This window comes from Anastrepha ludens, chromosome 5, assembly GCF_028408465.1.
Source record: "Anastrepha ludens isolate Willacy chromosome 5, idAnaLude1.1, whole genome shotgun sequence".
Taxonomy (NCBI): Eukaryota; Metazoa; Arthropoda; class Insecta; order Diptera; family Tephritidae; genus Anastrepha; species Anastrepha ludens.
In genome coordinates this window covers 86,848,890-87,089,580 of record NC_071501.1, presented here as the reverse complement: position 1 = coordinate 87,089,580, position 240,691 = coordinate 86,848,890, and the positions used below count along the sequence as shown (strand labels likewise).

At 36.1% G+C, this 240,691-nt stretch overlaps 9 protein-coding genes across 12 annotated transcripts; 3 read left to right on the top strand and 6 right to left on the bottom strand.

Annotated features, from left to right (window-relative positions):
• The first annotated feature begins 1,429 nt into the window (after positions 1-1,429).
• Positions 1,430-4,593, top strand: LOC128863022 (transport and Golgi organization protein 6). The gene is made up of 4 exons (XM_054101910.1): positions 1,430-1,568; positions 1,631-3,973; positions 4,035-4,186; positions 4,247-4,593. Exons 1-4 carry the CDS (start codon positions 1,502-1,504, stop codon positions 4,589-4,591), a joined length of 2,907 nt encoding a protein of 968 aa, XP_053957885.1. The 5' UTR covers positions 1,430-1,501; the 3' UTR covers positions 4,592-4,593.
• A 5-nt stretch (positions 4,594-4,598) lies between these two features.
• Positions 4,599-6,878, bottom strand: LOC128863023 (L-2-hydroxyglutarate dehydrogenase, mitochondrial). The gene is made up of 4 exons (XM_054101911.1): positions 6,442-6,878; positions 5,751-6,264; positions 5,332-5,681; positions 4,599-5,250 (listed from the first exon to the last, which is right to left on the bottom strand). Exons 1-4 carry the CDS (start codon positions 6,558-6,560, stop codon positions 4,863-4,865), a joined length of 1,371 nt encoding a protein of 456 aa, XP_053957886.1. The 5' UTR covers positions 6,561-6,878; the 3' UTR covers positions 4,599-4,862.
• Positions 6,879-7,833: 955 nt separating this feature from the next.
• On the top strand, positions 7,834-12,139 carry LOC128863655 (uncharacterized). 2 transcript variants are annotated; one of them, XM_054102915.1, is made up of 4 exons: positions 7,834-8,003; positions 8,082-8,433; positions 8,494-9,400; positions 9,461-12,139. In XM_054102915.1, exons 1-4 carry the CDS (start codon positions 7,933-7,935, stop codon positions 11,629-11,631), a joined length of 3,501 nt encoding a protein of 1,166 aa, XP_053958890.1. In that variant the 5' UTR covers positions 7,834-7,932; the 3' UTR covers positions 11,632-12,139. The 2 variants fall into 2 exon arrangements, with proteins under 2 accessions (XP_053958890.1, XP_053958889.1); XM_054102914.1 differs by having other exon boundaries at positions 9,458-12,139.
• An 8,033-nt stretch (positions 12,140-20,172) lies between these two features.
• On the bottom strand, positions 20,173-96,212 carry LOC128864914 (EF-hand domain-containing protein D2 homolog). The gene is made up of 2 exons (XM_054104681.1): positions 95,316-96,212; positions 20,173-23,558 (listed from the first exon to the last, which is right to left on the bottom strand). The coding sequence occupies exons 1-2, from the start codon at positions 95,600-95,602 to the stop codon at positions 23,144-23,146; spliced, it is 702 nt and encodes a 233-aa protein (XP_053960656.1). The 5' UTR covers positions 95,603-96,212; the 3' UTR covers positions 20,173-23,143.
• Positions 96,213-98,179: 1,967 nt separating this feature from the next.
• On the bottom strand, positions 98,180-98,938 carry LOC128864915 (ER membrane protein complex subunit 5). The gene is made up of 3 exons (XM_054104682.1): positions 98,749-98,938; positions 98,632-98,684; positions 98,180-98,552 (listed from the first exon to the last, which is right to left on the bottom strand). The coding sequence occupies exons 1-3, from the start codon at positions 98,828-98,830 to the stop codon at positions 98,316-98,318; spliced, it is 372 nt and encodes a 123-aa protein (XP_053960657.1). The 5' UTR covers positions 98,831-98,938; the 3' UTR covers positions 98,180-98,315.
• Positions 98,939-99,278: 340 nt separating this feature from the next.
• On the top strand, positions 99,279-119,720 carry LOC128863794 (uncharacterized). Of its 3 annotated transcripts, none has more exons than XM_054103144.1 (5): positions 99,279-99,394; positions 99,478-99,618; positions 116,013-116,132; positions 116,229-117,212; positions 119,401-119,720. In XM_054103144.1, exons 2-5 carry the CDS (start codon positions 99,570-99,572, stop codon positions 119,607-119,609), a joined length of 1,362 nt encoding a protein of 453 aa, XP_053959119.1. In that variant the 5' UTR covers positions 99,279-99,394; positions 99,478-99,569; the 3' UTR covers positions 119,610-119,720. The 3 variants fall into 3 exon arrangements, with proteins under 3 accessions (XP_053959119.1, XP_053959118.1, XP_053959117.1); XM_054103143.1 differs by lacking the exons at positions 99,279-99,394; positions 99,478-99,618 and adding exons at positions 110,215-110,241; positions 112,956-113,104 and having other exon boundaries at positions 119,401-119,718; XM_054103142.1 differs by lacking the exons at positions 99,279-99,394; positions 99,478-99,618 and adding exons at positions 110,262-110,433; positions 112,956-113,104 and having other exon boundaries at positions 119,401-119,718.
• Positions 119,721-119,839: 119 nt separating this feature from the next.
• LOC128863795 (protein psiI) lies at positions 119,840-140,906 on the bottom strand. Its single transcript, XM_054103145.1, has 4 exons — positions 140,616-140,906; positions 140,435-140,542; positions 124,136-125,128; positions 119,840-120,212 (listed from the first exon to the last, which is right to left on the bottom strand). Exons 1-4 carry the CDS (start codon positions 140,692-140,694, stop codon positions 120,016-120,018), a joined length of 1,377 nt encoding a protein of 458 aa, XP_053959120.1. The 5' UTR covers positions 140,695-140,906; the 3' UTR covers positions 119,840-120,015.
• A 5,036-nt stretch (positions 140,907-145,942) lies between these two features.
• On the bottom strand, positions 145,943-154,624 carry LOC128864006 (mucin-2). The gene is made up of 4 exons (XM_054103465.1): positions 154,243-154,624; positions 147,463-148,572; positions 146,471-146,686; positions 145,943-146,383 (listed from the first exon to the last, which is right to left on the bottom strand). Exons 1-4 carry the CDS (start codon positions 154,298-154,300, stop codon positions 146,172-146,174), a joined length of 1,596 nt encoding a protein of 531 aa, XP_053959440.1. The 5' UTR covers positions 154,301-154,624; the 3' UTR covers positions 145,943-146,171.
• Positions 154,625-196,518: 41,894 nt separating this feature from the next.
• LOC128863904 (poly(A) polymerase) lies at positions 196,519-212,684 on the bottom strand. Its single transcript, XM_054103317.1, has 3 exons — positions 212,306-212,684; positions 197,183-197,683; positions 196,519-197,105 (listed from the first exon to the last, which is right to left on the bottom strand). The coding sequence occupies exons 1-3, from the start codon at positions 212,367-212,369 to the stop codon at positions 196,897-196,899; spliced, it is 774 nt and encodes a 257-aa protein (XP_053959292.1). The 5' UTR covers positions 212,370-212,684; the 3' UTR covers positions 196,519-196,896.
• Between the last annotated feature and the right edge of the window lie 28,007 nt (positions 212,685-240,691).

The following is a 240,691-nucleotide window of genomic DNA, read 5'->3' as shown; positions in this document are numbered from 1 at the left end:
GAAATATTCTTTAATGTTCTCGCATTAGAAAATCCTTATCCCATGCTTTCTTTTCAAAAATTTCTTAAACTCTATAATGTTATTTATTTAGATAAAAAAAACAGCAAAATAAGATAATATGAGAAACCTGTTAGCCTTCGTAAATATTTTTCATTTCTAAATGTGACAGTTAAGCAGATTATGACATTTCGCGATACCATCCCGAATTCCAAAAAAAAAATTATATTTTATTCAATGCAAAGTGTAAACAAAATATGAAAAATTATGAAAAAAAAAATTGAAAACGAAATTCGAAAATTTAAATTCTACAATGTATGGCTTTCAAAATAAACGACAAAAAAATTAAACGCCCAATAGTTCTTTAAATGATATTGAGTTCGATTAGCTGAAAAATTGCGGTATTTAAAATATTTCATAAATGGATTTAATTCAATTTGGATTTAACCTAGTAGAGGAAAGTTATCAAAAATTTACGTTGATTTGGTACCGGAAAGGGGTTGATATAAGCTAAATTCTGTATTTTTAAGTCTTTTGAAAAATGCCAACTTTAGCTTTTTTTAAATTAATAATGATAGGCTAACCACTTGTCAAAGTTATATGCAAAATTAATTAACAAACACAAATGATAGATGAAAAATTTGTAAACGGTTTTGTTGGAAAGAACTATTTATGATGTATATACTTTAATAACAAGATAAAGGAAATCAAAATCTGTTGACAAAAAGATGAATAAAATTATAGCTTAAAAAAGCCACAACTTTAATTTTTAATGTTTTATTATTGATTGGTAGAATTATGCATTGTACAAATGGAATTTGTTAATGAAAAGGGAAATGAAATATAAATATACAACTCTTAATATATATATGAATATATATAATTGGCGCGTACACCCTCTTTGGGTGTTTGGTCGAGCTCCTCCTCCTATTTGTGGTGTGCGTCTTGATGTTGTTCCACAAATGGAGGGACCTACAGTTTCAAGCCGACTCCGAACGGCAGATATTTTTTCGAGGAGCTTTTTCATGGCAGAAATACACTCGGTGGTTTGCCATTGCCTGCCGAGGGGCGACCGCTATTAGAAAAAACTTTTTCTTAATTTTGATCTTTTATCGAGATTCGAACCGACGTTCTCTCTCTGAATTCCGAATGGTAGTCACGCACCAACCATTCGGCCGCGGCGGCCGCCGTCATAAATAAAACTCAACATTTGTAAATATTTTCTAAAATATTACAAGATGAATAGAATACGTTTTATTATGTAAGATTTACTTCTCGTAAAAAATCCTATGGAGCAAAGCAATGCCATTTGGGAAACTATCAAAAATTGGCTTCATGTTGAAAAGTAGTATTTTCCTAATCCTATTTCCTATTTTGTGGCATGCCCTTTTGTATCGAGATGTTGGCTCGTTACAGTGCAACCCTGTGTTACTAATGTAAACTTTGTGTACTAAATGACTTTGATTCCTTTATTTACACGAAATTGTTGACAAAAGTAGAATAAATGGAATCCGTTAATATTTCAAGATATTTCTTAGCTTTAGAATCTCTGGAATTCACTTATGATGATGGTAAATATACAGTGGGTATAAATGTGCCTGTGTTAGGATTATAAACTTTTGTTCCCTAACAGGTGGAGGCGACAATGGGGTGAAATTGGAAGTTACCCATAAGAAACAATGCTTGGAACGAAACATTGCACTACTGCAAAAGTTTATGCCAGAGCAGGCAAACTTGTTAATAGAGAAAACCGTGAGTATACTTAATGCCACATGGCTGGAAAATGAACTGCAACCACATCCCTTCAGTGTCGCCAACAAAGATAGGGAGCTAATTTATGTTGTTTACATGCAATATATGCTGCTTCAAATTTTGAATGGTGTTAACTTTAATAGCGAAGCCAAGGAAGATCTTATATCAACGCGTCATATCAGCCACTGCATTGAAGCGGTACAAGATTTATCCGTATATGCGCTGCGTCAACAATTGCACCCTTCATTCTATGAAGCGAAAGTTTTTAAAACTGAATGCGTCACGAATCTTAGCTGCAACAGTTACGCATCTCTCACTTTGTCCATAGAGGTATTTGAACGCATTTTGAAAATCAAGCAATTTCACATGGCAAATGCGATGGAGTTGGTAATCCGTGATTATATGGCCGCTATATTCAGTTTACGTTTAGCAGGCATCAGTCAAGAGTTGGCGCTACAAGAACAAACCCTCAAGGAGATGCAAAACAAACTGAATTACATTTGGTTACATGTGACCAAAGTGGAATATTTACGTAATATTATGTTGTTGAAAAGTATACCACGCGCGCCAGCTGATTTTCAAAAGCAACTGCATCAAGAGATGCTGCAAAAGTTGCTGTCTAAAGATGGATTCACAACGTTAGTAGCTACTTTACATACGGCGCAGAGTACGCATTGCAGTGACGCTGATGCGAATAGAACTTTACTTAGCGATAAACAAGTTTTCGAGATTATCGCCAATATTGTCGCTTTTCGCGGACACACGCAACGTGCACAAAGCAATCTGATAAGACAAGTCTTCAAATTTCTTGATACTTGTTTACTAAACCAAAGTGCCATGATTGATTGTATGGGCGCTGGGCTATTGTCACTTCGGCGCCTTTATGACCTAAGCGAGTTAAATCGGTCTGAGATAAGGGATATTATTGCAAGTAATCTATCTAAATTAAGCCAGCCGACGGATGTGCTTAGTGGTGTGATTGTGTTGGAGCACAATGAACTATCACTGCTTATTGCCGCAACATATCAGCTATTCTGCAGCTCAACAGTAGAATGCCTGCCTAGTGAACTATTGATTCCCTATCAACCGCTGCTGTTACAAATGTACCATCATATGCCTGACGGATTTTTGCAAAAGAAACAACTTGCGAGCATTGTAACGCGTTGCCTACACAATCGTACGCCTACTGAACTGCCTGATATCATCATAAAACTATACAAGCAAACATTTGATAGTGATTGGCAGCAGCTGCATCCACGCATAATCATCTATCCCAACGAGGAACAAACGCAGCTCACGGTAAAAATAGTCAGCAACGAAAGCAAACAAGACTTTAGTGCCTCGCTGGCACTGCCAGAGCTTTTAATGAATAGTGACCACCACCAACTCACTTATAGAATATTCATGATATTATTAAAACAAATGTCCAACATTTTAGATGATGATGAACTCGCGCACCATGAATCCCAAATCGAGTTGCTACAAACTGAGGAGGAATTAATTACATTTCTAAACTCCAAATACCCTGTTAAGGTGGAAATTCTACTCTCATTGAATACCCTAATTTCCCATCAACCGCTTAAAGCGCAAATTTCCGAAAACACCGCCGATTTTCTAGGTTTTCTACGCACATTGCTCCAACAACGTTTGACAAAGCGTAACCTGACAAATCCAAGAGCCCAGCAAACCGAAGCTATGGATCAAACTTTACTTATATTATTGACGCTCACTCAGGAGTTACTCGAACAAACGCAAATTCCCGAAACATATCGTGACCTGGTGCCTGCGTTGCGACAACTGCGAGCGCAAACGCCCAACCTGCTTATACAGGAGCGTGTCAAATGTTTGCTCACTTTGCTTAGTGGTGAATTTAAGGCGAATGCGGCACAGCAATCGAGCGCTTTTCATACTGCTCGTGTCCTCGTCGAATCGCAGGAGTCGCACATACAAGTTTACGGCATACAGATGCTGCTGGATTTATTGCGTCAGCGTGACAGTGTAACGCTCGCCAATACACATCTGCTGATGGCGCTGGCGTTGAGCACGCTCAAAAATCGGGAATCGTACACATTTTTGAATTGTGTGCGCTTGTTTTGCGGTTTGGTGCCGGTGATGGAAGCCGAAGTGCTCGAGACCTTGGCCGATGAATATCTTAGCGACAATTCGCCCATTGACTACCGGTTGGTGGTGGGTGAGGCGATACTGAAAGTGGGTCAGCAATTAGGTAGGTTTCTGCATTTCGCGCGCGTTGGCTGCTTGCCATAAGTAAAAATTTCCTTTTGCAGGTCCGCTTTGCTATAAATACAAAGATACTTTGGTGAACTGCTTTATGCATGGCGCGCGTACTCCGCTAAACGAATTCCGCATGTCAGCCTTTTCAAATCTTGCACAGTTGGCACGCATACTTTGCTACCAAGTGCAAAAGTTCTTCCAAGAGGTGAGTCATACAAATTTGCTTCTGTGATAATCGGAAATTAAATTGATTTGTGCATTTTAGCTACTCAACCTCATCGATTGTGAGCTCAGCACTGGTAAATATTTACCTGCCAAGCGTGCGGCTATGTTAGTGTTGAGCGAACTCTTGGAAGGAATCGATAATTTAATGGAATTCGAAGAAATGCTATTGCCTATTTATCGCGTGCTTAAAGTCATCGAATCTGACGAGAATGCTGATGCCAAGATGCGTACCCATGCGGCGAATGGCCTAAAAACGTTAGCAGAAAAATGCAAGAAATTGCTATTTCCAGAAGCGCCACTACAGAAGGAGATACGCATATTCAACATAAATGAACCGAAAACAAATCGTGGTAATAAAAAAATATCTATTTTAGAGTTAAACTAGTTGTTAGTTATAGGAAACTATTTTTTTTATTTATGGTATTCTTTGAGCATTTTTCATCATATAATAATTTCTTGCGCGTACCAAGAAGCCACTTAAGTGCCCTGTACATTACTTTGGTTGAATAAATACATACGAAAAGTTATAAAGAGGAATTTGTAAATGCTAAAAAATATATATAGGAAAAAAAAGAACACCAATGTAATAATGCTGATTAGTTGCCCAGTAAATAATCGTACCCCATGCACAACTTGTGGCATGTGGTAAGGTTGTGTTAACCTTTGATGTCAAATTCCTTTTCAAGCTTATCGGTTATCATCTTGGCAATGGCCAAGCTACTGGTGGCGCCTGGCGATGGGGCATTACGACAATGGATGACTTGCTTAGCCAGAGCGCTTTCGCCCTCTCCTTTATCGAAAACGAAATCATCCACCAAAGTACCGCGGCTATCCATGGCTTGTGCACGCACGCCAGCCGGGCCTTGGCTAATATCAAATTCGTTAATTTCCGGTATGTACTTTTGCAACTCCTTTGTTTGCGATCTTATAAACAATGATTTAGTAATTTCGTTCAAACCGAATCTCAAATGGCGACTAGCCATTTTCAAGAAACCGCGATGACGTACCGCATCGAATAAATCCAATAAATTCACATCAACCCAACTGAAATAAACAAACAGTGACCGATTTGCTTATTAGTATAAAAACGTTAATTGATTGCATAAAAGTTATAATATTACTTACGTATAGCCTTCACGCTTGAATGCCAACACCGCATTCGGTCCAAGCCACACAGAACCGTCCATGCGCGGTGTGAAATGTACACCTAAGAAGGGCAGATTTGGGTCAGGCACGGGGTAAATATTACCGCGCACCATATGTTGTTTCTCCTTCGAGAGCAAAAGGTATTCGCCGCGGAAAGGTATGATGCGTGGATCTCGCGGACAACCTGTCAGTTCGGCCAACTTGTCCGATTGCAGACCGCCACAGGTGAGCACATAACGCGTACGCACTTGCTGATGGTCGCGTGCGCCGCATATTGTCACTGGGTATTTCGCAGCATCGTCGCCGGTGGTTTCCAAGAAGTCTGATACCTATTAAACGTTAGCATAAATTTTAATACTATTAATTTTCATAAACATACGAGTTTTATTCATATTTACTTTGTAGTTGAGATGGATAATTCCGCCGGCTTGTTTAAAGTCTTGGGCATAGTATTGTGTGACAACACTCCAATCAACAATTCCCGTATGCGGACTGTGTATAGCCTTAATGCCGTGACAATATGGCTCAATCTCTTTTATTCCCTTGGCATCGACCAGCTTCAGGTCAGGACACTGATTCTGTTGGCCACGTTCATACAGAATCATTAAGCGCTCCACTTCCTCTTCATTGGTGGCCACAATTAACTTGCCCACTTTTTTGTATGGCACCTTTTTTTCGTCCAGGAATTCGTATGCCAATCGCATACCCTCCACACATAGTTTTGCCTTTAAGGAACCCGGTTTGTAGTACATTCCGGCGTGTATAACGCCTGAATTATGCCCACTCTGGTGTACAGCTAATTTCTTTTCCTTCTCCAATAGAGCTACGCGCAAATGGGGATGTCGTAACAGAATTTCGCGCGCTGACGCGACGCCAACAATACCACCACCAACAACAACCAAATCATAGTCCCTTTAAAGACATGTTAAAATTAAAGTAAATTAGGTAACTACTCACATATGTGCGTACATCGAAAGATAAAATCATTAAATTCACAAAATGATTATGCATACATATGCGTGTGCGTACGCTTTTTCATTTGTAAATATGATGTATGTACATTTGTGTATGCATATGATATATATTTACTCATGTTTAGTACTCCTGAAACGTTGCTGTCCCGTCGTCGCTACCGCCGCTGCAGCCGAATTCGCTATCTTCTGAGTCAGCACCACTGATCTTTTAATACTTTTTATGAGATGTGCCATTCTCGCAGGAAATTTGCAGTTTCTCTTTCGAGCAAATCCTTTCCTTCACTGAGACCACCTTAATTGACCTTGTCGTGCCCCCTTTATGTCTAAGCGCTGGAGCAACAGTTTTGTTATATACTGCGTTTGTCGTCGACGAGAAGAGTTAAGATTCTACGATTTTCGTTGGTCTAGTTGTGTGAGTTTTTCACGAGCGTAGAATACTAACTGAAAGAAAGTCGTCTGTCTGTACTGGTGAACCGCCCACCAACACGCCACCTTCGCCTCAATCTGCCAGCGACACATGCATTTAAGCGTGTTGGAAGTCAGCGCATTCCAAGAGATTTTATTGATAACACGCGTCAAAGTGAATTGCAAAGCAGCTGTTCGTCGCCTAGCAACATCGCAAGAGCTGCCAGATGATACAAGGGTAAATATAAATAAAACTTTTGTACGAATGGGTTTTTGCTACACTTCAATGCTGTTTCCTCAAATTTGCAAACACTTAGGGAAATAAATTTAAAAATATTACGAAAATGAGGGACCAAGTGGTATTTAACATTTAAAATAAATTGTTGTGTTTTGCGAAAAATAAGTTGTAGGTTAGGTTAGGTTGAAGCGGTTGTCCACTGTGAGACACACTCAGGCTGTTATTGTTGTTGTAGCAATTTAAACGTTTCCCATACATATATGGAGAATGCTGCTGAAGTGACAGTGCTTGTCCAGATATAAATCCTAGTCGCTCCGGCAACGTAGAATCGACTGCCGTGGGAACACACTCAGGCTCACAGCCCTCTGTGCTGCCGCGCGGGGAACTTGTCCATAAATTTTACTTATACGATTTTGCAAAAGGGAAAAATAGCTGAGTAACAGCTCAAGTAACCGATTTTATTTATCGCTCAAATAGTAGTAAATATTCAATGTCCACAGTAGAGAAAATAAAGAGAGCGCATATAATGGTAACGTTATTAGGCTCTTACTGAATTTGACAGAATTAGCTGGGAGCTGATGCAGTTGTAGACTTTGGTTACACAAAGCTTGTACCTTTATTGTTTCTCTATTATCTCTAGTTGTTTTCCAAATATCTTCCCCTTAACAGTAACCTAACCTAACCTTACTTTTTCCACATACCTCATATATAAATACGTCACAGAAAAGTTGTTGCCATATTCCAGTTCTATATATACATATAAAGTTGCATAAATACGTCTTGCCTGGAAAAACCAAAAATAAACATGTCCATTAATTTGATCTGGCATCTCCAACATTAGTTTGTTTTGATTTTTAGATTCTTTGATAAAAGTTTGCGAATTTCTGCTGTAGCAAAAAAGTAAAGCGTCTTGCAAAAATTTGTATGTGCAAATTCACGCATAAATAAATAATAACGACAGAAATGCCTGCATTTTGTGCTGTACAAAATTGCGGCGATAAATATGGACATGCAGATAATATTTCCTTCCACAAGTTAGTATTCCAAACTGATGGTCATTATTATGCTTTTGTGCTTGTGGCGACATTTCTGAAAGGAAAATATTTTTATAGATTTCCCTTCAAGCGACAGGAGCTGATGCAGAAATGGCTTGATTTCTCCCAACGCGGTCCCGACTGGCAACCATCGAAATGGAGTGCTATTTGTAGCCGCCATTTTCGTGATGAGGACTTCAATTGTTCGGCCGACCGTAGGATATTAAAAAAGACGGCCGTGCCTTGTGTACCTGTGTCAAAGCATTTGCAAGGCACAGAAAATGCCAACATTCCCACTCAACATAATGAAGAAATTTCCAAGGAAAGCTGTTTGCAGCAAACTAAGGAAAAAGTGCCCACAGCATGTGCCAAACCCAGTACAGAGACATTGGAGGAGGGTTGCGAAGATTTCGAAGAAGAGGATGAACGCGTATGTAAATATATTAATATGTAAAGAACAAAAAGTTTTATTTTCATTTGATCCTTCAAGCGATTGCGGAGCGCACATTTGCCAAATTCGCCGAGTGCACCGAAAATTAAGTGCCGTTTGTGTGGCAGCGCTTGCTTATCTGTGGTGTCTTTTTCAACGAATTTCGAAATTTATGGTATGATACAAAAATGCTTTCCCACACTCAATATACAAAAGGATGATCATTTGCCAAAGGAAATGTGTCGCGTGTGCCTTAAACGTCTAGAAAGTTTTTCACGCTTTGTGGACAAAGTGCTCGAAACGCAGAGTGAGTTGCAGCGAAAATACCGTACAGAAAAGGCGAACAATAGCGCACGTGCCGTGGAGCGACAGCTTAAGGTGAAGCAAGAGCCCGTAGTGCGTGTGAAGCAAGAAGTTGCGGAGGGACTTGAGAGTTTTTTGTCCGACGACTTGGAAATGGGCGTGGATGAAGCTTGCGATCAGGAGCAGGAAACTGAATCTAATGTTGAACATAAATATGATTTCTGTGATTTTCCAATGTTGAATGCTCAAGATATTATAAATAATTGTGATATAATGGAGATCATTAATTTAGACGATCCATTCATAAACATACCAGATGATGATGCGAACACGAATTGTGAAAATGGCTCACATGCGCAGCAGGACCAAGATCGGGAGCACACAAAACGACGGCAACAGTCAGATAAACGACCTTTACCTAGTGCGCATGAGTTATTGCAGACGCACTTGCTCAGCGAAGAACACAATTATGCGTATACGGCGGAGGATTTGAAAGAGGAATGGCAATTGAAAAATATTTATAAGACAGAGAAGACCGAAGGTGGCGATTATGGAGAGAGCGTCGAATATATGGCAAATGTGGAACCTGAAGATGATGAACAAGCGGGCTATGTAGGAGATGATCATCAGCAAGGTGAAAATGATGATACCACGGACATGTATAGTAAGTGGATATTATTGAATATTGTAATGATAGTTGTAATAAAATGTTTTCTTTTAGAAGAAAACTATCCGCCTACCAGCAGGTTAGAAACCACTAATGCAGACACCGATAAACTGTCCGGCACCGAATCAACAACTTCAATATCACCTGCGACCGAGACACGTTCAACGAGACCAATAGTCACTTCAGTAAGCGAACTCGCAGAGGCATCAGTAACTTTGCCCAATGGTGCGGCCACTGATACAGTTCGTAACGAAAAACTGGTGGTGACTGCAGTAAATGACATTTCAGCACCAACTACCGACAATGCCGCTGCCTCAGCGGTAGCAAGTATTTCATCATCATCCTCAGTTGCAAATAAAACGCATGCCAAACCAAATATTGTTGTGCTGAATGAAAGCATTGTTAAATCTTCATCTGTCTTTCAACTGCATACATGCCATTGTTGTCATTTGAAGTTCTTCAGTGTCGAGTCGCTAAATCAACACTATAACGTAGCGCATCAGTCACAAACACAAGTGGATCAAGAATCGCAGTTACATCCAGAGCAGCAGAAGCTGCAGGGTGAGCATGCGCAACAGCAGCAGCAGCAAATGCAGCAGATGCATGACCCATATAATCAGCAGCAACAAAACATGGTGACGCAAAATCATTATCAGCAACAACAACCAGAGCAATTACCGATGGTTAGTGTGCCAGCTGAGTATCTTTGGAAGCCTTACGGTGCGGGTAATGATGTCAGTAGTGAGGCGCTCAACTATAATTGCAAATTGGAAAAGGAATTTAGTTTACCGACTGTGCAGGCAGATAGAACACAAAAGGCAGAAGATTGTCTTACCTATCAACAGCCTAATGTGTTTGGACAGCTGTTGGGATTTGCCAATCCAAACCCAACAAAGAATACATTCATAACGCCAAATTTCGCCGGAAAAGATGCGTCTTCCATTGGCGCACCGAACGTAGTAAGAATTCTGGAAATGAAGCGCACATTTCTGCGACAGCATGAACCGTACAACAGCATTGATAACGTTTCGTCCGATTATGGCAAAATACCTACCAACAGCAATGATCCAACAAAGTCCGGCAACTTTAGCGCCACTAATGTACATCGAACGGAAAATCAGTTGAAAACTCCTGCGCCTGCGACACCACCGCCGCCACAAAAGCGTCGCAAGCATAGCATAAAAATAAATAGCAGCGTAATAGCACGCCTTAGTGCGCTCGAACGCAAAGTAAGCGCCGCAGCTGCGCCGGACTCTATAGTTGCTGAGTATCGACATTTGCGTCGGCGCTACATGATGCTGCAGCGTAAATATAAATGTCTGTCGGTGCAAGTACATGGGAAGCACTACAGGGCCGCTACCAAGGCCAATGCCGCATCCTCACCCATCAACTCTATTGTGCCCACAAAAAAGCAAACAGCGAAGAAAGTGAAATTTTGCTTTCGCTGTCGCATTTGCCTGGCACAATTCAAGAGCATTTACCACTTACTGCGGCACAGACACGCACGCAAACATTGGCCGCCCAAACTCGCGCCCAAACATTTTGCCGCCACTTGCTGTGGCTGTGAGAAATTCTTTCGACACAAAATCGCCCTACACAATCACATGCGCTATATTTGCCAAGCGCTGCCGTTGTGCTGGTTCAAATTGCAAATGCGCACATTTAAATGCCGTTGCTGTCGGCGCAGCACATTTAATCACTGGCGCCTCTATCGACGGCACGAAGTCAGATGCAAATTAGCCAGGCAACGCAAAAAACAAGCAGGTCCAATTCATCAAAGTCCTGCAAACAGGAAACAACGTGGAAGGAGAGCGCGCACCTTGCCGCCCAACATAAGCAACACAGGTCGAACTTCTCGCACTGTGCCCCCACCGCTGCCCGCAAAGTGCAAACAGCAAACATCGTCACCGCGTGAGTATATCTGTCCAATATGCGCCAAAGTGTTCGCCTCAGCGAACAGTCTCAACCAGCACAGCATCACACACACCGATCAAAGGCGCCACCAGTGCCGCTTGTGTGCGCGTGCCTTCAAGCGTCGCAATGGGTTAACACAGCATGTGCGCGGTTTCCATCTGCAGCTAAAGCCGCATACCTGCACTGTATGCCAGCGCTCCTATGCGCTCAAGAGTGATATGCTACGTTGCCGTCATGCGGCGGTCAAACGGGCCAACAGTGGCATAGCGCAGAAGAAGAATCAAAGCGCAAACAGCGCAAAGGGGCGAAAGTAACTACGACCACCGAGGATGGCGTTAATAAAGTATTGTTTATGTTAGTGAAGATAGTTAAGTGAGATAGTTAAAGTGAGATAAGTTAAGTGTATTTATTGTAAATCCATTGTTAGCGTATTTTTATATTTGTATTAAATATAAATCATAAATTTAGGTTTTCATTAAGGGGTTACATGGGTTTCGTCGGGTAAAAAAAGGCCTATTTTCAATATTTTTTTTTTCTATGTAAAAAATTATTTATTTAATTCATACTTCTTTCTGTCTTATAGATACATGTTTAAAGAATAATTTCTGAAATTTCAAAAAAAAAAAAAAAAAAAACTCCTCCATTGTGACGTCATTTCCGGTGACCCCTCGAAAAAAAGGTGTGTCCGCGTTGTCAGCATAACTCCTGACAGGATCATCAAAAATGAAAAAACAAAACTAAGTGTTTTAGTTAAGACCATAAACTCGTGCTTGAACGAAGGAAAGAAAAAACGTAAAAATTGGAATTTTCGCAGACATTTTTTCAAAAAAATTAAAATTTCGGTCAAATTATTTTATTTATTTATTTCGTTTATTCAGTCTACAAATAATTCTTACAGACTATATTAGATAATTTTTAATTATTAGTTACAGATTATAAACAATTGTTGCCTAAAATTATATAAACTTAGTCTAAAGTCGAGGCTAGGATAATTGTTGCAGAATTGAATGCATCTCACCATTGGTTCATTGAGGGCATAGTTAGTTCTATACCGTTGATCTACAAATAAACGAATCTGCCTTAAATCATGGTGCTTTGTTTGATATATAATTAAACTCTGTAACTCACAACAATTTATATTGAAATTTAAAAGATTATACACGAAGAGAATCGAAAAGTAGATTCATCTGTCCTCAAGGCTTTGCAGTCCAATCAATTTGCGTCTGCCTATATAACTAGGGAGCTCTTTAGGCCAGCGCAGCTTACACAACGCATATTTGGTAAAGACTTTTTGGACTCTTTCAATCTTATTTATATGACATTGGTAGAGTGGGTTCCATATTAGAGAACAATAATCTAGTCGGCTTCGAATTAAGGAGACGTAGAGTGCTTTCAAAGTCAAGGGATCTGAAAAGTCTTCCGTATTACGACGTAAAAATCCAATCATAGAAAAAGCTTTAGAGATAATATAATCAATATGTTTCGAGAACGTAAGTCCTGAATCGAAGATTATGCCCAAGTCTTTGATTTCCTCTTTCCTACTAAGTATAGTATTGTTCAAAAAGTAATTATAGATGAATGGATTAGGTTTCTTCCTGTATGAAACCACGCAGCATTTGTCGGTATTCAAGTGTAGGTGGTTCATGGTACACCAATCTTGAAGAAGTTTGAGATCCTTTTGAAGACTTGAACAATCTTCAATACAGCTGATTTGTAAAAATAACTTAACATCATCTGCAAACATTAAGCATTTTACATATTGAAATATTTTAGGTAAGTCGTTTATGAATATTAAGAAAAGAATTGGCCCACAGTGAGTCCCTTGGGGTATTCCAGACCAAGCATTAATTAATAATGTAGATTTAGACGATGCTATTTTAACGAATAATTTCCTTCCCGTAAGGTAGCTTAAAAAGAATTTTAAAAGTGTTCCCTTAATACCGCATGCACTCAGCTTCTTAATGAGGATAGAATGGTCGACTTTATCGAATGCCTTTGAGAAATCCGTGTAAACTACATCTAGTTGTGCGCGATTTACAAAAGCGTTAATAATATTGTTTGTGACTAGTGCCAAATTAGTACAAGTGGATTTTAAGGGGACAAAGCCATGCTGGTACTCGCAGATAAGATCACTAATACGACTTAACATTTTAACTTTGAGAATAGAATCAAATAATTTCGAAATGGTGCTTTGTTTAACTATTGGGCGATAGTTGCATACGTCATTTCGGCTTCCTGACTTATAAATTGGCGTTATTGAGCATATTTTCCAAGCATCTAAGAAAATCGATTTGTTTAGACATTTATTGAAGAGAATTGAAATCATTTTCGCTATTGAGATGGAGACGAGTTTAAAAAATACGGGGCAGAAACCTTCATGATCCGTAGATGAGCTATTATTCAGTTTTGAAGCTGCTTGTATAACATCATTGGTTGAAACAGTAAAGTCATCATAAGATTCAGAAGAGGATACATTAAAGTTAAAAGTGTCTAATTTGTCAAATTTTTCATAAACTTTTTGGAAAAATTTTGCAAAGAGGTCGCACGAGTCTTGTTCATTATCCGAAACAATGCCATCATAATTTAAACAAGTGGGGAAGCCGTTGGTCTTCCGTTTATTGTTGATATAACGCTAAAAGCTAGAGGGATTTGATTTTAAATTTGATCCAATTTGCTTGACATTTTGTTTTGTTTAAATAGTTGTAATGAAAAAAAATCCTTCGTTCAAGCACGAGTAAATTGTATTTCTAGCACCTGTGTAAAATTTCATCAAGATCGGTTGAGTAGTTTTCGAGAACATTTGACAACCGACTTTGAAAACACGATTCCGAGAAAAACGCGTTTAAAGTTTTGAGTAACAATAAAAGTGGCTTGGAGAGCAAACCTTCCAAAGGCTGTATCTCCGAAATTATTATTCGGATCGACTTGAAAATTTAGGAAAATATTCTTAAGATGTTGTAGAAATTAAAAAAACAATCGAAAAACCACGAAACACATGTAACCCCTTAATGCATGCATATTCAACAGAACCAGGATCCCATGCAAAAACTGCTTTTAGAGAATTTCACAGCTGGCGCCTAAAAGCAAGCAACACTCACGGTTGTGCAAGCACGCATAGGTGTGAGCGCCGTGACACGACTTGGATGTCATATGGTATAATGAGTATAAAGAGCTCGTTAAGAACTTCAGATGCAGTTAAATGGGAGTGGGAGTTTGTCACACACACAAAAAAAATTTTTTTGATGCTTTTAAGATATTTTAAGTGTTAAATGTATGATTAGTAAAATCTGTACCAATTTTTGAGTTCGATTAGATTACATTTGTGGGGGGTTAAACAATTCTTGGGTATTAATTAATGAAATTTAAACCTAAATGGCACTTTTTCGTTGAATTGACGGCGCGATTTTTTAAGTTTAATCAAAACCTTAACGAAGTTTATCTGAAACTTTCACAAGTATATAAAAACATGGATTTTTTCGATTTTATCGATTCGACAATACCTTTTTTTAACTCTTTTGCATCATTCGGCGGAATAGTCCGCGAACAAACACTTTCTCTTATCACCAAGAGCGAAATAGTCCGCGCGTACAAAAACATGAGAGAGGGTTTTATTCCGGAGAACGAAATAATCCGCAGTAAATAATTTTTTTTTTGTTAAAGTTTGAGGAAAATAAATAATTTTGGTAATCCTGTAACATTCCTTTTCATTAGAATAAACAGTAAAAGTCTTTCCGACACAAGGTGTTTTGAGGTCATCGCGCATTTCGAGCGGGTTAAGGAAGTTTATCTAAAACGGAAGTTTTCATAAGATACAAAGTTATTTATTTTAACCCCAAATGGGACTTCCTCAGCTAAGTAAACCTGACCACTAACAGGGTACAATTCCCTGCGATTTGTTGCAGTTCAGTGAAAATCAATCGTGAATGGCGAAGTGTGGCCACAAATCCCAAGTAATTGAAAATTTTCGTTGACCTTTGTATCGCAGTTTTTGGATTTTCTCAATTTTGTACTGACCTGAAAAAATGACAAGTGTTAATAAAAAAATTTTATACTCCTCTGGAGCACTCATTCCCATATTTCCTGACAATTTAATATAAGAACGATTGCTCATATTTTGAAACTATTTTCTCATCATTCAATTCAATTTTTTTTTTCTTCGTTTTTTTCTTATTATTCAAGTAAATAACTGCAAGAGCACTCGCGTCATCCGATTTTTTTTCGCATGCTGACAGTACGCCGATCGCAACGAAATGATGGTTTATGGATTTGTGCACAGTGTGTGTGCTACGGACTAGGAACAAATCGCTCGTAATTGTGCCCTGTTTGTGGCCAGCTTAAAGAACTTCTTTTTAACGCCAAGACGATCTTTATCGATTTGATAATTACTTTTTTATTTTAATGTGCGTGCTTTCGTTGTAAAATAAATTTGGAATTTTTTTGTGTTTTAAGGAGTTATATACCGTTAGAATTTTCAAAAAATCGATTTATTTTATTTTATTTTCTTAATGTACATATATTTAAGAATACACACAGAAAATTTAATATCGTTCCGGTGAATATCTTCGAAGTTACACGCAAATTTGAAAAGGCGTTTCAGAGTGCTTGAAAGTACAAGGCCGGAGTGCCAGCGCGTTTTTCTCAAAATGGCGTTTTCAAAGGCGGTGACCAATATTACTCGAAAAAGGGTAACCCGATTAGTCTCAAACTTTAACACGAGCTTCTTAAATATATTTTTTAGTAACTAATCGAAAATTTTTTCTCACCTATAAATATTTTTTTTATAAACAATTTAAAGCCAACAATTTGGTCAAAAATCGATTTTTTGTTTGAGAAACTGCCATTTTGTCAAAAAAAATTATTTTGTTTATTCCTTCGAATAATTACTAGATTTAACATTACTTTAACGGAGTTTGTATGTTTGGTTTTTTAATTTCAGAGGATCCAGTTCAGAGAAATAGTGGTCACTGTAAAACGTCTGTTTTGAGAGGAGCTCCCGGAGCTCAGCTGATCAGTTCCTTTCCAAATAAATATTTTTACTAATCTTCTTCTTCTTAATTGGCGCTATAACCGCTTACGCGATTTTGGCCGAGTTTAGCAAAGCGCGCCAGTCGTTTCTTTCTCGTGCTAACCGGCGCCAGTTGGACACACCAAGTCCTTCTCCACCTGATCTTTCCAACGCAGAGGAGGCCGCCCTCTTCCTCTGCTACCACCAGCTGGTACCGCATCGAATACTTTCAAAGCCGGAGCGTTTGTATCCATTCGGACGACATGACCCAGCCAACGTAGCCGCTGGATCTTTATTCGCTGCGCTATGTCTATGTCGTCGTAAAGCTCATCGTTCCATCGTCTGCGATATTCGCCATTGCCAACGTGCAAAGGTCCAAAAATCTTACGCAGAATCTTTCTCTCGAACACTCCAAGCGTCGCTTCATCGGATGTTGTCATCGTCCAAGCTTCTGCGCCATACGTTAGGACGGGCATGATGAGAGTCTTGTAGAGTGTTTGTTTTGTTCGTCGAGAGAGGACTTTACTGCTCAGTTGCCTACTTAGTCCAAAGTAGCACTTGTTGGCAAGAGAGATTCTACGTTGGATTTCAAGGCTGACATTGTTATCGGTGTTAATGCTGGTTCCTAAATAGACGAAGTCTTTTACAACCTCGAAACTATAACTGTCTACAGTGACGTGGGTGCCGATACGCGAGTGCGCCGACTGTTTGTTTGAAGACAGGAGGTACTTCGTTTTGTCCTCGTTCACCGCCAGACCCATTCGCTTTGCCTCTTTGTCCAGTTTGGAGAAGGCAGAACTAACAGCGCGGTTGTTAAGGCCGATGATGTCAATATCATCGGCATACGCCAGCAAATGTACGCTCTTATAAAAAATTGTGCCTGAGCGATTAAGTTCTGCGGCTCGTACGATGCTCTCCAACATCAGGTTAAAGAAGTCACACGATAGCGAGTCACCCTGTCTGAAACCTCGTTTGGTATCAAACGGCTCGGAGAGGTCCTTCCCAATTCTGACGGCGCTGCTGGTGTTGAGCAACGTCATCTTACATAGCCGTATTAGTTTTGCGGGGATACCAAATTCAGACATAGCGGCATACAGGTAACTCCTTTCCGTACTGTCGAATGCAGCTTTGAAGTCGACGAAAAGATGGTGTGTGTCGATTCTCCTTTCATGGGTCTTTTCCAAGATTTGGCGTATTGAGAATATTTGGTCGATAGTAGACTTTCCAGGTCTGAAGCCACACTGATAAGGTCCAATCAGTTGGTTGACGGTGAGCTTCAGCCTTTCACACAATACGCTCGCTAGAACCTTCTAGGCGATATTTAGAAGACTAATCCCGCGGTAATTGGCACAAATTGCAGGATCGCCCTTCTTATGGATTGGGCAGAGCACACTTAAATTCCAATCGGCAGGCATGCTTTCATCCGACCATATTTTGCATAGAAGCTGAAGAAGAATAGCTCACCCGGCAGTCCGTCGGCGCCCGCGGCTTTGTTGTTCTTTAGCCGCGTTATCGCTATTCTCACCTCGTCATGATCGGGTAGCGGAACGACAATTCCGTCGTCAACGATTGGGGATCTTCACTTTCTCGGTGACATGCGCAGCTGTCACTGTTTAATAAGTTCGAGAAGTGGTCCCTCCATAATTTAAGATTGCTCTGTACGTCAGTCACCAGATCGCCGTCTTTGTTCTTACAGGAAAACGCCCCGGTCTTAAAACCTTCTGTAAGCCGCCGAACTTTCTGGTAGAATTTTCGGGCGTTGTTCCTGTTGGCCAGCATCTCAAGCTCTTCGCACTCACGTATTTCGGCCTCTCGTTTCTTCTTTCGGATAATACGTCTCTCTTCCTTTTTCAGCTCTCTGTAGCGATCCCACATGGCTCGCGTTGCGCCCGATCGCACCGTGGCTCTATAGGCGGCATCCTTTCTTTCTGCGGCAGCATGACATTCCTCGTCGTACCAATTGTTTTTTCGGGCTCGCCGGAATCCGATTTCTTCTTCGGCGGCGGTCCGTAGAGAACGAGAAATGTTGCTCCATTGTTCGTGGATGCCGGTTTGTTGGGCAGTACTCTCTGAGAGCAGGAGTGAGAGTCGAGTGGCGAATCTTCTGGCTGTCTGTTGTGATTGCAGCTTTTCGATGTCGAACATTCTTTGCGTAGGTAGATGCACGTTTTTTGCTGCACAGAGGCGTGTGCGCAGTTTGGCTGCAACAAGGTAGTGATCCGAGTCGATGTTGGGTCCTCGGAGCGTACGTACATCTAATACACTAGAAGCGTGTCTTCCATCTTTCACAACATGATCGATCTGGTTTCGTGTTTTTCGATCAGGAGACAGCCAGGTGGCTTGGTGAATCTTCTTATGCTGGAATCTGGTGCTGCAGACTACCATGTTTCGGGCCCCGGCGAAGTCGATCAGCCTCTGTCCGTTACCGGATGTTTCGTTGTGTAGGCTGAATTCTCCGACTGTGGGACCAAAAATTCCCTCCTTGCCCACCCTGGCGTTGAAGTCGCCAAGCACGATTTTTATGTCGTGGCGGGGGCAGCGCTCATAGGAGCGTTCCAAATTAGCGATATGCTAAAAAAACGGGCTTTGATGCGGATTGTTGCGAGACGCTCGTCCACCGGAGTGAACGACAGTATTTGGCGACGAAGTCTCTCTCCCACAACAAATCCGACACCGAATTTGCGCTCCTTTACATGGCAGCTGTAGTAGACGTCGCAAGGTCCTATGGTTTTCTTACCTTGCCCCGCCTTTACTCTCACGAGGACATCAACCAGCCGGGCAGAGGCACCTTCCCCATTAAGACACCGGACATTCCAGGTGCATGCCCTCAAATCATATTCCTTATTTCGTTTGCAGGGGTCGTCATCAGTATAGGGAGGTCTCATCCGAGGCTTTTTCAAACTTTTCATTGGGGGGGATTTTTAAGTGGCGGGTCCCAAACCCAACGCACAACCAGCTATCCTGGAATGTTTCGCCTTCTCACGTTAGCTCACTCCCGAACGGGTGTATCCTCCCCAGAGGATACGTGGGCTAATCCCGGCCGTTGTGAGCTGCTTGAACCATATGCAGAAGAATCGTCCTGGCCATTGCGTGGACTTCTACACATGGAACCATCCTCCTAGTAATACCAAGTCCTCCTTTACTAATACTAAGTCTTAAAATACAGTTAAAAGATAACATATCGAACGCTAAATACAAAAGGGTCACAACTCAAAATTTTCCACACTCGAGCTTGACTTGTTTACAGTAGCACAGAAAACAAACTATGTAACATATCACGCTGAAATTTGCCATGTAAGCTTATAACAGTCCTACCAAAAAACAAAAAATTTATTTTTGCCATATGTCATCCGCGGACCGTTTTATTGATAACGTCTCGTTCATATTTGAGCAGAAGGTACATTTTGAGTTGTGACCCTTTTGTATTTAGGGTGCGATATGTGTACGAATTTTTAGATAATTAAATTTGAAAGTTTTCTCAGACAAAATTCTGGAAAATTCCCCTTAAATATTCCTTACCTGTTGCTCTCTCCGAAAATATTTGCCATTCAATTGTAATAGTTAAAGAATTTTTTTCTCACACATTTTAATATATTGTATATATTTTTATATTGTAAGTTTTCATTATTTCATAATATTAAATCTTTACTGCTGATATCATAAACTTCAAATAATTAAATATACAGACATACATATTTTAAAATATTAAGCTTGGTGGTTATTTTAACATATAGTACAGTACATATACATACATGAATACATATTTATATAGAAACTTACATATTAAGCGCGTAAAAAAAGAGGAAAACCGTAAGAAGTTAAAAAGAAAATAATTAAAATATGAGAAAACGAAAATAATTGTAATAAAATAAAAAAAGCAAATAATTAAGATATAAAAAAAATTATTAAAATAAAAAAAAAGAAAATAATTAAAATATAAATCAAGAAAATAATTAAAAAAAACAACAAAAAAAATATGGCTTAAAAAATTGTTTTATCGAAATAAAATTTAAAAATTAAATTTTTAAATAATTTTTTTTTTAAATTTGGCTTAATATTTGTTTATTTTAGTAATTTGCTGCACAGCATTTTACTATAAAATAATTTGCTTATTGATTCGCAGGTGCTTATTTGAACAGATTTTGTGAATTTTAGTTTTACCACTCGATCACTTTTTTTTCTTGACTTATGAGTTGAAAAAATAAAATTTGTAAATTAAAAAAATTTCTAAATTTTATTTTTTGCACTCATTACTTTTTTGGACCTGCGAGCTGAAAAAATTAAATTTATAAAATTATAAATTTTATTTCGATTTTAGAAATTTACAAATTTTATTTTTTCAGCTCTGAAGTCAAACAAAAGTGAACGAGTGGAAAAAATTGAATTTATAAATTTGTAAATTTCTAAAATTCTAAATTTAAAAAATAAAATTTGTAAATTCTAAATTTTATTTTTTCCACTCATTTCTTTTTCTTTGACTTGCGAGCTGAAAAAATAAAATTTGTAAATTTGTATATTTTATTTTTTACTCTCATTACTTTTTCTAATTCAAATTTTTACCACGTGAATTGAGAAGCGTAAATTTTATTTTTTCCACTCATTACTTTTTTTTTACCTGCGAGCTGAAAAAATAAAATTTGCAAAATTCTATTGTAATTTATAAAAAATAAAATTTGTGAATTTCTAAAATTCTAAATTTTATTTTTTCCACTGATTACTTTTTTTTTTGACTTGCGAGCTGAAAAAATAAAATTTACGCTTCTCAAAATTTTGAGCTTGCGAGTCAAATAAGTGAAAAGTCGAGTCATTCGCACGAGTCGAAAAGCAAGAGTTTTTTTATTGTCCACACAACAAGTGCGCTTCGTCCTTTTCGTGCTGATGAGCCGATTATTGGAAGACGGCCCCAAGAACTTAACTTCACACAGTAGTAATGGGCTGCAAAATAATCCATTTTCCGATGTGTAGGGGCTTTAGTTGACTTGGGCTTTTCGAGACGACAAATCTAAGAATCGTAATTTATCAGCAGACTGCTTCTACATTCCCATTCGATTTGAATGGCAAATGCTACAGCTCTGTTCTGACAAGTGTCAGAAAAAGCAAATCAGCTGATTTACCGTTACCACTTTAAATAGATTCGCCTTGATCTCAACTTGCATAGATTTCAGTTTGCTAATATTTTTTTTTTAATTTTATAAATTTTATATAATTTTTATAAAGTGTTTGCAAAAAAAAAAAAATAATAAAAAAATATCAAAAAAAAATATATATATATAAATAAAATTAAAGTAACAAATATAAATAAAATACAAATCAAAAACTAAAATCAAAAATAATAAACAATAAAAAAATGTAAGCAAGAATGAAAAGAAAAATGGCACTAAAACAAATTTCTATTAAATTAAAGACACTTCATTCAGTTGTTGCTTACAGGGAAAATGCAAAATACTTCTATGTAAAAAATATTGCAAAATCCCAAAATACGAAAATAAAACTGTTTACAATAAAAAATATTTATATTTATATATAGACTGTTAATTGTACGGTATGATTATTTGTATATATGTATGTAGTTATTTTTATATGGTGCGTATTATTGCTTGCCAAGTACATACAACTAATTTAGCTTACACTAAACGGCTACAAAAAGATTTTGCAATGCTACAAAGTTACTAGTTTTTTTTTGTTGTTTTGTTTTATAAAACCAAAAAAGGTTGCTTATAAAAATTCGGGTGCAAATTGCAATATGAAAAATTACAAAATGGAAATTTACGCAAAATTTATGCTTGCGAATTTTTATCTTCATTTTTAAAGTAAAGCAAATTTTTTTGCACACAAATTCACACCCTATTTATAAGCGAATACGCTAAACACACACGCACAATAGTCAATTGCTTTGCTAAAGCGCTACAAGAATTACTTTGTGAAATTTTATTTTTGTTGTTTTATTCAAAGCATCCTTTTGGCATTCCAAAGTTTCAGGAGTGCAACTGCTCTTTTGGTACTCAGCAACTCAAATGTAGTCGCTAATTTTTAGTTAGCACAAATTTGAATTATTTGCAAACTTCTAGGTTGTATTAAACTAAAAAGTAACATTTTGAACGAATTAACTGTTATTCTTGCGTCTATATTTCAGTATAATCAGCGACATTCTGAGCGCCTAAAGTTGAGTATACGAACAGCTCACTAATACATACGAAAGTGTATGCAGCTGTGAGGAGAAAAGAATGGAACAACAATTTCACGCAATTCGATTTTACAGAGTATTTGCACATAAATATGCCCAACATGTAATGTTACAGTCTACTTTTAGGCTCGCCATCTACTAAAGCAAAGCAATTAAATGCTGCACGAACGCTGCTATATAAACTGTTTCTAAAAACTAACGTGGTGCTTTCTAAATGCACGCACAATTTGGTATCAATACTTGTGTAGAGAAAAAAGTATTTATGCACTTTAATATGTATATATTTGCATAGTATACCTATTTGTTTTTCTTTTTTGTTATGTTCGTTATGCTATTTTTTCTTGTTGCGCACGCTTAAGCTTGCTTCACGTACAATTATTCATGTTTAGTTACTTGAATCTTATAAAATATTTATGCGATATGCGATGTGTATGAGTGGTTCTTCTTCATGTTTTTTTCTTTCTTTTTTTTCTTTTTGTTTCTATAACACATTTCCATTCAGTGCTTTGTTGATGTGCTTAAATGATATCCTTAAAAGCTATAAAGTGATGATAGATCTTAAAAGTTTCTCAAAATTTTCCCATTACTTCCCCCCGCCACCAACCAGCCGTGCGTGTATCTGCAATACAATCTCGGTTTACTGAAAAATCGCTGCACGCTGCTGGAATTGTAAACGCCGATTGGCACGCTCCTCTTCCTCGCGACGGCGGTCCTCCTGTTCCTGTCGTATTTCATCGTGAAACTTATTCGTTCGCAATTGCTGTTCGATTTTGGCTTCGAAGAAATTTTTCGCGCCGGTAACCCCAACCTCGTCCACATTGATTTCGGTGAGACGGGCCAATTGATTCAGACCTGAATCGTTGTCGAGTTCACCGGCTTGTGCCTTGCGATAGATCAACAAGAATTCACGGAATGAAATTTTGCCATCGTGATCCTCATCGACTTCGGCAATCATTTGCTTGAGGCCCAAGTGTGTTTGAGGTGCGCCCAATTTTTCCATCATAAATTTTAATTCGGTCAAATCTAAGTAGCCGTCGTGACCCACGTCATATCTGGAAGAAAAAGAAATAAACCAGAGTTAAATGTGAATTGAAAATAAGTGTATATATTTTTGGCATATTTCTATAGAACTTTATTAATAGTAGTTTAAGCAAATATCATATAAAAGCAAGAAGCTGTGATTCCCAGCTGGTTTCGCTACCAACATTTTTTTCACCACACGAAAGCCATTTTGTTTTAACCCTGGGTTTAAACGGTAAAATGCTGTGAAGACAATTGAAAATACATTTTAGCTGTCCAAAAGGTGGAAAATTGTCTGCGTAGCTGAATTGCCAATTATTATACACAGGTCTGTTAATAAAGCAAATACAGGGTTTGATTGAAAAGTAATGAGCCTTATTTTTTTTAAGCAGTTTTATTCAAACTTTTGGCTTATACAACTAATATCATTCAAAATAGGACCCTTGAGCGTCAATACACCGCTGGTAGCGGTCCTTCCACTGCAGGAAATATTTTTTAAACTCATCCGCCGAAATCGCGTTCAATTCGGCTGTTACCGTTTTTTGGATCGCCTCGATGGAGTCGAAGCGCCTCCCCTTCAGCTTTCTTTTCAGGCGCGGGAACAAGAAGAAGTCCTGAGGGGACAGGTCTGGGCTGTAGGGAGAATGGGGAAGCACCGGAACCCCCATCTTGTCCAATGCAGAGGTGCAGAGGAAGGCGGTGTGCGCCGCCGTCTGTCTGCGTCGTCGGAGGCCTTCCAGATCGCTGTTCGTCTTCGACGTCCTCCCGGTCTTCCTTGAACGACTTGTGCCACCGTTTTACCTGGGCACTGGACAGAGATTGGTCCCCGTAAGCCTTCTTGAGTAGCCCTATGATTTCAGTACTCGTTTTGTTTAGCTTAACGCAAAATTTGATCGAGTAACGTTGCTCCAAGGATCGCTGCATTTTCGCCACTGCAAAATCCTAATACACTTTTAAAACAGCTTTCACGCGGGGAGCGATGTTGACTGCACCACCGTTGCCAGCGAACTGGGACCGGTTTCTAGTGGAAGGGGAACGTCCAACGATCATTTTCCCCCCACCAGCCGATTCGGTTGATCGCTTGGCAGACGCTCCGCGCGGGAAGGCTCATTACTTTTCAATCAAACCCTGTAGTAGTTACAAATTACAGTAGGTTCTGTTTTTATGCGGCTTTTTTTTATGCGGTTTTGAAATAGTGCGGTTTTTTTTTTTAATTACAAAATGCATGTCGACCTATCGGGAATTGTACATATAAACAAGATTCTAAACCAGCTAAGTAAAAACTCATCACAGATTCATGCGGTCTATGGAACGTATCTATCGTTATAATATGGGACTAGTGCCCTTTTTTATGCGATTTTATTACATTATTTCAGATTTATGCGGTTTTAGCATTTGAAACGTATCTATAGTTTTACTATAGAACTAGTAGCTTTTTTTATGCTGTTTCTTGCGGAACGTATCTACCGCATAAAACGATCTACTGTATCTCGTTTTGGTGTTCATGTACCCAAAAATCTTGCAAAGTAGGGGAATGTGAGAGAGCAAAATGGCATTTCATTCTGAGCGGAAGTTGCAAGTTTTTACCGGATAAATTTTTACTTGAAAGAATTTGCAAGTGAGAAATTCAGCTGATCGCAAAGTACAAACAAAAACGAATTGAAATTGCTAATGGAATGTTCTTCATCTGATAGCGTTGATGAAATGCAACAACTGATTGTGGACAAAATAAAATCATGTGATGCTAAAGCTCGGTATTTTGCATTTTATTTTTTATTCTTTTTTTTAACTTAATACGAGGTAGCTCCAGTGAAAACATTTTTGAAATTTGAAATTTTTATGATTTTTCCTGCCAACAATTTACACAGCTGTTCCTAAAACTTCCAAATTGTTACTGGTTTTGCGTTTATGTACTTTTTTTGATAATTTTCTCTTTGAGAAAGAATTCTCGGAAATTAAGTTACTGGATAATTTTTACATGAACCGAACTTATGTGAAATCATGTGCCAAATTTACTGTCATCGAAAAATCAGAGACAGTGACGAAGTCAAAAGCGAATTGTGTATGGATTAGTAAAAAATTGTGAATGTATTCTTCTTGTCTTTGCAGAACTGTCCCATATAAACGCCAAATAATAAGCATCAAATTGGGAAAAATGACTTTTGTGTGGTTAATTTTCCGACCTGAGTTTTGCTAATGCTTAAAAAGATAAGAATAATAGAATTACAAGGTTTTCTCTTTAACTAGGGTGAAAGAGAAAATTGTGAGGGGAAGTTCACTTCTCTCACGTCATTTGGTAGATTCGACAGCCAAATTCTGCGCGATCATTTCACATGCATTCACACACTCCTCCAATCAGCCGTTGTTCAGATAGCAATAAAGTGCCATTGGTTGATTTTTTCGTATATCACCAACATAATTCGGGTTTGTTAGTAAACTCATCCCAAGTGATGTTAGCCCATCAGCTGACTGTGAAATTCGCTCAGAGCCGAATAACGGTCTATTAAAGAGCACACCTCTAAAAATCTCTTCACTATGGAAATACGAACAGCTTTGGTACACTCCTTCTGTAGGCATAAAACGTCGAATGTAAACAAAAATCAGTTGTTTGAGCTAACCCTAATGCGGCGGAAACGCTTGATATTTCTAAAACGTAGCAGAGTTTTTAATTGCAATTCTGTTCTTCGCGGGAAATGGGTTATTTGAAGAAAATGAATTTCATAGAAAAAAGTGGAAAACAATTTATGAAGCAATTACCGCTGATGAAGATTAAGTTGACACGTCTGGCAGTTGGATTAATTTTACTTAGCCAAAATAAAATGCATATTAAGCCAAAATGAATGCATATTAAGCCTATGCCAGCCAAGTAGTCAAAAACAAAAAAAAAAACGCTTGCCTGAGTTCAATCGATTCACTACTAATTAAAGATTTGAAGCGACGCAAATTGACGAATTGCATTCGTTGCAAAAGATTGACGAGCGAAAGGCGATTACATACTTTTACTTGATACAAATACACACATTCACATATACATATAATATATGCATGCACATATGTAGGTACATATATGCAGTACCTACAAAACTGTTGCATTTCTATATTGATGGCTTCACACAATTTGAATGCTTGAATAATCGCAGTGCAGAAGGTACTCTTGCATTAACTTTATTTATTTCGTTGCACATTTTTACTATATCATAACAATAAAGCCAAAAACGAAAGCCTACTAATGCCAATGGACTCGCGCGTCTATTAAAACGTTAAATTTGTCATAGTGAAATTTGCTGTCTGCAACTTTTTAGCGAAAGTCTGTGCTTCAGTAATGTTGGCGCCTGCAGAAATCGAATTTAGCCAATGAGTAGAAAATGAAAACAAATATTTTAATCTTTAATTTCTTTACGTATTAAGGTATGATGAGACGAGTTGTGAGGGTATGATTCTTACTAGGGTACCTAATATGTTTCTACTCTGAACTAAAATCTGAAATGTGTATACCTTTTTAGAGTTTCACCTTTCATAAGGCTGCAGATTAGATTTCCAGTCCATCTGTCATTTGAGTTTTTGGTTTTTATAGATGTCTGGAGTAGAAGAGTTTTGGTATTTTTTGGATATGAAAGATTTGCCAAAATGTGCTGTGGGTCAATAATAAAAGGGTTCTTTATACGCTGCACTAAAAAATACCATAGCTGATTGTAAACTTTTTTCAGTGAACCTACTGGGTGTCCAAGAGCGTAACAACTGAAGAAAGTGTGGTTAAGGTGCCAGATATTACTATGGAAGACCACCGATTTCACTTCAACAACATTCTCTCAATATTTATGAGGAATGTATTATGTTATTACAACAACAACAAAACTCAGACTCATGTTTATTTGTGTTCACCGCCAATTTGAATACAGTTTTGATGAACAAAATTTACCAAAAAGCATTATTACCGTTGCGAAGATGTTTGAAAGAATTTATCAACCTTGGATTTTACAAGAAGACGATCCCAAACATCAAAGCCGAAGGTGTGTAGAGTGAAAAATGGGATTGAAATGTTAGAATGGCCTTCACAGTCGCATAGTCTCAACACTATTAAAAATATAATATTTGGAAAATATTTAAGCAAAAATTCAAAGGCAAACCGACCAAACAGTTATCAAAGCAAATTCGGCTGATTTGGAGGCGAATATCTCCATAATTTGCGCTGAAGTTAACACAAAGTAAAATTCGAAGATGTGAAGCTATTATAGCTCAAGGATGATAGATACCAGGGTTGCTCGTTAGCTGTGGTGAAAAAAAAATGTTGACGGGAGCTTTGGATTCTACGAGCTTAGTGAAACACAAAACGAATGACGTCGGCATATCTGTCAAGTTCGCCCAGAGCCGAATAACGGTCTGCTAGGTAGTACACCTCTAAAAATCTTTTCACCATGATTATAGCTAATGGTGGTGACTATATAAATATTTTATTGAATATTTAAAAAAATACAAATAAATAATTGGTGCGTACACTTCTGTAGGGAGGGAACTACAGTTTTAAGCCGGCAAAGGGTTTTTTATGAGGAGCAGAATTATTTCATGGCAGAAATACACTCGAAGGTTTGCCATTGCCTGCCGAGGGGCGACTGCTGTTAGAGAAAAAAGTTATCGAATTGATCAAATAGTTTATAAGTTATGGCGGTTACGCTTCTATTAGATCTCAACTACTAGATCTTAAAGCACATTGTACTGTGGTCTTAATATAAATAAATAAGTATCTTACTCTAAACCAGTTTATTCGCATTCTTTAAATAATTTTAAGAAATAATATATAAAAGCTGATTATGATGCAAATAGTTTTCAATTATATTTTCATTTATTTATTTATCAAGTCTATAGTGTAACAACTTTACGGACTGTATAGAGTACAAAATAACTTTAAATGATTACAAAAAATTCGTAATATAAATATAATATTAAAATAAAAAACCATTAAAAATAAGGATTGAAGATATTTAAAAACAAACTACCTTTGACAGAGAAAAATAAAGCGGGACATCATTGCTGCATTTAATGTCCATTCTCTAATGGTACAACAAATAAGTATATTGTGTTCTCACATTGCTACAACAAAATGGCAGAAAATTAAAGGAAATTAAAGCTAATCCGTTACAATAGGTAAGGATAAGCAACAATACTGTACGACGTAAGTAAAAGATAGAGACAAGAGACTTAGTATTTAAGAGCATTAGACGAGAACAATACGACGGTATGGTATGGCATCTGAAAAGTTTAAAGAGCGAAGTGCGAATTTAAGAAAAAAAATTCTGCACATGTTCTATTCTATTTATGGCCAACTGATTATCTGATTAGACGTTCCCAAATGGACGCCGCATACTCCAAATGCTATCGGATCACTGAGATACATAATAACTTAAAGGCTTATGTATTTGAAAACTTCGACCATTTCGATTTTTCTCAAATATCCACAAAGTTTGTTAGTTTCCGCCAAAAATAAAGCAAAGCATAATGTACGGTGTTAAGTACTGCAAGTAATATACAGACATATATACGAGTACATGCATGCATAACACAAAGGGGAAACCGCATTAGACAGAAGCGAAAAAAACATAATAACAACAATTTATGTAATATAGGAAAACCACCATAGACAGGTAAATTATAATTGGTGGTAGTTGGCTGGTGGTAAAATAAAAATTAAAAACAAATAAAAGCACACAAAAATTGTAAATGGGGGAAATTAAACGAACTTCTGCGGTGAAGCGCACAATGTGTTTTTTTTATAATCGACAGGCATGGCACGCGGCCATTAAGGGAGATGCATATGAATTTGTTAGCGTGTGCAAAAAAAAACAGATATTAAAAAAATAAAAATAAATAAAATACATAATGAAATAAAAATTAAGAGTATAAATATATACAAATACATATATACGAGCACGCAAAGCATGTGTGAAAACAAAACAGCAAAGAAATAAATTAAGCGGAAAAATGTACAAATAAACTGCAAATGCACAGGCAACTGGGAAAAAGTGAAGATGCGCAGGCGCGTTTTCTGCCAGACAATCGAGTCGCAGACGCAGAATCAATAACGCAGTCAATGCGACAGCAAGCAAGTTGACTTAGGAAAACAGGTTCACGCTCGACTTAAAAATAACTAGAGATGCCGCGTATGCAACGGGGCATGTCACGAGAGGGACCGAACACCACCGATGCCAGAAACCATAAGGATATGTTTGTTCAAATAAGCCTGTGGGGGAAAACGACACTAATAAAGCAAGGCACTAGTAACATTTAGGTCAATAATGAACCACTTCGCCCAGAGTGGGATTGAGGCAAAAATAGAGGTGCATTGTCATCAAGGTAAATCACTTTGTATTACATTTTTTTATATTTTGTCCTTTTTTGGAGTAAGGCGTGGTTTAATACGATTAATTTTTGACGGTGGCGTTAAACTGTAACAATTTAGAAGCCCCTTTCAAATCTTAAAATTGAAGAAAAAAAGTATGTTAGCCTTTATAGTAATTTGAAAGCACACGCACCGACATAAAAGGTGGGCTACCAAAATTTGTTTTGTGATAAATTTGTTATGAAGTACACTGGATATTGTTAGTGAAAGCCGAAACAAAGGTCAAAATATGCGTGTATATTGAAGCTCGAATACTTATACTACCTCATCGCTACCTGCACCATTTATCTGCGAATTCCGGTTTCATAGGAATGATAAATTCAAAACGGAAAACATTTTCAACTGCCTAGAGAATTAGAAGTAGAATTCTAAAAACTGGAGGTTTGCGCTTCGACCTAAAGATATTTGGTGGTCTCTATTTATCACAATACCTTAACCACAGTTCTCTGAGTAAACCTAAGACGGAGCTGAGTTGCGCTGAGCGTATGTGCCTTTCTTCTGGTTGTAAGAAATATTAACTCCTTCTACCCGCTATGGCATCGCATTCGGGAAGAAGGAGTGTAGAAGTGTCCGGGATTTGATCACAAAAACGACAGGAGTCGAGGGACCACATCCCCAAGTTATACTGCGCAGTGAAATCGTTCCCACGACAGTCGGTTCTAGGTTACCGGAACAACCCGGAATTATATCCGGCCAAAGAGTCTCACTCCATCAGCATTTCCCGAACAAGTGTGGGGAATGTTTATGCTGCTATAACAGCAACAATGCCAGTGAACATTTGTTCTTAGGGAGGCTTATGAGATGCCTGCATCTCTGCATAGAGAAGAATCGAACTTAGGAGTTTTTAAATACTTTTGTTATGTTGTAGCTTTTCATCTACCGCGATGGCGCTATAAAAATGCGCTAGATTGCAGTTTTATTACTTACATATAAATATAATTTATAATTTTTAACATTGTCCGAACTATCCGAACTAACAATAAGGGATGTACCAGAGGACAATTGAAACTTGGGACACCATCCTGGCAAACTTTTAGTGTTAACGCGTATTGTATGTATATGGAAGACATTTTTAAGGGCAACTTTATATAATCATCCCATTTACAAAATTTAGTTGTTTCAAAACTACAAATTTTCTTCTATCCTAACATTGCGTCAATTTGTAGATATTATTTCATTGAAATAATATAGAAAATATTTTTGACTAAACTGCTTAGAGAGTCCAACCATAGTCCATCTATACTGGCAGAAATTAATCTTGCTGATCCCTCTCCAACGCCGAGCTGCTTTATGTATCCTATTCTGAACTCTTATTTCATTCCCGCACTTTTCATATAATGAACTTGCTTTACACTCTTCAGAAAACGATGCCATTCCAAGGATGATAGATAACCAGGTTTGGCACGTATTCATACACTCATCCAATCAGTTGTTGTTCAGACGGCGACGATGCAAAAAAATGAGCGCAGACGTGCTGATTTTTTTCGTATATCACCAACACAATCTAAGTTTTACGCGAATAAACTGCTGTCATCACGCCGGTGATCACAACCAATCAGATGATTCTTTCAAATTCGCTGAGAGCCGGTTAATGGTCTGATCTTGGCTACACATTCTGAATTATTTGCTTCATGCACCATTCTCACTCAATAAATGATTTTTAAGCCACATGGGGAAGTTATAGCTGAACAGTTTTAGCTCTCACAACAAAGCAGGAAAAAAGCAGAAAATGACCGATCCATACGTCAGCCGAATTGCGCTCTTCGTGCAAATTGGCCGAGATAAAAGTAGTGTGGAATTTTTTATTATAAAAAAGATATCAGTTCTTAATATGGGAACAAAAGGTAAAAGGCGCATGTTTACTAATTCACTAGTTCTAGTTTGGAGCGGTAAGACTTCCCTGCAGGGATGTGCAAACAAAATACGATTACGTACAAATACATGTTTAAATATGTGGTGCATATTGTACACTCATACATGGCTGCAAAGGCTACATATATACCCATGTAAGCCTCTACTAAAAGCAGGAAAAACCAGTTGACGGTGGAAAAAGGAATTTTGCAGTTTTGCAATTTTGTATATATGCACGTATAGGTTTTTAAAGGCCACGGTCAATGGTTGCGACTCGCACATCGGAAGCAGACTTGGCCGTTTGTGGCGTGTTGCGGCGTTGCAATGTATTTAGTACATACTGCGCATGTCTGCCCACCCGCCACCTGTCTGACTGCAACAGCAACAGTAACAAATAAGTCCATGTTAACGTAATACTCTAGCCAAGCTCACGCAATTTAGCCAACATATGCGCCGCCACAGGCTAAGCGTGAATGTATACAAACAAGTGGCTACCAGACACACCAGCATGTCGACTGGCGGCTGATGGTTTGGTTAGCTAAGCTCACCTCTATTTGGCCTGTTGCGCCCCGGCGCTTTCGATTTCAATTTCCAATGAATTTCAAGTGTACATCTTCAATTCAAGCATGCAATTAACAGGAAAAGTAAAACATACACGCACACACATACATATGTTTGTGCATGTAAATAAATAAATGGAAAAATCGACTAAAGAGTCGCTTGAAAAAGTATCTATTAACTTGGGGGCGCAAATGAAGAGGAGCGTACAGGTGCGGGTAAAAATAAAGGAATATCATCGCACTTTTGGAAACCAATAATTGAAGAAAATTTTGATTGACACCGACTGACAAAACGTCCAGTCATAACAGTTAATTGGGACAATTGTCACTTCTACACCTGCATACATACATACATCCATACAGCATGCAAACAAATATATCAAACACACAGAAGTTCATGCATTGTATGTTCATCAATCTCCCTCGCTTTGTTGGTTAGACGAATTCACAACTATTGTTATTTAATTGACGCTAAGAAAACAGCTAATGGACAACAAAAAAAAATGAAAAAAAATTAAAATTAAAACAAAATTGACAACAAGTGATGCGTCATAGCTGTTGGTGTTTGTCAACAACCAGCGAAAGCACCAGTTTTCCAGTCAGCCGAGATGATTTGGTCGGCTGACTCCAATCAGTGTAAATGTATGTATTTTCTATTAGTATTGGTAAGTGGACATTATGACTCGCGGCAAATGAGAGTGAAAGTAATTGTGAAATAAATATTACGTGAATTGTCTAAAATTTGAGTAGCATCGAAAAACAAAATTATATAAATTAAAGAATTGAAAAATATGCAATGTCATTATTAAATAAAATGAAAATTAAATAGGAAAATATTATGAAGTAAAAATTTGATTTCTAAGAAGATAACTTTTATATTTTTCAGATAAAGTTTTTTCTTTGATTAATAAATTATCACAAAAAAACAAAAAAAAAAACAAAGCATCTAACAAAGGTTAGGTTAGGTTGACCTGGCTTGCTGAAGGCCAACACATAAACCTGTTGGTCATTAGTGGTACCAGAAGTAGCTAGAGTAGACTAGACTAGACTAGAATATTTCTGTACTGTGTGAGGATAAATTACGTCCCTTTGCAATGGATATTTTTATAGCTAAAACAGATAAAAGCAGTCACTTGTATCCCAAGGACTATAGGCCAATTAGTCTCACATCATTCGTATTGAAAACCTTCGAAAGACTGCTGTCACCAAATCAGCATGCGTACACGGAGGGGAAATCCATTGAAGCAACTCTTTAGAGGGTCTGGCTTCAACTGGTGTGGAACCTGCTATTCCATACTGGATCGGCAGCCTATTAAACTGTCGGATAGTGATGGGCGACCAGTATAATCTCGAAAAAGGAAACAGAGGAACTTCACAGGGAGGAGTACTCTCTCGTCTGCTATGGCACCAAGTGATACATCAGATTTTCAACAAACTTGGGAATAGCGGACGGAAATTGACGGCACATGCTGATGATTTGGCTGTTTTATCGTCTCAGTTAGATGGCCACAAGCGATGAGTAAAATACTCACAAGGACGCTTAGAGAGATCTACAAGTGGACGGAACAGGTCAGACTGGAAGTGAATGCAGAGTAGTCTTTACACAAAATTGGATGATTAATTTTGCGCCACCTTGAATGCCTATGACAAAAATTTCAATAAATATTTTTCATAATCCCAAAGAATATTTGGAACATTTTTTGGGTAGAATCAAACATTTACACAAAACTGGATGATTAATTTTGCGCCATCCTGCATGGCTATGACGAAAATTCCAAAAAAAAATGTTCATACTTTTTGGCCAGAATCAAACATTTACACAAAACTGGATGATTAATTTTGCGCCATCCAGCATGGCTATGACGAAAATTCCAAAAACAAAATTTTCATACTTTTTGGCCAGAATCAAACATTTACACAAAACTGGATGATTAATTTTGCGCCATCCTGCATGGTTATGACGAAAATTCCAAAAAACATTTTTCATACTTTTTGGCCAGAATCACAAATTTGCACAAAATTGTATGATTAATTTTGCCGCACCTTGTATCTCTGCGACGAAAAGTCCTAAAAATATTTTTAACATTTTATGGCCAGAATCACAAATTTACACAAAATTAGATGATTAATTTTGTCCCACCTTGTATTTCAAAAAATTGTTTCATAGTTTTTGGCCAGAATCACAAATTTACACAAAATTGAATGATTAATTTTGGGCCACCTACGACGAAAATTCTAAAAAAATATTTCTAACACTTTCTGGCCAGGATCGTTGTGAAAAACAAATAAAACTTTTGAATTCTCTTGACATTCTTTTTTCAGTTGATACCCATACTTAGAATAATTTTTTTTAATGCTGGATCCTAACCTAAACTTTGGGTTCGTTTAATAAAATTACTAGACTGATAGGGAAAATCTAAAAACACATGTTTACTACGATCGATTTACAGTATCGCATACATAACGATTTTTTCATGAGTGAGAAATACGAGTACTGTTTTATATTTGTTCAATGAACAAGCAAAGCTCTCTTGCGTTCTGAATGTTCTGATATGTGCTACCGGACATTTAATGTTTAGCAAATAATCCAGTGCGAAATATCACAGGACGTGTCTTTCGGCAGAAGGATGCTAGATATGATTTTTTGTGTGGGCTATTGTGTATTATATCCATCCGAAAAAATTTAAATTTGTTGCTTATTATACGGTAGTGAAAGGGTTAAAACCCCCATAAATAGAAGCATAACCATAATTAAGTTTCCAACTTTGCGCTTTATTGCTTAGCTTCGATACGAATTTCAGACACTTTGTTCGTCACATTATGAAGCGAGTTCTCTTACAAGTCCTACAATTAAAATAATACACATTTGTACACACATACACACGGACTTCTTACCACATTAACAGCACGAGTATTTAAATCTTACTTCCGCCAATCATTAAGATATAAACAAATTACTTTAAGTGCACTAATTTCGATTTATGTGCGTATTAGCTTATTTCACGAGAAACGAACGCAAAAAAGTAAAATATAAAACAAAAAAATGATAAAAACAAAGGCAACACAAAAAAGGTTCAAGTACATTGGGGCTCAGGGGGGCAAAACAATGACTATAATCTGACTTATAAGCTGGATTATCGAAAGTCGAACGATGCGCAAGCACCTACATACATACATATAGCAGTATACTATATTACATACACTGTGAGCGAATAGTAAACACCCAAATTGTATGTACACGCACAAGTGCACATAGAATGGCAGTCATTAACCTGCATTCGAAGTGCCGCTAAAGTCATCAACAGTTCATTGCAACACATTAGACGGTCGGTAATTATGACCACACACCGTTGGTGGCACCGTAACAACAATAAGAACAAATCTAATATGCAGACTAAAGACGAAGTGATGACACACTGTAACAGCGTAACAGCTAGTGGCTACTGGTCAGTAAACAGAACGCATGAATGAACGAGCAAATGATGAGGAAAAACAAAAATAAAAAAATGAAAATAAAAAAATAAACGTTTGGCACCAAAAAACGAAGGGAAACGGAAACCCTAAGAAAAAAAAATAAAAAAAATTTCTACAGTTGACTAAATCAGTTGGTTATAGGTGTGTATGTGCCTGCCATTAGACACGTTACATTTGGCTCAACTAGAGTAGAGGAAACTATGACGAAAACGCAAAATTGCATTGGCGAAAAAAGAGAAAACAATAAATTGTTGCCTGCACAACAATGCAAGTCGGGTGTATGCAAAAAAAACGAAAAGAAAAAACCAAATAATGCAAAAAATTATATTGACCTCTTTAGTTGGTGAACTGTGCAAAAATTGCAAAGCAAAGTCAATAATAATTCGTAAATTGCTGTGGCAGAGAGAAACCGGAGAAAACGTGCAATGTTGCAATAATGGCTCTGCCCGCTTTGCGCCCACTTAGCGCACGTGCATTAAAGTTTATTTAGAACTAAGTGGTTATACATCTGGGGCTATGCAAGTTTTGGTTAATATTCATAAATGTACAGTGCGTTAAATAATTATGGAATCTTTTTTATTTAATTTTAATGTTTTTTTTGTGCTACAATAACTTTTATGGTTATTTAAAATTTTGTGCAAATTAAAAAAAAAATATTAAATAAATTTTATGCAAAAAAAAAAACAAAAAAAAAAAAAAAGTTTAAATTTAATATAACATAATAATTTAATATAATAATAAAAAAAATGTAAATAAATTAAAAAAAGAAAAAATAAAAAAAATTTCATCCAAACTTCCAACTTTTTTTCATAATTTTTAGAAAAATTATATAGTTATGTATCACTATACTATATGTATATATAATTGGCGCGTACACCTTTTTCGGGTGTTTGACCGAGCTCCTCCTCCTATTTGTGCGGGGCGTCTTGATGTTGTTGGACCTACAGTTTCAAGCTGTCTCCGAACGGTAGATATTTTTTGTGAGAAGCTTTTTCATGGCAGAAATACACTCGGAAGTTTGCCATTGTCTGCCGAGGGCGACCGCTATTAAAAAAAATATTTTTCTTAGTTTTGAAACCTACGTTCTCTCTCTTAGAAATCCGAATGGTAGTCACGCACCTACTAATTCGGCCACGGAGGCCTAACATATAGTGGATAGGACCGGGAAAATTTGTCCTGGTCGCCACTTTCGATCTCTGTGCCCTCGGAGTGACCTCTTTTTTAAACTCGGCTCTCATTTACACAGTTTCATACTTATCAAAAATACAGTGCGCCAAATAAGCATTGATAATTTATTTGACTCTTATTTAATTTAGTAATTTTCTTTCGAAAATATACATAGTTCATCATCCTATAAAAATCATCTAAATCAAAGTTTCAAATTTTATTCAAATAAAATATTATACATACATATATTCTATATTATTATTATTTTTTTTAATCATTTTATTTTTATTTTTAATAAATAAATTTGAATAAAAAAAAAATATTTTTTTTTTAATTTTTTATCTTTTTAAATTAAATTATTTTTTTGTTTATAAAAAAAGCTGTCATTTTTCCCGAAAACTATGTTATTGTAGCCTACGACTGTCTATCGCTGAGCATTTCATTCTATTTGAAAAGTCAGAAAGCCAGATTATTTGTTTAATGAATTGAAGAAAATACAGAAATTTCAATTTTTTAAAAGAAGTTTAAGCTTTTCTCTAAAGTACGCATCCTCAAAATTCCATGGACCAGACCGCTTTTGTGGGCTCACCAAAGCTCACATAAACGAAATTATCAACGACCGGGAAGGCGCGGAAGCACGACACTAAATTGAAAGTTTAGGACAGAAGCAGGCAAAACAATTTATCATTACTTTTACTTCTTACATACCTTCTACAACTTTAACTTCTTTACTACTAACTCTAATTTTAATTTTATTGTTAATTCTTTTATCTAGGATTTCACTACCTAAGGTATACAACCACTGTAAAATTAAGCTATGGTTGTATGTTTGACTTAAATAAATTACTAGCCAACTAAACCAGGATAGAGCGGACTTACGAACTATACTGGGATACAATGCCGGACACTGGAGTCTTCATTATCATCTGTATTTTTTGTGAGCTGAGTGATGAAATACCAGAGCACATCTTCTGCAAATGTTTAGCCCTTGCATGATGACGACTCACTCACCTGGGTGGGCTCTAAATCCATTGATTATTTGGAATAAAGAAACTGAAAGGAAGTGCTCATTAGAAGACCACAGTAGAGGTCGTAGCACACTACAGCCTAATAAAAATTAAACTAAACATACGTATTGTCGCTCATAAAGATCTATTTGATGACTAAATAAACAAAAAATTAGAATTTCTTCAACTATACAACACTCGCACCTAATCAGCTTAAAGTTTCAAAATTACACATACTCCTATTTAATATATTTGATATCCATAATTTTCACAAGTGCTCGTATCAAATAAAATTTCATTCCGAGAATTTCAAAAGGCAGCAATAAGCACCTCATAAAATCCAATAACGCCGAGTAGCTACTGAAAGAGTACTTTTTATGTATCCACATATTTATTTTTATTTTTTATATAAATACATATGAACATATCAATAAAAAAGTGTTTGTATGTGCACACCTACTATAAAAAGAAATTGTGAAATGGGAATGCTTCACGTGTGGGCTTGGAAAATGAGCGCAGTGAGCTTGCAGCAAAGGCAGCCAACACCTCGTCGTCGAATGCCCTACAATTGCGCCTAAATTTAGAATGAACTCAATGCGGGAAAGGAGCACGCACAAAAGTGTAGGGGCGAGTGAATGCAGTCCTCCAACAACTACTCGCCATACAATTAATACATACATACATACATATGTACAATGTAACTTGACAAATATGCTTCAGCGTCGTCTTATAAGTGAAGAGCATCAGAAGTAGTGATGGAGAAGACGTGAACCGCCCAGGGGAGGTAAAACTTAATGTTGCCACGTTCTCACGTATATAAGTGGTCTCGCAGATGTAAGTACATACACATACAAAAGTTGTAATTCGAAATTAATTGACCCATGCCGCGTTAGATGCCTGCTTTTCTATGGCAGAGACAATTGTTGCTAAATACAAAGGTCGAGTCGCGGGCAGCGATTTAAATACATAATTGAATAAAAATACTGCGGATATTTAAACTGAGTTTTACAAATGACTTTGGAAACCAAAGTAAAGCAGTATTAAGTTTTCATAAATAATAAATAAAATAATTTTATTTGTTCGCGGAACCCTTTTTGCGGTTGCCAGAGCAAAGGATGTTTTATTTCTTACATAGAAATTATTTTGCAGCTAAATATTCTGTTTTGAACTGCCTTAATCTTTTATTAAAAACTGAAGTGGATACGACTATTTTTAGTAGAAACTTTTTATTTGAAATTAGTAAATATGGCGTTAACATGTTTTTATTCTCTCCTGGAAAATTTCAAAAACTGGATTTACCAATTTTTCACTATGAGCTAGCGATTTGCTATTCTAAAAAGTCGCTACTAGAAGACGTCCTTAAACATTTAATTTGTTTATAGCAACAGAAACTTTTTATTAAAATTCCTTTTGTTTTAAAAATTAATTTCTTAACATTAAAATGAGAAAAAAGCAGTTCCTAATTAAATTGGAACTAAAGCCATGGATTTTTCGAAAGTGAGATTCTACGCCAAAAATATAAAAATATGTGCACCATTCTGATCTAACAAGCAAAAAAGGGTTTGTTTTTCGATGTAACTCGTAAAAAAATATTCCATCCAAATCAAAAAACAAAAAATGTGTTTTTTTGCAAATAAAAAACACGTATACAAATTTTGATTTCCAAAAAAAACAAAAAAAAAAAAATAAGATTCTGTTTTTGCGATAAAACGATTATAGAAACATTTAAACCAAATCGAAACCCATAAAAATATCTGAGCCAAACAAAAACAAAAAAAACACAATATCGTGTTTTTTCAGACATAAAACACGCAAAAAATATTTAATTGCTTAATTAAAAAAAAAAAAAAAAATACAAGAAAAGAATCATTTTTTTAAGATATTACTATGATAAAAATATGGTAGGCGAATAAAAAAAATGTGTTTTTTTCGATATAAGCCAGAAATAAAAACTGAATTAAAAATATTAAAAAATTGATGATAAAAATAAACAAATCTCGTTTTTTCGATACAACTATGATAAAAAATTGCACAAAATACAATCGCTTGGTTTTTTTCGAATAACCCAAAAAAGATATTTTTAGCCAAATCAAAAAAAAAAAATTCTCCAAAAAAAAAAAAACAAAAAACAAAATTAGAATCTTGTGTTTTTCGCTAAAGCTGTGACAAATATTACAGCCAAATCAAAAAACAAAAGAATCGTTTGTTTATTTCGAACAACCTATAAAAAATATTTTTAAGCCAAATAAAAAAAATGATCCCCAAAAATAAAAAAATATAATTAGCCAAATAAAAAAAAAAATTATCAAAAAAAATATTGAATTTTATGTTTTTCGTTACTCCTATGATTCATTGTTTGGTTTTTGTTTTTCGAATAATCCATAAAAATATTTTCAGCCAAATCACAAAAAAAAAAATATATATATATAAATATGTATATATTAGTTTGTTTGTTTAAAATACAAAACATGCACAAAAATGTTGATTCCAAAAAATAAAAGAATTAAAAAAAATCTTGTTTTTTCGATATAACCCACAAAAAATACTTTAGCCAACTCAAAAAATAAAAATTTTTTTTTGTATATAACCGCTAAAGACACATTTTCGCCAAATCAAAAATGTGTCGCGAAAAAGCCGTAAATTTTCAAATAAAGCTATTAATTAGAGCTTCTATGTACTACAATCAGGTAGCACTGTTGGCGTGAAATCGCTTTTTTACGTGCAGTTAACCCGGTAAACTAATCAAATTCGCTTTCATTGAAACCAAACAATGACTGCCATAAACTCGTCTACAATCACCTATTGTAGCAACTGGATAATAGCGATAAAATTTTAGCTGTAAAAATTACAACAATTTTTATCGTTTTAATGAACAAAAAAAAAACAAACAAAAAAAAAACAAGAAAAAAAACATTTAAAGCGAAGAATTTTGGAAGCAAAACATTTGTATTGGTTGCTCACTCACACATCTGCGATTGGCCAAGTAAATACTCATATTTGATTTAGTGTTGAAATCTTTCCGCAATTTTTTCAGTGAACTATAAAAATGTGTTGCACTTTTACGTGTAAACAGCTTTGAAGTTTTATATGAGGAAACGAATGAAGAGATACCAAAGCACAGCAGCAAGCGAAAAGCAACAGATAAGAGCATTCAAAGAATTTTCTGTTTCAGTGTTTGATGGTTTCTCAAAAAAGAAAAGTAAATCAAAGCACCAACAATAATGAAAAAAAAATGAATGCAACATAAAATCGTTACGCACTATGATTTCAACACATTGCAGGCATCGTGGCAGCACATGATATACATACATACATACATACATATGCACGTACATATGTACGTACGTGCAAGTATACTTGCACTCATAAGTAGCGTCTTCGCCACTTGCAATGCTGAAGTTGTGTGAACGGATTTTTCGAGTGAACCTGCGCGCGTGTGCGTGGTATGTGGCGAGCGAGAAGGTGTGTTTAAAAATAAAATGACATTTGGAAATTGGAACAGCAACGTAAAATTACCCAAACACTATTGCAATAAAATTTATGTTTTTGTCGTTCTTTCTTAACCAACGCATTGTGGAAAGTGATTGCGTTTGAGGTCAAGTAAATATTCAGTACATAATTTGGTGAATCGTAAGCCTCGGCTAATTTCAGTTTATTAATTAAGAATTTTTATGTAATTCATTAATGAAATTTTACAATTTACTTTTATTACAATCGTAGGATAAAATAATGAGGTCGGTGCCCATGAGCAAAGTTGCTAGGTTTTTCTGCTTTCGGCACTTCTTCTGTGATGCCCTTACCTTATGAAAGGATTTTGTTCAACGAAAAATGTGTTCTCCCTACCTGCGAACTCTTTGACCATTTACAATATTCTTATAAATCAAGAGCCTTCACAGCCTGTGACTCGCTTGCGATTAATTTTCCAAAAAAATAAGAGAAAAAAGTTACGTGAGCTGTAATTTTGGGGAATTCCTGATGATATCCATCTTATATTTGAAAATACATTAAATTCATTCTGTCATCATGTAGAATTCACTTTCAGTGGTTCCATGCGAATTCTCTCAAACAGAAGTTCTGGATATCTTCGAGGAACAAATAAATTGCTGAGGCATCCCAACGCGAATTGCTAAGAATATTGACTTGCGGGAAGACAAGACTTTGATTGAATGTACTTGTTTTTTTTGCGAATTGTGTTTAATAGTTCCCTTCCAGAAGGAATGCAGTAAGTCGAGATTCTTGTTTGTTGCTGTTGTTCTAGAAGTTTATCAAGCCTTGCCAGTACAGTGTGCTTGTCACCGTCTATTTCATCTAACGGTGGGCCAGGAAACTTGTTGTTTCCACGGAGTGAGTCCAAAGTGAGAGGGATGTAAATATATTAGTACCCTGCGGCGCACCTTTCCATGCCGAATATATGATGAGTATATCGGGGTCCATTCTGGATAACTAGGGGTTTAACCTGCTACAATATCCTGAACGCAACTGTGCCAAGATAATTGTAAGAATTCTAGAAACAGTAGGGAGTGATTGCTGAGCATCTAACAATTCTCCTTAGCCGGGATCATAGTAGCCTCGCTGTGGAGATGTTGTAGGGAAGACATCAGTATGCATCCCGTGGCTGTCCTGATGGCAGTCGTAATTCAGAAACAGCCGGCCAATTGCTTTAAAAGTCACGAACAGGATTTCTTTGTCGTTGCCCAAGTGCTACCCAGTAGCGATTTGAGAAGTTTGTTGCGGTTTTGTACCTTAGTGGCAATTGCGGTTGTGTGCGCCGAGAAGGAGAACAAACTATCCACGGTGATCTCCAAATGTTTGTGGTTATTTACGGTCTTTGTTGGTGGGTGGCCGACTGTGGCTGTAGTTTGACCTTCTTCATCCAGATGGTAAATAGGGTCGCCATGGATTGACATTGATAGTAAGTTGGAGTTTCATCGCAGTGAAGAAGCGAAAAAGGCTTGAGAGACAGTCGTTCACTACGGAGCACAAGCCAACAATGTCATTGCCGGACGCCATCAGGGAGCAATCGCCAGCATATGAGGCCAGTGAAACTCCCTCTGGTGGTTGAGGAAGCTTCGAGATGTAGAAATTGAAAGGTAAGGACACCTCACTGCGGCACTTCCTGCTTTGATTTTTGATCTCGAAATATTACTGACGATTATTGTCCACGCAGGTAGTTCGCGGACTATCTTTTCAGTGCCGGCGGAAGGGTCGATTGCTGCTTATTGTAGTTCTAGCAGCATAAACGTTCGCCATTCACGTAAGGGAAATGGTGCTAGAGTGACAAGTCCTTGGCCGGATATAAGTCCGGGTCATTCCGGTAACGTCAAACCAAGTGTCGTGGGAATGTTGTTTGTCATTTACTTCCTCATTCCCAGAAGGAAAATAACCAAAAAAGGTGTAAATAGGAAGAAGAATCTTTGGATTGGTGGATGACGACCAACGGTGGCCAATTACGTTCGTATTAATAGCTTTAAGCTACTGATGAACTTCACCAGGTGTGTGATATTTAAACCCGCAATATCCGCAGGTGTAGTAAAAAAGTGAGAGTCCAGATGTCTTTATGTTTGCCCAACGAGAGCAGAGCAACTGAGAAGAAGGTGCTGAGATAATTCCACCTCGCCGTCCAGACAGCTTCTGCAGAGAGGACTTGAAACAATCCCAAGCCTCACCGCATGGAGACCTAGCGGTCAATGTCCAGTAAGTACCTACATACCAAATGCGAGAGCTGCAGCTTTGTTAGAGTTAGAAAACCCATCGGGCTTTCCCCGATCTACCCGTAGTCAGAAGGATCTCGCTGCTTTGCACGTTCGAGCACTAGCCCAGCGCTCGCTAAGTTGACGCGAGTCCCATCTTTCCAGGAGTAGACCACAAGTTCACAAGGGAACTCCAACGCTCTCGTTTTGCGACGAAACCATCTAAAGGGTCCTCAGAAAGAAAAAAGAATTTCAAAAGAAAAAAAATTTTAATCTGTGATTAAATACTTGACGTATTCTAGACGAGTGCAAGAATATTATTTTTTTTCAATCACTTTTTTTTAACAACAAATCCCAATCTTCTCGTTTTGGAACGAAACCGTCTCCAGGGTCCTCAGTCTAGCGAGATCATCAGTTCAGCAGAATCGAGAGAGAAGTCAAACATTCCCGACTAATTTCGAATGGACAAACAAGGAGTCCAAGTCCTTAATTGCTGCTTGGCTGTCAAAGTCGATATTAAAATTTTGTGATTCAGAAAAAACTAAAAAAAAAATTATTCCTTCATTCTAGTTTGTTCCACGAAAACAACATTTTAACGCAAACAAATTTTATTCAAATTTTGATTTGACATTTCCTCCATTTAGTGAGATTCAATGAATTCACCCAATGTAATTGCCAGACACGAGTCTGCCATCATTACTGGACTCTGCTCTACTGTGATTTACATATTAAATGTTGCACAGCTGATAGTAGCGATGTGTTTACTTTCTTTTTTTTTTGTCACTGTTGACTTTTAATTTAGTTTCACGTTTGCTTTGCCCGCGCCAATTTTCTTTTATAACGAACACAAGCGCAGACTGGTTGACGACAGCTTGACAACGACACAATGTCCAAGTACATGCATAGATATGTGCGTATGTGCTCATACATATATCTCTAGATTCATAAAAATGCACACCGAGTCCACAGCTCCGTCAGTCTCTCCATATTCAACTTTATCAATATGGACGAGAATGAGTCACGTTTGCAACAAAGCGAATTTTTTTATGCACTTTAAAAGTGAATAGTGACTTAAATTGCATTAAATATTGCGGCATTACTCAGATACTCAGAGCTCAATAAATGTACTCGCTCATGTGTGTATAAGCATATTTTGTATTTGTAAAAGTGATTGTAATTTTAGTATATTCTTGTTTGCTAGCAGCCACTATAATATAGTTGATTAGCTATGAAAGGTGAATAGACCTTGGATGAGCTGCACAACAAACGACTGTAAGATCTTCTACGATCATAAATGAGCAAAATGGAGCAGGTGTTTGAGCCTTAGTAATCCGGCTTATGAGTAATAAATAAAAATTGTTTAAATGAGTTATTTAAAAATAAAATTTTTTAGGTATGCACGAGACGTTGTAGACAGCTAAGATACGTTGACCGGAAGAAAAGCGCATACGCTCACCCCAATCCAGTTTTGTCTTAGGCTTATTAATAGAACTGAGTTTGGATGAGGTACTGCGATGAGTAGAAGACACAAAAGTCAGAGAGGCGGAAGTGCAAACCTCATTTTCAATCATTCATTCCTATTAGAGATGGAGGTGTGAAGCTGGGTGCCCATATTATATAAGTTGAAGTCCAAAATAAACAAGACTGATCTAAAATAAAAACGACAGGAGTTTTGTTCTGATAACTTCGAGTTTATTTATTCAAAATAGTCCCCTCTGGCTTCGATACACTGTTTTGCGTGATCTAAAAGCTTTTCGAAAGAGCGTTTCAGTTCATTGACCGGAATGCAATTCAGGATGTCGGTACAAGCCTTTTGGATGGCCTTTTGGACGGACGCAAAAGGTTTTCCTTTCATGGCCAAATGCAGTTTTCCGAATAGGTAGAAGTCACACAGAGCCATATCAGGCGAATACGGTGAGTGATTGATGGCTAAAATGCGATTTCTAGTCAAAAAATCAGTCACAAGAGTGGATCGAGGAGATGGTGTATTATCATGCAATAAGCGCCAGCTTCTTCCTTTGCGGTATTCAGGGCGAACTCGACCAATGTGATGCAACAAGCGTCCAAAACGCCAAGATAGAAAATTGCATTGACGGTTTGGCCCGTCGGCGCGAACTCTTTGTGGACAATTCCCTTGGAATCGTAAAAACAAATGAACATCGACTTGATTTTGACTTCTCCAAACGCGATTTTTTGGGTGGCGGCTCGTCTGGGGCCTTCCGTTCGGCACTTTGACGCTTAGTTTTAGGTTCATGTTGGAAACACCACGTTTCATCACTAGCTACGATGTTGCAAAGGAAGTTCACGTCTTTTCTCGCCTCTTTAATGAGGTCTTTGAATGTAGAATTTTGAGCAATTGTTGGTCTTCAGTTAACTTGTGCGGAATGAAACCTGCACAGACGTTTTGTAAGTCCAAATGATCACTTAAAATACGATAAATCGATGTTTTGGAGTATTCAACTCCGATTCCATGAATTTCAACGATTATTTCGGTTCATTTTTGACAAATTTACGATGTATGCCCATTGTCATTTATGTCCTCACAACCATCTCTGAAATCTGTTTACCACTCATAACCTCTGGTACTAGATAGACAATCATCGCCATACATTTTTTCATAAATTCAATTGTTTTGGTGAACGTTTACCGATTTTAAAATAAAATTTAATTTTAGCTCTTTGTTCGAAACTCATTTTTGTAAAGATGACGCAAACATACTGACACTTTAGACGCAATAACTTCGCTTTCACTGAAGCGAATGTCACCAAGCTTTCACTGGAAGTCAGCTAGAGATGTATCTTCTAACGTACTAACTCATTAAAAAGATGGCGCCACCGAAACATTTGTATGACGCCAATCTTCTTCATTTTGCACTTCACTTTGTATTATATTATTAGCGGTAAGAGTTTTTTTATTTAAAATAATTCGATTTTCAGTCATTTCTATCATCTCGGCCCGATGCAGAACTTTTTCCAAGAGTTACCAATTAGTTGTCAACGGGTATATGTACAGAGAACTCTTTTCTTAACCTCCAAATTTTAACTATTGTATTTTAATCAACAAATTATATAAATTCATACGCAGGGGAGATTTTCTTAAGCTTTCACTTACCACACAACAGCATCATAAATGTCCACTTAGATTTCCAAAACTTTAATTTCGACATTTCTCACTCACACTTCCCAGTAGCCAAAAATAATTAATTCACAACTTTGGTCAAGCATCCTTTGAGTAGTAACCACATACCGACATTTTCGGGCAGTCTAAAGTAAATAAGACGAACTAGGTAGGGTCTGTCCATCACAAGGTGCGGCTGAAAGCGAGCGCTCGTTTTAGAGCAAGTGGCTCGCAGAAAGAAAACAAAAGCTTCAACTACAATTTGAAGGAATGCTCAGCTCTTTAATTTTAGCCTTCTGATCTCCTTATAGGAGTAAAACCTAACGTCCCCGCCATAGAAAACATGCGATGGACGAAGTAAGATAATAAGACCATCAGGACTTGCGTTAGGGTACAAAAGACCATGAGATCGAAGTGCAAACCTCCAATAAACCTAAATCAAAATCTGCGTGGTAAAGCAGCTGCTAATAATCTACAATCTACCATTGAGAGCCTTAAGTGATAATTGATGTCATGGTTTTGGTAGTCCTGTTAGATGTTAATACGTCTCACAAGATGCTCGTATTCGATATCAATTCCATGTCGAGTTCATCTCCTATATACTCCCGAAAGAAGAGTGCGCAGGGTTTAACTTTTGGAAATAGGACCTAGTGAATCTGTTCAGGGATGGTTCGTATTTAGATGGTAGGGTTGGTGGAGGTGTATTCTGCGAGGAGCTCCTAATCAAACTCCAGTGCAGTCTACTGGGTCACTGTAGTGTTTTCCAAGCATTAACGAAGCAACTGACTGGCTTGTGTAACAACTGTTAAAGAAGTAAATATCTACTCAAACAGCCAAGCGGCAATTAGAACCCTGGACTCGATGATAAATCATTCAAAATTTGTCTGGTAATGCCTGGCTTACCTTTGGACGTATTTCTTTGAAATTAGCCTCATTTGCTAACCGTGCGTGACGGGGACATATGACGGGAAACTGCTGGGTGGATGAACTAGTTAGACAAGGCATCCTTTTATTACCTGTGATCTGCTCCTGGAAATATGGGCTTTGCGTCAACTCAACGCGCTCTGGGTGAATGCACAAACTAGCAAGGTAGCAAGATTCTTTTGGTGACGCATGGATCGGAGGCTCTCGAGCAAACTTCTAAAGTTAACTTAGTCTCAGCTCTCGAATTTCTGGCTGCTTTTAATGGACGTTACGGCGAATGTACCTGTTTCTTTGCCTTGCTCTAATTCTTACATTTATCAAAAGATTTATGAAACAAATCATTGACTTAGTGGCTTATATTGCAAAACACTAAGGCTCATATCTGAGCTCTGCATGGGCCTCTTGACTTACAATGAGCGATTCCCATTATATTTAATTATTTGTAACAATGGTATGTCGGCGGCCTAAAAAACGCCCCATCATTTGGAACCGTCGCCCACCCTGGAATCGCTTTCGCATTGCTTCAGAGTGGCGTTCCATATTCCTCATTACAAAGGTGCCTGCCAATGAGCCTGCGGCCAGGTTGGGCTTTTTTATACGTACCAAATAGGGACGTCTTTTATTAGCCTGGTCGTCCATCTACTGCGTGTTTCGTGTTTCCAGCGGTCTTGCTATAGCCTTATCGTTTCGGCCTTTATTTCGCCGCGCGCTGCAAGTTTGTTTAATCTTTCTCCCATTCTCTCCATATTTAAAGGCTCACAACTTTATCCTCTCAAAGGCTAGTAAATCTATCGGTATTGAACCGCCATGGGGTGATCAGCGACCAACAAAAGTACAAAATCGCTACCGACCAAAGCCATACCGCCTCCTCCGCTGCAGCAGCCAACGAACGCGACGTTTGGGCATTTGGATACGACGCCACTGGGTATGTTGACAAAATTGTCATAATAATTGAGTTGTAAATATGCATAGGCTGCCGCGCATTGTGCGATTAATGTTCAGACACACATACACCTACATACATACATAAATACTTCTACAAATAAGTACAAGTACACATTTGATGGCATGCAAAGCAAGTAAACGGGGTCAGCAACATTTATGTGCACAAAAGACAAAAAATAAATCAAAAACAAAAAAGGTATAATTTTGTAAGGTTCATATGGGTACGGGTGTTATGTTTTGGACATTGGTCGTTACGAAAAGCAACGCTTCATATAATAAATACAAGTTTTATTTTAATATGTTTTTCTTTCTTTTTGTAGCTTTTTTTATGGAAAGCAATAAAAATTGTACAACAACTAGCAAAAAAATACTTGTACACTTACTAAAAGCGGCCAGCTGGGCGGACTGACACGGACATGTTATTGAACGGATGGGCGCATTTGGGTGGTGGCCCTAAAGCAACAACCATACACACATAAAAAAAGTATAATAAATCATAACAATGAAGAAAGCAAATGTGGCATATGATGCAAAAATGCATGCGGCCAAAATGGGCATGAAGAATAGGTAAGAAAAAAAGTTACAATTAAATTAATTTTTGTCATAACAACTAAAAGCGTGCAGTCAAATGAAAATAAAGTCGGAGCGTGCAGAAATGTTTAAAGTCAATGAACCAAGTTGTACTAAGTGCCAAGTGCGTGGGTAACATCAAGCTGGCGAGTGAGTGAGTGAGTGAGTGAGTAGTGGTGAATGTGTCAAAATTGACGACTTTGGCACCGAGTCGGTATGAATGAGTTTAAGTACTAAATGTTACAATGTTCAAACATTAGGGTGGATTACTATACATAAAAAAAAATTAAAAAAAGAAAACACAAAAAAAGAAAAAAAAAGAAAAAAAAAAAACAAATACCAAAAAAAATAATAATAAGAATAAAAACTAATGGTATAGTTTTTCTATGGAAATTATAAAATTTCTTATAATTTAAGATTTCTCCAACATATTTGGGGAAAATATTAAGATTTACGGGAGTTGAACCGTTTTGGCAATACCACAAAACAAAGTGTTTTTTTTTATTAAAAAATATTTTTACCAATAATCAGCTTAAATGATAGAAGAGTTTAAGCTTAAAAAGTCTGCATAAAAAAACGAGTTTTTTTATAAACTTAAAAATATTTTTCCCAAAAACTCTCCTCAGATGATAGAAGAGCTTAAACTTAAAAGATCGGCATGAAAAGAACGATTTTTTTTTATAAAATTAAAAATATTTTTCCCAAAAACTCACCACAGATAATAGGAGAGCTTAAACTTAAGAGATGGCATAAAAAGAAAATTTTATTCATTAAATATAAAAACCAAATTTTTTTTTTTAATCATCTCAGATAGAAGAGTTTAAGCTTAAAAGTTCCGCATAAAACGTGATCAAAAGGGTTAAAATAATGACACTTGCGAAAAAAGTTTGGAAGCCTTAAGTAAATAAGATGTCTGCCCATCACAAGGTATGGCTGAAGTGTCCGTCTTAGAGCAAGTGGCGCGCAGAAAAAAAACAAAGTCTTTAATTACATTTTGAAGGCCATTCTTTAAATGTTGTCTTATGGGAGTGACACCTAACGTCCCTGCCATTGAAATCATGTGATGGACGAAGTAAGAGAAGACGAACACAGGAACTTGCGTTAGTCACGCAACTGCTAACAATCCACCATTGAGAGCCTTAAGAGATAATTGGTGTTTTACGCATCATGATTTTGGCAGTTCTGCTAGATGTTAATAATTCATTAATTTTGAAGAAATTAAAAGTGTATGAAAGGACTTTCCAATTATACTTTAACCCTTATGCATCATTCGACAAAATAATCCGCGAAACTAAAACTATCTCTGATCACCATCATCCTTCTGTTGTCTTCTATAACGAATCTAAATCACATACTTCTATAGATGCAGCCAATCTTTTTGCAGATTTTTTATGTTCAAATTTTCAAGGAGACTCTGATTTAATTCATGAGTGTCACTCGAACACGAATTCCTCAATCAATTTTGGTTCGTTAACCTTAATGCTTTCAGATTTCGAAGATGGCATTCGGCAACTCAAAACATCAATAAAATCTGATACAGATGGACTCTCCTTGTGTCTTCCAAAAAACTGCTCTGCAATCGCCTATCCACTTTTATTAATGTTTAACAAATCCCATGAACGAGGAGAATTCATAAATGCCTGGAAAGTAACAAGAATTAATTCAAAAGTGGAAATAAAAACAATATTGCCGAATTATTCTGATCACCAGAAGCGAAATAGTCCGCGCGAACAAAAACTTTCTCTTATCACCAATAACGGAGTAATCCGCAATAAATTATTTTTTTGTTAAAGTTGAGAAAAATACAATAAATCATTTTGTAATATTCTTTTTTATTAAAACAAACAATAAAAGTCTTGCCGACGCAAGGTATTTTGAGTATTTTCGAGCGGTGATGCCAAAGGATTAAACGTCTAAATTGGTCCAGATTTGGCTGGTTGGTTGGTTAAAGTGGTGATTCATCTAGAATCCTACTAGCGCTTCCGCACCAATGTGTTGCCACATCCTCGCTACCAACTTGTTTAACAGTTATTTACATCATGACTATGGCCAGCCTTTACGGTTTAAGAACTTTATTAGGCTGTTGACGTCTAAGCCAGACAGTTGCTCGAGATTCTCGAACAATGGTTTGCCAAGGGTTGACATTCTCTCCTCCCATAAGGCAGGGCATTCACAGAGGAAGTGGAAAATCGTTTCCTCTTTTTCCGGGTTGATTACAACTCTGGCTTTATATTTGTCAGTATTGACGCAAAGGAACTACAAAAGATAAGAGACAATAAGACAAAAATAGCTCCAACTAATTCAGCTAACCGTGGAAATGCTTTTGTTAAATACACTGAAAATAGACGCAGCACTGAAGTCCAAACAGCACAAACTAAAACATATGCAGATATTGCAAGAGAAAATATACCCAAATCTCGAAACAGTGGAAACAATAGTAATGATTCACTTTCCCAAATTCTTTCGCTCCTAAACAAGCAAGAAACTTTTTATAAATCTCTGGAAAAACGTCTGGATCGACTCGAAAAGCTCGCAAATAAAAATTTATAAGGATGGAGAAATCTCTTCGAATTATGACATGGAATGCGAACGGTTTAACAAAACATTTGAACGAATTAGAACTAGTTCTTCAAATAGAAAAAGTAGATGTGTGTCTTATATCAGAAACTCACTTAACAACCCATACATATGCAAAGATGAAAAATTACAGCACTTATTATACAAATCACCCTTTAAACAACGCCAGAGGAGGAAGTGCAATTCTGGTTAAAAATAGTATACGACATATTGAAAAAGAAAAAGTTTGCATTGAAGAATTTCAATCCACTAGCATAGCAATAAATGTCGAAACGAACGAAATATGCTTAACTGCGGTATATAGTCCTCCACGACATAATATCAAATCAGAGCAGTATAAACAACTACTTCAAAAGCATATGGGGAGACTCATAATCGGAGGAGATTTCAATGCAAAACACGTTCATTGGGGCTCGAGACTCACAACAACTAAAGGTCGTGAACTTTATAAAGCTGCAAGAGAAACTGGCTGTGAATTTATCTCCACCGGCAAACCTACTTATTGGCCAACAGACCAAAATAAAACTCCAGATCTAATTGACTTCTTCATTGTAAGAAAAATTTGCAAAAAATCCTTGCTAGTATATGAAGGAACAGACCTAAATTCAGATCATTCACCTGTATATTTAAAACTAAGTGAAGGCATTGAACTTAAACAACAAGCACCTACTCTGACCAACAAGTTTACTGATTGGGAGTATTTCAAATATACGCTTAATCAAAACGTTCAAAAACAAAATACACTCTCGTCACATAATGAAATTGATGAAGAAGTATTATTGCTTACCCAACAAATCCAAAATGCCGCATGGTATAGCACACCAACTCAAACAGCAAAACAACCTGGACTTCGTTATCCACATGAAATATATTCCCTTATCGCCGAAAAAAGAAAGTTAAGAAAAAAGTGGCAACGAACCCGACAACCATCGCTAAAAACTTTGTTAAATAAAATGACTCAACATTTAAGAGAAGAAATTAATAAACTAAAAAACGTATCCTTCAATCACTATGTACAGGAACTAACAGCGGAAAAAAGTACTGACTACTTCCTATGGAAATCTACAAAATACCTTAAAAGACCAACTATACAAAACCCTCCAATTAAAAAACCCAATGGCTTGTGGGCTAAGAGCGATATTGAAAAAACGGAAGTCTTTGCTGATCACTTAGAAAAAACATTTAAGCCTCATGAAGCACATCATGCACCATTGCTTACAGATATTCATCAAGCTGAAAACCAGTTCTGTTTGTCTTCGCCTGCAGAGATAAAGCGTGAAATAAAACTCCTGAAACCTAAAAAAGCACCCGGCTTCGATCTTATCACCGCTGAAACCTTAAATAATATTCCGCAAAAAACATTGATTAGGCTAACAAAAATTATAAATGCATGCCTTAAGCTAAAATATGTGCCAACGTACTGGAAAATTTCAGAGGTAATAATGATACCAAAACCTGGCAAAAGTCCTCACGAAGTGTCATCATACCGTCCAATCTCCTTGCTACCTATAATGTCCAAACTACTCGAAAAAATAATTCTGCAGCGGTTAAAGCCTTTGATTGAAAACAAACGCCTTATTCCTACGCACCAGTTCGGATTTCGAGCAAAGCACTCAACAATCGAGCAAGTGCATAGGATCACAAATGTGATAGAAGAAGCAATTGAAAAGAAAAAAGTGTGCTCTTCCATATTTCTCGATGTTGCTCAGGCCTTCGACAAAGTATGGCATGACGGACTACTCCATAAAATTAAAATCTTGCTTCCAAAGGAGTTTTCGGACCTATTTACTTCATATCTAAATAACAGATATTTCAGGATCAAGTGCGATAGCTCTTATTCAAGCCTAAAGCGAATTAAAGCCGGGGTTCCACAAGGCAGTATCCTTGGCCCTATACTTTACGTGCTTTTCACATCTGACCTACCGGTCTCTGAGACTAGCACTATAGCTACCTTTGCTGACGATACGTGCATTTTAGCAATTGGAGATGATGAGACACAGTCCTCTCGCAAACTTCAAGAAGATGTTAACAAAATCACCGAATGGACTACAAAGTGGCGTATAAAACTTAATGAAGCCAAGTCACTTCATGTGGATTTTACAAACAAAAAAATTCAATATAATCCTGTATATATTTCTGGCACGAAAATTCCTTACTCCAATACGGCGAAGTACTTAGGGATGACGCTTGATGCCAAACTATGCTGGAAAGAGCACGTTAAAATAAAACACGTGGAATTAATCCTCAAAATGCAAAAATTAAACTGGCTTACTGGAAGGAGGTCTCCTCTTTCCATACAAAATAAACTTTTAATTTATAAACAAGTATTTAAACCTGTGTGGACTTATGGTATACAACTATGGGGCTGTGCCAAACAAACTCATATCGAAAAAATACAACGATTTCAAAACAAGTTCTTAAAGAACGCAGTAAACGCGCCATGGTATGTGAGGAACACTGATTTACATCGTGACCTAAAGATGTCATTAGTATCAGAAGTTGTCAAACATTACGCTGTAGCTCATGCCGAAAGACTCGAAAAACATACTAACCCGGAGGCTCGGCGACTTGCCAATTTAGATGACCAATGCCGGAGACTTAAACGAAAAAAACCAAATGATCTTGTTCCAGAAATTTTGATGACTGACAAATATATGTAAATTTCTGTCAGCTGTCTTCCAGTTATATACGTGTTTCCTGTAAATACTGTTGAATTTAATAAAATAATATTACTTGATAGTTGTGAACTAGGTGTAATAGAATGAAATGTATTTAAATATTTATAACGTTTCAATAAAAAAAAAAAAAAAAAAAAAAAAAAAAAAAAAAAAAAAAAAAGTATTGACGTTTGTTTGTGGCTGTAGGTGGGCCATAACGTTCTTGTAATTTTGCAAGTTGTCTGATCCCTCCATCTAATATACATTTCGCGATTTGTAGGTATTTTGGGGAGATTATATTCTTGAATTGTACATATAGTATTCTTAATAGTATTGATTGCACCCATTCTGCAACGATGTTATTCATAGCTGATCCAACTCTCGCTTGTTCATCCGGCTTTTTCGTTTCCTTCAATGTTGTCCCGGGACACAGATTAAGGTAACTTTATGGTTTACATTCAAGATGGTAAGGCTATTTCTGCTTTGTTCCACCAGTTTATAGTTGTTGTGGCCGAACTAGTCCCTGGTTTGACTATCCGAAAGAATAGCGATATTGCACTTAAAAGATAAATCTGCGATTAGTAGCGTACAAGCTTCCCTATTGTCAGTACTTCCTCCTGAAAGACACTGTGAATATTCGGAAGTCGCACATATTTTTCAACTTTAAGTTTATGGGAATATATACCATCTCCAACACCTCCAACATTTAGCTGAGTTATTCAATTTTTTCTTAAAACTCTCTTCCAAAAAAAGTAAAAAACAGCATAAAAAATATCATTATTTTGATTCGGTTGTTAAAATTTTTAAATATTTTTATGCAGACCTTTTAAGCTGAAACTCTACTAGGAGCTTTTTTGTGGCAGAAATACACTCGGAGGTTTGCCATTGCCTGCCGAGGGCGACCGCTATTAGAAAAATGTTTTTCTTAATTTTGGTGTTTCACCGAGAACTTACATTCTCTCTGTGAATTCCGAATGGTAGTCACGCACCAACCCAAATTTAATAATTCCTTTGAAAAAATAGCAACTTGTTTGTTGGTGAGGCACCCTAATGTACATACCGTATTTTATAAAATTTAAGGTGCAGCTAACAATAGTAAAGGTAAATTTCAAGAAATTTCAATTAACTGATGTAGACCAAATACATAGATATGATATCTTTACCTATTTTGTAAGCGTTTAGCCAAAAACTGCAAATTGCTATTCTGCAAAAGCTTATGTAGGCCGTCAACTATTAACAATTAGATCCGAAACTTTCTTTTATATGTAATTGTACATATAAATAAAGAAAACGTCGATAAAATCACAGAAATAATTCAAGTTGAACGGCATGTTAATAGTCGCAGCATCGCTCAGGAACTAAAAAGCGACCATAAAACAGTTTTAATCATTTGAGCAAAAATTTGACGCAAACATAATGGATTTCTTTTCGCCAAACTAATATTAATATTATTGTTATTGTTGTATAAATAAGTGCAGTCTGTGTCAGAAGAAAAGAACCGCTTTTTTTTTGTAACTTCAAGATATATTGCGCTCTGCTTTTTGCCGCGTAATAGTTCCACTCAAGGCCTACGACACCAGTGCTAACTCAGGTTAGTGTCGTTCATAACTTTCCCGTAAACGCAAACAAACAAAAATGAGTGAGAAGTACGCGAAGCGTTTTGAGGCGGTATTTTTATACACGCATTCGAAAGGGCCGAAATTATCTTACGCCGCGGTTGCAACTTTTTAAGCGGGACCCTTCTTTGTGAACCGACTGCAGGCGGGAACGAGGCGAGTGAGTTTGGTCGGGCACGCCATCATTTTTAATTTGCTACACACTCCGCCCGTAATTTCACCTGTTTTGATTTTCTACGTCAGTAAAATCGTGTATTCTTTGATAGAGGGAGATTTCAGATTTAATTACAGGCCCCACTCTACCTGCTTTTCACAATCAAGGGATCATTTAGGGTGATTACCTACTGGACTTTTTAAGAGGCAAAAATTTCAGCAACTATAGCTTTTTGCAACCCTGTACGTATTTGAGTGCGATTGTGCGCAGACGCACGGCTCGTAAGAATGGTGACGGAAAAGGCTGGTAAAAAGTTGGCGCGCGTACAATTTTGCTTTCTTCCAAACTATGCGCTTGAAATGCCTATTCTCCTATGCACTTGCATACATACATTTTTCTTTCTTTTTAAATACTCAAGGGTTTAGTTTTAAATACCCGCCCTCTATTTTGACTGTACGGGCGATTTTATGACTTACGGCCCATTAAGGCAAATTCGAAAGTGCAATAAAACGCATTCGCTTGCAGTGATTCAATTATTTAATTGTGAAAAATTATTGTTATTAAAAGCACTTGCAAGTACAGTAAGTGCTGAGTATGACATAAAAAACTAACACCAAAGAAAATAGCGCCGAGCTTCGTTGATGACTCATAACCAGCTTGCGCGGTTATGCGGTTGAGTCATTGTAATGAGTGTGAAAATAAATATTAATGGGCATATTTAACAAGTAAAAACATAAATTCAAGAGTGAACGACAAATCAGCGCAGTAATGAAATAAAATTTTAAATTTACAATAATTGAATTGAGTCTTCATTACATGCCGATGATTAATGTTGAATGGCAAATATATGGAAATAAAACAAGTGGTGCGAAATTCGCTATGCCACAAAATAAATCATAAAACTAGCACTGCGGGTGAATATCATCAATTACTACAAGTTACAACCATTTGTTTAATACTTGTAGGTATGGGTGTGTGTATTTCCTACATATGCATGAACTAAGCAAAGTGCATAAATCGAGCCAAGGTTGATTGGAACTACCCTCTCGCATTTGTTAAGCTTTGAATATGCGCGCACACCACTTGACTGCCCCTAATGAAAGCTACACATAAACCTTATTCAGCGATACAGTGTGTTGTGCACTGTATTATGTGCAGTATGTGCAGTGTATTAAGTTGATAATTTTTTGAATTTTTCTCTATTTCTTATTTTATTCATTTTTTGCATAGTATCTCAAGAATATTGTGTAAAAATTATAAGTCAATCATAGTAAAATTGACGAAGTTTTGTACACCGAAAAACAACTTTGTTTTTCGAGGCGCCTGCGGAGATTTACTGTTACTAGCTCAATTTTCCATATTTTGCAATGAAAATTTAGAAATATACTCGTATTGCTTAAATGCTGCATTATTAGTCTTAATATACTTGGCTTAACCACTTTTAATTCGTACCCCTCCGATTTCTTCCCATATACATATGAACATTCCGTTGCGAAATTCTCAACACGAAATTTTATGAAACATATTTTTTTTTATAAAAATATAGTTCATACGACAACAAAAACCATATACCGCAAAGTTTCAAACTTTAAACAAAAGTTTCGAAAATTAAAAAATTAAATTTTGTTAAATAACTTTTTTGTTACATTTCATTAGAATTTTCAACTTTTTAACTAGAATTTGTGTAACTTTTCTGGGTATGCAGTTTTATGGTCTCCAAAATGTTCAACTTTTTAAACAGAATTTTTAGAATTTTTCTGGTTATGCCGTCCATTAAATTTTAGTAAAGAGGTACTTTTCCTATCAGGGGTTTTTGAAAAAACTGTGCGCGACTATTGTCAAACTAAATAAATAATAATTTTAGGCGATTACAAAACATCTCTGTATTTTGGCAATTTTTTCTGTTGACAGTGATAACCATTTTCTTTTAAATAAAAAATCTGTCGAAGAAAATACGTAATACTCCAAGCAAAAAAGAAAAAAATAGCAAAAATCAACGATATTTTGAAGCCACGTGCAACGCTCACACTTTATTATACTAAAATTGAACGGGCTATAAAACTGCACACGAAAAATTATTTTAAAAATTCAGACTATAAAATTTTTAATTTTGGTGAAAATTATCAGAATTTTCATTATTTATTTTATTCCACGCAGGACTGTCATCCTAAGAAAGAAGAACAAGGGTGTGTTTAACCCTTAAAGGCCGCAAGGCCCCGCTACGGGGACATAGTACTTATGCGACAGAAAACGAAAGGCCCCAATACGGGGACATGAAAAAAATTCAGTTTTTATTTCATTTAATTATCATCGCTGTAGTTTTCTTTAACAAATATTGCAACTTTGTACATCCCTAGTGATGATTGTTGATCATATAAAATTATAAATCAAGTAAATATATTGAATTCATATCTAAATAGATCAGTTTAAATGTTTAGTTTAAGTTTTCATTCTTATAAACGTTTTAGAATTTCACCTAATTTTCCGTCGCCTTAGGGCGAGTAATACAAAAAAAGCTCTCGGCCGTTAGGGGTTAATAATATACAAAATTAATCATCCAATATTGTTCTTGCTTAATTTTTTGAACTAAATAAAAAATGTTGACCATTACGAACTTCACTGTTTGTCTGTTCGTATACTGCAGCTGTCAAGTTCACCATTTATAAAAGTTATAAATCTTCCGATGGGTGATTAATTTTGCGCCATCTTATACATACAGTGCACTCGCGATAACTCGAACTAATTAAAACAGGCGCTGTTCGATTTATCGAATTTGTTCGACTTATCAATTGAGTGTGCTATGTTAAAAAAACAGTCATCGATATCGATTTTTCGATCGATTGTTGAAAATGGAAGCCAGTAGAAAATTTCTGTAGTATAGTTTCGTTATACGAATTACATTTTGGTCCATTGGCTGGATCAATGGTGTCACATTCGGCGGCATAAACATAGTTAAAATTAAACCATCCTCGGACTTTAATTCGATTTCGTTGGGATGTGATGGGGCATTATCAATTAGAAGAAGAGCCTTCTCAGGTAGTCCCCATCTTTCAAATTTTTTCTTACCTAAATATTAAAGTCATTTAACTTGGTTAAAAAAATTGTTTTAATGAATCTGGATTTTACCTGCGGCACGAACGAATTATGAAACCAGTCTTTGAAAATCGCCGAAGTCATCCAGGCTGATTTGGAATTTTTGTACTCCACCGGACAGTTAAAATTTTTGAAAACACGAGGATTTCTTGCTTTGTCAATAACGAGAAGTTTAAGCTTATGGTTGCCGGTAGCGTTAGTGCAAGCCATAAATTGCCTTATCTTTCTTTTTTATAAGACTTATGGTGGACTTGGCTACCCCATATTCCTTCGCTAGAGAAGTAACACTACGTCCACGTTTAATTTTGTTAAGGACTTCAGCCCTCTCTTTTAATGTTAAACACTTCAACCTTTTACGATCCATTACTCACGTGCACTGATATACTACAAATGACAAATTTAAAGCAATTTGGTCAATGCAAGATGTTGTTCCCAGAAAACTAACGGGATATTAACGCCGAAATATTCATATGGACAATACACTAGTATACATATAATTTATATAATATACATATACTATTACATATGTATCTATGTACAAAATGTACATGTTTGAAAAGAATGTGTGTACAAATAAATTTGTTTTTTTGTTCGAGTTATAGCGCTTTTTTATTGTTCGAGTTACAAAGAAGTCAATAGGGGAAAAAATGTGTTCGAGTTAGCACGTCGTTCGACTTAGCGGCTATTCGAGTTACCGCGAGTGCACTGTATATACTCCTATGTTAGAAACACTGTATTACATCCGCCACCAATACCGCCAAAGACGCATCGATGAGTCTCCTTGAACTCTTTGATGGTGGACAGCAGAAAGCACAAAGAGTTGACATTTCAAAGGGGTAAATTTACATATACAAATGCTCACACACGTATGTATGTATGCATGTATACAATATATACGTGTGCAATTGTATCATAAAGCGCACTGTTGCTGCAGCAATGATATCAATCGATTGCCGCCTATTGCAAAATACCACTCGTGTTACACTGCATTCACGCATTTGACCGGATGAAGAAAAGTATGAATTGTGAAATGATGGGCATGTGTGCATGCAAATAAGTGGGTATTAGAGCAAAGAGGGTGTGCGAGTAGTTAAGGATGTAACCAAGCGAATTTGAGTAGTTGTGGGTGAACGATAAAGCAAGTGGGTGCATTCGAATGGCAGAACAAAAATGATACCAGCGTCAATATGTATGCAAGTAAACATTTCAGCAAGCGAAGGGTGCGTATTATAATTTTATTATCAGTGAGTTGCAGTACGTTTTCAATTAAATAAAAAATACTGTACACATAAGGCTAAGAGTACCATTAAAATGAGGGTGATTTGTTGCTGCTGGCTATTCAAAAGCAAACTACGTTTGCATGCAAATTTGATGTATATTTCACGCACATACATACATACAAGCATACAATGGGACTCGCCGCACGTAATCTATGTCTATGTATATGTATCATAATTAAGATTTAAAATGGTAAAAAAATATCCGCTGCTGTCAGTTGCGAGTTTTATTTTACAATCAAAACTACCCTGCACTGCTCGGAAGTAAAAATAATATATTTATCACATATGTATGAAATATACATACACACATATTTTACACATTCATATTTGTTATCTTCATACATATGTATATACATTATATAGGCAAATCCATATGTGTAGCTTGGTCGTTTTCTTACTATAAGCTTTCTACAATTCTTAAGAATTGGTGCCATTTAACTTCGTCATAAAATAAGGCGGAAAAGGCCATGGCGAGATAAAAATAAATTCAGTTCAGGCGCATTTGCATGTTGTACTATGTAAAATAACAAAAAAAAAAATCCCAGACGCAGTAACTTTAATCAAAAATGCGTACGAGACGGCAAAAGGCCTCAATGGATGACAATAGAAGGGCTAACATTTTTTGTGGATGCTGTACGGCGCTATTCATACTTTCTGATAACTTTAAAAAAGTTGTATTGTAATATTTCGATATTTGTTTTTTTTTCGTTTCTTTTATTTATGATTAATTTTATATGTTTCTGTTTTGTTTTAATTTTTATTTTTCTAATTTTTGTTTTATTTATTATTTATTTTTGTATTTGTTTTTGCTTCAATTTTTATATTTTATTATTTTTACTTTTATTTGTTTCATTTTTATTGTTTACTAGCAAACCCGGCCCGCTTCGCTGGGCACACTAAAATAGAATAGATATGGTTTAGAACAGAAAAGATATGGTTTTCATATTATTTATTTCTTTATTCTTTATTCAAGCGCTTTGGCATAAACAATATTTTTTGTTTTTCTATTTGCTTTTGAGTAAATATATAATGTTGTTGGCTTCCCAACACGTGAACAGCCAACGTATAGTTGACCATGAGTGAATACTGGTTCTTGTAAATTCATCCCGCATATTTCTAAAGTTCACCCTTGTGATTTATTGATAGTTATTGCAAATGCTAAACGAATGGGCAGTTGCAAACGCTTGAATTCAAATGGCAATTCAGGTGGAATCATAGGAATTCTGGGTATTAGAACGTCTTCATTCTTGAATTTGCCAATTAAAATAGTTGCTTGGATAGCATTATTCATCAATCGTTTGACTACTTCATTTTGTTCTTGACGTTCTTCTGATGTCGCGTTATTCCGGGCATTTCTCATGCGCCTATTATTATTTGTCGAACGACCAATATGATTACGTGATTGTCTTGGCATTTGTACTGTAATAAACATGATTGTAATTATGGTATTCTGAGATTTTAAAACATTTTTTTTTCAATTTTGTGGATTATATTTTCGATGCATATATGTTTAAAAGCCCAAGTCCACATGGTCAGGATTATTTTATTTTGTTGTGATTTTCTTAAATCATCTCTTTGCTTCTGAAAATTGGTGACAATTTGCATGATAAGACTACTGATTTTTTCATCAAAGTTACGCTTTTTTCGTGCTCTTCTCTTGCATCCTTTAACAATTTCTTTTGTTTTTTCATTTTTTTTTACCTTTTTTTCACTCATGGTGTATCGTAGCTTATCGCAAATGAACCGAAAAAATAAATCCACAAAACATAATTTCATTTGAACATTCGGATTTCACATTAAACTCTCAAATTTCGTAAGAAATTACTCACTGTTCCAAAATCCACTCCAAAAAAATTCACAAAAAATGTTTACACTTTGCACTTACGTCTTCTCCTTATGGCGTCCAAATCTGAAAGAAATATTGACACATTGTAACTCACACTGTCAATTTGACAGTTCAGTTCCGCCCCAAGCGTTAAAAAAGTAAACGACATTATGGCTGGTTCAAAGAACGCTGTACGCGTTGCCGGTGTTCCGAATTACAACCAAACTTTACGAAACCCATTTTCAATACTTATTTAACAATGTGTGTAAGTTTGGTTTAATTCGGTGCAAAGACACGGCGGGTCCACGTTTTGGCATATATTTCGAGACCTTAGTGATCAATAGGTATGAAAATGACCCCGTATTAAAGTACTTATCAACAGCTTTCATTTGATACCCATATTGTACATACACAACCAAAGGTTACCCGGGTCCACGTTTTGACCATTTTCCCGGCAATTATTCGAATTTTTCTCACCTTTTAAACCTTCCCTAGACCTCCACGAATAATTCAAGACCAAGATAAGATAAATCCGTTCAGCCGTTCTCGAGTTTTAAGCGAATATACGGACAGATTTTCACATTTATATATATAGATTATTTTTTATTTTAGTTTTAATTGTTTATTATTCTTATTTGTTTGTTTTTCTGTCTTAATTTTTAATTTTTATTTTTTAGTATTTTTTTTGCTTAAACTTTTTTCATTAATTATTATTTTTATTGCTTTTTTATTTTAATTTTTATTTTTTATTGATTATTACTTTGATTTATTTTTTAAGGTTTATTTTTTGTTTATTATTTCGATTTGTTTTTTTGTTTTGTTTATTTTTTATTTTTTTTGTTTCATTTTTTATTATTTTTTTCTTTCTTTTCTAATTTTTATTTTTGATTATTTTCATTTGTTTTATTTTCTGTTCTAATTTTTATTTTTTATTATTATTATAGTCAAATCTCATCTAATCTTACGTTGGAGAGAGGGGGGCTCGGCAAATATCACGCAATTTTTTTCTGATTGAAACAAAAAAATTGTACATGCTTAAGATTTAATCTCAAGCGTAATCATAGTATGATTAAGATCATTCACTAATTCGTTCAAAAGAAAATAATTTCATTCATACTTCGACGTTTTACATTACTACTGTCAAACCACCATATTTGTTTTATACCAAATAGCTCAATTTAATCTGAATTTGCGGTAGTGTAGCCCGTCGGTTGTTTTCGCGCCACTATGAGCCGAACGCCCTATCACTCAGGTTGACGTTTGACAATTCCGGACTTTAAAGAACATGACGGAAAATCATTTGCTCCATTTCTAATATGCGTACCGATGGAACCGCTGAATGCCTTCATCAGCACGCCTATTGATCTCTATTGCCCAAGTATACGTGATGATTTAGAGAAAATATGCTGCAGTACATGCGGTATTTACTTCGCATCTATCACAAGAGCTGCAGAGCACAGGCGAGCAGCTCACATTGCACCAGCTAAGCAAGCGCGTATGTTCCGCAAAGTGCGACCCTCACGGATTGTCACAAGACGAGCTAATGAGTTACTGTGCGCAAGCGTCAACGGCTTAGAGTGGCTAGATTAGAACGAAGTTGAAGGAGCACATGATTTTACTGAAAATCATATGGACATGTTGGTCCCAATAGTCTCTCTTGAAACCGCGCATGATTCTCCATGGACTGAATTAGAGTAGATATTCTTTTTTTAATCGCAGTAGTTAGTATTTAAGTCTTCTATTGTTAAATTTTTATTACACTTATAACTCTCAGCAATATTGATTACTAGTCTTAACTAGTCGTAAATAAAAGCACGAAGCAACTTTTTTTTCTTTTTACAATAACAATCCAACGCGTTTACATAAGAAACCCACATTTTGAAAAATCTCACGTGAGATTGGGGGATGGGGGAGGGGGTTGAATAAAATCTCACGACATCTCACCAGGGGGGAGGGAGGGTCAGAAAATTGAAAAAAAAACACCTCACGTAATTTATGGACGCCCCCTTATTATTTTGATTTGTTTTTAAGTCGTATTTTTTATTGTTTATTATTTTGATTTATTTTTGCTTTTTGGGATTAATTTTTTTTTTTTTTTTTAAATTTTTTTTTTGCTTTTGGTTTATTGTTTATTATTTTTATTTGTTTTTTTTTGTTTTAATTTTTATTGTTTATTGATTATTATTTTGATTTGTTATTTTTTTTTGTTTAATTTTTATTTGTTTTGTTTTATTATTTTTATTTGTTGTTTTTTCTGTTATTATTGTTATTTCCCTTTATTTTTATTCGTTTTTTTGTTTTTATTTAATTTTAATTTAATTTATTAATATTTTGATTTTTTTTATTATTTTAATTTGTTTCGTTTTTGTTTTAATTTTTGTTGTTTTCGTTTTTTTTTGTTTTCATTTTTATTATTTTTTTTGTTAATTTTTATTATTATTATTTGTTTTAATTTTTTTCATTATTTTATTTGCCTTTTTTTTATTTAGTACATTTGTATTTTTTTTAGTTTTGTTATTTATTATTATTTTATTTGTTTCATGGTATGCCATTGTGCTTTATTATTATTTTGAATTTATTATATTTCGACATTTTTTCCTTTGTTATGTACTTTTATTGTTCCCTATCATATTTTATTTGTTATTTTTTTCATGGTTTTAAGTATTATTATTTTTAACTTACTATAATTAGCATTTTCATTTATAATAAATAAAAAAAAGCCAAACAACTTAAAACGATATAATTTCTGATGGTAATATTAACAAAAAAAAGCCATAATTTAATGAAAGCGGAAGTCCCTGATTTTTGTTATATTTAAAAAGTCCTACAATTTTTAGTTACATATATATATTTTCATCGGAATGAGCAATGTCGGCAACTGGTTTAAAACTGGTTGATCTTTAGCTCCTGGGCGATGCTACGACTACTAAATGCCGGCCAACTTCGGATATTTTAGTGATTTTATCGACATTTTCTTTAACATAAAAATGCGTAACCGAAATCGACGAAACCAAAATTGCCCCTAATTACCTCTCACTATTCACAATTTCAGCGGCCGGGCTTGCATTTTCGTCTTTATCAAAGAAAAACTGTTAAATGTACCGAATTTTCTCTTTGTTGTTAACACCCTGTACCTCACAACTAAATGAAACAAATAAAAAACAGCAAGAGTTTTTTAGTGTGGAATGTCACAGTTTTACAATAGTAAAAAATATTTCGCCATGAAGCCCTAATAAGTCACAGTTGGTTTTCTGATAGTGCAATAATTTTGCTAAATACGTTTTTGCTTTACATTGCATTTTAGTTGTTTTTTTTTTTCAAACCATCTGCTTAGTAAATGAGCTCTAACAAATAATTAAATTTGGCAAACAACTCCGCACTTCTAGAGAGTTCGAGTGCATTTTTTCATTTTTTTTATTTGGTTGCTCTGGATGTTTGTAAAATAAGTGCATGTCGGCTACCTACATGGATTTAAATGTGCACAACTGTTAGTTTGCATAAGATTTACATATGTACAGACATACATATGTATGTGGGTAACAAAATATGTACAATCGGCACAAACATTTTTGCTGCCTTTTAAATCAACTTTAGGGAATGTTGTTATTGTTCCTCATACAATTCGTCGTGCATCGTTGCGACGTATCTTTGTAAAATATGTATTTGGACATTTTCTCATTCTTCTTATTTTTTTTTTAATCTTTTTTATCTTTTTTCTTAAAATGTTTGCTACCCAAACTCGTTTTCGTAGCATTTGCTTGGCGAAATTGCACTTGGCAGTCTGCCACTATCACAGGTCAGCTGCAGAAGTTGTGGGCTCCCTCGCTGACTTCGAACCTTTTGCTTCTTTTGTATATTTGTATATGCGAAATTCCTTTTCTACTTCAACCTTTGTGCATATTTGTTTTGAAACCAGTTTTTATTTGCTTTGTGTGTGTGAGTGCATGTGTATTGAACGTGCGATATGCTAAATTGCAATGGAGGGCATTACATAGGCCACACAGCTACCTTTCAAAGGACTTCATAAGAAGTTAATGCAAGGCATAGAGAATATTCTGCTTTAAATAAGAATAGGAATGAGCGAGAACATAAAAATTTTATAATTAAAGTATTTAACATAAATTTTAGTCATTCATTCAAAGTCGTTTGCGATCTTTGAAGGCATTAAAGTCGAATTGGCAATAAAATGGCTTACGTACTAATAATATTTTAGAAATAATCACAATTAAATACGATCTCATATGAATTTCGTGTTACTGCAATTACGGCGTTTGTCTGCAAGTTTGCTCTAATGGTATGTAATTTCTGCAACTCCCTCTTAAAACGCATTCGTGGGGCATAAATTATGTGATCACAATAAATGCCAGCTTAAGTCGCCTTAAGAATTAATTGATCTATTTGCTAACGCATTCTGCTTGTAAAACTCTTTTTTTAAGTTAAAGGAGATAGGGGTCCTTAATATTTTTTTTTTAATTTTTTAGTTTTTTTTTAGCATAGTTCTCCACTTAAGCGTTTATAGTTTATAACCAAGATATTCATTTTATTATAATCTACATGGGACTTAGGCCTAGGTTCCTCACCGTTTGGGCTGCTGTAACTAAATGCTTTCGTTTTTCCGTGTTTAAACCTATTAGTAGAATTTTCGTTTCTCAATCGATCGTTTTCCCTGCTGATCATCACTTTTTGAATGCTTACAATTTATTTTAGTTTGGGCAAAAAGATATCCATTACTTTCTCTTAAAGTATCGTTAAAAAAATTTAAATTTAATGCTCGTTTTTAAGGTGACATTTTACACTAAAAAAATTCTCTTGCTGTTTTCTGTTTGTTCCATTTAGTTGTGAGGTACAGGGTGTTAACAATGGAAGTCGACAAAGAGAAAATACGGTACATTTTACAGTTTTTTTTGATAAAGGCAAAAATTCAAGCTAGGCCGCTGAAATTGTGAATGGTGACAGGTAATTACGTGCAAATTTGATTTCGTCGATTCCGTTCAGGCATTTTTGATGCTAAAGGAAATGTCGATAATGTCGGAAATTTTATCGACTACAGAAATAATCGAAGTGGACCGGCTGTTAGTTAGTAGCCGTAGCACCGCTCAGGAGCTAAAGGCCGACCATAAAACAATTTGCGAAAAATAAAAAATAAAAGTAATGTATTTCTTTTCCCCCAAACTATTATTTTGCTTTTGTTCATTTTATTAATTTTTTTAATAATAGCTATTTACTTTTATTAACAGCAGAGGGTTACAATTTTTTTAAAACTATTTTCGGGAGAAAATACAAAAAAACACCCTTTGTTTTAATATTACAATTTTTAAAGACAACTTCAACTATAATAAAAATGGGTTTTTATGTTTTTTCCTTGGGTTAAAAAACAACATAAAATATTACTTAAAAAAATTATGAAAAAAAAATTCAATTCACCTATTTTTAAAAAATACATTATTAAACTTTAGTTGTGATGCCATACATCGGAGAGGAGAAAAGAGAAGGGAAGGATGAGGGAGCCTTGGGATTAGAGACGATGATAACCGTGCATTTTACGACGACGCCGACGATGGCTGATTTGCGTTCGTAGTTAGCCGCAACAAGCTACTGATGAACTTCACCAAATTTATATTTAGACCCGCTATATCCATAGGCGTAGCGAAAAAATGAGAGCCCAGATGTCTAAATCTTTGCCAGACGAGAGCAGGGCAGCTGAGAAGAAGGTGTTGAGATGATTCCACCTCGTCCTTCAGACAGCTTCTGCAAAACGGACTTGAGGCAATTCCAGGTCTCACGGCATGAACTCCTAACGGGCAATGTCCGGTAAGGATACCCACCAAATTCGAGAGCTGGGGCTTTGTTAGCCTTAGGAGTTCCCTCGAGCGTCCCCGATCTACCCGTGGCCAGAAGGATCTCGCGACCTTGTACGTTTGCGCACTAGCCCTCGCTGAGTTGATTCGAGGACCATCTTTCCAGGAGCAAACCACAGGTTCTTAAGGGAACCCCAATTCTCTCATTTCGCGACGAAACCGTCTCCAAAGTTCCCTGTCTAGCCAGCTCATCAGCCCAGCAGTTTCCCTCTATGCCGCCGTGACCGGGGACCCAAATGAGCCTGATGTCGAAGTATTCGGATGCAATCGAGAGAGAATCCAGACATTCCCCGACCAATCTCGAACGCACAAACAACGAGCCCAAGGCCCTAATTGTTGCTTGGCAATCGGAGTAAATATTTACTCCCTTAACGGTAATTACCGAGGTAAGCAACCAGTCCACCACTTCCTTAATTGCGGATACCTCCGCTTGGAAAATACTACAGTGGTCCGGAAGCCTAAATTTAAGTTTGATGGGAGGCTCCTCACAGAATACTTATTCATTCCCTACAACTCTTGTTAACAAATTTTTTTCTGTGGTCAATAGATTTCGAGACAAAAATTTGTGAAAAAATACTCAAAATTTTGATTAGCAGTAACTCAAAAAACAAAAAAAATTTAAATTTTGCAAACCCGAATATACTCCGAATACAACAAAATTACCAAGTACAATTAAAATCTGCAACTCAAAAGTTCATGGCCAGATGGAACACCCCTAATTTACACATTTTTTAACCCAATTCCTCTGCCAATGCCCCGCACTCGACAGAACGCGATATCGCTGTTTAAACTCTTACTTCTGCAGACTTGGAATAGGCAGCCATCCACGGCATTTTACAGTTTAGACAAGAGCCAAACATAATTCTATATAGCCGGCGCACTTTTTAGCTGCCATTTTCCACCAATTTTTCAGAAATTTAAAAAAATCAAATTCCTTCTTGTGATATCATTGAAATATGTCAAACGCCGGCATTTTTGAAAACCACTTTTACTTGCAGATTTGCAGATTTTGCCGATTTTGTGAATTTTCAATACCAATCTGAGGACAAGTTTAAAATTTCGTTCAGATATCAAAATTTTCACTCGAGCTATCAAAGCATATTTTTTTAGAAATCTGGATTTCAATGTGCCCAACTCTACAAACACTCACCTATGCATATATGGAGTAACAGCTGTTTTATTGTAAATCGATCTTATAATTAGAAGTTGCGTAAAAGCTACAAAGTACAATTACTTACAACCCATTTCATCTGTTGACATTAGGATTTTTTTACAAACTTATTAAACGCACCTTACACTTTAGACCTTATAAATGCGACTGCAAAGGTATGCGAACCTAAGTAAACACCGTAAAGACTTGTGAACAAAGTGATTCAGAACAACACTTGCCATGCTGCGCTAGTCATATAATAAAATAAACAGTACCAAGGTTTACATATACACTCATTGATATGTATGGATGTGTGTTTGTTTAAGTAACTGCAATCCAAAGCGTTCAAATTGCAAGTCTAAAGTGGCATTACATTTTGTTTGCTCTGCAACAGCTGCTGTGACTGCTGCTATGACTGGCTGTTCAAGGAGGATTCGCACGTTCTAGACTTGCACTTGAAGTAGTGCATTAGGGTGCCCCACCAAAAAAAACAAGTTGCTCTTTTTTCAATCGGAATTATAAAATTTATTAGAATTGTAGTAGGATTTGTCTGTAATTTGTACGATTTGGAGTTAGTGCGACTGACAAAATCTGTTTCGAAATTTTTTTAACAAAGAGGAAAAAATTGGCACTAAATCGTTGGATATGACGAACCTATATCAGTCGGTTCTATGTTACCGGAATGACCCGGTTTTATATGCGGCCAAAGACTTGCACAATTACCTGTATAAGTATGGGGAATGTTTATGCTGTAACAACAACAACAACAACAACAACAGCAACAGCAACAACAACAACGTAAATGATATGTTTTAGCAGTATCTATTTGAGAAGTGCATTACTTTCATTACAAATATTCACAAATATTTGCAAATTGCACCTAGCTCTAATCGCATGATTTGAAAACGCGCCTGTTTATTTTAAATATTTCAGAGAAAGATTAAGGTTTACGTGAGCTGGACCAATTTGAAAACTTCCAAAAATTGCGTTTTTCACAAATTTTTTTTTTTTTCAAAAATCACCTCAGGATGGCAGAAGAGTTTAAGCTTAAAAGGTCTGCATGAAAATTTATAAAATTGGTATAACAGAATCAAAATTAAAAAAATGGGATGTGAATGGATTAATTTCACAAGAAATGAAAAAGGTGAGAAAACGCCTTTTTAAATGAAAAATACATTAGAAACCTAAATCAGTCATGATTCGACTGAATCTAGTTTTTCTTAAGCCTATCTTTCTGTCTACAATTTGGATAACGAGCAATCATTCCAGCGTTTGGGATAGCGTCCGGTTGTTTCCCATCATTGCATGCATTAGCCAACCTATTGTCAGGCATGCGTAGCACGTGACTTTTCCACTCCCTTCTTCGTTTTCGGCTCCACCTGGCAATATCTTGCGCATCACATATCCCTCTAATCTCTTCGTTTCGCAGAACATCTCTGCGATTACGTCCTGTGATTGATCGCAATGTTGTCATCTTAACCGTGGTCACTGCTTGTTGTGTTGCAATTGCATCTGCGCGGGTCTCAACGGCATTGGTGCGTACTGGTCGAACACATGCTTTATAAATTTGGACTTTGCTTCTTGAGCTTAGATGCCATTTAACATCACATAATTAACCAGGGATTCGTGCTGCTTTATTCATGTGGTTGTTTACTTCAGCTGTTAATTCTTTCGATGATGAATTATGGTACCCAGGTAGCAAAATTCCATAACCTGTTCGATACTCTTTGCGTATACTGTCAGCTTACACCTGAGCGGTTGTTTAGATATTGTCATGCTCTTCGTCTTGGCCACCGATATCTACATATTATATGCAGAAACAGCTTTCTTGAAACCACACAACATCCGTTGAAGGTCGTCTTCGTTGTCCGACATTATAATTGCGTCATCGGCGTAGCACATCAACTCGACTTCATTTCCCAGCAAATAACCTCTTGCCCGTGTAGATTTTACAGCAGATATTATCTCGTCTATAATCAGATTGAATAGTATAGGAATTAAGCTCTCGCCTTGTCTCATCCCTGTTGTCACCGGTATTAGGGTTAATATTTCATTATTAGTCTTGACGGAAGCGGTGTATTCGGTGGTGTTGAGATTTCTAATTACTGTCAGGACATTGATGTCAATATAACGTTTTTCACGAATTTCAATTACAACTTTAAGAAAAAACCTCTCAAAAGCTTTTGGCAGGTCGAGAAAACATAAAAAAGCTCTTCTGCAATGCCAGTTTCCGCAATATAGTCAGCTAATATTTTAGTAAACTTTGAGTGGCACGGCTTATGGCTTGAAACATTTGCCATTTTGAGCTGAGATTTATATCTTTTTCCGACAAGAAGTTTGTCCAAGCAGAATTTACTAACTTTTGCTGAAGTGTTACGCTTTATCGGGTGTTTTTGAAAGCTCATTTTAGGGGTCAGTACTACTCTCAGATAGCAATACTCACTTGTATTTGTTACATTTGCGCCCAATTTAACCATTTTTCCCTGTAATTTTCCGTCCCATTACTGGTGATTCCGTCTATACAATTTTGAAACGTTCTTATGCAGACCTATTAACACTTTGGGGACGAGTGTCAGCGTATAGCCGCCCAAGCCGTTTTACCGTTCCAGACGCGGGTCTGTATTTAGCCGTCCAAATTAGTTCGTAGCTGCAAGGCTTGCGACGTCTGTCGTTCTAAGCGATAAGATACGCATATGTAGGTATAGTAAAAGAGTCACGTTTTCATTCAAAGACATTAGGTGCCATTAGCGATGATGTCTTATCTTCCTTATAATGTAAACTTTCGATGTGAGACGGCGGTAGAGTCAGAACTAATTTCAGTTCTTCGATTCAGTTTCTCAGTGTCACTGCCAGAGGAACCCGCAGGCTTTTTATATATTTTATAATTTATCCTACGCACGACGACTAAGCGTTCTAGAGATGATACGTTAGATAGTGACAGTTCTGACGAATATTACTTTGAATCTGATAAGACGGAAGATGACGGCATTACTTCGTCAAGTGGAAGTGAAATCCGTGCAATAAGGAATCTACTTGTTTATAATTCTTTTTAGATTTTATAAAAAATGTTTCTTGTGTTAAATAAAGCCTTAGTTTTTATAATGTTGAACGAATTTATATGATTTACTGCGCACTCCAATACCTCTCGTCCTCAGCGACGCTCGGTCGCCGAGCAACTCCGTCCCCAAAGGGTTAAACTTAAACTCTTTTATAATCTGAGATTTTTTTATATGTAAAATATTATTATTAATTTATCTTGAGATAATTTTATTTATTGTATAAACACAGTGGATCTTAGGAGGTGTTTTCAGATCAGTCCAGCTCAAGAAGTTTTTAATACCTTTACGAAATATTTTGGGCAAGGAATGGGGCCAAATGGAAAAAGTGACCGTTTTTACGCGAAAAAGTAAAAAAATGAAATAAAAAAAATTTCTTCCGATGGGGTGACCAATTTTGCGCCACCTTGTACTTATTCCCAAATTTAATACATGCACACATCCACACATACATGCATGGAGGAATAAATAATTGCGCACAATTTGAAGCTAATTAGTGTTAATGTGATTCTCACACCAACTTCAGCAACACGATAACTCCACTCCACTCCACTTTGGCGATTGCGTAATTGCAATTTTATGAAAATTTATAAAGCGATCGTTGACATGCGATTTCTACAGAGTTTTTATTGTTTGACTTCGCGTACAATTTCATATTAAGTTAATTTCATTGAAGGCTACGTAAGTAGAAGAAGGCGCTTATGAGGCATTTCGTGACCCGAATGAGACTAATTACACCCAATTTTGAGGCTTATATGCAGCATTAAGGGGTAAAATAGCGCTAGGATTTTGAAAATATTAGTATTTTTAGGCTTACCAACAGTTTAGGACCTTAAAAACACTATTCAATTGGTTTTATGTGGACATTTTGTTTTTGATTAAAAACCACCTACAGTTCGTTACTTTTATACAATTTGATTAAAAACCACCTATGTATGTGCCTTCAAAAGCAATAGTTTACACATGACACATTTTTTTTTATTCTTCAAGGTCTTACATTTCCTCAGAAATTCATCTATCACGAGCATCAAAAAAGCGATTTCGGAGATCAACTCTGTCGCCAAGAATATATTTTGTTGCAGGAATATATTTTTTTCATGTTTTTCCCCCTTTTTTCATTCCTTTTTTTTTCTTCTCTTTGCTTGTGCTTAGTAAAAATCTGAATTTCTTCATTTTCACCTAAAATTCTCATTTCCTAAATGCATTTTTTCTTTAGTCTCAGTGGCACTGCATACACTTCAACGTAATTTTTATGTCACAAAAGTGGGCGGCTAATTCATAGAATTACTTAACATCCTTCTTCTGCACATCTTCAGCAACTGGCTGCTTCATTGTAGCACCGTTAGAATGCTCCTTGTGCCACATCTCGGTATCTCGGTACATACTTACCTATGTACTTATGTATGTCCATATGAACACCAAGAATTGCGCATGAATGCACGTAGCAGATGTTGCAGCATGGACTTGCTGTCTACCGGTGCATGCAACATACTCGTACACATATATATATAATTTAAGTAGTTCATTACAGCTTTGACAGTCCTCAGAGCATCTGCCGGTTGTTGTGTTGTTACCGACATACGAAGCTGCATAACAAAAGCCACACAAGACCAACCGGAAGTAGTACTCATCCCGATCTATTGTTACACATTTGATGGCGGTTTGTAAAAAAGTACTTCCATGAAAGTGAAAGGAACAGCAAAGCAAGTGCTTACATCCTTTTTATTGTACGGAAGTTTACGAAGATGGAGAAATAAATTTAATAGCTCGTTGTTATCATAATAAAAACGAGTTCTAAATTATTGGGCATGGGAAAAAGTTTCCGTCCTCGTAAAAGAGATGTCGCTACTGATACTATGTATTTATGTGTTCGCTTTAGTAAAATACTGCTGATTTAAAGGTGTATCTGTGAGGTCTCGATCGCAGTAGTTGATATTCGTTTGAAGCGTAAAAATCCTTTTTTATCTGACGTCAAAAATGTTAGAAAAGACCTTTTTTCATCGCATCGTCACTGGCGATGAAAAATGTATCTATTAAGATAACCATAAGCGTCGAAAATGTTGGAGTCTGCCAGGTGAGCCAGGTCCATCGACAGCGAAAAAAAAATACAGGCTTCAAAGGTTATTTTGTGCATCCGATGGGATCAGAAAGGTGTCATCTATTATGAACTCCTTAAACCATTTGAAACCATCACTGGCGATCGTTACCGACTGCTGCTAATGCGTTGGAATTGAGCTCTCAAGGAAAAGCGGCCGGAATGGGACGGTAGACATGACAAACTGATTTTGCTGCATGACAGCGCCAGGCCACACGTTACCACGTACAGAAATGTTTTGACGGACTGAATTGGGAAATCTTATCTGCTTTTGAAAAACATAAAAAATCATGTTTAATCGACGGATTTTTTTTTCAAAAATTTCGATTTTTTTTTAATAATTTATTGTTGGTTTTTTTAAAAAATATTTTCTGAAAAATTATTGAAAATCATCAATTTTTGGGGCCTCTGACTACCCCTAACCCCTTAAATAATTTGTAACTATGGATGGAAGGAAAGGACGGAAACTTATTCCCATACCCAAACATTTGAAAAAAGTATTAATTAAAAAAAAAAAAAAGAAATGGTCAGCACACAGGAACAGATTAATTGATTTCTAGAATAACAAAAACGCATTTATTATAAAACAAACAATTCCAACAAATATTTTTTAGAATACCAAATCAGCGTTTCATTAAATTTTTAGGCCGACTTACGCTTTTCTTCAATCTTTTCTTTTTTTTCTCAATCTTTCACACAAATACACGCGCCAACAATGGGATTTTTGGGCAGATATACACTCGTATTTCTACTGCTATTATGACATCATAGAACACGACAGTAAGTAGTTGGGGCTTTAGACAGCCCTCCAACCACATCAGGGGTAGTCAAGTCCGTTTTGCCACTTCCTTCAGCGGCCATCACAGCCACGGTTAGCAAATGGGTAACTACCACCCACAAGCGAGCTTGGCAGGCTGAGAGAGGCTGCAGATAGACTAAACTGATGCTACCTGTCATGTCCGATCGACTGCCGCAAACCCTTCTGTCATTGAGCAGAGGGGAGTGCAGACGGCTGGTTGGACTGATGACGGGCCACTTTCTGTAGTCGAAGCACATGGAAAGGTTGGGCATCTCAGACAGTGTACTCTGCCTAGCTTGTGAAGAGGAGGATGAGACGGCGGACCACTTCCTGTGTGTCTGCCCCGCCTTCGCTCGAATCAGGTTTGAGGTCTTTGGCACTGATATGTTAAGAAGCGACCATCTTGGCTCCTTGGCACCACAAGATCTACTCAGATTTCTTCGGAGATCGGGTAGATTTAAAGAAAATTAAAAGGGAATCCAAGTGTAGTACAATGGACTTAATTAATATCTGAGTGCTGCACTTGCTAGTTGTCCCCACAAAAAAACAAAAAAGTAGTTGGGGGACTGCTGCTGAAGTGGCAGTTGCTGGTTGCATATAAAAATCCGACTTGATCCTGTAACGACTGTCGGAGTTGTTGTTGTTGTAGCACAAGTCATCAAGACCTGCTAGTGCGGTGTAGTTACTGGTCCTCATCGCCTAACGATATGCCATCATCTAACGATAGATCCCGGAAACATGTGCTTTCGACGAGTTGTAGCTGAAGCTCTTCGTCTGCGATAGGTGATGTTCGGACTCTGATGACGGCATAAGGGGGTGAGAAGTTTAGGAAAATGGTAAGACACTCCCAATGAATGTCGTTTAATACCTGTCTATGAACTGTCAGGTTCGGTAGTTGTACTCAGTCCTGGATTTCGTCAGTTTAGTTAAAGAGATGCCTGATAACTCGCCTGGAAGGTCGCTCAGGCTCCAACTAGTGCCCGCAGGGGGTGGTTCTTGCGGTAGCAACCCCCTTAGGAATTGCTTGTTGAGCGTCTTACTCTGCTCTTTCATCGGAATGACAGTAGCCTCGTTGTGAAGATGTTGCAGGGGAGACATCAGGCTGTCCTGATGGTAGTATTCTGACAGGTCTGAAGCTTAGTTCACTATGAATCACTAGTATCAGGCGACCAAATGGGCGCAGCGTAATTCAAAATTGTTTTAAATGTCGCCAGCAACATTTCGTTGTCTTTGTCTCCAAATGCTACTGGCCACTACTATTCGCCAAGCGGTATCAAGTGGCGAATAGATGAAGCAACTGGTATAAATAAAAATATCTTGGTAGCACTGGAAAACAGCTGCCAAAAGTTACAATTGTTTTAAATTTCCTACGGAGTATTAATAAGTCCGCGTTCATACAGGGAAACATTTATTTCTTCTACTCGTTTAACTCGCCCTCTGTTGTCAACACCCTTTTGTGTTTTCGTTCTTCTCAATGTTGTTATTGACTGTAGACCAAAAACTAACAATTGCGAGCTATATTAACATGATCAAATGAGAAAACGCAAAGCTGAAACTACAAAAGTCTCCCTGTATGAATGCGGTCTAATCAAACTCTCTTGAAAGAGATTTGGCAGCATTGAAAACTATGAGTTATCTCAGTTTTATGCGGTACTCGCTGGTGGCAAATCTTGCTCGGTAACTTTATTGCAATGCATTCACATGCAAATTTTTCGTCAAGTGAGCAGAGCCTAGAGATAGCGAGCAGAAAAGGTGCGAATCGAAGGCGCCTGTTGTTAGACCACCACAGACGTAACCTAATCTAACAGTGTGAAAACAAGTTGCTGCGATTCTCAACAGGCTTTTGAAATAATTTCTAAACATGAGCCGCCATTGAGCGTTAATAAATAAAATATTGTAATAAAACGAGCTTACCCCGAAGTTCAGATTAACCCCACGCATACCACAATAGAACTGGTGTTAAATGAAACCGTTAGAGTTAAGCTGTTTTTGCTGGTTTCAAAGTAATAAATTGCAAGCTTTCAAAGCAGTAATTAAAATTTGCAATATCTACCAGTTTTAAGATGACTTCTTAAAGTACAGTTACGGTAGATTTAAACTCAGCAATTTTTGTTTCACAGTAACAAAATCTTATGTGGAAATTAATTCTTTTGCTACAAATGTATGTTAGCTCAAAAAAAAAATTAATTAAAAAACAAAAGTAGAAAAACATGAAAAACGGGTATGTAAATATTTGCGCAAGCAAGTCAGGTTTGTAATTAACAACTAATTAACTGAGCAAATTTTATTTGCAAACTCGATTTCAATGCTGATTCACTGCAGGTGTTGAAGTGACTTTGGAAACAAGAATTTATTGTACGTGTTCTGAAAATTTCGAAATTCTGAAATGTTTACAACGAATCATTCACATGAATCATCTCACGGAAACAATAGCAATAAAATTAATGTATGCATGTACATATGTATGCAAACGATTGGGCAAAATGGAATTTTGAGAATTTTGGTATATTCATAAAAAATAATAAACACGATGACGATGATAAAATAAAATTAATTTAGATATATAAACTTTGTGAGCAACCATTAAAAATATGATATTATCAATGGTCAGTGGTCTTTGGAAATACCTCGCCAATCAATTAAATGATATTTCGATATTTTTTTATACTTTAATTTAATGTAATTTAAATATTTAGATATTTAAAAGATATTTTGGAAATAAAAAAGTGCTTATGAAAAAAATGAAAAAAAAGTAAAAGTAAATGAGTGTAAAAAATGAAGAAAACGAGAATAAGAAATTAAGGAAAAAAATGTATCTGAAAAGCAATCAGCAAGTGTGTGTTAAATTACGCACAAGAATATCATTTAATATATGCTAATATTTACGAAAATTTTAATTCAAGCGAGAATACACACGGAAATTGGAACAGATCATTGACGTCAGTCTGGTACATCGAAGATAAACAAATCGCGATTAATTGAATAAACACTCCAAAATTCAATTTGAAAGCGGTTCTAAATGATGCGATACAGGGTTCGAATCGGCACAGACAGTCGTAAACGAGCAACTCGTCACGGAAAACAGTGAATGAGGGGTTGTGACAGCCCCCTTAGCCCTCTTGTTGACTTTTATCGTAGTTCGGAACATAATCGCATAACATTTGAGAAAATTTTAGAAAAATGTAAATTAATAAACAAAATCAAAAAATATACAATAAATATATAATAAGAAAATAACAATAAAAAAGTAATAAAAAAATAATAATATAGTAAAAAAAGTAATAATAAAACGAAAAATAATAATAAAAGAAATAGTTAAAACGCATATTAAAATGTAGTAGTAAATACTTAAAAATAAAAAAAATTAAACTTAAACTTATTTTAATGAAAAATACAAAACAGATCTAGAGCAAAAAGTATGGATGCAATAATAAAAAAATAATAACAATAAAAAAATCATAAAAAAATGATAAAAAAAAAGTTAAAATCCATATTGAAATTAGATAGCAAATATTTACTTGCAAAATAAAAAAAAAAACAATTTAACTTAAACTTATTCCAATGAAAAATACAAAACAGATATAGGGGAAAAAGTACCTAATGCAATTCTTGCTGAAATTTGTTGGTGCAGTAAGCACGTGTTGGAGGTTCGTGATCCTGAAGAAGTTCAAGCTGGAGCAGTAGATCCAGCATTAAAACCACACACGAGCATCGTGTGTGACTCACATTCTGGTAACAGCGATGATTCCGCTGCTGCGGCTGCTTTTACACGCTCCAAGGCGTTACGGCCGAAAAGAGCAAGAAAATAAAGCATAAAAAGTTGTTGCATATATAATATTTATTTTCTGTGGACTTACAGATTCTTTGTACAAAGATTTGGTGTGACGCAACCCCTAGTGAAATTTTATGACAAACAATTTTCTAGAACATTTTAACTCTCTAACGACCTTCAAAACGCCATTTTATGCGGACTTTCTAAAAAAGGGGACAAAAGGACCCCTTTGTGCTCTGCAAAATTATTTCTCGTACAATTTTAGCAACAACATTTCTTAGCAACATATTTTTCCTCACTATGTATTTTAACTCTTTTTTTCATTTCTAAATCACTTAGGCAAAATATTGCAAATTAAAAGTAACCATAGGAAAGAAATTTGACCAAAGAATGCAAAACGATTTTGAGGTTTTATGTAGTAATTTCCTTTCATCCGGCCTTAGAATTATTGCGCTCGCAAAAATGCTGTTGCACAGTGTTATTTCAAAACTAGCTATGGTGAATTGAACACAAGAAAAAAAAAAAAAGCATAAAAGGATGTGGTGACGCAATCCTGACACAATTCCGTTTTGGATATTGCAGTAGGTAAAACTCCCACTTATCTAGAACTGACCCGGGCATGCTCAAAATATGTGTGAAGGTATCCCATGTAACACTAACCACCATTTCAAATATCCATTCACTCAAAAGGGGTGTTAGGCTTTTTCTCTGGTCCCACCCTGTTTCTTGCTCCGGCTGTTAGATGAAATAGACGCTGACTTCACTGCACTGGGTAGGATTTTATAAAATGCTAAAACAACAAAAAACAGAACAAAAAGTATTGACGCAGTTTATGTTCGCACACATTAACGTAGCCAAAAATTTACCCAAAACTAGAAAAGTAAATGGAAATGAGACAATAAATGCGACAGGTCTCTGTTTAAGGACGCAAAGTTGTGGATAAAAACTATATTCTTAATATTTTTAATCAAAACTAAGGATTGGGAACGAAGACAGTTTCGTAGCTCTATCTGTGGTACATTTTCGTTCTCACGACTGTCGGTTCTACGTTACCGGAACGACACGTATTTATTTCCGGTCAAAGACTGTCACTCAAACAGATTTCCTCAAATATTTGTGGGCAATGTTACTGTTACAAAAACAAGAACTGGGAACGAAATGACAGAAGTTACTGTTTGCGGCTAAGGGTAACTTCTGCTCTCTTATTCAGGAAATAGAGGAAAAAGAAAGAAGATCATACTGGGAAATCTATCCGGTTGATGGATAAGCAGGGCAAACACCTGGAGAACTGAAGAAAATAGGACAATTACTAATATTTATTCAGGAAGTCGGGCTCAGAGAAATTTTCTGAACCCATGAATGGGCCACATTAGATCTTTTAGGTCGCAATGCTAAATGTCCTCAGAATAATAAAAATAAAGAGGAATAAGTGGCTTAAGGGGTTATATACCTTGTGTTTTTCAAAAAAATCAAAATAAATTTTATTTCTTTATCGTAAAGTACAATCCCTTGAGAACATTTTCCAAAAATTTCATAGAGATCTGAGCAATAGATCGAAAGTTACAGCGTTTTAAATTGTGCGTCGTCACGTCCTGAGCGTACGGCCTCATGCGGCGCTTGAAACTTTAAACGCGATTATCTCAAAAACGTGTTTTTCCAAAAATGCTTTTGCGGTGGACGCGATTGCAAAAAAAGTATTCAACCGATTTTTATAATTTTTTTTTTAAATTGTTCGTAATTGATGTCGCCTCTTAGTGAACGATCAACTTTTTATGTATAAATTTTTATTTTGCAGATATGAATTTTTTAATGCCAATTTTAGGACTGTAGAAGTGGAGTTTTTTAAAAACATGTTCCTATTTTCACAAAAATCAAAATATTTAATATATTGATCGTTCACTAAGAAGATATAACCCTATACTAATGAAATCTTTTCGATTTTTTGATTTCAGTTGACTTGGTGGACTTGAATCGCGTCCACCGCAAGCCTCTTCCAAAAAAAGGGTCTTGGGGGAAAACGCCATAACTCCGCCATTTTTAAATATTTTTACACAAACAAAGCCTTTTTTTTTTTCTTTAAACATTGTAATATCCAATAATAAAAACTTTTATACAATAAAATTATTGCTACATATCTTTAAAAAAAACCCAACTTTCGCTAATTTCACCGGACCACAAGGTATATAACCCCTTAATTCAGGCTTAGCCAGAGTAAACTTTTATTTAGAAAAACTTTGAAAGCGCGAACAGTTGAAGGGCCTCTCTAGGAGAAGTCCAGTTGAGGAGTTCTTCAATGTAGCAGTTGAACTTGAAACTTAAGTGGAGATGAACGGGTTTAAGGAAGCGTTTAGGAATGCAGGAATATCCTCAACTAGCAAAACTATACAGATCATCAACTGAGTCTGATATTGGCCACACCAGTAAAAATCTTACAGCTAAGTTCTTGGAATGAAAAATGTATGGGCGATATTTTATGTTATTACAAAAACAAAAACAACCCAATAAACCGTTTTAAAAAGAGCATTCTGATGAGACTGATAGAACAATTTTTTGGTTATCATTAAAAAAAAAGGCATTTGCTAATTTTAAAAACAAATACCCCATTTAAATTTGCTGCTAATTAGGTGAACAAAGCCTTTCTGTTTGTCCAGTTGGCGACGGCGCCGAAACGTGATCTTTGCTTAATTTGCAAGCAAATATTTGAGCGCAGATCATATGTCCGCACCCGTGACGACAATGCCACGCAAAGCGCACTTGGTAGTCATTTCATATAATTTTTTTTTGTTTACTTTTTTTTTTGTTTTTGGCCACGGGCGACACAGCTTCTAACAATGATTGTAGCTAATCTCAATTAGCATAGTGACAAATGCGCGGAGAGGAAAAATAACACCAACCTTAAAATCAAGTCAAAACGGGCAACAAAAACACTAAAAATATATTAGAAAAAGCAAAAAATATAATAATGAGAGAAAAAGTCACACAACCTTTTCGTGCACGCTCACTTATGTCATTTGGAGTTGCATACAACAGTAAAGTAAAGGTATATCTGTTTGAGAAAAAAATGTATATGTATGCACATTTGTATAAAAACTGCAGCCACTAATTTCGTATATACTTAGTTAATGTTGTTGTTGCAGCAGTTCATCTTTTGCTTTGGCTTTTATCGTGCTTATAAAGGTAAATTTTTTACCACAAAAAAAAAGTAAAAAAAAGAAATGTGATTTAGCTACCGCTTTTGTAACTTCTAAAAATCGCCAATGCATAAATATTTAAATTTTTTAAGTATTAAATTACGCAGTGTTGGACTATGAATGAACAAGAAATGTGTTCGCTTGTTGATTTTTCAAGTCATTGATATAAAAAGCTCTGCGATTCAATTGGAAGGTGGATTTGAAATTTATGTAAGTTTTGCGCATAGATACATTAATTCTGAAAAACATTTATTATTTGCTGTTCAAAAATACTTAATTAAACCATAAGAGAGGTTGCTGATAGGTTGGTATAATTCAAAGAATTAGATAACTGATTAGTAAGTGTATGAAAAGCCGTGGCTTTCAGAAAGACCGAAAAAGCTTTTGGAATGGGTTCTCCGATACCAATATTTGACGGAGGATAATTGGTCGATTGTTCTGTGGTCTGATGAATCGAACTTCGAGAAAGGTTTAGTTTGCATCATTTGAAAATATTAACAACCATAGCTTCTTACCCTAGTAAATTTCCAAGGAAGAACACACATCTTATACAACGGTTTTTTCCCCTTTCCTACAGGTATTTGGAACACCTGGTGTGACATTCGTGAGGCGACTGGGTGCCGAGGAATACCAACCAGATTGCGAGGTGCCTACTGCTAAGCTGGCTGCTTATGATGTTAGCGAAATGTTCATTTGCGAGGGTCGCATGGACAGACAAAAGTACATAAATTTATTATAAACTGTAGTTTTGCCTGCGTTAACGCGCATTTTCGACGACACTAATTTTGATAAGAGTGCAATTCCAACAAGATAATGCTCTTTCTCACAATTTAGCGACTACAATGCATTGGTTAAGAGACTCCGCGAAATGCTTCAATTCACGAGTGGAGCGCCATAAGTAGAGCCGAATTTGCAAAGCTTGTACGCTGCATGCCCCAGGGGATTGCTGCTATTACTAAAGCAAAGTGTGGGCCTACTAAATATTAATATTTTTATCACGAATTCCTTTTATTTGTACTGATTTATTACGAGTAATAAAATATCATTGATTCCTTTTTTAAAACGAAAAATTCAGTTATTAATGGGGGACAAATATTTTTGGTCAAGTATATATGAAAAAAAGGTGCGGAAGCGCTAGTTGGATTCTGGAAGGATCTTAAGTGGTGACTTACCAATATAGGAAAAAATTCCTCAAAAAAGAAATATTGCATTCTTGCATTTTCGTCTATATAATTTAGGTACAATATTTTTAAGCGGCACTAAAAACGAAATGATCAGTTAGGAAACACCTCAAGTTCAATATTGTAGTAGTGGCGAAATTGCGTATTTGTCCACCGAGTCTGTCTGTCAAAACTACCTTCTAAAAATTATCATATCATTGGATAACCTACATTTTTATAAAAATAAAATAATAATTAAATTTTGCAAAATACCGCTGCGCTGATAATGTGACCACTTACATAAATACATATTTTATATATTAAATTTTTTTTTTATGCGAATCTGATTATGCGAATCATCACCTGATTTGACTTACTAATCAGTTAACTGGCACGCTGACTTGACGACTATGCTTTCTGCCTTAGTTTATCAATTATGTGTATATGTATGTATGGGTGTAGTTTTGTCGTGCATACATAGACACGTATGTATGTGTGTCTATATTTTTGTAGTCATAGCGACTACCTGGAAATTTGTTAATAAATTCTATGGAATTTTCTGTGAGGCAAGTGAAAAAATAGATTACCATAAAAAAGGCTGCTGAGCAATTGCTTACGAAAATACGAAAATAGATAAGCGTTTAAGCTGGCAATGCTTTAAAAAGCAGCATAAGATTGATAAGACAAATGTGCGCAAGGTTGAAAAAATGTGCTGCAGATATTTTTCAAGGTTTCTTCTGTCTATTAATTTTATATTTGTGTTATATAACGAAATAATCAAATCAATAGAAACAGCGGGAAATTTTTATTTATTGACAGCAACAAGAAAAGCATATTTAAGAACTGAAATCATTAAATTCGTCCTAATGGCTTTTAATATACACACATACCATCAAGTTTGCGTACACCTTACAAATATTTTTAAATTGATTAAAAATACAATACAAATTCAAAAAAATACAAAGTTGAAAAAATATTTTGTATTATTTTGTATTATTTATTCTATCATTACATTCTAAATTTCCAAAAGCAAAAGAAAATAACGAGGTTCCTCACTTAATTGTTTACACAACGGTAAATAATTGCAGCAACCTGTAAACGTAGGAACCAGAAAGTCTGCGTACAGTTTGTTTCTTTTAATAATACCGTTATTTTTTTACGATTTTTCTTGATTTTTGCGATTTTTCATTTTTCATTATTTGTTATTATAATTGATCGGTTAGCGAACTCAGTAGCAAATTTTATTTATTTATGGAAACCAAAGGAAAAGAATTAAGAGTAGCGGAAAGAAAAATAATTATAAAATTGCAGAAAGGTGCACATAATTCTCGAAATATTGCCAAAGCCTTTGAGAGAATGTTTTCCGCCGTTCAACGCGTAGTAAACCATTACAAGCACATCGGGAATTTAACATCTAAGCCCAGGTCTGAGCGTCCAAGAACACTATAAGTCCGAGAAGAGCGCAGCATAATGAATATGGCAAAGGTTAACACTCGATTCATATCATTAAAAATTGTTGAAAACGTAAGCCAAACATTTAAAAATATTACAAAAAAAAAAAAAATTACAAAATGCCATGTATGTAGCTTCTATGGTATAGTCACTCGAATAAAAAGCAGTTTATTTCACTTGTGAACAGAGGAAATGTCATTGAATTCGCTAATAATTAGGGGTGTGCGAATCCCATTCGATTCGAATCGAATCGAATCCTAGGATTCGATTCGATATTCGAGTCGAATATCGAATAGTTCGAAATATTCGAATAATTCGAAATATTCGAATAGTTCGAAATACTCGAATAATTCGAAATATTCGAATAGTTCGGAATTTCCGAATAGTTTGAAATATTCGAATAATTCGAGCGATTTGAATTATCCGAAGAAATAAAATCCTAAACAGGTTATTCTATTATAGTAATTCTACATAATAAAAATAAAATAAATTTTCTATCATTTAATTATCGTTGAATATAACATTTATCAATAACATTTTGAACAATATAAATAATTATAAGCTAATAAACTTTTCTAATTAAAAATTTCTTTCTAAGAATACGTTTGCTTGCGTGTCTAAATAGAATAGCGTTATTTTATTTAAAATTTCGATATAATATTCAATCAAACATAACGAGTTATATTTTTATTTAAAAATAACAACCGAGCAACATTATCAGGTGATAATGAATTGCGCTTTTCAGTCACAATGTCTCCAGCAGTAGAAAACAGCCTCTCACTCTCAACAGACGTAGATGGAATTGGCAAATAACGTCGAGCCAGCATTGATAAGAGAGGATATTTAACTGATTCTTTTTTCCACCAATGAATAGGATCATCCCAAGGATCAATATCTGCTGAATACAAATATTGAATAAGTTCTTGATCAATGTCTTTCTCAAGGCGCAAGGTTACTGTTTCTTCTCTATTAGCTCGTCGCTGTTTCATGAAGTCCCAAAACTTGGTGGGTTTGATTACAGGAGGTTCAGCAACAGTTTCATGTTCGTTTTCAAAAACACTATTAAAATACTATTCACAGACTTGATAATTCTAGTCCTTGGAGTCCGGGACAATGTTAGGACTCCAAGTATAGTTGCCATCAACCACCAAATAGTTCGTTGATAGTGGCTGTAGATACACTTGTCATGTAAAATAATACTATATGTTTGGAAAAGCCAATTGCATTCGGCATTTTTTTGATATGAAATTAATGGTATTTTATTCATGAACTTTAGTATTATTTTTTCCTTTCCTAAGCAGATATACATATGTAGCTTCCAAGTATAAACTTGAATGTACACTCATTAAAATTAGAAAACAGGTTTAAGAACAATACTGTAGTGGAGAATTGTAATATGCATAAGAGATTAGTGATTAACCATTCATCTAAGATAGAAATCATTTCATGTGTCGATCGATACGTACGATTAGAAGAATCGATATCATTTAAAAACCTATATCAAGTTATTTAAAACTACTAATTCTATAAAAATAATGATATCCTAACCGAAGATTAAACAATGAACTTTAAGCCATGTTAATTTTGCTTTTATTAGACCTGAAATCTTCAGAAAACTCGTTTAAAAAAATAAAAAAAAGCATGCACTCAGTTAAATATTCGAATTATCTGAATTATTTAAACTATTCGAATTATTCGAATAGTTCGAACTATTTTAACCATTCGAATAATTCGAATAGTTCGAACTATTCGAATAGTTCAAACCATTCGAATATTTCGAACTATTCGATATTCGACTCGAATATCGAATCGAATCCTAGGATTGGATTCGCTTCGAATAGTTCGAAATTTCGAATATTCGCACACCCCTACTAATAATTATATAAATAAAGGCTTAGGCTGAGTTTAGGAAAAAAGTCATTTCTTCAGGCGGAAGCAATTTTTGTATTTTTGGGATAAGAGTTCGTCAAATTGCTTGGCGCAAATCAGGCACTGCTCTTGAGAAACAAAATTTTGTTGGTACACTCAAGCACGGCGGTGGTGAAGTTATGACGTAGCGGTGAATCGCGGCAAGTTGTGTTTATTGAATTGACGATGCGGGTATTTGAATATTTTAACACATTGACGCCCGGGAACGAGATTTCTCGTTTTCATTAAACATTTGTAGCTGATCTGGAAAGAGAAATCACGTCTTGGCGCCCTGGAACGAGATTTCTCGTTTGCATTAAACATTTGAGCCGCTTTCTTTGAAAGTGGTGTAAGTCCATTTTATATTATATGGAGCTATTTAAGGGCTTGTATTTGAATGGTTTGAAATATATTGGAATATGTTAAAGCACTGATTTTATGTTTTTTTTTAATATTAAATTGATTTAAATTTATAATGTAATCATTTTTTAGGTGTGATTAACAAAAATGTTTACTTTTAATGTCTTTAGAATGACTTACACCACTTTCAAAGTCAACAGAAAGTAAAAAAGTGAGCCGTTTTATTTGAAAGTGGTGTAAGTCCATTTTTACAAAAACTGAGTTAATGATAAAAACAAAGCAAATTTTTTTGGAAAAAGTTTATAAATAAAAAGTTGACAGTAATTTGTATTAATTTTTATCATTAACTAATTTTTTGTCAAAATGGACTTAACCACTTTCAAAGAAATCGGCTCATTTGTAGGTGACCGGGAACGAGAAATTTCGTCTACTAGATTTACTCTGACTAAATAAAAAAATATTTCTTCAAATATATATTTGATTTCAAAAAGTTTTCGAAGTTTTATTACACGTCTCCCAAAGTCTATTCAGGTCTAAAATCACCGGTCTTCTAGCAGACTTTAGCAAAATATTACCGGGCGGCAATGTGTTAAAAAGGAATTTAAAATAGAGTGCTGAAAATTTTGGCTTACCCAGAACGTTTTGGTTTCAACAAAACAATAACCCAAAACACACAGCCCAGCTCGTTAGGCTTTGGCTCTTGAACAACGCTTTAAAGCAGCTCAAAACGCCCCCACAGTCGCCCGATCTGAATCCTATTGGATCTTTGGGATCTATTAAAAAAAAAAGAATTTCGACAGCATGTAATAATAAGTAAGGAGGCTTTGCGAAGTTTTATGGCCGCAGAATGGGCGAAGATTACAACTGAGGAAACAGAGAAGTTAGTAAACTCAATGCCAAATATGTACAATAGATTGAGTGAAGTCCTAAAACATCGTTGCTGTAAACCCCAATAATTTGTTTTGGTTTTTTATATTTTTTATAAGGCTTTTTCCGTATGTTTTAAAACTGTACGCAGACTTTCTGGTTGCTATATTTACAGGTTACTGCAATGCTTTGCTGTGGTGTGAATAAAAGTTCAATGAAAGAATAAAGAAATAAAATATGTTTTCAATTATAAATTTATATTGTGTTTTTAATCAATTTAAAAATATGCCACCAAAATTTACCTATACATATGCATACTGTAATTCTAATAAATACATATATACATACATATATCCGGTCGTAAAATATAAGGAGAGCATTCTGTGATGTTGCAGCAACAACAAAAACAACAATGCATCTGGATTGTAAAGAGTCTTAAGTTAGATAAATCGGTGCCAAAGATCTTGAGAATTCGGTGTATTTGTAAAATAGCAAGAATATAGAGCGACAGATAATAAAAAGGCAAAACCAAATATTTGAAGTAAATACGATTTTTCCCATAAATTGTTTAGCTACATATATTCAGAAGAGTTAAAAAGGTAAGCGAAATTTATTTTACAAATTAAGAAACGAGATAATTAATAAAGTGGAAGTGGAATGAATGTTAAGTAATACATAAATAAATACAGTCTAATCTTGGTAATTCGGACACTTGATAATTCGGACAGCGCGGTAATCCGGACACCAAAACGTTTTCTATTGAAGTCTCTGTAATCCGGACACAACGTATTCATGTACCTCTAAAATTCGGACACTTCTTTATTTTCCAGTGAATATGCTGAAATAAAAAGGAATTCCGTTATTTTTTATTTTATTTTATAAAGGGGACTCCCCTGCTAACTACTTTGCGTGAATAGTGCGTTTAAGTGCTCGTCAGGCTCCTAGTTCATATTCATAAGCATATTTGCGTAACGTGTAGTTCAGTAGCTAATTTCAAACATTAACTCCATAATTTCTTTAACTGTGGACTGTATAAATTTAACTATGGCACCAGCAGCTAAGAAAAAACATACGTTTTTAACGATAGACCAGAAAAAAGAAGTTCTTAAGAAACTAAGTGAAGGACAGTCAATTCGACAGCTAGCTGCGCAATACAATGTAGGTAAATCTACAATTTCGGACATAAAATCAAGTGGATTAAAGATTGATAGGTAAGAAACGAAAACATTTGGTAAGAAGAGTTTACACTCCTTTGATTATATTTTGCAGTTACATTGCTAGAACAGAATGTGGCCTTGGAAAGCATAAACCTATGCGACCTGCGGAGTTTGAAAAGATGGAAGACCACTTGTATAAATGGTTTGTAAACGTAAGACGAAACAATGCACCGATTTCCTCGGAAATCATCAAAGAAAAGGAAACAATTCTGTTCCCAAATTTACGGACAAAGTGTAGAATTTGTGGCTGGTAATGGTTGGTTTAGTAATTTTCGCTCCCGATATGGAATTAAATTCTTAAAAATATCTGGCGAAAAACTTTCCAATGATTCTACTGCTGTGCAACCCTTTATTGAAAAATTGCGAAAGAAAATTGCAGGAATGGGCATTACGTATGATCAGGTTTATAATGCAGATGAGACTGCTTTGTTTTGGAGAAAACTTGCAGAAAAAAACCTTGCATTGCATAATGAAAAATACGCACCCGGGCGCAAAATTGGAAAAGAAAGAGTAACTCTTCTAGTTTGCTGTAATGCAACCGGAGAACATAAACTTCCATTATTCATGATAGGGAAAGCCAAAAACCCCAGAGCGTTTAAAAAAGTAAACCTTCCGCTTGGGTACTCCCATACCAAAAATGCTTGGATGACAGAGCAAATCTTTAAAAATTGGTTTCAAAACTCATTCGTTAAAGAAGTAAAGCGTTACTTAAAGGAAAAGAATTTACCAGCCAAAGCCATTTTACTGCTAGACAATGCAACTTGTCGGATGCCGATAAGGACATATACCACCAAACTGCACGGCTCTTATGCAGCCAATGGACCAAAATTCTATCCGAATTTTAAAGACAAACTATCGGAAGAGTTTTTTGTCTCTACTTTTGTCCAGCCCAACGAGCAATCTCCCGGAATTTTTAAAAAACTTTACATTAAAAGATGTGGCTTTTTTATCGTCTAATGCTTGGAAAGATGTGGGTGAACGCGTGCTCAGAAAATGTTTTAACAAAATTCTTTATGACGAAGAATGGGACTCAGATGATGATTTGCCTCTTGCGATGCTACGGCCCAGCAGCTCAACTAAAATAATTGATCTTCTTGTTGAAATATCCCCTGATGTATATAATGATAACGAGATTACTGAGTGGTTGAATGACGACACTGATTTCGATATCAACGAGATTGAGGAAGAAGATAACGAGAACAGCCGTCTTGAAGAAAATGAAAGTCAAGATCGTAAAATTTCGCACTCTCAAGCTATTGTCGCATTTGATAGTTGTATTAAATATGCAGAGGAACAGGAATTTTCATCCGGAGACATTTTAAAACTTGTGAGTCTCAGAGATATTGCCTTCAGAAAGAGAAATGAAACAAAATTGCGGCAAACGAATATATTGAATTATTTTACGGCCGAATAAAAACTAATATATGTACATACAACTCATTGAATATTAATCAATTTAAGATTAAATAAAAGTTTATTTCATTTAATTACTGATTTACTGATTTCTATTAAATTTTTTACCCACTCGATAATCCGGGAAATTCGATATTTCGGACAACCTCTGGTATTTAATTGTCCGAATTATCGAGATTATACTGTACTCATACTGAGCAGTAGATACTGCAGGCGCTTGAAGTGGTTATGAGCGCTCTGGTGCCATGTCGCGATAAAGGCAAACAAGCGTAGTACTTCTAGATAAATATTATACTTATGTATGCATGTATGGGTAAGTGCGCTAGAGTCGACAATATAAACAAGTAGAGGCGATAAAAAGGCTAGACGACCCTGTAACAGGAAAATAGGAAAAGGTCTGAGCACTGGTTACTCGTACTAATGTATGTATGTATGTATGCACTTACATGTTTTCACATACATATACAAATAATCATATCCATACATATGTAAATAAAAAAAAACATAGACAAGCGTAATGTTTCTGGTGTATACTTCAGCTGAGAAATCAGTTGTGGTAAATGCCTACATATGTACATACATACATACATATTGCACATATGTGCACACATATTTCATTTTCTTCGGCATAATTTTTTCTTACAATGCATTGTTTTGTCTTTTGGTTGACCCGTTTTTGATTAACTGTAATTAAACTCAATTAGGTCGGAAGTTTACTCTTCGTTAATTACTACAACTGTTTAATATTTTTAAATCGTATTTTATGACAAAAAAATGTATTTTCTATTTTTTATTTTGAATATGGGATATATAAATAAAATCTACAAATTATAAAAATTGAAGTAGGTGTCAGCTTAGTTGGCGCAAGCAAACTATCATTGAATGGAGTGTTGTAGCGTGATAATTAAATTACATATGTATTAAAAAAAATTACAATTTGGTTATGGAAAATTTCATGAAAAGGATATTGTCCTGTAAGCCTGGTCGTGGTGGTCATTTGCCTGATGTTGTTTTCCACTATTAACGGCATACCTTCCTCTTTATAATGAAATAAAAATCCGATCATTTACATTAAACAAATATCATTTTTCTTTGAATATCAAAATAACACCTCTTATTGGAAAACCCTTTATTTAGTTGCGTTATTGGCTTCACAGTTTCAGCATAGGAGCTAAGACTTGGTGTCAATCTTCGAAAATCAAAAAAATCGTACAAATTTATCGCTGAGTCACTTGGACGACTTAAAAATGTTGTTGTTGTTAATGCCCTTAAGCCCAAAAAATTCACATAATTGTGACTCTTTATTTAATGAGATCCTTTTAAGCTATCAAAGACCACTGCAGCTGAAATCCACAACGAAGTATTAGCGAGAGACATTTCCTCTGTTAAATCAAGCAAATTTAAGGAAGACGAAAAGTTTTGCTCAATAACACAAGTCATGATGTGGAGCAGAGGGTATGAAGAAATGGTACAAAATAAAAAAATATAAAGTTATTTGGAAATGATGCTGGACCAAATGTCAGACGTCATAAAGCACAAGAGTTCTTAACGCGGTTCACAAAAAACAAAAACAGTCAAATCTCTGGCGGTACCATGACGAATTGGGGATGCTTACCTTGGTTGGAGTAGGAACTATTCCACTCATAACCAATAAAATGCACACATTTAGTCACAAGGACATATTTCAAGAAGTGATGTTACTATTTGCTGAGGAGCAGATGCCACTTCGGAGGCTTTTTATTCAAGATAATGACCCAAAGTATCATACTACTCACTATTAGTACCTCAATGGTTTTTATAAAATAATGGTAAAGTTGTGGATGGGGCAGACCAGTCACACGATCTAAACCCTATTGAAAAACCTTAAAACCTTTGGGGAGATTTAAAGAAGCGGATCGGGAAGGAAACATTCAAAAATAAGAAGGATTTCTGGCAAAAAATTAAAGAGCGATGGCATGCCATTCCAACAGAAACCTGTCGTAGGATTATTAATTCTGTGCGAAATCGAATACAAAAACTGATTGGACACAGCGGTTATTGATTAAACTTCGATAATGTAAATAGCAGTTTTAATAAAATCACCAAATTATTTTTGTATTACATATACATATTTCTATTTCGTGTCTATTTGAATAACCACATGAATATTTCCTTTTTGTTCCTATTTTTAGGTTAGGTTTATTTGGCTTATCTGAACAGATCTCACTTAGACCACAAGCGTTACCAGTGTTATTGCAGTCGCGTTAAACATAGTTCGTGAAACATGTCTTGGCGAGCTTTAATAGACAGCTCCAGCTTTTGTCAGCAATATCCTTTAAAGATGAAAAGTATACCGATCCCAGGTAGTTGTGACGAGTTCTGCTTAGAGCAGGACAGTGGAAAAGGGGTGTTCTAACGTACCCCTTTCTTTTTCCCATGAGTGACACGCTCATATTGTCACTAGTTTAATGTGTTCTATACGTCCAGAATTAAAAAAAAAATCGATTGTTTTTTACAAATTATTATTCTTTATAGTTTTAGGCGTATTTCTGTGGAAGTCGATTGTAAAAATTCTCCATAAATCAATATCAAAATGTAACTGCCCGACGAGAGTTTGATGCGCGCAGGTAGCTGTCCTTTAAAGTTTAAACTCGTTTTTCTCGAAACTACTTTTTCCGGTAGGGTCTGCATGATAACTCATGCAGTTTTTAATATTTTTTGATGCAGTTTTCTGTTTTAATATTCGAAAGTGTTTTCTCTATAGCTTGTCGAGCCGGATTTTTGATATTTTTATTAAACAATTTATAAAATATAATTAAAGTGTGACATTTATGACGTAAAACGCATACTTTTTTTCAATGTTGTAAATTGCAAAATTTTTCGAAACTCAAAAATTTGGCTCGACAGACTATAACTAAAACTTTAGACAGATCCATCAACATTTCAAGGAGAAATTATGCAGACCGTGGAGCAACTTTTTTTCATTGTACTTTGGGCCACGTGATTTTTTATATACTAATTTTTGTAAAGAAAAATTAAAATAATTTTTTTTATAAAGTTGAAGTAGTAATTAACAATGTGAAAATTTTTTTATATTTATTTCTATTGTTATCCCTTCGGAAAACAGTTTACCTTTTTGCGCATTTTTGGCGCTGCTGGATATATGATATGTAACCGCTTAAGTTTTAAAAGATCCTTGAATTATCTACTATTTATATTTTTTGTGTGAATCTATGAAATAAAAACCGCAGCAATTGAATATTTTTTATTATTTATATAAAAGTCTTGCATTTTCCGTATGAATGTGGGAGGTACCTACATATTTGAAAGACAACATCTGTATGTATGTGTTTACATTTCTATATACATGCCTACATATGCATAAAAAAGTGACACTCAAAGTTAATAATAATTGGAAAACTCCTCAAGAAAACAAAAACTTAACCTCTTACAACGAAAAACGTACGAGCAATTACATACAAATTTTCATATATTAATGTTAATTTTATGCATGATTTGAGTATTATACTCATATGGAAATTATGTAAATTTTGTGGCAAACGGAAAGGCAATAATGCAAAAGCTAAAACTACATTTATGTATGCATCCACAACCACACACTTACGGCGGCGATAAATGTGCGTGCGCCGTTGTAAAAAACTAAAGTAACGAAAAAATCGTTGATAAATGCGCCGGCTTGTCTGGCTGCTGCTGCCGCCGACTGCTACATGACAATAATCGTGATTACAATGATGATTACACACACATGCGCACGTATACATAAATAAATGTAGAGATATATCAATAAGAAGTGAATGCAGGCTGTTGTTGACAAAGTGACGAACAGCCTGCCAGCCAACCAGTTAGTCAGTTGAGTCGTCATGTTAAAACTGCCAATGACTATGAACGACCCGATATGTGCGGTTAATTCATAAATTATTAAACAGTCTCCATGTCGAGGAAGTGCATACAATGCAAATGCAATGTCATACAGTCAGGCAGAAGAAGTAGCAGCGGTAGTAGAAGAAAAATGTGACACGCTCTGCCACAACAAAACAAACAAACCAGCGAAAAAATTACTCCACACATACACTAACGACCGGCCTACTACATCAAACACTGACGTCTATTTGAACGCACTGGTGACGGCTGAGCGGTGTACACACATACATATATTTTCATCTCTCTTTTTTTGTTTGTTGCACTTTTTTCGTTTACTGTTGGTGTGAATTTTTATATGCCTCATTGCAGTCTCGTGACTGCACAGCAATTTGAAAGGTATTGGTGGTGAGTTGTGGGAGGTGCCTGATGACGTTCATATTTGCAGTGGCTTGGCAGGGGCTGAAAAGTGCTTTGGTATGTTGTACATGTTGTACATTTTTTTCATTTTCTCCCCTCTAAGTCTACCGCCTACTACAGTTGAGAAATGCTACTGCGTTTTGTTGTTGGTGACCTTGGCAAGGATGCTGACATTCGCAGGCTGTTATTGACATTAGAGATTTATAAAAATAAACACTTGCCATGTGATAAGGATGCGCAAGTTGTAAAAATTGTTTCGTAACATTTACTGCATTTACAAAATAACTTGCATATATTTTCATTTTCACTTACTTGTTAAAGGTTTTTTGGTAGTCTTTAATTTGTTTTCTTGAGAACTCATGAAATTCTGTGTAGACGTTAACCACCTTGAATTGGTGCGGCACCTCAATGCCTGCCTCTTGTGAATCCATAATCACTTGCCTACGATTCAATATATGTGTTAATTCTGACGAATCACTTCCTGCGGAGGAGTCGCAGCTGCCTGGACGTCCCAGCGATGGCCTGTTCGTGCTGCCATTGCTGATAGGTACACCGGTCACCGAAGAGGATGCAGATGAGGCATTTGATGACACCGACATTTTTCAAATAAATTCTATTTGCGTCTCGTAGCGTTGAAGTGTTCACTTAAAACAGGGCGTATATCCCGAATCGTTGTTCCTTGCACTTTTACGGTTCGCTGCAATTGCAGGTGTACACAAGTGTTTTGCTTGTTTGTTTTAATATTTTCCTTCCAATTTTTTTTACAGCGGGTAGGTCATCAAGTACACACCCTTATCACGTAGGAATACGAATGATAGGACAAAAAGGATATCAGACAAAACTCGCACAATGACACTGAGAAACAGTTTGACTATTCGATTTTCGGCAACGATGGAACAATGATACAGAAAATGTTTAAAAATATAAAACGCGCACAAACTTTCGACGAGTTACAGTTGCAGGGCAAGTATGAGTAGGTAGCGCAATCGAAATGTGTGAGCTCGATGGTAAGTTTTTAAACCGCACTTTGTCAAATTTCACTTATTGGTGGCAGAACACGAATACAAACAAAAATCTTTGTATTTTTATTTTTAAATTCAACTGCGCTTTTTGATTATAAAATAATATCCGTTACTTTATACAGCACAACGGCCGACACACAAATTGTACGTCCACACGAAACAACCAAAATAATTGTAATGACACGAAAACCACAACACTGGTCGAACTGGCCTTTTCTAATATGACGAAGGCTGCCGTCTTGACAATAAATTAATTTACAACACTTAGTATTGCCAGATTTCACAATTCATCTTTTCAACACTTAAAGCGCAGTTAGTCTATACTGCATTAACGTAACTTAACTTAACTTAAGAAACGTGGGAAGCTGTAGTCTTTAAATAGCTTTACATAGAAGGAGAGCGGACATGCCGTATTTTCGATTTTAGAATTCTTGAAAAGAATTTATTTGATGTGGAATTATAACGAGCATACTTTTTACCCTTTTACATTATTCGAGGGTATATTCCGCGCACATAAACTCTATCTTATCACTAAGAGCGTAATAGTACGCGGGAGCAAAAGCTCTCTCTTGTAACTAAAATGGGAACAGTTCGCACAAACAAAAACTCTCTCTTATCACGAATAACGAAATAAATAATAAAGTTTGAGGAAAATAAATGATTTTGGTATTCCTGTAACATTTTTTTTTATTAGAACAAAAAGTAAATGTTTTGCCGACGCAAGATATTATTAACGTATCAGGAAAAAAAAAAAGTTGCCAAGTTCTTAAGTGAAGTTATGTCTAAATTTATTGAGTTTTTACTGCCGGCAAGATTTTCAGGGTGTGTGACAGTGCGCTAAATTCCCGTTTTAAAGTTCGCTTCCCATCGTACGAATGAAGAACCATTTACTAGCTTAAAAAAATGTGCCTCCCTTTAAAGTGCCCTTAGATTCCCAGATTTGCTCAGCAGTTCGTCAAAAAAAAATTTTTCATTCACGAAACTATAGCAGTGCACGAGTTCATAAATAATTTGAAAATTACACATTTAACAAAATTTGACCAACAGCAGTTTGCAGCAAAATTTTAAACAGACTATCAACTGACTATAACATAATGGACCTTGGAAGTCTAAGTGAGATCCTTTTACAAATCAGCCAGCACTACCTAACCTAACCTAATCAACTGACTATTAAATATATCGGCCCGAGGCACGGTGGAAAGAATAAAGAAGGTATGGCCAGCATAAGGTCGTTAACCGGCTCTCGCCGATTTTGAAGGAATCAGATGATTGGGTGACGTAACAGGGAATGTGACAGTAGTTTTTTACAACAGAGCCAAATAGAGTAAAGCCAAAGTTACGCTCACAAATTTACTTGGTCAAAGCTTATAATTTATCCTCCTTGGACGCTTGAGAGAGAACGAAAATCGTTTAACGTGACTATAAAGTGGATTGTAAAGTTAGAGGTTGATTGTGAGAAAAATCGTAAATCAACAGAAATATTCTATGCTTGACAGAATGAGTTGGTGCGTGACTACCATCCGGGAGTGCGTAAGTTAGAATCTCCCTGCATGAACATTAAATAATAGAAAAGCAGTCACCTCTCGGCTGGCAATGGCAAACCTTCGGGTGCCATGAAAAAGCTTCTCATAAAAAACTATTTGCCGCACGGAGTCGACTTGAAACTGTAGGTCCCTCCATTTATGGAACAGCCTTAAGATGCACGCCATAAGTAGGAGCTTGGTAAAACACCTAACAGAAGTGTACGAAACAATTATTAATTATTTTCTATACCTTTTAACCTGTTTTCATTATAATTGTAATTTTCAAAAATACTTAACAGCTTCAAACATCTCCGTGTTTTGGTCATGAAATTTTTAGTTAAATTATATTAGTGGAAACTTTATCGTTTGAGTATTTACAATTAAGTAAATAAATTTTTCCTCTTAATAAAATTTTACATTCGCCCGTGCCTTAATTTTTTGGTGGATTTTCAATTGAGGAGTTTGTGCAGTATATGAACTGAAAAATATTTTGTTAGCAAGAACAGATGTGATTACAATTCTTCTATTTTATCTTGAGATCTATTGTTGAAACTTTACTAAGTTTTGAGAAAGATGCGGTCGTCAACTAGGGCGTGGATAGCACAAGTAACAGTTCTAAATAATAGCCAAATTAAATCTTTCCGTAAATTTACTGTTGTTAATTTAGTTTCTTAAAAAATATGCAGGGTTTATTGCATTTTTAAACATCACTTGCACAGAAAGCAAACAAAAATACTATTATATACCTAAATACATAACTTCCATTGTTAATATTCTACATCTAGACTACTCTTGCTGCCTGCGCTCGATGATTCTTCTTGTTCGTAGTTTTGATATAGCGCCATACCACGATGATTAAATGTGTAAAATGATGGCAAGTTGCTCAAGGTATCCCAAGACTTCTCTTGCATGTCAACTGTAGCACGTATTTCCTTAAAATTACCAACCACTTGGATTAAGTTGTAAACGACCACCAGCAAGCTGACAACGGTCTGCACGACAATCTGGAGAAACATAAACAAAGGCGGCAATAAATTGAATCAAAACTTCCATTTTAATCATTTAATGTACTATTGGACTCACATCTATAGGCAGTCGCGTCCAATCCTGTTCAGTTAGCCGCAAATAAGTGCGATCTATAATAAATTAAATTGAAATTGAGTTGTAGTTTGCATACTCGAACATTCCTCCAACACTTACGGTGAGCTGCTGAAAAAGCGGCGTGCAATAAACTAATAAGACCTGTAACAAGGACTATGCGATTCACGATTTTGGTGCTCATTGTTACTAATTTTGGTGTAACTAACTTAAACAATTTAGTAAAGCACAAGCAGTTAAATTATTTGCTGACACACACTGCAATTAGAATAAATTAATGTAAACAGCTGATTTGTGGTAGGGATGATGGAGAGTAATATTACTATCGATTACTATCTATCGCCGACACGGGAACATAAAGTGCGTAAATTTGGAAATAATTTATCAATTTATTTTCTACAAATTGTACATGGTTTGGAGACTTGTGAGGAAACAATAAATTCTTTTTATTTTTAAGTCTATTTCTTAAATTCAATTGTTTGAGTTGTCGCATATGCATATATCGAAATGGTTGCTACAGTGCTCTTAAAACTTTTGTATATGCGAGCGTTTAATAATAGAAGAAGAAGTTCGAATCATGTTTTATTTTAAGTATATGAATATACAGAAAATAGCAGAGAACAGCACTAGCTCAAGGCCATCAGCTGGTTTTACAATAAACTAGGATTAATTACAATATTTGCTAATCTTATATTTAAAATAAGGAATATATGTGTAATACAAGTGTATAAAATATGTCTAAGTATAGGTATATTAAATTAAATGAGCTATGTTACACAGTACAAGAAAGTTAGATATAGTATTTACATTCGATAATGTTGTATTTACTAGAAGTTGTGATGGGCGAGCTGTGCCAAAAATCCTTCGCCTGGTATTGGTAAACTGGGTGGATTCATCTAGGATATGCCTTACTGATGTTCTAGATGACCTACAAAAACAGCAGGATGCATCTCCAGAGTTTAACAAGTAACTGTGAGTGATCTGCGTGTAACCTAAACGAAGTCGTGTGAACAACAAAATGTCTGCATGTTTAGATTCCGTTGGATAGGTAGGCTTTACTCTGGAGGGATTAATTGTCGCGTAATGATGAAAGTACTCATTCCATTTCAATAGAGCCTTGTTATGTAGGTGCTGCCTTATCAGAAGTTTTCATCAGTTTTTTCCAGAACATCAAAATACAGAGCCGGTTCCTTATGAACACTTTTCGCGACATAATCAGCGAACTCATTGCCTTCAATTCCGCAGTGACCTGGTATCCACATCAATTTAATTTTGTTTGTTTGCTCGATAAGTAAATCTCGAATATGAGTTACTACAACACTGTTATTGCTGAAATTTCTTACGGCATCGATGGCAGATTGACTGTCGGTACAAATGCAAAATTTATCTTTCCCTTTGGAGGCTATTAGAGCGGCTTGATATATAGCAAAGATTTCACTAGTAAATGTTGAGCAGTGATTGTGCAGTAAACCTTCTTTCAGAACTTGAAGATCCTCAGATATAACCGCGAAAGAGGTTGAGCAGTTAGTTTTGGAGCCATCGGTTGGAGCCATTGTTTTAAATCTCGTTTGTGCTGAAGGAAAATTTGTTGGTAGATAAGATCATAAGTGTTTTCCTTTCGATAATCTTGAAAGCAATTAACAAATGACGAGTTCGAAAGAAGCCAAGGTGAGCACTTACTGTGAGATTGAAGAGTAGGTTTAAAATGGATATTCATTTGTCTGGCCAAGTCAACCACATGATCTAACGCCGACATGCTCTTTGGAAAACATTTTCTATTTGTTGCATTGATTGCGATTTTATAAAGGTGATCATTATTGCAGGATAACACTTTGTCTATAAGGCCAGCAGTCATATATTCCACCCGCTCACTTAACCCTTTCGCTACATCTTTTTATTGCGTCACCCAAAAAATCCAAATTTTTGTCTGAGTATTTATTTTAGGACCAATAACAATACAAATAAATTTTTTTTTTATTTTTTTTTTTTGTTAAGTGTTTTTTTTTAATGTTGCCATATGGCAACAAATGTTTTGTATTGGTTTCAATCGCAAATAAACTCCTTCTGCAATCTAATGCAAGTTAACACCTTACGAGAAATTTGTTGCCATATGGCAACAAGCTTAGTTTTAAAACTTAGCACAGCTTTTAAAGCTGCGAGCGAAAAAATATTTATGTGCCAAATGACAGATTGAACATTTTTCTATATACTTTATTCAAAATTTGTTGAAAACATTTGCCCAAAATGCCTCAAAAATCTTAAAATGCAAAATACAAATTTCAGAGTGAAGTGCTATATGCCAGAAGACTTTCTTTAAAAATGTTGTATTACCGATATATAATGGGCGGTTATTATTTATTTTATTTCTGTTTAACCATCAAACTTCAATTTTTGAAAATATGTAACAAAAAAGTTGATATTTTTTACAAGAGAGTGTTGACGGCCTTTTAAAGTTTGCCGTTGCCATATGGCAACAATATCGCGAAAGGGTTAAACTAGGAAGTCCGGATTCAGCCAAGATGTTACAAATAGGAGTAGTGGGGAAGGTCCGTAGGCTTCTACGTACAGCAGCATGATATGGAGCACGTAGAAGGTTAAAGTTGCTTTCGGCACAGCTTCCATAAATTGGTAAAGCATAGTCAATTACAGCTAAAAGTAGCGATTTAACAATGAAACAAAGTGCAGAAGTATGTACAAAGGACTTTTTTGATGAAAAGTATTTTACAATGCTAAGACGATCAATTAATTTATTTCTAATGTAATTGCAATGAAATTTAAAAGTGTATTTACAATCAAAGAAAATTCCTAATATTTTTAAATGGCTCACGTCACTTATAGGTATATTATGGTGAGTTAGTTTTGCACCCGAACAGCGCTTCCTCTGACAAATATGAAGGACATTGGATTTTTCGCATGATATAATCGCTCCAGATTCGAGCGACCATGCAGCAATGCCCTCAAGAATTTTGTTAAAGATGGTTCTAACCGATACTAAATTGTCTTCTTCTTCTAAATTATCGAGTTCAGTAAATATCAAAACATTATCCGCGTTTATACAATGCTCAATATTGTGCTTATCTATGATTTTACCTATTTCGTCAAACGCGATAACAAATAAAACCACCGAAAGAGGCGAACCCTGAGGAATCCCGTTTTCTAAGTTGTATCTGTCAGAAAAAGAGCCGTTTTTCTTAACCATAAATCTTCGGTTTGTAAGGAAGCTTCTTACAAAGCTGTATATTTTAGGACCAACCACCCATTTCCTTAGTTGCCTTAGAATAATGTGTATCCCGATGCGGTCGAAGGCTTTTTCGAAGTCAAGGGAAAGTGCTGTAACATGTTTCTTTTTAAACAGGGCACATGAAGAGAAATGGTCGAAAGATAAAAGTGCATCGACAGTGCTATGTCCTTTTTTAAAGGCAACCTGACTGGGGCTTAAAAATTTATTTTTAGACGCAAACCACATTAGTCGGTTAGCAACTATTTTCTCTAAAATCTTGCTGGTGCATGGCAATAAGAAAATGGGGCGAAAGTTGGACGGCTTATCTGCTGATTTGTTATGCTTTGGAATAGGTGATATACAAGCAAATTTGCAACTTTGTGGTATGATACCAGAAGTGAAAATGGAGTTGTATAGCTTTAATAACCTAGTTTTAATAGAATCAGGTAGATTTTTAACCATGGAGTAACTAATGCGGTCGTAACCAGGAGCGGAGCCTCTGGCCTGGTTAACAAAATGATCAAACTCTTGGATGGTGATGGGATTGTCAATCTCTCTTGCAGAGTGAGTGAGATTTTGTGGTGCACAATATATTTCATTTAAAATTCTGGATTTTTGTGTAATAAATTCACGAGAAAAATTTGTGTTATCTGAGTACTCAAACCAATGTTTAGCGAAAGAATTTCCAATTTCTTTGGGGCCAGAAATAAGCTTGTTATTTATATTAAGTTGTGGGTCAGTAAAATTGCTATAGGAGCCAGCCAGCTTTTTGATACTTTTCCATATTTATTTTGGAGAGGATGACGGATTGATATTGCTAGAGATGCTGATAAAGCATTCTTGTTTTGCCCTTTTTGCAAAATGTTTAAACTTCGCATTTGCTGCCTTATATGACATAAGGTTTTGGTTGGAGTGTATGCGTTTAAAATTATACCATGAATTTTGCTTTATTGTACGTAACTCGGCAAGTTCCTTGCTCCACCAGGGGACACATTTTTTATGAAAGTAGGGACGGAATTGAGTAATGGATGACGTAGCTGCGCTGAGGATAATCTTTTTAATAGAACTAGCTTCCTTATTGATATTATTACTAAGAGGGTGGATTTGACTTTGTTCGTCGCACTGAAACCTGTATTTTGACCAATCTGCTTTATCGGTTTTAAATCTTGGTATGTGACCGGTCTTACTTCTCCTTTCACAATTTAAGTGGAAAACAATTGGATAGTGGTCACTACCATAAAGATTATCTAGAATTCTCCAAGAAAGGAGTGGGTAAATGCTGCTGGAGGATATCGTAACATCAAGATGCGTGAATGAATTACGTGTGGAAAAGTGTGTCGGAGATTTATCGTTTAAGACAATTAAGTCTTGGGTGACAATTAGATCTTCAATTGCTTTACTCCTCTTGTTTTGTGTGGAAGAGCCCCAAAGTGGACTCCAGGCATTGACATCTCCACAAAGAATAAGTGGATGAGGTAGTGAAGTCAGAATTGATTTAAACTCGCCCATATCGAAATCTATACCAGGTGGAAAATAAACAGATATCACCGTTAAGGTTATATTGGTTTTAATTTCAAAATCAATAATGTTTAAATTTGTTTGAATATCAATTCTTTTATGCCAAATACCTTTTTAAATAAGGACACCAGTCCCGCGTCTATTCGTGATACTTGAGTTATGGAAATAGGCAGTGTAAGGCGAAGGAGGCGAATGATTATTGGAAACTGCAAGGTGGGTATCTTGTAAAGCTACAAGATCGGGTTTAAAATCTGAAAGAAGTAGAACAAGCTCATCGTAATTGTTAAAAAAGCTGTTTATATTCCATTGCAAGAAAGTTAACATAGTAATTGGTAAAAAATGAAATTATTGAGAGAATTATTTGTAACTGGAAATTTACTATTTTGTGCATCATTCATCAGAAGAATATGACAAATTATATTAGATGACTGAGTAAGAGAAAGATCTTTATCTATAGATGAAGGTGGTGAGAATATACAATTATTGAAGCTGTTGTCAGTTATAGCTTTGGTATTATCACGAGAACAACTAGGAATACAATCATCTATGTCCGACTGGGTGTCATTACTGCTTTCTGAATTTGTAAGAGAAGCATTCTCTTCTTTATGTGTTGATTAGATAAGTGCTTGCTTGTACAGAGAGATGTTAGATCGTTGGAGACTTTTGGATTTGGACAGTTATGTAATTTAGTATTCTGTGATTTAATGTAGTTGTTGTCTTGGTTTACTATTGTTTTAGAAGCAGAGGTACTTTGTGCAAGATGAGCACGCGATCGTGCAGAACTCGGCTGGCGCATAGCGCTCGTTAGGTGGCAGCCGAAATTCCCCTCACAATTTTAGTTTTCACCATAGTTATTGGGCAAACCTAGTAATCAATCAACTTGGGATTTTAGCTGTTTTTCTTCTTAATTAAGCGATTCCTTACGAAGCATTCCTACTTTTTCCTCGGCAAGATTAACAGTCGACTAATCTGTCTCTGCGGTGGATAGATCCCAATGTAATATTGTAACATTCACCTTCCATATCGAGAAAGAAAATCGATTTGTCTACCTTTGTGTGGATACATTAAATCAAATACCTAATTTTCCTATAAATAGGGCATGACTAACAGCCCTTTCTATCAGTCTTTTATTACTAGAATTTTATTTGTTTTGTATTTATCGAATATCAGTTAGCCCTGATTAGGTTGACCAGATGTTTTGCCATTGGATTGTGTACAAGTTAACCTTTACAAGTTTATGAATTTTCCTATAGATAATTTTTAAAATGTTTCTATATTAGTAATATAATTGAAGTAAATTATCTGCCATTGGCAGAGATAATATTTATAGCTCTTTCGAGAGGCTATGTACGGTAATGCACCTGCATTTACTCTCACACACCCATGCATCTACTACTTGCATTTGTGTGTAAACAGTTCTACACCTACATGACTGCATTATGAGTGCATTGTTTGTGCACCCTGATAGTCATATGTAAACCGATAACGTGAGGATAATCGGAAATATCTGTTGCTATGTTCGAAGCAAGCAATCAATTAATGGGGACATGCCACTACCTTGACTTGAATTTTGATGACCTAAAAAATCGCGAAAGTTTTGCTAAAAATATGGCGAAAGCGCCTTAAAAATCGACGAAAATTACATTAAAAAAAATTACTTCAAAATAAAGCGGCATTTGAAAAAGCTGCTAAATACTATTCATTTTTATTTAGCCAAAGAAATCCACTAAATGCTAACACGAAGCATAAGAGTAAATAACCAAGCATAGATTCAAATGATCCAAATTAAACGAAAGTCGATTATCGGCTGAAACACGACTTATGCATAGAAAAATTTCTTCCTATGTATTGGGTTGGAGAATAAGTTCATAGCGTTTTGAAATTTTCTTTTTTTTTACAACGATTTGCTTGCTATTTGGGAAACGATCTGTATTCATTCGATAGAGCTCTTTCTGCTCTACAAAACTATTAGGTGCGCAGCTAAGTTCTCGCTGTTCTTTTTTTGATGAAAATATAACTTTATGCTGAAAAAATGGTTACAAGTGCATCATTGAAAGTATTGCGCATCGCTGGCTACTACTTTTTCCCATCTTCCTGGTAGTGCTCGTATACCGTCGCGGTAAAACTGTTCATCTTTGGAGGCTAGCCACGGATCAAGCCATCTTTTGGTGTCTTCATATGAATGGAACTGCTGGTCAGCTAGACCAAGTGCCATCGATCGGAACAGGTGATAATCGGACGGCGCATTATCTGGAGAATATGGCGGGTGGGGTAGAATTTCCCATTTCAGTGTTTCCAGGAAGGTTTTAATGGGTTTGGCAACGTGAGGCCGAGCGGCTGTAGAATCACTCTTTTATGCCTCTCCGCGTATTGCGGCCGCTTCTCGCGCAGTTCTCGGCTCAATCGCATCAATTGAAGTCGATACCGATCTCCGATCGCTTGGTTTTAAGGCCGGCGGGCCAATTAAAAGGTCAAAAAAATCGATTTTTTTTTTTCCTGAAATCAATAGCTTGGATATTCAAGAACATGAGACACAAATTTTCAGAGTTAAATTCCAAGTATTTGCAGAGCTACAGAGCCGAGCGTAGTGCGGCGTCGAGCAACCGTGCCCTTATTGTTGTAGTTTGAAGCGCGTTTTCTCGGCTTTTCATTTTCACGATTTTACCTAATTTATGTACACGATTGCAAAAAAACTAAACGAGCTATCCATTTCATTCAAAATGCGTTATCTTCAGTATTGTTTTCTCTTCTTTGTGAACTAAAAAAACATCCAACAACTTTTTTTAAGCGACTTTTTTTACCCAGTTGAAGAGTTTTTTTTTCCTTAAAAAACCACTTTTTTTTCTACCTTCCGCAAAATTTCGAATTTTACGTGTTTCTCCCAATTTTCTTAGTTCACATCGAAGATAATTACATCAAAATTAATAATCTTTTTTTTTTTGTTTTCAGATGAAAATTGCAAGTTGCATCTTGTACAGAAGTTGGATACTTCAGTGGCAAGGCGCTCTGGGAATCTATTGATAACTCGGCTTACAATATATTGTTGGAGATTGTACAAATTTTTTTTTTTTAGTTCAAATATATATTAAACTATCCCCAACACTTCATTTGGCTAATTGTTTTTTTTCTCATCCTACAACGCTTCGCGAAAACGACTGAATTTAGGACATCTAATTGGCCCGCCGGCCTTAACAGTTCATAATAAATAACACCAACTTGGTCCCACCAAATACATAGCATAACCTTCGCAGCATGAATATTCGGCCGAGGCGATGACGTAGAAGCATGACCAGGCCGTCCCCATGACTTTCTTTTCATTGGATTGCTGTAATGAATCCACTTTTCATCACCCGTCACGACGCGATGAAGAAAATCCTTCCTTTTTTGTCGCTGGAGCAGTTGTTCACAGGCGAAAAAACGACGTTCAACATCCCTTGATTTTAACTCATAAGGAATCCAAGTCCCCTATTTCTAAATCATTCCCAAAGCATGCAATCGCTTGGAAATGGATTGGCGGTAGCTTCCAATACTGAAACGAGCTCTTCTTGTGTTTGACACGGATCCTCATTGAGTAATGTCTCCAACCCAGCGTCTTCGAAGGTTTTTGGCCTTCCTTCACGCGGACCGTCAACATTAAAATCACCGTCTTTGAAACGACGGAATCAATCTCGGCACGTTGTTTCACTTAAAGCAGAATCTCCATATACTTTTTGTACCGCCGCCGTTTTTTTTCGAATGAAAGAGGAAAATCAACATTTCCCGGAAATTACGATTATTCGGCACGAAATCAGACATTTTCACAAAATCATAGATACTAAAACCAAATGCCTAATGTGTCGAAGCAGTTTGTTTACCATATGTCTAAGCTTGGTTTATGACGTTTAGGTTATGTTAGAATCGACCAGCACATACTGCCGGCGGGAACTTAGTTGCGCACCAAATATTTTTGAGCTATTTAATTTTTTATTAGTTTTGAAGCATAGAAAATGGAATACCCAAGAGGCAAAAATCAACATTTTAGATTCGTGCTTTTCATCGCGATCAGAAAGCTGCCGAAGCGGCCCGGGACATTTGCGGCGAGTATGGAAAACGTGTCTTAGGCGAACCTACAGTACGGAAATGGTTTGCAAAGTTTAAAAGTGGCGACTTTAACGTCGATGAAACGTCCCGCGGCAAAACGGAAGGCCTTCTGAATTCGATGAAGAACGTCTCAAATCACTTTTGAAGGCGAAGAACGGTCGCCAAACCAATCGTGAATTGGCGGAAAAAATGACTGTGATCATAAAACGATTCTCAATCACGTTCATGCAATGGGATTTACTACAATATTGGGAGCCTGGGTACCACACGAGCTCAACGAAAAAAAAGAAAGAAAGTCACCTTCAAATTGCCTCTCAGCATCTCGCCCGCAATTGAGCAAGACGCGGTCATAAACAGCGCTCTTTGTACCGAATCGTTCTATACAACAATATGATTCAAAGAAAGGAGTGGGTGGCTCCAGGAGATACGCCAAAGCCGAGAATCAAACCGGATCTTCATCAAAAAAAGATCTTGATATGTGTTTGGTGGGACTGGGTGGGCGTGGTGCACTGAGAAATGTTCAAAAAGAATACCACGGTCAACAAGGAGCTCTACACTGCTCAGCTACACCGCGTGAATGAGGCTATTCGACTGAAAAGACCTGATTGAAATGGCCAAGCCCTACTGCTTCACGACAACGCTAGGCCCCATGTTGCTCAAGTCGTCAAAGCCGCACTCTAAGAGTTGGAATGGTAGGTCCCGATTACTAGCTTTTCCGCTCCCTGTCAAACCATATGAAGGGCGTTAGCTTCGATAACAAAGAGGCTCTTAAAAACTAGATCAATAACTTCTTTCCCCCAGATCAGGCGATTTTTGGCGGAACAGCATCAACAAATTGGTCGAGAGATGGGAAGAGGTTGTAAACAGCAGCGGCGAATATATAATTGATTAACTTATTGATAAATTATTGTTTTTTGTTTAAATAAAATTATTGGGTAAAAACGCTACGAACTTATTCCACTTATTGCACTAAGAAAACGAGTATACGCGAAATACATTATTTTCGCTTAAGATTTAAAACTTTATTTAAGATGTTTCGGATCGTCCCATTTGGGTAAAATATGCACTGTTTTGTTGCATAATTTGTTGCCATTTTAAATATGTCACTCTCATAGAAGTTTTGGTCCTTATTGGCGAAAAACTCTTGTAATCCAATTTCACAATCTTCTCTTGAAACCAATTTCTTATCAGTCAGTAAGTTCGGCAATGAGAGAAAAAGGTGGTAGTCGATTGGTGGATGCATTAAAACTTCCCAACCAAGCTCTCGGAGTTTTTGCCGAGTCACTACACAGCACATCTTCTGTTGGCTAATTCTGGTCAATCGCTAGCTTCAAATAGACCAGTTGTTGACAGTAGAGATCTGAATTTAGTGTTAGGCCATACGGAACCAACTTTCCTTGCTGTTGGTCTTGGGTTGGCTACCGTCTGAGCTGCTTCACCACGTTTTGACTCGGACCGTTTTCGCACAATATTGTCGTATGCCACCCATTTATCATGCCCAGTCACGATCCGTTTCAGAAATTCGTCGATTTCATTTAGTTTGGCCAAGGCGATCCATCATGATTTTTGGAGTCATTTGAGCTTCATTTGGAATCCAGCTTTGCGCAAGTGGTTTAAAATTGTTTCATGGCCGATCTTTAGCTCCTGGGCGATACTACGGGCGATACAGCGTAAAAGAATACCGAATTTTCTCTTTGTTGACTTCCATTGTTAACACCAAAATCAGCGAATAAAGACTCAGTGGCTCCGTTAGCTGGGTCATGTCGTCTGAATGGATACAAACGCTCCGGCTCTGAAAGTGTTTGACGTGACACCAGCTGGTGGTCGCAGAGGAAGAGGAAAGCCTAGGTGGAGAAGAACTTGTATTCTCTTGGTGTGCCCAACTGGCGTCGGTACCATGAGAAAGAAACGACTGGCGCACTTTGCTAGAGGTATAGACACCCCAGATATTTCACATCCTAATTTTCGTCGCTCATGAGTTGAGTTTGGTGAAATGAAACGTAGCTTTTTTGGTGAAGGGAACCATGGTGGAATTATTATATAAATAACATAAAGTTTATGTATAAAAGTTTTGAATTTCTTTATTCACGATATACTTTTAGGTATATATTGGTATAAATGTATGTAACGTCTACGTGATTATCTTCCGTAGGAATTTCAGTACGTAGTACTCGTATACGTTCATACCAGCACATTACACACATATTTTTATATTATATTTATTAGAGTTCAGCAATGTCAAGTGTGCATATAAATAATGAAATAAATAAAATTTGTATGAGTTAGCTATTCTCCAATTAAATAAATCCAGTCCCTACAATCATTCATAACTCCTGCACCACTCTCCTTCGCTCTGTTCGACGATACTGGCCAGCGTTCCCACGTAATTTGTCGCTCGCATGCTAGCAATTGTTTCCAGTTCACATCATTAATAATTTCATATGGGCTGAACGATAGTCATCAGCATTTTGTGCAGTAATCCTTTCGACACACGCACATACCGCCAATAATACCTGTACCCACACCCCACTGATTACTCGATGAATAAATTTCGTTCTACTCGTACATTTGTAATTTATTTCCTTTCACTCATTTTAATTGTTTCAAATATTGATTGCTATATGGTATAACGGTACACACATTAGGTATGTAATTATTATTGATTGACGCTCTACATAACTGAGTCTGATGTTCGTCATACGCAGTGGCATTCGTTAAGTTGATCGAGAGCTATCATGTCAAATATTGGCTCGGCGTGATAGGCCACCAGATTAAAAGTGAAGTTTTTCGCTGCTTTACTTCTCTATAGCTTAAGTTGGATTTTTCGCTTTTGTTGTTTTTGTTCCAAAATTGATTAAACATTAACTGTGGGCGCTGATTAATTTGTTTAATTTGCAATTGAGCTGCAATGCGGAACGCGCAAAAATAAGAAGAGAAAAAAAGAAGTTGGAAATCTCCGATAAATAAATGTTTGATATTATCAGTTGCGGTTAGGCAATTTAATGCGGTTACAGGGTGCGTTATTTGCGGATGGTTATTTGAGTGAACTAAAGTTAAATAAAATAAAATAAAATAAAATTAAAAAAAGGGAAGAAAGGGAAAAATTAACAAAATTCAATAAAAAAAAAAAGACTAAACAATTAAATAAAATAGAGCAAACGACAAAAGAATAAGAAAAAATATCAAAAAAAAAAAACCAAAAAAGTAAAATACATAAAATTTTATACAATTAGCAAAATTCCAAAAAACAAGAAAATGAATTAAAATAAAATACGACAAAATAAAAAAATAAGAGGAAAAAGTTAAAAAAATAATAAATAAAATAATAAATATGAAAAATTTATGAATAATAAAAAAATGAGGAATAAAAGATAAAATAAAGCGAAATAAAGAGAATGAAGAACAAGAAGAGAAAACCAAAAAAAAATATGAAAAATTTAATAACTTAAGTAAAATAAAATAAGACTAAATTAAATAAATGTTTATACAATTAGGAAAATTCTATTAAACAAAAATAAAAAAAAAAGAAATAAAATAAAACAAAAGGAAAAAGTAGGGAAAACTAAGAATAAAAAACAAAATACAGCGAAACAAAACAAATAAAATAATGCGAAGTAAAAAAAGAATAAATATTAATATAAAATAATAAAAATTAAAAATGTAATGTGCAATATATAAAAACAATTTAACTTTATTCAAATATAATTTTATAGAACTAGCAAAATTTGAATAAAAAAAATTGAATGAAATAAACTGAAATGAAATAAAGTAAAAAATGGAATGGAATGAAATAATGAACAGAAAAAAAAGAAAAATTAGTGAAGAATAAAAAATAAAAAAGCGAAAAAATAAAGGTATAAAAAACAAAAAGAAAAATAAAAATTAAATAAATTAATTTAAATAAAGTAAATACAATTTTATAAAATTAACACAATTCCAAGAAAAGCAGAAAAAATTAGAAAAGAGCAAATTAAATAAAGGACAGAAAAAATGAAAAATTAATGAAGAATAAAGAATAAATTAAAATGAAAGAAGGAACAAAAAAAAAAAAAATTAAGTAAAAAATGAATTTGAATAAAATTAAAATAAATTGAATACTATTATACAAAATTAACCAAATTTCAATTAATGAATAAAATATATTAAATTGAAGCGAAATTAATTTAATTAAATTTTAGAAGATTTGTAAAAATCTAATAAAAGAAAAAAAATAATAAAAAGGAATAAAATAAAATAAAACAAAAGAAGAAATAAAGATAAAAATAAAATAAAAACATAAAAAATTAGGAATTAATGAAAGTTTAAAAAAAGAAGACCAACAAAATAAAATAAAGTGAAAAAAGAAAATAGTGAAAATAAAAAATGTTTACTAAATTGAATAACATTTTACAAAATGAACCAAATTCCGATAAATGAAAAAAAATTCATTACATTAGAAATAAATAAGAAAAAATGTAACTAAATTTTAGAAAATTAGCAAAATTTCAATAAAAAAAAAAATACTAAAAAGCACAATAATATAATAAAATAAATCAAAAGAAAAAAATTAAAAGCGAAATAAATAAATAAAAATATCATTAAACTAATTTGAATGAATTGAATAAAATTAAATAATATCAATAAATAAAATTTTACAAAATTAAATAATATAGATTCCAATAAAAGAAAAAAATTATGAAATGAAATAAATTAAAACGAAACTAAATTGAATAAAATTTTAGAAAATTCGCCAAATTCCAATAAAAACAACAAAATAAGAACAAAAAATTAAAATAATGAACAGAAAAATTAATGAAGAATAAAAGACAGCGAAATAAAAAAATAAAGAGCAAAAAAACAAAACGAATAATAAAATAAGTAAATTATAAAATACAGTTTTATAAAATTAGCAAAATTCCAATAAAGGAAGGAAAAAAAGAATAAAATAAATGACAAAAAAAATGAAGAATTAATAAAATAAAGAAAATAAATAAAACAAACTAAACTTACAATAAAAGTAAAATAAACTTAAATATTATATAATAACAATAAAAAATTAGAATAATGTAAAATAAAATAAAATAGAGCAAAAGATAAAATAATTTAAAAAAATGCATAAAGCAAAAATTCAAAATAAAATAAAATTTATAAATTTACAGCTGTGGACATCTAAATAAAACCAATATGAAATTGTATGCTCGTTCAAAATTTAAACCAACTCATAATTCCGCAAAATGTAGAGCAAAAAACTATGCTCTATTCAGTTGCTCTTTTTTTTCTAAAGTGAATTTGAAATTATGATTTTTTTTCTAAATTATGAACTTTTTTCATAAATTTAAAAATTTTTTAGTTAACCATTTTTTTTTTAATTTTTTAGTTAAACATTTTTTTTTTAGTTTTTAATTAACCAATTCATATTGGCGCCCCATTAAAAGTATACGCACCCTGTAAGTCGTGCAGAGCACAGAAGCCAACGAGTGCCATTAAAAGAGGCTTACTTGTTATTTTGCAGCTCGAGTCGTGAAAAAGAGTCTGTCAGTGCTGGACGGAATTGAAAATTTCTACCTTCAACTTAAAAAATAATTTGAAAAATGAAAGCCGCCATATTGTTTATTTCTTTAAGCTACATAGGGATACTTCAAGCTGACGCACAAGAAAACGGTAAAGGAAATTTTATTTTACTAATAAAAAAAGAATTCGAAATATGAATAATACGCGAGAATTTAAAATTTATAAAAATTTTTAAAAAAATTTATAAAATTTATTGTTTAAATGGGAAAACATAAGTAAAAACTTAATACATAGTTTACTTAAAAAGATGTGAGATATGAAGAAGTGGTAATTTGGTGAAGTGTTTTTGTGTTTTAAGTAAAATATTTCTATTTTTTAAACTGAAAGGGAATGAGTGCTGTAATTTAAGTAAAGAAAAAAAAAATTGGGTTTTCTTTGAAACTTAACTTATATCGTCCAGTGCATATATATTTTAACCCTTCCATGCCCAATGTTGCCTATTGATAAAACACTGTTCTTTTGTGCAAAAAAACCTTTGATTTTTTAAAATTCGTGTCTGTTTTATTCTCCTCACATTCGGAGTTATTTTATGCCCCAGAGTTTTTCGGGTAGTGCAATTTAATTGATTGTGCGCCTTAGCTTTGTTATAAATGTAAATAAAAAAATCTGTGATTTGTATAAATTTAGACAAAAAAATATGGAGCGCCATAAGTAGAGTCGAATTTTCAAAGCTTGCACACAGTAGCGGCCTCAGTTGTCTAGCGTAAGTGCATTAGCCTGCCATCCCAGAGGTTGTAGGTTCGAACCCCACGTGAAGCACTGTCCACGCACTTTTCAAATTTACCTACTTTCCATCTTTCTAATAATTTTCCATTCCAAAAATATTTTCAAAAAGTCACTTCTCAAACCCAAAAAGTTATCCTCTCCATCCTCACTCCCGCACAACAGTCAGCGCATTATTTGCATTGTGGCTGGTAAAATAAGCAAAAACAAAGAAAAGTACACAGTTACACATTGCATCAGAGGCGCCAGCAAGAGGAAGCGGGCAATTGGGATAATAACGCAGACACACCAAATTTAGCGAAGTCGTCAACCATCTGTGCGATCCTTCTGGCAGAAAATATGAAACATAGATGGGGCTCCAAGTAGTAAGAAGGCGTTGTTCCTAAGCAACGACAGGTAGGCATTCCCATATTCGACAGACCCATCAGGCAACCCTATATCTTTTGACAGAGACGTCAGATCGCTTAATGGCATACCGCGTTGGAAGCGTCAGTCCAAGCAGATTTTTATCATGGAACAGTACATGCCACGCGAGCGCTCCCAAATTGTTGAAATTTACATTCAACAAAAGAAGTCAATTGTGAAAACTCAACGTGCGTATAAAAAATAAATAATGGGAAAAGTGCGCCTTCTAAGAACACTATTAAACATTTGTACGAAAGGTTTTCGGCTGGTGATGTACTTTCTAATCCAAAGAGGCCAAATCAAAACCGACCAAGGCGATCGGATGAGAATATTGCTCTTGTACGGCCCAGTGTTGAGACGTCGCCAAGGACATCCCAAAATCGCCTTTCTCAGCAGTTGGGCATTGCTCGGACCACTTTACAACAAATTATCCGCATTGATTTTCATTTATTCCCGTATAAGATCCAATTGACGCAAAGATTGTTTCCTGCGGACAAGCCTCGTCGATTGGAATGGGTCCAAAGAGTTGAATATGGGCAACCCAGTATTTAAGACTGGTAGCGGCAGGCTAATCACCTACCCTGTCAGAAATCAAAATAGATTAACGAAACCAACGCAAAACTGAGTCTTGTCGAGGCTCTATGCTCCCGATAGGAGTGAACAAGGAAAAAAAATGCAGCATGCCCCAGAAGTCTGCTGCTGTTATCAAAGCAAAGGGTCCGTCTACTAAATATCACTAATTCCTTTTATTTGTACTGCTTTAATAATAAACGATCACTAATTCCGTTTTTAAAACGAAAAATTCAATAATTAATGGGGTGAGTATACTTTTGGCCAATACTGTATACTGTATGAACTTATATACCTATACAAGAAATATTATCTAAAAACATGGTAAAAACATGATATTACTAAAGTCATCGAATTCGAAAAGAAGTTCAGAATTGAACTGAATAATAGTTAAACTGGAGTAGAACTGCATTTGAAAGGAAACTCCAGAAGACATAGGAGCTGGAATTTATAGTTCCAGAACCAAACGTTCTGTGTAGAGTTTTCCAAGCATCTTGCAAGCGGAGATGTGTGGCAGCTGTCTATGTGCAGAAATAAACTTAGACAGAAATGAGCGAACTGCCATTCTTAGCGACAGTCAGGCGGCACTCAAGGCTCTATCGTCCTGTGAGATCAAATCCTGGTCCTTGACTGTATCGATAAACTTAATCTACTAGGAACGCTCAATTGCATCCGGCTAATTTGGGTTTAAGGACATAGGCGTATAGGTGGGAACGAAATAGTGGACGCGTTGGCGAGAGAGGCTGCGATTTCGTTTTTAATGGGACAACACTCCTAAGTTTCAGTAAAGAGCAGGGCTAAAGGCAGATTTGCTGGCACCAAACTATGGGGTTCCGTCAGGTGAAAGCCTTATTGGGAGGGTGCAACCAAAAGAGGTTTTAAATACTCATAACCCTCCCCAAAGATAAATTGAGAATGCTGACGGGCATTCAGTCACAGGCCACTGCAGACTACGTAGTCATCTGCACATGATCAGGATTTGGTCTACGAACTCTTGCGACCAATCCCAGGATACTCGAATGCACTTTCTTCTGGAATGCAGAGCTATAGCGCGGATAAGGTTGAGACATCTTGACCAAATGCAGCCAGACGAAAGGCATATATGCTCAATCCAACCCAGCTTTATCCTGAGTTTAATAAGGAAACTGGGTCTGGAAGAGGGACTGTGATGAGTAGAGGGCACAAAAGACCATGAGGTTGAAGTGCAAACCTCATGAAGTATCCATATATCTATCTCATATTGAGTATTATTTATGAGCTTCCAAATGTAAGATTTAACTATATTAAGCAACTTTTTCAGATTACGCCGAGCTCTGCGCACAATGCAATGGATCCACTCTACCAAAGTGTGAGAGCACTGGCAATGCGAGGCTGGACAAGAAAATCGATTGCAGCCAAACAGGATGTATTATAGCGATGAGTAAGTGAGAAATATGATTTTTGATAACAAACTTTTTTGAAAAAAATTTTTTTTTTTTAATTTTAACATTTCGTCTTCACTCGCAATTTTTGATAGCCACCAACCCTGAAACCGAGTACGTATGTTTGATGGATGTCAAAAGCCAAGAGGCTGTAATATCGGAACCAAAAGACGAAAGTGCACAATTTACCACCCTGCCAGTGCCATTAGCGCTACAAATGGTTACCACTACCGCAAACGCTGATCCTCAAATGATTCCTGATGCAGCAGAAGATATTGAAATGGAAGCAAAAGTGGTGGATGATGCAGGACAGCATATGGAGGAGAAGGAATCTGTAAAAGTAGCGAGTGCAGAAGATGGAAATAAGCAGGAACAAAAACAGGAACAGGAACAAAATATGAACAAGCCAGAAAATTCTGCAGAAAAAGTGGCTGAACCGAAGCCGATTGAAAAAGAGGTGGAAGAAAAACCAGCTGTTGATGCAGACAATGCGCCGCAGCCTGCGGCCTCCAGTGCGGAAGTGGGGGCTGAATCAGAATCAGCAGCGGCCGAACAGGTACCTGCAAGTACACCGAATTCTCCAGATTATCCTGCTGATGCACCAGCCATGAATTCGGATAACACAAATGAAGAGCAAGAGATAAATGAGCCAGCAAAAGGTGGCAATAATGTCACGCCAACTGTGTTGCAGAATGTAAGCGAAAATGGTGATGATAGCCAGGAAACACTGGCGTCGAATAAAGATCAAGAAGTGGTAAATCATGTAGACCAAGCTGCTCCGTCTGGGGCGGAGCACAGTGAGACCACCACGAAAGCGAATGAGGTTGAGGCGGCAGTGCATGTCGCTGATGCTGGACTACAGGGCGCTGCCAGTGCTGGTACAAATGAGGCTGGAAACGTCGTTGAGCCAGTTGTTATTGCAATGACTGTGCCACCTGCTGCGGCGGCTGCCAACCAATTCTTGACCTGCTACTCGTGTACCAGCACTACTGATAGACTCTGCGTAGCGGGGCCGGTTACGGCGGTTAATTGCCAAGCAATGGAGAATAAGATAAACGGTTGCTACACACTTTACAAAGGTATGTAAATGATTTCTTTTTCACAGTAGTTAAGAGGCTTCGCAGCTCAAATTAGGCCTTGTATTCCAGTAATACTTCGCTAACTTTTCTCGCACCAAATACCCATAAGATCCCTGGTTAGGTTAGGTAGTGTTGGCATCTGTAAAAAGATCTTACTTAGACCGCTAGTGTCCATTGTATGAAGAGTCGAAGATATTATTTTATGTAATTCTTAATGCACGTCTTCGCGAGTTTTAACAAGCCGTTTGCCAGCAATAGCCTTCAAGGATGAAAAAATATATTGATCCTCGGCGCATTTCGAGTCGTACAAAGAGCAGGGAAGTACAAAGTATGTGTTCTAAAACACCCCTAGCATTCGTTTCATTGCTGTGTTATACGCATCGCTCTGGACTAATCCCATTTTGGCTGCGTGATGTGGATTGAGACAGTGTTCTGTCAGTACTCCAACCAATATTTTGTAGTCATAAAATAAAGTTTGAAGTTTTCCTATTCCAAGTCTTTAGCATAATTTTTGCAGTTTTGTAGAGGTTGAGTGTTCCCATATAGACATGGTTTCCAGCGCGAGTTCGGCATTCTGTTCAGTTTTCTGAAAGGAACTGAAGGAGGAACTAGCTTTTGGTGAGGCAAGCAGCTCCTTTTCCGCGGCTGTGTTTACTGTCCTCACGCTGCTAACGCTTTCGAGATCCGAGTCTGATTCGACTGTGGTACCTCTTGAGGCTGACCATTTACCTATTTTTGCAGTAGCATTTCGACTGCTGGGGCTTGCAACCACCGCAGAGGAGGTGCCCCCCGGTGGTAGCATTCACAACTCGCGCCGACATTTGGAACAATATCCCGGCCCTTTTCTCTTTCTTCTTCGACACCATGTTGGTTTTTTTTTGTTCAACGTCTCCTCCCATAGCGTTTTATGCCTACCCACCAGACAACTCTTGACCATGACTGCAACATGTTTGTGCATATCTTCGCCCACCACAAAGGTGCTGTATCCTGTAAACAGCCTTTGGTAGGCCTATTATCGCCTTGCTCCTCGCATCCTCGCTCCATTTCCATTAAAGTGAGGCAGAGGTTAGAAGAGAAAGTATTCCCATTGCGCTGGTGGCACCCTCGCGGAGGGTTCTGGCAGAGGATTTCTGCCACCCATAACATCCTACAAACTGCGCAAATTACCGACGGACTAATCTTATTAACGTCGTGCACAAGGTCTTTTCGAGCGTTATTATGTGAGGAACTGAAGTCCATCGCCAAAGAGCTGATTGGACCTTGTAAGTGCGATTTCAGGCCTGGTAAGTTTACTATTGACCAGATCTTCACGATATGCCAAATCCTGGAGAAAAACCACGAAAGACAAATTGATACACACCATCTTTTCGTCGATTTCAAAGGTGCTTTCGATAGCAAAAACAGGAACGGCCTCTATGCCGCTATGTCTGACTTTGGTATCACCGCAAAACTATCTATCTATAAAAGGACATTTACGAGCCGTTATTAATATATTATGTCAGCCTAGAAAAATCATTGGCCTTCTTCGGATGCGCTGTCTTGGCCATGTCTCGGATATGAACGAAAGTGCTCCGGCACGGCAGTCTTTCGAACCCACTGGTGGACGACGAGGAGTAGGGAGATCAAGTGAAACATAATCTGGCAGCACTCGGTGTCACTAATTGGCGCCAGGAAGCAGCGAACCGAGCTATAAGGTGCAATGTTTTAGATTCGGCCATAACCGACATACAGTTGTAGTCCAATCTAAGTATGTATGTCATGCCAAGGTTGTCTGGTATTGTCTGGCCAAGGTTGGACCTTCTATGCAAAACAAAGCCTTCATTCTGTCTCAGTAGAAAAAAGTCATAGAAAAAAGTAGTAGATCGGGACTGGTTATGTAATCAGTTTGTGAACTTAAAGTCCATTCTGAAAATGACCAAATAAAAGCGTAGAATGCTTGCAGGCCCAATTCAAGTAGCTCGTCGAAACCCCCTTTTAATTCCGCAGTTGCCAGGTACTTAACGCAATATGACTGTTAGCGGGGTAATTAGCATTGTAAATCGAATTTTTGTGCACACAATTATAATAAATAATGGGCGCATGTAAATGTATAATAGAAAAAAGATTATATTTAAAATATAAATAAAATTTGCACTAAAATGAAATACAATTTCACCCAAGTTTTCTCCATATTTTTATTTTTTTACAGCCGATACAAATATTACCACACGCGGCTGTATCTCCGAACTTACCGATGAAGGCCTCAAATACTGCGAGTTGAATCCGAAACAATGTATCCTGTGCTATGAGAAGGGTTGCAACAATCTCTTAGCGCCATCGGATGCTGCCCGTAGTAATTCACAGCTAAGCTTCTGGGTGGGCGTTGGTGGATTTATGTGTTTCACATTTCTACTCTAAAATCGCAAATTTGCGTGCGTGGTACACTTTAGGAAGCATGAAATATATATTGTCCTATAAATATGTATACCCACATGACATATACAGTTATTAAGAAGAATGTCGTCTATCACTTTTTAGACGCTAGAATTTCCAATATAAACAAAAATAATATTTTTTTTCTTTTATTGATACTGAAGTTTTGATATATTGTACTTAATTTTATTTTTATGATTAGCGGTACAAATCACGACGTATTCAAATAATCATAGTTAAAAAAATTTACATATGTATATATATATGGTATATGTATGTGTGTACATGCATATTATTTAGGGTAAATGTGTTTTTATGTTAGTTAGTAGGTAAATATGTAAGCATGTATTTTCACTTGGGATAACGTTAATTTATTGATAGTTTCTTTGTATTATTTCAGACGCCACAATGTTAGGAGAACAGCAGCCAATAGTCCATTTGAAATGAGCAAATATGCCGCGCCGTTTGCTTCTATATTGCAATTAGTTCCGCTGCAAACTTTGCAACTCTCATTGTCGGGATCATTGCAAATGAACTGATCCCTCTCATCCAAATCTATGAGACAGCCACGAATAACTACGTTAGTATCTGTAAAAGAAAACAAAAAAATTTAAACAATGAAATAAATATGGCACAGTTGAAACCGGGTGGGGTGACGATGGGTAAAATGAAAACGATGGGTTTACTCAATGAAAATTGTGACCCAATTACAGGACAGATTTGGGCCAATCAGGAATTAAAGTTAAAATTAAACAATAAAAAAATTAATTCAGTTATTTAAATTAGAATAAAAGAACATAAATAATAAAAAAATATTAAAATATAAGAAAAAATAAGAAAAAATAAAATAAATTAAATTACATTTAAAAAAATAACTAATAAAATTAAACATGAAAAAAGACAAAATAAAAATAAATAAATGGGAAAGCTAAAAAATAAAAAAACATTAAGTTAGATTAAATCGAGAAAAATAGCATAATTTAATAAAATAAAAATACAAAGAATGAAATGAAGTAAAAATAGTATTATATAAAATAAATAATAATAAAAATTAAAAAGAGATACAAAGGCCCAAAAATATATTAAATTTAAATATAATGAAAAGAAAGAAAAAAATAAAGGGAAGTAAAAAATTAAATTAAGTTATTTAAAATACAATAAAAGTAAATCAATCAAATAGAAAAAAAGATTAATGAAAATATAATGATAAAAATTAATGAAATATTAAAAGAAAGACAGAAAAACAAAAAAAAGCAAATAAAATATAAATACAATGAAAAGAAAGGAAAAATAGCAAAATAAAATAAAATTTAAAAAACATTAAATGAAGTAAAAAATACAAAAAAAAAAATAAATTCAGTTTTTTAAAATACAACGAAAGGGAATAAAGTAGAAAAAAAGATTAATAAAAATATAATAATAAAAATTAATAAAATAATAATAAAAAAGACAGAAAAACCAAAAGAAAAATTTAAAAAAAACTAATTAAAGAATAGCAAAAATAAGTAAATGAAATGAAGTAAAAACATACAATAAAAAAGTAAGAACAAAAATCAAAAGAATAAAAATAATTGAGAAAAGATAGAAGAACCAAAACACAAATTTAATTACAGTAAAATATAAAACAGTAAAATTAAAAAAAAAACATGAAAAGAAATGAAGTAAAAAAAACAAGATTAAAAAAAATTTAATTAAGTTATTTAAAATACAGTGAAAGAAAATAAAGTAGCAAAAAAAGGATTCATAAAAAGCAAGCACAAAAAAAATAATGAAATAATAAAAAATAAGATGGAAAAGGCAAAAAGTAAATTAAAATAAAATAATTCGAAAAATAGCAAAATTAAATAAAATAAAAACATGAAATAAATTAAAGTAAAATAAAACAGTAAAAAAATTATATTGCGTTATTTAAAATTCCATAAAAGTAAATAAATCAGATAGAAAAAAGGATAATAAAAACATAAATCAAAATAAAATAATATAAGTTAAAGTAAAAAGAAAAGAAAAATTAACTTAAACAAAAAAACTTGAATTTAAATCTAAAAACAATAAAAAATTTATTGTAATAAAAAAAAAAAATGAATAATAAAAAATAATAAAATAATAACAAAATCAGAATGAAAAGCCGAAAAAAGTAATTTAAAGCAAATTGAAAAAAAATTACCAAATTTACGTAATATAAAAAAAAACAAGAAATATATTTAAAAAAATTAAAAAAAAACTTTAATTAAGTTATTTAAAAAATAAATCGGATAAACAAAGAATAACAAAAAAAAACAAATAATAATAAAATAAAATAAGTTAAACGGAAACAAAAAAAAAAATATAGAAACAAAATTTTAACAAAAAAAAAACAAAAAAATGTAAATGAATTAGAGTGAAATAAAAAAAAAATTGTGTTGAGAAGAAAAAGTGAAATTAAATAAAAACAAAAATAAATTTTATAGAAAAGGGAAGTAAAATAAAACAATACAATTTAAGGGAAAAGACAATAAAAAACAAGAAAAATTAAAAATAAAGTTGAGTCTCTCAAAACGCAACCAAATTGTACCAGTGAAAATTTTCATTTTTAGACGGTTATAAAAAATATTAATTATTCGGGGCAATCACTTTTTATTGATAAAGAGATTATTGCTGTGTAGAAAATAGGATAGTTAAAAAGAAAGTAAACATATCTCACTAAAAAAAGTCAATTCAAAAAAGCTTATATAAATATACATAAATATAAATATAAAAAATAGCTCTGAACAAATAACAAAACATCGCGAAGCCATGCAGACAATCCACACACAGCCAGCGCAATAAATAACCAGTTCGTTAAAATTCAGCGCTACTATTTATGCTTTTCAAGAGATCAGAAATTTTAACCGCACTGAAAGCGCAATTAAAAAGTTCTAAAGGGTAAAACAGTAATCAACTGTAAAATGAAATGACATTAAATGGAAACCAAAATTTAAAATATAAATTAAAAATTAAAAATGCAAATAAAGAAGCAAAAAGAAGAAATAAACGGGGAAAAAATTTATAAAAACAGGCAAAATAATAATTTTAAATAGAATAAAAAAATAAATGAAAAAAGAATATAAAAAAATATATTAAAAAATATAAGTAAAAGAAAATAGAGTGAAGAAGATTGATAAAAAAAGGCGAGTAAAAAAGATAAACAAAAAATGAAAAAATGCAAATAAAAATAGAAAAACATGAAAAATTTAAAATAAAAAAATTAATAACAAAGGAAAACAAAAAAAAAAAAAAACAATTAAAACCAAGAATTAAAAAATTAATAAAAAAATGAGAAAAAATAGATAAAAGAAGGAAAATAAAAAAGATAAATTAAATATTAAATAATAAAAATTAATAAAAAACGTAAAAAAACGAAAAATATAAAAAAAAATTTAATGCGGAAATAAAAAAAGAACATAAAAATGCAAATAAAAAAAGAAAAGCGAAAGAATAAAGAAATGCAAATAAAAATACACAAAAAAAAACCAAAACTTATAAACTAATAAAAAAGGCAAAAAAAAACTAAAAAAAATTTAAATTAAATTTCAAAATAAAAAAAGTAAAGAATTAGATATTAATTAGTAAAAAGTAAAGACAAAATGAATAAAAACAGGCAAAAATAATAGTTTTAAATATTATACAATATTAAATACAAATAAAAGTACAAAAAAAAATGAAAATTAAAAAATTAATAAAATTAATAACAAAGGTAAACAAAAAAAGCAAACAAAAACAAGAATTAAGAAATTAATAAAAATAGGTAAAAAAATAAGAAAAAATAAATAGAAAAGGAAAATAAAAAAATAAAAATTTAATATTATATTAAATAATAAAAATTAATAAAAAACGTAAAAAAACGAAAAATAGAAAAAAAATTGAATACAGAAATGAAAAAAACCTAAAATGCAAATAAAAATACAAAAACAAAAAAAATTAAAAATTAATAAAAAAGCCAAAAAAATAGAACAAAATAGATAAATAAAGAAAACAAAATGGAAAATATAAAATATGAATTAATTACAAAATAAGAAAAAGTAAAGAAACGATGAATAAAATAAAGGCAAAAAGAAAAAACAAGAAATAAAAAATTATAAATAAAAAAGGAAAAAAAAAATCTAAATTAAATATTAAATAAGAAAAAGTAAAGAAGAGATGAATAAAATAAAGGCAAAAAGAAAAGACAAGAAATAGCTAATCATAATATAAATAAAAAAGGAAAATAAAAAAATATAAATTAAATATAAAATAATAAAAAGTAAAGAAAAGATGAATAAAACAAAGGCGAAAAAAAGAAAAATGAAAAAGAAAATAAAGAAATGCAAATAAAAATTTAAAAAAAACAAAAAATAAAATAGAGATCAAAAAATTAAAAATAAAATAATATTCAAACATTAGAATTACTCCCAAGCCTTTCTGTGTACACATATACATACATACATATGTACTTATGTATACAAAATATTGCACAACATGAACATAGTAAATGATGAAAATCTTAAAGCACTTACTCCAAACGCCAGTAAAGCATTTCGCCTTCGATTCCGATGTCACCACATTTGTGCACTTTTCACCACCTATTTTATCGGCATTAAGGCGACATCCCTCATAGTTATCACTGCGGCATCGAATACAAGTGAAATTCTGCGCGTCCACGTTGTTGCAACCATTGGCATTCGTGCAAGTAGTGCAATTGTTCGCCTGCGTGCACGCTGTCTGTGCCGCCTCATCGAGATCGTAGAAACAGCCGCGCGTCACCACTCCAGCCTCATTGGTACGCGTATAGCATTTCTCCTCTTGTGTATATAGGATTTTTTTCTCACAACTCGTAGCATTGCTCGCCAACTGTCCCCAAACACATTGGCTATCGTTTGCGCTCGAACACGTCACGCACAATAACGACTGATCCATACTGTAGCCCCACTCATTGCAATTGCTGGTATCGCAAGTTTTACACTTATCGTCGCCTTCCGTACTACATTTATTCACTTCAGCCGCATCCGAGGTGCAGCCACGTGTGACGTGCGTCTCATCCGTTCCATACATATAACATTTGTCGTCCTCCACGTAATGCAGGCAAGGTAGTGAAGTGCTGCTGTCGCTGCTGTTGCTGCTGCTGGTCACTGCATTTGCGCAGGTTGTCTCTGTATCGGTGCACTGAAAGCAGGTGCGGCGATCCGTCGGGAATATGCCCAAATTACAAATGCCACCTACACATATTTTGCATTTTTTCGTATCTGTGCAGTTTTTTTCGAAGTCCTCCGTAACACAGCCTCGTTCCGTTGTATTCTGCAGCACACTGATCATGCAGGTGCTATCGGCGCTGCTGCAAATGGCGTTGCCAACTGTGGACGCATCAGTTTGGGCACAAGCAGCGTTGTCCTCTGATTTGCAAGACTTACATACAGTGTTCTTGTTGCAATTTGCAGTGGTACAACTGACACAATTTGGTGCCTCGCACGTATCAGTACTCGCCAAACAGCCACGGTCAATGGCATTGTTATCTGTGAAGAGGGAAGAGTTTTTACATTAATTTAATAGAAAATCAAACATTGAGATGAAGAGAATGTCTTGTAGTTATGTAATAGAAAATCTTTTATTGCAGAATTTTTTTAAATATTTTTGACTTGAAATGCTCCATTTGTCTTAACAATTGACGTGATCATGACAAAAGGTCGAAAGGCGTGCATGCTAGCGGAAAAGGAGAATGGATCAAACAGCATTGCATTTGACGCTTTTAGACTATAATTTGTGAGTTTGTTAGAAATCGTGGTTCTAGGTGTGCAAATAATGCTTTGTGGCACCGAGTGCGCCCCTCTTCTCTCAAGCGGTGCCAAATGCTTTGAAGAATCAAACTTTGATGCCCTCGAAGGACATACCCAAGATGTTCCTGTGGCTTCCTTAACTTATAAATCATTTTTCGTCATTAATATCCATGTCTACGTAGGTGACGGTGAGTATCGCAGTCGATGGAACAATGAGTTGTATGAGTTTTACAACGACATAAACATAGCGCAGCGAATAAAGATCTACGTGATTTCGCTGGCAGGGTCATTTCGTTCGAATGGATTCAAACGCTCTGGCTCTCAAAATATTCGATGCGGTACCAGCTGGTGGTCGCAGAGGAAGAGGAAGACCTTCTCAGCGTTGGAAGAATCAGCTGGAGAAGGATATGTCTGCACTTCGTGTGTCCAATTGACGCCGGTTAGTAGGAGAAAGCAACAATCGCGTAAGCGATCAAGAAGGAGAAGAAGAATTTCCATGACACTGCCATTTTAGAAACAAAATATTCCATAAAAAATCTCTCCTAACAAAAATTCTCCTCATTACCAATTCTCGCTATCAGCGCTTCATCTTTGAAAAATTACGATTTGTAGGTGTGGGCATTAACTGCAAGCCGAACCTGCAGAAGTTGATTAGATCAAGTATAGGTGAGCCAGATTATCGGCTGCAAATATTTCGCGCCTCCGATGCATCATTACACTAGAAATGGTGTGTCTGGTGTACGGAAATTTACTAGCTAGCAAATGAAGGTCATGATGGCCATGAAGGCATGTTAAAGGCGAGAGAAGAAAAAACTATAATAATACAGAGGGTCCCGTACAATAAATTTCCCCTTTATGCTGCACATAAGACCTCAATAAACAAATTATTATTTCATTTATTTAACGCTAAGAATTTAATTTGACTTCAGAAACGACCTGCTTTTTTCGCTTCTGCTTCAACTTGTCGCCTCCACGTGTTGGCTTCCGCATCTCCGACTTCCTTGAGGGTTAGCCTGGAACCCTAGCGCTGCTCTTGTGATGTCATCTTACGGTGTTATTTACGCCCGATCTATTTCCACTTACGACGCTAGATTTCTATGTTAAATGCAATGTTTCGTACATCGGGGGATGTGAGTCACTCTCCATACCATGTCTACCAAACACAGCCCGTCCCTGTTCTATTCGGGTGAGTATGTTCGCTGCTGACCCCTCAGTAATGCTCCCGAGGTAACAAAATTCGTCGACTTCATCCATCCCGGCCATCTGGGTTTCAGAGGTATTGACGCTTATTACTTTCGGTTTTGTAATGTTGACTCTTAGTCGGGCGCCAGAGGATGGTTAGAAATCCACGCAAGCGGGGGAAGTCTCTGATTGCCATTCACTTGGAAGTGGCCAGGACGATTCTTCCGCATACGTTCCAAGCAGCTCACAACATCTGAAAATCGCCCAAATATTCTCTGGGTGGCTCGCTGGGTTTGGCACCCGCAACGTAAAAATCCTTCCCCTATGAAAACAATAATAAAGCCTCAGATGAGAACTGCCTATTGACAAGATGTAGACGCCGTAGCCGGATGGGTGGGATGGCGTGATAACTATTCGGTAGTGAGTGAGTTTGAAATTCCGGGCACGAAACACGAAATGATAGAAAAAGGTTTTTCTAATATCGGTCGTTTCTCAACAGATAATGGTAAACGAGCGAGAGTAAGCGCAGAAAATTTGCAACTTATTGTCACGTACATAGAGCGAGTGCTACGCCCCAAAAAACTCGATATGGACAGAGAGGCTTAACCGACATACTAACCTTACATTAGATTGGATTAGATTTGTAGGGGATTCGACAAGTCCAAGCACTCAGTCTGGAAGACCATTGTACCACACCCGGATAGATTACAGTGGAAGGAATAGAGACACAGGATAGATGCAATATGGATGGTAAGACGGAGAAATTGGTTGGAGGTCACTCTTTCGCGAATCTTTTGGATTCATTGATGAATCTGAAGAGATTCGGAAGAGGAAGAGTATGAACTTTATCCATGCTCAGATCATCGCACCCCAACAGCCTAAGTCTGATACTAGAGAACGCTGGAAAATGCTCTGCAATGCCCTCATTTTCACGACAAGATAGGCTTATTTGGTCGCCTATGATTCCCATGGCAGCCCTTATGGCCTGTGATTACAGCCACCAGCACTTTCAAGTCCTCCCTACTAAGTTTTTGGGAGAAACGTCACTAATTTACTGTTTGGTTCTTTCACAAAGCACTTGGCTACTCTGCAGGAGACTAACTCACGTCCTCTATGGGTAGACCTCATGAAGTCGTCAATCCATAGTTGAACTGATGCAGAATTGACAGATTCAGGGCCCAGTTGGATCTTTGCAAAACCTTCATTGGTCTATTTATCAGCCAACACGTTCCCTGTAATACCGCAGTGTCCAGGTACTCAAATAAGATAAACTTTGTTGTGTTTTGCTACACTATTCAATTTTTTCTTACATTCACCTACTAATTTCGAAGATTAGAGTGGGTTAGCATGGGGTCTCAGTGCAGCTTGATTCTTTAGCCTACCTAACTAATCAGAAGATGAGCCAATTGCATGAAGCTGGCTCCGAAACTGGCGACCTTGGACGCTGGATGCAGTCTTTATCAGAACACCTGTTGGATCTTCTCTGTCTGGGATGAAATCTACCGTAGCTCCGGGGTGGAGAAAACATCCAAGAGAGTAAAAGGAGGATCGTTTAAGTGGCACACCACTCGACGCACCAGACGACGGTCGTTGTAAGTGCGAAGGCGTTTTAAAATCTACATCACCGCCACAAAAAAAAAAAAAGAATTATTATTATTATCTTTAGTATTGATACTCTCATGAAATAATTTCTACCTATCGGACTTTTCATATTGGGTGTACAATTTATGAAAGGCGCGTCTCCTTCTGCAGCGGAAGAAAAATAATCATTTTGTTTGAGGGAAAGGTACAGCCATGCACAGATAAATAGCACAAATGATAAACCTTATATCGTCCCCTTAGTATAACAATAGCCTATGTGCTCATAGGCTATTATTTTTTTATTGAATTTTTGGATTCTCCATCGTCGATTTTATATGTGGTCAAAATTTTGTCAAATTCTAGTTCCACAAAGTGGGTCAAAACGTCAGTCAAAAAATAATAAATATTTACAGACATAACGAGATTTGAGTGAGAGCTACTTTCGACAAAAAGTTTGAAATTCATTTTCTCAAAACATCAAAAAATTTATAGGCTATTTTAATACTAAGGGGACGATATGTTAAGTTAAGTTTTTAGTACGAACTCTACTTTGATGAAATAAATTTGTTTGTTTACATTTATTACCGTTATTAAGCTTACAACCGTTTCTTTTCTATGGAAATTTTTGCGTTCTATTTTATTTATGTTTATTGCTGTTTTGAAGTGGACACAAAGATAGCAGATTTTAACTTGTGCAACGGAGAGTAAAACATTAATATTGTTTCAGCCATTTTTAGTATAATTTTTTCTTTCTTAAATAAAATTTTACAGTATTACTAAAAATGGGACGTGGAAAACTTTGCACGCCGCATAAAAGAGCTTTTATACACCGCATGAGTCAAAACGGAAAACGCTTTGCAGAAATAGCTGAAATGATGATGTGCTCTAGGAAAATGGTTTATAATGCTCTTAATTTAGTTAGGAAAGATTCATCCTATCTAAGCGAAAAAACGGAAAGAAAACCAAAGTCGCGAAAAGCTGATGTTAATGTGGATAGAGCTACAATAAGCAAGACCAAAGCAGATCCTTTTAAGTCGGTACAGCAAATAATGTTTAAAATAAACCAAGAATCTGGTCTACAGGTGTCCAGAAAGCTTGTAGGAAGGCGACTTAAGGGGACAGATACCTGTAAACGGCCATATTTTCCCTAATTTTCATTAAAATTATTTAAAATGAAGAACTCAATATATTTTTTTCAAAATTGGCATATTCTCGAAAGGATTATATTAACATTTTATGAAATTTTTTTCCCCCTTAACGACGCCCAGCTGTTTGGCCGCATAAGCAGAAAAAAACCACCCCTGTCGAAAAGACCGACTTGCCTTTGCAAAAGCCCACAAAGACAAATCTATTCAGTTTTGGAAAAACGTACTTTGGACCGACGAAACCACAATAAATAGGATGGCACCAGATGGGAAAACTTGTGTACTATACGTCGTCCAAAAAATCAAGCGCTAAATCCTAGGTTCACAAAAAAGACGATTAAACACGGTGGCGGAAGCATCATGGTTTGGGGAGCTTTTTTCTGGCATGGTGTTGGGCCAATTGTTCGCGTGGTTGGTAAAATGGATAGATTTCAGTATCTGGTTATACTCCAGAACAAAATGCAGCCATTTGTGTTTGAGTTTATGCCAATAAATTGAACATTTATGCAGGACATGATCCAAAGCATACTGCAAAGACAGTGAAGCAATTGCTCAGAAGTGAAAAAATTAATGTACTGGATTGGCCGGCGCAGAACTCTGATCTCAATCCAATAGATAATTTGTGGAATGACATTAAGGTCAAAATCTCTAAGAAAAGTTTTAAAAATTTTGAAGATTTGTGGGTCGCAGTTGAAGAGGCTTGGTACTCGATTCTAAAAGAAAGATGCCACAAGCTTGTAGAGAGCATGGGGCGACGGCTTAAAGAAGTAATCAAAAACGGGGGATATATAGGGTGAACGATATGAAGTGTTACCAACTTCACACTGCTTGTATCTGTAAAACAGCTCATGACATCAACGTCAAAATTGTTCTAATGACAGTTCAATATATTGTTTATAAGACATCAAAAGCATTTGCGTCTTAGGTTTGTTGAATTTTTTTTTCTGTGATGGAATTCAAACGTAATAGTGTGATTGCGTTATATTTGGCTGGAAAATCACAACGAGCCATTGTTCGTGAGCTCAGTCACTTCAAAGTGAATAAAATGTTTGTGTATCGCACTATAAAATGTTACAATGATACTGGTAGCATTGCAAAACGCTATGGATGTGGACCAAAAAAAAACCGCAACAACGCCAGAAATGGTTCGGAAAGTGAAGGCTTGACTTAAACGAAATCCACGTCGAAGTGGAAGAAAAATGGCCAAAGAACTGAAAATATCGCAAGACAGCATTTGACGCATATTGAAAAATGAGCTGAAGGTCAAGGCTTACAAATTCCAAAAAGCACACGATCTTTCACCCCACCAAAAAAATAGCAAAGGAGTTGTTGCGCTTGCACGAACGTGGAGAATTTCCTACCATTGTGTTGTCTGATGAAAAAAATTTCCCAATTGAGCAGTTCATAAACACTCAAAACGATCGTGTATACTTGACCGAACGCTCATACGACAATTTGAGCCTACGTATGGCCGCTCGAAGCAATTTCCCATCGGAAGTAAAGGTTTGGGCCGCAGTGACCGCAGATGGACGCTCTCCAATCGTTTTTATCGAGCCTGGTGTCAAAGTGAATGCGACTTATTATCGGGAAAATGTCTTAGAAGCTGCTTTAGAGCCGTGGACATGCAAACATTTCGGTCGTAGACCGTGGACGTTCCAACAGGACTCGGCACCGTCTCATAAAGCTCGTGTGAACCAAGAATGGTTAAAAAATCATGTTTCACACTTCGTTTCGACCACACAATGGCTTTCGAATTCGCCAGATGCAAATCCGATGGACTATTCCATCTGGTCCATTTTGGAGAGCAAGGTGAGGACTAAAAAATATGCCAGTATGGATGCGCTGAAAAAAACGATTAAACGAGAATGGGCTAAAATACCTCAAGATCACATTCGTGCAGCATGCAACTCATTTTTTGACATTTGAAGGCTATAGTCAAGGCAAAAGGTGGTCGAGCTAAAGTGAATATATGTTAAAATTGTAATCATTTTTGAACAATTTTGTCTTTGAAATCAATAAAAACTAATTTCACACAAAAAAGTTATGGATAGGTAACACTTCATATCGTTCACCCTGTAGTACAAAATACAAATGTGGTAAAACAATATTATTACTTAACTATCTGATTTGTTTACTATTTTTGCTTTTATTTGGAGTTTTTCAGGAAGTACTATTTATGTGTCCAAAAGGTTTCGTGAGTTATCAACGTACTCGTCAATTAAATCAGAACTAAAATTCTTTTTGACCATTTTTTTGTTTTAAAGTGAAAGTAAATCAATTTTTTGTTTTATTTTTTATGCTGCTTTTTTCCCAATAAAAAATAATTATCTGAAAACATATTCAACTCTTTGCTTTCAAAGTCTAAATGTGCTATTTATATGACCATGGCTGTATATGTAAAAATACCTGCTTACTTCAAATATGTATGTATGCACTTACATGTCTGTATGTACGATATTTACAAGTACAACCAAATGTAATATTTCACCATAAATATTATTATCATCAAACTTTTTCCAGTGCCATCGTCACTATCGCGAATATTAAAGGCCAGAATCTGTCACGATAACCGAGTTGTTGCGATAACCGCAGATATTTTTTACATGGAATCCACTTACAAAAATGAAAACACATACAGCGAAAACTTTGTTTTATGTGCTTTATTGTGTGGATAAATTGTCGGTTAACTGAAACATCGTTTTTTATCAATTCAATGATCCATATATTTATGTTTTAATAAAAAGCTTTTTACAACGCGTGTGGATCGACTGATGATTAACTCAGGCTTAGGGACTCACTTTTCACATTCTAGACTAGAATCTGCTTGCAAATGTTGCTTTGCATACCACGGTTACTAACTTTCAAATTAAGTTCAAATTAATTTCAGCAGGGCTATTTGATTTATTTATAGCTAAACGTTTGATGTCCCGAACGTCTCTAGCGCCAAGTTTAGGTTTTCTACTCTCTTCTCTCGGTACTTTCGTACTTTACTCTCAAATGGAAGTAATGTTAAACCACAGTTTTGCTTCTCTTTAATTTTGAAGCAATATTTCGTAATGTATCGCATTATCGCGCCAATCAAGAAGAAGAAGAAGCTCTCTCTCCCGCCCATACTAAAATTTGTATCTGCTCAAATTCAGATAAAACTCTTCCGCGCGGCATATTTTTTGTTGTTAAAGCAAAGGCCACATAAATATGAGAACGAGATAAGCGCTCAAAAGCACTTATAATAAAATAATTTTGACGTAATAACTTACTTTTTACACCTTTGAATTAAAAGCAAATGCTTTTGGTCTTTTAATTATTTCGTTTTGCATAGAACAAAAATTTGTGCGTTACTAAAATACGAGCAATAAATGCGGATTAATTTCCATTATGAGATCCCATTTTAAACATACAATCAATGAAACGATGGGACATTTTTCTATTATTGCTTTAGCAGATATCATCATAATCGTCTTGGTTTTATAATTTTTTCGTGCAGTGGAGATGACTGAAACAACTTTTTTGTCGGGACAACTAGCAAGTACAGCACTCAGACAACATTAAGTCCATTAAGCTGCACTCAAGTTCCCTTCTTTTTTTAATTTTTAATTCTCTTTAAATCTACCCAAGCTCCACAGAAATCTGAGTAGATCTTGCGGTGCCAAGGATCCAAGGTGGTCGCTTCTTAACACATCAGTGCCAAAGATCACAAGCTTAAATCGAGCGAAGACCGGGTAGGCGCACAGAAAGTGGTCCGCCGTCTCATCCTTCTCTCTAAAAAGAAATTGGCCTCAGAGCCCGTCCTATCTAAGGAGTCAGAGGGCTCATTACCCGCGATACCCACGTGTCCCTGGACCCATGTTAGCATTAGAATATTATGCCTGGATTTACAGGACTCAACTACCTTTGAAGTGGTTTGATGGCTGTCTAAAGCCATGAGCGCAGCTTTGCTGTCACTGCAGACACATACCTGTTTTCCACAACAAAGTTCATTGCTTCTTGAACACCATACATCTGCGCTTGAAACATAGATGCGTACATTCCAAGAGCAATGTGCAGTTTTATCACGTTGACACCAGAACCATTCGTGAAAAAGGGAAAACAGTGGTTGCTGGGTTAATTTTCAGAATTTGACCACAATTGAGCCTCGGACAGCATCACACTGTATCTCTTTTTAAGGACGACTACTGATGGTAGGGAGCCATGATGCATGGGTCGAAGTCCATGCCTTCTCTATTGTCCAATACCGGACAGGGGCCGTATCAATTCCCATTATGTTTCAGCCTGCAGGTGGTGGCAGACTAACCAGAGATTCTAATGCCGGGCATGAAATAATCGGAAAAGCTCTGGTGCAACAGATGGTCACAGTGCGTTGTAGTCTCGATAAGGTGCTCCTGACTCCCGCGAGAGAGAGAGAGAGTCTACTCATCCAGACCACGGATGCATAGGTGATAGTAGGTGTTATCATAGCTGTGTAGACCAATAGGATCTTGCTAAAAGAAAGATCCCACGTTTTCCCAAAGACACCCTTGCACTGCCAGAAGGCTGCCAGTTCTTTGGATGTCTTTGCTTCAACGTGTGACTAGCAAAGTAATAACTATCGAGGATTACTCCAAGATATTTGATTTCTTTGAATAGCTGGATTGTAACTCTTTTTAGGCTAGGCAGAATGGGGCCATCAAGCTTCCTCCTTCTGGTAAAGAAGACAATACCAGTCTTGGTAGAGTTTGCCGATAGCCCAATCGCACAGCACCCAGTGTTAAAGTTCAAAGTTGTCAGCATTTTTCTACAGATTTCATAAGCGAAGGGGCTGTTAATAAACAGGCAACGTCGAGCGCACATGCTTGGGCGTAGACTCATGGGAGTGAGGAGTTCCTGCTTTTGTTACTCGTAGAAGAGTGATAGAAACATTGAATTCTAGCGCATTTTCTTGGCAATAAAAGCACCACATTTTTGAAAAAAATGCGGAACTCCGTCAGCAAAATAAATTATAAAAATCAACTCAACTTTAAAGTTGCATTTTATTATGCTAAAATTTATAAGTTAAAAAACTACAATTATATAATTTTTTCTAGGAATTCTAATGAAAAACCGTGGAATTGTGATGAGAAGTTTGTGGAAATTTTCCATAAAGTCTGAAACTTCAACTTGAAACTTGGTTTTTCTAAGACAATGAACTATACTTCGATAAAAAAAAATGAAAATTAAAAAAAAAAAAAAAATTCCCATGTCAATGGGTCGTTCGCGTCCGGCGCTTATTTATACTGTATAACGCCAACAAAAAATTAGAAAAACAATCATAAGGTATCTTCTAAGCTTTAACTAAACATATCCGAAGAGATTTTTTTTTCAAATTTTTGATTTCAATAACGAAACGAACGACCCATCCATCGGGATTAGGGTTAATAATAAGTAAGAAAAAGCCTGGGCAATGTTGAGTTGCTATTTTTTGCCGCGGGCTGTAGCTTGCTTTGCAGCTAATAAGGCTTTGTATGCCGTATAGCCCCAGATTTTTCTGCTATTCTTTTAATAAGTTCGTGCGGTTTTTTTTTCGAAATTTGAAACTTTATTGACGTAAAATGGTTACAAATTTAATATTCAAAATATTGTCCATCGCTTACTACTACTTTTTCCCATCTTTCTGGCAATTCACGGATTCCCTTTGTGAAAAATTCGGTCGGTTTTGCCGCAATCCACGAATCGATCCATTTTTGACTTCATCGTAATTACGGAAGTGCTGGTCAGCCAGGCCATGTTGCATCGATCGGAAGAGATAGTAATCGGATGGCGCAAGGTCTGGACTATACGGCGGGTGGGGTAGGACATCCCATTTGAGCGTTTCTAAGTATGTTTTGATGTTGCAAAATAACTTTGTCGTGTCTATCGGCGTATTGCGGCCGTTTTTCTCGCAGTGCTCGGCTCAAACGCATCAATTGTCGTCGGTAGACATCCCCCGTAATCGTTTCATTCGGTTTCAGTAGCTCATAATACACAACACCCAGCTGGTCCCACCAGATACACAGCATAACCTTCAGGCCATGAATATTCTGCGCCGACGTCGATGTTGAAGCATGGCCAGGGTATCCATACGTTGCCCGACGTTTTGGATTGTCGTAATGGACCCACTTTTCATCGCCAGTCACAATTCGATGCAAAAACCCTTTCTTTTGTGCCGTTGAAGCAGTTGTTCGCATGCCATAAAACGGCGTTCAACGTCTCTTGGCTTCAATTCATACGGCACCCAATGGCCTACCTTTCGGATCATTCCCATGGCTTTTAAACGTTTGGAAATGGTTGATTGATCAACTCCCAAAGTTTTTGCAACCTCTTCTTGCGTTTGAGCCGGATCTTGATCGAGCAATTCCTCCAATTCGGTATCCATGAACTTTGGCGGCGCACCCTCGCGTTCTTCGTCTTCCAAGCCAAAATCACCACTTTTAAAGCGTGCAAACCACTTCTGGCACGTTCGCTCAGATAGAGCATGCTCACCATAAACTTCCACCAAGATACGATGACTTTCGGCTGCTTTTTTCTTCATATTAAAAAAATGAAGAAGAATTCCCCGCAAAAACACATTATTTGGCACGAAATTCGACATTTTCAAGTGTGGTAAAAATATTGTTGTTTACGCTTCAAATAAAAAACTTATACTGACGTTTGTGCCTTACGACAGTAGCTCTCCAATGAATGTTTGGAAATGTGGATCGATGGAATAATAATCAAGTTACGCCATCTGTTGTAAAACCGCACGAACTTATAAATAGACCTATTATTTTAGCCAACTTTTTAATTAAGCTTAACTCTGTTAAATGTTTTAGGGCATGGCACTATCATATTTGTGGCGCTTTAGATTTTCTATCGGGTTCACGCCCTGTTTCTATGATATTTTTATGCCGTGCAAGATTGAATCGATTGCACGCATTTCGATCGCGCAGAGTTAAAACTTTTGAAACTATAAAATTTTACTGGAATTGGAATAACGTGAATTAAATATACACTTTGACTCGGAAATATCTGTGCGGCCTCAATAATGGATTTGAGAATCACGAAATTTCCCAGCAAATTTTATATCTGTTTCAAAAAAGTCTCAAATTTCAGTAAAGGAAGATTTGATCTCAAGTGACTATGGACATCTTCATCAATATCGGCTTGAAAATATGTAATTTTTATATCATTGCATTTTTTCAGCAAATTTTTTGTTACATTCTCACAAGAAATTGCCCTCACTCTCAGTTGATATATTTCAACTTCTTCATTACATTTAGTTTTATTTCGTATCAAAACCTAACTTTTATTAATAATGACAGCTAATCATAATACGGTGAACTACCCACCGACAAATGTAGGTTCATAAACACGCACATAAGTGCCTACCCATAAAAGATACTCACTGATAACAAATGATATTGACGCGATTTGTAATATGCAAGCATATACACACACACATATGCGTATGTAAGTACGTTTAAATTTCTGCAAGGTGCATTCCAAAGTGAACACAATAAAAAAATATATATGTATACTTTTGGTGTCCACAGTAGCAGAGTGTATTCAGCACTTGATTCGAACCGGGTTCGAAGTTCATTGCGGACAAGTTACGAAAAATTATAGCAGAGATAGTTCTCGCGCCTATAGAGGCGATTCGCCACTTTTCTGCTCGCTGTGCTTGAGCTCTGCTGGCTTGACGAAAAATTTGCATGTGAAAGCAACAACTGAGTTATTGAGCAAGATTCATCACTAACGAGTATTGTTCAAGGATGGTAGATTTAAAAGGTTTGCTCTTTAACTATGGTGAAACGAAACTTTGTGAGGGGAACTTCGGCTGCCATGCCACTTGGGGATTCGCCAACCGAGTTCTGCACGATCATTTCACATGAATTCATACACTCTTCCAATCAGTCGGTGTTTAAATAGCAACAAATCATAATGAGTGGTGAATGTGTTGTTTTTTTTTATATATCACCAACAAAATCTCAGAGTTTTTGTAAACATACCCCAAGGCACGACAGCCCATCCACTGATTCTGTCAAATTCACTCAGAGGCGAATAAAATTGCTATAACTCACTGGCTTTAATGCTGCGAAATCTCTCTGCTGATATTAGGCAAGTTTCATTTGATCGCGTTCATACAGGGAAGCTTTTGTTGCTTCCTAAAGGCATAAAGTTGCATTTATTTTGACAAGAAAAAACACGAAAAAGATTCTCATAACAAAACCATTAGCCGTTAGGGTAGGTAAAATGCTGTGGGCTACTCCAGTTAAAGGAAGAAATTAAGACACACACCAGAAAACGGAGTAGAAACTCAATTTCATAGCTTGAAAATAATTTTCGGGCTCTACAAATTTTAAAAGCAACCATCTTTAATTTATACAAAAATTGAGAGGGACTTATGGCAATGAAGAAAGCAAGTAGAAAAAATACAACTTCTGTTGAAAGTGAAATGAATCTGAAACCATAATAATTGTAAATAAGCTGTTAATTGTAACCGAAAAAAATTAATGATTAGAAGAATTATGTAAAAATAAATTTTTGAAATATAAAAATGAAATGTTATAAAAATGAAAAAAATTGTTATTTTTGAAATTGGTTTTGATTTTTAAACAGGTTTTAATTTGCTTTAGCTGCAATCACTTGCCCTATTTTTTAATTGCAAACACCGAAAACCAAAAACCAACAAATAACTGACAAGAAAAAAAATTTTAATATAAAATAAATTTTTGAAATATAAAAATTAAATAAAATATAACAAAAAAAAAAAAATATTAAAAGAATTGGTAATTAGTTTTTAATTTTTTTGTAAGTTTTAATTTGATTTAAATAAAAAAATTGGATAAAATCACTTTTCCTATTTCTTTTTTGATGGTTAGAAAAACAAAAAAAAGAAAAAAATTTTGAAATATGCAAATTAAATATAATATAATAAAAATAGAAAATCTTTTGAAACTTTTTAAATTGTTTCTGATTTTTTTGCAAGTTTTAATTTGATTTACATATAAAAAAATAGGTACAATCCCTTTTCTTATTTTTGTTTTGTTGGAAATTGTAAATCAGTTGTTAATTGTAAAAAATTAATGATTAGAAAAAAAAAATTTTTTTGTAAAAATAAATTTTTGAATTATAAAAATGAAATATATAAAAAAAATAAATATACAATAATAAAAATAAAAAAAAAATTCAATTTTTTTTTGATTTTTTTGCAAGCTTTAATTTGATTTACTTATAAAAAAATTTGATGCAATCACTTGTCCTATTTGTTTTTTTTTTTCGTTGTAAATTGTAAACCAGTTTTTAACAGTTTTTTAGAAAAAAATTTAAAAATAAATTTTTTAAATGTAAAAATTAAATATAATATATATAAGAGAAAAATAAAAAATAAAATAATAATAAAAATAAAAAAATTTAAGTTCTAGAAATTATAGAAATTCAGCAAATTTTCAACAAACTTTCAAACTTTTTATGCAGAATTTTTAGAAAAATTTCGGGTGTGCAGTTTTATAGAACATTAAATTTTGCTAAAATAAAGTGCAAGTTTCAAGTAATTCAGAAATCATGTTGATATTATATTTCCCAATTTCTTCAGCTGGGGGTGTTGGGTGTGTTCTTCAATAAACAAAAAACATTTGGAGTAGGAATTAAATGGAGAAAATACGCGTTCGAAAAAAATTCTTCTGTTTGATCTACTTAAAACTTGCACTTTATTATACCAAAATTCAATAAGCTATAAAACTGCATACTTGAAATTTGTTCAGAAATTCTAAGTAAAAAATTTGTATTTTTGATGCAAATTTGCCGAATTTTTTACAAATTTCCGTACAAAGTTCGAATGATTTTGCTTTATATGGTAGTTGTTGTAGAATAAAATATATTTTTATAAAGACGCAATGAAATTACAAAATGAAAAAAAAAAATAAATAAATAGGCAAAACTTTATTTTGACGCAGACGGTATTTACAAAATAATAGAAAAAGTGAGTATTAAATTTTTGAAGTGAAACTTCTTAGGCGTCGATGGTCGAGCGAGAATGGAGAGTAAAATTTCAAGGCCATGCAACGGTTTGGGAATTTTCGTTCCGCGAAAGAGAAAAAAGATATAACGTAGAGGAAAAGGAGTTTTATATGTAAATCAAATTAAAACGTGCAAAAAAAAAAAACAATTACAAGAATTAAATTTTTTTTAATTTTTATTATATTTCGTTTATATAATATATTTCAAAATTTATTTAAACATTAATTTCCTAATCCTTAATTTGTTTTTTGTTTTGCTTACAATTAAAAACTTATTTACAATTATTTTGGTTTTACATGCTTTTTATTTTCAACAGAAGCTGTTTTTTTTCTACTTTCTACCTTCGTTGCCATAATTCCCACACTCAATTTTTGAATAAATTAAGGACGGCTACCTTTAATATTTGGGTTGCCTGAAATTGATTTTAAGGCTACTGCATTTTTTTTGTTAGACTTTTATGCCAGCTACAAATCAGCTATGCATGAAAAATCGTTCAATGCAAATTGACCCACCCTAATGTGCATATATTTATTGAAGATTGAGTTTCTACTCGATTTTGTGTTGTGCGTCTTGATGCTAAATCACAAATGGAAGGACCTACATTTTTATGCCGCCTCCAAACGACAGATGGTTTTTATGCGGAGCTTTTTCAATGCAAGCCAATTATAATATAATATTAAAAAAATTACATATAAGAACTCTTAATTTTGTTTTTCCTTTCTTTATTTTCTTAATTTACTTCCTTAAATGAAAAATAGTTAGCAGAAATAAATTCTTCGTACTCTTCATAGTAGTTTGATCGTTTTTTCTTAGAATTTTATGCAGAGTTCGAATCTGCTAGCAACAATGCCGAAAAACATGTACCCACCCTAATACGAGGATGTACATATATAAATATGTAAATATAATAAAACGAATATAAATACGAGTATATCGTTTACAAGTAAGAATATGTATAAGCATGTATGCACATACATACATACATACACAAGCGCAAGTACTGATCAGTACCAATTTAGCCAATACCTAGCAGATAAGCCAATGCTTCCTCTCCATCTGCCACTTTTGCTTCTTTGATCGAATTCAGACGCACTAATACATATAAACACATACATTCTCACACATTCTCTTATATTCTTGTACATACCATTGAGTTTTGTATAGCATTTTTGTGTGCTGCATGCAATCGTAGTGTCGATGGCTGTAATATTTTTCAAACAGTTTTCCGTTGCGTTGCATTGCACGCATGTAAAATCTTAAAAAGAGAAAAAACAAAGTTTTTTAAATATTAAATTTCGCGTTTAAAAATTTTTGATTTAACAAATTACTTTCAGTTTGGGCAACTGCACAGCTCAACAGCATTAAACTGCCTAAGCAGACTAGAATCCATTTGTAATTCTGCCACATCTTATTGGGTGCACTTTTCCCCCCGTTATTTATTAAAAAAAAAATAAAAATAAACGTTAGCAAAGTCTGTTAATTAAATATTTTTTAACATAAGCCAAAATTTTTATTTCCCCTTTTAATTTACATCCCCTTTTGTCCTTCACTTTTTTTCTTCACTTCGCTTTGGGCACTTCCGTTCACTCTTAACGCTAAAAAACGTCTAGCCATTGCCACTTTAACACACTTTCATTGAAGCTATGCACAATCTAATCACACACCTGTTTCGTTATCATATCACATTTGGTGGCAATTGAGTGAAAACAATTGACAATACAAGTCGGTTGTAAATTTTAATTTGCTTTGTTTTATTTCACATGAGCTGGCATTTTTTTATCGCCCTCACTGTTTTTAGCAAAAAAAATACTGTTATACCTAACACAGGGAGTACTATGTACGTTGGAAATTGCACTGTTATACTGATAAAATTTAAAAAAGAAAAATATTTTGAATAAAATCGATTTTTTTATACCCAATGGCTATATGTTAAGGGATACCAAGTAATAATGCTAAGTTTTTGCGACTGTTATATTATATTTGAGCGGCTGTCAGAGTTCCCAGTGGCATCCAGGTGCTAAGATATCCAGTGCCATTTCATGTTGCATTGTTTCATGCTTGGAAATTATTAAAAAATATTAGCCGAATTCCGTCTCGGTTGTAAGTAAGCCACGCGAATTTCGTCCCGAGGCAAAATTCGGGCATAAGCACATCCTTTTGGAATTTAAGCCATCAACCAGACAGAGATTAGAGCAAAGTGAATAAAATATAGTAGCTGTAGCGGTCAGTATCGGTACCACGAAAGGGTAGTGAGGTGCAACTTGATAGCTGATCCTACGAAATGATGCTTCTTACCTATCATTCTCCTTGCTTTTCCTTTACGTTTTTGGTGCTGTTAACCTTTACTCGAGACTGGGTAGGCCATCATAGCATGGGAAATCCCAGTGGAGAGTATTGTTCCCTTAGTAAAGCAAGGTGAACACTGTCCAGAAACGGACTAGGGTGTCGAGGCCGACAACCTTCTACCCAAAACTAATTATCGCAAAAACGCAACTATAGCCTCTAATTGATAATCGACCCCAATGTTGCAGACCAACGCAAAAGCATTCCCTTTCCGATAGGCTGGCTATACCAATCACCCTCACAACTCATACCTCCACGGTAAGGAGCCTATCGGAGCAACACAACTCCTCCCACACAGCCCGTCCCCTTCCCTCCTGCTCCAACCCCAGTGCAGGGACAAAGCGTGTCAAACTAGAATTCCTCGGAAGCTGGCATCAGTCAAATGCAATTTTTGTAATGGCTAGTGCCACTTTCGGAGATGTTCCGGCCTGAGCACCGCATGTGAATGGACAACTGATTAGGTTGCCCTCTGCTGCAGGGCTCTGCACCCGCAACCGCCCCCGGTGGTACGGCCGCCCACCACCATCAGGCCGCAACAACAACTGTAGGTCGAACGCAGGCAACCACACGCATCCCTCACCCCTCGTGTTGCAACAGCATTACCAAGAAGCTTTAAGCTTCTTCAATTCAACTACAACGGACTTACGAGTAAGGTTGCAGATAGTTGACTTTATGAGCCGACACGGTATCCCAATAGCTGCGGTTCAGGAAACCAAGCTGCACGCTAGCTCTTCTCTGATCACCAGGGATGCTATAACGTGCACAGACATGATCGCGAGCGAGACAACGGTGTTGGCCTAGCGTTCAGAGTCCACCATACAGTGCAGTATCGTCTCATCGATGAAGGCATCAACCGCAGGTACAGCACCTTAGAATGTCAAGGTATAGCTGTCCGGTCAGGCGATGCCGAGCTCGAAATCTTTAATATATACATACCCCCTGTCACCTGCTGCCTGGCAGGATATCACCCCACATAGGTGCGCTCATCAGAGGTGAAACTCGATTGGTTGTAGGTGACTTCAATGCGCATCACGATCTTTGGCATTCAAGCCTGCTAAACGATCGCTGGGGACAACTATTGGCAGAGCAGATAGATGATTCGACATTTACCATAGCACTGTGAACGACGACGCCCCACCAGGGTAGTGGGATATTGCAGCAGCTCACCTGACATAACAATAGCTTGCGCTGGTCTGACAAATAGTATTACCTCTGCTATCACTTGCATCAGACCACTTGCCCATTATCGTCTCGATTGAGAGACCTGCCGACTTTGTTTCCGCGAACCAACGGTCCTATATTAACTTTAACAAAGCTAATTTGACCGGCTTCGCAGAATTCACCGATGACACATTTTTTCCATCCCCACTGATGTGCGCGCAGGCGAACGCGCATTCCGCAAAGTGCTCACAGCTGCTACGGCCCGCTTCATCCCGCTGGAAGGTTCAAGGACACACGTCCTAATTTCCCAGCGGAAGTAGCCACTTTAGCAAGCGAGCGCGACCACCTACGTTAGGTCGATCTCGGGGATCCCCGCATAAAGGATCTCAATTTGGAGATCCGGCAACTGGTAGATCAACACAAACGGGCCAAATAGGTTGAGCATCTGAAGAACTGCAATTTCACTACTGGTGTGCGTAAGCTCTGGTCCTCCGTTAGATCCCTGATGAACCCTACGAACCACAACGACAAGGTGGCAATCACCTTCAACGGTTGTACTTCGTCGGACCTGAAGAAATGCGCAAGCATTTTAGCTGACTTTTCACACTGCATCCTCCGGCCAACAGAACCAAGCGTCATGCCACCAGACGGCTGCACAAACTGACGAACGACAGTGCGCCATTTACTTTCTCCAGTGATGAGGTTCAGGGGGACATCAACAAATCGAAATCATCCAAAGCCATTGGCCCAGACGGTCTGAACACACTGATGCTGAAGCACCTGGGACCATTGGGATTAGGATTTCTCTCAAGGGAGAGAAGAGTGTTTCCTGATGAGTGGGAGTAGGAGGGCTTCAACTCTCTTCGCTACTGGGGAAAGGAGAGTTATCGGCCGATAAGATTCCCCTTGGTTGGCAGGTTTCCCAGATTTCAGTAGTGGAACCACTCTCCCTGCTTTCCACTCTTCTTATCCATGACAAGTGGAGAGCATAAATATCACACAAACGTCGAGCCGTTCGAAGTTATGAAGGAAAAATTTGGCTACTGGATCATCTGACGGCAAGCGCTTACCAACTGACCGCCGTGATCACGCGAATTGATTGCCATCGATTATTTTTTCTTGGGATACATCAAGTCTTTAGTCTATGCTAGCAAGTTAACCGCAGCTTTATCGGGTTATCAAAAGTTGAATCGACCGCTTGAAAGATTACCAGCGAATGGTCGAGGTAGCCATTTTAATTATGCAGCTTCTAATAAGCAATAAACTAATTAGATATCTTACACCTTTGTTATTTTATTTAAATTTCGTTTCCTATCGTTTTTATCTGGTCACTCACAACGGCCAAATTTCAGGTTAAAAGTTTTCTCTCGTAGTTAGTTATTGGAACTCACATTTGTAGCATTTTCAAAATTTACCGTTATATGACTAAATTTCGTTCATTTTTATTGTATTATCAGCCTCCTCTATATCGAAGCTTATAGGTGTACCGAGCTCCATTTAGATATAAAAACTTTTGAGTTATTTGTATTGAGTTGTCCAATACACACGTGAAAGAACGAAGACACACATAAAACATAATCGAATGGTGTTATCATTTTGAACAATTTAAGTATTATATAAATGGGATCTGCGCAGTCCCCGAGACCATTGGGAGCTTAATATTGCAAAAAAATAAAAATACCAAAATTGTTTAATAATTTAAAAATTTATTTGTTGATGAAACACCCTCTGGCGGGTTCGAGTTAGCGCGTGCTGTCCAATTGGCGATGAAAAAACGCATGAATAAAACTATGAAATGGAAAAGCGAAGAGTGGAGGGGCGAAAGGCGAGCAGAGTGCAACAGCAATGAATATTACGCACATACCCTATGATAAGAAAGTAGCGGGATTGTTTAAATAAAACAAAACAGAGTTAAATTTCAGGCAATTTATTTTATCTCCTTCAAAATATGATCCGTCCGAAGCAACACACATGTGCCAGCGTTTAACCCAGTCCTCCATGCACCCCTGGTAGGAAGACGAAGGTATGACCTTCAGCACCTTCGTCGCATTCTCTTTGATCTTCTCTATCGACTGAAATCTCCTTCCACGAAGTGGTAACTTCAACTTGGGAAATAAAAATAAGTCGCACGGGGACATATCAGGTGAATTCGGTGCTTATACGATGGTATTTACTTGGTGTTTAGTTAAATAATCCAGCACAATTTGGGCTCGGTGCGATGGCGCGTTATCATCATGCAAAATCCAAGAATTGTTTGCCCACATTTCCGGCCGGCCAGGCAGGCACTAATAATCCGATGGCGCTAAAAAGCGACAGATGTGTGTCTTATAGTCCTACCAACATAACAAAAAACCAAAAACAAAAAAAATATATACGGACCGGTTCCCACGTGCGCGGTTCGTTTAAATTAAACATTCCCGGTACTTTTCATAGGGTATGTATCTACATATTATATATCAAAATGCCCCCTTTGTTTCTCCTGCTTTGCAGAGTAAGTTAAAATATGTATGTATATAAACATACATAAGCATATTTAAGCAGGTGAGAGCGGATCAGCTGAGTTAAAACGTTGACTGCGCTGCTTGTGCTTGTTTCGCTGCTCGCTTGAGCTGCGCAATCGAACAGAATCCGTTAGACTCAAAGGAGAAAGTTTGACAAATTTTTTATACCTAAGCTTTCTTATGCGCTTATTTTAACACGTATGAGTTTTAAATCTTTGGGGATATACCCCTTAAAATTGTCTACTTCAAATCTTCATGGAACATTTTAACCCTATAATTGCCATTTTAGACTTTCTTTCATCAAAGCTGTTTTGAACACGGGTTAAAAATAATCATTTACACTAAAAAAAATTCTTATTAAATTCTAGTGCAGAAAGTCTGAGAATGGAGCTTTTATTTGAAGTCATTTTATATGTGATATTTTCGATAAATTAATTGCATTTTCTGCCAAAAAAATTAAAAAAAAAATAAATTTTTAAATTAAATTAAATATTAAAAAAATTAATCGACTCTCTGCACTAGCACTACCTTCGGCAAAGTTAGCCTGGGAAATATCCTCTTCCATAATTATAAGCGTTTGTTCGTGTTGAGTAACATTTTTGCAAAATTGTTGGTCTATGCTATTGAAGGAGAAATAAAATTCATTATACCGTAAGGTATGGGATGTAACTGTTATATTGCGAACAATTAATACAGCTTGCAAGATAAGCGTTATGTGTTGCTGATAAAATAAAAGTAACAGTGTGAGAATTAAATTAATTTGTTTTTTTTTACTATAATTCTTATATGTATGTAACTACTACGGTCCCTGAACATATATGTACAAAAATTATGTTATATTTAAGTTCAAATAAATAAAATAATTTCTTGGGTTATAACTTAAATAAAAAGCTTTGTCAATATTACGCACACAAGTGCCACCAACGATAATTGTGACAAGCCACAACCGTTGCATAAATCTGTCTGGCACGCCACACACTCGTCACTGCTCGCTTCTGTGCTATTTCCTAGTTCATTCCGCACCGCTTCGCATGCGCTTAGGCCATAAGGAATAGCAATGCAACCGAGTTTCAATTTCTTTTCATCATTATCTGGGAATTGAAGGAAAGAATAAAAAAATATGACATATTACATACACATATTTATCAGTAAATATAATAATTATACGAAAAACTCACCTTGAACCTGTACACTATAGCACGCATACCCCTTTACATCTGCCTCGTCAAGTCGAAAAATTGAGCGGTAATTGCGAAGTAGAGTAGCTGATGCACTCTCCGGCAGAATTCTCCTTATTTCCTCAATTGCGTATGTGCGTCCATCATCTGGGCAGTTAATTATACTTTTTTCATTACAATCATCTCCCTCACATGTATAGCATAGAAGCTTATTCGCTATATTGGAAATGAGACAAAAATTAACGCATTTTTGTTAAAGTTGCTTTTTCATGCTGGAGAAGTACATCAAAATTATTGCAGATGACACGTTTTTGAATAGAATTTTGTTGTTTAACGCTCGAAGTGCAACTCGAAAACACAAGAAAACAAAATCTATACAGTGTAATGGCCATGACCAAACTTACTACTCTATATATGAAAAGTACAGGGTGTCGGGTGGCAGAATTGAGTTTCAAATTTAAAGTTTTTCCATCGAACTTCCAAAAACTATTGTGCATGAAATATTGGGGAAGGATCTTAGACTTTACCCCTTCAAATTCAAATCATGCAAGGGCTTAAGCCTAACGATTACCATTTGCATAAAAAATTCTGAGACAATGTTGTGTGTGATAAAGCCTACTTTCATTTAAATTGAAGTACCACCACCGGCTATGAGTGTTTTAATCTTGCTCCTTTCTAATCAAATAAGTCCAAAAACGAAGCCTCCACAAGCTAAGCAGGACAAAGTTCCAATTAGAACAATAAATCTCTACTACCAGAACAACGAAATACGTTTCGAAAATAGTCTAAACTAACAATTTGTTGGTAAATTAGAGGCATATAACAGAGGATAAGGATTATATTAGTTTTGGGGAAAAGAAATCCATTATGATATGGGAAGAAATCAAATAACTATTGACTATAGATTCTATCTGAAAATATGATACAGGAATGAAAAGGCCAAAGAAACCTGTTACTTATAAATGAAGATAACGAAATAAGCATTTACTTACCGGGAGGTGTGGTTGTAGGAGAAGGTGTACTTGTAGCATCAGTTGACTTGGAACTGGAAGTTGAGTCCGTGTTTGAGGAGCTACCTGTAGTGTCGTCTTTAATAGTTGTAGTTTCGATAACTGTTGTATGATCAGCAGGAGAAAAAGTCGTGCTAACTGTTGTGTCGTCAGTAGGCGAAACAGTTGTGCTGACTGTTGTATCATCAGCAGGAGGAGAAATTGTGCTAACTGTTGTGTCATCACCAGGCGAATCAGTTGCGCTGACTGTTGTATCACCAGCAGGAGGAGAAATTGTACTAACTGTTGTGTCATCACCAGGCGAATCAGTTGCGCTGACTGTTGTATCACCAGCAGGAGGAGAAATTGTACTAACTGTTGTGTCATCACCAGGCGAATCAGTTGCGCTGATTGTTGTATCACCAGCAGGAGGAGAAATTGTACTAACTGTTGTGTCATCACCAGGAGAAGCAGTTGTGCTAACTGTTGTATCACCAGCAGGAGGAGAAATTGTGCTAACTGTTGTGTCATTACCAGGCGAATCAGTTGCGCTGACTGTTGTATCACCAGCAGGAGGAGAAATTGTACTAACTGTTGTGTCATCACCAGGCGAATCAGTTGCGCTGACTGTTGTATCACCAGCAGGAGGAGAAATTGTACTAACTGTTGTGTCATCACCAGGAGAATCAGTTGTGCTAACTGTTGTATCACCAGCAGGAGGAGAAATTGTGCTAACTGTTGTGTCATCACCAGGCGAATCAGTTGCGCTGACTGTTGTATCACCAGCAGGAGGAGAAATTGTACTAACTGTTGTGTCATCACCAGGCGAAGCAGTTGTGCTAACTGTTGTATCACCAGCAGGAGGAGAAATTGTACTAACTGTTGTGTCGTCAGCAGGAGATGCAGTTGTACTATCTGTTGTGTCGTCACCAGGCGAAGCAGTTGTGCTGACTGTTGTGTCGCCACCAGGCGATGCAGTTGTGCTGACTATTGTAACACCAGCAGGAGGAGAAATTGTGCTAACTGTTGTGTCGTCAGCTGGAGATGCAGTTGTGCTAACTGTTGTTTCACCAGTAGTAGATGCGCCTGTACTCTCTGTTGTTGTAGTGTCTTCTGTGAGGAGAAATTAAATGAAACATTAATATTTATTTAAAAAAGAATCTAAAATCTGTGCTGCAAGATACAAATATGAAAACATTCATGTTTTTTGACATAACATTGTTTGTTGGATAATAAGCTCCAAATGAGTTCCATTTGATGTAGGCATGTTTTTCTCTTGTTTTTGCATTCTTCGTTTGTCGTTGATGCTTCAAAACGTTATTTGCACTTTCGCCAAAATGTATGCCAAGATATGCATTTATTATTATTGGACATGTATTCGGCGTAAGTGTAAACTACTCTATTCTATTCTACCTATATTCTATTTGCAGAAATCCGCGCAAATGGGATAAGCGTTTGACTGACATTCACCTGGGAGTAGTCAAAAAATATACGTTTTAGGACCTTTTAAGGACTACGATTAAGGAGCATGCAGCTGGAATGTTCGAGCCTTTCTCCGGCTGGTTGGTCGGTTGTTGCTCTCTAAAGGCAAAGGCTGATATTAACGCAACCTGGGTAATGTAATAAAAGTGATAAAGTGAGAATATCATCAGACCCTGAGATGTTCACTACAGTAAGTTCGGAATTTGTCATAGAGTATTGCATTTTCCATCATTACAGTGGGCGTGTACCTCACCACTGGCCGCATCACAGCGAGATTCTTCGACAATGCTTGAATCGCACTTGTGAACGCTGCCCTTATCACGACAAAAATTGCGCTTCATTCTCTATTTTAATCACAATTTTTATTTTTATTTAGAACTTTGGCTCAATTCGCAAATCTTGATTCGTGTTTATTTTTACTTTGCGATCAGCTGCTTTTCTCACTCGCAAAAAACAAAAACAAACTTGCAACTTTCTCTCAAAATGAAATGCCAGTTTGCTTTCTCTCTTTCCCCTCCTTTGCAAGTTTTGGTATACAGGGACACCAAAACTTGGTAATTTGTAATAATTTGCTTCATGAACAGATCTGATGTTGCCAAGAAGATTCCTAATTTCACTGTTTCATGCGCATGGCTACACATAGACATTATTTATTTCAGCGAGTATGTTTCGTGAAATGTGAAGTGGGGAATAACCACAGTTTCATATAGCCGTTCATTTAGTTCGCCCAAAACTGGTGAGTAATTAAAATACGGCACTTACTGAAATCAAATTCTCACAGAGCGAAACATGTGTACGGCTTGTACGTCTAAATATTTAAATGTTTATGTCTGTAATATTGCTTGTACGCAATTGGCTGATAATAATGGAGATATGGAAAATTATCAATTTGTGAAAATTCAATAATTGGCATGTGAACATACGCGTGCATACATACATATATACAAATATAGTAAGCATATATGCATACATCTTGAGCAACTTGGTATTTTGTAGAAAATAGAATTTTTCTTAGTTAGTACAGAAAAGTTTGTTTGCATGCGCAATGGCGTGCTAAAAATTTGTTTTTGGGAACATACTTAAGTACATATGCATGTTTTTATGTACATATGAATGTTACAGTTGGTCGGCTGGTTGATGTGGCGATTGTTTTTACGACTAATTACACGTAGCGCGAAGACTGTGCCATTTTATTACCACAACTGCCAACATGGCAAGGAATGAAGAATTTATCTCAACATAAACATAAATTTATAAAATAAATAAATTTATTAAAAAAAAAGTAATATATTAGAAAAAAGTATTACGTATGAGAGAAAAATCTATTAAAAAAATATTTTTTTAATAGTGTTGCCACCTTAATTTTATGGCAAAAGTAGGAATTTATCACACATATCCGTTGAATATTAGGATAGTATGTATCAAATAAGTAAGCTTTAATAAAAAAAATATTTTTAACTGGCGTTGTCACCTTTTTTTTCGAAATTGATTACAAAAATAGATTATTTTTTGTAAAAATAAATATTATATGTACCTAAATTAATCCAATAGTGTTTTTAAAAGGCGTTGCCACCCAATTTTAAAGAAACAATTTATTTCATAATCAAATTAATGTATTAAAAAATAGCCATAAGTATTAGGAAAAAGTATTCGGTATTACAGAAAAACTTTTAAACACAATCTTTTTTGATAGCGTTGCCACCTTATTTTTATGGCAAAATGAGCAATTTATCGAGCATTTTAGTAGAATAGTAATACATATATCGCTATCAAATGAGAGGTCTCTAAGTAAGCTCTAATAAAAAAAACAAAATTTAACTGAAGTTGCCACCTATTTTTTGGGAATAGTGTATTAAAAAATAGCCGTAAGTATCAGGAAAAAGTATTTGGTACTACAGAAACTACTAAAAAAGAAACTATTACATAAAATTTTTTTAATAGTGTTGCCACCTTAATCCATACATATATCTTATTATTTTACTGAACTGTGTGATAAATGGTTATTTTTGCCATAAAAATTATCTTTTTATCACACAGTTCAGTAAAATAATAAGATATATGGAGCTATAAAATGATAGATGTCTAGGTAAGCTTTAATAAAAAAATATTTTGAACTGGCGTTGCCACCTATTTTTTTGTAAATTCATAACAAAAATATACTTTAAATTGTAAAAAAAATATGCGAACCTAAATCAATTCAATAATATTTTAAAAGGCGTTGCCACCTAATTTGGAAGAAATAATAATTTTATAATAAAATAGATGTAAATTAATTAAAAAGTATCTATTAAGTATTAGAGAAAAATCTATTCGAAAAGAAAAGTTCTTTAATAGCGTTGCCCCCTATTTTTCTGGGAACTTCATAACAAAAATATATTTTTAATTGTAAAAAAAATATGCGTACCTAAATCAATCCAATAATATTTTTAAAAGGCGTTGCCACCTAGTTTGGAAGAAAAAATTAGTTTTATAATAAATTTAAATATACTTATTCTCTCACTTTTTTATACAATAATAAAAAATTTGTTAACTGAAAATAAGAATTGTTTGCCTTTTCCTTTCAACAATTTAATGTTACGGCAGGCGCTTTAGACGAAAGCGTTTGTCTGTAATTACTATTCGGTAGTGTCCGGCTCGAGACCTGCTGTGGGCGCGAATCACCAAAAAAGGGTTTTTTTTTAATAGCAGTCGCCTCTCGGCAGGCAAAGGCAAACCTCCGAGAGTACTTTTTTCATAAAAAGCCTCCACGTAGGAAAACCATCTGCCGTTCGAAGACAGCATTAATTTTTATGTCCCTACATTTGTGGCACAACATCAAAACGCAAGCGAGATGAATTAACTGATTTGAGTTTTTTTGATAGGTTGCCACATTCCAACCAAAATTGTATTGCACTGCTTGACATTTGCAAAAATGTGTATAAAATTTTGCGTTAAAAATTGATTCAATGGTGCGAAAACTTTAGAAATAAAGTCTCTAAACTGAAAAACATCAAACAAGTGAAAGAAAAGTTGATCAATCAACTACATTCGTACATTCTAGTTACTAATTGGGGTTTGCGCCGCGTTTCTGCAAAGTGAAGTAATTTGCCGAAAAATAAAGGATTTGTGGGGAATAAAATCGTGGATGTTGCTCCATGATAACGCCATCTTTGTCCGTGTATTTTTGACAAAGAACGAAACAAATACCATCCAACATCCATCGAATTCACCTGCAGGGAGTCACTCGAATCAGGCTTGAGGTCGTTGGCACTGATGTGTTAAGAAGCGACCACCTTGACTCCTTGCCATCATAAGATCTACTCAAATTTCTTCGGAGGTCGGGTCGATTTAAAGAAAATAAAAATCGAACCCGAGTGCAGAAAAATGGACTCAATGTTGTCGAAAAAAAAAATTTTATTGTTTCTTGTTGCCCAAGAAGGTAGCGGCAATAGGTCAGCCTACCAGATGACAACGATTTCTGCCTTATAGACGCTCGCTTTAATAATCGCATATACTTTTCGATATGAAGATATGTTGAATTTAAAAATTGGCCATATGTTTTCGTAGGACTGGCATTGCCGAAATTGCAGTTGAAAAAATATGGCTATTCTGTAGGGTCAGAATTGAAGGCCTGTGTAGAGTTTGAAGCAATTTTCGATTCGAGCAGCGACGTCAAAATCTAACCGTGCGTGCTAAAATAGCTGGATGGCCTAATCGTTTGAAGCTTTGTGTAAATGGCGACCATTTGGAATGAAAATTTTAAAAGTATTATAATTTCACATTTTCACATATTAACTTGTAATAGAACTTATGGCAGAACTACATAAGTAAAGTAGCGAGAACCTCTTCCACTGGAAACATTCGTGCAACATATGCTGCGCTCAAAGAAAATGTGAAATGAGGTCGACTATGAAAAAGATGAGGCGGCTGGAAAACTGATACTTGAGGGTACTAACTTTTGAGGGTAGTCACGCTCGGAGAGAAGATGCGAATAAATACGCTTAGCCTGGTTTTAAAATGCGCATAAAAGTGCTTGCATTTTTCTCGGAGATTTCTTGGCGATAAACGAGTCAGAGCCGCATTTAAGAAAAATTGCCTAACGTTCGGATAATATTTAACGTTTGGAATTAGCATATAGCGGCCGCCGTTTTTTGTTTAATGTTAAAGAGAGGCAAAAAAGGTGTTTTTTTTTTCAAAGGGTCCCCATTTTTTTTAAAGGGTTTTTTAAAAATTGGCAATTCATTAGGCACCCAAATTTCATCTACTTTAACATTTTTTTGGTGTTGTGAGTGAGTGCTGGAGCTGCCATTTTGTATTATTTTTACTCTAAAAATTTTTGGTAAACTTTTTCAAATATAGACAAATAAATGCCACAAAACTTAAAAAAAAAAAAAAATACGTACGTATGTACTCTAAAAAAAAAATCATGAAATTACGCAGATTTTTTGGCCTTTGGACTAGAATCTCCCCTTAAAGACCTTTAGAATATATCATATCTAAATACGGCGTCGTCCGTCAATCATATTTGTCACTTGTGCACTAGGCAGCTGCAGTATACAACAAGAAAAGCAATGGAGCGCGTAAAGACTGAAACAAAGACTTTCATCACTTAAAATAATTTTTTTTTAGTAAAAAATTAATTAAAAAAAAATCGGATGATTAATTTTGCGCCACCTCGTAAATCTCGACCCGTGTTTTCTCTGATTTTTTTACAGCAATCGCTGAAGTGAAATAAGCTAATTCAAACAGAGTTGAATGATTAATTTTGCGCCTCCTTGTAAATCTTGACCCGTGCTTTCTCTGATTTTTTACACCAATCGCTGAAGTGAAATAAGCTAATTCAAAAAGAAGTGGATGATTAATATTGCGCCTCCTTGTAAATCTTGACCTTGATTTTTTCTGATTTTTTTAATAGTAATCGCTGAACTAAAGTAAGCTAATTGAAACAAAATTGGATGATTAATTTTGCGCCACCTTGTAAATCTTGACCAGTGTCGTCTCTACTTGCTGTCGATTCAGGACACCAATCGCTGAAGTGAAATAAGCTAATCCACATCATTGCATGCAAATTACTAAATTTACTCCTTCGTTGGCTTTAATTTGTTTCAAAATAATTTGACACAGAAATTTGTAAGAAATGCTAAAGTTTTAAAATGCCTTACTAATGGCAATTAAAAAATAATTTTTTTTTTTATGAATTCATTATTAATTTGAATTAATTATCAATTAGAATTAATTTACTTATGCGTAGATCTTCTTGCTTTCATTTCACCAAACACTTCATTTACACTCTCACTTTAACATTTCGTGTTTTACGCTCACCTGCAATTGTGGCGCCGGCAATGATTGCCAACAGTAAAAACAGGGTAAGTAGCTTCATTTCGAATTTCTTTCTCCTTTCTCGAGCGATATTTTATGGTTTTGAAATCGATTGATTATCCTTAGAACAGAGCTGCTTTTTTGGCTTTTGTTTTTGTTTTTTTTTTTTTCGTTTCTTTGTGTTTTTTGTTTTTGGAAGTATACAAGCATATATATGTACGTATATCAAAAGTGAATTCCCGTATTTAGTGAGTTGAATTAATTTTCTAATTTCTATATTTCACTCGCAGCGTAGGCGCGCGAGACGTTACGGATTCTGTTGTCGCTACCGTTTTGCCTTTGAGACTAAATTCGTTAGAGTTTGCCGTTATGACTACCATGAAAGTTGAGTGTTACTTGGCTTTTATCGCCTCTGCATTAAAGTGGTCCGTTAGAAATCGTCCACACCCTTAGGCCACGCCGCTCTGGTCTATATCTCTTATCAGTTCTAATGGTGGCAATGCAAGCAGGTGTCAATGACAAAAGAGGAAAACAAAAAACAAAAAATCACTGGGTAGGCGCGAAAGTCGCTGAGTGTGCGTGTAAGTGTGTGATTTGGGGCTTGCAAATTTTGCTGTTGTGATTGGTATCTATATGCATGTGTGTGCGTGTATATGCACTGCATACCAAATACATACATACATACGCACATTTGTATACACATCTGGATATTTTGTACACGTTTTCCAATAATATGACATTTTTTATTTCCATTTTTATTTTAATTTTATATATTTAGTTTGGGTTGTTTGGCAAACAAGTTGTGTATGTAACATAACGGTACACTGTTACACACGAGTGTATGACGCAATTGATATTGTTAAAAAAAAATCGATCAGTTGATAAACTAATAACCGGCAAACCTTAAACGACTTATTTTTGGGATTTTGTTTTTGCATGTGCGAATATGGAAGTGGTGAGAAAATGCTTAGATCATCTGCAAGAGAGAAATTGTATGTTTCGTTTAGGGTTTTGATTTGCAATCGAGATATTTAAAGTTTACAAGTTAAAAAAAAAAAAATAATTAATATAACGCCTTAGATACAGGCCCACCCTATAATAAATTAACCAATGCCAATTAGTAATAATTTTTTTTAATTTTTATTAAATGCTGATCAGATTGGAGGTGCTTTTTCCAACAGCGTTTTTTGACAGATCCCCCGTGACAATTCTGAAACTACTTATGAATATTGCGTTGGGGAATAAGTTCATAGCGTTTTTATATTTTCTTTTATGTTACAACGATTTGTTTGCTGTTTGACAAAGGGTAAGTATTCATTTGATAGAACTCTTTCTGCTCTACAAAACTATTAGGTGTGCAACTAAGTTGCCGCTGTTTGTCAATAGATGTCGCCAGCAATGTGTGCTAGTCGATTCTCACATAACCTAAACGTCATAAACCGAGCTTCAACATTTGGTAAACAAACTGCTTCGACACATTAGTGATTTTGTTTTGGTATCATATTCTTTTGGTTTTGTGAAAATGTCTGATTTTGTGCCGAATAATCGTCATTTGCGAGAAGGGTTGATTTTCCTCTTTCATTCGAAAAAAAAACGGCGCCTGAAGCGCATTGAGAGTCACAAAAAGTTTATGGAGATGCTGCTTTAAGTGAAACAACGTGCCGAGATTGGTTCCGCCGCTTTAAGGACGGTGATTTTAATGTTGACGACCGTTCGCGTGAAGGAAGGCCAACAACTTTCGAAGACGCTGAATTGGAGGCATTGCTCAATGAGAATCCGTGTCAAACGCAAGAAGAGCTTGCTTCAGTATTAGAAGCTACCGCCAATCCATTTCCAAGCGATTGCATGCTTTGGGAATTATTCAGTAACAGGAGACCTAGGTTCCTTATGAGTTAAAACCAAGGGATGTTGGACGTCGTTTTTTCGCCTGTTAACAACTGCTCCAGCGGGGAAAAAGGAAGGGTTTTCTTCATCGCATCGTGACGGGTGATGAAAAATGGATTCATTACAGCAATCCAAAGAAAAGAAAGTTATGGGGAATCGGCCGAATATTCGCTCTGCGAAGGTTATGCTATATATTTGGTGGGACCAAGTTGGTGTTATTTATTATGAATTGTTAAAACTCAGCGAAACCATCACTGGGGTCAGTATTGACTTCAAATGATGCGATTGAGCCAAGCACTGTGCCGTAAGCGGCCGTCATATGCATGAGAGGCATGAAAAAGTGATTCTACAGCATGGCAACGCTCGGCCTCACGTTGCCAAACCCGTTAAAACCTACCTGGAAACACTGAAATGGGAAATCCTACCCCACCCGCCATATTCTCCAGATATTGCACCGTCCGATTATCACCTGTTCCGGTCTAGCTGACCAGCAGTTCCATTCATATGAAGACATTAAAACATGGCTTGAGCCGTGGATAGCCTCAAAAGATGAACAGTTTTAACGCGACGGTATACGAGCATTACCAGAAAGATGGGAAAAAGTAGTAGCCAACGATGGGCAATACTTTCAATGATTCACTTGTAACCATTTTTTCAGAATAAAGTTGTATTTTCATCAAAAACACCACGAGAACGTAGTTGCACCATTTTGAGTTATTTAATTTTTTATCAGTTTTGAGGAAATGGAATGGAAGGCAAAAATCAACATTTTCGATACCTGCTATTATTTGCTTTTCATCGAGGTGAAAAAGCTTCCGAAGCGGCCCGGGACATTTGCGATGTGTATGGAGAAGGTGTCATAGACGAGTCGACAGCACGGAAATGGTTTGCAAAATTCAAAAATGGCTACTTTGACGTAGACGATACGTCCCTCTTTTGAATACAATGAAAAACGTCTCAAATCCCTTTTGAAGTAGAACGGTCGCCAGAAAATGAATTGCGATCATAAAACGATTCTCAATCACCTTCATTCAATGGGATTTACCGATAAATTGGGAGCCTGGGTGCCTTACGAGAAAAGTAAAGAAAGTCGCCTTCAATTGCTTGTCAGTATCTCGTCAGCCATCGAGCAACACGCGGCCATAGGCAGCGCTTTTTGTACCGAATCGACACAGGAAATGAGAAATGACGCCTAAACATCAATATGACTCAAAGAAAGGAGTAGGAGATACGTCAAAGCAGAGTGTCAAGACGGATCTTCATCCAAAGAACATCATGAAATGAGTTTGGTGGGACTGGGACGGCATGAGGCACTGGAAAATGCTCGAAAAGAATGTCGAGATCAACAAGAACCTTTACATTGCCCAGCTACACCGCGTTAAAGACGCTATTCGACTAAAAAGACCTGATCAGCTCCTTTTACGACAACAACTCAAAGCCGCACTACATGAGCTCCAATGGGAGGTACTTCAGCATCCGCCGTATTCTCCGGACCTTGCACCGGCCTTTTTCGTTCCAAGAAGACGGTGGACGGCGCTACTTGCCATACAGCCCGTGAAGCAATAGATGTACTTTGTCGTCGGTTCGGTTAGCAATTTATCTCTCGTTTCGGACCAATGGATTGTCCACCAACATCGTGTGATATCACACCTTTGGACTTGTATTCGTAAGTGTAAGTAGAGTCTAAATGCTTTGTGGGTAAACCAGCTTCGATTGAGGCATTGGAAGCCAACATTACTAAAATTGTTCACGAGATACCGACCGAAGTCCTCCAGCGAGTCATCCCAATGTTTGTTTACGGATTGCCGATTTACGGCGTAGTTGCGGCCAACATTTGAAAGGGATTATCTTTAAAAAATAAATGCTAGGAATGGTTCTACACAGGAATAATAAAGATTTCCTAATCAATTGGAATTTTTGTTGTTTTATTTTAATTTAAAATCCCATACCTCTAAAATGATCACCCTTCACTTGCAGTTTCGCCACCCACGTTTTGATTTAAAATTTGCTTACCTACTATCTCGTATTCAATTATTTCCTCTTTACAATGAATTACTAATAAAATTTAATTGAATCAATTAAACGATTGAATTTCCTGTATATTTGAGTACTTTGTTATCGCTTTATGTCTTTAATTGAAGGAAACTAATAATAACTAACAGTGATTATCGAGTTTTTTCACCTACAAAGAAACGAAGATATGAAATAGAACCATTAGTGAGCAATGTTTTATTTCGATACTAATCAATGAGTACATAATTCATTGTAAATGTGAAATTTTTGATATTAAAAGATGGTTTTCAACAAATTCTACGAAAGGAATATCCTAATTCTCGCCTGGCTGACAAGCTTTAGAAAATAATTCAAAAGTTACGAATGCTATTCTATTTCGTGTGCGACATGCCCTCTCACCTGCAATTGCTACAACTCTGCACTCATGGTGTGGCTACCAAAGCAGCCCTTAGTATCGGGAAACTTGGGGAAGTGAAGAAGAAGTGGCAGTCGGTCTTTAAATCAATTCACTTAGACCGCTGCCGATCCATTGAGACCTAACTATGGGTGATTTGAAAATCGTGGTTCAATTGTTCCGTAGAGGGAAGAGTTAGATGTCGAATACCCTTCATCTGGAGATCTTATTATGTCTGTCACATAACTTGAATTGGAGTGCAGAACTCACGCAAATTCTATCTTAAGAGACTATCATAGACCATGCCCAGGCTGCATAATATTGAACTTAATATTGGGTTTGTACTTAATCACCTTTTTTGGGTTCTTTCTCTAGGCATTGTTACTTGATTAAGGCTGTCACTAAAAGGTGTACCAATGTTACAAAAGTTTGGGCAGCTACATACGATGAAAATAAATCGTTTCCTACTCATCATTGTCCTAGCAGTCGTGATTATTGCTAAGGCACTCAATTCATTCTAAAAGTTTGTCTCTAACTACTCGACACTTTGACTTGTAATATGCTGAAGTGATAAAACAACCAAAAAATCTTCGATAGAGGGCACTACTCCCGTCCCTGCCTTCAAAGTGTATTTAGATTCAAATCGTATTTATTATTACGAGACCATGGAAATATGATCACAGTTGCTCAGAAGAAATTTGAATATTTATATATCTATGTAACTACAATATATTTATGGGCCGACTTTCTTTATAGAATGTAGTTAAACCAGCATAAGATGCAAATACTCTTAAACATCTTAAACTCTTAGAATTCGATTGTCATATCACATCTGATCAGCATTTCGATCTCGAAAAATTTGAATGCTGTCCATTTGCTTCAAGAGAGTTGCTCTTGAGTGGCTGGAATGGAAAGAAAGGATTTGCTAATATTTGGAATTGGAAAAATCAACACAATTAAGCGGATAAACCATTTCGCTTTGCTTTTCAACCCGAAACGAATTGCGAAGCCGGACTACATTGAACATTTATTCAGTATTCTTCATACAGAAATGGTACTTTACTATTACTACGTAATACTACACTGTGCGACAAAATGGGTCCAGAACAGGCCACGAATGCGTTACAGCAATTATGAGAGAGGTAGAATACTGAATCACCAAACGTTTTGCCCCCTAAACATCACAAGTTTTTTACAATATATTGAAGTTTACCTAATTTGGCCTGAAGCGGATCTAAATTATTTGAAAAAAATCGTCTAAAACTACATTTACCATTAATATTGTCTTTAAGACTTTTTAATAAAATTTAATAGCGTATGTTTTTCTGGAACATTTTTGCCCAATATTGCTTACCTATGTAGGACCTTATTTGTAAAAATCTGAGAAATATTAAGTTTGTGGAAGGTTGAAATGTTTCACAGAAATATTTCCCGGATAAATTCAATAGAGGTCTTCTCGGATGAAAATAGTATGTAGTAACGGTAGTGTACAGTAAATTCATTTATTTTACCTGCTGCTTAATGTCATTAACTGAATGGTCATTACAGTCTTTTTATACAATACCTAAAAAAGGCGCTTACAACCGTTTTGGGTGTTTGGTCGAGCCCCTCCTCCTATTTGTGGCATGCGTCTTGATGTTGTTCCACAAATGAAGGGTCCTCCAGTTTTAAGCCGACTGCGAACGACAAAGGGTTTTTATGAGGAGCAGAAATACACTCTGTGGTTTGCCATTGCCTGCCGAGGGGCGACCGCTATTAGAAAAAACTGTTTATATTACACCGAGATTTGAACCTACGCACTTCCGAATGGTAGTCACGCACCAACCCATTCGGCTGCGGCGGCCGCGATATTTGCCCAATACATGTATATTATGATACATATACATATTATCATTATTTTCATATGCAACTTTTTTGTTTCGAAGATAATTATACGTAAACATTAAAATTAAATGCCTGCTTTTAAATTTAGATCGGTAAATAATTTCAAGAGAAATTTTAAAATGATAAGAAATTAATTAAAAGGTTAAGTATCATGCGGGTATTTTGTTTAGTGTTTTGAGGTACTTTTTCATAAACTTGTAGAATAAAAGAAAAATAATAACAAAGTCAATATTTTGGCTTTATATTGTTTTTACTTATTATTAAATTGATTTATCCGAAAGTCCTCTGGGTTTGAGGGGATACCCAATAAACTTATAAAATATGGAGGGAGCACGATTCACGCGGAAATACGCAAGCTTTTCTTATACATTTTCGAGATTAGGATTAGTACCTCAGAAGTGGAAGGAGTGCGTAAGCATGCCTGTCTTTAAGAAAGGAAACAATACAGATCCCAAAACTATCGCGATATCCCTCTTTTTGGCTTATTTTCGAAGCTATTCACAAAAGTAATAGCCGACGATATTGCAAAAAAAGGCATTAAAAAAGAATAACGAAGTTTCCGAAAAATCGAAAAATTGTAAACTCAATATTTGTTGCAAGTTAAATAAAGGGTTTTTCAATAAGGGCGGGTACATGTTGAAATGGAATAAAACAAGCTGTGTGAGTTATTGACAAAATTATTTTTTTATTTGAAAGGCGCATATATGCCATTAAGTGTGGAATATGACATCATTGAAATGCCCGCCTCGGCTTCTTACGGTGGAACGGATCCGAGTGGTCCAATTTTCAATGACTCTTTCGCATAGATCCTGCTGAATTTGAGCGATGTCCTGTGTTATGTTCACCTTTACAGCATCGGTCGATTGTGGTTTATTTGCATAGACCTGAGACTTCAAGAAACCCCACAGGAAAAAGTCTAGCGAGAGATAACCTTACCCTCAAATCGTTCATGCAGAATGTCAATCGTGGCGTTTGCTGTGTGGCACGTAGTGCCGTCCTGCTGGAACCACATGTCGTCTAGGTTCATATGGTTCAATATGGGCCCTAAGAAATTGGTTATCATCGTTGTGTAGCGCTCGCTGTTGACGGTGACCGCCTCATCAACGTCGTTTTCAAAAAAGTACGGACCAATGACGCCGCCAGCCCAAAATCCACACCACACGGTAACTTCTTGAGGATGTATTATCACCTGGTCAACCTCGTGTGGATTGGTGTCGTCCCATATACTGCAATTTTGTTTGTTAACACAGTCATTCATCCAAAAATGCGCCTCGTCACTAAAGATGATTTTTCGCCCAAAACTGGGGTTCTCTTCCAAACGATTCGAAGCCCAGTCAGCGAACAAACGGCATTGTCTATGGTCATCAACTCTGAGCTCCTGGGTCAGTTGGATCTTGTACGGGTGTAGGGCCAAGTCCCGACGCAAAATTCGCCAAGTTGAAGTCTGCGAAAGGCCAAGTTCTTGTGCACGGCGAGGAATAGACTGCCTCGGGTTCTGCTGTACACTTTCACGGACCGCGGCAATGTTCTCAGCTGATCTTGCGTTCCTTGAACGTACGGGTGTTGGCTGATTGTTTACTGACCCGGTCGTCTCAAATTAGGCCACCAAACGTTGAAGAGTCGACTTTGAAGGGCCACCACGTCTACCTAAAAATGGGCGCAATGCGCGCAACGTTTACGTTAATGAACACTCATTTTGATAATAAAGTTTTATCATTTGAACGTGCTGTTCAGTTGTATAACTTGCCATGATGATTTGGCATAAACAACTGAATAATAAACAAAAGATTTGACAGATGTCACCAAAACAAAATGGCTGCCACAGCGCGCCAAAATCGACCCGCGCCAATTGAAAAACCCTTTATGTAATAAATCTCTGGAATATAACAAACCTGCTTACATATGTTTTTGCAGACTTAAAAAATACTGGACGTAGTCATACTGGGCGACGTTTTAACGCTTCTTCATCAGTCAGGTACGAGTATACACCAAAATGTTATGGCTATCACGAAAGAATTCAACACGAGCGGCAAGGTATCTATTAGAGTTGATGGCAATCTGACGGATGACTTTCCAATAACATTTGGAATTCGGCAAGGCCACAGAATGAGCCCAATGCTCTTGCATATTATAATGGCTCCCATAATTGAAGAGGTGAAATTAGTAGCTCCAGGGTATCGCATGTGCAATGGAGATTTCCAAATGCTTTGCTATGCTGATGACGCAGTTCTAAAAGGTGCCTACGGTATTTCGGGGCAACAAAAATTTAATGAAACTTCAAGAATTTTTTACACAACATTAACGTTTTATATACCTATAAAATTATTCAATAAAATTTCCATGCCTCCTCCATCCAGGTCCGAAAACGATTGCATGTTCGAATCAAATTCTTTCTATTCATATTGACCATAACGGCATTAATAGTAGCCTGAAATGGTGTTATGAGGATGCTTATTGGTTTCACACTCAACTACGCCCCATGCGTAGTAATCCAGCGGATTAAGGTTTGGCGAGTTAGTAGGATTTAGTCTTGTACATTTTCAGCCAAACAATCTTGTGAGGCCATCGCTTTGTGTGACGGAGGAGAGATTTGCTGAAAGATTACCGAGAGATTTGCAGAATTGATGACTAGTTCGTTAGTTGTGAATACGGAAAAGAGAATAGAGAGACAAACGACAGAATGGCAAAAATGGCCTAGATGGCAGACTCCAGGGAAGAACAAAGATGGTATGCGTTATGGACCTACATTGCCCGGAGGTATGCATGCTCTGAAACTCGGCATCTTGCGACAGCTGTTGTCTCTTTAGCTGCCCTGTTCTCTATGTAAAATGAAGTGCAAAAGGTGTAACTTGCTTCAAGTTTACATCCGAAAAAGAAATTTAGCTCAACTAGCTCAGACAAATGTGTCGGTGTTTCTTGGTGCTTTATTAACGAGAGTTCAAAAATTAACTATTGCGTTTGTTTGGAAAGGCTTAAAGACCAGTCAGAATGACTTTTCAACACTAAAGATGCCTCGGCTCCACCTGCTGGTGCCGCATCTAAAACTTTCAAAGTCGGAGCGCTTGATTGCATTCGGACGACATGACTTAGCCAACGAAGTCGCTGGATCTTTATTCGTTGTGCTATGTTTATGTCGTCATAAAGCTCATAAAGTTCTTTGTTCCATTGCCTACGATACCCGCCGACACCAAAGTGCAAAGGTCCAAAAATCTTCTTTCGAATTCCAATTAATTTGTTCTAATATTTCTTAAGTAAAAATATTTTTTTTAATTTTCACTTTTTCAATCGCCTTCGATGTAATGCTGTCGTCAACATTTTATTTGGAAAATTAACAACATTCAAAATGTATTGAAATCTACAAGATCTTAACCAATAATCGAAATTTATTAAAATTGTTTGATATTTGAAGGCGAGCTTAGCAGATCATTCAGCGCCATTATGCGTTGAGCCCTTACTGTGAATTTCTACTGGAAAACTCGCCATAAGCTATTTGCTATTGAATTCGCTATTGAATAGTTTGTCTGTATCGTTTACCATCGACGGCAACCTTGGCTCCAATTTTTAGTTTTGAAACGTATGGTCCCACTTTTGCCTCCAGACCAAACAAAGAGGTATCAAGAGCACGGGGAGGATTATTTACACAACGAATCTGGCATATTTGCTTAATGATACATTCGTTTCCTAATTTAAATTAAGTACTTGGTGATTCCCATCTTTACGGAAATAAACTTATTACACCTTCAAGTACTTCAATTCTGGCAAATTCAATGGGAGACTTTTATGTGACTCATCTCTGTCTGCTTTGTTGTTAGTATTGCGCATTAAGAAGTGTCTTACACTGCTTACATCAATATGCACATGTAAAGTGATAAGAAAATTGTATTGTATTTAAAGGGTGCACCATCGGCTGGTTTATTTTTAAGTTATACGCTTATTATATTTCAAATTATAGTTTCTTAGTTTAGTAGTTGCTTGAACATTTTAAAAGGCACCGAAGCACCTGAAATACTTTTGAAAATTAAGCTTGCCTGAATTTCTATTTGAAAAAGATTAAAAACAATGGTTCAATTTCAGGTAGGATCGTTAATTTGACGACCTCTGCAATATATAGTAGGGTTGGGAGCGTAAAATGCACTTTGATAAGAAATCAGTTTCCTTTTGCGGTCTTCTTCGTGCCTCACCCATTCTTCCAACTTTGTTTTGTAAAGGTATGCATGTATGGCCTTTCATGATTTAATTTTTTACACTAAAATTTTGCACACATTCTTCGTTAGTTACAGAGAAATCGCATTTTTACAATATCGAGGAAAGAGGGCATAGCTGTTTACCGACCTCATCCGTTTCAAATGGCTTCATGCCTGGGTGTTACAAATTTGATTTGAATTATTCTGAAACATTTTTTTTGAAAACTACCGTTATATAGCATACGAGGTGTGTTCTAAAAGTACCGTGAATTTTGAATTTTCGCATTTTACGTACATATATTCGAATTTCGATTTTTTTGTGGCGATATGTTGGTACTCATGTCTCTCAGTCATGCCGATGAGTTCGGTCATTTTGATTGTTCAGTTAATTGTTGACAGCTGGTTTGCTTGCACTTGTTTCGGTTCGTCTTCGATTTTTACCTATTCAAAAAGATGGATCAAAGAACCTGTATCAAATTTTGTGTCAAAAACGAAATTAAGTGCGCGGATGCATTCCGAGTGTTGACTGTGTCATACGGAGAAGCTACTTTGGACCAAAGCAACGTTTATCGGTGGTACAAAATGTTCTCAGAAGGCCGAGAAGATGTGGACGACGAAAAGCATGCCGGACGCCCGAGCACTTCAACAACAGACGAAAAAATTGATGAAGTGATGAAAATAGTATTAACAAATCGTCGAATCACCGTTAGAGAAGTTGCTGAGGTCCTAGATATATCGACTGGCTCGTGCCATTCGATTTTTTTCAATGGCTTGGGCATGAGACGGGTCGCCGCAAAATTCGTGCCAAAACTGCTCAATTTCGACCAAAAGCAGCATCGCATGAACGAACATTGCTAATGAGATGTTGGACTCTGTCCGCGACGACGCAAATTCGCTCCAGAGGGTCATAACTGGTGACGAATCGTGGGTTTATGGTTATGACGTGGAAACCAAAGCTCAATCATCTCAATAAAAGCTGCCGCACGAACCAAGACCGAAAAAAGCGCGCCAAGTTCGGTCGAATCTAAAAGTTTTGCTTACCGTTTTCTTCGATTGCAGGGGCGTTGTGCATCATGAGTTCTTGCCACAGGGTCAAACGGTCAATAAGGAATATTACCTGCAAGTTATCAGATATTTTTTAGAATTTTTTTTAAAGAAAATAAAATGCGGTCGTTTTGATTTTATAGTATGTTATTACTGACATCAAATAGTATACAAAAACATTTTTTTTTTGGACATATTTTTTTGTAGTAGTGTGGCACCAAAGCAAGAGTCTTAAAAAAAGATAGGTGGCTTGTCAACAGGATTTTGGCTCTTCAGGACATCTGAAAAGAAAAAGTTAAACTGATTATTATTCTGTAGGCTTGTCATTCTGGCAGGTGCTACAACGGGAAAAATTACAAAATGGCGGACTTTTGAAAAAAGCTATGTTTTTCGGGTGGAAATCAGACTGTAGTATGGAAAGTTAGGGCTGAAAAAAAACGAAAGTAGCAACTGCCGTAACTACTGATGTATGGAATAACTGATGAAAATTTCAGATCAATCGGTTAAATAGAATTTGCTGTAGGTCGTTGACAGACCAGCAAAACGTTGTTTGGAGAAAAACCACGTTTAAAGTTTTCGCAGTGACATCTGGAGTTGCCGTGCGGCTAACAAAACGCAACTACGACGTGCTCTTCAATATGCGCTATAACTTTACTGATATTTTGAATTTTAGTCTAAAATTTTCACATTATATTTTCAACATATTGGTAGTCAAAAGATTCTTTTCGTATTTCTAATCAAACTTCAACTCATTTTTTTTTTATATTTATAATGAACTTTATTACATCAAATATGTACCATTTTGGTCGACCACCTTTTGCCATTTTTCTTCTAGAGACATTATTCCATCAGTGTAAAACTTTGGTGGTTTCTCGGCGAAAAACTGCGACAAGTAATTTTCACAGGCTTCTCTTGAATCCAACTTTACCCCATTAAGGGAGTCCTGCATTGACCGAAACAAATGGTAGTCCGATGGTGCAAAGTCAGGGCTATATAGTGGATGGATCAAAACTTCCCAGCCAAGCTCTCTCAGTTTTTGCCGAGTCATGGCCTAGCGTTGTCCTGATGGAAGACGACGCCCTTTCTGCTGATCAGTTCTCGCCGTTTTTTTTTTCGATTGCTTGCTTCAATCTCATCAGTTGTTGGCAGTAAAGTGTAGAATCAATCGTTCGAGCAGGCTGGAGCAGCTCATAGTGGATGATTCCTTTCCAATCCCACCAAACACACAGCATAACCTTTCGAGGCGTGAATCCTGGCTTTGCGACCATTTGTTGAGCTTTACCACCCTTGCACCATGATCTTTTTCGCACATTATTGTCGTATTTGATCCACTTTTCGTCTCCTGTTACCATTCGCTTCAGAAATGGTTCGATTTCATTTCGTTTCAGCAAAGAATCGCAGATGTTAATTCGATCCATTAAAATTTTCACAGACAATTCATGTGGTACCCAAACATCGAGCTTCTTTTTGTAACCAGCCTTTTTTAAATGGTTCAAAACCGTTTGATGATGAATATTTAGTGCCTTGGCGATGTCATGGCAGCTTATGTGACGGTCCTGGTCAATCTTTTCCATAATTTCATCGACTTTCTCAACGATAGGTCGACCGGAGCGAGGTGCTTCTTTCACATCGAAATTCCCAGAACGGAAGCGAGCGAACCATTGTTGTGCTACACGAACTGATACAGCATCGTCTCCGTAAACTTCACAAATTTCACTGGTGGCTTGCATGGCATTCTTCTCTTTTTTATACAAAAATTTCAAAATATAGCGAATTTCTTCATTATTTTCCCTAATTTTTGAACAGCTATAACTTTTTTTCAACTTCTCCGAATTTAATTTTTTTTGGTTAAATGAAGCTTAAAATGTCACCTCCACCATATGATATGACACAATGTGATTGGTAGCACTGGAGATAGATAACTCCAACGACATCTATCGACAAAATACGAAAAGACTTTTTCGACTACCCAGTATTTTACTTTTGAAATATATAAAACAAAATATTTGGACCTTTGCACGTTGGCAACGGCGAATATCGCAGACGATGGAACGATGAGCTGTATGAGCTTTACGACGACATAGACTAAGCGCAGCGAATAAAGATCCAGCGGCTACGTTGGCTGGGTCATGTCGTCCGAATGGATACAAACGCTCCGGGTTTGAAAGTATTCGATGCGGTACCAGCTGGTGGTAGTAGAGGAAGAGGAAGGCCTCCTCTGTGTTGGAAAGATCAAGTGGAGGAGGATTTGGCTTCACTTGGTGTGTCCAACTGGCGCCGGTTGGCACGAGAAAGAAACGACTGGGGCGCTTTGTTAAACTCGGCCAAAATCGCGTAAGCGGTTATCGCGCCAATTAAGAAGAAGAAAACAAAATATTTATATTTTTTTCCAATTTTTAACCAGACTACTACCTTAAATCATGCCGAATATTTTAGTATTATATATATATATATACATATATATCGAGTTTTATATGTATACCTATTCCGATTGACTCTTGCAAGCACTCGATATGTGAACAAAGTTAGAATTCGCATAAAGGGTCTTTCGAAAGTGACGCTTAGATGCCAGTAGGAAAAAATGCCTAGACGCTATCTGTGTTTTATGTCATCTTTGACATTTCTCAAGTGGACAGAATCAAAATTTTACACAATAGAACAACGCGTTAAAATTATGGAAACTTATTAAAAAAATGGTCGACCATCAAGAACAACATATCACAAAATTCGTAATTTTTAGTGGAAATATTCTTCCGAATGAGTTGACAATTCAAAGGTTGGTGAGAAAACTGGTGCTGTCGAGAAAAGAAAAAGTACTGACAGAACGAAAATTATACGTTCTGTTGCGAATATTGCTGCTGTTGCGCAAAGTATTTGAACAGCTTTCAACATCGAAGATTGGCGTTCTCAATAAATAGGCATTCATGATGATCGATGGTGACCGTTTGGCACATTTTATCTGCTGACGCGCTAATGGGGGGCATCTAAATGATGCCATTTTTCAAATATCATTGTTAAGAGCCATATTTTGAATAAAAAATAGTGGGCTCAGAAAGCTTTTAAGTTTTTACTTGCTTTATTTTAAGACCCTTTGCTTCGAAGCAAATTTCGTTTTTTTGCTTAAATTTATTATCATCCGTTGTGAGCTCCATAATATCGTATATGGGATATAGGAAACTATAAAGCTCACTTCAGCATTTATTATCTAAATTTTTTTAGCTGAAAATGGCAATAAATATAAATTGAAAAATAATAGACGATATTGTTGCACAAATATACAAAAAAAAGCAATAATATTTATAGCCAATAAAGATAATTTTTAATTTGTCTTAGAGTCGCTAAAAATAAGCAAATGGCGATAGTGCATTTTTGCAGTGGTCTTATTTAATTTTCTTTTATTTTTTTATTATTTTTATTATTATTATTTTCATAATTTTTTGTTTAGTACTGATTTGATTTAGAGCCTTTTGCTTCGCTTGCTTACTCGATGTTCTACGTAAGCTTACGCAACTCTCATATCCAAGTGTATAACCAATTTACTGCTCTTTGGAGAAAATACTCCTTACTCATCTAAATATTTGTTCCTAAGTTCTAGTTATTTGTTGTTCCCCTGACTGAGAGAGATGTTGGTCGAAGAGAGTGTCATAAATATCAATCAAGTCTCTCATCATGAGTTCAGCCAGCATCTTGGTTATTACTTCAAACAAGTGCGTATGTGTGTATGAGTGAGTAGGTGTGCCAGAGAAAATAAGTAGATAAACCGGTACTTTGCTTGTTTAAGGTTACAGCTTCGGCAGCCATATTTTACTATCTAACTATGTCGCCCCTGAAGTTTTTGATTCGGAAAGTAAGCTAATCATTGAAGAATTCTCCAACTCGAAGCATGGCAATTTTTTTAAAAATTTTTGGCAATTGAAAGACAGTTGTTTGGTTTGCCAATGCCATTTACAAGAATCTGAGCTTTGGATTGATGCGGTCTATTCTGCAGAGCTAAAGGGGCAAAATTGATTTGCTGAAAAACTCATATTTAAAAAAAATTTTTTTTTGCGATAGAAATAGTGTTCGTTTATTCAATCATTCAATTTTCATATAATGATTGCTATATCATACTTTAACCAACAAAATTTTCATAACAAAATGTTGGAAATCGAACGAGAGAGAGTAAATCTTTGGAGGCGTCTCGGGAAGAAAACTGATTTTCGCAAAATATTAAAAAACAAAAAAAAAAAGGTTCACAGGCGTACCTGGCAAATTGTGTAGAAAGTATTATGCAAAATTTCAGAGCAATTGGCCCTGTAGCTATTGAGTTATGACGTGCAAGGACTTCAAAAATAGGTTTGTAGGTTTCACAAAAACGCTTTAAAAACGAATGGGTATAGGAACCGGTCTGGTCACATAACTTGGGCAGTTACACTCCAATCAACCTGAAATTTTGACGCAATACTAATAATACTAACATAATATTATTTCATCATCATTCTTTTTTGAATCCCTAATGGGACATAGGGCACCATCAACAGCTTGCCACCTTAACCCGAGTTGAGCCGTCTTGCGAACCACAATTACAGTATTTTCCGGGTTTCCCTAGTCCTGCCAGGCGCTCTTCCTCTCGCTGTGAGTGCCTCCCATTCGATTATCTGTGACCAATCTAGTTCCATTTCTGTCTTCTAATCGCAATGTCTAGCGGCTTCTTGCTTACTTTTTCCAGCTTTCTTTCCTTGTTTGGTTTTATTTTCGGCCAGAAAATTTGGAATCTAATCCTTAGACAGCGGTCGTTATGGCGGTGGGGATTTTCTAGGTACCAACAGCACATTCGACTTTAAACTGGAACTCAACTGTTGTTTCGCCATACAGAGTACAGCATCTCGAATGGCTTCTTCGATTCGGGCGCATGTGCCTACATCCGTATTACCATCTGGGACAACTTTGCTGCCGAGTTAAGTAAATTCCTCCAATGTTCCGTTAAGGTTACCTGCAATCTCCACACACCCGCCCATTTTATCATAATTCGTCTGGTCAAAATTTATAGATGATTCCACCTCATATGTCATACAACTGATGCAAAAAGGTCTCGAAGTAATGCCGAGTATTACAACATGTATTCCTCACGACCAGCGTTCTGTAAGGGCATACACGAAATTTGAAAGCTGAGACTCTGTTAACCTCAGAACTCTCTGGTGCACTTCCGATCCACTCGTGGCCAGAAAGATTTCGCGACCTTACAAGTTGGTGTACTTGCCCAGCGCAGGCTCAGTTGACGCGATGCTCACCTCTTCAGGAGCAGACCGCACGTAGTCAACGGGATTTCAATACTCTCAATACGCTAAGTAACCACCTCATAAGTCTTCTGCCTGGCTAGCTAACCTCGTAGTTTCCTGCAGTGCCACTATGACCAGGTACCCAGATGAGTTTTATATCGAATAATTCGCATGCGATCAAATTGAAGACAGGCATTCCCCAACCAGTTTCGTGTGCACCATCATCCTACTCAGGGCGCTAATTGCCGATTGGCTATCAGAGTAGATATTAACCTCCGTGACAGTTTTTTCTCTGTTGAGCAGCCAATCAGCTTCTTTAATTTCCGCAGTAGTCGGGTAACCTGAACTTACAGTCTGTGTCAGAACAAAAGAACCGTTTCTTTTTTCTTGTAACTTCAAGATATATTTCGTTCTGCTTTTTGCTGCATAATAGTCCCACTCAAAGGCTACGATGCCAGTGATAACTCAGGTTAGTGTCGTTCGAAACTTTCTCGTAAACGCAACCAAACAGAAATGAGTGAGAAGTACGCAAATCGTTTTGAGGCGGTATTTTTATGCACGTATTCGAAAGTGGCCGAAATTATCTTACTCCGCGGCTGCAAAAGTAATTAAAACATCAAAAAAGTTTTTGTGATGTTGAATCAGCGGTATAAGGTGTAAAAAAATGTTGATGACTCTTCCGAGCGCGGCTTGAAGCGAGTGATGACAAAAAAGCAGGATAAAGTGATCGTCCAACTTTTTAAGCGGGACCCTTCTTTGTGACTACGCCTAGCACGATCAGTTCTTCTTCGACTGAAGGAGGTGAACATATCCCACCGTCCCACATCATCAAAACCATACTCTCAGAAAAACACATTGAAGAACAACAAAACAAGAAAATGGCGTCACAGTATTGAACTGGACTTCCCAGTCTCCAGACGCCAATCCCATTGAAAATGAGTGGGGAGTTATAAAAAACGTATCTTGCCGGAAGACCAGTCCATGATTTAACGCAACTCGTACATCAAGTTCGCAAAATCTAGCCCTGCTTGTCGACGAGCTACGCAGAAAAGCTGGTTCAAAGCATGAAGAAGATGCCAGGCTATACTCGACGGCGATGAAGACTACACGGCTTATTGAGTAACTGCGTCTCGAAGTTTTGTACATTCGTTCATGTAAAAAAAAATTAAATATATGTCTTTTATACTTCATGAATAATCGCGGTTCCTTTTTTCTGATACAGACTGTAAGTCTGATGTGGACATCGTCAGGGGAAAGTTATATAAAATTAACGGGATCTAAAAAAATTTAATATTTATTTTTAATTTTTTTTTATTTTACTAAATTTTTTATAAAGTTTGAAACATGAATTTATGTGGTTTCTATTATAAAATAAGCTATACTTTTGTAAAAAAATAATGACTATCAAAAATAAAAAGAACAGTTGTCAAAATTGGCAGAAATATTTATGTGCTATTGTTTGCGGCGGACTGTAAGTTATTCGACTACCTTTAAACTTATAAACAAAAACAATAAACTGCTGCAAATTAACGCGAAATAAAATTGATCGTTTAATTGTTTTACTTATATAATATTTGCACGTATGTTATCTCAAATCTACGGATTATTACGAATTTTAAATATTTTGTTGGCGCTGTTTTTGTGGCATTAAAATGGGATCTGCTTAACAGCTGCTTGCACACATGAACTCATTTTTTCCCCTCCGTTTTGTGAGTTGATTTGATAATGTTTTTTTGCCTTTTGCTTGCAATACTTTCGCTTATCACTCTCTTGAAATATTTTACATATTTTATAAATCCACTATAGTACTTTAAAATCCGTATAAATAAAACATTAGTCATTGCGCTAGCGACCTAAGTCCATATGCACAAACTCGGTGGTTTTCAAAAATATTTACTAAAATATGTTATTCATTAGAAAAGAAACTATGCATCTATTATACGTATTTTAAAAATGTTAAAAATATTTTTTGTTTTTGAAAGGAGGTTTAAATTAAAGTTCCAGAAACATTATCAAAAGTGCTCTCACACCAGTGATGTGTGTGGCATGCTTCCACTAACACTGTGACATTCCTCCGCTAATTTCCACTCAGGAACTGCTTGAACTGTTCTTTAAGGCGGAGTCGCGCTTATATCTACTGACACAACAGGCTCTTGTGCTCAGATACCAGGTGGACGTATATAGACTTTACGCCATCCTTAGTATCCACCTCTCCCGCTGTATTCACAAGTGGTTATAGAGGAATTTAATATCGAAAAATGTGCAATAGTCCGATACTTATAATACAAACTATTGTTTTTCGCTTGCTCCTGCAGGGAGTGATTGACTCAAGCGTCGATATATATCGTCAGTTCATCCCCATAGTTCATCCTATACTGCTGCTGCTGAAGTTAGTAGTAATTCTGTTCAAGGAAAAGGCTATCATTTGCTGCCACTTTGAGCGCATTTTTACTATAACGAGCTGCCGTTCGAGACACGCGAGATTTATTCATGCGGAGGTGTTTGAGAGCAGAAGGTTTTCAACTAAAACTCGATTAAGATAGCATTTTTTTTTTTTCAAACTGAAAGGCAAGAAAAAATTTCACTTAACTCTTCCGCTTATGCGACTTTGTTTCTTTCAAAAATGGACAACCGGATTTTGGTAAAAAAATCAGCTTCTCGGAAGAGTAAGATTTTTGGCTCATCAGCAAAATTACCGTGATTGGAGCGAGCACAATCCACAAGAGAAATACCGTTACCGTCTATGGCTCTCGAATATGGAGAATGCTAACCGACTTTATAAAAATCCAAGCTTCGCTAAATCTAAGCTGTGGCACTACTTGCTATACAAGCGACGCAACGTTCGAAGTAGCGAAGTAGAAATTTTACGACTGGGGCATTTCACTGCGAGCGTTCCTCAACTAATCAGCGCGATCATGCAAATTGACTACGCTGAATTATTTGCCCTGGAACTACGACAAATCCTTCAATACAAGTTGATCACTTCGAGCGAGCTCGAGGCCAATATTCGAGGCACTATTGTCGAATAGCGCCGCGTATATTGGGCCGCTTAGTGCTACTTGAAGAGTGACTGGCACTTTAACCATTTCACCTACCTTTATTGGGCCGAGTCAACAAAAACTGAACCTACTGCTTGAAGCTCTATCGAGCCAGTTGTTTCTTTCTCGTGATAACCGGCGTCAGTTGGACACATCGAATGAAGCCAAGCCCTTCTCCACCTGATTTTTCCAACGCAGAGGAGGCCTTCCTTTTTCTCTACTAACACCAGTTGGTGCCGCGTCGAATACTTTCAGAGCCGGAGCGTTTGTATCCATCGTAGCAGCTGGATCTTTATTCGGATGCGTTATGTCTACGTCGTCGTTAAGCTTATCGGTCCATCGCTTGCGATATTCAGTGGCTCCAATGTGCAAAAGTTCAAAAATCTTCTCTCGGTAGTATTGGGCCTCGGCAAGAATCTTCCATCGTACACGGTTCTGTGCTGTTGTTTTTGCACCGTCGCATGAGATGTCGGCAACATCAACCTTGTCCAAGTGTTTTTTGGTCGACCGCAACCTCTGCTCCCTTGCGGGTTCCAGTCCAGCGCCATTCTCGTGATGCTATCTGGTGGTTTTTTCAATGTGTGACCTATCCATCGTCACTTTCTGCGTTTGATTTGCCCAAGGATGGGTTCCTCGCGCATTAATCTCCACAGTGCATCGTTACTGATAGTGTTTGGCCAGAAAATTTTGCAGATGATGCGGATGCATTTGTTGACGCAATATTGTAGCCTCTGGGTGATGGTGTTAGAGACCAGCCACGTTTCGCTTCCATACTATAATACGGACTTCCTATATGTGCCGAATATTCGTAGTTTAGTGCGCCTGGAGATTTGCGAACTCCCCCATACGGTATGCATTTGCCCAAACGTCGCTGCCCTGGCTTTGTTTAGCCTGCAGTTGACGTCTTCATCTGCCATGATAATGCAGCCGAGGAAGCAGAAGCTATCGACAAATTTCACCGAGCATTCTACTTCTTCATTCAACTAATATCTGCCTTGCGTTATTGTGGTTAACTCTCATATCTTTGGTCTTGGCGATGTTGACCTCCAGTTCGACAGTGCGTGCCAGCGCGACTAGTCTCCGCCTTTGCTTGCATGTCAGAGAGTTTGTGAGAGAGGAGGCAGATATGGAGTCCAGGTCCTCAAGATGTCTGGTTAAACGGCATACGATGCCTTTTTTGTGCAGGGTCAGTTGGCTCATGACGTCATGAAGGACGATGGCGAAGAGAAGGGGCGACAGGGGACAACCTTGCTATACGTCTGCGTTGGTAATGAATGGATCGCTGATATTGCCTTTGGGAGGCATTGCCAGTTCGGAGTTCTCGTAAAGGGCTTTGATGAGGCGGATTATCTTGGCGGGAACTCCCTTTCTACTCAGTGCCAGCCCTATTGCGTCTCATTTGATAGTGTCGAACGCCTTCTTAACTTAATAATTTATAATTTAATTGATTTGATTCATTGTTCGGCTTCACCGTTCTTATGCTCGGCTCGGCTTTCAGCACCTACTCTGCGAGTACCCAAAAGGGCAAAAAAGCTTCATCAGGGATCTAATGCTTCAACGAATTCGACTCAAGTTCATTTAGGTGAGGTTTTTTCCGGTATCGTACCAATGCCTAAGCTCGTTTAAGTTTGAATATCAATTTCCATATATGACGATAAGTTGTTCGACAAAACAAAACAAACATACTTCGCCTACTCAGGAACAGGATGGGCATTGAGCACTAGCACTTAGTTCCACCGTCTTAATTTCCCACCAATACAATTTCCCACACACATATAAGTATGTAAGTATATTCTAGATTTATTGTACCCCTGGTACTTTATTGTTTTTGTTTTTTTTTTATTGGCTCAAGTGGACAAAAGCCCCGCGTACCGGAAGTGAAAAGTTTAATAATAACCACTAATAATAAAATGATATCACTAGTACAACTACTATTAATAAAACACACAAATAACGGGTGTTCTTTTTAGACATATGGAATTTCCAATTGAAATATCTATAAAATCAGCTGTTCAAGTAGCGCCACCTTTTCATGACTGTTTAGTATTTCTGTAAAAGTTTACATAACAAAGTCAAATTAAATTTTCTACCGTGAAATCATCTTTGTCGATGAGACTTATTTCTGGCTAAATGGGTGTAAGAATAAGGAAATATTTGGGACGAGAACCGTTCTCACGAGTCTCTTAATGCCCATTGCAATCCAAAAAGTCCCTGCTTATTGGGAACGGAACTAAAATTCATCAGGAAATACTAGCGCTATAAGCAGACTACTTTTTGGTTCTCCCCTCAAAACCAATTGTCCAAGTATGCAAAAGGTACTAAAAAGGCTGAGAAAAATGCTGAGTATTACGTAAGATCATCACTCTAGTGAGACCAACTTCTATTAAGAGAGCCATCTCAAGAAACCGGCCTTGCAATTGGCTACCCAGCTCATGCGTTTTACTTCTTTGAACTACAAATGCACGTTTTTGTGGTGACAAGTCGAGTTAGGGGTATATACGGATAAGGCAGTGATGGTTTGCGATCGCCAACGATCGGCGCGTTCTTAAGAAGACAAGGATGATTGTGATATAAAAAGTAAACTATGGGATGTTTTTCGTAAGACGCAGATGAGGTGGCCTTTTACCTGAAAATATTTATTAACACTGAGGGACGTTTGCTCAATTAATCTCAAACATTTAGGTAAGGTTTGGCTAGCCAGGTTGCTTGCCTAAGACAAGACACTCGGGGGTCTTAAGGCCCATTTTGATGCCTGCATTTGATTTTCATTCTCTAACTAAGTTGCGTAAACCACTTAGACCTTTTTAAGTAGTAACTACTCCCTCCAGTGAGGCATTTTGCCTATTTCCCAGGTGTTCAAAGAAATAATCGCCAAGCTACTGTGAAATGCAGCACATTCACAGGACATTGAGTGTTGTACCGACTCAATTTCTTCTTCATCCTTACAACCCCTGCAAAAGGCCATTTTACTGGCTAGGGTGCCAATAGTGCAGTGACCCATTATAACACTTGTGAGTACGCTGGTGGTTGATCTCTTGAATTCAAGCAGACATTTTGTCCTTTTAAGATTTAGTTTTGGCCAGAGCGCTTTGGAGACCCTGCAGTTAGTAGTCGGAGACAGCTTCTATTGGTTTCCGCGATTACGCTCAAGTCAATGGCAGCGTACAGTTCGTTTAGAGGAAGGCTAGTGCCCTTTACCACTCGCTGGAGATCGAGCTTAGAGCCTTTCCTTGCACACTCATTCGCTTTTTCATATCCCTTCCCTCCAGAGTGGTCGAGAATCCTCCTGATCTCAAACATTACACGTCACAAAAATTTTAGTAAATATTTCAGATGCTCCAGTGGAAAGTTGGCTTAACACTTTAACATAAGCAAGAGCCGCCTTAGGTATGCTCTCTTCGTTGTGGTGCAATAACAACCTTAACGCTCACACAACTTGACAACACGTTTTTGAAGATTCGGTTTTGCTTTATGGTTGGTCATAGTCTACGCAATTACGAAAAATGCATCACCCGAAAGGCACAGGAGTGGAATCCTCTTGCGAATGCTTGTCGCAAGCCTGGTAGACTAAGGAAAACCTGGAGACGAACAGTCGAAAGGGAAGCTAGAAGCATCGGGAAGAGCTGGAGCGGATTAAAGCACATTGCCAAGAATCGAACAAGATGGTGTGCAAACGTGGGTGATGCCCTACGTCCCGCGGGAGATTGAGAACCGGAAGAAGAAGAATTATATATATTATATGTATATAATTGGTGCGTATATCCTGTTTGGAGGTTTGGTCGAGCTCCTCCTCCTATTTGTGGCGTGCGTGTTGATGTTGTTCCACAAATGGAGGTATCTACAGTTTCAAGTCGACTCCGAACGGCAGATATTTTTTATGAGGAGCTTTTTCATGGCAGCAATACACTCGGAAGTTTGCCATTGTCTGCCGAGGGGCGACCGCTATTAGAAAATTTAATTTGTTTTTTTCTTCATTTTGGCCTTTCGTCGAGATTCGAACCTACGTTCTCTCTGAATTCCGAATGGTAGTTTCGCCCCAACCCACTCGGCTGCGGCGGCCGCGAAGAATCATAGACTACTATATCGGTTACTCAAAAATCTGTAATGCTTGTTAAAGTCTCAGGTCGATGTATTAACTTGTATTGAAAATATAGTTCATTTACCCTTTAAAATTTGTATTTAGGTTTAAAGTGAAGTGGAATTTATTAAAGTATTTAAATAACGGCTAATTTTGTACACAGCCAATGCCGGCCTGGAGAATAGTTGAACAAAATAATGACCTTTTTCAACAGCCCTGCCGCAAGCAAAGAATTTCAAGGATGATAGATTATCAGAGTTGGTCATGAGCTATGGTGAAAAACAAAATTGTGGGAGCAACTTCGGCAGGTGAAAAACGTTAAAAGACATTTCAAAGCTAGTAATAGTTTATCGGCTATCTTTACTGGTTAAATAATAAAATAGCAGTAAATGTTTTATTAGCTTAAATATATATTAGTCATGCCATTGATTGATTTTGTGTTTAGTGCGAAAAAAGGTCTAAGCCTTCAGGAAACACCCATTGCAATAAATTGGGCGGGATCTTAAAAAAAGGTTATAAACTTGCTTTGCCACTCATGCTAAGTAAACATAAAGGCACAATAAATATGCACATACATACATACATACACTTATTCAACTAGCTGACATAATATAAGGAAAGCAAATGTTTAGCAGGCTAATCATTGTGCAAATAATCATTTAAAGGCCAAGTGCAATTTCATGCTATCATACTTACACACATTCATATAGTACATACATAGACAATAAATATCCAATTTCAATTCTGTTCGAATTTACACGCAGAAATCCCCTCTTTACTGCAAGTGTATTAAAAATGCACTTTAAAGTTGTACTTTTTTCTAGCAGTTATGAAGAAAAAGGTCTTAACTTGAATGCTATCTTTGGTGTAAGATTTATTTTGAGTTAATAAAACCTTGCATGTTTAAATGTACATACATATGCCCATATGTACATATCAATGATTCCAAGAATCGAAGAAAAGATTTCAATCTACTTAATGAAATTACGTTTGGTTAAATTTTATAACCAACTATTATTTCTTTACAGTCTTTGCATAGTTGTTAAAAATATTTAACTATTATTGGTTTAAACGGACTAAACGAGATTCCTTATAAAGAAGACATTAGGAGGTCATTAAAACTGTCTTTGAACAATTTTCCATTCTTAAGTTTTTTTCCATTAATCAATCAATTAGTAATTGGCGCGTACACTTCTGTTAGGTATTAGGCCGAGCTCTTCGTGCTATTTGTGGCGTGCGTCTTAATGTTGTTCGACAAATGCAGGGATCTACAGTTTTAAGCCGACTGCGAACGGCAGATATACATATAATTCTTAAAGCTTTTCATGGTAGAAATACACTCGGAGGTTTGCCATTGCCTGCCGAAAGGCGACCGCTAAGAAAAAACTTCTTCTATACTTTAATGTTCATGCACGGAGATTCGAGCCTACGCACTTCCGAATGGTAGTCTCGCACCAACCCTACGGCGGCGTCTACATTTTTCCATGGAGTTGACTATTTAGATATAAATGTTAATAATCGAAAATTGCCATCAAAGTTTTCAACTGTTTAATTAGAATCTCTAGAAAACTTTTGGGTATGCAAATTTATAGATCATTTATTTTTAGCAATAAAAAGAAAGTTTGAAGTCGCTCAAAAATCGCCTTGACATATGATGCTGAGCAATTTCTGCCATGTAAACGATTTTCGAACCTGTAGATATGCCTTTTGCTGAATTGCCGTGAATTTTGTATTCAGTTTAGGACTTTGATTTTTTTAAGTCTATACTAAATTTTTCTAATTACATTTTTTTAAAAAATTAACAAAACAAATTTAGCATGAAAAACATAACGCTCGATGCTAAGCTTCGATGGAAGGAGCTTATAAAACTTTAACGGGATGAAACCCAACTGAAGATAATAAAAAAAGGTGCGTGTAGCGTAGTACACTCAACAGAAGTGAAACTTTCAAGGCAGACAAAGAAAGATTGAGAGACCCGAGAGAGAATGAGAGAGAGAGAGACAGAAAGAATATATATCTAAATAAATTCACAACATTTGCAGAGAATATAAACAGACAAAATTTACAAAAAACGCACTAACGCAGCGATTCCAGGACTGCAGCAACGGCACAAATTACCGCAAGGCAATACCTATAAATTCGACATCGGAATGGATAGCACTTTATAGTACGCACAAGCACTAGCCAGAAAACGGAAATAAGCGCCAAGGAGTAGCCAAAAAAAAAAAAATTGGGACCAAAAAATGCCCCAAACCGTAGGCCTTCAATCCTATCTGTAGAAGCTGTCAAGCGGAAGGGCGAAGGAAAGTCTTTTCCACTATTCATGTGAATGTCCGGGACTAGCCAGGGCACGACTCCGATCATTCGGTAAGCCTTTCCTACAGCAAATTAAGGAGATTTTAGACATCGAGATAAAGGATTTGCTGCTATACCTGGACCTCACTAAATGGATCTGACTTGGAAAAAAAAAACAAATCATCATCACACGAGATAGTGATAGTAAAACCGTGCTGGTCACTAATTAAAAGCATTTCAGCTCAGAAGTGTTCAACCACCTTAACAACAACAACAACAACAACAACAACAACACGCACCAAGGAAATATAACGCCAAAAAGTAGGCAGTGTTATTTCTCACTAGAAATTAACAACCACAAGGAAAAACTCAGGAAAAATAGCCTAAAGTGTATCTACGATATATACAGGGTGGGCCATATAGCGTTTGCTTTTTTAACCACCTATTTTTTGAGAATGGTAACACAAATGACATGTCAAATGTGTTCATAATTTACTTAAAGGTTTAACATTTACGAAATGGGACGCTATACGCTTGAACAAAATTGGCTAACATTGAAAACTTATTTTCAAAGTGGTGACTCTTCTTCTTGTTTTCTGATTTTCACATCGGTGGCTACGTCAATAAGCAAAATTGTGGGATTTGGGGCTCAAAAATCCACACGTTACTGTAGAGAAGCAAATGCATCCACAACGAGTCAATGCTTGGTGCGGTTTTTGGTCTGGCGGCATCATGGGGCCATTTTTTTTCGAAAATGAGCGAGGAGCCGCGGTTACAGTAAATGGCGAGCATTACCGTGACATGCTCAACGAGGTTTTGTTTCCAAAAATTGAAGACGATGACATGGACGACATTTGGTTTCAACAGGACGGTGCAACTTGTCACACAGCCAAAGTTAAACTCGAACAGCCGAAATTCCGATATCAATTGGCCGCCTCGGAGCTGTGATTTAAGCCCGTTGGACTATTTTTTGTGGGGAGCCGTTAAGAACAAATGCTATGCGAATCATCCAGAGACGATTGATGCTTTAAAACACGAAATCGAAGTTGCCATTCACGAAATTGGAGCACAAACAATCGAAAATTTGTTAAAAAATTGGATTGATCGAATGGCCTACTGTAAAGCCAGTTGTGGCAGTCATTTGATTGATATTATTTTTCATTCATAAATGACAATGTTCAATCTTCAAAATAAAAAAGAAAGTTTGAAAAAATATTGATCAGTTTTTTTTATAGCCGATTCAAAAACCAAATTTTACATGGCCCACCCTTTATAAGGTATAGTTCTCTCTCTCCTTTTCCTCTAAGTTATATCTTTTTTCTCTCTCGTGGAACGAAAATTGAAATTGGAGTTTTACTCTCCATTCTCGCTCGTCCATCGACGCCTAAGAAGTTTCACTTCAAAAATGAAATGGTAAATTGGACGAAGATCGAAGCTCCCCATATATAACAGAATAGCTATATTTATGTAACCAAATTACAAAACCTTTGTGCTCCTATGGCGCGCAATTATGGGGTTGGGCCAGTTAAAGTAATATAAATAAACTTCAACGACTCAAAAAAAATCCTTCGAAATATTTTCAACTCCCCTTGGTTCGTTCGCAATAAGGACGCTCAAGAACTCTACTATCGCTGAAGAAATTAAAAAGCAAGCACAACCTCACTCCCTCAGATTTCAAAGGCACGTGAATGAGGAAGCTAGCGAGCGCCTCAACACGTCAGGCCTAACCCGATGTCTCCACCGAATTAAACCACATAATATGGCATAATGGCTCTCAATTTAAGAAAGGGACTCTACAAAATTGTCTTTATGTTACCGAAATTGTACTGCTCGTCAGTTTATTAGCAACCAGTTGCCGTGTCAGCAAACAGTGTTGTGTATTTTATATTGTTGATATGTTCATAATAAAAACATAAATAAAAAAAATTAAAAATATTGCGAATAGGATAGAAAGTTAAAGTGGCTTAATTGTGTAACCATAAGCGTACATACAGGTTGGTTCATATTTTTTTGTTTTCATTTTCAAAAGAAATCAGTATCGCATCTTCGCGCAACGATATGAATTCCTTACGCACCAACGTTTCACGCTTGCAAGAGCCAATTGACGAAGCAATCGAAAGCCTTAGAGCAGCTCAAAATGAACAACGATTTTGCACGGAAAATCACTTTCCTGACAAAGCGTATTTTCATCGTGACGGTTATGTTAACAAGCAAAACTGCCGCATCTGGGCAGGGGAAAACTCGCATTCGAATACCGAATAACCAATGCATACTCAGAGGGCCAACTTGGTGCTAATTTTGCAGCGGTGGTTCATTGGGCCATTTTTTTTTTGGATGGCTCCTGCAACCACCATTTCGGTCAACGGTGAGCGCTACTACTAAATACTACTACCCACGCCTGTGGGTCGTAGATGTCTCATTTAAGCGGGGGGTTGCCACCTGTTTGCCTTATAAAGTAGTAGTTTATTGAAAATAGCAAAACTCGAGGAAAATAATTCTATGAATTTCCATATCCATTCCAAAACCAATTTTTAATGCTGCCATCTGAAATTTTTTGTAAAATCAGCAAATAATAATACATTGCACTTCAATATTAAGATATAGATATCAAGCGAAATGCGTTTAAACAAGCTTTAGCAAATTCAAAATGTTTTAGTTAATGTTGCCACCTATTTTTTGGAAATTATGAAATTGATTACAGAAATATATTTATTGAAAAAAATATACATTAATGTCATGGTAAATATAGCTCTATTCCAATAATATTATAGTTTTGAAAGGCGTTGCCATCTAATTTTAAAGAAAATTTAATTTTAATTATTTGATATGTAAAAAAATTGTGTGTTACCAAACAAAACGTTACTACGTCACTCTTAAGGCGATAAATAATAAAAAATTACCGGTGCATTAAGTATTGGAATGTGGGTATTAATATATTTTTCAAACAAAATTATCAAAATATTTTCAGAATGGCGTCGCCATTTATTGTTTACAACAAAAAGTTTTGAATAAACTATTAAAAATAAAAAAAAAATATTAAAAAACAATTAAACCAATTAAAAGTGGGGTTACAAACAATCACCGACTAAGTCGAAAATCATACTTTCGAGAAAAAGCACTTTACCCATGCGTTAAGTAAAGTCTTATCAATAGCTTAATAAAAAATAAATTATAAAAAAGGTGGTTAAGTTTTATGGGCCGGTGTTGATTTTCAATCAAATACATTTTTTTTAGGAAATTATTATCATTTCTCTTTATTATGATAATATTGGTATGGCTCAATTACAAAACAAAATATCGGCCAAATGGACCTCGGCGACACACCTCCATCCGATGGTCCAAATTTTCGATGACGCTGAGGCATAATTGAGGCTCTATGCCGTTAATGTGCCGAACTATCTCATCCCTTAGCTCTCGAATTGTTGCTGGCTTATCAACATACACCTTTTCTTTCAAACAACCCCAAAGAGAGAAGTCCAACGGTGTCAAACGTGAGATTATTCGGCCATCAAATTTTTCGCGCAAAAGAGCCATTGTTTCGTTAGCTGTGTGACAAGTGGCACCGTCCTGTTGAAACCACATATCATCCACATCCATATCTTCCAATTCGGGCCACACAAAATTCGTTATCATCTCACGATAGCGAACACTATTCACAGTAACTGCCTGACCGGCCTCATTTTGGAAAAAATACGGCCCAATAATGCCGCCGGCCCACAAACCGCACCAAACAGTCACTCTTTGTAGGTGCATTGGTTTTTCGGCAACCACTCTTGGATTATCATTATTTGGGTAACCAAATGCGGCAATTCTGCTTATTGACGAATCCACTGAGGTGAAAATGTGCCTCATCACAGAAGATGATTTTCTTTGATATGCATTTTGATTTGAACGCCCGTTTTCATAATAAGCCTGAATAACGTTAACGCGTTGCTCGATTGTGTATCTTTCCATGGTTCAAATTGAGTTAGTCTGAAATTGAAAAATGTCAAATGAAATGCAGAAAAAAGCTTGTCCTTTGGGTGTGGTTCACATTCAACATCGGCCCTTCAATTTAACCATCCTTTATAAAAATGTTTTGTAAAATTTTTGCGCAAAAGGTTTAAAACTCTTTTATGCTCGACCTTTGGCTCTTCCACGACTAATAACAGCCGGCCAACTTCGATTATGACTGTGATTTTATCGACATTTTTGATGGCAGGCCTGCCTGTGCAAGGTGCATCTTTAACATAAAAAATGCCTAAACGGAATCGGCAAAACCAAAATTCCCAGCTGTTACAGTAACGACATCATAAACACCATTCACAATTTCAGCGCGGCTTACATTTTTGCCTTTATCAAAGAAAGACTGTGAAATGTATCGAATTTTCTCTTTGTTGACTGCTGCTGTTAACACCCTGTAACTCGCAACTGAATGGAAAAAATAAAAAACAGCAAACGAGTTTTTAAGCGCGAAATGTCACCTTGACAACGAGCATAAACTTCAAAATGTTTGATTGATAATTTACGAGAGATCGTTCACTACAACCTTTGTTGGTATTAATATAACATATCCATATAACTCAAATCTTTCTGAAATCAACTTCGGCAGTTATTGATTGTTGCCTGTGGCCACATTAAATATTAGATAAGATTACCATTAGTAACTTGCCAATTTTTCTTCAATGGTCCCACCTATTTTCCAAAAATAATCGATAAAAAAGATTGCACAGATAAAGTTATCGTTCAAATGTAAGATTATTTTCTATTCTAGAAAACCGGAGGTGCAATTTTGCATGGCAAATTTGCTTGTTTAACAGGGAATTAGAGCGATAAGCTAAACAACGCCGATAAAGTGTTACCAATTAGAGTGCATAGTATAATTTTGGGTCTTTGTAGTCAGTCCTGACAGTCACATACATATATTTACATAGTACATACATATGCCATATAGTATTTGTGGGTGTCATGCACATGCATTTTATTATCGATATACTGATAGAAAAATAATAGAAACTAGATGAAACTCTGCAAGAGTTCTGCTACAAGTTAAGTCCGTTATAGATATTACATTATAATTATTTTTTCAATGATGTTAGTTTTATGTAATCATATAAATATCAAAACAACAAAATTTTAATTTTCATTCGAAATTATCACGATTTACTTTTGCACAGCCTTCAAACGATTAGGCCATTCGGCTATTGCAGCACGCGCTGTTTCCAAGGATATTGACGCCGGTCCTCGAATCAAAGATTGTTTGAAACTCTCCAAATTTCTTTGAGGTCTTCGACAGGCCATGTTTTCCAGCTCTCACCAAAAACTGTAGTACAATGAATTCAGATCTGGACTTCCAGACGATCAATTTTTTGCGGCTATGAACCCAGAAATATTGTTTTTTTAGCCACTGCTGGGTGGTTTTTGCCTTATGAGCAAGAGCGGAATTTTGCTAGAAGATCCACTGAAGAGACTGCTTTCCATGCCTTCTAAGACATCCTCCCCGTACACTTTTGCCCCGGTCTTAACCCATTTTTCGCAGAAATGAAGAAATGTAATGCCTTTGCACGACACTCCCCGCCAAACCATGTGGAAGCTGGTTGGTAGCATGCTGAACCCTTGGAACATCATTTTTTGCGTCTTTAGATGTTTTAGCATAGATTTTGCCAGTTTTAATATTAAAAACTTCTTCGACAGTGAACATTTCTCATCTGTGAAAATAATATTTTCACGGCCATTGACCACGTGCCACCGAAGAAGCTGCTTGCATGTCGATTCTAAAATTTTTCAAGCTTCTTCTTCTTCTTCTTAATTGGCGCGATAACCGCTTACGCGATTTTGGCCGAGTTAAACAAAGCGTGTCAGTCGTTTCTTTCTCGTGCTAACCGGCGCCAGTTGGACACACCAAGTGAAGCCAAGTCCTCCTTCACCTGATCTTTCCAACGCAAAGGAGGTCTTCCTCTTCTTCTGCTACCACCAGCTGGTACCACGTCGAATACTTTCAGAGTCGGAGCGTTTGTATCCATTCGGGCGACATGACCCAGCCAACGTAGCCGCTGGACCTTTATTCGCAGCGCTATGTCTATGTCGTCGTAAATCTCATACAGCTCATCGTTCCATCGTCTGCGATATTCAGCGTCTCCAACGTGCAAAGGTACAGAATCTTTCTCTCAAACGCTCCAAGTGACGCCTCATCGGATATTGTCATTGTCCACGCTTCTGCGCCATACGCTAGGACGGACCTGATGAGAGCCTTCAAAAGTGTTAGTTTTGTTCGTCGAGTAAGGACTTTACTACTCGTTTGCCTACTTAGTCCAAAGTAGCACTTGTTGGCAAGAGTGATTCTACGTTGGATTTCAAGGCTGACCTTGTTTCGGTGCTAATGCTGGTTCCAAAGTATACGAAGTCTTTTACAACCTCGAAATTATAGCTGTCAACAGTGACGCGATACGCCGACTGTTTGTTTGATGACGGGAGGTACTTCGTTTTGTTCTCTTTCGCCACCAGACCCATTCACTATGCCTCTTAATCCAGTTTGGAGAAAGCAGAACTAACAGCGGGGTTGTTAAGGCCGATGATGTCAATATCATCGGCATACGCCAACAATTGTTCGCTCTTATAAATTATTGTACCTGGGCGAATAAGTTCTGCGGTTCGTACGATCCTCTCCAATATCAGGTTAAAGAAGTCACACGATAGCGAGTCACCCGGTCTGAAACCTCGGTTGGCTTCAAACGGCTCGGAGAGGTCCTTCCCAATTCTAACGGCGCTGCTCATATTGGGCAACGACATCGTGCACAGCCGTATGAGTTTTGCGCGGATACCAAATTCAGACAACGCGGCTTACAAGTAACTCCGTACTGTCGAATGCAGGTTTGAAATCGATGAAAAGATGGTGTGCCTCGATTCTCCTTTCATGGGTCTTTTCCAAGATTTGGCGTATTGTGAATATTTGGTCGATGGTAGGCTTTCCAGGTCTAAAGTCACACTGATAAGGTCCAATCGGTTGGTTGACAGTGGGCTTCAGCCTTTCACACAATATGCTCGCTAGAGCCTTTAGGCGATATTTAGAAGACTAATCGCGCGATAATTGTCACAGATTTCAGGATCGCCCTTCTTATGGATTTGGCACAGCACACTTAAATTCCAATCGTCAGACATGCTTTTATCCGACCATATTTTGGCCAGCAGCTGATACATGCACCTTACCAGCTCCACGCCGCCATGTTTGAATAGCACAGCCGGCAGTCCGTCGGCGCCCGTGGCTTTGTTGTTCGTTAGCCGCGTTATCGGCATTCTCACCTCGTCATGGTCGGGTAGCGGAAGGACAATTCCGTCGTCGGCGATTGGGGTATCGGGATCTTCACGTTCTCTGTGACATGTGCAGCTATCACTGTTTACCAGCTTCGAGAAGTGTTTCCTCCATAATTTAAGATTGCTCTGGATTTCAGTCACAAGTTTGCCGTTTTTTTTCTTGCAGGAAAACGCCCCGGTCTTAAAACCTTCTGTAAGTCGCCGAACTTTAGAATTTTCGGGCGTTGTTCCTATTGGCCAGCATCTCAAGCTCCTCGCACTCACGTATTTCAGCCTCTCGTTTCTGTTTTCGGATAAAACGTCTCTCTTCCTTTTTTAGCTTTCTGTAGTGATCCCACATGGCTCGCGTTGCGCCCGATCACAGCGTGGCAGCATGACATTCCTCGTTGTACCAACTGTTTTTTTCGGGCTCGCCGGAATCCGATTTCTTCTTCGGCGGCGGTCCGTAGAGAACGAGAAATGTTGCTCCATTGTTCGTGCATGCCGGTTTGTAGAGCAGCACTCTCTGAGAGCAGGAGTGAGAGCCGAGTGGTGAATTTTCTGGCTGTCTGTTGTGATTGCAGCTTTTCAATGTTGAACATTCTATGCATAGGTAGTAAACCGAGTCGATGTTAGGTGTTCGGATCGTACGTATATCTAATAAACTAGAAGCGTGTCTTCCATCTATCACAACATGATCGATCTGGTTTCGCGATTTTCGATCAGGAGACAGCCAGGTAGCTTGATGTATCTTATCAGCGAAGTCGATCAGCCTCTGTCCGTTACCGGATGTTTCGTTGTGAAGGCTGAATTTTCCGACTGTGGGACCAAAAACTCCTTCCTTGCCTACGCTGGCGTTGAAGTCGCCAATCACGATTTGTATGTCGTGGCGGGGGCAGCGCTCATAGGACCGTTCCAGGTGCTCACAAAAAAAAGAAATTAAAATAACGAGATGTTAAAAAATCGCGCTTTGAAGCGAATTATTGCGAGGCGCTCGTCCACCGGAATGAACGACAGTACTTGGCGACGAAGTCTCTCTCCCACAACAAATCCGACACCGAATTTGCGCTCCTTTACATGGCAGATGTAGTAGACGTCGCAAGGTCCTACGATTTTCTTGCCTTGTCCCGTCCATCGCATCTCTGGAATGGTAGTGATGTCAGCCTTTGCTCTCACGAGGGCATCAACCAGCCGAGGAGAGACACCTTTACCCTTAAGGGACCGGACATTCCAGGTGCATGCTATCAAATCTTATTCCTTAGTTCGTTTGCAGGAGTCTTCATCAGTATAGGTACTCGTAGTTCTCATCCGAGGCTTTGTAGATCTTTTCATTGGGGGGTATTTTTAAGTGGCGGGTCCCAAACCCAGCGCGCAACCTGCTATCCTGGAATGCTTCGCCTTCTCACGTTAGTTCACTTCCGAACGGGTGTTCTGAAGCTACACAAAGGATACTTGGGCTAATCCCGGGAGTTGTGAGCTTTTTGAACCATATGCAGAAGGATTATCTCGGCCACTCCCAAGTGATTGGCGATCAGTAACATTCCCCACTTGCGTGGACTTCTACATATGGAACCATTCTCTTCAAGCGCGTTGTCAAAATATGACCCGTTGAGCGACGGAAGGATCTCATGTGGAGATCACCACTAGTTAGTTTTGACGTGGATCTGATCGATGCATTCGTTTCCCTCGACATGATTTTCTACTTTCTAAGGGGATTTTTGCGAATTCTTTCTCGAACGGCTTTTGTGGCTGTACTGGTTCGAATCACGCGAGGACGACTACTTCCTTTTCTGGCTGTCACGTCAGACGTTTGAGAAAAACGACCGATCGTGCGGTAAGCAAACATTCTCGAAATATTAAGTTGTTTCAGCAATTCGTAAATATCACTGCAATGCCATTTTCCTTAGCTCCCTACTACATTGTTAACAAACGGAATTTGAGACGAAACTGAGTGCAATTTATGAGTAGACAATGTATATGAAAAAAGCAAAAATTATGGAGCTTTTTTCTGCGAATTCGTTATGGCCGGATGTATTGTAAATTTTATGACATAATTTATGGCAAGACTAAATAGTATTGATTAATAAAATCTATTTTTCACGAATCATGCGCTGCTTGCTGATTTTTATAAAATGTTTGGATTTCTTTTGGAATAGAGGGTGTAGAAAACAGGTGAGAGAAATTGGTTTGTTAAAAAGTAAACAACGGCATAAGTCACCTATTGCTCTTGCTTCTATTACTTTTCCCAGCTGCCTTTATCTAAATTAAATTGTTATGTCCAAATTATTATGGCTATCAGCCGTTGGTGTTTCCAAATTACGCTTCACTGTTTATTCTACACAAAACAATGGACAATCGCGAGCGAATAGCAAAAAATGAACAGCCTTTCAGTCTCTACCCCCTCGAGTGCATTCATCAGCGATGAGTCAGCGTCCAAAACCTTAAATAATCATTAAGGTACAAAAGTAATTTACGTATGGCAATGCATTTGAACTAATAAAAGTTTATTATTTACTGCGAAAAACAAAATATGGCAATGGTACTTCACTCAACCTGCATACCACACACACACACACACATACGCACTTAGCAAAATCAAAGTTCATTATCTACTATAAACACTCGAATGTGTAATGCATGTCCTAAATTGCATATCCGGCCTAAGCGCATTGGACAAGCAAGTGGCCAATACAGACGCCTGCCCAGCCACTTGTTCGCTATCTACTGAGTGGCAGGCGCGTGTATGTGTGCGCTATCAGCGACCTCGCGAATAATGACATATTTAATTCAGGGAGCCGTTAAAGCCAATAAGTAAGTAATTACATATGTTTCCAACTTGAGGAAACGGGTGTTTTTTTAAAGATGTAGACATTTTTTTATTGAAATAAGAGACAAAAACAAAGAAATGAATAATTTGGTGCGTCAAATTTTCAATCAATGTTTTTTTCTGTATAATCAGTTTTTTTTTGCTACTCATTGCAACGAACGTCGACTGCATTATTTGCATAGGCTAATGCTTTTGCGACCACACCAAAAACGTAAATCAAAGTAGTCAAATAAAATTATAAAGGGTGGTTCAATTTTACGGGCCGATATTGAATCTAAACCACACCTAGACGTTAAGTTTTTTCTACATTTCATTTAACATTTTGCAATTTCAGACTAACTCAATTTGAACCATGGAAAGATATTATTATGAAAACGGGCGTTCAAATCAAAATGCATATCGCATACTTCGTGATTCAGTGATGAGACACATTTTCACCTTAGTGGATTCGTCAATAAGCAGAATTGCCGCATTTGGGCGAATGATAATCCAAGAGTGATTGCCGAAAAACCAATGCATCCACAAAGAGTGACTGTTTGGTGCGGTTTGTGGGCCGGCGGCATTATTGGGCCGTATTTTTTCCAAAATGAGGCCGGTCAGGCAGTTACTGTGAATGGTGTTCGCTATCGTGAGATGATAACGAATTTTGTGTGGCCCGAATTGGAAGATATGGATGTGGATGATATGTGGTTTCAACAGGACGGTGCCACTTGTCACACAGCTAACGAAACAATGGCTCTTTTGCGCGAAAAATTTGATGGCCGAATAATCTCACGTCGCGGCGATGTCAATTGGCCGCCAAGAACATGTGATTTGACACCGTTGGACTTCTTTCTTTGAGGTTATTTGAAAGAAAAGGTATCCGTTGATAAGCCAGCAACAATGCAAGAGCTAAAGGATGAGATAATTCGATATATTAACGGCATAGAACCTCAATTATGCCTCAACGTCATCGAAAATTTGGACCATCGGATGGAGGTGTGCCGCCAAGGCCGCGGCGACCATTTGGCCGATATTTTGTTTTGTAATTGAGCCATACCAATATTATCATAATAAAGAGAAATGATAATAATTTCCTAAAAAAATTGTATATTATTTTATTCTAAATCAACACCGGCCCTTGAAACTTAACCACCCTTTATATAGTAGGCGATCAATTGACAACCCCATTTTGTTGAAGTGATGCCATATCTCTTGCTTATAAGTATGCAATACGCACTAACAGTTTCCAGTATAAGGTTTTGCCTGAAAAAGTAAATTGAACGAGTAAACTTCGGCTGCCATGCCATCGAATTCACATACTTTTCGATCAGTCGTTGTTCAACCGGTAATGAAGCAATATGAGTGGGGGCCAAGGATGATAGATAGCAGGTATGGTGAAACAATTTTTTGAGTGGAGCTTTGAATTCTACGTCATTCGTTTTGTGTTTCACTAGCCTAAAGCTAAATTTTGTGCCAATGACGTCGGCATATATGTATGTCTAATTCGCTTAAAGCCGAATAACGGTCTACTAGGTAGTATACCTCTAACAATCTTTTCGCCATGAGAGGGGGCTGCGTTGATTTTTTCGTGAACTCAATACTCCAATTACATCAGCCAATCAGCTGATTATTTCAAATTCGTTCAGTTCGTTTTTGCGTTAATTGAAAAATTTCGCGATTAAAATACTTATAATTGTTTGTTGTAAAATAAAATCAATGCAAACGTAAAAATTTAAACTATATACAATATATATATATATAATTGGCGCGTACACCTTTTTGGGTGTTTGGCCGAGCTCCTCCTCCTATTTGTGGTGTGCGTCTTAAACTAAATTGTGTTTTTCGAATTTTCCGAATATCCTTTTCTTATATCCCAATTCATCTTGTTTAAATTTTACATATGTACCTGTAATTTTATTGAAAACTGTATGTTGGTTTATGTCTGTAAATTTGTATACATGTATCTATATAATTTATGGTTGAAAAGGGTAGGTAAGGGAATCTAATTTGAGTTTTAAGTATTTTACTATTTTTAAGTAATCAATTAAACAATAATTAATTTTATATAATAAATTAAAGGTTGTCTGCTTTAACTTATTAGGGTCGTTGTTTAAATTAGTTTTTTTTTTATGTTACCCAATTTTATGGTATATTAGAAAATTGCAATATTTTTATTTATTTTATTTATTATTATTTTATTACTGTTGGATTTTAATTTTGACTAATTTCATGTAAATATAAAGTTTTGCATTTTTTGCGTATTTATATATTGTATTTTATACTGTTTCCTCTTATTTTTTTATTATTATCAAAATGTATACGGGTCATGGAGAAAATGTTTCTAATGGAGTTGACAATATCAGACCTTCAGTGGGCTCTCAGCGAATTTGACGTAGTGGGGTAATGAATCGGTTTGTATACAAAAAACATTTAACACAATGTCACCTCGTTGTCGTTTGAACAACGCCTGATTGGACAAGTGTGTGAGTATGTCTTTGGACGGGTATGCGAATATGTGTGAACTTATCGTGCAGATTTCGGCTGGCAATAAGATTGTGTTAGTGATAGACGAAAAAAAAAATCACTCGTGTTGCTCTGTTGCTCTCTACACAACGACTGGTTGGACGAGTGTGCGCATACATGTGAAGTTACTGTTTATCTTTTTGTTGGCGAATCCCGCTATGACATAGCAGCCGAAGTTCCCCTCACAATTTTGTTTTTCGCCATGTTTATAGGCTAAGCCTTGTAAATTTAACATCCTTGTATACGAGTAATAAAGCGTACTAGGCAACCGCGCATTAAATACTGGCCTCAATGGTGGTGTGTAAACTGAAAATGATCAATTTTTGTTTAAAAAATACCCATGCAATGTTTCTTCCGGTGTGGCATTACTGGCGAATGTTATGACGCTGTGCGTTTTCGCGATCTAATGTGATATCCGCACACCCGTGAGAATTGTTTTAAAATTTTCTCCATTCATAAATGGCTTCAAAGATAAGATTTAGTTACTGACGTCACATTTTTATTGCTGCACCAAACCCCTATCGGAAATTTTATGTCTATAAAAACACCCTCTACATACATGTGTATGTAAATATACACTTAAGTGTGTATTTTTACTTCTAGTGAACGCTCAAGTGCACAGAGTTTTGCTACCGTTTGCTTTATATTTTATCTCATTATCAAGTGAGAGTAGAGTGGCGTCCAGCAAAAATATATTATCAAACTTGTTTTTTGCTACACGTCTTATCAGCAAATTCACTTTCTGCTCTCGCTCTATCGCCGCCTTACTCTTCTGTACAACAGTTATGGTAATGAGACTTTTTTGTTCTTGTTCGTAAGAGTAAATAGGTGTGTCTGGATATGTAAACACACAAATAAACATTTGTAAAAAATATGCTACGCCCTAAAAGTATGCTAAACTTACTTGTTAATATTACATTATCATTATGCTATTGTTGTTACCCAGCAAACGAAGTAAGGTCTATAAGAACGTAAAAATATCGCACCCTAAATACAAAAGGGGCACAACTCAAAATTTTCCACACTCGAGCTTGACTTGTTTACAGTAGCACAGAAAACAAACTATGTGACATATCACGCTGAAATTTGCCATGTAAGCTTATAAAAGTCCTACCAAAAAACAAAAAATTTATTTTTGCCATATGTCATCCGCGGACCGTTTTATTGATAACGTCTCGTTCATATTTGAGCTTCTGCTCATTTTGAGTTGTGACCCTTTTGTATTTAGGGTGCGATATGTAATATTTAGCGCTATTTCTTTTTTTACTGTATAAGAATCCATATTTGAATTGAGCAGATTTTTGTTGATATTTAAAACTAACGATGAATCGTATTTTATATACCCTGAGTAATGGTAATGTGGATTGCATTAAGGGTAACATTGTATAAATAATCATTTAAGAAATGCTTCGTTCTCTTTCAGTGCATTTTTATTAATTTTTGCCAGTTGTAGAATGAAAAGCAAGCTTTTATTGGGCCATGGGCCTTACAATTTTTTGAACGTTTTTTGAAAATATGCAAGTTATACTTATTAAGTAAAAACACTTACTCTACCAAGAATAGGAAATGCACTAGGAATCTTTCAACGACTATAAAGCATAGCCAAAACTCATAAACTTTCTTCATAAGCAGATTTTATGCGCAGATTTCTTGACGAGTTCCATTATAAATTTCTAAATGAGTTTTGTACACCCGGTAATTGGCTAAATGTAAAGTACAGGGTGCTAACATAAAACTCTTTGAAATCCTAGCGCAGCGTTTTATAAAAGTCAAAACTCTGTGGCTAAGATTTAAACTCGGGTCTCCATCTCCAACGCTGGTACTTCATCGTCCCATCTATATTTTATATATAAAAATTTATGCTTGCCACTGGTAAACTGAAAAAGGAACCAACCGTTGAGTTCAATCTCACAGGGCAAGTTTGTCTTCAAACCAGTTAGAACAAAATCGGAATTCCGATAGGTGGCACTGTGATCGATATATCTCTAAAATTCGTAATATATTTATGGTTCGATTTGGCTTGAATTCGAAATTAATCTTACCTACACGCAGATACATAAATATTTTATCACAAAATTGATTCAGAGTCAAAAAAAATAAATACCCTACAAAAAATCGGGTTATACTTTTTGAACTTTTAAGTTAATAGAATTTATGCCATGATGAAGCTCTTCTTTAAATGCATCAAGTTCAGACTGCTATGCGATTCTACATTTAGTTTGGAGCGATCTTCGTATAAAAGTCATCATCATCATCATCAACCCGCTGTGGGTATTAGCTTTCTCTGCGATATTCCTCCAAGCCTCTCTGTCTCTCGCTAGATATTTCCAGTTGGGTACTTCGAGCGTTTTTAGGACTTCTTCTATGCAGTCCATTAACTGCCTACGGGGCAACCTTTACTTCTCGTAAAGGTAAATATTGAATATTTCTTAATGAAGTTTCATGGAAATTTTCGCGCACTGTTTGGTTTGCTTAGACGATTTCGATCGCTGGACAATACATAGTCTTTCAAGTTCGAGATCCTTCTTTAAATTCAAATTAAACGTATTTTTTGTAATGGTAATTATCAATTTACTAACATATACAACGTGGCGCAAAATTAATCATCCTATCGGAATCTTTGCTAATGGCGTCGTATGCCAATAAATGGAGCGCGTAATGGTTTAAATTAAATAAAAATATTCAAAATAAAATTGAATGAGGGGAGATATTTTACAATTTATGAATAGTAAATAATAAGTAATCATGGAAAATTTTGATATGCGCAACCTGTGTTGCCATATACGAAAAAATATGATGAAAACAAATCAATAAAAACAATTGTTGTTGAGTTTTATTTCTAAAAGAAAAACTCTGGTTGAATTGGATCACCCTGTACAATAGTTTTCAAAGCCCACCATTTTCCTAGCGGATTTAAATTATTTTTGTTTGGTTTGAAAGCGAAATTGAACACATTTTAGCAAATTGAAGATTTTTTTTTAACATCTATCAAAGGAGACACTTACTAGAAAAATACCGCTAAGAAATAAAAAAAGAACTTGAAAAGCACTGTACTATCATTGTATAAATACGCCATACTAAAATATTTAAACCACTTTTGAGTGTTTGAGTGACATGTACTGATTTGAAGGGCTTGCCTTGCTTTAGTGCAGAAATGTTAATCCCGATATATACATAGGTGACTTGGTGTCTGACATGTGAACCAAACTGGGAAAAGCAATATATGTACATATCTCTAAAACCAATTAAGCTAGGGAACTGAAATTTGGCACGAATGCATAAATTGTGTATACTATACTTATGGTGAAAAGTGGTGGGTTTTGGAGAAGGGGGCGTGGTACCTCCCATATAAACTGAAATTTTTAAATCGTTTCGCTCCAGAACCACAAAAGCTAAGATAATGAAATTTGATACAGGTACACAAATTGTTAATATCTGTCTTATGGCTAGAAGTGGTGGGTATTAGAAAAGGGGGCGTGGTACCTCCCATGAAAACTGAAATTTTTATATAGATTTTCTCTGGAACCGTTTATGCTCAGGTACTGAAACTTCATACAGTTACAGAAATGACTTTCAAGATCACTTTTAACTTTAGTTTCGTTTTTATTTTGTAAAAATAATACATAAACCTAAGTAAAGTAATAAAACAACTACGCTCATAATAAGTACATAAAATACAAGAGATAATACATACAAACATAATAATAATTTTAGTAGAATTACAAATAAGTAAATTTAAATATTTCGATTCGATTTCTTGATGACTTTCATACTTAATTTCAAATATAAACTAAACTAAATGTTTTTCTTTTCGTGTGTGCTTTCTTTGCATTTCGTTTACATTTTTGGCTTCATTTTGAACTCGCACACCCATTTCACTTTTCCACTTTTCCCCTTCTCAAATATCAATTGACGATAATTACAAATTGCATTCAGGCTCCAGGCGCAGCAGACATCAAATCCACACTTATGTTGCGCTCCACTCTATTGCCGACTCAACAGCGCTGCCACCAGCGTAAACAGCAACGCGGCCACTGACACGCCCAACGCGCTGCTGCCATTGCAGATGGAATTCGAACAGGGCACGCATTTGCTCAACTCTGTGCCGTTGTTCAACGCCTTCAATTGACCGCAAACACTCTCCATGGTAGTGACACGCGAGCAGCCACGGTCCGTCGACACACTACCGTTAACTGAAAAGAAAATCACACAAAAAATTAAAGGAGAAGTTCCACTAGATAAGTGTTTGACCAAAGTGGCTGGTACTCACCCATCGTTTGCACGCTAAAGCAGTGATATGTGTAGTCTTCGGCAACAAGTGCTAAGGCTTGAGGTATACCGTCGCTTGCACTGTTCGTTGCATTTGTTGTGCTCTCGCCGGCGCTTGCATTGACGGCTTTCCCTACTTCTTCTGCCAACGCAAAGGCAGCATCTACATTGGGTGGTGTGGGTACTGCAGTGGTGCTTGATAGGGGACCAACCGTCGGTGCTGTCGGCACACCCTCGGTGGTGGAGACTTGTGTGGTTGTTTCTGCAGTGGTGGTTGTGGTGCTCAATTCTGTGGTCGTGCTCTCTGTTGTCATCTCAGTTGTGGTCGGTGTGGTTGTCATTGGATCAGTTACAGGCTCTTGCGTTGTTCTGCGTTTATCAAAGAATTCCGCGTCACATACCTCGACTGGTGTTTCTTTTGTGATCTTGGCACAATCCTCGCAAACATAACACTCCAGCTGGCGGTCAGCGGTGGAGCTTGCTACTGTTGCAGCGTGGCATGCTGTAGGAGAGGAGAAACGGAATGAGAGAAATGAGAGTTGTAAAATGGGAATTTTTTCTTTAATAATTTTGCAAGAGTTTACTTAGTGAGTTAACAAAGAGTAAAGTTACTAAATTTCTGGATATAAAAAAAAAAAAATAATAATAATATAAAAAGTAATATAAAAAATAAATAATTGCCGCGTGCACTTTTGTTATGTGTTTGGCGGCGCTACTCCTCCAATTTGTGGTATAGGTCTTGATGTTGTTCCACAAATGGAACTCCTAACTACTACTCTTTTCTTACTTTTCGCAACAACTTTCCCCTTCACGAATTGAAATAATCAGTGCTCCATCATCATCTAAAACCAATTACTGCAGGCAAGTAGAAGATAGCGAAACTCTAGTTTTAAATAAAAAATTTAAAACCTTCAGCAAATTTCTCCGCTTCGCGCTTCGACTTTTTGTTTATGTCATTTTTAACGTTTTTTTTTCGTTTTTTACATTTTTTAAATTTAAATTCCATTAAAGAATTTAGTAGTATTCCTTTGTCAGTATGATAAACTGAATTTATTTTCCAGACATTTGTTGATCTTCACTATCTTCATGACAACCTCAACAACTGTCATTCTTTCTCTGTTTGCCTTCAAAGCGATGATAAAACAAAGAATAAAGGCAAGCAATACAATCACTGAGATAAATATTTGCATGAAATATTCTTTGTGCTGCATTAATAAAGAACAAAGAATATTGCAAAGTTGCTGGTGTAAACATATCTACATTTGTATGTACTTCATACTACAGTTCGTTAAATAACTACGGCACAGGACTTATTGACAAGTTTAGAAAATTCATTTCTTTCTTATTTAATTAAAATTATTATTTTTTAATCAAATTTTAAAAACATTTCATTCATTTAATTTAGTATATTGTGGGTATGTAATATACATATGTATGTAAATATGTATGTAGAGATTAGAATGTTGAATAGTTGATTTATTGTCGAATATTTCTAGTAAATTTTAGCAATTGCGTAGTTAAATGGGGCGCTGTTGTTGTCGTTCTAGTGCGTTAAATGGAATTTATGCAACCCATATTTTTAATTTTTTAACTGCTTGGTTTTATTTATGCCGATATGTAAATATGTAACAAACATACAAATGTAAAGTCGCCAACTTTAACCTTCTCATAGTTTGCTTGGGGTAGTGTCCACCGCTGGATATGCGTATACATACACTCTCTTCTGCTCATGTATAGGCGTGAGCGTAATTTTATTTAATATTTTTAAATTTTCTAACTCTTAAATAAAAACAACTCAATTGGTTAGAAATTACGGGCAGCACAGATAGGCAGAGGGAGGCAGACGCTCTGTGCTCTTTGCTCTTTGTTTTATACAAGCACCGCCTCCAAATGATAGGTTCATTATTTCTAGTTATACATATGTACATAAACGTATAGCTCATTGTCGAACAAAGATCAACAACAATAACAAACAACGATTTTAAAATTTTATGAAAAATTTTGAAATAATTATAAATAAAACTTAAAAAAATAAATAAAAAAGAGTTCGAACAAAAACATTCATGTCATAGTGCAAGTGTGTAAAGCTGAAGCTAAGGAGATCTGGAATAGGTATTTTAGTTGTTTTACGAATTTCAATATTAATGAAAGTTGGCCTTTAGAGTAATTACATTAAATTACAGTTTTTTATATGTATTTTCGTATACATATGTGCCCATATAAATGGGTTCCATAACTTAAATGTATACTTCAATGAACGTAGCAAAACGAGGCTTCTGGTGACTGCATTTCCTAACTATTGAATGTTCTAAAAATTGCGATAAGAACGTGAACAACATTAATCCAACTTTTTATGGATTTTATTAAATAAACCTGAAAATTACACATTTTTTAATTACAATTTGCTTTTCAAAATTCCAAATTTTTTTCGATACAAAAAATTTTCTTCAAAATTATAAAATTTTTTCAAAATTATAAATTATTTTCAGAACTAAAAGATTTTCTGAAAACTATCATACATTTTTTCTTCAAAATTACAATTTTTCTTCAAAATTAAATTTTTTTTCAAAATTGTAAATACTTTTTCATTACTAAAAATTTTCTTCTTCTCTTCAGTATTCCAAATTTTCTTAAAAGTTATAAAGTTTTTTCCAAATTAAAAATTTTCTTTAACATTTTTTCCGGTATTATAAATATTTTTTCATAATTATAAATTTTCTTCAAAATTATCTTTTTTTTTTCAATATTATAAATTCTCTTCAGTATTCCAAATTTTCTTCAAAGATATAAAGTTTTTTCAAAATTACAAATTTTCTTCAAAATTCCAATTTTTTTTCGAAATAATTATTATATAAAATTATAATTATGAAAATCAAAATTATACATTTTTTTCAATGTTATAAATTTTCTTCAAAGTAACAAATTTCTTTCAAAGTAATAAATTTTCTTTAAAATTATAAAATTCTCTTCAAAACTTTTAAATTTTATCAATATTATTAAAATTTTTTATAATTATAAAATTTTCTTTAATATTATACATTTTTTTCAAAACATTAAATTTTCTTCCAAATTTCATATTTTTTTCAAAAATTTCAAATTTTTTCGATATAATAAATTTTCTTCAAAATTACTACATTTTTTCAAAATCATGAATTATTTTTAAAACAATAAATTTTTCTCAAAATTAAAGCAAAATAATTTTTCTTCAAATTATAATTTTGTTTTCGAAATTTCAAAGTCTCTTCAAAATTAAAATTTTTGTTTAAATAAATTTTCTACAAAATTATAAAATTTTTTCAAAATTATAAATTGTTTTTAAAAATTATAAATGTTTTTTCAAAATTTCTAATTTTCTTCAAAGTTATAAATTCTCTTCAAAGTTATAAATTTTCTCCAAAATTAAAAATTTTCTTCAAAATTCCAAATTTTCTTTACAATTATAAAGTTTTTTCAAAATTACAAACTTTCTTCAAAGTTCCAATTTTTTCGAAATAATAAATATTCTTCAAAATCAAACATTTTTTTTTAAATATAATTTTTCGTCAAAATTATAAATTTTCTTCAAAACTCCAAATTTTCTTGAAAGTTATAAATCTTCTGCAAAAGCATACATTTTTTAAAAATGATAAATTATTTTCAAAACAATAATTTTTTTTTTCAAAATTCCAAATTTTTTTCGAGTTAATAAATTTTCTCCAAAATTATTAAATTTTTTCAAAATTATAAATTATTAAAAAAAAAAAAAATTTTTCTCAAAATTATAAATTTTCTATAAATTAATAAATTTTCACTAAAATTATTAAATTTTTTCAAAATTATAAATTATTATATTAAAAAAAAAATTTTTTCTCAAAATTATAAATTTTCTATAAATTAATAAATTTTTTTAAAACTATAGATTTTTTTCAAAATTCCAAATTTTTTTCAAATTAATAGATTTTCTCCAAAATTATTAAAGTTTTTCAAAATAATAAACCATTAAAAAAAATAAATTTTTCTCTAAATTATAAATTTTCTATAAATTAATAAATTTTTTTCAAAATTCCAATTTTTTTCGAATTAATAAATTTTCTCCAAAAAAGAAAAAAAAATTCTCAAAATTATAAATTTTCTATAAATTAATAAATTTTTTTCAAAATTGTAAATTTTCTTCAAAACTCCAGATTTTCTTCAAAATTATAATGCTCAATTGTTGTTAATTCAAAATTACAAGTTTCTTCAAAATTATTAAATTTTTTAAAACTATATATATAATATTTTTTTTTTAATTAAAATGTTTCTTCACGATTATAAATTTATGTAAAATTATAAATTTTCTTCAAAATCTTTTTTTGTTAATTATAAAGTTCTTTCAACATTACAAACTTTCTTCAAAACTCCAAATTGTTTTCAATATTACAATTTTTTTGTAATTATAATTTTGTTTTCATAATTAAAATTATTTTTCCAAATTATAAATGTTTTTCATAATTATTAATCTTCTTGAATATTCTAAATTTTTTCAAAATTATTATTTTTTTTTAGATTTTGTCAGTTTACTTCAAGCCTACAAATAAATATAAAACTAAATTAAATTTTTCAAATTTCAAGGGTGTAAAGTAAGCAGGGAGAATTGGGAGAATTGGTCTGATGTTTGGGTACAAAAGCATTTATTATTTGTAAACCAGTGTTAGCAGGGTAACACAACAACGAAATGTTCTACATATTTGCCATCATAATTTGCATGCTGCCAGTTCATTTCCCCTTACAACTGCGTTTTAGTTCAAAGCTTTTTCAACTCCATATTAGACTATGTTTTTGGTTTCAACTTGCTCCAACTCCTAATTTCTAGCTTCAGAGTAAATTTCATTTGTTGTTGTCGAACTACCGGTGCCAGGTGTTGGACAGAAAAATTTATGGCTACAGTAATTATTTTTTCAACAAAGTGTAAAGTTTAAGATGAAGTGTTTACTGAATAGTTATAGTTCTTTTTTGGCTTTTAGACTGCAAAATTCCATTTTTTTAATTTATTACAGGCAGTAGAACAATAAAATTTAATAAGTATTTTACACTAAAAATATTCGTCTAAATTTGTGAGCAAATAATAATTTCTCTGCTTTACTACATTCCCACATCGTAATTAATTTACGTAGACAAATTATACAGTTCAGAATAAATGATTTATTCCATTGGGTACAGCGTTTTTTTTAAAAGAATTTCCCCACGCTTAAATAATAAATTTATGCAAGTAATTATCGATGTGTATATGTTTTTACATACATACACATACACATACACACATACATGCACATTTATATCAAAAGTTGTAGGCAACATTCAATCCATTCTATTATTCAAATAATTCTTACGATTTCTGTAATGTGAGAATTTCTACATTGTGATTTTTCGTTTTGCCTTTGTAACTGTAACTGTAATTCGAAATACTTGTAAATACTCTAAGTTCACAATTCGCAATGTAAGCTGCAGTTTGTATGGCAATGCAGTGGGGGTATTTATTTCCGAGAAAGCACAGGCGAGCAATTGCAGTGCCTTGTATGCCGCTTTACTGGATTTTATTGCCAAATCCGAATTGAATGTCAAACTGCTTTTACTGCATACATACATACATACATATGTGCATGTGTATGTTTCATTAAAGGTGCTAAATTTGGAGAATATATCACTTACTACTTACATACGTGTGTATGTGTGTACCTGCATAGGATTGTATGGTTTTCAAATAGGCATTTAAATATAAGCAGTTGGACCGGTTGTTGTTGGTAAAAAAAATGAAATAAAAAATAAGCCATAGCTCAGTTTACCTAAAAGTGGGCGTTGGTAAAGTTGAAGAAACGTAGTAATAACACCAATGGTGAATGGATTGCGCTATCGAGAGATGATTAACGATTTTTATGGCCGGAATTGGATGGAATTGATCTGGACAACGTTTATTTTCAACAAGACAGCACTACGTGCCACATAAGCAACGAAACCATTGATCTTTCACGGGAAAAGTTTCCGGACCATTTACCTCACGAAAAGGTGATCACAATCGGCCACCGAGATCTTGTGATTTAATACCTTGTGACTTTTTTCTCTGGGGCCACGTGAAAGAGAAGGTCTACGCCAACATACCAACAGCCCAGGGCCGATTCAGGGTCCTCAAAGATGGAATTCGTGAGGCTATCGAGGACATAGGGCAGCCACTTTGCAATTTGGTTATGGAAAATATCACGAAAAGGATATTGCCCTGTAAACGTGATCATGGTGCTCATTTGCCTGATGTTATTTTCCACTATTAACGGCATACCTTCCTCTTTATAATGAAATAAATATCCGATCATTTATATTAAAAAAAAGCATTTTTCTTTCAATATCAATATTTCAATATAAATAACACATCTGTTTGGAAAACCTTATATAACATAGAAAAAGGTTAGCTCCTGCCGGTTAATAGCGATTTAGAGGAGATAGCGAAGCTCAAATTTATTATACTAAGTAATTTGTTATTAGGAAAATCAACTAGTGATACGAGTATCACGAAAATCGATTCAGGGTTAGCCACTTGCCCAATACTGGTTCAACTCGTGACTTAAGAGACGTCAAAGCAAAAATGAGTATTTTAATACTCAGTTTTTTTGTTCTTCATTTATATCTTAAATTTTCTTCTAGGCAAAAACAATCAGGTACGTATCCTATCGGCTCCAGGGCATATAGGAATTACTTGGAACAAAATGACAGATAAATTAGCCAGGCCCATCCATTTATAGGCTCAGAGCAATTTTGTGGCTTACGAAAAGGTAATTTTTCCTCTCTTATTCAGGAAGTTAAGGAAATATAAAGAAGATCAAACTGCATCAATCTACCTGGTTTATCGCAATTACAATCAATAATAGGTAGCTTTGACCTAAATCGGTTTAAAGGTTGTCATGATTCATTGTATGGAATTAAATTATAATAATTTTAGAATCATCACAGGAATTCTAACAGGACGTTATTGTACATTAAATCCTCATCTTACTAATCTGGGAATATACACCATTGGAATTTGCAGGTTCCGTAGGGAGGAAAATGAAACCAGCACTGATACAAAGGCAGCTCAAGCCCCCGATTAAACATATTTTACCAGAGGAGGGACAAATCTCAATAAAGGAAGACAAATTCTAAAATTTATTGAGAAAGAGGGGCTCAGAAAAATACTTTAAATCCATGTTATCGGTTCTTTAAATACGCAGTGCTATTGACTCTACCACTGATGGCCCCTATAAGGCTTTGAACAAATTAGAATCTCTTTTTAATGAAAACTTCAAAAGGAAATTAAGTTTGCTGCCACTAATTTCTGATTATTTTAATGCATTGTAACTTTTACTTGGACCCAAAGCATACAGCTTACAGTACGAAGGTTTGGATATTATATGAGACCCCCCATGTTTTGGAAGCACCACCTCAGTCGACGGATCTAAAACCAATCGAGCACTTGTGGACAGATTTTAAGCTTACCATTCGGCAACACGAAATTACGTCAAGGGACAGCCTTAAAGCAGCGAAGCTCACAGAATGGGCAGAGATATTAGCTTTGAAAACGTGAAAGTTGGCTCTTTCAATGCAGAATAGATAAATCGAAGTTATCAAAATGAAAAAAGTACGCTGCTGGATATTAGTTATTGTAAAAATACCATGAATTATATGAATGTCTGGAATGTCCGGAATTGTTTTTCCGAATACTTTTGTGACATGATTTCACATACTTTTTAAGTTAAGGCATTATTTACTTATGCTTTTGCTTGAAAAAAAAAATGTTTATATTTAATTTAAGGCGTAGACCACAATGAACCGCCAATGTTAACGCGCCATTCAGGAAGAAGAAGACCACAATGAAATAACTGAATTAGTTTTGGAGCAATAAATAAAAAATGAAAAGAGTTTCTTATATTTTATAACGTTGAGAAATTATTTCCGAATACTTTTGTGAGGCACTGTATGTTTCCAGCTTCTTAAACAAAAATATGATATTTATATTTTATTATAACAATAAATAAGAAATGAAGGGAGTTTCTGATATTTTGTAACCTACATAGAAAAAATATTTCCGAATACTTTTGTGTGGCGCTGTATATTTGCAGTTTCTTAAAAAAATTTATATATTTTTTATTATAACAATCGATAAAAAATTAAAGCAGTTTCTGATATTTTGTAACCTAGAAAAAGTATTTTCGAATACTTTTGTGAGGCACTGTATGTTTGCAGTTTTTTTTTTAATATATTTATATTTTATTAGTACAATACAAAAAAATTAGGGGAGTTACTGAGATTTTACAACATAGATAGAATAATCCGAATACTTTTGTGTGGCGCTGTATGCTTGCAGTTTCTTAAAAAAATATTATATTTATATTTTGTTATAACAATAAAAAAATTAAGGGAGTTTCTAATATTTTATAACCTAGAAAAATATTTCCGAATATTTTTGTGAGGCACTGTATGTTTCTAAAGAAGTTAAGAAGTTAGCTTAAAAAAATATCATAATAATATTCTACAACTCGAAGTCTCGACCATTGGATAATGGTGATGCGAATTATAGAAGTTTGACTGTATCTTGAAAACGGTTAAATTTTGATGAAAAATGAAGATTAAAAGAAGGATAGGAAATTTAACTACCTTAAATTTCAAATATCATTTATTTTCCATGGTTAAATTTTTCTCTCGACACAATGAACTTATTGGAACTATCTTTATTTTTATCTTTAACCCAAAATGGTTACTTGGCGATATCTCGAAAACTACTTGAGAGAAAAGAAATATGCGGCTTTACAAATTCAGCAACCGATTTTACATGTGGATTGGGTGTTTTCGTTCACGAATAAAATAAATCAATAATTATTTTTAAATGCGTGCAATGAATATTGAAGATGCTCACGAAAAATTGCAGACGAAGCTTAGCCTAAACCTGTTTATATTGTTTTTATTAGGATTTATTGTGGGTTTTTGCATCTCGACTTTCCACAGAAGGTGCAGTGGCAGTCGTGTCGATTAAAATGTTGCATAAAAAACCAAACGAAAAAAAGAAAAAAATTATCCACAAAAAAAAAAGAGAAAATAATAATAATAATAAAAATAGAATTTACTCTTAAATTAATCAAGCGGAACCGGTTTGTTTTCGTGTGTTGTGCGCTGTGTTTTGAAAGTCTTGTTTGCTTCTTGCACGTGTTTCCCGACAAGGAAATATCCAATTCGTTTTCGCACGTACCTACACATTTATTTATTTCCATAGGTTAATTAGCTTGGTCGCTGAAGAGTTAATCATGTGATATAAGCTGCTATGTAAATATGCATATAAATACATACATAGGTATGTGTGTATGTGTAAGTGTATTGGACAGATCATATGCCAATTTCCAAGTATCTAAGTTCTTGGACAAATATGCAAACGAGTATGCACTTATAATAAATTACATACAAAGCCGCTTGCATGAACAGCCACTGGCATCTATGTACAGGTATGCATGTATGTGTGCATGTATGCGAATGTACATAATTCAGTTAACTTTCATACGCCAGTCACTGAGTTGATAATCTGACATTCAATTAACAGTTTACTGTTTGTTCACAGAATAAAATTATTATTAATTATAACTGTTGTTGCGAATCGCCCCTAAACGACGAAGTGCATTCGCAAAAGCTCTCTAATGATTTTCTTCGAATGATGATTGCTATGTAACATTTTATATTTTAATTATTTGAAGGATTTTTCCCCCTACTTTTGTCACTATTACCGACTTGAAAATTAACACTGAATTATTTTCTTCTGTAATAAACACTTTTCGAAAATTTTGTTGATCATTGGGGTGTTGCAGGCGCGGACCGCTGTGGAGCGTATCAAAAATTAGCGTAGTGTTAATTAATTGCATACCTGGTTGGCTGAAATGTAGGTTTAGTGAAAAATTAACGCGGGCAGTTTATTGTAGTGGAAAGGAAATTTATAAGATGCCTTTGCTTTAAGGCGTCATAAATTTATTGGCAAAACTCAACCTAAAGTAAAATGTGAGCCGCCCCTTGGCCTAACCAAAACCGAACTTAACATTTGCGCCCGAATTTGACCGAAACCAAAGTCGAAGCTGGAGTTCGCTTAGTAGGTGAAATGGTCAAGTCTGGCGCTCTCCAAATAGCACGACCGCTTAACGTTTTAATACCATTATGATACGTCCAACGGGCAGATATCTACAGACAGTCGGAGGTGTTCATGTAATGGAGCAAATTGATAGGATTTAGGTGGGCGCTCTGCACAGGTGGTCGAAGAAAGTAGCACCCAGTGGTCTTAATCTTCTAACTGTTCAGCCCGGACATTTACAGAGTAACAACAGTCAACAGTCTCCGTCTCTGAGAGGTCCTCACAAATTCTGCAGTGGGGGTTAAAACCTAGCTTTTCCGCGTGTGTGCCGATCATCAGATGACCGGTAAACACAGCTACGAATTTGGCAATTGGAGTTCTGTTGTTCTCTAGATTTTTTTAAATAGCGGACGCTTCTCGGCAGGTTTGCCATTGTCTCCAAGGGTACTTTTGCCTCATTAAAGCTTCTCATGAAAAAGAATATGGCATTCGGAGGCGCCATAAGACTGTAGGTCGCTCCATTGTGGGGGAAAACGTCAAGCCGTGGAGGCACCATAAATGGAAGAAGAAGCTAGGCCAAACATCTAATAAAGGATCTACGCGCCAATTATATGATGTATACAGCGCGTTTCATAATTGTGGTACAGAAACTTATCGACAAATTTTTACTATTTATTTTTTTTTCATTTATATTAATTTTATTAATTTTTTTATGTAATTAGAGTTTATTGTACTATAAAAACAAATTCAATCCAAATTCGAAATTTTGTGCAAATAAAAATTAAAATTTGATATTCTTTAATTAGAAAAAAAAGTGAAAAAGCATCGATTATGATATTAAAACATACAAAACTACAAAACTATAAATATCAATGTTTCAAACTTAGTGAAAATTAAAAAAAAATTTTCATTAAAATTTGAAAATTTTTAATCAGAAAAAATTTAAGAAATATCGATTATCGTATTACAGCTTATTCTACTACAAAAACAAATCAAATCCAGGTTCGAAATTTTGTGCAACTAAAAAAAAGGTAAAACTTTTCCATTAAATTTTGAAAATTTTTAATGTGCAAAAAATGGAAAAATTTCGATTATGATAATATTAGTTTCTTATACTACAAAAATAAATTAAATCCTATATTGAAATTTTGTGCAAATAAAAAACATTTTGTTTCATAAAAATAAAATTGTTTTAATTGAAAAATTTTTCATGAAAATTGAAATTTTTTTAATTATATTAGAAAAAAAATTTTTTAAAATTCCGATTACGATATTATAGTTTATTTTACTATAAAAACTAAATAAACCCAAATTTGAAATTTTATGCAAATAAAATGCAGTCTGTGCGATTTAGAAACCTTATAAGGTTGTTTACGTCAATACCAGCCAGCTCTTCGAGGCTTTCAAAAGGCGGTTTGTCAAGGGCTAACATCCTCGCCTTCCATAAGACAAGGCATTTGCATAGGAAGTTGAAGATATTTTCGTTTTTATCCGGTTGATTATAACTATGGCAGTAGGGTTTGTAAGGAATACCCATTTTGGCTGCTTGCTCTCCTACGGGTCAGAAGCGAGTTAGCACTGCCGTGAGCCTGGCATCCCTTCGTTTCATATTTATCAATGTTGACGTTTGTTTGTGGATGTAGCTGGGCCATAACGGCCCATACAGCCCATTTAACTGTGGTATAATAAAGTGCTGCTTTGAAGTGGCTCAAAAATCGAGTTGGTTTGGACCATTTTTGTTTGTTTTGGTGATTGACATTTATCGAGTTTAATTAATTAAATATTTAATTTTCCAATTAATTCGTTTAAAATACTACTAAGCACTTTTAAAAAATTCATGCACATGTGTTTTATTAAAATTAATAGAACAAACAATTCAACTTACATAAGTGGCTGTCTGACGCATTGACCGAAAATGAAGCGCTAATAAGCGCGAAAGATAAAAGCAAACAAAAGCAATTGTGGAAATAACTCTGGTGTAACAGCGAACTTTAAATTGTTTTTGTTTATTTTATTTGGCGTACAATAATTTTTTCACTTGAAAAATAAATATTTTGTAGGAAAGGAGAAAAATGAAAATTGAAAAACAAATATTTTGCACGTTGTTCGATAGGCTGACTAGAACTTTATTTCTTTTAGTTGCTGTATGAGGTTGGTTGGTTGCTTCAAATTGGGGTTCATCCAGAATCACCATTTTGTTGTTATATAAGGCACTCAGGAAAACCAAATTGGGTTGTGCCGCACATGCGGCTTTCGTAGAAGCAAATGTGCGTTGAATCGGAAAACTACTGAATAAATATGTATTTTTTACTAATTTCCATTTCTTCACATTTATATTGTTTGTTTTTTTTTTAGTTTTCGCTAAATTTTTTATAAAAACATAGTTTGTTCTCCGAAAAATTTTATATACAGTGCACTCTCTTCGAACAGACACTTCTCTTAAGCAGACAACTCCCATAAGCGTACCCTTTTTTCAGGCCTTTGGGTGTCCACTTAAAAGAGAGTGCACTGTACATAAAAGTTTTAAACATCGCATAAAATTTATAAAGAATCGACTAAGTTATTTTAACGTTCCAAACTTTTTAATCAGAATTTTAATGAAGAAATTGAATAAGAAGTTTAATAGCCCCTTGAATTTTGGTCTAATAAAGTATAAGTTTTAAGTTGCTTAAAATTCTCGTTGATTTTTGATATTTTTTTCCCATGATGATATCTCACATGAAGAAAATTTTGTACATTCAAACAAAATAAAAGTAAAATTTTTTCGTGCATTTTTGCCCCTGACGGTGTTTTGCATTTTCTTACATAAAAAAAAGTCAAAACATTTTTTTTGCTAATATTTGGTACTGCGTTTCTAATAATTCGGTCATAGATGTATGTCGATAACCTGTCCAGCACTTTCATTTGTGTGAAAAGTTGAAAAGGCAATTAAAAATATATGCACGTTACCAACAAAGAAGAGTGGTCATGTAACACATGGGCTGAAAAGTTCCGGACCTATTACACAGATGGCACTGGTTTTATTGCATTCACCTTTCTTTGCTGTTAGTACTAAACTTAAAAAGACAGCTGTTAAAATTTCATGATATTCAATTCATTAGTTTATGAATTATTGTGCTAAGAGTCACACTATTTTTTTTTTTCAAAATAATGGAGCAAAAAGAATTTCGTGGTTTCATTTTACACTGCCTCTTGATGGGGGAAAATGCCGTTCAGGCAAAGCAATGGGTTGAAAAGTGTTATGGGGAGTCCACTCCATCAGAAACAACTGCTTGTTGACTTCATGGTATGTGGAAATACCGATGATGTCCAACGCAGCGGACGTCCAAAATAGGTAACAGGTAACAGCAGAAAACATCCAAAAAATCCACAAAATCGTTTTGAATGATCGAAAAGTATATAGTAAGGATATCAGAAGAACGTTTTGGCTTGAGACTATGAGAAAGCTCTGTTCAAAGTAGGCGCCGCGTTTGCTCAATGCTTTTGTTTCATCAAGACAACGCACCGTTCATAACTCAATCCAAACAATGGCAAAACTACATGAATAGAACTTCACTTTTGCTCCCACATCCACCGCATTTGCCAGATTTGGCTCTCAGCGATTACTGGCTACTCGCAGACCTAAAAATATTGCTCGCCGGTAAGAAATTTCGCTCGAATGAAGAGGTTATCGCTTATCGCTGAAACTGGTACCCATTTTGAGGCAAAAGATACATCGTTGTAAACAATGTTGATGTATTATAAAGCTAATTTTGAACAAAAAAAAAAAAACGTGTTTCATTTGTTAAGCCCGGAACTTTTCAGCACGTGTTAAGTTGCTTAAATTCGCTCTGAAATGAAAAAATCGCAAACCACAGTTGTATGATATGATATTGATATATAAATCAGTCAGTCTATGGGCGGCTTAATATCTACATAGGAACGACAATATTGACCGACAGTTGTTGGACTCCGTATTTCGTAATATCTGTAATGTTACCAACGGATGCCGGGATTCGCTTCAGAACAAAGCTTTCTTAAGTTTAATAAATTTTAATGAGCAAATTATTATTAGTAGTTTTTTTGTTTTTTTTCTAAAAGTTACACTAGGAAACATTCTTCCACGCCAAGAACAATCGATTCTCACTCTTTCCCATCTCTATTGCTTATGCATAAATAATTGTGCGAGTCTTCGAACCTGGTAGGCATATACACAGAGGTTCAGTGCGTCGTTCCCACGACAGTCGGCCCTACGTAATCGGAACAACCCGGTTCGACCAAAGTCACTGTCACTTCAGCTCATTCCTCATATATACTTGTATGTGTGGTGAATGTTTATACTGCTACAACAAAAACAATAACAACAACAGGTTCAGTGCATAGGTAATTTTCTCGTAAGAAATCGTACATTCGTTTTTCAGTGCCTCAGCAAGTTTCGTGTTTTCGTTTCTTGGTATGTTCGATACAGTGAATGACAAAGTGTCCAGTTGAGTCCACTTTTCTAGTATTTTCAACCCTTTTCACTCTAGCTGCGCCTGCTGGCAGCCCAAAGCAACTTGAATGCTTGAACTCGAAGCCTCGAGTCCTGTCTCATACAGTTTTCTTGCGCACTTGCCTGTTTCCTCGTTTCTCGGCACATCATTACGCACTGATATCCAGTAAAGAGTGACGCTAAGTCTGTTCAAATAACTAATACTGAAGAGGGTTATTTTTTATCAAAACGGCATTTAATTGCTAACTGGCTGTTGAATTCTTTCGGCATCATAAATGACCTAATACGAGTATTGCCTATTTAGTTGAGTTTTAAAATGTTTAGGTATGCAGAGAGGTAAGATATTTTTTTTATTATTTAAAATGACTGACTATGCACTTTGTAGCTTCCTTTTTGCGCTGTAGAATTTTAGACACTCTACTAACCAAGTCTTAATATAGCACTACATTCCTTACTTTGCTTCAAAGGTCTTTAAGTTCTGTTTTACACGATAACTGCATTTCACACTTTAAATACCAAATTTTTAGTCTTGGAAAGATATCAACTTCCTTCTTTTACTCAATTACCTTGGACTATGCACGCGATAAACAGGAGGCCATTGATTATTTTTGCATTGCTAATTTTTTGCATTTTGTTGGTTTTTTTTTATTATCTATGTATATTAAAGTAAATTTTAATGATATTTTTTATTTAAAAAATATCCACTGTTTTCTTTTGTTTTGTTAGCAATCTAAGTATTAGATCTGCTGCAAAAATCCCAGTAAGTCCGATCGAGCTGACGTTGTCCAAAGAATTATCGAAAGTACGTAAATAATACTGCTTTAAACTATATTGACATTTATTTATTGAAGTTCTTAAGAACTCTGATCCTTTTACGCGCTTTTCGCTTTTATACGCGTCAACCGACATTTACAAATTTCAAAAATTAACTGAAAATCTTATGATCCCGTTGAAAGTTTTTATATTTTCCGTGCTTTCAAGTTAGTCGAGCTACCGTCGTTTCTCAGCTGCGCGCTGCCGGCAGCGGTGGTGGCAGCGTTGGGACGATCGTTACGAACATTGAGCGCGTCTCGGTTTTGTTCTGCATGCTCCAAAACACTGTTTGTTGTCTTTCGCTCACTCTCGCTCTCGTCGAGCGAGCCCGCACCGTAGTTAGCTAATTTTGGCAATTATGTATCGTATAACTGACGCGACAGCGTATGCACTGTTACTGGCGTAACTTTAATTGATCAAAAAAGTGAATAAAATAAAACCACAAGCCGCGCAAAAGGTAAAGCAAATAGAGCAGAGCAGAGAAGAGCAATATAAAAATAAAAGCAAATATTCTACCAGCAAACTAATTGCTTTACATGGAAGCACGAATCAGCTGAGTTGGAGCTGCGTTGTGAATTCCAGAGCGGCCAGCCGTTTGCTGCTTGCGAGAGTAGAAAATCCCGTCACTATAAAAAAAGCAAACAAAATTATGAATATCAGTAAGAACGTCTGGTAAGTTTTTTTATGCGTATGGCGCACGAAAGGTGGGGTTGGTCATTGTTTTGCATTTCGTTTTATTGTGTTTTTTTTGTTTTGTTTTTTCTCCTTATAATTGATTGGAAGTTTACTTTGCAATCAACTGCTCGCCATTTAGCTGCGATTGCTTTCACTAACCTCGGATTCCAAATGCCAACGATCAGGCGCTTGGTATGGAATGGATTTTTGCGTGACGTAACAGATGTCAATTAACGTGGAGCTATGCGTCATGCAACTGGGTAAATACTGCATTTAATCGTCTGTTTATCTTCAAATGTGTTTGGTTGTCTGGTCAGATGTGGTTTCCAGATCAGCATATGGGCTTTTTCAGTTTTGGTTCTTTCTTCGCTAACAATGAATTAAGTCAGATTTTCTGTAGCTGTTTATTGATTTCATCGTTTTTATTTATGTTACATAAATGCACTATGTTCTAACAACTATGTGGGCTGAGGTAGGCAGTGTTGTGGAATTGGAATTGCAGTGAAATATTAAATTGTGTAAATCTGTTCTGATTTAACGCGAACTTATATTTTTATATTATTTTTGGCTAAATACGAGTATATTTGTGTATACTCCTTCATAGTTGACATTTTTCTTACTGAAAAAGAAAAAAACGTGATGTTCTTGTTGTCACTATAGCACCGGAGTACCACAAGGCGGCATACTCGGCCCAGTACTGTACTTACTCTATACCGCAGACCTGCCAGTACCGAAAATGTGCAAAGTAGCTACATTCGTTGCCGATACATGCATCTTAGCTGTTGGATCAACTGAAAACGAATCCATCCAGAAACTGCAGAAGTCCATTGACGAAGTAGTCACATGGACTGAAAATTGGAACATAAAGCTAAATGAAACCTAACTCCACGTGAACTGGGATTTTACTAATAAAAAATTTATCTACAAACCAGTTCATATTTTGTCAGCAATAGTGCCAAATGCTAATAGTGCAAAGTATCTAGGTATGTCTTTAGATGTAAAGCTCAAGTGGAAAGGGCACGTGAAAATCTAAGCTGCTGAGCTGAATCTAAAGACGTAAAAACTCCAATGGCTAATTGGCAGAAACTCTGAGCTATCAACTCAAAGCAAACTCCTCATTTACAATCAAGTGCTAAAGCCGGTGTGGACTTATGGTCTTCAATTATGGGGATGTACTGCAAAGATCAACATCGACATTATACAGCGCCTCCAAAATAGAGTAATCAGGGGAATCGTTAAAGCTCCCTGGTACGTGCGTAATGAAGATCTGCACAAGGATTTAAATTTAAAAACCGTCTCAGACACAGCCAATCTCTGTGCAGTTAAGCATGCTGAAAAGTTAAAAAAACACATTAACGCAGAAGCTTCCGTACTAAGCGATGAAACAGCTGTAAAAAGAAGATTAAAATAAAGAAACCTCAAGTCTTAGTTGTCAATATTGTTTAAGCTACTTCAAATTGTGAAAAAAACACTATAGCACCTGGCAAACCCATTTGAGGTCAGTGTATTTGTTTTTCATATTTAAACACTTTTTGTTTTAGTTTTTAAATTAAAATTTTTTTATTCTTTTAAAAATTTAATAGCAAAAAGTTATAAAAGCAAAATGTGACTATTAATAATGTGGCGTTTTTATATAAATATTAAAAAAATTTAAATTAAAAAGGAAATGTTTTGTGACTTTTTACTATTAAGTTTTTAAAAATACTAAAAACATTTTTTTTTTTACTTTTTACTATTAAATTTTTAAAAATACTAAGAACGATTTCCTTTCTAATATTAATGTTTTTTAATTTTTTTTTAAATTTAATAGTAAAAAGTCATACAAACTTTGCTATTAATAATGTGGCGTTCTTATATATATTATTACAATATTTTTTACTTTTATAGTGTTATTTGTTTTTAATTGTTTAAGTTTAAAGTTTTAAATTTTAATATTTTCAAAAATTTAATAGCAACAACTTAAGAATGTGACTACTAATAACGTGGCGTGTTTATTTTTTTATGAATTTTTTAACTGAACAATTTTTTTTTTAACTTTTTAAATTTTAGATTTTAATTTTTTTAATATTCTCAAAAGTTTAATAACAAACAGTTATAAAAACAAATGTGGCCATCAACAGCGTTTTTTCTATCGAATCATCACGGGAGATGAGAAATGGCGCCTATATATCAATATAAAGCAAAGAAAGCAGTGGGTGGCTCCAGGGGATACGCCAAAGCTAAGAGTCAAGCCGGTTCTTCATCCAAAGAAGCTCATGATATATGTTTAGTAGACCTGGAAGGGCATGGTGCACTGGGAAATGCTCGAAAAGACAGCCACGTTCAATAAGGAGCTCTATATTGCCTAGCTACACCACGTGAATGAGTCTAATTGAAGGAAAATACCTGATCGAGACGGTCAAGCCTTACTCCTTCACAACAGCGCCAGGCCCCATCTTGCACAAGTCGTGAAAGCCGCACTCCAAGAGCTCGAATGGGAGATCCTTCAGCATCCACCGTATTCACCAGGCCTTGCAACGACCGATTACCATCTTTTCCGCTCCCTGCCAAACCATATGAAAAGAGTTGGCTTCGATAACAATTTCTTTGACGTAGACCAGGCGATTTTTAATGGAACGGCATCAACAAATTGGTCGAGAGGTGGGAAGAGGTTATAAACAGCAACGGCGAATATTCAATTGATTAACTTATTGATATAATTATTGTTCTTTGTTTAAATAAAAGTCTTCGGTAAAAACGTTACGAACTTATTACCCAACCGAATAGTTTATGAGATCTAACCAAATCGTTAAACTGAAATGTGGGTATGTGACCTCGGGGCGTTCAAGTATCCAATACCATTAATGGCGAATAAACGCTCTGGTTGGTTCTGGCTGCTGTTCAAAGCCGAATTTTAAAAAGCTCAGCTTTACGCGAAAATACTGGAGTTCAAAGTAGCACCTGCTGGCAAGTGAAGCTCTATGTTAGATTTCAATGGTTCCATTACTAGCGCAATTTTTAGTATTATAAAAAAAGGAAATCACAGTTAATCTGACTCATTCTAAAATATTTAAATTTAACTGCTCCTTTCAGTGAATTGATCTCCATTGCTAATTGATGATGACCATAAGAATATGCACACTTACGCTGTCTTGCTGATTATTCACGAATATTTATAATTACGAGGGTCGTTTGAACGGTCCGTGCAAAAATAAAAACTACATATTTGTTTGGGGTAAACCTTTTTTTTATTTTTTGGCATAGTTTCCGTTTAGACTTATACCCTTCGTCCAACCCTGTTGTAGTTTGTTGGTCTCTTCTGAAAAATATGATTTGTCCAAGTCTGAAAAATAGCTGTTTGTTTCTGCAATCATCGCCTCGTTTGAATAAAACATTTTTCACGCCAGCCATTTCTTCAAATTGGGAAAAAGTTAGTAGTCCGAGTGAGCCAAGTCTGGAGAATAGGAGGGATGTGAAACGAGTTGGAATCCTATTTCCAGTAATTTTGCGACCACAACTGCTGAGACGTGAACTGGTGCGTTGTCGTGATGGAAAAGGCAAACACTCGACTTCCTCGATACAAACGAATGCCAAGCACAAAGAAATAAGCCGATATGGCTGAAATTTGGTATTCGTTCTTCCACGAGAGGATACTAATAAACATAACCCCTATATGTGCCAGTAGTGCAATCTCTCTGAGTTTGCACAAACTTTTCAAATGACCCTCGTAAACTAAAAGTTGGCTGCAACTTTAAATCACAATTAATATCAGCTGTTATCAACTGTTTAGCGGAATTCCAGTACTTAAAATCCTCCACTAAGTACTCGGTGATCGATTGGCATGAAAAAATTATGAATTTAATCTACATCAAATGACACTGCGGTATTCTGCTGTGTTGCCAATATTTGGCATTACAATAATAAAATATGTAATTAGGTATATTTAAATTTGGTATACTAACTATGAGAGAGAATCTTTTCCGCGAGAAACCCTATGCACGTGCATTAGATGTGGACAATTTTGTGGTTTTATTTACTTCCACACGAACAACGTTCTCTCATTGTGGGAGAGTGAAGAAGGAGTACATTTCACTGAGAGTGTTTTTCAAAGCGAGGTCTATGCCATTGGTGCCACATCAAAGCAGATGAGGACGATAAACCTCGCTATTCAAGACTTTCGTTGTTTGCAGAGACAGTCAGACTGCGATCAAAGCGCAGGGTTAATAATTTTGAGGAACATTTTTTGCAAAAATCTGACTCGTCCAAAGCTCAACTCCCCTCAATAGAGGACGCTCCATTGGAGCTTTCTGATAAGGTGAAGTTCTTAGTATAATCCTTGACAGTAACCTAACGTAGAAGCCCAACATTGAGGAGAAGATAAGGAAGGCAAGAACAGCCTTATATGGAAGGAAGGGCACTATTGGAAAAAGATGGGGACTCTCGCCTAAAGTTGTATTTTAGCTCTATAATACCATTATAAAGCCAGTTCTGTTGTATGGAATCGTTGTCTGGTAGAATAGCATCGGTAAAGAAGCTGGAGGGAATCCCTCAGGTCAGTCCTCATGGGAATCAGGGAGACTACTCCTACTCGAGTGCTTAATGCAATGCTAAATGTGGGACATTGCAGGCAAAGCTGCGGTTACACGTGCCACAATCAAGTTAAGAGACTCCTTGTACAAGCTTGACTTCAATTACGGACACTCAAGTAACCTTAGGAGCCTTGAGTTCATCCCTTCGGCAACTTATCAATGCGCAACTTTGCTTAGTCCGAGCATGATACTCTCCACTCGCATTCCTTGAAGAGAAGAGTGCAGTATTTGGAGGCAGAACCTGGTGAACCTGTTCACAGATGGCTCGAAATTTTATGGAAGAGTTGGCGGAGATGTATTCTGTATGTACCTACCCATCAGACTCAAGTTGAGGTTACTGGAACTCTGCAGGGGATTCCAACCAGAGGTACGGGCAATTAAAAAAGCCGCTGATTGGCTGTTTACTTGTGTAATAACTGTCGCGGAGGTTAATATCTACCCTGACAGCCAATTGGCAATCAGAGTGCACTCGAAACTAGTTGGGGAATACCTGACTTCACTTTTGATCTCATCCGAATTATTCGATATCAAGCTCATCTGGGTACCTGGTCATAGCGATACTGCAGGAAACTGCGAGGCGGATGAGCTGGCCAGACAGGGGGCCTGTGAGTTAGTTACCTCACGAAACGAGAGGAGTGGGCTACCGTTGACTACCTGCGGTCTGCTTTTGGAGAAGTGGGCTTCGCGTCAACTCAGCGTGCGCTGGGCAAGTACACAAGCTTGTAAGGGCGCGAAATATTTCTGGCCACGTGTAGATTGGAGATGTATGTGGGATGTTCTGAGGTTAAAAAAATCTCAGCTTTAAAATTTCGTGGGTGCCCTTATAGGACACTGGCCGTGAGGTAAACATGTTGTGATACTCTGCATTACTTCGCTTCCTTTTTGCCTCAGTTGTATAGAAGATGAGGTGGAATATCCTCAGCACTTTCTTCTTAACTGTTCTAAGTATCGTGGCTCTTATCTCTCTGCTACGCCCGCTGATATAGCAGGCATTGATAATAAAAACCTGATGAATTTGGTCAGTAGTACGAAGCGGCTAACACCAGCGTAAATCAGTATCGTTCGGTTGTCCTTCCTCCACCTTCTTCCTTTCTTTACAGCCTCCCTATCTCTTTTGCAATGGTATTACAAAGGATGCATTTTTGATTTTGGTCCAAGTGTGCCCTCTCTATGGGCAACCATTTCAACCTAACCCAGCGCCGATGACTGATTGCCAAAAGTTTGATATGGTTTAAGAAAATATATGAGTAGAATGCTGCCAGCTCTCTTTTTAATAGCAGCCCAACAACTTAATTTTATACACCTGCGTCCATTGCATTTCTTGGGTAGCGTGTGATGGCACACAGAAGAATTTCAACTCACAGCTAACATTTGTTATGATTAAAAGGCTGAAGTTGCATTCGTCGTCGTTGTTGCTATTGTTGTTGTATCTAGTTAGCTTTATTAGACCATAATGCACTGCGATATCTGATGTGGTTTATTGTGCTTGACCGCGAGCATTTAATTGAAGGCTTTTAATGAATTGAAATCCATTATTTTTGCGAGAAATTCAAAATTCTATTTGAGATGTTTCCGATTTGGATCTTCTGTGCATCGTTTTGTTGCATAATTTGCTGTCATTTCAAAGGTAGCTTCATACTACCTCTGTCTTGGTCCTTATTGGCAAAAAACTCTACTAATCGGTTTTCCCAGTCTTCTGTTGGTTCCAATTTCTTATCACTCAGGAAGTTTTGTAGTGAGAGAAAAATGTGGCAATCGCTTGGTGCTAGGTCCGGTCTATATGGGGGATGCCTTAAAATTTGCCAACAAAGCTCCCCGAGTTTTTGGCGAGTCACTACACAACGCCTCTTCCTTTGGTGAACTCTGGTCGTTTCTGGTCAACCGCTAACGTCAAACGGCCCAATTGTTGACAGTAGAGATCTAAATTCAGTGTTTGGCCATACGGAAGGAACTCATAATATGTGATTCCTTTCAAGTCTCACCAAATACACAGTAGAACTTTCCTGGCCGTTAGTCTTGGTTTGGCCACTGTTTGAGCTGCTTCATCACACTTTGACCACGATCGTTTTCGCTCCTAGACGATGCTACAACTACTAACATGCCGGTCAACTTTGATTATTTATGTGATTTTATCGAAAATTTCGACATTTTCTGTACCTGAACGGAATCGACGAAACCAAAATCGGACGTAGGTGACTTTCACAGTATTGGCGCCATTCACAATTTCAGCGGTCTGGCTTGCTTTCGCCTTTATCAAAGGAAAACTGTAAAATGTACCGAATTTTCTCTTTATATAACGGGTGGTTAAATTTCAAGATAGAGGAACTATCCTTTAGATAAGGAACTATTTGCATTTGGTGGTCTTTGGAGGTGTGCCGCCGAAGCCGCTTCGGCCTATTGGCCAATATTTTATTCCATACATAATTGATCTATATCAATATTATCATAATAAAGAGAAATGACAATAATTTCTTAAACAAATTCTATTTTATTCAAAATCAAAACCGGCCCTTAAAACTTAACCACCCTTTATTTATAATTGGCGCGTACACCCTTTTTGGTTGTTTGGCCGTGCTTCTCCTCCTCTTTGTGGCGTGCGTCTTGATATTGTTCCACAAATGGAGGGACCTACAGTTTCAAGCCGCTTCTGAACGGCAGACATTTTTATGAGGAGCTTTTTCATGGCAGAAATACACTCGGAGTTTTACCATTGCCTGCCGAGAGGCGACCGCTATTAGAAAAATGTTTTTCCTAATTTTGGTGTTTCACCGAGATTCGAATTTGAATTTTCTTTTTATTGAACTCCATTGTTAACACCCAGTAACTCACAACTGAATGGAATAAACAAAAAACAGCAAACGATTTTTTTTAATGTGAAATGTCACCTGGACAACGAGCATAAACTTTAAAATGTTTGAACGATACTGTACGAGGTATCGATCAGTACAGCCATCTACCGAGAAAATAATGCATTTATTTTTTCCCAAACTAATATGTTCCCAGTGGATTCAATTTAGAGTCACACCACCTACGTGAAGGAGTCTTCGTATTGTGAGTGCTGCGCATATGCAAAGGCTGTACTCTGGTGCCTCATCACCTAGCTAGCAAAAACGATAGGCGCTTGAATCTACTAATCCTAGTTTTCTGAACGGATAACGAATTCTACAATGTCCAGTGAGAGTTAGTAAGGCTTCTTCATCTAGCTTTAAGAGCCTACTTGATGCTTATGTAGAAGCAAGCAAAAATAATTTTTCTTGCCTTTGACCTGAACTTTCCACTAAGTGCCGTGTGAATTGCGGTTTGGTAAGCCCGTCGATGTAATTTTGATTGAATTGAATTTGAGAGTAATTTTGACGTAACGCCCAATTTTGCTAAATATTCCGCCTATTCGTTGTTGTCATTACTTTTATGTTCCGGTATTCAACCCATCATGACGGTGTTTCTTGCTCCCACTATTACCCTTACCCAGTTACTTGGTTGATATTTGCTAGCACTTCAGCTCTCATTGCTATGTTAATCCTCTACAATTATCAACACTGATCTCTCATAAGCCCTTACATGGAATTACGCAGTGACTGTTGAAGTGCTGGCGCCGAATTGCGGCACTCATTTTCACTACCAGCACCACCACGACCACCACCAGTGTCATCGCTACACTACTGATAAGCGCAATTTGACAAAGGTTGGCTACTTCACGCGCCACAATCAAAGCATGACAGCTGGATTTACTTACTTTTCTATTTCATAAAAAGGGGCCAACCGTTCGCTGTTTACAAACAATTTTTTTTTAAATAGTTTTAGCTTTTTAATCAAATTAATGTAAAGCAATTCTGTATTAGCACTTAAAATTAGCCCTGGTTTTTATGCTATTTTTCGATAGACTACTTTAGCTTCCTTTTTAGTTTTTTTGTACTGTTTTTGCTTGTTTTTTGCTTTGTATTGCTTATTTGTATTTGCTTTTTTGTTTTTTTTTTTTCACCTGAACCCCGCCGGTAGTCTCCTTCAATTAGTGCTAAGGTCAGAGCTTCGATATGCAAATTTAACTATCGCATAACAACCGAATTTCATTGCTCACACATTCACACATACACATATACAAATTTACCTACACATATACATATATTCGCGGCTCCATTAAACTCATTCGTTTATGCTTGCAAAAAAGTTAGTTGGTTGTAGTTAATCATAATAATTTTCCGCAAGTCGCTCAAGTGGAAAACTTTGCCACTTGAACAGTACACAGCAAATATTTTCGTCGCCTTTTGCAAAAGTGTTCTCTTGATTTAATGCTTCCTGTGTTGTTGTAACCAAAATTTATTACTTCATAGTTTCGGATTTTAATTCTAGTGCTTTTGCTTGGCTTTGATTTGTCTTTTATTATATAATTTAATAATTTTCAGTAAAAAAAGATTTCGCGCTTTTTTTTTGGAGCTAAGTGAATCTACAAACAAATCACGTAGGTAATCAGCAGCATCGTGTTAATTTGTGCACAATTCTAGTCTGCAACAAAATTTAACAATAACAACAACAATTGCACGGGTATATGCAAGTATGATTTTTGGCAAATCAAGTTATGATTCAGTGACGATTTTATTGCGGCCAAATAATGGCCACGCTACGGTGGGTAATTAAATTTGTAAAGAAGTTATAAATAAAGGGTGATCAATTTAGAAGTATCCGATTTTAATTTAAATAAAACAACGAAAATTCAAATTGATTGAGTGATCTTTATTATTTTTGTGTAAAACCATTCATGACATTTATGTTTTAAAGATAATCCCTTTCAAATGTTGGCCGCAACTGTGCTGTAATTCGGCCAACCGTAAATACCAACTTTGAATGACTCGCTGAAAGACTTCGGTTGGTATCTCGTGAATACCTTTTCGTAGTGTTGGCTTCCAATGCCTCAATCTAAGCTCGTTTACCCCCAAAGCATTTATATTTTGCGGATTCCCACCAAGTCCAAAGGTGGCGAGAGATAAATTGCTCACCTAGACGACGACGACGACGACGCAATTATTCCATTGTTTCAGGGGCTGTATGGCAAATAGCGCCGTTTTGTTGGACCCCAAAGTTGTAGAGATCACGCGCTTCGATTTTCGGCATCAAAAAGTCGTTAATCATGGCGCGATAGCGTTTTCCATTTATTCCGTTACATTGGCGGCAGTCTCGTCTTGGAATAAATATGGGCGGATGATTCCTCCAGTCCATAAGCCGCACCAGCGGTGTTTTCAATAAATGCAGTGGATTTTCTTGAATGGCTTTGGGTTGCTCTTCAGCAGAAATATGGCAATTTTTTCTTATTGACGCAACCATTTAGCCAAAACTTGGCCTCATCGCTGAACAAAATTCGGGCTCCAAAATGCGGATCTTCGGCGCGTTTTTCAAGAGGTTAACGACTGAAATAATGACGCTTCGGAAGATCGGCAGGCTTCAAATCTTCTTTCAAAACAAGATCTTTGCGTAAAACTGTCAATTAGTGCCATAAGATAGGCCATGTTTTTGACAACGGTGCCGAATCGATTCTTCCGGGTCTTCGGCAAAACTCTCAGTTTTTTTCCCTTTTCACTCCTCTCGGGAACACAGGGCCTCGACAAGACTCTTGTCTTACGTTGGTTTCGTTAATCTATTTGATTTCTGACAGGGTAGGTGATTAGCCTGCCGCCACCAGTCCTAAATAGTGGGAATGCCCACGTGTCGTTTCTTAAAAACAACGTCTTCTTACTGCTTCGAGCGCCATCTGAGTTTCACATTTTTCTGGCAGAAGGATCGCACAGATGGCTGAGGATTTCGCTAAATTTGGTGGGTCAGCGCTATTACCGCTGTTATCCGCTTCCTCTTGCTGGCGCCACTGATGCATTGTATAATTGTGTATTTTTTTTGTGTTTTTGCTTGTTTTAGCATCCACAACGCAAATAATGCGCTGACTATTGTGCGGGAGTAAGGATGGAAAGGATAAGTTTGGGTTTAAGAAGTGAGTTTTTAAAAATGTTTTTGGAATTGCGTGAATTTGCGTGGACCGTGCTTTACGTGAGTTTCGAGCCCACAGCCTCTGGGATGGCAGGCTACTGCACTTACGCTAGACTACCGAAACCGCTCTCTCTCTCATTTACAGGGGAATAATTCTCTTCACTTCGAGGTGTACGTGGTCTAATCTCAATTTTGCCGATGGCTAGCTGAATAACGGGTTCGGTAGGACGGTTATTTACCCCATAAGTTGGCCTGAGTGCCTGAACGTCGATTTTCGTAATTCAATTGAACGATTTTTTGTTGGGACGTTAGTCTTTTCATGATGAAATGTCAATGAATACTGAAAACAATTATGTATTTAGTTTGACAGTAGTGACGCGTGATCTGTCAAAAAAAAAAAAACCTGTTGGAAAAAGTACCTCCAATCTGATCATGCGTTATGAAAAATATGCAATGATTAAAAAAAGGCTATTTACGCACTTTGGGTGACGTAAATAAAAATACTTTATTTTCAAGAGCGGATTCGTTTTAAGAACGCCAAAGGCCTTTCTAGCTTACTAGTCCGGTTTTTATGTTTTTTTAAAGTAAGTTTTCGCAGAACTATGTAATTCATGGTCTCACCTTGATCCTGAAAATTTGGCCGAGAATTTGCCCTAAGCCATTTTACAGCCACCATATTCATTTGATTTAGTTTCGCGTGACCTCTGGCTATTCAATAAATTAAAACAGTCACTCCGTAGTGAGATCATATTTATAAGCAAAGAAGAAGAATTAATAGGGCGTCGCACAGTATGCTGTTTACTCTCCACTGCTACCTAACTTTTATATATCGAAGCTCGCCCAACCACCGGCTAGGGTTTCTATGATGTCATGCATTGTTGATTTCTCAATATTGGGGTTTGGTAATGGCATTCAGGGCTTGTGCTCGAAAGTAAACTTTTACCTCTCTGATTTTTCTTGCTTCTACACTGCAATGAGTCTCATGCTATCGTCTACAAAATCCTTAGCAACCCAATTCACCCTATGAATGAAGGTGGTCTAACTCGAGTTTAATTTTCATGTGGACAACAAAACCATTCTTATTATAAATAACTTAAGTTGCTGGGACTAACCTAAAACAGCTTGCTGTTCTTCTCCGGGCACATAACCGTGTTTACGTTCAGAGTACAGAGCCGCAAACACTTCTCAAAGCGCTAGCCAGAAACCAAAGAAACTTTGCTAAGCAAGTCGATATCATTTCGTCACATTATGCTCCCGTAGGATTGGGACCTGCCAGATAACTGCATTTTTCTTACTAAGTTATGACGTCTGTTGTCCCGGAATACTAGCGACATAGTGAAGTGTGTATGCTTCCAGTTAAGCAGCGCCGGACGCAAACACCTTCTGGAGATGGTGTCGCCTTCGGGGCAGATTCAATCCATTTCTTCAAATAGACACACGCAATCCACAAATATATACGGCAATCAATAGATCAGACGGTATACCGACACTTCACAAAACGATACTTATCGAGAGCTCTTAACCACCTTTACCCATTCTCGTCCATAAATCGCGTAATCGGAGACCAATCACCCACTTATTGCAAATGAAGAACTTTTGCTGTCTCGTGAATCGCGTGTTGCACTGACACATTTTCGTTCTTGATACGAAAGCGGGTTAGACTCCTATCTATCTACAATAGACTCCGAGAGACATAACATCATCATATCCCCTTTCCCTTTTTTATTGATAAAAAGTGCCAAACTAACTTTGTGATTATTAAAAATAATTTCCTATCAATTAAAACATCAGAGATACTAAAAGTATTTGCTTAATTGTTTTTCACTTCTAAGAAGATAATCTTAACTGCGGTGCATTACTTTCATTTCATTAAAATTTTTTGCCTCTTGCAAGCACCTGCATTTTGTTGTTGCGCGCCCACCAGTTTTTTTATCTCTTCTACGTTCGTAATATTATTTTACTGTTTGCTTGCGCTAGCTGACGTTCATACATTCAGTGGTTCTCAAACTGTTCGCTGAGTTAACGATTCATTTCAAATAAGTTTAAAACTGTATTCCATCTCAGTGAATAATAATTCAGTCCATGTAGCAAAGCCGAGTCTCAAGTCACTTGAAGCAAATGCTTTAATTTTATTTAATATCTCCTTACCAGTAGTGGGATGATCCTCCGAAAATTAAAAAAGTCTCTAAATCTATTTTAGGCCTATGTTATAGAATTATTCAAGAGGAATTGTAAAATCTCCCCGGCCTGATATTCAGCCCTGTTTACTTGCATAAGTACTTCAGTACCTTAGATTTTAATGCTGCCAGCAATATTTATTTTTTCCTATTTGCTCCTTTAATTCAATTCAATTTGCAAATTCTAATTTTAGTTAAGATTTTGCTTTATATCTTCTAGACTAAATAATAAATATCTTCTATACTAAAAAATTTAAAAAATAAATATTGATTCTCGCAGCTTAAATGAATCGTTGCTTAAAGTATCTTGAAGCTCAGCAATAGATTGGGGCATGCGGTGAACGTTTTGTATGTTCTTAATAAGCCTTATAAATACGTATAAATTTTAGTACAAATATAAATTGTCAGTCTGTTTGCACGCGGATTTTATGTGTCAAAAGTAATGATAGGAAAATTCAGTAAAATTATCATACACGCAAACTGTAGCCCACTAGTTCTGAACTACTTTCTACCAGTTTGCTTGCTTTGAACCTTCGCGTGAAACAATGCCAGCGAATATGGGGTGGTTTTTGATCGTTGTGCGATTCCATACATACTGGGAAGCTACCTTCGTAATAAAGCAGTTGTTGTTTCATTTACATTTCTTTTTTTATCGCTCCTATCTAGTTACACTATAGTTTATAATATATAAAGGGTTTTTCAATAAGAGGTGTTACTGGAGGTCTTTTCCCGTAAAAGATCAGTGCTTTCGTTGTTTGTGTGGCACGTAGCGCCGTCTTGTTGAAAATAAACGTTGTCCAGATCAATACCATCCATTTCAATCCAGCGATAAAAAATCGTTAATAATCTCCCAATAGCACAATCCATTCACCGTAACTGTTGCTCCAGCTTCATTTGCGAAAAAGTAAGGTCCAATGACTCCGCCGGACCATAACCCGCACCAAACAGTTACACGTTGAGGATAGAGAGGCTTTTCAACAATAACTCTTGGATTTTCTGAGCCCCAGATCCGACAATTTTACTTGTTGACGAAGCCATCGCGGTGGAAATGGAAATCACTCAAGATGATTTTTCGATGGAATTCCGGATCATTTTCATGTATTTCAACAACCCAATCAGCACAGACATGACGTTGTTGATGATCGGCCGGCTTGAGTTCTTGTGTTAACTTGACTTTATAAGCCTTAAGTCCCAAATCTTTATGCAAAATACGGTGTAATGACGTTTGTGGAATGTCTAATTCCAAAGAACGACAAGGAATGGGCAAACCTGGGTTTTCTTCAACACTTTCGGCTACAACAGCAATATTTTCGGCTGTTCTTGAGCGACGTGCACGGGTTTTATTCTTCACATCACTAACTTGTCCCAACAGCTCGAATTTTTTCACCAATTTCTGTATTGCGGTCCGAAAAGATGCTTCACGATGACCCAAAAATGTTCGAGTTTTACGAAGCGTCTCTGCCAAATTTTGTATCGAAAATCACCAGTGCTGAACGACTGAAAAAAGTAACTACTAATTGATGAATGAAAGTGTAAAAATGATTTGATTATAAATTAAAACATTGCTCAAACGTGCGCTAATTTTGTGTTCAAATAATATGATTTTGTTTTGCTTATCTCTTGCTTGAAATTTTAATTTAAACTCTTTTATTCAATTGCATCTTGCCTTTTATTTAAAACTCTGCTCACTCTCGCAGTTCAGACAATCTTTGAAGGAGTAAAAAATTGAAATGAAATTTGAATTGGTCGAGCCAAAGAGTACCGAGAGATTTGGTGGCTCCTAAAACACTCAGGCTAAAAAGCCCATTGTGTTTAGAGCCCAGGAAAGAGGGTAGATAGTCAAGGAGGGAAGGAGATGAATGAGATAGGAAGGAATGAAACCTGAAAAACATGCAACGACTACAATCAAAAATCCTAAGGTCTATCACAAATGCAGGCTGGCACACAGGGACCTAAAAATTAATATAAGTTTATGAAAGACGTCATTAGAGAACTAACACACAGATTAGTAGTCTACACACAAACGAAGAAATGCTGAAAATTCCACATTAAGAACTGCAAAAACGAAGACTAAAACGAATAACTCCGACAGCCCAAGCAGATACTTCATCACTAAAATAATGTCATATAATTCTTATGTCTTATGCTGTAAAAAGAAATGTAATTTAAATAATGATTTAATGTTACGCTTACATTTCCATAATTACAGGGTGGGCCATATAGCGTTTGCTTTTTGAACCACCTATTTTTTTGAGAATGGTAACTCAAATGACATATCAAATGTGTTCATAATTTACTTAAAGGTTTGACATTTACGAAATGGGATGCTATACGCTTGAACAAAATTGGGAAATATTGAAAACCTATTTCCAAAGTGGTGAACCTTCTTCTTCTTCCGCGGTTACAGTAAATGGCGAGCGTTACCGTGACAAGCTCAACGACTTTTTGTTTCCAAAAATTGAAGAGGATGACAAGGACGACATTTGGTTTCAACAGGACGGTGCAACTTGTCACACTGCTTTTGAGTTCCGATATCAATTGGCCGCCTCGGAGCTGTGATTTAAGCCCGTTGGACTATTTTTTGTGGAGAGCCGTTAAGGACAAATACTATGTGAACCATCCAGAGACGATTAATTCTTTAAAACACGAAATCGAAGTTGCCATTAATGAAATTGGAGCCCAAACAATCGAAAATGTGCTTAAAAATTTGGTTGATCGAATGGCCTACTGTAAAGCCAGTCGTAGCAGTCATTTTAACGATATTATTTCTTATTCATAAATGACAATGTTCAATCTTCAAAATAAAAAAAAAAAGTTTGAAAAAATATTGATTAGTTTTTTTTTATAGCCGATTCAAAAAGCAAATTTTACATGACCCACCCTATATTATAAAAATTACTAAGTGACAGAAGTTGACAGATGTAATGAATTGGAAAAAAAATATTTTTTCGAAATATTTTGCCCGAAGTCATAAAATATAATGAATTTTATAATTCCAATGTAAAAACAGTATCGATTTTTTTTCCAAAATTTCATAATCCGGTGCACAACGTATAACTTTTTTCTACATGACGGGCACCCTAATGCAAATAGATACGAATACTTTGTGTTTGCATTTACGGGCATCATATGAAAGTCATGAGTTCGTTGCTTGTTTACTTTTGAATTTTTTACTATGCTTTCAACAAATTTAACCGGTATTCAGATTATTGATTTTAATGCGATAACCTGTCTATACGAAGGAAATGGCAGGCAAGTGTTTGTAGCAACGACATGTTAATTATTTTGTTGATGAGAAATAATAAAAAAGTTCAATATGTGTAAAATATATGTTTGGTGCAATTTGGTGCGAGTCGACATACATATATATGTATGTGTATGGGCATGTGTATGTGCCTGCATGCGCTCATACTTGCAATTCACTACTTTTCACACAATTCAGCAAGCTGATATTTGCGAAAGCATAATTGCTCTTCATTTTAATCAACCTTTGCCTGAGGAGGAACAAAAAAGAAGCAGAAAATTAAAAATTTTATTTCTCTCATTCCAAGCAAGAAAAGTACGTACTTGATCAGCAGCGGTTCATTGGAAATTTGCACACGCTTATGATTTACATATCTATATGCATATATTAGCACAGCTTTGTATGTTTGTGCGCTGGTGTTTCCCCAATACAGTTCTCCACCGACCCATGCATCCATATTCATAAGTTCTTTATTGAGTCAGCTGGCATTGAATCATTCACTGGAGCTTCAACTAAGTCAGAAAATGTAATTTTTCTAAGTAAAACTTGCTTCCACATAAAAATTAAAAAGCAGATGCAAGAAATACTGTGATCTGTGTGGGGAAAACAAGAATATGAAAGCAATTTTTCATTTCATAGTAGCTGAGGTACATACAAATATTTAGGCGAGCCATCATTTTTGACTGGAAAAACGGAAAACCCCACTATGGTCAACTATTTCGCGGGTTATGTTAATCAATACACGACTTGTTGATGCTTCAAAATACCCGTTCTACTGAAGCGCTAATTCCCGGTAAATACAAAATGTTTTCAATTCAACTGGCTATCACAGTGTAGGCACAGTTTTCTTCTAACGATTTGGAATTTAGGCATTATTCGCTCCCCGATCCTCTCCTAATTTTGTCACCGCAACAGTAATTCTTGATGTATCTCCCCACTGCGTATACAATTTTAATTTCTTGTTCATTAATATTCGTTAAGAAATATATGTGAAAAAAGGACTTATGCAAGAAAAAGGGATTTCTATAATAAGAAACAGGACTTATATTATATAATTCTTGTGTACGTCCTCTCAAAATGTAGTGCAAAAGCGTAAAATAAATTCAGCATTTTTACTCCGACTCCAGATCTTTTTTTGTTTTTCTGGGATAACGCCCGTGACGATGAAATTCTCATGAGTACTGATATACCGGATATTCATGTGCAAGACTTGTAGACCCACAGCTACACCTACGTACTAAGCACTGCTCCACAATCTACCGGTCTTCACGCGGAACAGCCAAACAGGTATAACCTCACGTGGCTGGTTAGCTCAAAGACTCCTAGTTTCTTTTGATGCCTACGAAACTCTGCGCGTCTTAGATCATTATGAATATGTGCCACTCGCACGCAGGTTCTTTTCCAGTAATTAGCTGAGTTTAACATAAATCTATTGAACAATATTTTCTCGGTTTCAGATTTTTAGAGGTTTAGGGAGCATAGCGCTGGGATGGATCAACATCTTCTTCCCTCTCCGTTTAGATTGCGCAGTTTGGTGAGCTGTTATGGCTAATTCTGTGGAGGTGTTTTCTAAATACACTGTGCACTGAAAGGAATTGAGTTAGGTGGTAGTTGGTTCCCCTATGGTTCCTTTCTAATCACGTCGTAAGGATGAGTATTACCTCATGCGTTTATCTCGCCTTAGGCAATCTGTTGCACTCAGTCTTGCCAGTGGGAAACGTAAAACGATTTTCTTCTGCTGCAATTTCTTTATGTCTTACTCTGGCATTGTATTTGGATAGTCTCGAAAACACTCTCTTTATTTCGTTTGCCAAAATATGTATCGGAATTAGTCTTGTAACGACAAAGGAAGTACCATCAGAAATTTTACGCAGATAGCTCGCGGAGCCCTTAGTCGATAGACGGCTACTAGTTTTCTTGAGTAGCCATTTATGTTCAATTCATGAACCCTGATTGGAGCCGCGCACAAAAGGACAGAGCTGTCAACTCTTCTATATACTTTAGTATTCTTTTGCTATGGCTAGGCTCACCGCTTTTTGGTATTGTTAGAGCCAGACAAGAAATTGTTTTGAGTGCCGTTGTCCTGAATTTTCCAGCCTCCCAGTGTCGTGTGAGTTCCGTGTATTTGCAATCGTTGATAACTTGTTTTGTATGGCCTTTGGTGAGCCTGCAAAAGAGAACTGGTCTATTGAATAGCCTCTTAATTAATGAGACTGGTGCGTCTCTAGGAGAACTACACGAACATGCACGAATGCCATCTGTGCAAAAAGAAACCTTCTGAAACCTAAACAACAGTTTTCCTTGATATTCTTTGTTTTTTTTTTTTTGTTTTTTGCCGAAAAAATGATAAATGTAACAGTAGAGATAAAAAGTATTATTGTTTTTCGCTTTGGTCATATTCACTGGTCTTTCACCATTCCGAATTATCTACTGAGAGGTTTCGCTAGATTTTAAGCTGTGCGACTTCCATCTGTTCCCATCATTTAAGAGGAAATGAGCCCGTTGATGCTTTGAATAAGAAATCAGTTTCCAGCAGCTGACTGAAGATCACTTCCATTAGTGTCTCGAACAATGGAAAAATGGCATGAAGAGTTGTTGGAACAGAGGTGGACGGTACTAATATACAAATAAAGAATAAAAAAAAAAGTTCTACAGCGTCATTTTTGTTAGTGAATAGCAACACTTCGTATAAACTCGTGCGTACATTGAAATTTGTTTTGGCTTAAAGTCATTACTCCTCCTTCCGTGTTGGCGATTAAAAAGTGTGACTCACAATAACAACTGTAATGGAGAAAGAGCTTTGGGAAAAAATCCACAGAATGCGAATGTTATTGTTGTGTGAGCCTTAAATTGTTGTATTTAATTAATTATACATATGTATATATGTGTGTATGTGTGTATTGTACAGAAATGGATTATCGACGCATAAAACGGTAATTGTCTCTGAAACAAGTTTCCTGTATCAGCAACAAACAGATGGCGATGCGCAAAAGTTAAAACGTATTTTAAAAAGTTACTGACTGCAAAGAAACAAAACAAGCAAAAAAAAATAAGAAATATAAAATAAAAAAAAGAACAAAAGTAAATAACAAAAAAGCGGAAAAGAGATACATATTCGAAATCGCTTACTTAGCGCGAAAATTCTCACCAATTGACATTTTCGGTCAAAACAAGTGTTTAAATGTAATTGTACACATTTTTGAGTAATATTCGCAAATGCATAGACCTTAGGAGAGCCTAAAAAATTGCCTCTCAAAAACTTTAAAAATATTGAAAATTATTATACAAAAATATTTTTTTTTTCAGGGTCCCTATAAAAAATATTTTAGATAAATATTTTTAAATAAATCTTAGGGTATAATTCTGTAGACGTCGATGCAGGTAAGTTAAAGCATTTTCACCCAATTTACGGAAAATTGCATTTTACCAAGGGGAGTTCCATGGCAATTTTCAAGGCGTTTTGGAACGGGTAAACTTAAATTAAATTAAGTTTTTTGACAATTTAGGAGAAAGCTTCTAGACAAAAAATTATTTTCCACCCTAACCTACTCATACATTAGTGCAGTGGTACACTGCAGGGAAAATCTAATAACATAGCATTGACAAACGACGGCCTTAATCCGGATTATGTAGTGATTATAGTTTTGAGCTATCGAAAAAAATTTACAACGGGGGACAGTTGACACTTCTCAAGGAAAGACAGAGCAAACCTCACGATTTGGTTTTGTGGAAGAGAGAAGGAATGCGTTGCTTCTAAATTTAGTGCCAGTTCGGTACTTGTGGATTTCCCTGCAGGGCAAGTACTTACGTGTGTTTGAACGTGCGTAAAGATGCATAAGCGTGTGTACGAGGTGAGGCTATTGAATATCGAGAATGTTGCTGAAAATTATTTTATTTGTACTTCATAAATTTTGATTGGTGGCAGCGAGTATCGTAGGCGATGGAATAATGAGCTACAAGCTTTATGACGACATTGACATAGTGCAGCGAATACAGATCCAACATCACCGTTGGCTAGGTCATGTCGTCCGAATGGATATACACGCTTCGGCTCTGAAAGTATTCGATGTGGTACCAGCTGGTGGTAGCAGAGGAAGAGGAAGTGAAGTGGAGAAGGGCTTAGCTTCACTTGATGTGACCAACTGGCGCCGGTTAACACGAGAAAGAAACAACTGACGCGCCTTGTTAAACTCGGCAAAAATTGCTTAAGCGATTATCGGGCTAATCAAGAAGCAGAATAAGCAATATACGATCTTCTATACCTAGAATGCCCTAAGCGAATCTACCATTATCCGAAACAGTGCGGCAATGCAGTTTCCTGCTAGCTTAATACTTCACTTCTTCCTACTTGTTAATCCTTTTATTGCATAATTAATCTTAGGAAACAGACAGAAATCCCAATGTCCAAAATCCAGCGAATAAGTATAAGATGGTCCAACATAGAAATGCTGTGCTTGGTTAGCAACTTTTTCGCAAACAATGCTGACGCATTTTCTTAAAGAAATTATGGCTTGCCTTTTCATATTTGAAGTCGATGTTTCGCGGAGTTCGGCAAGAATGTCAAGGCAATAAAGTTGATTAATAGTTTGACTTTCAAGCATCCAGTTGAGGTGCAGAACCCCTTGAATATCGATTAAAAACACTCTTCCTTCTCATCTTTATTGTTAAACTTAACATTTTTATGGCCAAATAAAAACAAACCAAATGAAACTCTAATGCGTACAAAGGCGTTGGCTACACTGCTGTGTTTACAGAATCGAGAGCTACTGCATGCGAAAGAGAGAAGCTTCACGCTAAACAGTTGGCGGTCGTTTGTCTTTTGTCTTTGGCAACTGAGTACTTCTTCTTCTAAAGCAACGTCATTTTTGTTACTCAATAGCCACACCTCGTACATGTGTATATATAATATAAATAACAGCATCGAGTTGGACAACATTTTTATTCTGTTAAGGCGCCGGTAGTAAATGTTTAAATTCGATAAACCAGTGCAGTACATGCATATGTACGTGTGATTGTGCAAATTATCAAACAAAAAAGCTCAGACATATCTTATTTTAATATAATTGCGCTTCCATAATGAGTTGTAAATTTATTTTGGTGGCGCTTCCGCTTAACAACTTTGTAACTAATTACAGCAAATGAGGTAAAAAAAACTCCAGTCCAGGTGTTGTTCTGATTCGTATGATAAAAATAATATATTAAATACAAGCAATAATATATACAAAACGTTTCATAACTTTAGCACAACGACTTATTTACAAATTTCACAATTTACCAATAAGCGACACGTTTCAGCTGCACTTTTTTTTTAAAAGGTAATAATGAATCATGACTTCCCGCAAATGCTGTTTTTTCGGGACGAACGTGGACATGTTTGACATCAGATAAAAAAGGATCTTTGCGCTTCAAACGAATGTCAACTACAGCGAACGAGGCCTCACATATACACTTTCAAATCAGCAGTATATTACTAGAGCGAACACAAAAATAGTATCAGCGACACCTCTTTTACGAGGGCGGAAACTTATTCCCATACCATATTTTATTTATTTATTCATTTAGTTAAGTCTATGAGACTATGATATGCAGACTATGATACAAAAGTTACTTGGATTAAACTACTAATGTATTACATGTATTTAAAAACAACTATAATATAGAATTCCAGAGATTTAAAAAGGCTACTCTTGAAAGCGAAAAATCGAGAACAACATAATTATGAACGGAATTTAATTCCCGTAAAGCACGAGTAATGGAGGCATTACTGGCATACTTAGTTTTAAAGTTTCCCGCATACAAAGTGTAGAAGTTCCTAAGATATCACTGGGAAACATTAAATCGAATCCTTTCCAACAAGTAGGGACAGTCAATTACTCCAGTAATAATATTATGAGTAAAAGACAGACACAGTATAGGCCTACGAATGTCTAAGGACTTGAGACTTATAAGCATAAGACGAGCAGAATATGATGGCATGGGATCAATAAAATTCAGAGACCGAAGGGCATAATTGAGAAATACTTTTTTGCACACGTTCGATTCTATTGATAGCTTGCTGACTACAAGGTCTCCAAATGCAAACAGCATATTCTAAATGAGATCTAACAAAAGATGTATAGAGTAACTTAATGGTATAGGGATCATAGAACTTAGTGGCGTTCCGTCTGACGGAGCACAACATTGAAAAACATTTTGAAATAATATAATTTATATGGTTATTAAAAGAAAATTTGTTATCAAAGATAACGCCTTAGCTCCTTAGCTTGGCTTATAATTTCCAACAACAGAGTTTCCATGAGTGAATATTTCTTATTTAGTTTTAATAATTCATTCTCATACAAAAACCATATAAATCCAAGTTTCAAAATTTTTCCAAAATCTTTCTCTCCTTGTGCTCATGGTTATTTTGTTCTGTGTCCTGATATCATCAAGGCGCTGCTCTCTTAGGTCCCTTCGTATCGTATTGAGCCAGGTTGATTGTGATCTTCCTCTAGTTATTGTTGGCTCAGTTATGTTCATGGCGGTAAGTTTGACGATGTGGTCTTCGTCTCTTCGCATCACCTACCATCACGTACCATCTTAGCCTGCCTTCTGTCATTGGCCGATTATAGAACCAGACTCCCCGCTATAAGGGCCGAATCGGTTATAACCGAATATGGTACGGACATGTAATACGTAGAGACAAAGACCACATCGTCAATATATACGAGTACATATATATACACATAGGCGACCGCCGTAGCCGAATGGGTTGGTGTGACAACCATTCGCAATTCACAGAGAGAACGTAGGTTCGAATCTCGGTGAAACACTAAAATTAAGAAAAACATTTTTCTAATAGCGGTCGCCCCTCGGCAGGCAATGACAAACTTCTGTGTATTTTTGCCATGAAAAAGCTCCTCAAAGGAGGCGTCGCCAAGGACATCCCAAAATCGCCGTTCTCAGCAGTTGGGCATTGCTCGGGCCACTTTACAACGAATTATCCGCATTGATTTGCATTTATTCTCGTATAAGATTCAATTGACGCAAAGATTGTTGCCTGCGGACAAGCCTCGTGGATTGGAGTGGGCTCAAAGAGTCATCGAAATCCGTCGGGTCCGTCGAATATGGGCAACCCTGTAGTCAATAGTTGCTAGATTAAGAAGGCTGCTAAAAATGTTCATTATCGCGGTTGGATAACGAATTTTTTATTAAATTAAATGAAAGATATGACCGTCGCAAATGGATTTCTCTATCACACTGCGATCAAATTAATGCTGTTAGGGCACATGCACGTTTATTGTTATCTAGCGCGAAGGTGAATGAATCTTGCCAATCGCACCATAATGCACCATTCCTTTTTAGCTGTCCGTAAGAAAAGTTCGCATGATAACTCAACACACCATATAACAATGCAAGTTTTTTTCTTATAATGGAATTCGGATTAATGTCTAATATTTTATAATTTTCTAGGTAAAATTTAAGTTCCTATATTCACTCAGAATAAAATAAAAGAGGTAAACTTTATTAAACTGATTACTTTCATGTAATCCATTATTGATGCGCTTCACGCAAATGAAAGGAAAAAAAATTAATCAATCCATATTAAAATAATAATTATACTGCAGGCATACTTAACTGTACAATTTAATAATTAATCAGCAGCATTTGCTTTGAGCAATTATTGGATTGAAAGCATTTTCAATGCGTAGCAAGTGCAGATACATCAAATATTGCCATTAGGGTGGATCGAGTGACTCGTGTACAAAATATTTGGTTAAGAACAGAGTTGGGCTTTTTTCACTACCACTAAATCACACTATCACTAATTTTTTAGTGGAGGTTAAAGTAAGGATTTCCTTATCTTCAAGTCTTCAGTTTTCCAGTGTTTTAATTATCCGCTTATTGCATTAATTACACAGTGGGTTAGGGCTGTGTGTGACTCGGTACCCAAAGGTTAGATAGTGCGGTGAGTCAGCACACTTATGGTGTGAGACAAAATTTTAAGAAAAATAAGACTCAATTCAAGAAAATTAGTAATCGACTATATCATGTCTATGTTATTTTAATCGATTTTCAGGTGTAAGAAAATTTAAAAACATGAAAATTTCAAAATGCGATATCTCTGCGAAAAAAAATGATATTTGAGCAAACAAAACACCATTTGAAAGAAGAAGACTTGTACTTAAAGATGCCATCCTTTAATTTTGGTGAAAGAAAACATCTGCAAGGCTACATAACCTCAAATATGGGCAAAAACGGTGTTTTTTGCAGTTTTAGGTTAGGATATGGCCAGATTTGGATTCAGCGCATCATAATCCTTCGAAAATATATAGTCCGATTTCTGGGTCTGAGAAGCTGTCGGCCTGTGTTATTTAATGCACTATGCCCAACCCAGATTAAGGGGTTATGGGTTGTCAGAATTTTCAAAAAATTGGATTTTTTTATATTTTCTTAAAGTATAATATCTTAAATATACTGTCCGAGAAATACTTTTCGAGTTATTCAACATATAACAAAGGGCGCTCGGGCAATAACTCAGGGCTAGAAAAACTTTAAATGCGTTTTTCGCAAAACTATGTTTTTTGAACTGGTCATCACTGTAACTTAAAAACCGCTTGGTAGATTGCAATAAAATTTATACTGCTTTTGAAAAACATAAAAACTCGTGCCTGATCGAAGGATTTTTTTCAAAAATCTCGATTTTTTTAACAATTAATTGTCGGTTTTTTTTTCTTGAAAATCTGAAAAATATTCTCTGAGGCCGCCATATTGTTAATTTGAAAAAAAGCTTCGATCAGGCACAAGATTATCTAATATATTAATAAAACTAATTTCTCTTTACCGATTGATTTTAGATGAATCTGCAAGGACTTGTGACCATCACCGCAGGGTACTTTTGGAGAAACGGGCTTTACACAAACAGCGATAACTTTTACAATTATTAATTTTTTTTTTCTGAAATTTAGCTAAAGCCAAGTCGAAGCATGATGTATTAATGCTATCTTTTTATTTTTGTAAAATAGAGCAATTGACTAGGAAAAAAAATTTATTGAAAATCATAATTTTTCGGGCCTCTGACTCCTTACTCCTAACCCCTTAAGAATTATTTCAAAAAATTATTATGGGCAGTTCCTCAACTAATTACTGTCTAGTTCACAAGTGTTAAATATGACTACCGCACGACGCCATTTGCAAAAATGATAAGTCTTTCTAAAGAATGATTAATTTTGCGCCACCTTATACTATTATAGCCGTTTATCACGTTGATAAAAATATTTTCACTGGGCAATATTTCAGCTTTCAACGAAAACTAGTCCAAATATAAAAGGGTCTTTCATCAGTTGTGAATAATTCCTAGACGGTATCTTTTTTGTATGTCATCTTTGACATTTGTCAAGTAGACAGATGTACAATTTTACACGAAAGAACAACGCCTTCAAATTATTGAAACTTATTATGCGAATGGCCGATCTTTAAAAACAACAAATCGCAAAATTCGTTATTTTATTTGGTAGAAATAATCGTCTGAATGAGTCGACAATTCAAAGGTTGGTGGAGAAATTTCAAGAAACTAGTGGTCGAGGATGGAAAAAGTACTGGCAGACCAAGCACTGGACGTTTTGCTGCTGTAGTGCAAGGTGTTGGTGAACAACCTCCAACATCAAAATCTTGAAGTTCTCAATAAATAGGCATTCATGATGATCGACAGCGACTGTTTGGCGGATTTTATCTGCAGACGTGCTCATGGAGGGTATTTAATTGATGCCGCTTTTCATATATATGTAATTATTAAGAGCCATATTTTGAATAAAAAATATTGGGCTCAGAAAGCATTAAAATTTTGACATGTTTTGTTTTAAGACCCTTTGCTTCGAAGCAAATTTCGTTTTTTGCTTAAATTTATTATCATCATCCGTTGTGAGCTTCATAATATCGTATATGGGATATAGGAAACTATAAAGCTCACTTCAGCATTTATTATCTAAATTTTTTTAGCTGAAAATGGCAATAAATATAAATTGAAAAATAATAGACGATATTGTTGCACAAATATACAAAAAAGAAAACAATAATATTTATTGCCAATAAAGATAACTTTTAATTTGTCTTAGAGTCATTAAAAATAAGCAAATGACGATAGAATTTTATTTCGAATAAAAATAGTGACAACATAAAGAATCTAAATTTTTACTTGTTTTATTGTAAAACGACAAATAGGAGTGTCTTTTGGAATACCATTTATATGAGTCTTCTATTTTCTGTATCTGAATTTTATTATTTGTATTGGGTAACACAATGTTAAGGTCATTATCACAAGGTCTCTATCAATAATTTAATAAGTTTTAAGTATATTTTTTGTTTACGGGTTCCATACGTCCAACAGCGCCAAAAATGCGGTAAAAGAAAAACTGATTTTAGAAGGGACAACAATTGAAATAAATATAAAAAAAAATTTAAGCATTGTTTATTAGTACTTAAACTTTATAAAAAAATGTTCTTTACAAAAATTAGTATATAAAAAATAACGTGGCCCAAAGTACAATGAAAAAAAAGTTGCTCCACGGTCTGCATCATTTCTCCTTGAAATGTTAATGAATCTGTAAGAAGTAAAAAAATTCTTGTAAAATAAAATTGTAGTTAGTCTCTACGTACCGCCGCCGAAGAAGAAATCGGACTCCAGCGAGCCCGAAAAAACAGTTGGTATGACGAGGAATGTTATGCTGCCGCAGAAGGAAAAGATGCTGCCTATATAACCACGCTGCGATCGGGCGCAACGCGAGCCATGTGGGATCGCTACAGAGAGCTGAAAAAGGAAGAGAGACGTATTATCCGAAAGAAGAAACGAGAGGCCGAAATACGTGAGTGCGAAGAGCTTGAGATGCTGGCCAACAGGAATAACGCCCGAAAATTGTACCAGAAAGTTCGGCGGCTTACAGAAGGTTTCAAGACCGGGGCGTTTTCCTGTAAGAACAAAAACGGCGAACTGGTGAGCAATACAGAGCAATTTTAAATTATGGAGGGAACAGTTCTCCAAGCTGTTAAAACAGTGATAGCTGCGCATGTCACAGAGAACGTGAAGACCCCGATACCCCAATTGTTGACGACGGAATTGTCGTTCCGCTGACCGAGGTGAAAATAGCTTTAACGCGGCTAAAGAACAACAAAGCCGCGGGCGCCGACGGACTGCCGGCTGAGCTATTCAAACATGGCGGCGAGGATCTGGTAAGGTGCATGCAAAATATAAAATATGGGCGGATGAAACCATGCTTGCCGATTGGAATTTAAGTGTGCTCTGCCAAATCCATAAGAAGGGCGATCCTGCAATTTGTACCAATTACCGTGGGATTAGTCTTCTAAATATCGCCTAAAGGTTCTAGCGAGCGTATTGTGTGAAAGGCTGAAGCCCACCGTCAACCAACCGATTGGACCTTATCAGTGTGACTTTAGACCTGGAAAGTCTACCATCGACCAAATATTCATAATACGCCAAATCTTGGAAAAGAGCCATGAAAGGAAAGTCGA

Bases quoted from the DNA above. Each gene is read 5' to 3' on its own strand.
- LOC128863655 (XM_054102914.1), top strand. From the start codon at position 7,933: ATGCCTGCATTTTGTGCTGTACAAAATTGCGGCGATAAATATGGACAT. The intron at 8,004-8,081 runs GTTAGTATTCCA...ATATTTTTATAG, and splicing joins GATAATATTTCCTTCCACAA to ATTTCCCTTCAAGCGACAGG. The intron at 8,434-8,493 runs GTATGTAAATAT...TGATCCTTCAAG, and splicing joins TCGAAGAAGAGGATGAACGC to CGATTGCGGAGCGCACATTT.
- LOC128863023 (XM_054101911.1), bottom strand. From the start codon at position 6,560: ATGGCACATCTCATAAAAAGTATTAAAAGATCAGTGGTGCTGACTCAG. The intron at 6,265-6,441 runs GTAAATATATAT...ATGTCTTTAAAG, and splicing joins TTCAGGAGTACTAAACATGA to GGACTATGATTTGGTTGTTG. The intron at 5,682-5,750 runs GTAAATATGAAT...AACGTTTAATAG, and splicing joins TTATCCATCTCAACTACAAA to GTATCAGACTTCTTGGAAAC.
- LOC128863794 (XM_054103143.1), top strand. From the start codon at position 113,035: ATGAAAGCCGCCATATTGTTTATTTCTTTAAGCTACATAGGGATACTT. The intron at 113,105-116,012 runs GTAAAGGAAATT...CAACTTTTTCAG, and splicing joins AGCTGACGCACAAGAAAACG to ATTACGCCGAGCTCTGCGCA. The intron at 116,133-116,228 runs GTAAGTGAGAAA...AATTTTTGATAG, and splicing joins AGGATGTATTATAGCGATGA to CCACCAACCCTGAAACCGAG.
- LOC128863795 (XM_054103145.1), bottom strand. From the start codon at position 140,694: ATGTGGCAGAATTACAAATGGATTCTAGTCTGCTTAGGCAGTTTAATG. The intron at 125,129-140,434 runs GTATGTACAAGA...CCCTCTTCACAG, and splicing joins ATGCTATACAAAACTCAATG to ATAACAATGCCATTGACCGT. The intron at 120,213-124,135 runs GTAAGTGCTTTA...TTTCTTTTACAG, and splicing joins ATGCTTTACTGGCGTTTGGA to ATACTAACGTAGTTATTCGT.
- LOC128864006 (XM_054103465.1), bottom strand. From the start codon at position 154,300: ATGAAGCTACTTACCCTGTTTTTACTGTTGGCAATCATTGCCGGCGCC. The intron at 148,573-154,242 runs GTGAGCGTAAAA...TTCTCCTCACAG, and splicing joins TGCCGGCGCCACAATTGCAG to AAGACACTACAACAACAGAG. The intron at 146,384-146,470 runs GTGAGTTTTTCG...TTCAATTCCCAG, and splicing joins CTATAGTGTACAGGTTCAAG to ATAATGATGAAAAGAAATTG.
- LOC128864914 (XM_054104681.1), bottom strand. From the start codon at position 95,602: ATGTCGGTGTCATCAAATGCCTCATCTGCATCCTCTTCGGTGACCGGT. The intron at 23,559-95,315 runs GTAAGTGAAAAT...TTTTTCTTCCAG, and splicing joins TACCAAAAAACCTTTAACAA to ATATGACGTGGGTCACGACG.
- LOC128863022 (XM_054101910.1), top strand. From the start codon at position 1,502: ATGGAATCCGTTAATATTTCAAGATATTTCTTAGCTTTAGAATCTCTG. The intron at 3,974-4,034 runs GTAGGTTTCTGC...TTCCTTTTGCAG, and splicing joins GAAAGTGGGTCAGCAATTAG to GTCCGCTTTGCTATAAATAC. The intron at 4,187-4,246 runs GTGAGTCATACA...TGTGCATTTTAG, and splicing joins TGCAAAAGTTCTTCCAAGAG to CTACTCAACCTCATCGATTG.
- LOC128863904 (XM_054103317.1), bottom strand. From the start codon at position 212,369: ATGCAAAAAATTAGCAATGCAAAAATAATCAATGGCCTCCTGTTTATC. The intron at 197,684-212,305 runs GTAATTGAGTAA...CCTCTCCTACAG, and splicing joins TATCGCGTGCATAGTCCAAG to CATGCCACGCTGCAACAGTA. The intron at 197,106-197,182 runs GTGAGTACCAGC...TTTTCTTTTCAG, and splicing joins CTTTAGCGTGCAAACGATGG to TTAACGGTAGTGTGTCGACG.
- LOC128864915 (XM_054104682.1), bottom strand. From the start codon at position 98,830: ATGAGCACCAAAATCGTGAATCGCATAGTCCTTGTTACAGGTCTTATT. The intron at 98,685-98,748 runs GTAAGTGTTGGA...AATTTATTATAG, and splicing joins CGCTTTTTCAGCAGCTCACC to ATCGCACTTATTTGCGGCTA. The intron at 98,553-98,631 runs GTGAGTCCAATA...ATGTTTCTCCAG, and splicing joins GGACGCGACTGCCTATAGAT to ATTGTCGTGCAGACCGTTGT.